Source organism: Capra hircus, chromosome 2 (genome assembly GCF_001704415.2).
Source record: "Capra hircus breed San Clemente chromosome 2, ASM170441v1, whole genome shotgun sequence".
Taxonomy (NCBI): Eukaryota; Metazoa; Chordata; class Mammalia; order Artiodactyla; family Bovidae; genus Capra; species Capra hircus.
Window position 1 is genome coordinate 105203453 of NC_030809.1, and position 242150 is coordinate 105445602.

Here is a 242150-nt window from a genome sequence, read left to right on the forward strand (position 1 = left end):
TCTTCTCATGGGGACTGATCTCAATCAGAATATATTTAAGGAAAGCAGAATATGATCCCCAGCCTCCCACTTCTCTTTGTGGCCATTTAGTGGGTTGTGTGTGCTGCAGTCCATGGGGTTGCAAAGAGTTGGACACAACTGAGAGACTGGATTGAGAATCTTGTATGATTCTGGAACATCATCAGCCCTTCACTCAGACATCTGCCAATGTGCCTAAATTCCTGTTGGGCCCCAGAAGCTCCATCGATTCAGTTTTGCCTGGCAGCATCCCCTCTTCATGATCATTAGTTACCTCAGGTTTTGTCAGCTCTTTCTCTCGGGGAACTTTCCTCCTGTGCTTAGGGGAGGAGGGAAGAAGAAGAGCAAGTAGCAACTTTCCAGGGTCACTTTGGGCTGTAATTAGCTGACCTAAGTCCCACATCCCAGGCACCCCACACTGCCATCTCTCTTCTCCTGTTTCCATCCCATGGAGCATAATATGCTCTGTGGGCTTCAGAAAAATGAGGCACAGTCCCTGCTATATTAGAAAACTTCAGCTTCTTATCTTTCTGCTTTTTAGCTACTCCTGGGGAAGGCAAACTATGTTGGAGGTCCTTAACAGAGACCCCAGTTGGTTTGGGTCTTGTTTCCTCACAGACTTCCTTTCCAGCCCCCAAAGAGTATAGCTTGAATCTCTTCCTTCTGTGCCAGTAGTAAACTGGATCCAAAAGTTTTCCTCGGAAATCGCCTGTCTTACACATAATGTGATAGTTTGCTGCTACAACAAAGGATCACACTGGTTAGCTCAGACCCACAGACATTTATTATCTCACAGTTCTGGAGGTTTGAAGTCCTAAGTCAGGGTGTCAGTGGAGTCATGCTTCTTCTGAAAACTAGCATCATCCCTGTGTCTTTCAGCTTTTGGTAGCCCAGATATTCCTTGGTGTGTGACACTGTAACTCTAGTCTTTGTCTCCATCTTTCTGTAGTGTTCTCCCTCCATCTCTTTGTATCATCTTCCCTCTGTGCTGTCTCCATGTCCAAATTTCTCCTTTTTATAATGTCACAAGTCATTTTGCATTAGGGTTGACCATAATGATTTCATTTTAATTTGCTTATCTCTGTAAAGACCTTGGGCTTCTTGCTGGCTCGGATAGTAAAGAATCCACCTTTCAATCCCTGGCTTGGAAAGATCCCCTGGAGAAGGGAATGGCAACCTACTCCAGTATTCTTGCCTGGAGAATCCCATGAATGGAGGAGCCTGGTGGGCTACAGTCGCAAAGAATCACACACAAATGAATGACTAACGCTTTATTTTCTTTTTCAGAAAGACCTTATTCCAAGTAAGGACGTATTTTGAGCCCCTTGAGATTAGGATTTCAAGTCTTGTTTTTTTTTTTCTCTTTTTCTGAAGATATGTGGATGCAGTTCAACTCATACACTTAGATTAACACCTTTTAAATTTAAAACACAAGAATCTGATGATTGTTTTTTCTGTTTCCCATGACAGTTCCCCATAGGGAATGATAGTTTAGATATCTGGCCAGAATGTTAGGGAGTGGCTGGGGAAAGAGCCTCAGGTAATAGTGAAGAAATTAAATAATAACAATAACAAAACCCAAAATTTATTCAGTACTTTGTGCCAGATGTGGTTCTATGCCTTTTGCATATATTCATTTAACCCACCCCTAGAATTATTACATACCTTTTACAGATGAAACAATGAAATGTGGAAGAAAGTAAAAGCATATCAGTTAGCACTTTGCATATCTTACCATACAGGCAATTGTAATCTAGTAAGATAACTGTTATGATAAAATATGTACCAAGTGCTGGAGGAGCAGAAAGGAAATGGACTTCCGCTAATTTAGACCGCTGCTACTCACACATTCAGGGAGAATTCAAAAGAATTTACCATTTTGTCGTATACCTTTTCTGTCATGAGATATTCCTCTTTTTGAGGAACTTTTATTTTTTTCTCTTGTTACAGACAAATTTATCCCTTCACTGCATGCTAAGTCGCTTCAGTCATGTCCGACTCTTTGCAACCCTATGGACTGTATCCTGCCAGGCTTCTTTGTCGGTGGGATTCTCCAGGCCAGAATACTGGAGTGGTTGCCATGCCCTCCTCCAAGGGCTCTTCCCAACCCAGGGGTTGAACCTGCATCTGTTATATCTCCTGCATTGGCAGGCAGGCTCTTTACCACTAGTGCCAACTGGTAATGCTTATTAACTGCCAGTCCCTAGCGTGCCATACTAATTTCTCCACTAATAATGTTACTTAGAAGTATGTTCATTCTGATGTCTACTTTTGGGTATTAATTTGCTCAGGAGAGTTCCTGGTAGTGTTTTCTGGGGAACTGATTTTTATTTTAAATGATTCTAAGCTGTGTGTGTGTGTGTGTGTGTGTGTGTACACACATTAAAGTATAAACCCTATTCTTAGGACATTGAGGGGGAATTATCATGGGATAAAATTTGGAGGAAGAAAAAAAAAGCAATGAACTTCTATAACAAATCAACAGACAGAATTATAATTACAGTAAAAATTATAAAATTCTTACTGAATATAAATTATATTGGATGAATATAAATTATACCAGATTTTACAGACAGAATTCACACATCATCATGAAATTATTTGCCTTATCTGATTCACATACTCATTGCTAATTTTTTAATTGCTCCACTAGGTCTGTCAATGAGTAACAATTATTTTCCAAACATACAAACCGGATTTAGCATTTTTTAAAAATTTTCTTAGATATCTCCCTTTCATTGCCTTCCTCCTCTACCTTACAATTTGGAATGGTGGTTCCCTGAGTCTGGACCAAGCAAATATCTTGTAAATCTGAAAAATTCAGGACACTACATGGAGCTAAGATAAATATATAAAGAATATATTTAATATCCTAGATGCAACTATGAAGTGAGAGTAGGATACCTTGGGGGAATAATATAATAAAAAGTGCTCATAAATGATATAATAGCTAAAGCAGGGGGAAATCATTAGACAGTTTGAAAGAAAATAAAGACATATTTTAGAAAGTTGAACACAACACAAAGATATAAAAATGTACTGGGGGGAAAAAAGCACCAATCCCTAAAGTAAAATGCCAAATACAAACAGTACAAGACAAATTTCAAGGGTTTGACAGCTGTTGTTTTTAGGGGAGGAAGGAATGAAGGGTAAATGTATGGAAATTTCAGGATTTGCTGTGTATATTTATTTTCTGTCTGAAACATGTACAATTACATATATGTGCATTACCAGTGCAATTAAAAATATATTTAAAATACTAAAAATACACTAAACATGTACCTTCATATTTATTTTTTCCTCAGTTGTTCCCTTTTAGTTGGATTTAGAATAGATCCCTTCTGCTATTCAATGGAGAAGGAAATGGCAACCCACTCCAGTGTTCTTGCCTGGAGAATCCCAGGGACAGGGGAGCCTGGTGGGCTGCCATCCATGGGGTCGCACAGAGTCGGACACGACTGAAGCAACTTAGCAGCAGCAGCAGCAGCAGCTATTCAAAGAGATCCTGGAATATGTCTTCTTTTCAAAGAAGACATCCTCATTCATGCTGATGCTCAGCTTCCATGCTTCTATCTTTAGTCACCTCAATAGTAGAGTTACCTACCACTCTGGTTGCATTTATTTTTATTAAATGCTATTTTATGAAAACTTAGACTAATTTACGTTATTATATTTTCTGTCCTTTTATATTTCTGTAGTCCATTTTAGATCAGAATCTCCTGGTGGTAAATATTGACACAAGCTCACTTTGCCCAGTGCTTAATATACAAGGTATTGTAAATTACAGCATGAAATAATTTCTTTGATCTGAAAGAAAATAATGAAATATTTTTACATTTATTACTTCTTTTTTTCTTTATAACACCTCTAGAAGTTGAGAAGTGTGGCTATTTTTCACATTTGTTAGCTGAGAAAAATTGGTACAGAAAAGCAAAAATTACATGGTGGTAAAGTCGATCTGAAAAACAGGATAATTGTCAGTTTCAAGTCTATTCAGTAGACAATATGATTTTATCTCATGGGCTCAAATATTCCAGATGTAACAACTGTCAAAATATTACTTAAGTGTCCTTCAGTTCAGTAATATTAAAATATTTTTATCATTATTATAAAAGAATAATGCAGTAAGAAATTCTCTGCTTCCAGGTGATTTCCAAATATAGATTACCCTCCATGCTGTAGCTATACAGCTATGTAATTACAATTATCTGAAGCTATCTTGGGCCGCTATGCCTTTTTAATTGCTATTCCCTCAGTTTGAAATTATGTTTCATTGTTGCCTTTTTCATCCCCATTTCCCTTCTAACACCTGGATAATTGCTGTTTATTCTTGGAGACTCAGCATAATAAACCTGATATCCTGTCCTGCTCTCCCCATAAATGAATTATATACCCTCTTCTGCTTTTCCCAGATTATGGGTAGCATTGTATTACATGGTTGTACTTTATTATTTCATACTCTTTGATAGTATTTTTCATACTGCACTTTAAATGGTGACTTAGTTGCGGTGTGTCATCCTCTTCAGACCTCTCCTACACAGACTATGAGTTCCTTGAGGGCAAGAACGCTACTTCTTTATATCTTGTCTTCGTTACCTAACACAATGCTTGGCTGGGAGTAGGTATTCAATAATTACCTGTTTTTCATAGGATGGTATTTTGTCACTGTGTATAAATTGACATATGGTTTACCTCTTTCCTTTAGAAAGCCAGTAATGAGAAACGCATTGCCATCTAATGTAAGAATCTACTCTATTTTTAGAAAGTAAGCAAATGTACTTCACCTTTTCCGGTAATAACTTGTGGGGACCTATATTTAAATGCGAGGCATTAACTTCACTATAACCTTTCAATGTTACCTTTCATACTAGCATACACATTGTCAGAAGTGAGAATGTGTCATCCATTCAGATGACTAAATATTCTTAGACTCCTGTAAATGTCCATTATTTACCAGGAGATTTCACTTGGAAAGGACAGATGCAAAGCAGATAAGGTCAGGTCCTGGAGATACGCTCTGCTTCTCTCAGGAAAGATCGCTGGATAATGTGTTTACCCATATGCACACATGCTTTTCTGCTCTGTGGCTTTGTGACTAAGCAGCAGACCTTTTTTTTTCCTACACAAACTTTGTTAGTGTGACATTGTCACACTGTGGATTCAGCTAAGCTAGAGGGAAAAATACATTATTATTTTTTCCATGAGACTTTAGTGTCTATTGCTAATTATAAGCAAGCTCTTAGACAATTCACTTATACAGTTCCTCATTCTACCTTCTGAAATTTAGTGCATGCAAGTAACTACACTCCAATCTATGCAGGATTAGATCAATAGGAAAATAGTTAAAAATTTAAATTTAGTATACTATTTTTTAAAATATTTACTTAAACTTACATTTTTGCTGTTTGTCACTAGCATTATTTAATGCTAACACAATAAGATAGCAAAGTATTTGTAGACTATATGTCTAAGTAGAGGGTTTAGTCCTTTGAAAAGCTTGTTTTATGTAAGATGTATTTTTATTTAGTTTTTTGATTTTAAAAGGTGAATTTAGCTGATAAAAAAAGTCCACTGCAGTTTGAAATTTCACTTAATTAGTGGAGAAAAGAAATGAAAAGATTTGTTTCCGGTTGAAATTACTGTGTTTATACTGTGAATACAGTTTATTACCGTGTTCAGAAAATAATTACCCTAAGTTTGCAAAGATAAATAGGTTAATGAAACTTCGAAAAGTGTTTTGGGCAGAAAAGAAGGGTCATTGAAAACAATGTGAAGGTCAAGGAGTGTGGGAGGAATTGGGAGATGCCGATGAAGGAAAAGCTAGAAAGAAAGCAAGGGACTGCTTTCTTAAGGAATTGCATCTACTAGAACGAGGCCAAGAGGAAAGTCAGGGAGAAAGATGGCGTATTATTGTTGTAAACCTGGGAGAAAGATGATGATATACATAAGTTGATGGAAGTGGAAACAGAGACAGGGAAGCCTGGTGTGTTGCAGTCCATGGGGTTGCAAAGAATCAACATGACTGAGCGACTGAACTGACTGATACAGATTTGAAATATATTATAAAATTTATGTTGCATATATGATTTTTGTCTATATCCAAGTATATGAAAAATAACAGGTTGATAATAACTTCAACTTGATAATTACTAGAGCACCTCCACCCATCATATCAAAGTTCTAGACTCTTGCATAAGATCAGTGCAGAAGGTAGAGGTGAACAGCTCAAGGATTCATTTATTCAACAGATATTGAGGATCTATTATTTGCCAGGAAATGTTCTTGATGCTTAAAACATATCAATCAGGAAGCAAAATGAAGATTTCCACTTTCATGAGGCTATAGGGATGGAGAAAATATAGGCAATAAACAATAATCATAGTAAGTTAGTAAATTATAACATGTCAGAAATGATCAATGCTATGTAAAGAAGTTAAAATTAAAACTTAGCAGAAGGGATTAAAATGATGGGGTACTTGCTTATAGTTTTGAGTTGGGTGAACATATAGAAAGATTTATTAAGTAATAATATTTAAGCAATGAGTCATGTCTTTGGCAAATTTGTCAGAATCTTTTATGGGGCTGGGGATCTTGATTGGGTTCACATCTTTTGGCTGTAAAATTCAGCATTCCTTTTTAAGGTTTTGGTCCCTTTAGCTACTAGAGAAGAGAACTCAGATTCCTGCTTCAATCTGTGTACCATTTTAAGGAGTTACTACAGAAATCTCTCAGTGTCTCTTGCTTAACTTTCTCTTCATTCTTTCAAACCCTTACTTGTTTCTTTACACCATACTTCTATAAACCACTATTTTCTATTCAGTTTTCCAGCTTCAGTAGCTGGGACAAGTTTGGGGGTCCATTTACTATCAATCTTGTGTATTTTCTCAGAGTCCCATGCACATCCCTTTCTTTCCCTTGCCTGATGTTTACCTGGATCAGGTTTCCCTTCTCTGGACTCAGAAACAAACAGTGCAATATCCAAGGTGTGGGAACCTACTTTTCTGAGTGGCTGCTGAGTGGCCAGACCACGCAACTCAGAAGTGTAGGGAGTTAGCTCTGCATGGCATCAGCCTTGACTATATGAGTAAGTCTAAATTGCAAGTCCACAACCTAGGCATTCAGGAAATGTCACATTTCCTTGGACTTCCCTGGTGGCTAAGACGGTTAAGCATCTGTCTACAATGTGGGAGACCCAGGTTCGATCCCTGGGTCAGGAAGATCCCCTGGAGAAAGAAATTGCAATCCACTCCAGAACTATTGCCTGGAAAATCCCATGGACAGAGGAACCTGGTAGGCTACCACCCATGGGGTCACAAAGAGTCAGACATGACTGAACGACTTTACCTCTACGTCACATTTCCTTATGTTCTACAAACCTGTTTAGATTTTGGTGCTCCATCCCACTGAAGTGGCAGGAAATTCAGATGGTCATTTTCAGGACCTATTTCCTCCCTTCCCCATCACCAGAAGTAACATTTCCAGGGTCTTACCCAACATCATTAGTCTCCTATCTGAACAATTTACATCTTAGTTTTTCATTGCTTTGTCTCTCTGTCCTTTCACCTCTCTGACATTTTGGTATACAAATATATAACCATAAAAATGGAATGCTTACATTTAGTGGGCACAGTGATTGGTACTGTGTTGTGCCTCACATGGATTTTTTGTTTGTTTTTTATGTATTTTTGGATTTTTTTTTCATTTGATTCTCACAACTCTTGAGTGCTGGTATTGTCTTCATTTTAAAGATATAGAAATTGAGGTTTTAAGAGGTCAAAGAATGTGACCGAGATCATACATGTGGTGAATTTGCAATGAGACTGTTTGTGGTTCCTGCGCTTTTTTTCTTACAGTAAAGGATTTAGTGGGAAAGCTGCTTTGCTCTCTCTTAGTGTTTGTTATGTGTAGACATGTAGCATAATTGTTAAATATCTTACTTAGATCACCTAGTAGATTGTAAGTTTCATCAATGCTTAAATAGTTTGCTTATCCTTATAATTCTAAATTTTCTGATGTGGTCTCTAGTACCCAGTAGTTTGTGTATTAAATAATTATGAAAACAAATTGGACAAAACCATGTAATAAATTACAATAAAATATCTCTGAGAGAAATGATTATTTCTTTGATAACAAAAGAGGCAATCCTTTTTGTAATGCGGCAGCATTTCTAATCTGAAACCTAATTAAGCAACTTGGAAAAAAAAGTGCTAAAATTAAGAACTACAGACAGCAGGAGTGCTCACATCAGAAATTTTTCATTGCCAAGTGTGAGACAAATAATAAAAATGGAGGATACAGGACTTATGAATAATGAGTCTCAAAATTGACCCAAATGAAAAAGGGAGCAGTGGTACTGTTGGTGAGAGTACAAATTCCATTGTTGTTTAGTCACTAGGTTGTGTCTGTCTGTTTGCAACCCCATGGACTATAGGGAAATGTTAATTGTGTTACGGTGTTTAAGCCTAAGGAATGTAGTGATTTTAAGTATATAAAATGTGGTTCTGTGGAGGAAAACTAATTTACTATAGATCTACTCAGCTGTATGGATGTAGAAGCAATTTTTATCATATTTACTTACAATAAGTAACACTATCCTTTTTAAAAACAATTTTTATTGAAGTATAGTTGATACATCATATTATATGTTTCAAGTGTATGACATGGTGATTCACAATTTTAAAGGTTATATTCTATTTATAGTTATTTAAAATTTTTGTCTATATTCCCTGTGTTGTACAACATATCCTTATAGCTTAATTTATATGCAGTAATTGTAAATAACTATAATCCCTCACCCCTGTTCTGCCCCTTTCCACAAGTTTGTCTGTATATCTGTGTTTATTTCTTTTTTGTTATATCCACTAGTTTTATTTTTTAGATTCCATATATAAATGATATCTTTCTCTGACTTACTTCATTTAATGTAATATCTTTCATGTCCATTCATGTTTTTGCAAATGGCAAAATTTCACTCTTTTTTATGGCTGAGTAGTGTCCCATTGTATATATTGTGTGTGTATATATATATCTGTTTATATGAAATCGATGGCTTTCCAGTGGGTCAGTAGCAAAGGATCCGCTTGCCAATGTGTGAGTTTGATCCCTAGGTTAGGAAAATCCCCTGGAGGAACAAATGACAACCCACTGTAGTATTCTTGCCTGGAAATTCTCATGGATAGCAGAGCCTGGTGGGCTGCAGTCCATGGGGCCACAAAGAGTCAGACTGAGGGACTGAGCACATTCTGATGGGTGTGTAGTGATATCTCATTGTGATTTTGATTTGTGTTTTTCTGATGATTAATGATGTTGAGCATCTTTTCATGTGACTGTTGGCCTTCTGTATGTCTTCTTTGGAAAAATGTTATTCAGGTCTTCTGAACACTTTTAATTTGGGTTGTTGGGTTTCTTTTTTTTTTTTTTTTGCTGTCAAGTTGTATGAGCTATTTAAATATTTTGTATATTAACCCCTTATTAGTTACATCATTTGCAAATATTTTCTCCCATTTAGTAGATCATCCTTTCATTTTGTTGATGGTTTCCTTTGCTGTGCAAAAGCTTTTAAGTTTAATTGTGCATGCGTGCTGAGTTGCTTCAGTCATATCTTTGCGACCCTATGGACTGTAGCTCACCAGGCTCCTCTGTCCATGGGATTCTCCAGCTAATACTGGAGTGGGTTGCCATGCCCTCCTCCAGGGGATCTTTCCAGCTCAGGGATTGAACCTGTGTCTCATATGTCCCCTGCATTGGCAAGTGGGTTCTTTCCCATTAGTGCTACCTGGAAAACCACAAGTTTAACTAGATCCCCTTTATTTATTGTTGCTTTTGTTTGCTTTAGGAGACAAATCGAAAAAATATTGCTACAATTTATGTCAAAGAGTGTTCTACATATGTTTTCTTTTAGGAGTTTTATTGTTTCTGGTCTTGCATTTAGGTCTCTAATCCATTCTAAGTTTATTTTTTATATGGTAGATAACTAGTGCTAAGTATCTTTTAAAGTCTTTCACAGGGCAACTGTATCCATATTCTTCTTGCAATAAGGTACTTCTAGCAACACAAGTTGTCATCATTGTGTATATCTCTATCTGGAAAGAATATTACCTTTACTTCCCTTGGCAAAATATTCTTCCATCTAGAGATACTGAGTGAGTGAGTGAGTGAAGTTGCTCAGTTGGGTCCAACTCTTTGCTACCTCATGGACTGTACCTACCAGGCTCCTCTGTCTCTGGGATTTTCCAGGCAATAGTACTGGAATGGATTGCCATTTCCTTCTCCAGGGAATCTTCCCGACCCAGGGATTGAACATTGGTCTCCTGCATTGTAGATAGATGCTTTACCGTCTGAGCCACCCAAACTGGCAATGTGTAGTCTTCTAGAAAAATCTTTCCCTCTGCTACCCAGCAGGCAGGTGGCCCTGGCTTTGGTCCCTGTTGCTATGGATCACTGCACACCTGGATCCATTTGTTCAGCTTCAAGTGGAGCAGGTGGATGAAGGTGGGCTGTCCTACTGGACATTAATGGGCTTCACACAGTGCTTTGCTCCTGCGCCAGGCAGCCTCACTAAGTGAGTGGGCTAGAACAGGCTATGGTAGGCTTGGGAGGCAGTCAAATAGAAGAGCTGATAATGCAAACACAGACTTTAGAATCTAAAATAATTCCTAGCAGTAAGCAGAGCCTGGCAGCCGCTCGCCCAGTAGTTAAATGCTGGTTAACACCAAGGCAGGTGCTCTGCATGAGGTGGATAATTGTAAGCACTTAGATAAATATTGGTTGTTGATTTATTCTCACTGTTTTAAGAGTGTCAGTTTCCCAGCCTTCAGGTAGATACTACTAATTTACTTCCTCTAGCCCCTTATTTATTTATTTATATTTAAGAGCACAGCAGATGAAGTCACAGATAAAGTCATATTAAAGCAAGGCTGGAGGTCCTTTGATCTGGGTAGGTTTGGGAACACAAATAAAAATGTGTAGCCTGATTAGCTCTCTCTCTTAGAAGCTTCAAGTTGAGAATTCTGTTATTCATCTGTGCTCACTGATTATCATGATAGATTAGGGACATGCTCAGTGTGTTTTATGTGAAAAATCATGTAGTAACGCTGTTAAAGAATGCCTTGAGACGGGAAATCTCAGGAACTGTGTGGCAGTAATTTTGATGATTTAAAATGTTGAAGTTTGAATTATTCATTTGCTTAGAAAGTAGTCATTGAAAACTGCATGGTGGGAATGAGTAAGAATAAAACACTGTCCCTGGACTGAAGGAGTTTATGGACTAGGGAGGGAAACCGAAGACACAGCTGTTTCAACACAATGCACAACTGCAGATGGAGGTACACACCGATACTGCAGGACACATGACTGAAACTTTCCCTCAGAGAAAAATTATTCCTCACTTTTCATGTGAAATATTAAAAAAAAAAAAAAGCAGCTTCAAAAATGGGATAGCTGGCTTTACAATGTGTAAGTGTCCCGAAGTCCTCAGTTCACACAGAATGGTCTCTGTGAAGTGTGTTAACAAGTGCTCCTAGAAAACTACTCCAGAGGAAATCATAAGGCTCTGTTGACACCGTGTGCATTTTGGAGCTCTCTGGATTGTAAGCGACAGAATCTAGGAGTCAGACACGACTGAGCGACTTCACTTTCACTTTTCACTTTCATGCATTGGAGAAGGCAATGGCAACCCACTCCAGTGTTCTTGCCTGGAGAATCCCAGGGACGGGGGAGCCTGGTGGGCTGCCGTCTATGGGGTCACACAGAGTCGGACACGACTGAAGCGATGCAGCAGCAGCAGCAGCAAGACGAAAGGTGCAGTTGTTGTTGTTTAGTCGCTAAGTTGTGTCCGACTCTTTGTGACCCTATGAACTGCAGCCCTGGAGGCTCCTCTGTCCGTGTGATTTCCCCCACGTCTCCTACATTGCAGGTGGACTGTTTACTGGGGAAGCCCGAAAGGAGCAATAATAGGCTCATAAAGTAAAAACTGTGGGAGTTAGAGGAGCTTTGGGCACACCTGGATTCAAGTCTTGAAATATGATTCTGGAACCTTTCCCTCTATCACTGGCTGAGTTTTCTTCTGCACTGGCTTCCGTCTTATTCAGGCTGTCTGCACACGGTGTGCTCCTGCAGGTCCTGGCTTTCATCCACCAGGTTCAGGAAGAGTGAGAATGAGTGCACTTCATCACCAAGGGCACCAGCAAAACCCCCAGGATCAGCTCTCATGACCTTTGATTGGGTCAGGTGCCCAACCCTGACCAGTCACAGAGACCAAGAGGATAAGTTGCTTCAAAAGATCAAACTTGCCACCTTTAGAGGAAAGAACTTGGGCTAGGGGCCACCTTTAGAGAAGGGGAGGGAGTCAACTCACCCAAATCAGGTGGACTGCGAGCAGGTGAGAGGTAGTTACCTGTGCGAAATTGGGGAAGTTCTCTTATTAGAAGTGAGAGTGGTTGCTGGGCAAATCATCCACCAAAACCCCATGGATTTCTGTTTAATTAAACTTTTTATTTCCAGGACAGTTGGAGACCCATGTGTTTTTAAGTGTCAAACGTTATTTACAGATGTAAAATAATTTATGTGTATTTACTCAAGCTTCATAAGCTACTCTCTCAAAACAAAACAAAAAAAAGCCCTTTGTTTTAATGTATTAAAAAATTTTCCATTGAAAATTTGCATTGAAATCAACATCTCTTTTAGAACACAGGAAGAGCCCTAGGTTCCAGCCCTAGTGAAATCAAAATCTGTGTGGTATTAGGCAAAATACTTGAACTTTTTCAGGCTCAGTGTTCTCAACTGTAAATGTGTAAATTTTATGGCCTCACTTCCCTCACAGGATTGTTAACAAGATAAAGAAAATGGAAATATGATTTTCAAACTATAAAATACTACATTTATTCATAAGGCTTATTTTTGAGATACATATTTTTACTTGACTTTGTATAAAGATTTCTTTGCACTCTATTATTTTTATCTCCTACACACATACACACTCTTCTCTCAATTAACATCTAACTTGATAATTTAGCCTCCTATTTTTTCCAGAAAATGAAGACTTGGATATTTCATACTTCTCTAGACTCTTCCAAAGGCTTTTCATTGCTTGTTTGTTAGTTATCTCTAAGTTATCTGGACTTATTTGACAGTTTGGAAGCCTTTGAAATAAGATAGTCATTCTGTTTTTAGCTAAGTGGCTACTAAAATGCCTGAACAAATTACATGCAAAAACTCTCATTTGAGAGCTCTAGGAATAAATATCCTCATAGGCATTGTGACTATGTAAATACTGGGTCATCAATTGTGTACAGACTATTCACAGTCAAATAACATGTTGAGCAGGCCAAGGCTCACTCACAGAGTATGATATCAAAGAAAATTCTGTTTTTATTGCCACTGTTTTCAAAAAGGGATACAGTGGAAGAATTTATCATGCTTATAGTTAAAATCTTGAACATGCCAAGTAGTTTTTCTTGTCACTCTTCAATGATACAAAGGCTTATAGTCTCATTTTGTTACAAACTTGATCTCAATTTATTAATAGCTATATAAATAACCCATTTAGAAAATAACATTTTGAACTTGATTTAAACTTAAAATTTTCTTTTTCTGATGGAAATAAAAATACAGTCATTTCTCTCTCTTCCTCAAAACTCTACCTCTCTTCTCCCAGCATACCACTTTTGCTTGGGTCCTGAGCTTGCAGGATTAAAGACTGGAGGCGATGGCTAATGAGAGGGAAAATTCTTACTTGGCTGGTGCGGGGCCCTAAATGGGAAACCTTAAAAAAGATGGGTTAGCTTTGCGGTTGGGAAACTAAGATGGCGCCTGATGGAAGAGATAGGGGCGTGGTCTATGTTACAGTTTTTGATTGGCTCTCTTGATTTCCGTGCACGTAGACAGCGAGTGATCACCATAGACTCCTGTTATAATGAAGACACATGATGATTTGACCTTTCACATGATTGGTGCAACTATGGAAAGTCCCTCGCAAAACCCCCTTGCTTGACTATAAAAACCAAGAGTTTGTGGCAATAAAGCGGAACTGCTTAGATGGAACCCCTGTCGCCTCTGATTGTCTGTCGCTTGCCGAGGGGCTGGGTTGGCGGACAGCAGGCTCACCTCTCCTCGGGACCCCTTGGCTTTGCTGAGGGAAGTTCCACTGCCTCTCTCTTTCTGAGGAGCACCCCTCGCAGGCTGGTAAGGCTGTAAGACAGCTTCATCATCTTGATGTCTTCAGTTCTGTTCACTTCAGTCACTCAGTCGTGTCCGACTTTTTGCGACCCCATGAATCGCAGCATGCCAGGCCTCCCTGTCCATCACCAGCTCCCGGGGTTCACTCAGACTTGTGTCCATCGAGTCGGTGATGCCATCCAGCCATCTCATCCTCTGTCGTCCCCTTCTCCCCCCGCCCCCAATCCATCCCAGCATCAGGGTCTTTTCCTCTTCGCATGAGGTGGCCAAAGTACTGGAGTTTCAGCTTTAGCATCAGTCTTTCCAAAGAACACCCAGGACTGATCTCCTTTAGAATGGACTGGTTGAATCTCCTTGCCGTCCAAGGGACTCTCAAGAGTCTTCTCCAACACCACAGTTCAAAAGCATCAATTCTTCAGTGCTCAGCTTCTCCACAGTCCAACTCTCACATCCATACATGACCACTGGAAAAACCATAGCCTTGACTAGATGGACCTTTGTTGGCAAACTAATGTCTCTGCTTTTCAATATGCTATCTTAGGGATTGCCAAATGCTTAGGGGCAATTCTTCTTTCAAGAGTGATTTTTAGAAGCAGTATTTGAGAATTTTTGATTATTCTTCCTCTCACAAGGGCAATGTGTTTTTATTCCTCCTAGAAAATACTCCTCCCGGAGTTCATAGTTTTCTGAAGACCCACTTCATCCAAGTTATTTATCCACATCTCTGCTTTTTCAGATAGACAATTGAAAACGTTTAAAACTGGTTCAAAATTGACTCTCCATGTGGAAAACTTTGTGTGTTTTTGCCAAACGGTTTACAGAGATGAACTCCAATCCCAATACAGAAACCACCTCTCTTTTGCTTTACAAAAGCAGCATGTTAGATTTTCTTGTTTCCTATGCCCTTGGACTGCAAGGAGATCCAACCAGTCCATTCTGAAGGAGATCGGCCCTGGGATTTCTTTGGAAGGAATGATGCTAAAGCTGAAACTCCAGTACTTTGGCCACCTCATGAGAAGAGTTGACTCATTGGAAAAGACTCTGATGCTGGGAGGGATTGGGGGCAGGAGGAGAAGGGGACGACAGAGGATGAGATGGCTGGATGGCATCACTGACTCGATGGATGCGAGTCTGAGTGAACTCCGGGAGTTGATGATGGACAGGGAGGCCTGGCGTGCTGTAATTCATGGGGTCGCAAAGAGTTGGACACAACTGAGCGACTGAACTGAACTGATGCCTGAGTCATATTGGGGATATGTATTAAGTCTCATGGTTGATGCCTTTGAAAATCCTATTACTATATTTGAGGTGAAGATGGAGATACCTCCACTCTTCTCTCTTGGTGGAAGTTGTTTTGAGGATTAATAGAAGTTTCAGAACAGTTCTTCTTCAAAAATCCCCTCTAATATCTACAGACCAAGTTTGGTTTCCTTGACGTAGGTGCAGGGTTGTGAGAATCGTGAAACTTCATTCAGATATATATGTCTGGAACCTTCTTTGGAATATAACATTGCATTTATTAGTTCTTGGTTCCTTGGTTGAAATTTCCAATTTAAATGTTGTGATTCACTTTCTAGTTAATCCACATTCATTTCATCATCTCTCCAAATCCATTGTAGTATGCTGTTGTATCTAAAGCCCCACTGATTCACTAACTTTACATCTCTGTAATCTACTGAATTTTCTACCAGCAGAATTGATCAGACACTACAATGATTTTGTTCTTATTGGGTTCCTCTGTTTGAAGAGTGTCCTTGTTGAGTAATTGAACTAGCATTGTCTATATCATCACTGACAAGCAGCGTGATGATAACTGTCAGTAATGCAGTTCAGGGTTTTTTCTTTTTTAACTGAGTTGTGTGAACAATTTTTCTTCACTGCTTAAAAATCTGTTCTACAAATTCCAATACTTTTGATAGTAACTTTAAGAACAACTGAAGGTTAAGGATGTAGTTTTTACTTTTTAAAGTTGCTAATTATTAGTAATTGAGTGGTTGCCTTGAACAACAAGTAGGTAACTCAGCAAGTAAGAAACAGCCATAACAATAAACCAGAGTTCTCATTCCCTAAAGTATCACACCAAGAATCTAGAGTCTGACATAACTAAAACCATATAGTCTACTAAATTTTTGATCACCTCTGATCATCTAGACAGAAATGATCTGTCAGAAAAAATATATATATTCTGATTACTATGGTTTGGTTACATGGAGAAAGATTAATGATTCAAGGTATGAATGGTCCCTGATTGAACACATACACAATTTTAATTAGAGAAGAGTGAAATAAATAATCTCTAGAAAATTTAGTCCTATGGTTGTTTTTTTTGTTTGTTTGTTTTTTGTTTTTTGGTGTGTTTTTTTTGCCACTACAAAGTAGCAAGCTAGCAGCTAAAGAAGAAGACATTGAAAAACTTACTGATTGTATGGGTCATACATTTGGAGGAAATGAATGAGGTGACAAAGCAAGCTTGTCTGCCCTGTCTCTTTTGCAAGTTGGAGGCCTTTCATTTAGGTAACATACCGTGTGGGCTTCCCTGGTGGTTCAGATAGTAAAGGATCTGCTTGCACTGCAGGAGACCTGAGTTTGATCCTTGAGTTGGGAAGATCCCCTGGAAAGGGAATGGCTACCCAATCCAGTATTCTTGCCTGAAGAATGCCATTCGGTTGAACAGTCTTTATGCCATTTTTAACGTGGAGGTCAATTGCAGGAATTGTTGCAGGTATTTTCCTGAGTGTTTAATTCACAGAGTGTGTTCCAAGCATTAGCAAAAGTAAAGCCCAGTGCTCAGTAACAACAAATAAAATGAGATTGCCATTTAATAAATCAGATTTGTAATTGAGCACAAGAATTTCAAGTGCTAGAACTAAAAATGCTTTTTGAGAGCTATCACATATCTGATAATGTTTTCCCTGAGCACTTGCAAATAAAAAAGTTTCTTTAATACAGTGCTATTCCATTTATGTTTTACACAGACTTAGATCAATCACATTAATAACCAACATCGTTTGGAAAGATTTACCAAGTGGGCCTTACTTATGATTTAGTGTTATGTAGGGGCCTTAGGTGGCTATGGAAAAGACTGCTCAGTTTTCCTTTGCCTCCGTGAAGCAGGTATTTTAGGAGTAGTGATGTAAAAATTAATTGGGATTATTTGGCTTCAAGTGACAGAATGCTCACCCATAATTGGCTTAAGTGAAAAGAGAGTTTATTGGCTTATAAAATTGGAAAATCCAGAATATGAAATGGCTTTGGGCAAGCCTACACCCCAGAGATCAAATGAAATCATCTGGACCTAATCTCTCTTCCAGCTGTGGCCTTTTCTTTTCTCACTGTTGGCTTTATTTATAGATATACTCTCCTTTTTTATGCCAAGAGGACCTCCAGGAATTACATGTTTATATCTTCACAGCACTAGTCCAATTGTAAAGTTTTGGTATTTTGATCAGTTGGTTCTGATTGAGACTAATGTTCAATATTGAAACAGATTTGGTGGCCAGAGAAATATGAACCTATGACAGAAGCCAAAGGCAGGGACAGTGTTACAGCGACTGTCTTAGGCAAGAAAGATATCTGAGCAATAAGGAGTAATTGTGCTTAGTCGCTTATTCATGTCTGACTCTTTGTGACCTCCTGGCCTGGAGCCCACCAGGCTCCTCTGTCCATGGAAATTTTCTAGGCAAGAATACTGGACCGGGTGGCCATGCCCTCCTCCGGGGAATCTTCCAACTCAGGGATCAAACCCAGGGCTCCAGCATTGCAGGCGGATTCTTTACCAGCTGAGCTACGAGGGAAGCCCTTAATAACATACTCAGTTCAGTTCAGTTCAGTTGCTCAGTCGTGTCCGACTCTTTGCGACCCCATGAATCGCAGCACGCCAGGCCTCCCTGTCCATCACCAACTCCCAGAGTTCACTCAGACTCACGTCCATCGAGTTAGTGATGCCATCCAGCCATTTCATCCCCTGTCGTCCCCTTCTCCTCCTGCCCCCAATCCCTCCCAGCATCAGTCTTTTTCAGTGAGTCAACTCTTCGCATAAGGTGGCCAAAGTACTAGAGTTTCAGCTTTAGCATCAGTCCTTCCAAAGAACACCCAGGACTGATCTCCTTTAGAATGGACTGGTTGGATCTCCTTGCAGTCCAAGGGACTCTCAAGAGTCTTCTCCAACACCACAGTTCAAGAGCATCAATTCTTCAGTGCTCAGCTTCTTCACGATCCAACTCTCACATCCATACATGACCACTGGAAAAACCATAGCCTTGATTAGATGGACCTTTGTTTAAACTAGTGTCTCTGCTTTTCAATATGCTATCTAGGTTGGTCATAACTTTCCTTCCAAGGAGTAAGTGTCTTTTAATTTCATGGCTGCAGTCACCATCTGCAGTGATTTTGGAGCCCAAAAAAATAAAGTCTGACACAGTTTCCCCATCTATTTCCCATGAAGTGATGGGACCAGATGCCACGATCTTCGTTTTCTGAATGTTGAGCTTTAAGCCAACTTTTTCACTCTCCTCTTTCACTTTCATCAAGAGGCTTTTTAGTTCCTCTTCACTTTCTGCCATAAGGGTGGTGTCATCTGCATATCTGAGGTTCTTGATATTTCTCCCGGCAATCTTGATTCTAGCTTGTGCTTCTTCCAGCCCAGCGTTTCTCATGATATACTCTGCGTATAAGTTAAATAATAACATATTAGTAAATGTCAATTCACACTAATTATGATTAGTGTTTGAACCTACTGTTTTCATCAGTATTAGAAGTCTTTGAAAATGGTGTGGAAAGATTTGTCCCTTTTCTAGCTTGAAGGTCTGTGATACCCTAATGATAATGCTGTTCAGTTCAGTCACTCAGTCGTGTCCGACTCTTTGTGACCCCGTGGACTGCAGCATGCCAGGCTTCCCTGTCCATCACCAACTCCCGGAGTTTACTCAAATTCATGTCCATTGAGTCTCTGATGCATCCAACCATCTCATTCTCTGTTGCCCCCTTCTCCTCCTCCTTCTCCAATCTTTCCCAGCATCAGGGTCTTTTCCAATGAGTCAGTTCTTCTCATCAGGTGGCCAAAGTATTGGAGTTTCAGCTTCAGCATCAGTCCTTCCAATGAATATGCAGAACTGATTTCCTTTAGGAAGGACTGGTTGGATCTCCTTGCAGTCCAAGGGACTCTCAAGAGTCTTCTTCAGCACCACAGTTCAAAAGCATCAATTCTTCGATACTCAGTTTTTAGTCCACCTCTCACATCCATATGTGACTACTGGAAAAACCATAGCTTTGACTAGACGGAACTTTGTTGGCAAAGTAACGTCTCTGCTTTTTAATATGCTGTCTAGGTTGGTCTTAGCTTTTCCGCCAAGAAGCAAGCATCTTTTAATTTTATAACGCTTAGGAGAAACAGAAATGGAGTTCAAATTTTTCAAACTGCCTTGACTAAAGCTATATAAATTAAAATTTTAAAAATAACCTGCTTGGTTGCATTTCTTCAATGTGTATATTTTACATGGGAAAAAGTGATGCAAGAAAAATATAAACAAATATTAGGTAAAAACTCGACTCTTGTGCATGTGTGCTAAGTTGCTTCAGTCATGTCTGACCACATTTAATCAATTAATTTATTCAACAGTTGATAGAATGTTTGTTTTGTTTCTACTTTTTGGCTATTCTGAATAATCTTGCTGTGAGCATTCATGTATTCAACACATGGTTTTGTGTGAATGTATTTCTTTTTTCTTCTTTTCAGTATTATCTAAGATTGAAATTGCTGGGTCATATGGTAACTTTTCTCTTAAACTTTTTGAGGAACTGCCAAATTGTTTTCCAAAATGGCTTAGGCATTTTACATTCCCAACAGGGAATGTAGAAGGGGAATTTCTCCATATCCTCAACAACACTTATATTTTTTATCTGCTGCTATTGTTATTTTTGTTATCATTGCCTTCCTAGTGGATGTGAATTTTGGTTTTGGTTTGCATTTTCCTAGTGATTAATGGTATTCAGCATCTTTTTCTATATTTATTGACCACTGATATATTTCCTTTGAAGAAATGTCTATTGAATTTCTTTGCTAGTTTTTAAATTAGGTTATTTGTTTTTTATTGACTTGATGATTTTCAAAGGTTTCTCCCATTCTGTGGGTTGTGTTTTCATTTTCTTGATGATAATCTTTGAAGGATCAAAGTTTGTAAGTTTTGATATATTAGAATTTATTTGTATTTCTTTGTCATGTGTTTTTTTTGGTCATATCTAAGAAATTATTGCCTAACGCAATGTAATAAAGATTTACTTCTATGCTTTTTTTATAATTTTAGTTCTTAAATTTAAACTTATAATCCATTTTGACTTAATTCTTCTGCATGCTGTAAGGAAGGGGTCCAATCTCTTTCTTTTGCATATGGATATCCAATAGACCCAACATCATGTGTTGAAAAGATCAATGAATATTCTTGACACCTTTATCTTGTTTTGAAATTTTGTATGTTATAATATTTTAATATCTCTTTTCTATTTTTCTTTCCATTCTGTTGCCTCTGCCTTAGTTAGGACCTTATTAGTTCTCACTGGGTCTAGGGAATGTATATAGTTCATGTGTGTTTGCATGTATGTGTATGTAACTTCATCCATAATATATCACCATGTTTTGTGTGTGATCCCTTAACTTTTTATTCACGAAACAGACAACCTTATTCCGTAAAGATTTACTTGTTAAAAAGAAGGCAGTCTAAGAACAGTTCTTCAGTTGTTCACAAACTGCAAGACTGAATTATTAGAAACCATCTTTTACAATTGTTCTTTAGGAAGCAAGTAAATGATGAGAGAACTGAATAGCTGAAATGAGGAAAGTGATCCTATTAAAGGGAAAAAGAGAGTCTGGGATATAGAAATGAAATTGTATGAAGCAAGTAAGAGTGAGGATCTTGGTAAACTTGGGTTTTCCTGTATGTATTTTGTTTTGTGTTAAAGCATTCAATAATCTTTTAAATAAGAGGTGAGAACAGTTGATCCTGAATAGTATGGGGTTGGGGAGGGGTGGTAGAGGTACCAATCCTCCCTGCAGTCAAAAATTCCCACATAATCCTACATTCGTTCCTCCTGCCTTCCATATTCCCAATTCTGCATTTGTGGGTTCAACCAAGCAGGGCCTATGCAGTCTGAAGTACATACACATTTGTTGAAAAAAATCCATTTCTAAGTGGACCCTTGTGGTTTAGACCCATGTTGTTCAAGGGTCAACTGTAAATGAATCTGTTAATACTTCACAAGGGCCTTCTTGGGAATATTTAGGATATAGTATTGCTGGAAGACTCAGAAATGAATAATTTTGATTCCCAGTTTTGCTAAAAATGTATCTTTTTCTAGCCAAAAATATAGTTAACATGAATAAAACTACTTTATCATGGTTTACGATATCATTTGTGTAAATACCACAATAACATTTATAGAATGTCTACACTGTTCTAGGCATACTACTTTTTAAAAAATTTAATATTCACAACCTTACCAGATAGTTATCACAGAGGAGTTAATTGGTAGTAAAAAAGGTTAAGTAAATAGTTGAACTGAGATTTCACCCAATGATGTCTTTCACCAAAGCCCGCGTTTTCCCTAGCCTAGGCATACATCAAAATATTGACCATATACTTGTTCTGTTATTGTCAGAATCAATGCAAAAAACTCAGTGTTTACAGAAGAGTGGCACTGTGGGCCAGGGTAGTCAGGGCAGGTTCAGAAACAGGTGACTCCAGAGTCAGCCCTAAGGAGGATGATGGAGGAGAAAAGATAAAAAGATGCAAGAGAGATGGTGAAGGTATTCTACCATAAAGAATAGCATAGCAAAAGAAGAGTCTCTTAAAACATTCGGTCTGAACTTAATAAAAAGTGCTTTTTTGATTCATCTCTTTGAGACAAATGTTCTTGCCTGATTTAATAGAAATGGTATTTTCTCTGCAGATACCTTTGAGCCATACTCTGAGATGCAGAGATATTTCTTGTTGGAACCAACTCTGCCAGCATGCTTGAATAAGCAGAATTATTCCTCTAAGCTATCTGAAATGGAGCTGAGACACCAATAAGCAAATCATAACACACAATAATGGAAAAGACAAACATTTATTCCATCCAACTAGTGCTTACATTAATCTGATTAATTAAAGCATGAATGAGAACTATTTACTTGCACTTGTTGTAAAAGAGCAGCATTAAATTAGCTCTTTACCCTTGGAGACACACGATTGTTGGCTTTCATTGTGTTTTTAGCCTCATTGCTTTATTCTATAAAAGCAATGGCTTACTGTTTTCTCACGTTTCCTACTAGTTGAAGCAAGGCTGGTGCATAGCCAAAGAACTTTTGTTCATTTCTTTTTTATTTATTTTTATTTTTAATTGGAGGATAATTGCTTTACAATGTTGTGTTAGTTTCTGCCATACAATAATGTCAATCGGCCATAAGTATACATTGTGTCTCCTTCCTCATGAGCCTCCCTCCCACTGCCCACCCCATCCCACCCCTCTAGGTTGTCGCAGAGTACTGGGTTGAGCTCCCTGTGTGATACAGCAACTTCCCACTAGCTATCTCTTTTACATATGGTAATATATATGTTTCAATGATACTCTCTGAATTCATCCGAATCTCTCCCATCCGCCACTGTTTCCACAAGTCTGTTCTCTATGTCTGCATCTCTGTTCCTGCCCCACAAATAGGTTCACTGATGACCAAACTCAAAAGCAGGGTTTTAATATTGAAATTAACCATGAAATTTGTCATCTGACAACCTCATATGCTTGCACATAAGACTACTACCCAAATGAAAGCAGCAATAACAGGAGGGTCATCCTATACCTTTTTGAGAAATTTTTTCCCAGAGATTTTCATTTCCATTTGGATTTTATCTAATCAACTTTCCCTTTAAAAATTTCATAAGTGTGAGGTTTATTTCCAATTTTTTATGTTTACTATGGGGTTCGGTGGCTATAAGTCATTCATATTGAATCAACTCTAAAAAAGGATGCTTCAGGTTTCCTTGAAATACATAAGAAGCTTAAGAATCTAGTAAAAATTGCTCATAACTCGAGGTCTGATCCTGGCTTAGTCTGGCTTTGACCTTGCAGTATCTATCTGGAACGGACTTGCTAAATTTGTGAGTGAGACAACATGATCCTCTGTGTTCATAAGTGAGTCTCCAGTCTGTTCAAAGGACTTGGAAGTGTTAATAGTTTTATAGATGCAGAAATGAAAGAAATAGAGTATGGAAATAAGTTAGAATTGCCATCAGCTTAAAATGAAATTTAACTTATAAGAAATTGATTATGACACTGAGTGCTATAAACTGAAAATATTTGGCTAGAAAAAAATCCTTAGTAAGAAAATAAATATGCAGAATATTAGTTTCATATAACATTAGTTCACATATAACATTGAGTTGGGGCTTCCCTTGTGGCTCAGCTGGTAAAGAATCTGCATGCAATATGGGAGACCCTTGGTTCGATCCCAGAGCTGGGAAGATCCCCTGGAGAAGGGAAAGGCTACCCACTCCAGTATTCTGGCCTGGAGAAGTCCATGGACTGAGTCTATGGGGTCGCAAAGAGTCAGACATGACTGAGCGACTTTCACTTCACTTCACTTCAACATTAGGTTTTGCTGAAAGAAACATCAAGTTTATCTAAAATTCAGACTGGATAGAAGGCAAGAGAGGAAAGTGCTTTAACTGTAATTTAAAATGTAGGTTATGAACAGTCTTTCCAAATTTAGAAGATATTTGACTAAATGATAAGTTCATAGAACATATGCTCTAAAGGCTGGGCAGGAAAAACAAAATTGGTTTGATGGGAAGTTGTTTAAATATACTGGTAAATATATTTTGTTTTTTCACCTGAGAAATCTTTCTTGATCTCTTTCTTGCTTCCAACCTGTGAAGATTTATTAGCCATGTCATCATGTCATCGTGTTTGTCTGCATTATGAAGTGTATCCCACTCTGTGCAAATTTTGGTTTCGCTTTTCTCCCATAGGTTAGCAGGAGAGCTAGCTACTTGAAGCAGAGGTTTTGCTTGCTTCAGTTTTGAGAACCCTAGCATCTAACATCGGGCCTGCTAATGAATGTTTTTCCAACTGAATGGATCCATACAATTGTCTGGATATGCTCAGACATTTGGGATTGACCTTATTTAAAGAGACAGGGTAGGTCTGAATCTTTTGTCCTATATTTTTAAGTTCACATGACTAACACCTAGAGGTGCAAACAAAGTGGAGGAGAGCCCAGGGAGCTATTTCTAGGAAGAAAGCATTTCTCTGATCCTTTGCTCTGCCCACAGTGTTAATAACACTTTGTTCAGCACCCACACTGTCAATTTCATTCCAGCTGGGATTCTTCTGATTAGCAGTCTGCTCTTTGTGTTCCCAGAGACAGACTAAAAGGAGGGGCTGAAATGACAAAATTAAATAAATAATGATATTACAGTGTGACGGAACCTTACGTCAGTGCCAAGGGAGAAAAACAAAGAAGCACAAAGGTTCTCTTGGGATTATTATCCAGCATTGCCTACTGATAATTTCAAAGTAATTTCGTAGCTGTTTATTGTTTCAGAAATAATTTCCCAGCTTCATTTCACTGATCTTTATAGCAACCATGTGAATTTGAGTAACAAGAAGAGCTGTGATACTACGTCTAAAACAAGGGAGAGAGGACTGATGAATTTCCTTTAGATGGTTGGCCAGGTCTGCACAGCAACTGAGCTTTATAAGACTAGTAGATTATCAGGCAGGTAATGGAAAACACAGAAGATTCTCAGTGAAGGTAACAGCATGCAGGAGGGAACAGAGATGTGAAAACGTATAAATTGTTATTGGGAATGTCCAGTAATACAGAATAATGGTACAGGCAAGAGCAGAGATGGAGGTAAAGCTGCAGAGATAAGGCAGACAGAAATCATGTCATAGAAACATCTTGCTTGTCATTCTTAGGGGCTGGAACTGAATTCATCCTTGGACAGTAGTGAGCTGCTGAACATTGTCTTGCAGAGGACAATTATGATTAGCTCTGTGCTTTGTAAAAGTTACTAAGAAAATGCAATTGCTTATGGGCTTCCGCTGGTAAAGAATCCACCTGCAATGTGGGAGACCTGGGTTCGATCTTGGGGTTGGAAAGATCCCTTGGAGAAGGGAAAGTCTACCCACTCGGGTATTATGGCCTGGAAACTTCCATGGACTGTATAGTCCATGGAGTTGCAAAGAGTCAGACACGACTAAGTCTTTCATTTTCACTCTCATGGGCTTCCCAGGTGGTGCTATTGATAAAGAACCTGCCTGCCAATTCAGGAGACATAAGAAATCAGGTTTCATACCCTGGGTCAGGGAGATCCCCTGGAGGAGGAAATGGCAACCCACTCCAGTATTCTTGCATAGAGAATCTCATGGACAGAGAAGCCTGGAGGGCTACAGTCTATAGATAGGGTCGCAAAGAATCAGACACCGCTGAAGTGACTTAGCACACATGCGTGCAAAACAGTGGCATGCAGTATTTTTCTGCTTCAAAGTAATGCCGTTCACACTTTAGATCCCAAACCCCGATGCTACCCAAAGTGAATGAAGTTACCAATGCACTAACTGTAAATATGACTTTTTTTTTTTTACCTTTTAAGAAAGGCTCTCTGAATGAAAGTTAATGGAACTCATGCTATTATAGGGACAATCCCAGATTCACTTTAAATTATATATAAAAGTAATCATTTGCAACTTTTAGCCCATTATCATTATTAACAAATTAACCATGGTAGTCTACAATGAAAATACTGTGTCTGATCAGACAGAAGTGATAGTAGAAGGAAGAAAGCAAAAGAGCAATCAGAGTGCTAGAGGGAGAAGCAGGAGAGAGACCTGGAATCCTTGGTATATGACACAAAACCTGAGCTTCGCTGCTGTAACCACAACTGCCACTAAATTTGTCCAGACAGCAAAACTCCCACGCTTATATTTTAAGCCTCCTGTGCTGGTACTCTGTTCTAAACTTATAAAACTGGATGACTCCTAGCTAACAAGTGTTAAATATATATATATAGACTGTAGTCTGTGGATAATTTTTTAATGTGTGGGCAAAGCATTTTTCTCCTTCAAGAAGTTCAGTTGAAGAAAGCCTTTTATGCTATTTCCAAATACATACACATATTTGGGGGACATAAGATAAATTTCCTGCCATTATTTTGACTTTTTTTTTCTCTTTTGGAATCTATGAATAAGGACTATTATGTTAGGTTCTGCATCATTAGTTTACTCCAAAGGAACTTTAGAAGTGAGGGGTGGGGGGGATTAGAGGAATCAACTCCTCCAGGGATCTTTTTATCCATTTAGGGCAAGAGAAGTAGATTGGTCCTGCTTTTGTAGCTAGAGTTACAGTTGGTGACTCAGAGGTTAAAGTGTCTGCCTGCAATGCGGGAGACCCGGGTTCGATTCCTGGGTTGGGAAGATCCCCTGGAGAAGGAAATGGCAATCCACTCCAGTACTCTTGCCTGGAAAATCCCATGGATGGAGGAGCCTGATAAGCTACAGTCCATGGGATCTCAAAGAGTCGGACAGGACTGAACGACTTCACTTTCACTTTCTTTGTAGCTAGAGGAATTTAGTAGGCCGATGTTTCTGGTAGTATGTTCTATACAATACTATCCCCAGAGGTGTTCCAAGGTAAAATGAGTTTTGTAGTCCAATGTTATGGCAAATTCTTATTTTAAAAAAATCTCTCTGCTAAAGAATCGTAATGCACATTAGTGCTTTATATCTTGAGAATTACTTTAATAAAGAAATAATTTGTTAAATATTTTTTAGTCCAGTGTGATAGACTACTAGTCCCCCCCAACCCAAATATGTTCTTGCCCTTTGCCACAATAATGGAGTTTAACCTGTGAACATGGCCACCTTGTTTTTTCCCTTGAAATTTTCCCTTGAAATCAGACCTGCCAATGCCATTGAGTTCTTGCCAGTGGATTGCAGCTGAGTATATATGTTCAACTTCTGCATTTGCTCGTTTTTTACGTCCTCTCATCTTCCCATGGGCCAGGATGTAGACATGTGTGTCAACCAACCTCAAATATGTAGATGAGAGCAATACCCAAGGAGACAACAGAATGGGTCCCTGATGACCTTATGAAGTAGAGCCTGCTTTCATACTCTGTTATGGGAGAGAGAATTTTCTGTCCTGTTTGAACCAGGGTGTAACTTTGTTTTAATATCTCAGCTTATACTTTATTATACTCAACATTATTTAAATTGTTTTTGACCATAGAAACTACCTTCCCTGTTTGTTGGGGAAATCAATTAACATCTTGAAAAACTCGACTTTTAGGAAACACATTTCAGGCAACACTGGACCATGCCTGAACCAACACTGGACTTTTATTCTGATTTCTTAGTCAGTACCACATGCTTTGAGGCATGTCTTGCTCTATGACTTTCCTCACCATTCTCTATTTCCTGATTGGTGCTGCTCTAATTGATGACCCAAGGCCCAATTCCATCTATTGAATGGGTCTTCAGAATCCCCCAGTGGGTCCTCTGGACCCAGCCAGGATACAAGAAATAGAAGTTTGTCAAGGATCACATGACAAGATTGAGGGGCCAGCCCTGCAAGAGACAGCATCACTCTTGCTTCACTTTGTTTGGGTATAATCACATCATACTGTTCACTTCCAGAGAACTGAGGACTGTAGCCTAGTTGTAAGTTGAAGAAAATGAAATGGTTTGATTAACAGAGAGAATTGTTTCTGCTACCCTGGAGCCTGAAAAATGTCAGACACTCATTTTCTAAATGCAGCTCTTCCTAGTTGCATTCTCTTTTGGAAATACATGAATGCTTCCACCTGGAGCAGCGAAAAGAAATGAGAATTATCTTTCTACAATTCCTAGGAGGAACTGCACATCCTTTCTATAGTGAGTGACTACTGGTTTAGTGAAGAGGAAACTGGTTGAGAGATGAGGTAGGTGGGAGGACTTCTAGTTTTCTCTTGAAGTGATGTCGTTGTTTAGTCATCTACCTTTTCTGAAATATAAATCTGAGATATGAATTGATTTCCCGATTTCTCAAACAAGAAAGGTATTTAGATATTTGTCCTGGTGTTTGTCCAGTATTTTGTTATTTAAGAGCCAGAGTGGGTTATAAGCAACAGCTCTTTCTACATCAGTACAAAAATCCATATGACAGCATTTTTGATAAATGTTCAAACTCTGTGATATTCAGAGAAATTCCTGTCTCCAAGCAGCTCTTTCCTTTATCATGTAGCTATCATTACGTTCTGCATTATATTGACCAAAAGCATAATGATAAAAGCAGGTGGAACTTAGAGATTTGAGTCCTTCCTCCACCTGAGTTACTTGTGAATCTATTGACAATTCCTCTGCGTTGTTTGAAAGTGAAAGTGAAGTCACTCAGTCGTGTTCGACTCTTTGTGACCCCATGGGCCGTAGCCTACCAGGCTCCTCTGTCCATGGGATTTTCCAGGCAAGAGTCCTGGAGTGGATTGCAATTTCCTTCTCCAGGGGATCTTCCCAACCCAGGGATCGAACCCTGCGCTTTACTGTCTGAGCCACCAGGGAAGTCATTGTTTACACCTCCTTTGTAATTGTTTAAATACTATGTATTATCAGTAAACTCTCTCATCTTCAAGTGTTTGTTTCTCTTTTGGTCCACTCCTCCAATAACTGCCCACCAGTCCTGGGGAACATAAAGAATCTGAGCATTTGATACCTAAGCTTTATCTTACCTCCCTTATGTATGGATTCACTTTGTATCTCAAGATTCATATCTTCTACTTTTGGTTCACCATTCCCAACTGCTCCCTTTGTTCATGCTAATGTGAATTTTATCTCCGTTATAAAAATGGTTTAATATGCTATATCTGACAATTTTGCCTCTTTCTGTTCCATAGCCATATATGGAAACTCTCCACCCTGCACAGTCCATATTTTCCTTCATAGCTCATTTGGTAAAGAGTCTGCCTGCAATGCAGGAGACCTGGGTTTGATTCCTGGGTCAGGAAGATCCCCTGGAGAAGGAAATGGCAAGCCACTCCAGTATTCTTGACTGGAGAATCCCATGAACAGAGGATCTTGGCAGGCTGCAGTCCATGGGGTCACAAAGAGTCAGACACGACTGAGGTCGGACACGACTTAGTGACTAGACCACCACCACCAAGACGGAGAAGGAGAAGGGTTAAATGTCTCCAAATATGCGGATAGTTTTCTCCCAAGTCTTCTTCAAACCTCAATGGGTGAAAAGGTAATAATTAAGATGAAAGCTTTTATGCCACTTTTAGCAGTATGGTGGGACCCTCTTGTGTACAGACCACAAAACATGGACTAAGGCTAGATAAAGTATTTGCTCTGAGAGATCCTAGTTTGGTCGATGCATCCTGGTCATTTCTAGGGTTTCCTAGTTATGGGCTAATTGCTAATTTTCCCACTGTTTGTCACAATTACTGATCTCAAGAAGTCAGAGATTCACATAATCTTTGACTAGAACCTAAGCCTTCCTTACCCAAATATCCTCTTGATGTCTGCTCTACAACCTGGCTTAGAAGTTCTGATGACTCCATTATACTTAGAGGATTTTACTCCCCCAGAAAAAATTCTTTCCCATTTATATTTTTCCAGGTAACTCCTCATGCTCAAGTAGTGAGATCAACTAACCAGTGAAATCATCTCTGAGGCCTGAGCACTTTCCTTTGAGATCATTTTCTTGAACACAGCCTGTCACTGCTGCTGCTAAGTCACTTCAGTTGTGTCTGACTCCGTGCGACCCCAAAGACGGCGACCTACCAGGCCCCTCCATCCATGGGATTTTCCAGGCAAGAGTACTGGAGTGGGTTGCCATTGCCTTCTCCAATGCATGAAAGTGAAAAGTGAAAGTGAAGTCACTTAGTTGTGTCCGAGTCTTTGCGACCCTATGGACCGCAGCCCACCAGGCCCCTCCATCCATGGGATTTTCCAGGCAAGAGTACTCGAGTGGGGTGCCATCGCCTTCTCCACAGACTGTCACTAACTGACCCTAACTGGTTTGAAGAACAATTATGATATGACACCTACACAGTTATTGAGCATCTGACCGGCCTATTCAAGGGTCTCTATACCCCTTCCTCAAAAGCTGACCTCACACTTTTAATATTGGATAGTTATCATTTTGGTGGTGTTGTTTGACTCCTTCAAAGGACACACTTAAACTGCTACTCTGATTTTAATACTCCCCTCTCCTTTAGCATCTCAGTGACTGACAACATGTCTAAAACAATGTTTGCCTTCCCAGATAACTCTGTTTCCAGTAATGTTTAGGACAAGGAGACATTCACTGTAGCTGTCTAGTCTCTAAGGAAACTACATGCTGGCTCTCTGCTGGGTTTGTGTCCATTGTCCAGTGGGGCAGGATGCTGGAGAAACACCATTCGGTGCTTAGTGGGCAAAGTTTTAAATTCTGTGGCATTTAATTTCTAGGTGTTCTTTCTATTCCTGATATCTCTTATCTTCAGTGAGTCAGTGATTTGCCTGACTCAAGAAGGCACCTTCTTAAGTGAACTACAGTGTCATAGAGGTAACTTTAGAAGTAACTGGTACATTATGACGAGCATGGGTCAAGGATAAAGATATGCAATACCATCTCTCTTACCTCTAAAAACTTACAAGCGAGTACTTATCCCCACCAAGAGTGAACCTGGAGACATTCAGAAATTTTAACAGATGTCATTGCCCTCTGCTCGCTCCATCCATAAAATGATTAGCATCTTTTAGGCCACAGAGGAGCCTGGCAGGCTGCAGCCCATTGGGTCACATAGAGTTGGACATAACTGAAGTGACTTAGCATGCATGCCTCATCACTCTGAGTTCACTCTTCTTTTCAGTGCTAGGATTTTCTCTCTGACTCTGGTCCTTGTAACTTGTTACACTGTAGCAAACTCAGTAAAGGAGAGGGCTGCTTGTAGTAATTAAAACCTCTTTTGCCTGCCCTCCCCTAGTTCAGCCTTCATGTTTTATATAGATGGGCAGCAGCGGTCTGCCCAACGGAACCCCAGAATTTTAGTCACTTCTGGTCTCTCCGTTCTGTCCCATCATCTCACTGAGTTCTTGCTAAAATTTTTTATTGGATCCAATTAACTGTCATTCTCTATCTTGTGTTATTTGCCTCACTGAGAGGTGAATTTGTCAGAAAATAAAAATAAGAATGTATCAAATGCAGTTTTTAAATGAAAATTTTAAGCTGATAATTACCATTATCAGTGATAATAATAATGATAAGCTTGGGGGAAGGGGAAAGGACTGTTGAACTGTTACCACAAGAACCACAAAGAAGGATTTGGAGCTTATGATCGGTCTTTGGCCTATTAGGAGATTTTTGTAGACACCAAGTGACTATACTTTGGCTTAGGGTTTGGAGAATGTTATCATGTCTAAATGGTTCTTCATTGTATTTTTTTTTTTGCTTCAGGACAAAAACATGCCTCCCAATTAAGGATGTCAGGATAACCTGATTATACCTTCCTTATTGTCAGCAGGGGCCACCAACAGCCATTTATGTATTTCAGGTGTCAGTAACAGAATAATGCAAGGCTTTTCAAACAAATGAAAACTTCCCATTCAGTGAGTCATAGACAGAGTCACTCTTTCAGAGAACGATCTTCTGGGAAGAGACAAGTCTTCGGCAAAGTCCCAGGGGGCCTGTGCTCTTCTTTTACCCTTTTCTCCAGCTCATTAAGCTTTTGGTGATTTATTTCCTTTAATCAGTCTAACCCTGTTTCTCTTCCTGTCTTTCTACGTTAGTCCTTCCATCTATGTACAGTCCTTCCATTGTAAACCCATTGCATGCACAGTCAATTCAGTCATGTTCGACTCTTTGTGACCCCACAGACTGTAGCCCACCAGGCTCCTCTGTCCTTGGGATTTCTGAGGCCAGAATACAGGAGTGGGTTGCCATTTCCTGATTCAAAAATGCCCCAGTGAGGATAACCACACCTGAAGTTTATCCTTTCTCCCACTCCTGTTCTTGCTCTTCATGCTCACATAACTGATGAGACCTGGGGCTGGAACAAAAAGCACATAAATTCTAAAGGTCACTGGAATAGTTGCCTTGGAGTTCCTATCTCCTGAGTCTCAAAGGATTCAAGTGGAGCCCAAACATTGAAAATTGAGGTCTGAGTTGGAGTTCAAGAAACATCTTTTGCCAGCTGAGAGACTTTTAGGCTTATTTTCTCCATCTTTATTAGGGGGAAAAAATTAAAACCTAGTTTATAGGCGTGCTGCGGGAATTTAATGAGACAATCTATGCAAAGTGCTTGGCACATAAACAGTACTCAATAAACATTAACTATTGCTGAAATTATTTGTCACACCTCCTCTTTCAAAAGTTTATGGCAAATACTCTATCAAATTTTGTTTATGGAAATTATATGCTTTGGCTAGCTTAATTTTTATTTCCCTTTTATTTTTTCATCCATCATTTAATAACATAGCATGCTGTGCTGTGCTGTGCTTAGTTGCTCAGTCATGCCTGACTCTTTGCAACCCCATGGACTTTAGCCCACCAGGCTCCTCTGCCCATGGGATTCTCCAAGCCAGAATACTGGAGTAGGTTGCTGTGCCTTCCTCTAGGGGATCTTCCCAATTTGCATCTCTTATGTCTCCTGCATTGATAGTTGGGTTTTTCATTTTCCTTTATTTCTTGAATTATACAGATGTTTTAAAAAGTTGAGTGAGAAGTGGTAAAGAGTGACAAAATTAAGTCTTAATCAATATCTACAACTTAATGGAGGTGAAATAAGGCTTACCTACTATATTGGGGTTCTTCAGAGAAACGGAACATGCATGTGTATATCTGGACTGTTATTATAATAATATTATATGTAGGATCTATATAATGTATTATCTATAATACATACAATAATATCATATAAACACAATATAAAAATATTTTATATCCAACTAATTATATATGTAAGTGTATAATATATAAAGTGAAGTCACTCAGTCGTGTCCAACTCTTTGCAACCCCATGGACTGTAGCCTACCAGGCTCCTTTGTCCATGGGATTTTCCAGGCAACAGTACTGGAGTGGATTGCCATTTCCTTCTCCAGGGGATCTTCCGGACCCAGGGATCGAACCCGTGTCTCCCTCACTGTAGACAGACGCTTAACCGTCTGAGCCACCAGGGAAGTCATTTGGTTCTTAAGCTTTAGGACTCAAACTGAATTATTTCACTAGTATTTCACTAGCCCAAAGTGCAAATCTCAGTTGAGAACAGAAAAATGTAAGACAAGCCCTTAGCCGAAGCAGGGAGGCTTTTTTTTTTTTTTTAAGGGAGAAATGCCTTCTTTCCTCGCTTTTCATTCTATTTATAGCCTCAATGGACTGAATGTTGCCCACCCACTCTGAGGTGGACAGTCCACTTTCCTGAATCCACCAATTCAAGTGCTAATTTCATCCAGAACCCTAATTGATTCACCCATAAATAATGTTCAGTCTGGTTTCCTCTTGACCAGTTAAACTGGTACATAAAATTAACCTCTGCACTTGCTTTTATCCCTAAAATTTAAAGTAATTTTGAAAATTGACCTGCTAAAATAAAACTGTAGATTTTATGATTAAAATAGTGCCAGAGAGACAAATCATTAAGAAATTACGTATCCTTGGCTTGTTGTTTTAGCCAAATGAATGTCAACTCAAGTTTTATGAGTATATATATTGTATATATATATATCGATATATATATATTCTCTCAGATAGACATAGATACACACACATCATGGGAAGCATTGCTAATATTTTTATAATTATTTTTAAGCAGTTAAAACTATTCTCAGTTCAGTTCAGTCGCTCAGTTGTGTCCGACTCTTTGTGACCCCATGAACCACATCATGCCACGCCTCCCTGTCCATCACCAACTCTCGGAGTTCACCATGTCCATTGAGTTGGTGATGCCATTCAACCATCTCATCCTCTGTTGTCCCCTTCTCCTCCTGCGCTCATGAGAATAAACATGTTTTAACAAAAAACAATTATAATGGTCTTTTCAAAATCTATTCAAAGTCTCCTTCAAAGTCTGGTAAAGCTTTCCTGGTGGCTCAGCTGATAAAGAATCTGCCTGCAATGTGGGAGACCCAGGTTTGATCCCTGGGTTGGAAAGATCCCCTGGAGAAGGGAATGGCTACCCACTCCAGTATTCTGGCCTGGAGAAATCCATGGACTGTATAGTCCATGGGATTGCAAAGAGTCAGACACGACTGAATGACTTTCACTGTCACTTTCAAAGCATGTTAATATGAAATGAGTTGTTCAGTGATATTTTAGCAAAATTTTTTCAGAATGTCATTAAAAATAACTCAAAATCTTAGTGATCTAATTTTGAAATGTATGTAATTCGCTCAATGTATTTATTGAATACCCACACTATGTCAAACTTTCTGTTTAGATCTAGGATGATTGTTTAATTAAAGACCATGCTATTTACCTCATTTTTCACACTCTGTGACAGACATATTCATAAGAACATATGAATTAACACATAAATATAGTAACATTTCCAGATGTATTAATAAAAATGCATATTCTGTGTCTAAGACATTCACTCATTATTTGGGCAGTTTTTAAATATGCCCCAGATACTGTTTTATGAACCAGGTTTATAGCAGTGAATGAAACCAACAACTCTGCCTTCATGGAGTTTATGTTTTCCTTAGGAAAGGCAACAGTAAACATAACCTATGGTCTATCAGCTAGAGGGAAACATAAAAACAGAAGAGCGGAGTTAGGGCCTAGTGGTCGGGGTCAAAGCTGGCCTCACTGAGGAAGTGGCTCTGAGCCGTGACCCAGAATGAGAGAAGAAGTGAGATATGAGGAGCCCAGGTAAGAGTATTACAGGCAAGGAGATCAAAAGTTGGGACTTTCCTAAAGAAGGAGAATTGCTGCCATGTTTGAGTAAATGCAACAAGACCGGAAAGGTTGGAGAAGAGTGACCTATATGACCCTATGGACTGTAGCCTGCCAGGCTCCTCTGTCCATGAAGTTCTCCAGGCAAGAATACTGGGGTGGGTAGCCATTCCCTTCTCCAGGAAATTTTCCCAACCCAGGGATCGAACCCAGGTCTCCCACATTGCAGGCAAATTCTTTACCATCTGAGCTACCAGAGAGGCCTTAAAGTAGAGTGGATAAAGGCAGAGGTAACTAGAAAACAGAAAAGTAAAGTGCATTAGACAGGCCTTGGCTTTAATCTGAGGCAGAATTGTCTCCACTAGAAAATTTTGAGAAAAGTGCATTATAGGACTTATGGTTTAATAGGATTACCTAGTTCCTGTGGTAAGAATAGATTATAGCAAAGGCAAAAGAAGTAGAGAAAGACATCAGTTGAGAAGAGCTGCATAAATACAAAACAGAAATGAAACTAGCTTATGGCAACATAAGCTAGTGAAGTAGTGAGTTAGACTCTGGATGCATTTTGAAGTTAATGGTACTCAAAAACTAACATTAATAACATGGGAAACATGAAAGGAAACATCAAAGGTGACACAAACTTTTGGTCTAAGTAATTGGAACAATGGAATTGCTATTAACTGAAGATGGAGAACCTCACTTTTGACATATTAATAGGGCATGAAAATGATGAATGTCATTTGGATATACTAAGTCTGGAGTTTAGGAGACAGGTCCAAGCTAGAACAGTAAGTAATTTGAGAGTTGTGAAAGATTGCTTTCTGGAGCCTGTCAATATTCAAGCTAGGAAAATGGAGGAGGAAATCAGTAAAGGACAGTGAGAAGCAGCAGCCATGTGTAGACGAATCGCATTATGGAGTGGTGCCAAGAAAAAACAAGGGTAGAAAGTATTTCAAAAAGAAAGAAACAAGCAAATGTTTCAAATGCTTTTTAATATCATGATCACAAATTTACCATGGGCTTGAACATGAAGAAATTGGATCTAAAGCAAACAAACCTTTAGTTAATTCACAATTTTTTGGTTCGGTTGATCCTAGCTAGACTCAGCTGATTTTACGATGGATTTGCTCATTCACTTGCATCACAGCTGCCGGGTCAGCTTAGGACTAGCTGTTCTTAGAAATTCACAGCCAGGAAATGGTCTCTGCTCCATGTGGTCCCATATCCTCCACTAGGCAGGCCCAGACTTGTTCATGCGGTGGTCAGAGAGAGCTCCCAGAGAGAAAGCAGAAGTATGTAAAAAATTTTGAGGACTAATCTGGAACAATGTCACTTTCAGTACATTTTATTGCCAAATCATGGGTTCAGCCCAGATAAAAGATAAAAAAATAGTTTCCCATCTCTTAATGCTGCTCACATTGCAAAAGACATGAATATGAAGAGGGGAAAAGGACTGTGGCAACACTTACACTGTGACTTTTACAGAGCATGCTGAAAATGAAGAATGCAAATATGTTTTATGAGGTATCACTTATTCATACTGGACTCCTACTTTTGTGATTAGTCAAAATAGAAGTTATATGCTTGAAAGGAATACACGAAAAAAGATTTCAGGTAATTACCTATTTGCTGAAATAAATTGACTTTATGTCACATAGTTTCATGGTTTTCAAACTGGGATGTTATGATCCCAGGAGCGTATAGTGGCATACCTGGTGGTCTGTAAAATCCCAAGATAAGTTAAATATACCTTCCTAAAGGGTAAATTTTACATTAAAAATAGTGGGAAAATAATTAATGTTTTAAGAGAAGTATTTAAATGTTATATAAATTATTATAAAGTGTCCATGATTTTAAAGATCAAGTGAAGCTTCAGTGATATTTCATGTTTGTGACATATTGGGTTCTAATCTAATGAGTTCAATATTTTTGGCCATTAGGAGTGCTTTGCTGAAAAATTACCATAGTTTATGTGCCCCAAGCGGCACCTGCACTTGGCTGGAGCAGCCGTGGATAGATACCCCACGTCCAAGGTCAGGAGCGGCGGCTGCGCTTCACTGGACTGGCTGTGTGGAGATACTCCACGTCCAAGGTCAGAGAAACCCCAGTAAGATGGTAGGCACTGGAGCGGCTGTGAGGAGATACCCCACGTCCAAGGGCAAAGGAGAAGCCCGAGCAAGATGGTAGGATGGGCAAATTCGCATTTAGAATCAAACCCCATTCCTGCCAGAGATGCTCAGAGGGCTCAAACAAACCTTGTGCACACTAGGACCCAGGGACCCCACAGAGACTGAGACAGAACTGTGTTTGAGGTCGGTACGAGTCGAGTCGGCAGTGGTATGCCGCAGGGACAGGGGCTCTGGGGGTGGGTATGGCATAAGCCCTCTTGGAGGGGGTCACCATTAACCCCACCACAGAGCTGCCCGAACTTAAATAGGACTGGGAAATAGACTCTTGGAGGGCACAACAGAACCTTGTGCACCAGGACCCTGGAAAAAGAAACAGTGACCCGGCAGGAGTCTTGCCTCTGTGCGTCTGGGAGTCTCTGGTGAAGGCGTGGGTTGGTGGTGGCCTGATGCAGGGTTGGGGGCACTGACTGTGGCAGTACATGCCTGGCATCTTTTAAGGGAGGCACCATTATCTTCATTACCTCCACTATAGTTTGGCCCCAGATAAATAGCAGGGAGGGAACACAACTCCACCCATCAACAGAAAATTGGATTAAAGATTTACTGAGCATGGCCCCGCCCATCCAAGACCCAGTATCCCCCCTCAGTTAGTCTATCCCATCAGGAAACTTCCATAAGCCTCTTATCCTTCTCCATCTAGAGGGAAGACACTGAAAACCACAGTCACAAAAACTATCCAGTCTAATCACATGGACCACAGCCTTGTCTAACTCAATGAAACTATGAGCCATGCTGTGTAGGGCCATCCAGGAGAGACAGGTCATGGTGGAGAGTTCTGACAGAATGTGGTCCACTGGAGAAGGGAATGGCAAACCACTTCAGTATTCCTGCCTTGAGAACGCCATGAACAGTATGAAAAGGCAAAAAGATAGGACACTGAAAGAGGAACTCCCAAGGTTGGTAGGTGCCCACTGGAGATCAGTGGAGAAATAACTCCAGAAAGAATGAAGAGACAGAGCCAAAGCAAAAACTACACCCAGTTGTGGATGTGCCTGGTGATGGAAGCAAGGTCGAATGCTGTAAAGAGCAATACTGCATAGGAACCTGGAATGTTAGGTCTATGAATCAAAGCAAATTGGAAGTGGTCAAACAGGAGATGGCAAGAGTGAACGTTGACATTTTAGGAATCAGCAAACTAAAATGGACTGGAATGGGTAAATTTAATTCAGATGACCATTATGTCTACTACTGTGGGCAAGAATTCCTTAGAAGAAATGGAGTAGCCATCATAGTCAACAAAAGAGTCCAAAACGTAGTATTTGGATGCAGTCTCAAAAGTGACAGAATGATCTCTGTTTATTTCCATGGCAAACCATTCAGTATCATGGTAATCCAAGTCTATGCCCCAACTAGTAATGCTGAACAAGCTGAAGTTGAATGGTTCTGTGAAGACCTACAAGACGTTCGTGAACTAACACCCCAAAAAGATGTCCTTTTCATTACAGGGGACTGGAATGCAAAAGTAGGAAGTCAAGAAACACCTGGAGTAACAGGCAATTTTGGCCTTCAAGTACAGAATGAAGCAGGGCAAAGGCTAATAGAGTTTTGCCAAGAGAACGCACTGGTCATAGCAAACACCCTCTTTCAGCAACACAAGAGAAGACTCTACACATGGACATCACCAGATGGTCAACACCGAAATCAGATTGATTATATATCTTGCAGCCAAAGATGGAGAAGCTCTATACAGTCAGCAAAAATGAGACCAGGAATTGACTGGGGCTCAGATCATGAACTCCCTATTGCCAAATTCAGACTGAAATTGAAGAAAGTGGGGAAAACCACTAGACCATTCAGGTAAGACCTAAATCAAATCCCTAATGATTATACAGTGGAAGTAAGAAGTAGATTTAAGGGCTGATAGACAGAGTGCCTGATGAACTATGGATGGAGATTTGTGACATTTACAGGAGACAGGGATCAAGACCATCCCCGAGAAAAATAAATGCAAAAAAGCAAAATGGCTGTCTAAAGAGGTCTTAAAATAGCTGTGAAAAGAAGAGAAGCCAAAAGCAAAGGAGAAAAGGAAAGATATATCCATTTGAATGCAGAGTTCCAAAGAATAGTAAGGAGAGATAAGAAAGGCTTCCTCAGTGATCAGTGCGAAGAAATAGAGGAAAACAATAGAATGGAAAAGACTTGAGATCTGTTCAAGAAAATTAGAGATACAAAGGGAATATTTCATGCACAGATGGACTCAATAAAGGACAGAAATGATATGGACCTAACAGAAGCAGAAGATATTAAGAAGAGGTGGCAAGAATATGCAGAAGAACTGTACAAAAAAGATCTTCACGACCCAGATAATCATGATGGTGTGATCACTCACCTAGAGACAGATATCCTGGAATGTGAAGTCATGTGGGCCTTAGGAAGCATCACTACAAACAAAGCTAGTGGAGGTGATAGAATTCCAGCTGAGCTATTTCAAATCCTAAAAGATGATGCTGTGAAAGGGCTGCACTCAATATATCAGCAAATTTGGAAAGCTCAGCAGTGGCCACAGGACTGGAAAAGGTCAGTTTTCATTCCAATTCCCTAAGAAAGGCAATGCCAAAGAATGCTCAAACTACTGCACAATTGCACTCATCTCACATGCTAGCAAAGTAATGCTCAAAATTCTCCAAGCCAGGCTTCAACAATACATGGATCATGAACTTCCAGATGTTCAGGCTGGTTTTAGAAAAGTCAGAGGAACCAGAGATCAAATTGCCAACTTCCGCTGGATCATCAAAAAAGCAAGAGAGTTCCAGAAAAACATCTATTTCTGCTTACTGACTATGCCAAAGCCTTTGACTTTGTGGATCACAATAAACTGTGGAAAAGTCTGGAAGAGCAGGGAATACCAGACCACCTGACCTGCCTCTTGAGAAATCTGTATGCAGGTCAGGAAGCAACAGTTAGAACTGGACATGGAACAACGGACTGGTTCCAAATAGGAAAAGGAGTACGTCAAGGCTGTATATTGTCACCCTGCTTATTTAACTTCTATGCAGAGTACATCATGAGAAACGCTGGGCTGGAAGAAGCACAAGTTAGAATCAAGATTGCCGGGAGAAATATCAATAACCTCAGATATGCAGATGACACCACCCTAATGGCAGAAAGTGAGAAGAACTAATGAGCCTCTTGATGAAAGTGAAAGAGGAGAGTGAAAAAGTTGGCTTAAAGCTCAACATTCAGAAAACGAAGAGCATGTCATCCGGTCCCATCACTTCATGGCAGATAGATGGAGAAACAGTGGAACGGGTGACAGAGTTTATTTTTGGGCTCCAAAATCACTGCAGATGGTGACTGCAGCCATGAAATTAAAAGATGCTTACTCCTTGGAAGGAAAGTTATGATCAACCTAGACAGCATATTAAAAAGCAGAGACATTGCTTTGCCAACAAAGGTCTGTCTAGTCAAGGCTATGGTTTTTCCAGTGGTCATGTATGGATGTGAGAGTTGGACTATAAAGAAAGCTGAACGCAGAAGAATTGATACTTTTGAACTGTGGTGTTGGAGAAGACTCTTGAAAGTCCCTTGGACTGCAAGGAGATTTAACCAGTCCATCCTAAAGGAGATCAGTCCTAGGTGTTCATTGGAAGGACTGTTGTTGAACCTAAACTCCAATAATTTGGCCACCTGATGGGAAGATCTGACTCATTTGAAAAGACCCTGATGCTGGGAAAGATTTAAGGCAGGAGGAGAAGGGGACAACAGAGGATGAGACGGTTGGTTGGCATCAGTGACTCAATGGGCATGAGTTTGAGCAAGCTCCAGGACTTGGTGATGGACATGGAAGCCTGGTGTGCTGCAGTCCATGGGGTTACAGAAATCAGACACGACTGAGCGACTGAACTGAACTGATGTGCCTTGAGGGTTTATAACAGTATCCTATTTTTGCCGGAAGTTTACACAAGGAAAAAGTTTGAGTGTGCATATTTAAATAATTTGATTTACCAAGTCATTTAAGTTGTTTATTTTCGAAATGTTTTATGTATTTTAAAACCCATACAAATATATCTTATTGATAGTATAGAAACAGAAGTAAGGTAAAGTTTAAAGAAACAGATTTGTTCTTCTGACTTGCTTATTAATTAACTCTGAATTTACTGAAGAGCAGGCTTAAGTACCTTCATTTATACAGTGTGGGAACTAATGCTGGGACAGTCTGTATAATATAACCTCATCAAGAATAAAATGAAGTATTATATACAGGATCCACAGAAGCATGACTTATATTTTTATTGAATATATTTATCTTAATCATGGTTTCTGGTCAGTATGTATACTATATATTCTGTGGATACAATATTAATAATTATTTTTATCTTTGTAAGTTATTCTTGATTATATAGCACTTTTAAAAATAAAATTTACATGAAATATTACAAAGACAAGATTTCAGACCAGTTTAAAACCTAGAAGGCTTCCCTGATAGCTGAGTTGGTAAATAATCCACCTGCAATGCAGGCGACCCCAGTTCGATTCCTGGGTTGGGAAGATCCTCTGGAGAAAGGAAAGGCTACCCACTCTAGTATTCTTGGGCTTCCTTAGTGGCTCCACTGGTAAAGAATCCACCTGCAATGTGGGAGACCTGGGTTCGATCCCTGGGTTGGGAAGATCCCCTGGAGAAGGGAAAGGCTACCCACTCCAGTACTCTGGCCTGGAGAATTCTATGGACTGTATAGTCCATGGGGTCGTAAAGAGTCAGACACAGCTGAGTATCTTTCACTTCACTTTCTTTTTTTATTGTAAATTTATTTATTTCAATTGGAGGCTAATTACTTAACAATATTGTATTGGTTTACTTTCATTGAAAACCTAGAAGCTTTGAGTTCTGAAATTGATTTTCAGGACCACGGACAGCGTCACATTGTTTCTGCATTTACTGAAAAGACAAAACTGTGGAATACCAAAACACTAGTAGGGAGGACTTCAGTGCATACATCTGTCTGTCTTCAGATTTACAAAGTATTGTGAAAATGAAGAAGGACAATCCATATGCTTATTTCGAACTTTAACAATTAAACAGAATTTCACAGTTAAGCATAGAAAAAATAAATACATATTGAGCATGTAATATGCTCAGTATGGTGCTGCTGTTAAGCCGCTTCAGTCGTGTCTGACTCTGTGAGACCCCATGAACTGCAGCCCACCAGGCTCCTCTGTCCATGGGATGTTCCAGGCAAGAGTACTGGAGTGGGTTGCCATTTCCTTCTCCAATGCATGAAAGTGAAAAGTGAAAGTGAAGTCGCTTAGTCGTGTCTCACTCCTAGCGACCCCATGGACTGCAGCCCACCAGGCTCCTCTGTCCATGGGATTTTCCAGGCAAGAGTACTGGAGTGGGGTGCCATTGCCTTCTCATGCTCAGTATAACTGGTGTTATTTACTAAATGTGTTAACATAATAATGTAATTTTCTCTTATGCTTCTAATAAGATATAACTACACACTATAGGATACCACAGTTACTAAATTCATGTAGCATATAATTTTATATTTGTAAATTTTGAAATATCTTTAAAAGCTTAAGTTGACTAAAGACTTTCTAGTTTGTTGTTTACTAATTTCCTTGTCCTGCATGTTCATTTGCGTGCTCAGTCACTCAGTCATGTATGACTCTTTGCTACCCCATGGGCTGAAGCACCCCAGGCTCCCCTGTCCATGGAATTTTCCAGGGAGTGGGTTTCCTTCTCTAGGGGACCTTCCTGATCCAGAGACCAAACCTGTGCCCCCTGCATCTCCTGCATTGGCAGGCAGATTCTTTGCCATTGAGCCACCTGGGAAGCCCTTGCCCTCCATTAACTTTCACTTTAATCTTTTAACATCTTCTAAATAACATTAACAAAAAAACATAATGCAGAATTTCTATAGTAACAAAAACATACGACATCTCCACAAAGAAGTGTTCAATAAAAATCAATTTGACATCTAAATTTATTTTGTAAGAGATACATATTATTTTTGTTATGGCAAATAAAGTTAAGGTAAGCAGAAAAATGTTAATAGTGCTGTGACAAGGTTTCAGTTAGTTTAAATACAATGTAAGAAAATTGAGCTAAATTCCAAAGTGGACCACAAATTTTAAAAATTCATACTCTAATGCTTCTTAAATTTTTACTTGGCAATTAATTAAGGTAGTCAGTTTCAAATACAGTGGAATTATGGGCTATACACCACATCAAACTCGCTAGATGTGGCATTGCCAAGGGGTCTTTAATGAAACTAATTCCCCTTTTGGCCAGGAGATGGAGCTGACATGTAAGATGCGGCCTTACATTTATTTATTTATTTTTTTCAGTTTAGCATGCTGCTTTCTAACAGACAGTGGGTACCATCGAGTATATGTCAGAACAGAAAGCTAAGGCAGAAACAGAGAGGATGCTGCAGTCGTCCTTTTTGTTTTTTATTCTTCAGTGAGGATGGAACACGTGTGAGATTTTAGTTTCTACTGCAGCCGAAATTCTGAATAACTGCATTGGAGAAATATTATATTTAACACATATGTGGATTCTGAGCTATGACTTACAATCCCTTTATTTCAGGTAAGCCAGCATGATTCTATCTTTGACCTACCAATGAATTGTTATTTATGTTAATGGTAACATTTAAAATGTGTGCTTTGTGAGCTTGGATTTTGATCTAGGACATTCAAAAGCTGTAATTCTAGCTATTTTGTATCTTTAAATCTTCCTAGCCTGAAATGAGCTCTGACTTTGGCATGCTGTATTCAGTATTTATTTGGCTTTCTGATCTATTTCTGTGGCTGTGTTTGTGTACCTTTTGATGGTAAAGCTTTCAAAGTGAAGGATGGATCTTCCTTTCAAGAGGGAAATACTGCTCCTTAATGTGGTGAACAAATTGTAGAAATGTAATGAAGCAGATTAACATGGCAGCAGGCTTTTCCAAAGCCCAGGGCTGAGCCTTTTGATAGCAGCCTCCGAGGCACGTCCACATCCTGAGCCCAAAGGCCTTCTGAGCAATTCTTGCCAGTAATGATGATATGGGTTATTTATGCTTTTTTTTTTAATCCCATTTAGGAAAAATATGTAAGTCATTTCTCCCACATGAGTGGAAGATTTATGTAATGTGTTTAGTAGACTTGGAATGATGGTACAGAGCCTGCCCCTCCTCCAGTGTGGATGTGAGGAGGACACTGAAAACAAATTAATTACTGAGAAAATGAATTTTCCTTGGGTTGTGGTAGATCTGTGAGGATAGGACTGTAGCCATTTAAAATAGTTGATGTTGTATAAGATGCTCACATTTAAAATTATTTTTTGTCATGTGACATTAGCTGTGCTGAAGAGTGGAATGACTCAGGAGCTAGAAATTGCATGCCACAGCCTTGCCTTTCTGCTGCTTCTCATGCTTTCCCCTAAATTCTCCGGTTATTCTTATCAAATTAACAGGAAGAAAACAATTTAAAAGTCCCAGTCGTCATTTAGATGGATTTCTAATGAAATTTTAATATATTTAAACATTGTTTTTTCAGATCATTTTTAAATATCCGATTCCTTCCTCTTTTGAAAGTGCAGTGTATTCGGATGTATGTGTGTCATGCTGGTGGTGGAGGTGGCAGGTGCCTCAGGATGTTTCTATCTTACTCATCATTTTTTCTGTTTTTTGTAAAGTGGTGGTTGTGCTATGTCAGAGGTTGTGAAAGCTATGGGGAATGATCTTACAGAATGGTTTGAACCACTAAGAAAAGAATTCATTCCTTTCACATGTGGAATCTGGAAAGAGATTTAAGTTCCATACAATTCTAGTTATATGAAAATTTTTTAGGAACTCAGATTTTTAGCATTTACCTATCTCATTATTTAAAGAAAAACAGTTGTGGCTGAGAGATTAAGTAAAATTTCCCAGAGCTACATAATTAGAATCAGAGGCAAGACTAGAATACTGACTGACAGGGTTCAGCCTTTCACAGCAGTAACACAGTTTACCTCTAATGTTAACATATCCAAATGGCATATACCAGGTATACTGATGTTGATTCTGTGTGTGTGTGGGGGGGGGTAAATTTTGTGAAGTATTTTCTTTTAGTGTTCATATTACAGTGGCATATCATATATAGTGTTCAGTTTTCTCAGGAGTCTTGACAAAGCATCCAAGAAAACTAATAAGAACTATGGAGATGTTCTGTTTCTTAGTATTCTCCTTACACCCTTTGATGAGGTATGTTTTCTACTCTCTGCCCATGAATGATATGTATGGTCACGTACTACCTTGCAACTCCATTCCTCCTAGGTAATAAAACAGACTATAAATGTGGTCTGTTGACCCCTACTAGAACATCATCTCATGCCCTGGCCTTCCTCTTTTTCACCTCCTGGGCACAGGATGCATCCTACTACTTCAATATCTTAAGGGGAAAAAAACAGAGATTAAAGTGTGTCACTTCTACAGACAACATTTATGAAGTACCATACACCTACCAGGCCTTCCCTGGAGGCTCAGACAGTAAAAACCCACCTGCAATGTGGGAGACCTGGATTCAACACTTGGGTTGGGAAGATCACCTTGTGCAGTATTCTTGCCTGGAAAATCCCCATGGACAGAAGAGCCTGGCAGGTTAGCGTCCATGGAGTCGCAAAGACTGACACAACTGAGCGACAAAGCACAGTAGAGCACAAACCCACCAAGAACAGTCCGTGGAAGGGATTGAGGTGTAAACAAAGGCATATAGTTTATACCTCATGGAATGTAGCATGTAAATGTGCTTGTATAGATAGTACTCAAAATATTATAAAAATGAAAAATGAAGAAAGGTGGGGAAGTGAATGGGACAGGTATATGAGCACCTATCTAGTGCAAGGCACTGTGTTACAACCTGAGATTCACAATAAGCCAAAAGTCACAATTTCTGTCCATGAGGAACTCAGAGTCCAGAGAAAATGATTTCAAGGGGATATGATAGTTAAACTATTTCTTTAAGAGTGATCTAGGTATAAATAAAAATATAAAGTTGTTTATTCTAAGCACAAAGGTTAGGCAAGCAAATATTATGACGACATAGTGAAGACATTATATAGGGAAATTAAAGAGAATGGTAAATAATCCAACCTGATTGAAACATGAGGGTGTTGTATTTATTTCCCCTGTGGCAGCAAAAGTAAGGATAATGAATTTGGGTTTTGATGTGATGCATTTACGTACTAATTTGTACTACCACACAGAGATGATCTGGAAGATGGTGAAAATTTTACATCCAAATATCAGTTTAGAAGGTAAAGCTGAATATAGGGATCTGTATGAAGCTGTGGCAAGAATTAGGTCACACATAAATGAACATCAGTAGGGAATCAAAGTGGAATGGAGTGGTAAAATAAAAGTGGCTGGAGTGGTGGAATAACACCAGTTTAGAAAGGATATTAATTGATTGTGGGAAAGTAATGGGATAAATTAGAGTTAGTTTAATAACAGGGTCATAGGAGATAAAGCAGGTAAATTGACTACCAAGAGCAAACCCATAAAGAGGTTAATAAGAAAATAGGGTAGGAGCTGACCTGTTATTAGGTCATGGATGGAATTTAAGAGAAGTGGGCTTCCCTGGTGGCTCAGAGGTTAAAGCATCTGCCTGCAATGCAGGAGACCTGAGTTCAATCCCTGGGTCAGGAAGATCCCCTGGAGAAGGAAATGGCAACCCACTCCAGTATTCTTGCCTGGAGAATCCCATGGACAGAGGAGCCTGGTGGGTATTCTTGCCTGGAGAATCCCATGGTTAGAGGAGCCTGGTGGGCTACAGTCCACGGGGTTGCAAAGAGTCGGACACGACTGAGCGACTTCACTTTCACTTTCTTTCACTTTAGTAGATCTAAAGAGACATGAGCTTTAATTGAGGACTAAGTGGAAAAAGAGAAAGCTGAAGAGTAATTTTAGATTTTAAGGTATTTATCATGAAGGTAAAGAGAGATAACATGTTTTTATCTTGAAGGGTAAGGTACTGTTAAGGGTAATTTGATTTAAGCTAGGATTACAGAAACCTCAACACCTTCATACAGTAAGGATATAAAGTCAGTAGAGAGAAAGTGAAGAAAGAAAAAATAATAAAATAAATTGAAGTCCTACAAGAGACAAAAGAGGGAATATTTGAGAATTTTTTATTTCCTTTGAGACCAGAAGAAAGGGTAGGAGATAATATAAAAGAAAGCTAATATAACCAATTTAGGAGCCTTGTTCTTAGAAATGAAATCCTTGTCTGTGAGATAAAATATCTCTTCTATTTAAATCAGTTGGTTCCTCAGAAAATGCTATTTATGGCATATGGGCTTTCTGGAAGAAATAATTCATCCTCAGTATCAAAACACTTTCCAGCAGAGCATATTTTAATCATATTAATTCTTGATTTGGAAACTAATAACACTGTTTCACATTAAACTTATTGTATCTACTTTGGTTGTCTATTTCTTATTCAGAATGACCTGTTTGAAAACAGGTTCTATTTTAAACTTGCATAAGATTAGACCAACACATACATATACACATCTAGTTTGATTAGTAAGGACTGGTTTGCGAGCATCTGAATTAAATATTTAAGCTCTTGCCTTTTCCTCCCCCAGTTTTATTAGCACTTTCACAGGGCTGTGTGTAAAGAAAAAAGAAAGTCAGTTTAATTACAAATCTCCTTCCCTTAGGGTCAACTAGCCTCCTTTATAAAGCTTCCTTTCTCCCTTTCTACTGACAGTTCTAGAATCCTCTGACATCTTTCCTAGAGCCCATCTCTTCTAGGCATTCCCTTGCACTCACTAGCCATGGGACTGGAATGTGAAGCCTTGAGAAGGCACAGGCATGATGAGAGTCCCATCCTTTACAATGAAGCCTCTGAAATAGCTGCTTTCTCGGGTAACATTAACTGAGTTCAGTTTAGAATGGCCTGAATAGGATATTACTTCCTTCTTTCAAGACTTGGCTGGGGTTGTACTATGAGCCTGAAAGGCCATGGAACAGAAGCAGGCATTTAGGTGGCAGTTAGAAAGCATCACTATGAACAAAGCTAGTGGAGGTGATGGAATTCCAGTTGAGCTATTTCAAATCCTAAAAGATGAAGCTGTGAAAGTGCTGCACTCAATATGCCAGCAAATTTGGAAAACTCAGCAGTGGCCACAGGACTGGAAAGGTCAGTTTTCATTCCAATCCCAAAAAGGCAATGCCAAAGAATGCTCAAACTGCCACATAATTGCACTCATCTCACACACTAGTAAAGTAATGCTCAAAATTCTCCAAGCCAGGCTTCAGCAATACATGAACCGTGAACTGGCAGATGTTCAAGCTGGTTTTAGAAAAGGCAGAGGAACCACAGATCAAATTGCCAACTTCCGCTGGATCATCAAAAAAGCAAGAGAGTTCTAAAAAAACATCTATTTCTGCTTACTGACTATGCCAAAGCCTTTGACTTTGTGGATCACAATAAACTGCGGAAAATTCTGAAAGAGATGGGAATACCAGACCACCTACCCTGCCTCTTGAGAAATCTGTATGCAGGTCAGGAAGCAACAGTTAGAACTGGAAATGGAACAATGGACTGGTTCCAAATAGGAAAAGGAGTACGTCAAGGCTGTATATTGTCACCCTGCTTATTTAACTTATATGCAGAGTACATCATGAGAAACGCTGGGCTAGAAGAAGCACAAGTTAGAATCAAGATTGCTGGGAGAAATATCAATAACCTCAGATATGCAGATGACACCACCCTTATGGCAGAAAGTGAAGAGGAACTCAAAAGCCTCTTGATGAAAGTGAAAGAGGAGAGTGAAAAAGTTGGCTTAAAGCTCAACATTCAGAAAATGAAGATCATGGCATCTGGTTCCATCACTTCATGGCAGATAGATGGAGAAACAGTGGAACGGGTGACAGAGTTTATTTTTGGGCTCCAAAATCACTGCAGATGGTGACTGCAGCCATGAAATTAAAAGACGCTTACTCCGTGGAAGGAAAGTTATGATCAACCTAGATAGCATATTAAAAAGCAGAGACATTACTTTGCCAACAAAGGTCTGTCTAGTCAAGGCTATAGTTTTTCCAGTGGTCATGTATGGATGTGAGAGTTGGACTATAAAGAAAGCTGAACACAGAAGAATTGATGCTTTTGAACTGTGGTGCTGGAGAAGACTCTTGAGAGTCCCTTGGACTGCAAGGAGATCCAACCAGTCCATTCTAAAGGAGATCAGTCCTGGGTGTTCTTTGAAAGGACTGATGCTGAAGCTGAAACTCCAATATTTTGGCCACCTCATGCGAAGAGTTGACTCATTGGAAAAGACTCTGATGCTGGGAGGGATTGGGGGCAGGAGGAGAAGGGGATGACAGAGGATGAGATGGCTGGGTGGCATCACTGACTCGATGGACGTGAGTCTGAGTGAACTCCGGGAGCTGGTGATGGACAGGGAGGCCTGGCGTGCTGCGATTCATGGGGTCACAAAGAGTCGGACACGACTGAGCGACTGAAATGAACTGAGCTGAGACACAGATGGGGCTTCCCAGGTGGCTCAATGGCAAAGAATCCACTGCAAAGCAGGAATCTTTAGAGATACGGGTTTGATCCCTGGGTCAGGCAGACCCCCAGAAGTGAAAATGGCATCCCACTCCAGGCTTCTTGCCTGGAGAATCCCATGGACAGAGGAGCCTGGTGGGCTACAGACCGTGGGGTCGCAAAGAGTGGGACACTAGTGAGCACAGCACAGCACAGACATAGATGACTTCCCTTAGGGCTGACCTTGGGCAACCCTATAAAGCAAATTTCACCCCTGCCTCCTGGGGGTCACATACAGATAGTCTCACAGCTGTCACTTAGGCTTCTAGGCTTTATAAATGAGGGTATCACTATCTAGCCTCAAATCTGCAGTTGTTAAAATATTAAGGTAGAATTTAGATTTTATTTGTGTTTGCTTTTATTCTTTTGTTATTAAAAAATTTTGGATTATTATTGCTACCTGTGGAACTCTCAACCTTTATCCATCCATGTCACAACCTGATGTTTATCTGTCTCCATCTTTTCCTGACCAACAGCGTGGGCACTTTGAGGGCATACTTGGGATAATTGATGATTTGAATGGAAACAGTGATTCAAGTTCAGCTCCACTAACACTCATTGTCATGGGCAATGCTTGGCTCTAGATGTTCTGAGAAAAATGCTAACTGTACAGTGGCAAACCCAGTGTTACCAAACTTAGCTTCAAGAATCCAACACTGAGACACAAGTGTTGGATAAAAGGAAAGATAACTATTGAGGAAACTGTCAATTCTGTGGAGAAGGTGGACACTTAAACCTTATCCATTTCAGAACTTGATGTTTATTTGCCTCCATCTTTTCCTGAATAACTCTTGTTGCAAAAAACCAACTCCCCATCTCCCCAGGTTTTGCTCAGAGATTATAAAGGGAAAAAAGAAAGGGTTACCTCTTGAAGACAGGGTAATCTTCTATTTTCAGAGATGATTGTCTTGATCATATGGTTCCAAGTAGCCATCATGTCTCGCTGTGACCTGAGGCATAAATCTTTGGTCAGCTAACCTTTCTGGTTCCAACTCACCTGGCCTCTATACACTTGTGGTCAATATACAGTCACCGTTTTCCACCTGGTGGGGCTTTCAGTATCTGCAAAACATCTCAGAGGGTAGGGCTCAGAAAATTGTCCATAGCACTTGAGAAGGATCTAAAGGTCCTTCCTTGACTTTGTTTAATGGCTAAAGTGTTGTTACTTTGACTTTTTTGACTGTTTTCCTTTCTTTCTGTATTTTCTTACTTCTCTAATTAAATTTATTCTTTGGTCGGAGTTTTTCCACAGACAGGAGGCAGGTGAAGGACATGGGGTGGGAGGGGACTGTCTTGGAAGGCCCAGGGAGCTCTTCTCAGTTACATATGTGCCATCACTTCTCAGCTCAGGGTACTTTCAAGGGATTATATTCTGTCTGGTTTTAAATATTTCCCTTTGAGAAATACTTATTTTATAATGTTGTAATTTTCTAGTAAGTCATAGGAAGCACAAGGCAAGGCTTAGAATATTTTTCAGATTCCTGCTCTAAGCAAATATGCTAGAAGGATATTTGAGAAAGAGATAATTGAGATAATGGGGGGAGAATTAAATAGAAGAGAAAATTCCAGTATTGGTCAAGACATGTTTTCTTAGATAGAACTCCAGCTTTAACAGTATTTTAACCCAACTAAACCCCAACTCAGTGATCTTATCACACTTTCACTGTTCTTAATGTCCTCTTTCCTTTTATTAAATAAATTCTATGATCACTCATAATAATCACTACTTACATACATACTTAACAAACTCTCCCTCCCTCTTTTTTTAATTTTCTGGTGAAATCCCCTCCTAGTTATATCCAACTCTCCCCTTACTCCGTGTGTGCACCCATGTAGCTGATCACAAGGACAAAACTCAAGTGGGCCCTTGATGCCGCCCAGCAATCATACCACTGTTCCCTAGACCACTCATATCCCAGTTTCCTGGGCTTGGATTTCATGCCCTTTCTTTTCTTCTCAAACCACCAATACTTCCTACTTCATGTTCGCTCTTAGTCGACAACGTTGTTTCCTGAGAAAATTGAAACAATCAGAAGATATTTTTTCCTTCAAGACTTTCCTCACTAAATGCATTCCCCCACCAAGTTCTGCACCCACATATTCTGACTTCCTACCTGTTACCTTTAATCAGCTATCTCCGCTTCTACCTAAAACAATCCATGATCTATGCACTAGACCCTCTTCCTTCTTACCTACACGAGACTCCACTTCAGCAATTTTTTTCTCTCTCTCCTACACCAGTAATTTTAGCTTCTTACTGTATGATCATGCAAACATTTTAATATTACTCCTATATTAAAATTTTTCTTCCTTCACCAACTACTTCTCCATTTCAGTCCTCCCCTTTTCAAAATTACTTATCAAGAGTGTTTGTTATATTCTATGTCCATTTTTCTCCACCCATTCTCTTTTAGTTTTCACTCTCACTGTTTTACCAGGTCTTGATAAGAATACAGGAACCACCGCATTGTCCGATGGTCCACTCTGTCTGTGTCTTAGCTGAGCACATTGCTGTATTGGAAATAGTGCATCATCGCATTTCCCTTGAGATGCTTCCTTCTCTTGGATTCCAGGGCAGGACATGATCTTCTATTCACTCCTCCACATCACTTTTCTCTTTACTCTGCCTTTCCAAAGTTCATTACTTATGAGTGTCCCTGATCCAGTCCCTGATTCTCTTTTTTCCCTCTATCTTCATCACCTTCTTGTGATTCACTGAGTCCCGTGGCTTTAAATACCATGCAAATAATCATAATTTCCAAAAGACTTATGTGTCCCACTGCTTATTTGACATGTTGACTTTGATATCTCAAAGAGAACTCAAAGTTAACATGCCCTAAACTACATTTCTGAATTTTCCTCTCCCTGACCAACCTGATCCACCCCCCTGCCTTCCCCATTTTACTTCTTAGGGGATAACTCTAGTCTTACTTTGGAGAAGGCAATGGCAGCCCACTCCAGTACTCTTGCCTGGAAAATCTCATGGATGGAGGAGCCTGGTAGGCTGCAGTCCATAGGGTTGCTAAGAGTCAGGCACGACTGAGCGACTTCACTTTCACTTTTCACTTTCATTCATCAGGGAAGGAAATGGCAACCCACTCCAGTGTTCTTACCTGGAGAATCCCAGGGACAGTGGAGCCTAGTGGGCTGCTATGGGGTCGCACAGAGTTGGACACGACTGACGCGACTTAGCAGCAGCAGCTAGTCTTACTTATCCTCAGGCTAAAAGCTTTAGAATCACTTTTGAATATTCTCTTTTTCTCATATCCTATATCCATTCCCTATGGAATTCCTGTTGATTTCATCTTCAGAATACATCCAGAAGCTGACTACAACCTGGCATCTTGACTGCTACTTCCCTGGCCCAAGCCATTATCATATCTCTCCTGGATTTATGCCTTAGTTTCTTAAAACTGGACTTTATTCATCTACTTCTTCTCCTTCTACTGTCGGCAGATGGGAGTAAGATTGTGCCGCGTCTCTGCTCAAAATCCTCTAAGTAATGCCTCTGGCTCTCAGAGTGAAAACTACAGTTTCCATTACAATTCAGTTGAATCTGGTCTCTGTCACATTATTTCTCTGACGTTATCTCCAATTTCTCTTTCCCCTGTTCACTTTTACTATTTCTTGAATGTTTCAGTAACACTCACGTCTTTAGGGAGGTTCATCTTCCTGGAAGGCTTCTGCCTCAGATATTTGCATAACTAATTCCTTCACCTGCTTCAAGTCTGTGTTCAAATGGCATTTCTAAATGATGTCTATTCTGACTATGCAATTAAAAATATCAGCTCCCTTCCCCTACTCCATTCTTTTGATTCCCCCGTACTCTGCTGCACTTTCTTTTTACTTTTTGCTTTACTCTTTTTTTCTTTCATTTCCTTTTTTTCATTCCTTCCCTTCTTAAAAAACTTAAAACTTCTAGCACACTGTGTAATTTCTATCTGCTCTGTCAATAATGTAAACTCCAAATGGACAAAGATTGTTATCTTTTTGGTGCACTAATTTATCACATGTGCTCAGAATGGGTTCTGACATATAGAAGTAACTAAAATTATATTTGTTGAGTAAATGAATGAACCAACTTAAATTGTATTCCTTTGAGCGTGCTTAGTGGTACTCTCAAGCACCTAGTCCACTGCCTGGCACATAAGAAATTTTCAAAACATACTAGATTAATCATAGACTGAAAATAATGAAAATTGAATATTGATCCAGTGTATACTATGTGTCCTGAACTTTCTCCATGTAGATTCCTTTAATTCTTGCAACAACCCTGAGGAGGAAAGTGTAATTTTCATTTTTACAGATGTGATAAAGTTTTCATTTTTACAGCTGTTTGGCCCAGGACTCTATTCTTTCTCAACTATTTCTGTATCCTCACTGTGAAATCTTCAGAGACTGTATCATAGAAAGTTAAATCTACTCCTTTGTTTAGAGATGACTAGAAGTGACAGTTTAGCAAATCTTTAGCATTGCGAATAATAATTTTCTTTTGTTGTCTTAATAAGTTAGGAATACTGACTTTATATTTGTCCTTTTAACTCTGTAACTGTTATAAAATTATTTACTATTTAATATACATCAGCCACCAGGATTTTTTCCTATTTTATTGTGATATAATTGATCCATAACATGGTGTAACTTTAAGGTATACAACATATTGATCTGATACACATACGTTGGTAAAATATTACTAATGTAGTGTTAACTAACACCTCTGTAATACTGCATAATTATTGTTCCTTTTTCTGTGGTGAGAATTTTTAAGGTCTACTCTCTTAAATTTTTGACTATGTAATACATTATTGTTAATGATAATTTAAACAATAATTACAACACTGTGCATTAGATCCCCAGAACTTGTTCATCTTCCAAGTGGAAGTTTATATTCTATGACCAGTATCTCTCCATTTTCTTCACTGCGTACCCCGAGGCCTTGATAACCATCATTCTTCTTTTTTAAGAGTTTGGGTTTTTTAGATTTCACATATATGCGATATTATACAGTATTTGTCTTTCTCTGACTGACTTCGCTTAACAGAATTCCCCAAGCCACTCATATTGTCACAAATGGCTGAACTTTTCTTCCTCATGGACGAATAATATTCAGTTGTGTATAGAATATGATTTATGCCACATCTGCTTTACCCTTTCATTCATTGATAGACACTTAGGTTATTTCTGTGTCCTGGCTATTGTGAGCAACACTGCAATAAGCAGGAGAATGAAGCTATCCCTAAAACATTTAGTTTCATGTCCTTGGATATATGTCCAAAAAAGGATTGCTAGGTTATATGATGGTTTTATTTTTAGTTTTTTGAGGAACTGCTGTACTGTTTTCTATTGTGGTTGTACCAATTTATACTCCCATGGATGGTGCACAAGGGTTCCCTTTCTCCACATCCTCACCTCTACCTGTTATCTCTTGTCTTTCTGATTATAGCTGTTCTAATAGATGTCAGTGATATCCCATTGTGTTTTTGACTTACTTTTCCATGATGTGATGATCAGTGATGCCAAGCACCTTTTCATGTATCTGTTGCCCATTTGAATATCTCCCTTGGAAAAATTCCTATTCGTGTCCTTTGACATTTTAAAATAGCCTGAGTTTTTCCTATTGAGTTGTGTATGCTCTTTATATTACTTTGGATATTGGCCTCTTATCTAGTATATGGTTTGCAAATACTTTCTCCCATTCTGAAGGTGGCTGTTTCGTTTTGTTCTTTGTCTCTCTCGCTCTGCAGAAGCCTTTTAGTTTGGCGTAGTCCTTTTATTAATTTTTGCCTTTGTTGCTTGTACTTTTGGTGTCATATCCCTCCCCGCAACAAAAGTTGTTGCCAGACCAGTGTCAAAAAAATTCCTATTTTTTTCTAGTAAATTTCAGTTTCAGATATTATGTTTTAACTCTTCATTTCAAGTTAATTTGTGTATGTGGTGTAAGACAGGAGTTCAGTATCATTCTTTTGCATGCGATTTTCCAGTTTTCCCAGCACCATTGATTGAAGAGGCTGTCCTTTCCCCACTGGGTGTTCTTGGCTTCTTTGTCAAATATTAGTTGGCTTATATGTGAGGGTTTATTTCTGGGCTCTCAGTTCTATTACAGTGGTCTATGTGTGCATTTGTACACCAGCGTTTTTCTGTCTTGACCATTATATCTTTGTAATATAGTTTGAAATCAGGTGATGCAATTCTTCCAGCTTATTCTTCTTTCTCAGTGTTGCTTTCGCTATTTCAGGTCTTTGGCATATAGTGCTCTCACAGAAGTAGTTTTGCTTGTGGACAGATGCCAAATTTTTGTTGTTGTGTGGGAAGAGAAATACAAGGGACATCTTATGATGACATGTCGTTAAACCACTATAGTTGAATTGAAATTACCCAGTTTAGCTGTTCCAGAGTCTTCATTGATGTCTTCTAAATTTCAGCTTAGATATTTGTCTTTAAAGGCCTATATGTGTCTTTATTACTTTATTTGTAGAAAATTCTGTCTATAAAATATATAGTCTATAAAATATCTGTCTGAAATATATGTCTATAAAATATATAGTCATATAGAAAATATATGACTTTCTAATTAATCATACTGAAAGATATATCCACTGAATATATTTCTGTCCTCAGTAGATTCCAGGGTTCCAGTGAAACTATTTTTTAATAATATTCCATGCTTCAGAATACATATGTGAACTTTTGCCCTAATTAGATCTAACTTAAATGTCACTTCCTTTATAATGCTGTCTCTGATGTTTTCACATGCAATGCCACATTTTCCTCTAAACTTCCATTGCATCCTGCAGCTCTCTCCACACTTGTCATAATGTGGACTAGACAGATTTATGTGCACCTGGGTCATCTATCATGTAAAATTGTTTACCGCATAAGAACAGATGTGTGTCTTATCAGCCTACTGATCTATCCAGTTCCTACATATACTGTCTTCCATAGAAGGTGATCAGTACATTTGCTGAGCTGTGGTCATTTAAAACAGTCATGAAGGTACTATTTGAAACGTCTTACTTTGACAGCATAACTATGTTCTACTTTAAGTGAATCATTAAAATAGTTTTTAATTGTTTGCTTTAATGTAATTGGCTTAAATGGCTTTAAAATTTTGTGTTTTAATAGATTACCTGGTGATGTGTAAAAGAATATGGATGCAGAGTATATTTTAAAATTGCAGAGAATAGGAATAAATATAGTTGTAGGGGTCTCTCTCTTTCTGTCTCTCTCTCACACACACAGTCTCTATCTCAAGATATCATTCATAAGGAATTCTCTTACTCCGTGACTGAACAAGGTTTATAATCAATAACAGAATTAATCAGTGATAGTCACACAAACACATATGCATACACACAAATATCTGTGGTCTTTCCCTCTATTACTATTAAAATAGTATAATCATTACTATCAAACTTTAAAAATGCAACCTAAAAAGTAAATTGACCAAATATCTGGAGGAAGTAATAAAGTGTAGATTGCAATACTATTCTGGTGTCACAATAGTGAGGGATGTGTATCTTGTAGAATGCATCAATTCCTTAATTGCAGAGTTAAGACAACACTTGACTCAACCAATACAGTTTTTTAATGTTTTTGAAGGTCTTATTTTGGATTAATTTTGGGTTTGAAAAAGAGTTGCAAAGATAGTGCAGAGCATTACCCCACATATCTGTCACCCAGCCTCCACTAATGGAGACCTCTTATTAAAAAAAAAAAATAGGACATTTATTAAAACAAAGAAATGAGCACTGCACTATACTGTTAATTGACTATAGGTGTTAGACTGCTTTGTTCTGGGTCAGACCCAGAACAAAGCATAGCATTTAGTCTCCCTGTCTCTTTGTCCCCTGCAATCTGTGACAGCTTCGCAATCTTTCTTTGTCTCTCTTGACCTCAAAACTGCTGAGGAGTGGTCAGATATTTCCTAGAATATTCCTCAGTTTGGGTTTTGTCTGATGTTTTCTCATGTTACACTCAGATTATGGATGTGGAAGAAGAGTACCCCAGAGTCCGGTGTTTTTTCCTCATACCATGAGGGGTGCCTGCTATCAGCATGATTTGTCACTGATGATGGAAACTTTGATCACTTGGATAAGGTTCAGCCAAGAAATATAATCTCTGGTTCCATGTCATTCATCATTTTTCCATGAGCTTATGGTTTCTCAAATTCCTGACCTTGGTTAAGTCTTAAGAAAAATAGTGATATAATTGTATTGATGTAATTTTCATTTGAAACAGACATTAACAAGTAAGAAGGTTTCTTATATTTCTCTGACAAAAATAATGTATGATAATTTATAAGTAAATATGAGACATTAAATGCCATTTTAGCATCTGGATATAGTTCATATTCTCTATTGATTCACTGACATAATATATTTCATGAATATATTTTCTAATACTGTATTATTTTTTCATGGCTATTTTGGATGTTTCTTTTCGGTGTGCTATTAAGTAACGAACAGATTTTGTTTAAGATTTTTGTATCTCACTAGTGGTGTTGGTTGTAGATTCCAGTTCTGGTAAGGTTTTACTATGAAGTTTATATTTATTTCTTAACTCTTTCAGATAATTTGTTTACCTCTGCTTTGAGTCAATTTAAAAAGGTGGAAATAAAGTGCTTCTGTATAATGTCAGTATTGATTTTCTAGAAGACATCAATAACTTCTGTAAAGCAACACCTTTGTTGTTATTATAACTTAGTTTTACATATTTTTTCAATTAGTTGCCTTATAATTTGTCTGATCAAGTTTTCTACTTATACGATATTGATAATTTCATTTTCATGCATGTTATACATTTCAGAGAGAATGTTAAAGATTTATAAATTTCAGAATATGTTTTATGATGTGTTGTAGTCAAGGAATGTGGGCTAGGTCTGAAAATTCTACCTTTTAGAGTTTATTAAGTTAGGATATTTTATTTGTTTAGTTTCTTGTTTGTTGCTTGCTGCTTTGTTGCTATGCAATTGATCAGTTTTAGAAATTATAAAAGAAATTTTCTCTGTACAGTAGAAGGTTTGGTACCTAGTTATTAAAACAACAGTAACAATTATTTTATTCAGACCTTCAATGCTTCTATCTTACTCTTATACTTGATCTCTCAAAAACTGAGAGAAATGATGTCTTCAACAATTGTGTTGATTTATGTTGACTTTCTAAGTTTTGCATAACAATGTACTACTATTCACTTTACAAATTGATGACTAGTATAACTTTATTGGAAGATTTACCTTTATAAATATAAAATTACATTATTTATCCATTTATTATTTTTGCCTTGACATATATTTTGTCTCTAGTAACAGTGTAAAAACCTACATTTTTGTTTGTATTTGCCTGTTATATTTTTGCCCATTTTTTATTTTTAATTTTGGCAATTTTTTCTATGCTTCTTTTAAATAAACAGCATCTGTTCAGCTTTTACTTTGTGATCTAATTTGATATTTTTTGTTATTTAATGTGAATAAACCAAATCACAATCTATTATCATAAATTTTAGGTATATTTGGCCTTTCTGTTTTTTCTGATAACTTGTCATTTCTACTTTTATTCCTAGTGTTTTTCCTGATTTTTCCTGGACTGTATCAACTATCATTTTTAGCTTTCCTTTTTTCTCTCACTATTTTTTCTCGTTTTTGGATTACATTTATAGCCTCATTTTATTCCATAATTTTAAAAGAAATTGTCACCATCATAAATGAAACAGTATCTATTAGCTATCCCCTTATAAGATGAAAATATTAATTTTTCCTTCACTTTCCAGCTATTCCCTAGTGTTTTGAAAGGTAATCTGGAATTTTATAAAAATTTATATAAATTTCTTAAAAAGTCTATTGTTTTACAACCGTCTTGACAACAGTGATTTACATATTGCTCTATAGTTTAACTCTATGTCCTGAGAGTTCTTTTATATACAATTTCACCATTTTTTCCTCATCATCTTCTGTAGAGCCAAAGTATATCTTAAAATCATCTTTTTATGAAAGATACATGCTGATATATATTTTCTTACCTCTTGTTGTGTGAGACTGTTTCTCCAATGCCTTCATAGGGTAATAACACTTTCAATTGGTTCAGTTCAGTTCAGTCGCTAAGTCATGTCTGACTCTGCGACCCCATGAATCGCAGCACGCCAGGCCTCCCTGTCCATCACCAACTCCCAGAGTTCACTCAGACTCATGTCCATCGAGTCAGTGATGCCATCCAGCCATCTCATCCTCTGTCGTCCCCTTCTCCTCCTGCCCCCAATCCCTCCCAGCATCAGAGTCTTTTCCAGTGAGTCAACTCTTCGCATGAGGTGGCCAAAGTACTAGAGTTTCAGCTTTAGCATCATTCCTTCCAAAGAAATCCCAGGGCTGATCTCCTTCAGAAGGGACTGGTTGGATCTCCTTGCAGTCCAAGGGACTCTCAAGAGTCTTCTCCAACACCACAGTTCAAAAGCATCAATTCTTCAGTGCTCAGCCTTCTTCACAGTCCAACTCTCACATCCATACATGACCGCGGGAAAAACCATAGCCTTGACTAGATGGACCTTAGTCGGCAAAGTAATATCTTTGCTTTTCAATATGCTATCTAGGTTGATCATAACTTTCCTTCCATGGAGTAAGTGTCTTTTAATTTCGTGGCTGCAATCACCATCTGCAGTGATTTTGGAGCCCAAAAAATGGTAGACATTTCATTTGGTATACAACTATTTTTCTTGGAAATGAATCATTTTTTAATTTCACATAATTAAAAGAGTTATATCTTCATCTATTCCCCTCTCTAGCCTAACAGAATATGTCTGAGTTTCAGTTTGTTTTCATTGATGTGGGCTTCCCTGATAGCTCAGTTGGTAAAGAATCCTCCTGCAATGCAGGAGACTCCCGTTCAATTTCTGGGTCGGGAAGATCCGCTGGAGAAAGGATAGGCTACTCACTCCAGTATTCTTGGGTTTCCCTTGTGGCTCAGCTGGTAAAGAATCTGTCTGCAATGTAAGAGACCTGGGTTCGATCCCTAGGTTGAGAAGATCCCCTGAAGAAGGGCAAGGCTACCCAGTCCAGTATTCTGGCCTGGAGAATTTCAAGGACTGTATAGTCCACGGGGTCACAAAGAGTCAAACACAAGTGAGTAACTTTCACTTCACTTTGCTGGTCCCTTTTGATGTACAGAGTCTTTTTGATACAAAGATTTCATTCTTTCTGTAGATTAGAAATTGTTGAAACTATCATGTTTGCTTTAGTTTTCCTTCTGAATTGCTAGTTTTAATTATAGTATTTTCTTGGCTTTTGCCTCATACATTTTTTATATTTTTAGTAATGATTTCTATCTCATTTCTCTTCCCTCTTTAATCTCTGGAAAGAGATTGTCTTTTCCAGATTGTCTTGAGTTTGCCTTCTGTTTTATTTAGTGTATTTAACTTCCAGCATTTTCACATCTACTTTTTATTGTTTGTATTGTACTTATGAATTCAGCTGTTTTGGGAACTATTCTTTGGGCTTCCCAGGTGGCTAGTGGGTGAAGAAGCCACCTACAGTGCAGGAGGCGCAGGAGAAATGGGTTTGATCCCTGGGCTGGGAAGATCCTCCAAAGGAGGGCAGGCAACCCACTCCAGTATTCTTGCCTGGAGAATCCCATGGACAGAGGAGCCTGGCAGGTTACAGTTTATAGGGTCGCAAAGAGTTGGAACGACTGAAGTGACCAAGCATACTTGCACAGAAGTATCCTTGCAGTCTCCAGCTGGACTCTCTTACTGTCAGCTTTTCTTTCATATTTAAGCTGTCCTCTTAATTAGAGTATATTTCAACAGTAGCATGTCTTGTTTTGTAGTAATTTTGTTTCGTAAGGAGGCATCTCAGTCGATTATTACCAACATACACCTTATTTTGAACAATCATATGTCTGGTCATTTTTCTCTGTTCATTCGCCCTTCCAGAAAAAATTCTATGCTGTAAATAATGGATTTGTGATGATTCTGTCAAGTATTGTTGATTTCCTGTAATTGTCTGGAGATCTTTTAGGCAGAAGACAAAGATTTAAATTCCCAGTTGTTATAACTTTGCCATTTGAAAGGTCCTGTGCCGAAGGAAAATAAGAGCTAATCACAGCAGGAACTGGTAGGTTTGGCAGCCAGAATCAAATCTTGGGAAGTAAGGCATTTCCTGAATTCAGTTGTCTTCACGGAGAGCAGTATTCCTGTTCTTTACTTGACATGGCTGTCTGTACATATTGTAGGCTACACATGGACTTTGCCATCTAGTGAACATCCTAGAAATATTGGTGAAATCTGCAGTGTTCTATGACTGCTGCAAAACATACTCTTCTTCCAACATTTGTCACAGGCTCCAGCAGTGATTATGCTATTCTATGGGCACATCTTTCATTTATTTCTGAGTAAAAACTGATCTTCCTTATGCCCGCAGTTCTGCATATGTTTGGTTTTCTTTCAGTCTGCTGCTGCTGATCTATATCTGGAAAGACACTTACAGCATGTGCAGATCTGCCTTCCTAGTTTCCAGCAACGATGCACATTCTCCCTCCCCAACTCATTTCAGAATGTGCAGTGCTCTTTTCACTTGCATCTGGCAGTTGAGAGGGTGGTGCATTGAAAGGAGAGGAATTCCATGTCTGTGACTGAGAGACTGTTTCATCCAAAAGTAAATGCCTTCAAATCCTAAGATTATCCATGAATAAAGGAAAGAGATTTAACAGAAGTATTGACTGACTTGAATAAATAGGTAGTTTTGTTTACTTAATAGATAATAAAGTCCCATTTTTATTTTCAGCTCAAATAACTTTTGTTTCTTCTCTCTCTCTCTATTTTTTTTTTTTTAAATCTCACAGTTTCTTTAGAGATAACAAATCATTACTAGTGAAAAGAAGACTGGACTGGAAGTTAGAAAAACAGAATTCTGATCACAGATCTGATACTATCTATACTCTTAAATTCGATTAATATAAGCTTCAATTTTATTACCATTAAAATGAAAAAAAATGGACTACATCTCTGCAAAGCTACATAATTGTTCTAGTTCACATTATTAGAACCATTGATGATGACATATTTAAAAAATTAGAGCTAGAGGTTGACAAGACTATTTCCTTCTTTAGAAAACAAGAAGGTCCTCTCACTCCAGGTCTGAAATAGTAGGAAGACATAATGTATGCAGTAGGTAGACAGTGTGCTGTAAAGGACTTATCCTTGACTTTGTCCTACTAACTCTTTCTGTCCTATTGATTTTGTATCATTTCCAAAAATAAAATATGCTGAATTACCTCAAGTAGGGGTATCTTTATGAGGTGAGAGTGATTTGGAGCATGCTCATACAGACTTTTAGCTGTTGTTTTTGCAAATTATCCTTAATAGAGAATATTGCTGTCTTCCAGTACCTCCTTGCATACCTTCCTCACGTGCTTGATCATTTATAACTTTATCATTCTACATCACTACATATAATGTTGAATGTTTTAATTGTTTGAAGAAGACAAAGGGGATGATCTTTCTGTCTCACTCAAGTGTTGATTTGCAATAAACAGTAATTTACTATTACTATTTATTTGAGTATTGTTTAATCTGTGCAATGAAAAGTACTATAGTTATCTCTCAAAAGGAATAGCCTCTATTTTTTAACTGATAATTAATGAAAAATATTCCAAGTGAAAAAAATTGTAATATCTTATTTCTTTTACAAACAACTGGAAATCTGCTTATCAGTGATAATTAATTAATTAATTATATGATGGTGGCTCAGACGGTAAAGCATCTGTCTACAATGCGGGAGACCCGGGTTCGAGCCCTGGGTTGGGAAGATCCCCTGGAGAAGGAAATGGCAATCCACTCCAGTACTATTGCCTAGCCCCAGTCTATGAGGTCGCAAAGAGTCGGACACGACTGAGAGACTTCACTTCACATATGATCTATTATTCTTTCCTATGTCCATAGTCATTCAGGCACTCTGTCTATCAGATCTAATCCCTTGAATCTATTTGTCACTTCCCCTGTATAATCGTCAGGGATTTGATTAGGATCATACGTGAATGGCCTAATGGTTTTCCCTACTTTCTTTAAGTCTGAATTTTGCAATAAGGAGTTCATGAAGAACCTAGACATCATATTAAAAAGAAGAGACATTACTTTGCTGAGACAGGTCCATCAATCAAAGCTATGGTTTTCCCAGTAATCATGTACGGATGTGAGAGTTGGACTATAAAGAAAGCTGAGCACCGAAGAATTGATGCTTTTTGAGCTGTGGTGTTGGAGAAGACTCTTGAGAGTCCCTTGGACTGCAAGGAGATCCAACCAGTCCATCCTAAAGGAAATCAGCCCTGAATATTCATTGGAGGGACTGATGTTGAAGCTGAAACGCCAATAATTTGGCCACTGGTGCGAAGAGCCATCTCATTAGAAAAGACCCTGATGCTGGGAAAGATTGAAGGCAGGAAAAGGAGACAACAGAGGATGCATCACCACCTCAATGGAAATGGATTTGAGCAAGCTCCAGGAGATGGTGAAGGCAGGGAAGCTTGGTGTGCTGCAGTCCATGGGGTCACAAAGAGTAGGACAAAACTGAGCACCTGAACAGCAAAATAATTCTTTCCTGAGTTTTCCAATCCAAGTCTTTTCTTCTTCTTCTTCTTTTTTAAAGATCAGTATCTGCATAGGACTTTACTCAAAAGATTAAGGTGCTCAGATGAATTTGATCTTCTCCATTGTGAACCTTAATTTAATCGTATTTCTATCCATTTACTCTGATTTTGTCCCATACTTAATGTTATTTTTCTTGATTTCAAAGCTTAATGACTTCTTTGTTCTTGACCCTGTTCTACCTCATATTTCAAGAGAAATTCCCCGTAAGCAAGTACTCTCTCAATATCTTTAATTTCCTATCTTCATTAACTCCTTTTGTTGTGCCTTTGAGCAAGTATAGCTCTTTCTTACACTGAAAAAGGAACTCTTTGGTTTGGTTTTTCTTCCCTTGAAAGTGAATTTCTTAAACAAGTTTTGCGTACTAAATTTCTTTATTTCTTTATAACATGTGCACGCATGCTCGGTATCTCGGTTGTGTCCAATTCTTTGCAACCCCATGGATTGTGGCTCACCAGGCTCCTTTGTCTGGAATTTTCCAAGCAAGAATGCTGGAGTGGGGAGCCTTTCCTCCCCCAGGGAATCTTCCCAAGGCAGTTATCAAACTTGCATCTCCTGCATTGGCATGCAGGTTCTTTACCACTGAGCCACCTGGTAAACTCATCTTTATAACCTAATTGTTGCTTATCCACTCTCACTACCATACTAAAATTGTAATCTTAAATATGTACTAATATTTTACAATATTTAAGATATTTTATAATAGACACTTTTCCCCTTAATATTTCATTTTCCTTCTTAATGGCTTCAGCAAATTACACTGACTTTTGGCATTTTTTAAAATTTAATTTTATTTTTAATTGGAGAATAATTACAATATTGTGATGGTTTCTGCCGTACATCACTGTGAATCAGCCAAAGATATACATACATCCCACTCCTCCTAAACTGCCCTGCCACCTCCCTACCCATCCCAACCCTTTAGTTGTCAAGGAGCACCAAGTTTGTGTTTCCTGCATCATACAGCAAATTCCCACCAGCTATCTATTTTACGTATGGTAATGTATATGTTTTAATACTACTCTCTCAAGTCATCCCACTGTCTTCCTCCCCCATTGTGCCCATAAGTCTGTTCTTTATTTTGTGTCTCCTTTGCTGCCTTGCAAATAGGATCATTAGTACTATCTTTCTAGATTCATATATGGGTTAATGTATAATATTTCTCTTTCCCTTTCTGACTTACTTTACTCTGTATAATAGTCTCTAGGTTCATCTGCCTCATTAGAACTGATTCAAATGCGTTCCATTTTATAGCTGAATTATGTTCCATTGTGTCTATGTACCACAGTTTCTTTATCCATTCATCTGTTGATGGGCATCTAAGTTGCTTCCATGTCCTAGCAATTGTAAATAGTGCTGCAATGAACATTGGGATACATGTATGTATTTTTTTATTGTGGATTCCTGGGGGTATATGCCCAGTAGTAGGATTACTGGGTTATATGATAACTCTTAAGGAATCTCCTAGTTTTTTAAGGAATCTCCATACTGCTATCCATAGTGGCTGTGTCAGTTTCCTTTCCCACCAACAGTGCAAGCTGGTTCCCTTTTCTCTACACCCTCTCCAGCGTTTATTGTTTGTAGACTTTTTGACAGTGGCATTCTAACCAGTGTGAAATGCTACTTCACTGTTGTTTTGATTTGCATTTCTCTAATAATGAGTGATGTTAAACATCTTTCCATGTGTTTATTACCCATCTTTATGTCATCTTTGGAGAAATGTCTGTTTAGTTCTGCCCACTTTTTGATGGGTTATTTGTTTTTCAGATACTGAGCTGCATGACTGCTTGTATATTTTGGAGATTAATCTTTTGTCAGTTGTTTCATTTGCTATTATTCTCTCCCATTCTGAAGGCTATCTTTTTACCTTGCTTAGTTCCCTTTGTTGTGCAAAATTTTTTAAGCTTAATTAGGTCCCATTAAGTTTATTTCCATTAATCTAGGAGGTGGATCACAGAGGATCTTGTGATTTGTGTCAAAGAGTGTTCTACCTGTTTTATCCTCTAAAATTTTTATAGTTTCTGATCTTACAAGTACGTCTTTAATCCATTTTGAGTTTACTTTTGTGGAAGGAGTTAGGAAGTGTTCTAATTGAATTCTTTCACACGTAGCTGCCCAATTTTACCAGCACTACCTGTTGAAAAGGCTGTCTTTTCGCCATTGTGTATTTTTGCCCCCTTTGTTAAAAATAAGGTGCCTATAGGTGCATGGGTTTATCTCCAGACTTTCTATCTTGTTCCATTGGTCTATATTTCTGTTTTTATGCCAATCTACACTGTATTGATGACTATAGCTTTGTATTATAGTCTGAAGTCAGGAGGGTTAATTCCTCCAGCTCCATTCTTTTTTCTCAAGATGGCTTTGGCTATCCAAGCTCTTGTGTCTCCATACAAATAGTGAAATTATTTATTCTAGTTCTGTGAAAAATACCACTGGTAGTTTGATAAGGATTTCATTGAAGCTATAGATTGCTTTGGGTAATATAGTCATTTTCATAACACTGATTTTTCCAGTCCAGGAACATAGTATATCCTCTATCTGTTTGTGTTGTGTTTAAGGTTTTTCATCAATATCTTGCAGTTTTCTGCATACAGGTCTTTTGTCTCTTTAGGTAAATTTATTCGGGAAGTATTTTATTCTTTTTGTTGCAATGGTGAGTGAGATTGTTTCCTTAGTTTCTCTTTCTGATTTTTCATTGTTAGTGTATAGGAATGCTAGGGATTTCTGTGTATTAATTTTGTATCATGCAACTTTACTGTATTCATTGATTAGTACTAGTAATTTTCTGGTGGCATCTTTTGAGCTTTCTATGTAAAGAATCAAGTCATCTACAAACACAGAGTTTCACTTCTTTTTTTCCAATCTGGATTTCTTTTATTTCTCTTTCTTCTGTTTACTGTGATTACTGTGGCTAAGACTTCCAAAACTGTTGAATAATAGTGGTAAGACTGGGCACCCTTGTCTTGTTCCTGATTTTAGAGGAAATGACCTTAGTTTTTCACCATTTAGAATAATATTTGCTGTGGCTTTGTCATATATGGCCTCTATTATGTTGAGGCATGTATGATTTTTTTAATGTGTTGTTGGATTCTGTTTGCTAGAATTTTGTTGAGGATTCTTGTATCTATATTCATCAGTGAAACTGGTCTGTAATTTTCTTTTTTTGTGGCACCTTTGTCTGGTTTTGGTATTAGAGTGATTGGTGGTTTCATAGAATGAGTTTGGGAGTTTCGCTTCTACTGCAGTTTTCTGGAAAAGCTTGAGTAGGATAGGTGTAAGCTCTCTGAAATTTTGGTAGAATCCACCTGTGAAGCCTTCTACCCTGGCTTTTGTTTGTAAGAAGAATTTTTTATTAAAATTTTCAATTTCTGTGCTTGTGATTGATCTGTTCATATTTTCTATTTCTGCCTGGTTGAGTTTTGGAAGACTGTACTTTTCTAAGAGTTTCTCCTTTTCTTCCAAGTTGTTCATTTTATTGGTATACAGTTGCTCATAGTAGCCTCATATGATCCTTTGTATTTCTGTGCTCTCTATTGTAACTTCTCCCTTTTCCTAATTTTATTGATTTGAGACTTCTTCTCCACCCCCCCGCCTTTTTTTTTTTTTTTTTGATGATTCTGGCTAACAGTTTAGAGTATTGTTTATCTTCTCAACAAAACAACGTTTAGCTTTATTTATCTTTCCTGTAGTTTCTGTCATTCTTTTTCATTTATTTCTGCTATGATCTAAATGATTTCTTTCCTTCTATAACTGTGGGATGTTTTTATTCTTCATTTTCTGGTTGCTTTAGGTATAAGATTAGGTTGTTTATTTTATGTCTCTCCTGTTTTCTGAGGTAGGCTTTCATAGCTATAAACTTCCCTCTTGGCACGGCTTTTACTGCATCCTAGGTTTTGAGTTGTCATGTTTTCACTGTCATTTATTTCTAGGCATTTTTTGATTTCTTCAGTAATCTATTGGTTATTCGGAAGTGTATATTGTTTAGCCTCCATGTATTTGTGTTATGGGGTTTTTTTTGTTTCCCATATAGTATATATCTAATCTTATAGCATTGTGGTCAGAAAAGATACTTTAAATGATTTCAATTTTTAAAAAATTTACTAAGGCTTGATTTATGGCCCAAAATGTGATCTATCCTGGAGAATATTTCATGTGCACTTGAGAAAAAGTGAAATCTACTGTTTTTGGATGAAATTCCCTGTAGGTATCAATTAGGTCCAACTGGTCCAATGTATCATAAAGCTTGTGTCTCCTTATTAATTTTCTGTCTGAATGATCTCTCCATTGGTGTGAGTGGTGTATTAAAGACCCCCCCACACACATACTATGACTATGTTACTGTCAACTTCCCTTTTAATCAGTTCAGTTCAGTTTAGCCAGTCAGATTTGTCCAACTCTTTGTGACCCCGTGAACTGCAGCACACCAGGACTTCCTGTCCATCACCAACTCCTGGAGTCTACAAAACTCATGTCCATTGTGTCAGTGATGCCATCCATCCATCACATCCTCTGTTGTCCCCTTCTTCTCCTGTCCTCAATCTTTCCAAGCATTAGGGTCTTTTCAAATGAGGCAGCTCTTCACATCATGTGGCCAAAGTATTGGAGTTTCAGCTTCAACATCAGTCCTTCCAATGAACACCTAGGACTGATCTCCTTTAGGATGGACTGGTTGGATCTCCTTGCAATCTAAGGGACTCTCGGAGTCTTCTCAAACAACGCAGTTCAAAAGCATCAATTCTTCAGCACTCAGCTTTCTCAATAGTCCAACTCTCACATTCATAGATGACTACTGGAAAAACCATAGCCTTGACTAGACAGGCCTTTGTTGGCAAAATAATGTCTCTGGATTTGAATATGCTGTCTAGGTTGGTCATAACTTTCCTTCCAAGGAGTAAGTGTCTTAATTTCATGGCTGCACTCACCATCTGCAGTGATTTTGGAGCCCCCCAAAATATAGTCTGTCAATGTTTCCATGGTTTCTCCATCTATTTGCTATGAAGTGATGGGACCGGATGCCATGATCTTAGTTTTCTGAATGTTGAGGTTTAGGCCAACTTTCTCACTCTCCTGTTTCACTTTTGTCAAGAGGCTCTTTAGTTCCTCTTCACTTTCTGCCATAAGGGTGGTGTCATCTGCATATCTGAGGTTATTGATATTTCTCCCGGCAATCTTGATTCCAGCTTGTGCTTCATCCAGCCCAGCATTTCTCATGATGTACTCTGCATAGAAGTTAAATAAGCAAGGTGACAATATACAGCCTTGACGTACTCCTTTTCCTATTTGGAACCAGTCTGTTGTTCCATGTCCAGTTCTAACTGTTGCTTCCTGACCTGCATACAGATTTCTCAAGAAGCAGGTCAGGTGGTCTGATATTCCCATCTCTTTCAGAATTTTACACAGTTTATTGTGATCCACACATCAAAGGCTTTGGATACTCAATAAACAGAAATAGATGTTTCTCTGGAACTTTCTCTTTTTTTTGATGATTCAGCAGATGTTGGCAATTTGATCTCTGGTTCCTCTGCCTTTTCTAAAACCAGCTTGAACATCTGGAAGTTCACAGTTCATGTATTGCTGAAGCCTGGCTAGGAGAATTTTGAGCATTACTTTACTAGCATGTGAGATGAGTGCAATTGTACGGTAGTATAAACAGTCTTTGGCATTACCTTTCTTTGGTATTGAAATGAAAACTGACCTTTTCTAGTCCTGTGGCCACTGCTGAGCTTTCCAAATTTGCTGGCATATTGAGTTCAGCACTTTCACAGCATCATCTTTCAGGATTTGAAATAGCTCAGCTGGAATTCTCTCACCTCCACTAGCTTTGTTTGTAGTGATACTTCCTAAGGCCCTCTTGACTTCACATTCCAGGATGTCTGGCTCTAGGTGAGTGATCACACCATCGTGATTATCTTGGTTGTGAAGATCTTTTTTGGACAATTCTTCTGCATATTCTTGCCACCTCTTCTTAATATCTTCTGCTTCTGTTAGGTCCATACCATTTCTGTCCTTTATCGAGCCCATCTTTGCATGAAATGTTCCCTTGGTATCTCTAATTTTCTTGAAGAGATCTCTAGTCTTTCCCATTCTGTTGTTTTCCTCTATTTCTTTGCACTGATCACTGAGGAAAGCTTTTTTATCTCTCCTTGCTATTCTTTGGAACTCTGCATTCAAATGGGTATATCTTTCCTTTTCTCCTTTGCTTTTGGCTTCTCTTCTTTTCACAGCTATTTGTAAGGCCTCCTCAGACAACCATTTTGCTTTTTTGCATTTATTTTTCTTGGGGATGGTCTTGATCCCTGTCCTCTGTACAATGTCACGAACCTCATTCCATAGTTCATCAGGCACTCTGTCTATCAGATCTAGGCCCTTAAATCTACTTCTCACTTCCACTGTATAATCATAAGGGATTTGATTTAGGTCATACTTGAATGGTCTAGCAGTTTTCCCTACTTTCTTCAATTTAAGTCCGAATTTGGCAATAAGGATTTCATGATCTGAGCCACAGTCAGCTCCCAGTCTTATTTTTGCTGACTGTATAGAGTTTCTCCATCTTTGGCTGCAAAGAATATAATCAGTCTGATTTCGTTGTTGGCCATCTGGTGATGTCCATGTGTAGGGTCTTCTCTTGCATTGTTGGAAGAGGGTGTTTGCTATGACCAGTGCGTTTTCTTGGCAAAACTCTATTAGTCTTTGCCCTGCTTCATTCTGTGCTCGAAGGCCAAAATTGCCTGTTACTCCAGGTATTTCTTGACTTCCTACTTTTGCATTCCAGTCCCCTATAATGAAAAGGACATCTCTTTTGAGTGTTAGTTCTCGAAGGTCTTGTAGATCTTCATAGAAGCGTTCAATTTCAGCTTCTTCAGCATTACTGGTTGGGGCATAAACTTGAATTACCATGATATTGAATGGTTTGCCTTGGAAACGAACAGAGATCATTCTGTCGTTTTTGAGATTCCATCCAAGGACTGCATTTCAGACTTTTTTGTTGACTATGAGGCTACTCCATTTCTTCTAAGGGATTCCTGCCCATAGTAGTAATTCCTGCCCATCTGAGTTAAATTCACCCATTCCAGTCCATTTTACTTCGCTGATTCCTAAAATGTTGACGTTCACTCTTGCCACCTCCTGTTTGACCACTTTCAATTTGCCTTGATTCATGGACCTAACATTCTAGGTTCCTGTGCAATATTGCTCTATATAGCATTGGACCTTGCTTCTATCACCAGTCCCATCCACTGGTGGGTGTTGTTTTTGCTTTGGCTCCATCCCTTCATTTTTTCTGGAGTTATTTCTCCACTGATCTCCAGTAGCATATTGGGGACCTATCAACCTCGGGAGTTCATCTTTCAGTGTCCTCTCTTTTTGCCTTTTCATGCTGTTCATGGGGTTCTCAAGACAGGAATACTGAAGTGGTTTGCCATTCTCTTCTCCAGTGGACCACATTTTGTCAGAACTCTCCACCATGACCCATCCATCTTGGGTGGCCCCACACAACATGGCTGTTTCATTGAGTTAGACAAGGCTGAGGTTCATGTGATCATGATTGGCTAGTTTTCTGTGATTATGGTTTCAGTCTGTCTGCCCTCTGATGCCCTCCCTCAGTGCCTACCATCTTACTGGGTTTCTCTTGCTCTGGACGTGAGGTATTTCTTCCTGGCTGCTCCAAAGCTGGCGCTGGCCAGTGGCTGCATGGGTGCTGGTGCAGCAGCTATGCTTATGCACTGGAGCGGCTGAGGTTAGATAACCTATGTCCAAGGTCAGGAGCTGCAGCCAAGAGGATATACCCCACATCCAAGGTCAGGAGTAGTGGCCGTGAGGAGATCCCCTTTAATAGTTGTTAGCAATTGCTATATGTATGGAGGCACTACTGTGTTGGGTGCATATCTATTTTTAATTGTTATATTTTCTTTTTGGTTGATCCCATGATCATTATTTAGTGTCCTTCTTTCTCTCTTGTAACTATCTTTATTTTAAAGTCTATTTTATCTGGTATGACTACTGCTACTCCTGCTTTCTTTTGATTTCCATTTGCATGGAATATCTTTTTCCAGACCTTCACTTTCAGTCTGTGTGTGTCCCTGAGGTCTGAGGTGTGTCTCTTGTAGACAGCATATATAGGGGACTTGTTTTTGTATCCACTCAGCCACTCTGTGTCTTTTGGTTGGAGCAGTTAACTCATTTACAGAGAAGGTAATTATTGATAAGTATGATCCTGTTACCTTTTACTTTATTGTTTGAGCTAAGTTTTATAGGCCTTTTAGTTCTGTGTGTCCTGTCTGGAGAAGTTCCTTCAGCATTTGTTGAAGAGCTGGTTTGGTGGTGCTGAATTCTCTTACCTTTTGCTTGTCTGTAAAGCTTTTGACTTCTCCTTTGAATCTGAATGAGATCCTTAATGGATAGCATAATCTTGCCTGTGGACTTTTCTCTTTTATCACTTAAATGTATCCTTCCATTCCCTTCTCTCCTGCAGAGTTTCTGTTGAAAGATCAGATGTTAGCATTATGGGGATCCCCTTGTATATTATTTGTTGCCTTTCCCTTGCTGCTTTTAATATTTGTTCTTTGTGTTTAATTTTTATTAGTTTGAATAATATGTGCTTTGATGTGTTTCTCCTTGGATTTATCCTGTATGAGACTCTCTTGATGTCATGGACTTTTGCAGCTGTTTGCTTTCCCTTTTTAGGGACTGTAATCTCCTCAAATATTTTATCATACCCTTTCCTTTTGTCTTCTTTTTCTGGGGCAAATGAGTAAAATGTTGGGGCACTTAATGTTGTCCCAAAGGTCTCTGAGGCTGTCTTCATTTCTTTTTCTTCTTTTTTCTTTATTCCACTCTGCTTCAGTTATTTCCATCACTCTATCTTTCAGGTCACGTATCCGTTCTTCTGCATCAGTTACCCTACTGTTTATTCCCTCCAGTGTATTTTTAATCTCAGTTATTTCATTGTTGATTGTATATTCTTTAATTTTTCTAGGTCCCTGTTAAACATTTCTTGCACCTTCTCATTCTGTGCCTCTAGTCTATTTATCCATGCCTCTATTTTGTTTTCATGATTTTGGATCATCTTTACTATTATTACTCTGAATTCTCTTTCAGTTACACAACTAGTTCCTTCTCATTTGTCTGGTCTTGTGGGGTTTTACCATGTTCCTTCATCTGTTGCATATTTCTCTGTCTTTTCATTTTGTTTAATTTACTGACTTTGGGGTCACCTTTCTGTAGGCAGAAGGTCATAGTTCCTCTTAGTTGGGGAGTCTGCCTACCGTGGGTGAGGTTAGACCAGTGCCTCGTGAAGACTTCCTGGCTGACGGAGGGAGGGTACTTGTGCCTGTGTTGTGGTGGATGGAGCTGAATCTAGTCTCTCGGGAGGGCAGTGCTGTGTTTAGTAGTGTGTTCTGGGGTATCTGTGGGCTCGGTATGGCTTTGAGGTGCCTGCCTGTTAATGTGCAAGGCTGTGCTCCTGTCTTGTGAAGCATTGGTGTGGGGTGTCTTGCGCTGGTAGTATTAGTGGTAAAGATCCGCCTGCCAGCGCAGGAGACATAAGGGTTGTGGCTTTGATCCCTGGGTGGGGAAGAGCCCCTGGAGAAGGAAATGGCAAACACTCCAGTATTCATGCCTGGAGAATCCCATTTACAGAGGAGCCTGACAGACTATAGTCCATGGGTCACAAAGAGTCGGACACGACTGGAGCAACCTTGCATGCAAGCACGCATGCATGTCCTGCACTGTAGCTTGCTGGCTCTTGAGTAGAGCTTGGTCTCGATATTAAGATGGAGGCCTTTGGGCATGTTCACATCTGTTAATGTTCGGTGGGGTCGGAAGTTCTCTAATGGTCCAGAGTCCTGGAGCTGAGTCTCCTGCCTCTAGGGTTCAGGCCTGACTTCTTACAGTAGCGCCAAGACTTCCCATAGATGGAGGAGCCTGGCAGGCCACAGTCCATGGGGTCGCAAAGAGTTGGACATGACTGAGCAACTGAACACACACACAGAAAAGCAGGTTATAAAAATAGAAATTAAAGGAATAAGAAAGAACCATATTAGGACAATATGAGAATAAAAAGGGAAAAAAATAGGGGATGAGAAATATATAGAGAATGATAGTGAGAGGAAAGACCTAGTGATTCCTCCATCTTCCTGCTCCTGTCAATTTGTGTACTCGGAAGGTCCTGCAGTATACCTAGGAAGGTCTTTAGGCCTGTTGCGGGCACAGTGGAGTCAGTTCAGACTGAGATCTTCCCTTGTTCCAGTTTGTACTTGCTCTTGCAGTCTGCTGTTTTCCATAAGGGACACAGTCTCAGGTTATTGAAACTGTGCACATGTAGCCCTTTCCTTTGCTCGTGCTTTTGCTTTGGTTTTGGTCCTACCTCTGCTTGTAGATCTCTCTCCGGTGTCTGATCTCTGCCCTGTCACGGGGGAGGGAAAGTGGCTGCTTATTCAGTCTCACTTGCTCAGTTGCGCTGTGGAGAGGAAGGGATACTGCAAATGCCGGCAGGGTTTGTGGGGAGTGCTGACCACGGCTGGGCCACATAGGGGTTCCCACAGCCTGAAGCAGGTTGTGCACGCCCCCAGAGGAGTTGAACCCAGGTTGTGACACCTTTGGCAGAGCTGAGCTGCTCAGGATCCCAGGAAGATGTGGGTAGCCATTTGCAGCCACTCACAGATCGGTGGAATTTGCCATTTCTGGTACGGTAGACTGCAGCTGAATTGCCCCGCTTCGATTTTCTAGGGCATGGTCCTTTGTCTTGTGAATGCCTGGAGTTAGCACAAAGAGTTAGAGCCTTCAAGCAGGAATACTCTTGTTTCTCTGGTGGTCCCAGGGTTTTTCCTGTTCTGTCTCTGCTGTGTTACTTTAGCCCCCTTAGAGTATCTTCACAGCAGTTAGCCCCAGTCCTCTCCCTGAGGACTGGGCCCCAAAGCCCGAGTCTCCGCACCCAGCCCTCACTTACTGCAGGTGAACACAAGCCTGTGAGCCCCTTCTTAGCTGGGAATTGCTGTTTGGCCTGATCTCTGTAGTGAGTTTTCTCTGTTTTGCCTTGTTGAGCTTCCTTCTGAGGATCCAAAGTTCCCCCCTTACCTCACCTGTGACAGGGTTTCCTATTGTGTGGAAACTTCTCCTTCAGGACTCCCTCCCTGGGACAGGAGTACCCATCATGAAACCCTTTGTCTCCATTTTTATCTTTTGCTGTACCTCATTCTGAGGAGATTAATTTGCCTTTCTGGACGTCTGGGTCCTCTGCCAGTGTTCAGTGGGAATTATTCCACACACAGATGATTTTTTGATGTTTTTATAGGGGAGAAGGTGGTCTCTCAGTCTTATTCCTTCACCATCTTGAAGCCACCTCTTGACCTTTGGCATTCTTTGTGACACTTTTCGCATTCTCACCTCTATTATCCTTCCCTGATTAGATATGCAATTCGCTCTGGGCAAGAACATCCACTCTAGTCCAGTTAGATCTTTTCATTTGCTCTCTCTCCAACCTGCCTTGTTCTCTCATGTAGGTTAGAGCCAGACCATACTTAGGGCTGGGCCTTTGATTATGTTTTCCCTTCCAATAGGATTGTCCACTTCTTCTGGTATAACCTTTAAAGCTGAGCCTACATTTTACCTCATCCAAGAAGCTTTTGTTTATCTTCAGCAGTCAATGACTTTAACCTATTTTAAATAGCAAGGGACATAAAATAAATTCTTGTGGGGGGAGGTAAGTCAAAATATGCAGGTTGCAGTCTTGCATCTGTTATGTATTTGCTGTGGCCAATAGCATAGGCTGACTAAAAGCTTAGTTTCTTCATCTGTAAGATGAAGCTATTCATACCTCCCTGAGCTACCTGCTGCGGTCATTGTAAGTGATAAATATAGCATATATAAAAACATTTTGTAAGATTTTTAAAAATTTATCACAAACAAATCCACTTGTTAGTTGTATTGTTTTTATATGTTGCTTTCTTGTGCTGCTACTGGACTCAGTGCTGTCATTTAAATTTCCATGTGTTTATTTGGAATACTTAATTAGGCATTGAATTCTCTAGGGGACAAGGAATATTGATAGTGATATGATCAAAGGCCAAAAAAAGCCAACTCCCAATTATCTTAGAACTAATTATCTTAGATACATAATTGGCTCATACTGCCCTTTAAAGTGTGAATCCGTAGCAAGGGAGCTTATACTCTTATCTTGACCACATAGAGGGAGTAAATTGAAGGTACCTGATGGGAACACTCTATCAGGTGAAAGAGGGTCAACAAGAGAGTGAACAAAGATGGGTAGCCTGTCTCAGCTTACTGAAATCTACTTCATGTAATCACAGACTTACTGGAAAACAGGAAGTAGGAGAAAGGCAGTAGAGCTTGGGCTTATCACGTTTTCTTTAAAGTATAATTTGCATAAAATAAAACATAATTAGGTTGAGTCTTGACAAATGTATTTCCTGTGTAACCGCCATCTTGATCAAGATGTGGAACACCTCTATTTCCCCAGTGTCCTTTCCTGCTAAATTCCTTCTGCCCCCAGAGACAACTGCTGTTCTGACTTCTATCACCATATTTTAGTTTTGCCTGCTCAAAAACTTTCACATAAGTGAAACCATAAAGTATGTAGTGTTTTTTTCCTTGGGTTCTTCCACTCAACACAGTGTTTTGTTTTTAGATTCAACCATTTTGTTGTATGTATAAGTAGTTCATAACAATTTCATTGTCAAGTAATACTCCATTGTATAAATATGTCTTTATTTTTCACTCTCCTATTGATGGACATTTGAGTTGTTTCTGAGTTTTAACTATTATGAAAAAGATGCTATGAACATTCTTATATAGGTCTTTTTAATTACATTTGAGATTCTCAGCAGACTGGATAAAACACAAAACCCAATGATATGCTATTTATAAGAGACACATTTTGAAGATAATAATGCAGATGGATTGAAAGTAAAAGAATGACAAAAGGTATAGCATGTAAACACTGAGCAAAGAAAGATGAAATGTCGATATTAATAGCAAATAAAGTAGACTTCAAGACAAGGAGTATTAAGACAGATAAAAATGGTAATTTCATTGGAATAAAAGGTCAGATTTGTAATAAGACATAACAGTCTTAAATGTTCATGACAAAATCATGACATAATGTGTATGACAAACATCCCAAAACAGAAGAAGAAAAAAATTGACAGAATTAAAGTGAGAAATACACAAATAGGTGCACAATTATTTTTAGAGATTTTAACAATCTTCTTTCAGTAGTTGATAAAACCAGTACAAAAGAAAATCTGTAAGGATATAGGAGATGAATAGTATTCTCAGTTATTAAACATGAGGCTCTAATTTACTTATAGAATATTCTATATACTGACCTTTTATTCCAATACACTTTCTTTTTTTTTTTGCCGTACATTGACATGAATCAGCCATGGGTGTACATGTGTTCCCCATCCTGAACCCCCCTTCCACCTCCCTCCTCATCCCATCCCTCTGGGTCATCCCAGTGCACCAGCTTTGAGCATCCTGAATCATGCATCAAACCTGGACTGGTGATCTGTGTCACATATCATAATATACATGTTTCAATGCTATTCTCTCAAATCATCCCACCCTCACCTCCCACAGAGTCCAAAAGACTGTGCTATACATCTGTGTCTCTTTTGCTGTCTCACATATAGTGTTATTGTTACCATCTTTATAAATTCCATATATATGTATTAGTATACTGTATTGGTGTTTTTCTTTCTGAGTTACTTCACTCTGTATAACAGGCTCCAGTTTCATCCACCTCATTAGAACTGATTCAAATGTTTTTTTTATGGGTGAGTAATATTCCAATGTGTATATGTACCACAGCTTTCTTATCCATTCATCTGCTGATGGACATCTAGGTTGCTTCCATGTCCTGCTTATTATAAACAGCCAATACACATTCTTTTTAAGTGTATATAGAGCATTGGCTTAGAGGTTAAAGCATCTGCCTCTAATGTGGGAGACCCGGCTTCAGTTCCTGGGTTGAGAAGATCTCCTGGAGAAGGAAATGGTAACCTACTCCAATATTCTTGCCTGGAGAATCCCATGGACAGAGAAGCCTGGTAGGCTACAGTCCACAGGGTTGCAGAGTCAGACACGACTGAGCGACTTCACTCTCACTTTCTTTCAGAGCATTCACCAAAAATTATACGTTGGGCCATAAAGTAAGTTTCAATCTATTTGGTTATTTGGCTACAATGGAATTAAATTAGAAACCAATAACAATAAATTATATAGAAAAAGTCCTTTTTTTTTTGAAAAATTTAGCAACACTTAAATCAATCTATGAATAAAAGAAATCATAAGAAAAAGTAGAAAGTGTTCTATACTGAATGACAGACAACTACAACATGATAACAGTCTGAGTTTTCTCACACTGGTCAGAATGGCCATCATCAAAAAATCTACAGACAATAAATGCTGGAGTGGGTGTGAAGAAAAGGGAACCCTCTTACAGTGTTGGTAGGAATGTAAATTGATGCAGACACTATGAAAGACAACGTGGAGATCCCTTAAAAACTAGGAATAAAGCTACCATATGTCCCAACAACTGCATATACTTTGAGGAAAGCATAATTGAAAAAGACACATGTACCCCAGTGTTCACTGAAGCACTATTTACAATTGCTCAGACATTGAAGCAGCCTAAATGTCCAACAGATGAATGGATAAAGAAACCGTGGTATATATATGCAATGGAACACTGCTGCTGCTGCTGCTAAGTCACTTCAGTCGTGTCCGACTCTGTGTGACCCCATAGATGGCAGCCCATCAGGCTCCCCCGTTCCTGGGATTCTCCAGGCAAGAACACTGGAGTGGGTTGCCATTTCCTTCTCCAGTGCATGAAAGTGAAAAGTGAAAGTGAAGTCGCTCAGTCATGTCCGACTCTTCGTGACCCCATGGACTGCAGCCTATCAGGCTCCTCTGTCCATGGGATTTTCCAGGCAAGAGTACTGAGTGGGGTGCCATCACCTTCTCCAGCAATGGAACACTACTCAGCCATAAAAAGGAATGCAGTTGAGTCAGTTCTAATGAGGTAGATGAACCTAGAGCCTATTATACAGAGTGAAGTAAGTTAGAAAGAAAGAAACAAATACTGTATTTTAATGCATAATATATGGAATCTAGAAAGATGGTGCTGATGATCCTATTTGCAGGGTAACAGTGGAGACACAGACATAGAGACAGACTTGTGGACATGGCAGGGGAGGAAGGAGAGGGTGGGATAATGGAGAGAGTAGCATGGAAGTGTACACACTGCCATATATAGAATAACCAGTGACAATTGGCTCTATGACTCAGCGAGCTCAAACCAGGGCACTGTGACAACTACAGGAGTGAAGTGAAGTAGGAGATTCAAGAGGGAGGGGACATATGTATACCTATGGTTGATTCATGTTTGATCTATGGCAGAAACCAACACAAAATTGTAAAGCAATTATTCTTCAATTAAAAATAAATTAATTAAAACAACAAAAAAAAAAGCCTGTGTGTTTATGGCTTTTAATTACAATGTTTTCTCAAAAGCTGATTAATCAAGTTAACATTACATTTTCTTCAGAAGAACTTGGGCAAGAGAATAGTCAGAAAAGCAGTGTCAGCAGAAAAAGTGATGCACAACGTGACACAGTTGCAAGTTGGATTTTATTGGGGGCAAAATGAGGACTGCAACCCGGGAGAAAGCACCTCCAATAGTTTTGAGAAACTGCTTCAAAGGGATAGTTGGGGAAGGTCAATATATGTACTGAGTTAAATTCACCCATTCCAGCCCATTTTAGTTCGCTGATTCCTAGAATGTCAACGTTGACTCTTGCCATCTCCTGTTTGACCACTTCCAATTTGCTTGATTCATGGACCTAACATTCCAGGTTCCTATGCAATATTGCTCTTTACAGCATCGGAGCTTGCTTCTATCACCAGTCACATCCACAGCTGGGTACTGTTTTCACCTTGGCTCCATCCTTTCATTCTTTCTGGAGTTATTTCTCCACTGATCTCCAGTAGCATATTGGGCACCTACTGACCTGGGGAGTTCCTCTTTCAGTATCCTATCTTTTTGCCTTTTCATACCATTCATGGTGTTCTCGAGGCAAGAATACTGAAGTGGTTTGCCATTCCCTTCTCCAGTGGACCACATTCTGTCAGACCGTAATATCTAGTACTGCAGGCAGGAAACCCTTAGAAGAAATGAGTAGCTATCATGGTCAACAAAACAGTCTGAAATGCAGTACTTGGATGCAGTCTCAAAAATTACAGAATGATCTCTGTTCATCTCCAAGGCAAACCATTCAATATCACAGTAATCCAAGTCTATGCCGCAACCAGTAATGCTGAAGAAGCTGAAGTTGAATGGTTCTATGAAGCCCTACAAGACCTTTTAGAACTAACACCCCAAAAAGATGTCCTTTTCATTATAGGGGACTGGAATGCAAAAGTAGGAAGTCAAGAAAAACCCGGAGTAACAGGCAAATTTGGCCTTCAAATGCGGAATGAAGCAGGGAAAAGAACAATAGAGTTTTGCCAGGAAAACGCACTGGTCATAGCAAACACCCTCTTCCAACAACACAAGAGAAGACTCTACACATGGACATCACCAGATGGTCAACACTGAAATCAGATTGATTATATTCTTTGCAGCCAAAGATGGAGAAGCTCTATACAGTCAGCAAAAACAAGACCAGGAGCTGACTATGGCTCAGATCATGAACTCCTTATTACCAAATTCAGACTTAAATTGAAGAAAGTGGGGAAAACCGCTAGACCATTCAGGTATGACCTAAATCAAATCCCTTATGATTATACAGTGGAAGTGAGAGATAGATTTAAGGGACTACATCTGATAGACAGAGTGCCTGATGAACTATGGATGGAAGTTCGTGACATTGTACAGGAGACAGAGATCAAGACCATCCCCATGGAAAAGAAATGCAAAAAAGCAAAACGGCTGTCTGGGGAGGCCTTACAAATAGCTGTGAAAAGAAGAGAAGTGAAAAGCAAAAGAGAAAAGGAAAGATATAAGCATCTGAATGCAGAGTTCCAAAGAATAGCAAGAAGAGATAAGAAAGTCTTCCTCAGTGATCAATGCAAAGAAATGAGGAAAACAACAGAATGGGAAACAAAGAGATCTCTTCAAGAAAATTAGGTATACCAAAGGAACATTCCATGCAAAGATGGGCTCGATAAAAGACAGAAATGGTATGGACCTAACAGAAGCAAAAGATATTAAGAAGAGATGATAAGAATACACAGAAGAACTGTACAAAAAAGATCTTCACAACCAAAATCATCATGATGGTATGATCACTCACCTAGAGCCAGACATCCTGGAATGAGAAGTCAAGTGGGCCTTAGGAAGCATCACTATGAACAAAGCTAGTGGAGGTGATGGAATTCCGGTGGAGCTATTTCAAATCCTGAAAGATGATGCTGTGAAAATGCTGCACTCAATATGCCAGCAAATTTGGAAAACTCAGCAGTGGCCACAGGACTGGAAAAGGTCAGTTTTCATTCCAATCCCAAAAAAGGCAATGCCAAAGAATGCTCAAACTACCATACAATTGCACCATCTCACATGCTAGTAAAGTAATGCTCAAAATTCTCCAAGACAGGGTTCAGCAGTATGTGAACCGTGAACTTCCTGATGTTCAAACTGGTTTTAGAAAAGGCAGAGGAACCAGAGATCAAATTGCCAACATCCACTGGATCATGGAAAAAGCAAGAGAGTTCCAGAAAAACATCTATTTCTGCTTTAGTGACTATGCCAAAGCCTTTGACTATGTGGATCACAATAAACTGTGGAAAATTCTGAAAGAGATGGGAATACCAGATCACCTGACCTGCCTCTTGAGAAACCTATATGCAGGTCAGGAAACAACAGTTAGAACTGGACATGGAACAACACACTGGTTCCAGATAGGAAAAGGAGTACGTCAAGGCTGCTTTTTTAACTTGTATGCAGAGTACATCATGAGAAATGCTGGGCTGGAAGAAGCACAACCTGGGATCAAGATTGCCAGAAGAAATATCAATAACCTCAGATATGCAGATGACACCACCCTTATGGCAGAAAGTGAAGAGGAACTAAGAAGCCTCTTGATGAAAGTGAGATCATGGCATCTGGTCCCATCTCTTCATGGGATATAGATGGGGAAACAGTGGCTGACTTTATTTTGGGGGGCTTCTAAATCACTGCAGATGATGACTGCAGCCATGAAATTAAAAGACGCTTACTCCTTGGAAGGAAATTTATGACCAACCTAGGTAGCATATTGAAAAGCAGAGACATTACTTTAGTCAAAGCTATGGTTTTCTAGTGGTCATGTATGGATGTAAGAGTTGGACTGTGAAGAAAGCTGAGCACCAAAAAATTCATGCTTTTGAGCTGTGGTGTTGGAGAAGACTCTTGAGAGTCCCTTGGACTGCAAGGAGATCCAACCAGTCCATTCTGACGGAGATCAGCCCTGGGATTTCTTTGGAAGGAATGATGTTAAAGCTGAAACTCCAGTCCTCTAGCCACCTCATGGGAAGAGTTGACTCATTGGAAAAGACTCTGATGCTGGGAGGGATTGGGGGCAGGAGAAGAAGGGGACGATAGAGGATGTGATGGCTGGATGGCATCGTTGACTCGATGGACGTGAGTCTGAGTGAACTCCGGGAGTTGGTGATGGACAGGGAGGCCTGGCGTGCTGCGATTCATGGGGTCGCAAAGAGTTGGACACGACTGAGCAACTGAACTGAACTGAATATATGTAGTTTTGGTGAAAGAGGAGTTCGCACCATCAACACTTCTTTTACCAAAGTTTTTCTGCTATTCAGAGGAGCTGATGTCAAGGAGGAGATGTGAGGATTGGGATCATGATATCAGTTCCTGAAAATATCTATCTAAAGACCTATTCCGCCAGTTTTCCTGGAGCACAAAGTGCCTCATTCCCCACCCTGAAAGCCCCTCAGGGCTTTTTGAAGGTCAACAGCTATAGCAGTACAGGATTCAATCTCCCAAGTGGCATGTGGCAAAATGTACTCGGCAAGTGACAATTTGTAGTTACCAGCAGACTATAGGTTTAGAATTGTAAGGATCATGCTTACTATTAGCTAATGGTTTTATTTTACTACAGTTCTTATTGAGTCACTGTATCTTGTTTGAACTAAAAGGTACTATCCTTTCAATGTTAATAAACAGAATGCTAAGTAAATGTTTTGGCAATTTTACCTTGATAAATCCCATACAGGACTGTATATGGTGCTTCTCTTTCTATACAATGAAACACTGATGGAAATAGTCTGGATAGTGTTAATATTAACAGAGCTTATAACTAAAGAGTAAGTTAGATGGTGATTAAAGTGTTGAATAGACAACCAAGGAAAGTTGTGAAATCTCTGTTCCGAGATCTGAGACAAAGCCATCTGTCTCTGATTTTAGTTCAATCCTTAATGAATAGAAGTAGTCTGACTAAATGCTCTCTTCGGAGGCCCCCTTCCAAACACAAAACCTATGATTTTAATTAGCATTGGGAAATGGCAACCCACTCCAGTGTTCTTGCCTGGAGAATCCCAGGGACAGGGAAGCCTAGTGGGCTGGCATCTCTGGGGTCGCACAGAGTCAGACACGACTGAAGTGACTTAGCAGCAGCAGCATAGTGCCAATACAAGGGGAAATTTTTTTCTCAGTGCCATAAAGAAAGTAGAGGTTTAATTCTGAATATAAATCATGTCTTCTAATTTACAAATTCTTTTATTTGGATGAACATTTTCTTTGTATTAATAGAACTCAAACCATTCTCTATCTCTCTCTCTCTGTCTCTCTGTATTTTTTTTTTTTTACGAGAAACCAAAAGAAATTTCAGTATGCAATTTGTGATCAAGATTTGAACTTTTTTAAAAAGTGTGAGTCATTTCTTGCCCTTTGATAATTTCCAAGTGATGAGGCTGCTTTTACAGATCAGTTCTTGCTTTTAATGATTTCATTATATTTCGTCTGATTGGAAGTGAGAAAAGCAAATGGGAAATGTCATTCATGAATATGAGCCTGGAAATGAGTATGTAGAAGGCAAATGGTCACTTTACTGGGGGAGGTGGTATGTTTTCCTCACTTTGCCCTTTTCCCTTCTCAGACCTGCTGTCCTTCCTGCGTTAGTTTTCAGGTGAAACTGCTACAGTAGTATGGCGGGATGGAAATCATGTGACCTGTCATGTGTGGGCTTGCGCATCTATGTGCATGGATAGAGAACTCTTTAAAATGTAACCGTCTTAACGATAACCCTGTATGTGAGACAGCAAAAGAGACACAGATGTATAGAACAGTCTTTTGGATTCTGTGGGAGAGGGAGAGGGTGGGATGATTTGGGAGAATGGCATTGAAACATGTATAGTATCATATAAGAAACGAATCACCAGTCCAGGTTCGATGCAGGATACTGGATGCTCGGGGCTGGTGCACTGGGATGACCCAGAGAGAGGGTACGGGGAGGAAGGTGGGAGGGGTTTCAGGATGGGGAGCATGTGTACACCTGTGGCGGATTCATGTTGATGTATAGCAAAACCAATACAATATTGTAAAGTAATTAGCCTCCAATTAAAATAAATAAATTTAAATTGCTCAACATCACTCATTATTAGAGAAATGCAAATCAAAACCACAATGAGGTACCACTTCACACCAGTCAGAATGGCTGCGATCCAAAAATCTGCAAGCAATAAATGCTGGAGAGGGTGTGGAGAAAAGGGAACCCTCCTACACTGTTGGTGGGAATGCAAACTAGTACAGCCACTATGGAGAACAGTGTGGAGATTCCTTAAAAAATTGCAAATAGAACTGCCTTATGACCCAGCAATCCTACTGCTGGGCATACACACCGAGGAAACCAGAATTGAAAGAGACACATGTACCCCAATGTTCATCGCAGCACTGTTTATAATAGCCAGGACATGGAAACAACCTAGATGTCCATCAGCAGATGAATGGATAAGAAAGCAGTGGTACATATACACAATGGAGTATTACTCAGCCGTTAAAAAGAATTCATTTGAATCAGTTCTGATGAGATGGGTGAAACTGGAGCCAATTATACAGAGTGAAGTAAGCCAGAAAGAAAAACACCAATACAGTATACTAACACATAGATATGGAATTTAGGAAGATGGCAATGACGACCCTGTATGCAAGACAGGAAAAAAAGACACAGATGTGTATACCAGACTTTTGGACTCAGAGGGAGAGGAAGAGGGTGGGATGATTTGGGAGAATGGGAATTCTAACATGTATACTGTCATGTAAGAATTGAATCGCCAGTCCATGTCTGACGTAGGGTGCAGCTTGCTTGGGGCTGGTGCATGGGGATGACCCAGAGAGATGTTGTGGGGAGGGAGGTGGAAGGGGGGTTCATATTTGGGAACGCATGTAAGAATTAAAGATTTTAAAATTTAAAAAAAATAAAAAATTTAAAAATAAATAAATAAATAAATAAAATCTAACCATCTTATGAGTTCTAACCATACTTTTATAAATCACATACATAGAATTATATAGGGAAACTTTCAAATATAGAATGCAAGAGGTCATTTCATTTAAAAAACTCTTTCTCCATTCATTTCTACTGGCAAATTATGTTTTAATAATATTAAGAAAAAGGATAAACAATGTTATAATGCTTTAAAGTTCAAAAAATGGTTTATTGTAAATAATCAGAATTCATCCCAACAGCAACATTATGATTTTGGTCAGGATGGAAGTTACCCTTGTTTTAAAGGTTAGGGTGGAGCGGGGAGGGGGATGAAAGAAGAAATAGAGAGAGACAGGAGGGAGGGAAAAGGTAAGGAGGGAGCCCCTAAGACTTAAGGGCAGAGTGGCTAATTCTCTATTTGTTCTCTCTAAAATGTATTAGGAGTGGTTAGAAGCCAGGGAATTTGCTAGTGAAGATAGCTGCCAACAGATTGAATAGACAAATGTAATACCAGCACACTTTTTACAGATAAAAATGAAAAATTTTGTAGCAGTATCTGTTACACAGTTTTAATTTTAATTGGTGTTATATCGTTTAACAGGTCTATTTTAAAACTGCATCCTGGTCCACAAAAAATACCCCTTTTCTAATCTTTTAAAATTGCAGCAAATATTTCTAGGCATCAAGGATAGGCAACATTTTGCTTTGACTGCTTTACTGACGTTGAGCTGTTTCTAGCTGCTAAATTTGGCCTCGTACTCCCCATAGCTATCCATAACTTGGTTCTCGGGTCCCACCCTGCAGATGGCCATCCAGGCTTAGATTTTTCTGAGCTGTCAGGAATGGCTATCCTGCTTTCAACATCCCTTTTTGTGCTCAGGCTAAAGGCATTGAGTGGCAGTGAGCTTTTCTATCTGTTTTGATCGCTGCTTCTCAAGGTCTGGCTTGGGCTCTGATCTTGACATTTATGTCACAGGTGTCCCCGGTGAAACTGCTGGGCAACCAGATGGCAGGCCTAACTGAGGCTGGCAGCGTCTGCTGGTGTACGCACTGTCCCCACTACCTGTTCCAGTTTCTTCTTCCTGTTGACATGGTGGTGTTTTTGTGCGGTCATTTCACTCTTTCAGTATTACTTACCTTGCTATAGGCCTCTCCAAACGTGAGTACCTTCCTGTAACTCTGCAATGCGTTGGCTCTGCTTGGAATCCCATCATCCTGGAAGGCTTATGATATGGCTATCTTCTGTGAATCCTTCAAGGCTTTGGCTTAAATGTTACTTCCTCAGCAAGACTTTCCTTGACCACTCTATTTGAAGTTACCCCATAGCTTTCTTCTCCCTTACTCTCTACACTGGTTTATTTATTTATTTTTTTCCTCTCTCTTTCTTTTTTTCATAGCATGTACCTCTTGCCTTCTATATTCTATATGTAATTTTCTTATACATAATCTGTTTTATTAGGACACATAAAATATAAGCTCCATAAAGGCAGATTGTCTGGAAGCATCTGGACAACAGTGGCCTTTAGTGAGCACTTAAAAGTTTTATTTGTTAAATGATGGACTGGATTGTAAATTGCAAAAGATTGGACTTCAAGCTTTATATGCAGGCTTATTTATTCTGCCTCATACAGTATTATTTGGAAGAACTTGAAGGGTGTAGGAAAAAAGTGGGATAAGTAACACCCTCTGTGTGTGCTGGGTAACTTACTTATTTCTTCAATTCTCACTATAATCTAAGTACTTTTGCTCAAAGAACCATAGCTGGAAAGTAGCAGAGTAAAGATGCAAACTAGTTCTGGCACCAGTCATTGCCTTTTCTTCAGAAGCCTGGTGCTCACCAAATAACAGTAAGTCAGTTAGAGTACCTCAAAATGAGTGATGTTGCATAAATCAAGTGTAACTAGAAGTTGAGTGCCAAAGAAGTTTGGTGGGGAAAAAAAGAACTCTAAATTATCTTCCTAGAAAACAGGCAACAACCCCAAAAGAAAAAAAACCCAAAATTGTTTATAGCCGTAGCCCTCTTGGCTTAAGTGCCTGGACCACCAACACAACTAATTTTAAAAAAGAAGACATGTATCTGGACATATATTTTCACATTTTTGCTGAAAATGTGTTGTTTACAATGTGAACTCAACAAAGATAAATAGATTCATTCTTGATCCTAAAAAGAGGCAAAAAAAACTTCTTAGTATTGCTTTTCAGTGTTTTCTTATTGCAGTCCAAAAGCAGTAATTAATTGTTATTTTTAAAGCAAGTCAGCTTTTATTGTTAAGATCCTTTTTTTACTGTGTCCTCTTTCTGACCTCTTTTGGTCTAGTTATGCAAATGCAAATTAAGTCTCATTTTTAATTCAGTTTCACATATTTACGGGGAAACCACATGATACAATGAGAAATGGAGAAGGAGGTGGTTAGCAGTTCCAGACGAGCTCCCTGCCCTCACGCTGCTCATCACCAGGCAGCAGCAACCACTGATCAGGGAGTCAACATGTCTTCTCACTGACTTCTGGATGTTGAATGAGCTCTAATCCAGAATTTATGTAAAAAATCATAATAATTCATTTAATTCTGCCTTCATTTTTCTCACTTTGGTAAAAGATAATTAGGTGCTCTGCTTTTTTAGGCAATCATACAATCTGGAGGTTGAAAATATTTTTGGAATTATGTATTCCAATTATTTGCCCAGACAAGCATCCTTTCTATAGTACCGGCTTGAGTATCTCCAGTAACTGAGAATTACTTCTTATTAAAGAGTAGTTGTTTAGATTTATGCAGGTCTAATAATTTGAACATTATTATTTATAGTGAATCAACTTTTTCCTATGACATATTCATCTTAGATCTGTTCTCTCGAGTCTCAAGAGCCTGTTTTACATCCAGGACCCCTTCAACGTCACATGCTAAGTTGCTTTAATTGTGTCTGATTCTTTGCAACCCTATCGGCTGTAGCTTGCCATGCTTCTCTGTCCATGGGATTCTCAAGGACAAGAATACTTGAGTGGGTTGTTATGCCCTTCTCCAGGGGATCTTCCCAACCCGGGAGTGAACCCATGACTCTTACATCTCCTGCATTGGCAGGCGGGTTTTTTAACACTAGTGCCACAGATTATTCAATACTGCCTTTTGGAAATATTCTGTTGTTTAGTTCTTTTGTCTACTTCGTACAAGGTATTTCTTTATGAACTTTTAGAGTTACCAAAAGGAGGGCTTCATAGACTTACTTCAAAGCAGTCACATTAATACATCAAATAGTGTGTAAGAAACAAGTATTATTTGGCTCAAAAGTGAAAGGACATATTCAGATGGAAGGATGTGGAAGTACTTATGGAAAATGTAGTGCTTGAGATTTAAAACTGCTGTTGTTTTATCAGGTTGAATTGCTAATATAGTGAATTTCAGGTCATGAAAACAGCATAAACACTAGCTTGGAAGTGAAAATATAGAAAACATGATGCAAGTTTAGGAAAACTTGAACAAATTATTGTGTCTTTACAACAGGTTGTAATAAGGGTTGACAGGAGGAAAGACTGGAAAGGACATTTGGAATATTCTTTAAATATCAGCCAGGAGAATTTGTGCTTTATAATATAAAGTGGTAATGAAGAATCAGTTGATAATAATTAGATGAAAGTGACAGATGTCAGGCTATACTTTCATTAAAACTGACCAAGAAGTAGTTTTAGGGACAGATTAACACAAAGAAAAATATATGTCAATGTATGCATTAAGAGGTTAATGCTGTGATATTTTTTCTTCTTTAAATATTGATATAATGGAAATTCAGAACAGGAAGAAAAATTTCCAGAACAATGGCTTGTGATGAATTGATAAGATTGTGAAAGGTAGATACATGAATGTTGAACTTTCTGGGCTGCTGAAATAAGCTAGAGAAGCAGAAACAAACATATCTATATATATGTGCATGCATGTGTGTGCACGTGTGTGTGTGTGCGTGTGCATGTGTGTGGTGTGCGAATGCACATGGGTTGGACGGAGAGGGGAGGCAGTGAAGATAGTAGTTGACTTTAGGTTAAGGGCATGGATTAGGTAAAGTAAGCTCAGTATATGGAGGTGCCATAGATGTAAGAAGTCACTTGTAAAGTCCTATATAACTGAAACAACAACAACAAAATCAGAAATCTAAAATTAGTTGGTGTCATGACACAAAAATTATCCTGGAAGGAAACAAAGACCAACCAAGAAAACTCCTGAATAAATACGGGGTTACAACTGTTAATTCATTGATAATTTACTGAACACTTTATCTCAGATAAGTACTATGCTAGACCCTGGAAACCACAAATGATGGGATAAAATAAGGAAGATGGGACAATGGAGAGATGGGCATTACAGAAATAACTTTAACAAAAAGTTGAAATGGCAAGCAACAGCATTAAGACGTCTCTGAAAAAAGGGAAAAAAAATACCCAGCATTTACTAAGCATCTACTATGTCTCAATCATAGTGCTTAGTTTATTCTTTTTAAATTTGTTTCATAAAACTCAAAATGAGCCTTCATTTCCACTGATGTGAAATCTGAGGTTAAGAGAGTTTAAATCTTATTCCAGTCAAGCTAACCTCACGATAGCAAGATTATGAAGGGGAAACAGTAATTCCTGGTAGGCCAGCAGTTTGTTTAAGAGTAGTGGGTCTAGGGTGGGCTTCCCAGGTGATGCTGGTGGTAAAGAGTCCACCTGATGACGCAGGAGATGCAGGACTTGCGGGTTCAATCATTGGGTCAGGAAGTAACCCTGCAGGAGAAAGTGGCAACCTACTCCAGTATTCTTGCCTGGAAAATTCCATGGACAGAGGAGCCTGGGGGTGCTACAGTCCATGGGGTCCCAAAGGGTCTGACTCAACTGAGCACCCACACAGGCATTCACACATCCACGGGCGTAGAGTATCCTATGAATATCTGAGCTGTAGATGGGGATCCATGACTTAAAAAATCATATGTATCTCACAATACCCTTCTCAGTTTGTGAGTCAGTGGTACATTTCTCACTCTTGATGGAAAACGGGACAATGAAGTTTATTTAGAATTTGACATCAGACCCATGTGAGTTTAAATGCAGGCTCTGTGTGACCATGCCAGGTTACATAGCCTACCATAAGCCTGTGTCACACCACACATTAGGAAAGTGACAATACTACCCCTTCTTTCATGAAATATTACAAGAATCAAGTGTGGTAGCCAGTAGAACCAAGTAGACTAACAGAATTTAGACCATGTTAACGTGACACGAAGAAACAAACCTGTGGCCCCTTTATGCATTCCTCCTCATCTCTCTCTATTGCTCTGAGGCACACACAAGCATCACATGTGCACACACACGTGCACACACAAACACAGTGGCATGCACAAGGTTTGTATCTAGGACACCCTGGAATGCACCTATTTTTTGAGAGCACTGTTTTTTCATTCCAAAGACCTTCTGCTCTTGGCTCTGCTTGCTTGTTCTTTCCTGGGGAAGATGCCCTGACATTCAGATCTACTATCCCACTTCAGAGTTTAGAAGGCACTTTTTTCTCGCCTGTTAAAGAGGATGGAGGCTGAGGGGGACAGTTTTGGGTAGCAGTACTCAGTGACACGGAAGGACTGAAGAAAACTGGGCTAGAAATATTGAAGAATTTGGAGCACATGGAAATGTCTCATTCTCATAGGGAGGAACATACCTTAGGAAATTTTCTTCCTTGCTTGACTATTAATATCCAGAAGTAGAATTCTGTAATTCCAGTATGATTAATCCATCGAAAAGCAAACACGTATGCGATCAGATTAGAGGTGGACTTCCAGCTGATAAGTCATTTAGGCAGAGTTGAAGTAGTTCACAGATGTGAATCTCTGTTTAATACATCTGAAAATCAAGAAAGGATGTAGAAACAAGTTGCCACTCTACTTTCAATAAAATAAAAATGCTTGTATAAAAATAGAGACGTATCTCATATATAATGTTTTTTTTTTTTTCCGGGAAATTTTTTGAAAGTGATTATTGTTGCATCGAATGATATTTCCCAGGGATCACGATAACATCAGAGTACATTTCTGTTAAAGAAAAACAAAATGTATTTAAAACAGAACAGTCATTTAAAGGAAGACTGAACAGTACATACTGAGCCTATGTCTTTTGTTTTCTGTTATGTTCTCCCTCTAATCTGTAAACACATAAGTCTAGTTACTCAGATCTTTCTCGCTCTTATGAAAATTGTTAGTTACAGAAATGAGCTAGAGGATCAAGGTTAAAAAGATAAGGATACGCAGAAACACAGCAAGTGACAACCGAAGAGTTTGTGAGAAAATAGACTCAAACCTATGGAATAAAGAAACTAGAAAATACAGAAAATAAATCTTCAGGAAATATTTAGCTTATCTTTCCTTGGCTTGTTACCAGTATTAATATGCTGAAGAAAACTCAAAATAACAGTTGTAAAATAGAATTAAAAGATCACTTTCAAAAAAAGAGATCCCTTAGTCTTTCTCAACTTTTTTAACTCTTGGTTTTTAAATCCTCTAAGTTTTTAAAGCACTATCCACAGTCAGTAATTATGATATAAACTTTTATAATTATTTGTTTATCTATGAAATGTAATAAGCCAATAATTTTCTTCATGTGAATTTAACTTTAGAGTACTTATTTATATAAATGTAGATCTTCATGGAAAGGAATTAAAGTCATATACTATTTATTACTTCTTTGTTTTGTTATTGCCCTTTCATATAAATGTAATACTATTTTATAGATATCATTATGTGTAATAGCATGGCTTAATTTTTCTTTTATATTTCAATTTAGAAAATTAATATTCCTCTTTTATACGAGACAAATTTTAAAAAGAAGGAACTGAAAAGGAAACATAGAAATGTCATCAGAATCTAGAAATCCAGTTCTAACTATTTTTCCAACTACTTAAAATAACATTGCTTGCCTTTCCCATTATTTATAGGTCTTCCCAAATATAGCCTCTGGCCTTGAAATTTGTAATACAAAATCTTCTGCCTATAAACTAGTACAACTAATGAAATTTAGCATTCTCATAAAATGTCAGTATGATGTTAACCAAGGGCAGAGCAAATGCAAGAGAAACTAATATGCGTGACTTCTGAAAATCTCATCCTAGAAAATCAGAAACAAGAGACTATGATTCCTATCTATATTTTACAAAAGTCAATTTGAAATGGAAAAAATATTTAGATGTTGTTCATCATATGTCTTGGGTGTTTTGGTAAAATATTGTTGGTTTATCCTTTTAAATATCCTATGACACATTCACTGACCAGGAGTAACGGGAAAGAAAGGGATGACCATACAACTAATGTAAACTCACATATCTTGGAGTGTTTGTGAGAGTGAATAATTCTGGAAAATGACTTAAGAAGCAGCACATGATGGTTAGAACATAGATTCTGTAGCCTGGGAGCATGGGTTCAAATCCTGATTACACTTCTAACTGTGAGAATTTACGTATGTTGCAAATTATTTAACTTCTTGATACCCCAGTTTCCTCCTGTTATAAGTGAGGATGATCACAATATCCACTTTATCAGATAGTTATAAACATTAAGTGGTCCAATATTCTTGCCTGGAGAATTCCATGAACAGGGGAGCCTGGCAAGCTATACAGTCCATGGGGTTGCAAAGAGTCACACACTTCTGAGAGGCTAACACTTTCTCTTGGGCTTCTCTGGTGGTTCAGATGGTAAAGAATCCACCTGCAATACAGGAGACCCAGGTTCAATCCCTGGGTCAGGAAGATCCCTGGAGAAGGGCATGGCAACCCACTCCAGTGTTCCTGCCTGGAGAATCCCATGGACAGAGGAGCCTGACAGGCTGCAGTTTTGCAGAGTCAGGTCACAACCGAGTAACACACCTCAACACAACAACATAGTTCTTCAAATAATGCCTGGCAAAAAATAAGCACTATCTATGTTGGTCACTGCCCCCCAAATATTTGGCAAAACAGTTTGTAAATATTTTGCTTCTTAGTTTACTTTTTGAATTATTAATAGACTCTTTTGTATAACAAGGTAGTCTATTGTTGAGCACATCTGTAAAATAAGACTAGAATATTTAGATACAGGCATATCTTGTGTTTCTTTTAATTGTACTTTGCTTTATTGTGTTTTTTACAAATTAAAAGTTTTCAGCAACCATTTGCTGAGCAAGTCTATCATCATCATTTTTCTAACAGTCTTTACTCACTTCCTGTCTCTGGGTCATACTTTGGTAATTTTCAAAACATTTCAAACATTTTATTATTATTATATTTGTTATGGTGGTCAGTGATCAGTGGTCTTTGATGTTACTGTTACAAAAAGATTATGACTCACTGGAGGCTCAGATGATTAGAATTTTTAGTAATTTTTAGCAATAAATTAAGTTTCAATTAAGGTCTGTACATTTTAAGACATAAAGCTATTGCACACTTACACTAAAATATAGTGTAAACACAACTTGTATATGCACTGGGAAACCAAAAAATTCCTGTGACTGACGTTATTGTAATATTCACTTTATCGCAGTGGTCTAGGACCAAACCTGAACTATCTCTGTAGTATGCTTGTGTTCATTTGCTAAATGAAGTTAGTGCTCATCATAGAGATTTGTAAAATATTTTATTGTGGTAGGACAAGTTACTCTGAGGAAGTAATCTAAATTTCTTGCCTGGTTTCTACGTTTTTAAAATGATATACATGGAAGGCAATGAAACTTTTCCTAATGAAAATGATGAAGCTAGAAAATGATATAAATGTATATACATACCCTCCATGCTCTCCATACATATGTGTATATACACCTACACAAACACGCACAGAGCTACTCTCTTGAGTATTGAGACACGGCAAATATGACCACTCTCTGACCAGCGTGCGTAATTATTTGCTTGCTTGTTTTCGTTGACCAGAATCAACCCCCTTTTGTTCCAGTAATAGTACACAAGCTCTGCATTTCAGGAATGTTGCTGTGCCACCACCACAATCCTCACTGTTCATAGGTTTCAAGTAGAACTTCCTCCTAGTCCCAGGATGAGGCACTGGCTCAGGAGAAGCCAATCAAAGCACAAATCATGGCATCTCCCTGGGCAGAGTGATTGCTTCAGGGATAAGCATGTGACCCAGCTGAAGCTAATGAGATGCAATGAGATTTTTTTCTGGGTCTTTGTCCCTGTTGGACTTAAATCTGGGAGACTGGGAAGCCAGAGATGCTATAGCACGTTACTATAGCAAGGAACGAAAAGCTATCGCCGTAGAAGTTAGAGCCAAAGCATACAGCATAACTAGATTCCAGTAACATCAGTTGGGCTTTCAAAGCATTTTATGCCTATAGATAGCCTTAGACAACAAACCTTGGCAATGAATTCCCACGTTCCTTTTCCTTTCTTTTCTTCTTTTTTCTCCCCTCCCTCTATCCCTCCCCACTTTCCTCCTCCCACCCCTCCTCCTAATCTTTTCTTCTTCTTTTTTTTTCTTTCTCTTACCTAAGCCATTTTAGGTCATTCTTTTGCTTCTATTACCAAAAGAGACTTGCTAGCATGAATTACAAAATTATTTTTTGGCAATATCTGCTTCTTGCCTGTCTTAAACAATTTTTCTAAAGATACAAATGAACTTACCTGTGAAAGTAAAAGAAAAAGACTCATAGACTTAGAAAATACACTTTTGGTTGCCAGTGGAAGGGATAGTTAAGGAGTTTGGGAAGGTCATGTACACAACACTATGTTCAAAACGGATAACCAACCTATTGTGTAGCATATGGAACTCTGCTCAATGTTATGTGCCAGCTTGGGAGGATGGGAGGGAGGAGGCATGGGGGAGAGTGGCTATGTGTGTGGGGGTGAATCCCTTTGCTGTGGACCTGAAGCTATCACAACATTGTTGGATAAGCTGTACCCCAATATAAAGTGAAAAGTTTAAAGTTTGAAAAAGAAAATCACAGGTCTGACACTTTAAAAAAATACCCTTTCTAATGAAAATGGTGAAGCCAGAAAATATGCAAAAAATGTAGATGTGGTCAGTTGCTCAGTTGGGTCTGACTCTCTGAAACACTATGGACTGTAGCCCACCAGGCTCCTCTGTCCATGAATTTTCCAGGCAAGAATACTGGGGTTGGTTGCCATTTTCTACTCCAGGGGATCTTCTAGACCCAGGGATTGAACCCTAGTCTCCCGTGTCTCCTACACTGGCAGGCGAGTTCTTTACCACTAGCACTCCAGTTATGACTGTTTCTGATTATAATCGTTTCCTCTTACTGATTTTATTTAATCTTTATTTTAGGTTTACTTACATAAGCAGGTGTTTCGGGTTTTGTGTTGTGTATAATTGAATAAAGCTCACAGATTTTGAGTCTGAATCCTGACTGTGTGATTTGAGGTAACTTCCTGACCTCGATGTATTTCCTTTCTTAGATTTTAAAATAAGGATCATGAAAGCCTTTATCTGATGGGATTATGGGGCGATGGAATGATACAGTATATGCAGACTCAGCCCAGTCAGTGACTGGCACAAATTAGCCCTCAAATCTTAACTATGTTATTAATCTAAGTACTGGAATTTAGCCTCCTTTTGGCTTTCAGGTTCTTCTGGTTACTTTTCAGCCACTTAAATTAGAGATGAAATAAGATTGGTGTCCTATTAGTTTAATTTTATTTCTAGGGAAAGTTAGTTTAGCTAGCTCTTTGTTGAACTAGCAAAGGCCTTTATTGGATTTCAGAGACTCTGGGGCTGAGGTTAATGTTAAATCCCATGTAGGTAAGACTTTAATTAATATAATTGCTGTTTTATAAGTTTTTACTTTTAACCCTTTATTATTTACCTTCTTTTTACTTTGAATTATTTTTATCCATTCAGTGACTTTTGGCTTAGCAAATAAAAAGCATGAACAGAAGCATTATTCATTAACAAAATTAGTGATTGAAACCGGCTAAGTCTTAACGTTCGAAGAAAAGCCTTTAGAAGATCAGAGCTCCATTACTGAGAGCTTTGAGCTGCTTCAAACACGCTTCTGTGTGTACATTGAGGGTTTTCTCTTCACAGCTCCTCTGCCCTCTAGTGGTAGCTAAAATAATGCCATTTTGTAGTCCACACACAGGAAATGCCTGGTCTTACTTCAGTTACCAGAATCCTTTCACAGGAAGTTAGGTGTGGTCTTTGAAGGAGAATTTTTAAAAAAAAATGAAAAAAAGAAAAAAAAAAAAAAAGCATGATGGAATTTTAGCTGCAGTCTTCTTGGTGCCAGCTTATCAATCCTAAACTCTGGGTGTAAAAGACTCTGCAGGGGTAATGTTTTAATATTCTTATTATGCTTATTTTCTGTGATGCTTCTCTACCTTTACAGTAGAATCCTGGGGGAATCTGCAGAGGACCACTTTCATTTTGAAGCTGCTGGCTGCATGTTTTAGCATGTCTCTTCTATTAGAGCATCCAGGCATGGCAGTTCCCTCCCTCCAGTGTGCCGGGACCTGCTTCACTCCTGTGCCTGTCGCCAGGCATAAGGGTCTCTGGGGATGGGTGAGGAAAATGAGGGATGTTTTAGAGGCACTGTGATTCTAAGAGGGCAGTCTGCTAGCTGGTGGCTGAAAGGTCCTGGTCTACTTCAAAAAAAATGTGGAAATGATGCAGTAATTATGTTATTTTAGATTTCCCTATTTGGTCTGACATATGCTGCAGGAGTGACCTGGATATGAATGAATTTTACTCTTAGATAATGCACCTCGTATAATTAAATGGTAATGCTCATTCCTGTAGGGTAAGGGTTAAAATGGACTGATATTTTGCAAAGAAGGAAAATAGATAAGTGATTGCATATAGGTGGCATTCAGGAGTCCAGATTTTGGTTATATTATTTCAGAAAGCACAGAAACTCTTGCCACTGATGCAGAGATAACGTTTGAAATGATTGGTGTGCTCACTTAAGTTATATATGCTAGCCCAGTAAAATATGGTTAGAATACAGGAAAACCACATTTATGTGACCACAAAAACCAAAATAAATGGAGCTCATGTTAAAGATAAACTATCTTAAACTTATTATTTTTTCAAGTCCAAATCTGCTATGTGGATTTTTAAGAAATGGGTACCATTTGAGAAAATGAGCTATCTCTACAGTATTTCCTAAGGTACTGCAAATTTGTTAATTTAAGAAGCAATTACACTAGCTAGCAGCAGGTGCTCAACCAGGGGGTCCAAGCTCCAGACCTCTGACGTGGGTGACTTCCTGCCTGGTTTGGCAGGAGCCAGGTCCCTTCCTGTGTAGCTTCCGAGCAATTCCAAATACAACCGGGCATCCCCTGCTCCTTCCCGCTCCTTGCTTTCAAGCAGAATCTACCTAGGTTTCCACAGCCTGGCATTTCAGGATTTCCAGAGCTCTTTACCAGGTGCATTGATTTTCAAATCAGCTCTTTAACATGGAGAGTGGGCCAAAAGGAACACGGAAAAAAAAAAAATGGAGAGATATATGCAAGATCTTCACACACCCCAGTTCTACAATTTTGAGTGATTATTCATCTCTTGTTACGGATCTCTGATATTTTCTTTTTTCAGAAAGGATGCTGAAAAAGATGGCTGCCAAAATAATTCACACAAGTGAAGCAGCAAGCACAAACCAGTATTATCCATTTCTGAGCTCCGAGTTGGATATTTTCACTTAAAACATTTTGGGAGTGGGAGATTAGATTACCTCATAGACACCTACTGAATGTGAAAGATAGATCTCCATGCAAGCAGACGAACGCATGCGGGCAAATCCCCTGAATGCCAAGTGCAGCTTCCTTAGTAAAATATTACAGATAGCTTCGTTTATATGTATGTTATCTCAATATCATGTCATTGCCCTTTTATCCTAATGACCATTGCTTTTTTTTTCCCCTCTCTGTCTTTCTCTCTCTCTCTGTTGTTTCCATAGCACTTTCTTATGCAAGGAGCTAAACAGTGATTAAAGGAGCAGGATGAAAAGATGGCACAGTCAGTGCTGGTACCGCCAGGACCTGACAGCTTCCGCTTCTTTACCAGGGAATCCCTTGCTGCTATTGAACAACGCATTGCAGAAGAGAAAGCTAAGAGACCCAAACAAGAGCGCAAGGATGAAGATGATGAAAGTGGCCCAAAGCCAAATAGTGACTTGGAAGCAGGAAAATCCCTTCCATTTATTTATGGAGACATTCCTCCAGAGATGGTGTCAGAGCCGCTGGAGGATCTGGATCCCTATTATATCAATAAGAAAGTGAGTTCTTAGTCAAGTTGCCTTTATTTCCTCTACTTCTAATTGCTTCTGGGCTAGTGGCAGGCATGTTAGGTGGAGAATGTTGTGCCACCTCCCCTCTGTCTGAAGCATCCCTATGGTAGTAATGGGCTTGACCATGCCATGGCCCTGTTGCCCTAGAGTCTTTGGGAAGCGCTTATTCGAACCCACAGCCAGGACAGGCAGAGAGCTGAAAGAGCATCTTGCAGTGGGGGAAATGAGGAAGGGCAAAAGTCTGCTGACCTTACAGTGTGGTGAAGCAGAGAGTAAAGACAAGGAGTTTATTTTTTATGCATTAAAAACAATATCTTCAGTAGTATCCAAAGTCCTCTTTACAATATCTAGCTCTACAAAAGGTACTTTGATCTTCAGCAGGTTTCTTCCTTAACAGCATAAATTTTGCCCATTCCATGGTTCCCTCAAGAAGAAATAAAAGCAGGTGACTTCTAAGTGCCCCCTAAAAACATTTGATCAAATAGCACCTCCAGAAAACACTGAAGTTCCTGTGAGAAGGCTTTTATCAAATTGAAAAAGTAATCAAAGCCTCATTCTTGAGCTCTTTGTGAATTGTAAGTACAGTTTGAAAATACTGATATTAAAACTTGATGGTGATGCTAAGTATTCCTTGGGTAATAACTATACATTTTCTTTATGTTCTTTAAACCCTCATATCTCTCACAAAATTAGGGGAGTTTATAGCATTCAGAAAGAGAAAATACGTAGCATCATGTCATATGTTGGTAGTTTATTATTATTTTATAAAATCGTATTTCTAAAAAATTGTATCACTTTTTTCTCAAATTGTTCTTAGTTTTAATATTGCATTTCTAAATTCTGTTTTATGTGTTTGTTTTCTTTTTCAGACATTTATAGTATTGAATAAAGGGAAAGCAATCTCTCGATTCAGTGCCACCCCTGCCCTGTACATTTTAACTCCCTTCAACCCTATTAGAAAATTAGCTATTAAGATTTTGGTACATTCATATCCTTTTTTCAGTCACTTATATGATTTTGCTCTTTGACTGACTTACTGAGTTGGGAATTTTTCAAAAATGTATGTGGTTGGCAACATTATGTGCTCTTTCTTTTTTTCCCTCTTCCTCAACAGTTTAGCGTTATTGCCAAATGGGATCATAGGTAAGTGAACCTCTTTTCCCCATCTTCTAAGTATTTCTCCTCTCCTTGACTCACTACTTATTTCTTTCTTCCTCTGCTCCCTTCTGAATTGCCTACTACATCCAAGACTTCCTCATTAACTTTGACAGTGTTACCAGGCTCTCCTTTTATAAGTCTTCAGACTTTACAAGGTTATATAATGGATAAACTCTGTGAACTAATTTTCTTTACTACATTTACATTTGGAATATAGCTGCATAATTTGAATTATACAATTTTATTTCTTTTTGATCTTAATTTTTACTTTCTACTTTTCACTTTAGTATTTGAAAGCTTTGAGTTACAAATGTTTATCATTGTGATATGACTGTATATGCATTAGTCTTTCAATTATTTCTTCCAATTCTTTTCCCAAGTGTCATTTGCATTGATTTTCTATTTTATTTTTCTTTCTTTTTTTTTTGGTCACTTGTTCCTGTGTTTTATTCAACTCACAGGTCCTGCTGCAGTTTTCTCTTCCCACATACATTCTCATTTTATTCTTTATTCTCCTTATGAAGTATCTACTTCCTAGAAATGGAATTGATGACACCTTGGTGGGAGATAGTGATTTGATTTACGCTAAATAGAGTAGTTGTAAGTGAGAAGTTTTCTTCCAGATCAGGGACAGTGGTCTGAGAAAGCCAGGACTGGAAAACCAAGGAGGCAAAAGTTTGGAAGACGGGCTATGTCAGTTAGGGGACATTTACAGGAAGAACACAGAAGCCTTGGGATAAGGAACGGATACATGTCAGGAACCAGAGGTAAGGAAGGGGAAACCGAAACTTAAGCAAAGTCTCAGATAGGACAACTTTAAATTTTGTTTCCTAATTAGAAAGAGTCATCGCCTTTGATTTACAACATGATCAGTCCAGGGCCTCCTTCAAGGCTTACAGTGTAAAAGCTTGCTTTCCCTAGCAGGCCTAGAAAATAATTCAATTTGATATGGTAGGGAGTTAGATAAGATAAGGCATTCAGGAGATAGAATAAACTTGATACAGGAAACTCATCTCAGTTCTGGGTGTTAGGCTGTGAAACATGTCCCCAGACTTGCCTGGCAATGTGGCAAATGACATCTGTAGAAGCATGGCATTCTGGAATTCAGTTTCCTTTCAACCTCTGGGTCATTCCTCTCCATTACCCCCAGGTTTTGCATAGACATATTTTAATTTCATATTTATGTTTTAAGATTTAATAATTTTCTTGTGAGGTTTTTTAAGCAATAATGATTCCTTTCTTCTGCTATTCAAATAAAAGAAACATTTTACAGAAAGAAAAAAATGTTTTTGAATGAATAATAAACTTTAGGAATGAATAATAATGTTGAGATTTAGATTTGAGTCTCATGAACTATAAGTTATGGTCCATTATGATGTTTGAGTAGTTAAAATCTGTACTCTGAATAAATCTTTCCATAAATTATTCATTGTATCTAAAAATAATTGTTCATCCCTATGTAATTGCAATTTATACATGAAATCATGTCAAAAAATTCAGACCTAGCCCGTTGCTCTGTTTATAGTAAATACTGGGAGAATATGAATTGAAGAAGTAAGTGACAAATGAGTCAAGAAGTTAAATGATTAGATGCAAAACAAGTGACAAGATGGAAGTTTTGAAGAGGTCAGAAAAATCTATTTTGCCTTCAATATGAATGAAGAAATAACATTAAGAAAGCTCAGTATTAAAGAAAAAAGGCAGGACTGTTGTTGTTATTGTTGTTTTAAAACTTTTGTGGGGAGATAGCATATTTTTTTGAAAATTTCATGAAAACTATTATATCATCGCCACTCCAAAAAATTCTAGGAAGTTAGAAGACCCAGGAATCTTAACATAAAGCCTTCTGGGAAAAGAAACTTCCAGTGGTAGAGGATAAGAGTAGATTTAGAAGTTCTGAGCAGAGACTCTGGGCATTGAAAACCAAGTTTATGGTGGGCTCTCTTTAGGAATCAGGATACTATTTGAATTTGAAGAATTTGAAAGTTTGCGCTTACTTCCCAGAAGAAAGAAAACCTTCAAGGGGCACAGCTGTCAGGAGGGCTGCAGTGGTGTAAGTTGAAATGTGAAGGCAGCCGGATAAATCTAAGATTTGCTGAACTGAATGTTTGACTCTCCTAGAACCTTACAAGTGGCATGGAGCTACACATTTCTTCCAATACAGAAAAAGTAGATTTTTTAAAATCTCTGATTGCCTGAATTAGAATATTCTATCTCAGCTATCTTACCTTGGAGTAGAGATAGAAGATAGACACATTCTTTGGTCTTTTGGTGATAATGCACATTTGACTGTATGTCCTAGTAAACTTTGCTGTAAATAATACTGTACAGTGGCAGGTAACTTTCTCAGTGACTTTGTCTTATTCCTCACAATGCACATCCTAAGCTCAAATCCTGGTTTTCTAATTTTAAGTGCCTTTTGCTATAAGATAAAAATGCTTGAGGTTGCTATCTGCATTTTAGGCATAGTTAAGAAGGTATTGTGTATTTATTATCATTAGTTTATAATCCATAAAATGATCATTCACAGTTAAAAAAAAATGGCAGTTAAAAAAAAATGGCATTTTAAACCTAGACTGGTATCTCTATTTCCAATGAAAACCTTGACTTATTTCTTAAGGAGCTGTTATCTTCATTAGGCATTCTTGCATATCAAATTAGCTTTGTGTCTTGATTTTGGCAGAAAAATCTTAGCTTACTCTATTTTTGCCAGAGTATATTTTGAAAACTGAAAATACTTTTGATATGCCTATTATCTTGTTTTGATAGTTAAATAAAATATGGTTATATTTTCTAGATAGTAAACAAGTAAAAATGTATCCTTATTCCTAAAATTTCCTATCAGAATTTTCAGTGTGTTGCATGTCAGTTTTTTATTATTTTAGCTTAATATGCACACTCTCCTTCACTTTGCATTTGTTATTCATTTGTTCATTCGCAAATATTTACTAAGTACCTACTGTGTGGCAAATGTTCTTCTAGACACTGTGATGCAACATAAAACCTGCTATTCCCTACTGTCAAGTAGCTGTATTCATGTGTATATGTGTGTTTGAGAGGAGAGAGATAATACAAACAATTCAGCTAGTGTCAGCTAGTGATAAATGCTATCAAGAAAAATAAAGCTGTATAAAAAGAGTAGCGAGGTACTGTTTTAAATCATATGATCAGGGAAGTCCTCTCTGAAAAGATAGCGTCTGAGTAAAGATCCAAAGGAAGTGAGGAAGTGCAACATGGAAATCTAAGGAGAAATGTGAATAGCAAATAAGAAGGCAAAGGATGAACATGGAAGTGTACCTGGTGTATTCGAGAGTCAACCAGGAGCCCAGAGTGCCCGGAGAAGAGTGGGAAAGGCAGAGAGTAGAAGGGGATGAGGTCATTGAGAGTGGAGGTCAGGGCTGACATTGTAGGTGGTTGGTAAGACACCCAGTTTACCCTGAATGAGATGGAGCGAGAAGACCAGAGGGTTTTCAGCAAAAGAATGTCATCACCTGAGTCAGATTTGAAAAAGATCACTCTGGCTGCTGTGTAGAGAACAGATTGTCTGAGGGGAAAGGGTGGAAGTAAGAAAATAGATTGGGGGTTTGCTGCCTTTAGGAAGGCAGAGGATGCTGGTGGCTTTGGTGGAAACGATGAGGGTAGCAAATGTCATCAAATTCAGTTGTGTTTTTCAGAAAAGCTGAAAGGTTATGCTGATCAATTGGATGTGGGGTGTGAGGGAATGAGCAGGACTAAGGAGGACTCTACGTGTTTAGCATGGTCAAGAAAGAAAAGTGTAGCTCCTTGAGCTTGGGACAGACAACATTAGGTGGAGAGATATGCTGGGTAAAATCAAGAGCTGGAATTTGAACATTTGTTTGTTTATTAGTTTTTGAGAAGCCTGTTAGACGCTCAGTGGAGGAGCAGAGATGTTAAATGGAATGCAAGTCTGGAGTTCAGCAAAGGGCTGGGCTGGAGGTAAAACAGAGATGTAGTCATCATGATGTTGCTGTACAGATGGTATTTGAAGTGATGAGAAAGACCTAAAACACTCCAAATCACACAGTAATGCAGAACTGACCGTCATTCATACAGGTTAGGAAAATAAAAAACAGATTTTGGAATCAGAAAACCTGAATTCAAACCCTACCTCTGAGATTTACTTATTGGCTCTATGACCTTGGTCCGAGTTACTCCAGATGTTTTGAATCTCACTTTGTCCATCTATATTTTGCGATCATGATTTAAACATTAATAATAATAACTAGATAAGTACCTGACACTGTGACTAGCACTGGGTTGTTGTTCAGTCTCTCAGTCATGGCTGACTCTTGCAACTCTATGGGCTGCCTGTCCTTCACCATCTCCCTGAGTTTGCTCAAACTTATGTCCATTGAGTCGATGATGCCATCCAACCACCTCATCCTTTGTTGTCCCCTTCTCCTCCTGCCCTCAATCTTTCCCAGCAGCAGGGTCTTTTTCCAATGAGTTGGCTCTTCATATCTGGTGACCAAAGTATTGGAGCCTCACCTTCAGCATCAGTCCTTCCAAAGAATATTCAGGGTTGATACAGCACTTGGTAGGAACTTGATGACTTGTAGCTAGGACAGCTATTCTTGGTAGTACTAGCTACAATTCTAGGAGCAAGTGCTGCAAGATTAGCAAAGAAATAGTCTCATATTATTTAAGGAATTCCACACACAAATTCCGTACAAATCTCTAGTCTCTTGAGGCTTGATTTTGCAAATAGAATGTTTATACAGCACCAGAGTTAGAAGCTGCTGAGTGGTGGAAACATAATGTGGTCAGTCCCAACCACAATCTCACTTTGCAGATGAGTTCATTGAGGCCCAGACATGTTTAGTCACTGTTTTATAAGACTACATTTTATGTAAGTGGCAAGGCCAAAACTTCAGACTGTCTTTGATTATCAGCCCAGTATGCTTTGCAGTTTCTATCTATCTTTGCTGTTTCTATCTAACAGATTTCTAAGCCCTCAGGTATAAATTATGTATTAGGGGTACATAATTTACCTACCTGTGTTTCTGTGTATCTCAAAGGTTTTCAGTGGCTCCAACTTACTAATGATGAAACAGGAAGTGAGCTTTTTATCTCATCCCAGAATTATATGGTATCTATTAGAAATCAAAAACAACATGGTTTTCTGTACAAATATTATAGAGGTCTGTGGGAAAGGAGGGTGCACAACTTACTGTTTCTGTTTCTCTTGCTCTCAATGCTCAAAAGTTACCACGTGTCATCACATAGTTAGGAATTTGTTAATAACAAAATTAAACAATTCAAGAGTTAACAGTATATATGTGACATTTAGTTGACATTTCTGCTGCCTCGCAAATATGTACTACTAGGTAGAAAGAGGCCTATCTTACTTTGCTTAAATTCTCTATGTTAGAAATCTCTTAGATAAAACTATCTTCTGCCTCTAGTTCATATACATTTTAAGTAAAAAATGTCTCTGCAGCTTCTCTGGATATTATGTATTATTACAAAATCCCTGAACAGAACAATGCCTTTCCCTTCCTTAAGAAAACAAAGAAATGCCCTATGTTTTTATATTTAATAAACAAAGGATTAATAGTAATAAAGATAACTATTCACTAAGAAAAGTATTGGTATTATTATCTGTATTTGCATAAGAAAACTGAGCCTTAAATAACTAACTTGCTGAAGCCCATGTGACTGGTAAAGGATGCATCTGATCCACAGTTTATTGCTTTAAAACTCAGGCTGCTGCACCCTACCCACGTGGATATAGGGGTAGGCATGCCAGTACTTTAATCATCTAGTTCCCAGGTCAGAGGTTATGTAAAGCATTTTCAATATGAATATGAAGACGTCTTTCCTCATCATACACACAGGAAATATTTTAGACTTGCCAACTGACAGGTTGCTACCAGTCAAAAGGTTAACACATTTTTATGAATACCTGGTATAGAGAAATTAATATATTTTAAAAATCCTTTTTTTCTTGATATTATATGAGGTTACCCTGCCTCTATTTTTATTTATATACAAAGTCTCATAAGGAAATACTATTCTAGGATTCATTGTTCTTCTGAAAAAATGTACTTTATGTGCTATATATTTAGAAAATAAATACATGCATTTTGGGCTTTCCTGGTGGCTCAGTAGTAAAGAACCCACCTGCCAATATAAGAGACAAGGGTTTAATCCCTGAGTCAGGAAGATTCCCCGGTGAAGGAAATGGTACCCTACTCTAGTATTCTTGCCTGGGAAATTCAGTGGACAGAAGAATGTGGTGGGCTATAGTCCATGGGCTTGCAAAAGAGTTGGACACAACTTAATGACTAAACAACAACAACATATGCATTTTGTTACTAGTTCTGGCCCTTTGAAATCTGCCTTGACATGGAATTTCTGTATTTTTTCAGTGTGTGGTATCACCAATACCACGTCTATACTTTTTATTAATATTTGTATACTTGTTATCATTATCTGAAATCTTACTATTTCAATCACTCACCATACTCCAGGTAACTTAAAGGTATGAGACTCCAGGTATGAGACTGATAAAATAAATTTATAGTGATTTTAAAAAGTAATGGATTTTGAAACTCTCTATTTGGAGATTATCTATTAAACGAAAAGCATAAAAAACTGACTAGTTATCTCTTATTTGATTTAAAAGAAAAATAGTTTTATTTGGTTTCCTTTTTGATCATTTGTCAGGATCGTAAAGTTAAATATTTTTTTTAATTAAAAACAGTCATTTATTGATAGTCATTCAATGTACAAAACACTAATTTGAGTGTAACAATTTATTCATTTCGACTTACTGGGTAATATTTACTCTTTCTATTTATTAAAGTTTAAATATATATTTTACTTTATTATATATACTTAAATTTTATCATTATAAGCAGTAAATTTTTTAAGGGACATAAAACCATGGCTCAGTGTATTATGTGATGTAAATCTCATGAGCCTTTTAATTTCCACTTTGTATTTATCCAGTGTTCTTTCTTTCAAAAAATGCAGAAACCTGTGCACTTGATATATGTGGAAACAAATTTCATGCTGTATTTTTGATCCATATTTATAAATATATCACTAAAAAGGAAAAATGTACTTCACTTAATAGTAAATAAGGTTCCAAACTAACATCATTCAATAGTCGACTGACCCTACAAGATGGCAAGGGTGTATGATGGTGAACCATATAGACATGGACCTTATGAAGTTGACCATCTAGTGGAAAAAAAAATCAGTTAGGCACTCGAAGAATAGCATCTGGTGCTACAAGGATATATTACTGATAGATATATTACTGATAATCATGAAAGGTGCTATTGTGCACAGATTTTACTGAAAATAACTTCTAATCTGAGTGCTGGAGGAAAAGTTTGAGTTGGCGTGAGGTAAAGAGCATATTCAGGGGAAAGAGGTAACATTTGTTAAGATCCTAACTTGAAAAAGAGCTTGCTTCATTCCATGACCTAAAACAACGGCAATAATATCAGCCTTGGGAAAGTGAGATGAGGACTAAGGAAGCTGAGTTTAGGGTGGACAAGAATTAGACCTCCTAGACTCTCTACTGTTTGTTTGTTAATATATTTGATCATCATCCTAAGGTAGTAGGAAGCTATTGAAATGATCCAAATTAGATTTACAAAGGTCATTTTGGTACAGTGTGCAGAAAGGATTGAATAGAGTCAAGCATGGGTTCAGAAAGAACAGCTTGGGTGAGATTACAGTAATTTACATTAGATTTGATGGATACCTAGACTAGGTAGTGTTATGAGGATTGTGGGAAAAGTGCACTGAAACCAGGCATAGCAGGTAGAATTGACAATATTTGGTGTTAAGTTGAATGTGGAGGTTCAGGGAAGAGAAAAATGCAAGATGGCTCCTAGGTTCCTGGCTGAGTCAGTCAGTCAGTTCGGTCTCTCAGTCATGTCCTCCTCTTTGCAACCCCGTGGCTGCAGCACACCAGGCTTCCCTGTCCATCACCAACTCCGGAAGCTTGCTCAAACTCCTGTCCATCAAGTTGGTAATGCCATCCAGCCACCTCATCCTCTGCCGTCCCCTTCTCCTCCTGCCTTCAATCTTCCCCAGCATCAGGGTCTTTTCCAATGACTCAGTTCTCATCAGGTGACAAAATCTCACATTCATTCTGGCTAAATCATGAGACATTATGATACAGAGATGTCAAAGGAGCAGTGTTTGAGAAGAGAAGAGGGATAGGAAAAACACATTGTTAGTTTATTTTTAGAAATCAAAAAAATTTGAAGTGTCAATGAAATAAGTGCATGTAAGTGCAGATGTAATATGGAGTTGGGTGATATGGATTACTGAGTTCAGAAGAGAGGGCTAAAGTGAAGTAGCTCAGTCATATCTGACTCTGTGACCCCATGAACTGTAGCCTACCAGGCTCCTCCATAGGATTTTTCAGGCAAGAGTGCTGGAGTGGGTTGCCATTTCCTCCTCCAGGGGATCTTCCTGATCCAGGGATTGAACCCAGGTCTCCCGCATTGCAGGCAGACACTTTATCATCTGAACCACCAGGGAAGCCCATAGTTCCTCAAGCTAGAGAGGGCTAGTCTGGAGAAAAACACTTGAGATCAGTGGGTATGTAAATATATTTGGAGCTATGTGTGTTAATGAGCTCTACTAGGATAAATACAGCAAGAGAGGGAAAATGACTTGGATATCCTCTGTCCTTCTTTTTAAAAAGGGAAATAAAACATTTCAAAAGATATTAAAAAATTGTTGCCCATGAAGCATAAAAAATCAAAGGATTGGGATTTCATGAAAGCGAAAGTAAGAGAACATAATTAAGAGGGGAAGAAGCAGGCTTGTCACACTCTATTAGAGGACAAGTCAGATAAGAACTCAAAATTATCCTTTTGTTTTCAGTTACACAACGTGAAGATGTTTGTCATATTTGGGAAGAAAACTGGTAGGCTGAGGATGTGGTAGATAAATGAAAGAAAGTAAAGATAAACATCTCTTGTAAGAAGTTTGGCTGTGAAGTTGGAAAAGTGAAGTCTATAAGTGGTTAGATGATTGTGGGCTATTGGACAGTATTCTCTTTTATACCAAAAAGGTAAGAGAGAATTAAGCAAGTTTGTGTTGATTGTAAGATCAGATAGAGTTACTAATGGAGATATTAAAGATAAGAGAAGAAAGTGATGAGAGATTGCTGAAGTGTTCTGGAAAGGTGGAAGGTGTCCATAGTTTGGGTAGACGGGTTGACAACTCCCTCCATTGAAATGGAAAGGAGGAAAGAATCTCGATACAGAGAGTTTGTCACTTTGGGGTTAGGAAGTAAAGATATGACCTTCTGATGCTATCTCTTCTCTCAATAAAATAGGAAATAAGGTCATGAGTTTGAAATGGGTAGCGAAGGAAGAAGATTGGAGATCAAAGAAGTGGAGAGTATTCAGAATTATCTTTGCAGAGTAGTGGGGACAGTGAAGCAGAGAAATATTAAGACTGTGTTGACCATGTTTGAGGCTGGGAACTATGTATTTTGAATGATGCCAGTCTGCCAAGGGGTTGTTTTCTACAGTAGGGTATAATTGTTCAGTCGCTAAGTCATGTTCAGCTCTTTGTGACCTCATGGACTGTAGCCTTCCAGGCTCCTCTGCCATACACTGCTGCTGCTAAGTCGCTTCAGTTGTGTTCGACTCTGTGCAGCCCCAGAGACGGCAGCCCACCAGGCTCTCCTGTCCCTGGGATTCTCCAGGCAAGAACACTGGAGTGGGTTGCCATTTCCTTCTCCAATGCATGAAAGTGAAAAGTGAAAGTGAAGTTGCTCAGTTGTGTCCAACTCCCAGCGACCCCATGGACTGCAGCCCACCAGGCTTCCTCCATCCATGGGATTTTCCAGGCAAGAGTACTGGAGTGGGGTGCCATTGCCCAGATTCGTGTGCATTGAGTCAGTGATGCTATCTAGCCATCTCATCCTCTGCCGCCCCCTTCAGTAGGGCCAGCAACCTAACAGATACAGGATCCGCTAGTTTTATATACTAATGATGAAGTCAACTTTAAATTTATCTTATTTTTTTGCTTCTTTTTAGCAAGAAAGGAAAAATATTTCTTCTTTGAACTGGTGTTTTTCTGTGTTCTCTAGGTTGTAGTGCCCTCACGTGGCTGATCCTTATGAGTGTTTTCATGTGAACACATTTGAACAAGCCTTAATTAAGCATGTGCCCTGCATCACTACCAGTCAAAATGAAAAATCAGTGATTGCTTTGACTAAAGTCAGTTGAAGGTGCAAAGAAACTTCTTTTATAGATTAACACAATACATAACACAACATATTGGCAACACAACGCTGTTCTATTTTACTGCACTTAAAATCATGTGCTATTTTGCTATGTGTAAGTAATATGAAAATTTATGATTAAAAGTAGAGTGAGAAGGGACATTAATTGCATTTATTCATTCTGGAATTTTTATCCATTTTCTAAATGTACCTTGATAAAGCTCTTGTTTTGCAAAACTACAACGGAATCCCTCTTGTGCTCTTTATTAACGATGAAAGAAAGTTATTTCAAATACTTGACTACCAAAGGCCTTCTTAAAGAATTTTTTTTGTTGCTGTTTTTCATCACAAAGGAGGGTGAAGGGCATTGGCTATCTCTACACACATGGGCAAAGTGGGGTAGAATGAGAAAAACCGGATATTTGTCGTAAGTAGTGTTCCCTATGATTTAGGAAATTAGGAAAGTAATTTATTGATTATCTACCATATAAGGCACATTAAGTTGCAAGAGATTTAATATATTTTAACTAATTTGATCCTGACAGCAATCCTATGAAATGCTTTTTCTTTTTCCGTAGTGTAGCAAAATGAACCAAGGCTTAGGGAAAAAAAATTAGTAATTTGGCCACAGTTGCAAACCCACGAAATGCCAGTACTAACACCAGTCATCTATTTTTTACTATCTGGAATTTAATGATCAATCACTGTGTATTATATACTCCACTTAGAATTTTATTAAGAATATTCCAACCAGGTTATCCTTAGGATGGATTATAATACATCCAGTTACAGTTGGCCCTCCCTGTCTGTAGGTTTTGTATCTGTGGTTTCTATATCTACAGATTTAACCAATAGTAGATGGTGTACAGTGTTCAAGATCCATGGTTTGAATCTGAGGAGACAGAACCCATGGAGACAGAGGGGCCTTATGAGATCTGAGCATCCTTGGATTATGGTATCTACTGTGGGTCTTGGAGTTAATCCCCCACAGATAATGAGGAACAACTGTTACTTGAAATCTCCTTTTGAATTTTTGTCAGAGTCTTCATATGTGCTGAGCTTGTACTTTAGTTGTTGAGTCTTTAAAGAAAAACAAATTGATGAATTATTTACCAGTGCACTGATTTTTTTGTGTTTAATCTTTTTCAATACCAAAATGACATAAATAGCCTCAAAATAGTTTATGGCTTGGCCTGACATGACTTGAGTATGGAGTTGCTAAAATTACGGAAATGGAAAAAGCAAGCTCAATAATAAAATCATAGGGTCATAAAAGTTCTAAACTTCATAATGCTAAAAGACATAGCAGTGTATGAAAGTGAAAGTTTACATTGACCTTTGTCTTCCTTGACGGTATTTCTCTACTTTATTCAATGTGCTCATTATGTGCACTATTCTTACCAACTGTGTATTTATGACCATGAGTAACCCTCCAGACTGGACAAAAAATGTGGAGTAAGTAGAAGATTTTTTAAAATCTTGCAATATTGTTGTCCCTTTATGTTTTGGATTGTGCTTCTATCACCGTCACACCTCTTCAGTTTCTTCAGCAAATTGTACTGACTACTCCAAACCGGTTACACAATGACTCAAGTTGATTTCAACCACTGATTTTCTGTAGTGCAAAGCTTGCACTGGCCCATTCAGCTACTCAGATTACTGCACTGATTTGACTGCCCTTTATCTTCCTCGTGAGTCTCACACTGTTTTCAAGATCATCAGTGATTGCTAGTATCTGATGATAAATTGATACATAGTTTATATGTTTTTTTCCTCATAGCTATCACTTTTCTATGATTTATTAGTTTATATTTCATGGCTCTTAATGATGCACACTTTATTAAACAAAAAAGTCTTAATTTATTTTTGTATTAATAACTACTTGCTTAAATTAGACTAAAGCCAGAGTATTTCATTTAATATGTATAGAATCATGTTATTTGGGCCTTAAAATTAATTAATGTAAGCAAGTATAATACTCATATATAGTCAATGAAAATGTCTTTCAGTATGTAACATTTCTGTTTTTTTCCTTAAGCCCTAACTATGGTCTAAATCATGGGAAGACCAATATAGACCTATATAGAACCTTCTAATTTTTATTTGTTGTTTTTCTCCTTTAATATATTTACATGTAAATTACCTTCAGGATCTTTAATGTGGGCTTGGCTATTTTCTCTCAGGTACACCTTTACAGGAATTTATACTTTTGAATCACTTATAAAAATACTTGCAAGGGGCTTTTGTTTAGAAGATTTCACATTTCTACGGGACCCATGGAATTGGTTGGATTTCACAGTCATTACTTTTGCGTAAGTACCTTAATACATTTTCTGGCCAGGAAGACTAAATCATTAGTGGAAGCCTATACTGTATTTCTCCTTGGTGGCTTCCTTTAACAAATCAAGCATGTTTCTTGGTTATCCTGTGAATTTAGGATATTTTTTCTTCCAATCAAATTATGCACTTTGGAGAAGTTAGGGACTATCATAGTAAATTACATGGCTTTGATTTCAATTAGTGTATAAAGCAATAAAATGTTTCCCGAGTAATAGAGATTATGATCAACAACAATGCCATTTTCCTCTTAATTGGAAAATATGATGGCAACACTCATTGAAGTTGAAAAGGTCTTGTTGAAAGACCAACTTAGATTTCCCTAAATTCTGAATAACTCTGATTTAATTCTACAGGTATGTAACAGAATTTGTAAACCTAGGCAATGTTTCAGCTCTTCGAACTTTCAGAGTCTTGAGAGCTTTGAAAACTATTTCTGTAATTCCAGGTAAGAAGAAACTGGTATAAGGTGGTAGGCCCCTTATATCTCCAACTGTTTCTTGTGTTCTGTTATTGTGTTTGTGTGTGAACTCCCTATTACAGATATGTGACAGAGTTTGTGGACCTGGGCAATGTCTCAGCGTTGAGAACCTTCAGAGTTCTCCGAGCTTTGAAAACAATTTCAGTCATTCCAGGTGAGAGCTAGGTTAAACACCGAGGCTGACTTCAGCAGCATTAGTGGTACAATCACAGCTTTTGTGCGTAAGCCTTGCTGCTTTTCACTTATTGCAAATGTTTGTAAAAAAGCAAGAATCGATACATCCGGTTTTGGATGGATTTGATTCTTTGCTTTTACTAGTTGTTTTCTTTAAAATGATCAGTTCTAAATCAGCCTTTGAGTTTAACAAGTTTTTGCATGAGGCATTTGCAGTGACAGGCTACATGGTTTGCGTCCTGTAACATCAAGCTTTCCGCATAGAAGCTAAACTATGAGGCATTTGAACTGATGCAAATTTGACCAGTTAGGTCTAAAATTGGTAATTATGTTAACTTCAAATAAATAAAAGAGCGAGAGATAGCATGAGTGCTGCATGGGACTCAGTTTTCAGATGTCTTCCTTTTTTAACCCATTCTCAAGCTGATAGAATTCACCAATATATAACCTCATAATTCAGTGACTTCAAGATTTCTTACAATATTATTCATACAGATTTTCTAAAACCAGTGAGCGGTTAGGGAGTAAGACATCTGCAAATAAAAGCAAAGTCTTTATCCAAGGTTGATGTTTAAGCATGAATATCAAAACCATTTCTTTTGCTCTGAGGAGTATTTGGAAATATACTTTTGGTTTGTTTCCATTCACAGTTTTCTAATGAAAATACAAATTCTGCTTTCATTCATTTTCACCAGCTGGCGGGCTTTTCATGAAAGTGTTATTCAGTCACGAACATTAAACTAATATTATTGGCATTCTGCATGACATCTTTATTTTCCAGGACATGCTCCTGATGTTTTTCTCTATAACATAGCTGTTGAATAGTATACTTAAATTCCTCCCTTTGATTTTATTTGTAGGCCTGAAGACCATCGTGGGGGCCCTAATCCAGTCGGTGAAGAAGCTCTCAGATGTAATGATCCTGACTGTGTTCTGCCTAAGCGTGTTTGCACTAATAGGATTACAGCTGTTTATGGGCAACCTGCGAAACAAATGTTTGCAATGGCCCCCAGATAATTCTTCCTTTGAACTAAACATCACTTCCTTCTTTAATAACTCATTGGATGGGAACGGTACCACTTTCAATAGGACAGTGAGCATGTTTAATTGGGATGAATATATTGAAGATAAAAGTAAGATATACTCTTTTAACCATTAAGCTATTTAGTCCTTTAAATATTAAAAAAAAAAGTATATATAGTGAAAATTGTCTCAATTTTGATGTGAACCAAATTAGTTAGACCAGTTTAAAATAACTTAATATGTGTGATGGGAAGTCCCCTGGTGGCTCAGTGGTGGAGGATCCGCCTGTAATGCAGGAGACACCAGTTTGATCCCTGGGTTGGGAAGATCCCCTGGAGGAGAGCATGGCAACCCACTCCAGTACTCTTGCCTGGAGAACCCCATGGACAGAGGAGCCTGGTGGGCTACAGTCCACGGGGTTGCAAAGAGTCAGACAGGACTGAGGCGACTGAGGTCACATGCACGCATATATATGATATAGAAATCAAATGAGACCTTACTCCTTTTTCCTTAACTTTTGATCAACATAATAAAAGCTACCATGTGAAGACATATTCTTTTCCCCAATGAGTCTTGAGAGCAATACAATATAATGCTGTATAAACAAAAATATTTATTTGAAAGACATTGATCAAGAGTTTTCAGTCATCTTAATAAATAAATCAGTAATTTTAAGTATTCAGTGTATTTTACTGAAATGGATTGCTAAGAAGACTGAGGGATTTGACTCAATATATATACTGAGCACTTATGATGTATCTGGGAGTAGAAAAATCAAGATAAAATCTGAATTTGTGTACTCATCAGAAAATTAAGTTAAGCAGCCTTAGTCCAGCATCACTTATTAATGAGAAAGTATAAACTCAAAACCTACCTTTATAATATTTTTATTCCAGCTTATCTCTTTGGTATCAATCATTGTATTAGAATTGTTTAATTTTATTTTAGAGATGGACTTAAAAACATAGTAATGATATACTTCAGTATAGGGCTTCAGTAGTTTAGTGGTAAATAATCTGCCTTCCAATGAAGGAGATGTGGGTTTGATCCCTGGGTTGGGAAGATCCTCTGGAGAAGAAGATGGCAACCACTCCAGTATTCTTGCCTGGGAAATCCCATGGACAGAGGAGCCTGGCAGGCTACAGTCCCTGGAGTCTAGAGCCAGACATGACTTAGCAATTAAACACACACACATACTTCAGTATACTTTCTTACTGAAGGCATTGAATTTGTCATTGTAATGTCCACATTCCTCATTCTCTGTGTACAATTAACTGGCCAACTTCAATTGGTCTCTTGATTATCAGTATTCTACAGGGATGCTTAGTCTGAGGTATCTTTCATGACTTTTAGAACTATATGAAAATTTATCATTTCCCACATTATATTAATGTTTTAAAAGTTAGTATTGGTATGAAGATTTATACTGGAGGGATTAAGGTTCACTGGCTAAGTGAATAAATAAAACAAATAATTTCATTATTTATGGGCTTTCCTATTTATTAATATTATAATAGCAGCATAGTGACAATCTTTGCACATAAATTTTTCATGTATTTCTGACTGTTTCTTTCAAATAGATTTATACTAACAGAATTTTGGAATGCTAAAGAGTTTGACCATATTGAAGCTTAGTTCAGTTCAGTTCAGTCACTCAGTGGTGGTCCAACACATTGCGACCACATGGACTGCAGCATGCCAGGCTTCCCTGTTCATCACCAGCTCCTGCAGCTTGCTCAAACTCATGTCCATCAAGTAGGTGATGCCATCCAACCATCTCATCCTCTGTCGTCCCCTTCTCCTCATGCCATCAATCTTTCCCAGCATCAGGATCTTTTCCAGTGAGTCAGTTCTTCACATCAGGTGGCCAAAGTATTGGAGTTTCAGCTTCAGCATCAGTCCTTCCAAGGAATATTTGGGACTGATTTTCTTTAGGATGGACTCATTGGATCTCCTTATAGTCCAAAGGACTCTCAAGAGTCTTCAACACCACACTTAAAAAGCATCAATTCTTTGGTGCTCAGCTTTCTTCACAGTCCAACTCTCACATCCATACATGACTACTGGAAAACACATAAGTTTGACCAGATGGACCTTTGCTGGCAAAGTAATATCTCTGTTTTTTAATATGCTGTCTAGTTTGGTCATAACTTTTCTTCCAAGAAGCAAGGGTCTTTTAATTTCATGGCTGCAGTCACCATCTACAGTGATTCTGGAGCCCCCCAAAATAAAATCTGTCACTGTTTCCATTGTTTTCCCATCTACTGCCATGAAGTGATGGGACCGGATGCCATGATCTTAGTTTTCTGAATCTTAAATTTTAAAGCCAACTTTTTCACTTTTCTCTTTCCCTTTCACCAAGAGGATCTTTAGTTCTTCTCTTTCTGCCATAAGGGTGGTGTCATCTGCATATCTGAGGTTACTGATATTTCTCCTGGCAGTCTTGATTCCAGGCTGTGCTTCATCTAGCCTGGCATTTTGCATGATGTACTGTGCATTAAGTTAAATAAGCAGGGTGACAATATGCCATGTTGACATACTCCTTTCCCAGCAACAACCAGTCTGTAGTTCCATGTTCAGTTCTAACTCTTGCTTCCTGACCTGCATACAGATTTCTCAGGAGGCAGGTCAGGTGGTCTGGTATTCCCATCTCTTTAAAAATTTTCCAGTTTGTTGTGATCCACACAGTCAAAGGCTTTGGCATAGTCAATAAAGCAGAAGTAAATGTTTTTCCAGTATTCTCTTGATTTTTCAGTGATCCAATGGATGTTGGCAATTTGATCTCTGGTTCCTCTGCCTTTTCTAAAACCAGCTTGAAAATCTGGAAGTTCACAATTCATGTACTGTTAAAGCCTGGCTTAGAGAATTTTGAGCATTACATTGTTAGCGTGTATGAGTGCAATTGTGTGGTAGTTTGAACATTCTTTGGCATTGCCTTTCTTTGGGATTGGAATGAAAACTGACCACTTCCAGTCCTGTGGCCACTGCTAAGTTTTCCAAATTTGCTGGCATATTGAGTGCAGCACTTTAATAGCATCATCTTTTAGGATTTGAAATAGTTCACCACTAGCTTTGTTTGTAGTGATGCTTCCTAAGGCCCACTTGACTTCACATTCCAGGATGTCTGGTTCTAGATGAGTGATCACACCATCATGCTTATCTGGCCATGATGATCTTTTTTTTTGTATAGTTCTTCTGTGTATTGTTGCCACCTCTTCCTAATATCTTCTGCTTCTGTTAGGTCCATACGATTTCTGTGTTTTATGTGCCCATCTTTGCATGAAAGATGGCTAGAGAGGCATAGTCTCAAATTCCGCTCTAGAGAGATCAAACTATATAACTCCTATAGCAGTGTCTATCTTACTGAATTCCCTTAATATTAACTGTTACTGTATGGCAGAGAGAAAAGTATATCCTCTTTTTAATTATTAATGTGGTAGAATTTATAATATGTTTATCAGTAGCATTAGCATTTAATATTTTTATATAATGTGAATTATCTGTTGGTATTTTTGCTCATTATTCTGTAAAAGTATAGTATATTTTGGGAAATTCATAAGAATTCGATAATTTATCAAGTATGTTAACCTTTTGCTTTTTTTTTTTTTTTTTTGCAAATGTATTCTCTAGCTTGTTTTTCTTCTCATTGTTTTGATGCCTAAATGACTTTGATTTTTAGGCAATCAAGTCATCAAATTTTGAGTTTTTTTTCCCCCCATATTTAAGTTTATAAATGCCTCTGGATTCAGAGATAATACAAATTTTCACCTAGATATTCTACATATAAAACAGCCTCATATATTCTACATTATAGAAAGTCTTCATATTTTTATATTAATGGACTTATTTCTAAATCTTTATAATTATTTTTTGATATGTTATGAGGTAATGATCTAATTTTTTTCATAAAACTATGACTCAGATTGACCTATATAATCAATTAAGATATTCTTTGAATATAGACTTTAAGTATTTCTGAAAACTAAAAAATAAATTTGTGAGGGATATGTGTGTGTGTTTAAATGTGTTTATGTCTGTGTGTTTTTGTATGTGAATATGTAAATATGTATGTTTATGCATTTGTCTGTTTCCTGAGATATTCTCTGCAACTTATTAGCGTCATGTATAAGGTATTCCTTAAGAATAAAAACCAGGTATACTTAGAAAATCTTTATCTCCAAAGGGACAAGTTTATCTTGAAAGACAATAATCAAGCCAAAACTCAAAACAAAGAACTTATTTATAGCATCATGGAAAGGGCAAACAACTAAGCCCACTTTTCACAAGAACCTAAGTTAAAAGTGGCGGGAAAAACATGTCTGAATCCATTTTGACAACATGTAGACTAAAATGTTATTTCATGGCAGCATTTAGAAGCAGCAAGGCTTTTCTTTCTCTCACTTTTTGTGCCAAGTAAAAAATATCAGTTTGACAACTATTTTTTAATTATCTCGCCTGGGTTCGATCACTGGGTTAGAAAGATCCGCTGGAGAAAGGAATAACACTCCAGTATTCTTGCCTGGAAAATTCCATGAATGGGGAGCCTGGCGGGCCATAGTCCATGGAGTTGCAAAGAGCTGGACATGACTGAGACTAACACTTACTTAAATGATTTGAGTTATATTTGCCAAAAATACTGATAAGGAATGCTATAATAGTTACATCTTAAAAAATTTCTTTTTAAACAGATTTTCTAAACATTTGTTTAATCAAAAATGTTTGTGATATTTGTATAGTATTAGTTATTATTTTCATTTAGCCATACACATATTTGGGCTTCCCTGCAATGCGGGAGACCTGGGTTAGATTCCGGGGTTGGGAAGATCCCCTGGAAAAGGGAAAGGCTACCCACTCCAGTATTCTGACCTGGAGGATTCCATGGACTGTATAGTCCATAGGGTCACAAAGAGTCAGACACGAGTGACTTTCACTTCATTTCACTTCATACACATATTTATTATTTTATCAATTTTATTATACTTTAAAAAAATGTAAGCTTTATTACCCAGACACAGTGGCTGAAGCGTTTTGAAGGTTCTTCAAAATAACTCTTTCTATTCTTTGCTCTTTTAAATAGGTCACTTTTATTTTTTGGAAGGGCAAAATGATGCTCTGCTTTGTGGCAACAGCTCTGATGCAGGGTAAGTGCTGTTTTGTGTCGAGCCTCAGTCCACACTGCTCCCTAGGCCTTAACCTGCCACTTCCTGCCCACCCTGCCCCGACTTGCTCCTCATTCAAAGCCCTCCATAAATTCCACTTCACGCTGACTCAAAATAGCTGGGATAAGTGTGGATTCTCACCTCCTTCACACACTCATGCAGCAATTATTTTTCCATACTGGGTCACAGCTAATCTTCCAAATTAGTTCAATGGAAAATAGAAAGAAAAACAATACATATACATAAAAAGCTCAAGTTAATAGAATTCATAACCATGTTCTTTTGTAAGTGTGATATTCTATATATACTAATGTGGTCTCCATGGCATAAAATATATCTGAAGATACTATCAGTATCTGATCTGTGGTGAGTCCACATTTAGCATATTTTAGCAAAGTGGTTAAGAGCATAGACCGGAGAGTTTACACAAATTCAAACCCGAACCTCACCATATAATGTCACCTCTCCTTGGCCCTGATTTCCCCATGGGATAAGTGGAAATAAATTATAAGGTAGCTGTGAGAATTAAATGGATTAATGAATGTATAGCTATTACAGCATTCAATAAGTACTTTTAATTATCGTAACTGGCATTATGTGAATGCTTGTTTTTAAGAAGCATTTTCCCTGGAGTTAAAGCTAAGAGGAAAATTCAGAGAAATAGTTCTTTCTGTATTTACGAGATTTTAGAATCACAAATGGAAGTCTGATGTTCTTTCTGAGGGAGGTGCTATTGTGGACATTAGTAACTAGTACCTGTAGTAGAACCCCAATGGGAACAAGCTTTGCATTTAGCTCATATGATATTGTGCTGCGTTTATTTCCAGATCTTAATGATAACTAAAACAGATTGATTTTAACTCTTCTCTGTACTGTACTAAGTGTTTTACATATGATGCCTTATTCAGTGATTGTAAGTTTGGAGGCAGGTTCTGTTATTAGCCTGTTCTTACATGCAAGGTGTTCCAAACCAGCAACTTGCGCAAGATCACACAGCCCAGAGTGTCAAGCACAATGTTGAGTCCAGGTCAGCTTAATCATTAAGGTCATACTGTGAAATGTTCACTCTGCAGACTCATTCACTCCTCTTGGTATGCACCCCCCCCAATCTTTTTCTTACCCCTCTTTCCTGTCTCCACATTCAACACACTTCTGCCTCTAGATATCTTCAGTGAAAATCAAATTTTTCCCCTGCAGACTTATTTTTCTGTTCATCTTCACAAATCTCGGAAGATAGTAATCATAATATGATTGCTCTTATAGGGAGGCATGATAAATATAATAATGGCAATCATGAATCACAGAGAAATCCACAAATAGACTTAGCAGATCCTGTTGTTATGTAAATCAGTCCCCTTAGTCCTGGACTCAGCACTGAGTGAAGTGAGAACAATCTGCTTTTTCTTGTGTTGCATAAAATAGACATCAGGGTCCACAAAAACAGGAAAACCAGCCATCCAACTTTCAGTGACTGATGTCCCCTCTTTCTTTTCACCTAATCACAGCCAGTGTCCAGAAGGATACATCTGTGTGAAGGCTGGTCGAAACCCCAACTATGGCTACACAAGCTTCGACACCTTTAGCTGGGCTTTCCTGTCCTTATTTCGTCTCATGACTCAAGACTTCTGGGAAAACCTTTATCAACTGGTAAGAACAGATGAAATGATTCTTCTGGGAAGCATGAACTCCTGAGATCAAGAGAACTGCTGTAAAATGCTTTATTACTGAGAGTGCATGCTTGTAACATTCTGTATAAAATTTAATAAAATATCTCTTCCATTTTTACAGACACTACGTGCTGCTGGGAAAACATACATGATATTTTTTGTGCTGGTCATTTTCTTGGGCTCCTTCTATCTAATAAATTTGATCCTGGCTGTGGTGGCCATGGCTTATGAAGAACAGAATCAGGCAACGCTAGAAGAGGCAGAGCAGAAAGAGGCTGAATTTCAGCAGATGCTCGAACAGCTTAAAAAGCAACAAGAAGAAGCTCAGGTATAGTAGCAAACATAGAGCCCCTTTGTGTTTATCTCCATCCTCTGACCATACTGTCAAGATCACAGATATTTAAACACACAAAATCAGCAGTGATAACTGACATTAGAAACATGCTATATGTGTTTAATAAGCGTTAGGAGCCTATTTGGTAATTAGAGACTTATTCTTTTATTTTGATGATTACTTGGGCTTCCCTGGTGGCTCAGACTGTATAGAATCCACCTGCAATGCCAGAGACATGGATTTGATCCCTGAGTTGGGAAGATAATGCTGGAGAAGGGAATGGCTACCCACTCCTGTCTTCTTGCCTGGAGAATCCCGTGGATGGAGGAGCCAGGCAGCCTACAATGCATGGAGTTGCAAAGAGTCAGACATGACTGAGCCGCTAACATCACCTAACTATAGTAATAGCATATGAACATGGCAAATTATAATGAGATTATTGGCAGTTTTTTTTCTCCCTTGTGACCCTTCATTAACTCAAGCTCACAAAGTAGTTATACCTACATGCCTTCAAATGAACTATTTTCTTAATCTTCTGAAGAAGCAGAATTAAGTTCTGGTTGCTTCTTCGTTAGAGTCACTAGAGGTGGGAAAGTTCAGAAAACCGAGGTCAAACTGAGAAGATGATTTTATAGAGTCTGGAAAAAAAGACAAAGACCTATTTAATATTTATTTTCTATTTGAAGAATTCAAATGTAAGTTTGTGGACTGCGTAAAGGGAACACTGGTACATAAACATGCTAAGTCATTACGTTCTGTGCCCACTACCCTGTAAATCTTATAATTCGGACTTAATGAAGTTTCCAAATAATTTCTCTAGCTATATGTGCTTGACTTAATGTTGTTAATCCAATCGCCTATATTCATTTTTATTGAATGTAGAGTACAATTCCCTTTTAACACTGAGTATCCTAATATGTAATAAAGATCAGATAAATAAAATTATACTGGAATAGCAGCAACAATATTAAGCACTTTATCTTTCCAATAATTGTACTGTTGTAATTCATAAATTCACTCAAGATGCCATGATTGAGGGTTTTCTTATATACAGTCTCTAACTTGTTTTCATTGTGCATTTCTTAGTGAAATAATCATTTTAAGTCAAAAAGAAAAAAAGGTTTATTAAAACAAAATACTTGACTGAATTAAATTTAAATATTTATACTGGCACTAAAAGTCATTGTCAAGTGGAAGTGTGCTAGATCAGGTTAAAATAGGAAACCTTTAGTTCTTAAATTATTTGCTTCTTATGACATTGTTTAAATAATAGAAAAAATCTTTATGATATTTGTGTGTCTTATGCATTTTATTAGATAATTAGAATGTGTAGTGTGAAGACACAGCTTGAAGATCTTTTTTGAAGTCACATGTGTCATCTTTCACTTTTCTCTTAATTTTAATTCTTTCTTGGCTTAATGATAATGTGTGTGTGTGCTAAGTTGCTTCAGTCATGTCTGTCTCTTTGCAACTCTATGGACTGTAGCCTGCCAGGCTCCTCTGTCCATAGGATTCTCCAGGCAAAAATACTGAAGGGGGTTGCCATGCCCTCCTCCAGGGGATCTTCCCAACCCAAGGATTGAACCTGTGTGTCTCTTACATTGGTAGGTGGGACTTTTACGACTAGCACTACCTGGGAAGCCCGACAATGACAATATATGAGCTGTTTTCCAAAATACATACTAGAATGGAGAATCATTTTTTAAAATCACATATTCATGATACCAAAGATAAGTGAAGCAGTGACATGGATAGAGGTTTTCAAAGTTTATGCGCAACTGCCATTTCCCTTGGACCCTTCTAGGCAGCAGCTGCAGCAGCTTCAGCTGAATCAAGAGACTTCAGCGGTGCTGGTGGGATTGGGGTTTTCTCAGAGAGTTCTTCAGTAGCATCAAAGTTGAGCTCCAAGAGTGAAAAAGAGCTGAAAAACAGAAGGAAGAAGAAGAAACAGAAAGAACAGTCTGGAGAAGAAGAAAAGGAAGATGGGGTCCACAAATCTGAATCTGAAGACAGCATAAGAAGAAAAGGTTTCCGGTTTTCCTTAGAAGGAAGCAGGCTGACATATGAAAAGAGGTTTTCCTCTCCACATCAGGTAAACATATTATATTATATAAATTGCATTTGTTATAGCAAACACATGTATTTAAAATATGCCAGAATTTGGTTAGAGATAAAACTGCCTTCCTCCTTGATGACACGATACTTTCAGAATGGTAATGATTGATGAATAAGTTTTGGTTATGATCTCAAGGAATTTGTGAGTTTTACAACTTTTTGGAATTCCAGGAAAGCATTTTTAGAGCATAGATCCCACTGCACTTGGGAAGACTTGTGATTTTGAGATTTCCCTAAAGACTGGTAAGCATCTCAGGGCAATTTTCCACCTGAGGAATAATCAGCAGATGGTTCCCGTCCCTTCTTAGCTGTGGTGCCTGGACCCAGTAACTGTCAGTTTTCTGAGTGGCAGCTTCCTAGAACTGAAGAGTGGATTCTCTCAGACCATCTGTGCGGTTGTTCCCATCCACCTGCCAACTTCATATGAGGAATGTATTCTTTGTGTTCTTATTTCAAGGGAAACCAGAGCAACATCTTTTCTAAAAGTGTCATCAAAAATTTTAGGTAGATGCACACTGAGGAAGATCTATGATGCTAAATAAACAATTGTGGTTAATTGCACTTGATTACCTGTGTCTCATGTTTAAGGAGACTTGAATGAAAATAATATGTTGACTTATATAGTACAGAAAATGTTATCTAGATGCTTCTGGCTTATCTACCAACACCAGCTGCTGTAACTTTGAAATTTAGGATCATTAATTGTTTTTAAAATTATCAAAAGATTTACAGGTTTTTGGTACTGAAAAACTTCATGTCCATACAATTAACAGTAACAATTTGAACACTGACAGCATTGATAATGGCTAACACTTACATGGTGCATTGCTTCTTATAGTATAAACTTATTGAGGCCACTCACTGCAGCCCTAGGGGGTACTGTCATCCTCATCCCCAATCTGCAAATGTGAAGACAAGGGGAGGGGTGGTATTCTTTGCTGAGTGCCTGTTTTGTGTTTGGCATTCTTCTTCTTCTACCGTAATTAATGTTAACAACTCTGAATATGACTGTTTTCACCTCTTTTTAAGCTCAGTGAAGTTAAATAATTGCCCAATGTCATATAGTTATTAAAGGTTGAAGTGGCATTCACAGTTGGCCTGACACTGAAACCCTTGAACTTTCTGCTGTATTAGGCTGACTAGAAAGAATATTTTTTAAAAAGTCTTAAGAAACTGATGAGAAAACTTACAATTTGATTTCATTTAAAAGATATGTATATTTAGGGTTATATATGTTCTTTGTATCCACAGTCTCACATAACATTATGTTTAATATGTATATAATTTTTATAGGTCAGCCTCATTCACTGTAAGTCTAGGTAACATTATGAGATATGCTAAATGAAAGGATTAGTGCAGTTGAATTCAAATTTGAAATAGAACCTGTTTTAAAATAAGTACCAGCATTTACTCACCCTTGTTCATGTTGTTGTCATAATAATTGATTCCGTTAGTAGAGACATGAATCTCAATAAATGTGAATGTAAAGAAAATCAAATCTCCCTTTTAGAGTATTGTTTGTTTTGAAGGAAGGGAAGAGGGAAAAGAGAGAGGGAGAAAAGAAGGGAAATCGTTAGCTGGGGAAAAACTACCAAAATTTGAAACTGAAAACCAGATACCAGATGCCACAGAGAGTCACCCCAGTGTGCTTTATTTTGAGGCCAATAGAACTAATTCTAGGCGGAATAGTAAAGTCTGAAAATGTTAGGTTCTAGCTCACCTTTTTCTGTAGATGTTATCCAAAGATGTAACATTTTCCCCATACTGTCTTCTTAAAACTTCTGCTTCCTAACTAGCTGGGTATCATAGGTGATGACTGACTTATACAACATGTAATATCTGGCTTAAATGGATATCTGTTTCTGAAGTGGTATTTGTATAAAAATAGAACTGAAGATTTTTATCTGATAAATAAGTAATCAAGCAACTAATTAAGAAGATGGAGAGGGCAATGATGATACAAAGAGAGAGAGAGAGAAAAGGAGGGGGAAAAAGGGAGGGATGCTGAAGTCATACTAATTTCACTTTGCAAGACCCTGTAAGTAATACTGAAAATAGTGAGCCTGGGTACAGTGTTGAAGAGTCCATAGCTTTTGCTAAGTTTTGCAAGGGCACAAGGCCCAAATGTATTAAAAAAACTATTGCTTTATAGGGACATGATGGGCAATTGTATTGGTAACCATTGATATTTTCATATGAAAAAAATATAATATATACTTTTACCACTGGATTATAATTTCCTCAGAGTAGGTTGATTGTATGAAATACTTTTTAGACTTCTTAAGACTTCTTATTGTGGGATAGGGGAAAGAAGGAATTCAAGAGTGCAGTTTCTAACCACGGCTCAAGATAATCTGGATATTTTATTTTTAAAGCCTTTATAAGATACTGTTGGCCTTCTGAAGTTATTATTTCCCTCTGTATTTGTGATAAACCAAAGATCCACTTATTATGGCAGATTGTTTTCTTACTGTCCATCCATCCTCTGTTTGAAACAGGACATTTGATTGCTATCAGTTCAGTTCAGTTCAGTTTAGTCGCTCAGTCGTGTCCAACTCTTTGTGACCCCATGAATCACAGCACACTGGGCCTCCTTGTCCATCACCAACTCCCGGAGTTCAGCCAAACTCATGTCCATCGAGTCAGTGATGCCATCCAGCCATCTCATTCTCTGTTGTCCCCTTTTCCTCCTGCCTCCAATCCCTCCCAGCATCAGGGTCATTTCCAATGAGTCAACTCTTTGCATAAGGTGGCCAAAGTATTGGAATTTCAGCTTCAGCATCAGTCCTTCCAATGAACACCCAGGACTGATCTCCTTTAGAATGGACTGGTTGGATCTCCTTGCAGTCCAAAGAACTCTCAAGAGTCTTCTCCAAAAACCACAGTTCAAAAGCATCAATTCTTCAGTGCTCAGCCTTCTTCACAGTCCAACTCTCACATCTGTACATGACCACTGGAAAAACCATAGCCTTGACTAGACAGACCTTTGTTGGCAAAGTAATGTCTCTGCTTATGAATATGCTATCTAGGTTGGTCATAACTGTCCTTCCAAGGAGTAAGCGTCTTTTAATTTCATGGCTGCAATCACCATCTGCAGTGATTTGGGGGCCCAGAAAAATAAAGTCTGCCATCTTTTCCACTGTTTCCCCATCTATTTGTCATGAAGTGATGGGACCAGATGCCATGATCTTAGTTTTCTGAATGTTGAGCTTTAAGCCAACTTTTTCACTCTCCTCTCTCCCTTTCATCAAGAGGCTTTTTAGTTTCTCTTCACTTTCTCCCATTAGGGTGGTGTCATCTGCATATCTGAGGTTATTGATATTTCTCCTGGCAATCTTGATTCCAGCTTGTGCTTCTTCCAGTCAGGTGTTTCTCATGATGTACTCTGTATATAAGTTAAATAAGCAGGGTGACAATATACAGCCTTGACGTACTCCTTTTCCTATTTGAAACCAGTCTGTTGTTCCATGCCCAGTTCTAACTGTTGCTTCCTGACCTGCATATTGATTGCTATAGATTTATGTAATTAATGTAAGCAGTGGAAGTTGAGGCTAACACATGGAAAACAATCATTTTTCATATAGCTGCCACATACACCTTTGAACTTTGAGAAACATTGTATCTAATTGTATAACTTAAACTTATTTCTCTCAAAATCATCTACTGGCACTAATTGAGGGCAGTACTTGTACTATAAAAATATAAACTAAGAGTGGTACATATATGTAATTTCTACTTTATTTCCTATTGTCAAGCATTTATTTTCTGGCTTTCTTTCTGAGGTAATGCTAACCAGTAGGTCATAAGTTCTGTAGATATTATGTCCTTATATCTAATTCAAAGTCCCTTGTAAATAGAGAAAGGAAACATGAAAGAAACTGGATAGTGTAGGAGAGATTTTAAAAATATTCATATGGAAATAATAAAGGAAATGAATTATTTTACTAATGAAGTTGATAATAGGATGAAAAAGCATGAGTGTAGGAAAAGAAGAAATAAGTTCTTCTGGGAGAGTAGATCAGTATTCTTAGATGTGATTCTTTCTGTAAATAATGACTAAGATCATATAATATAAGATAATATTTAAAGATTACAGACATTTTATAGATGTTCATAGGTGTCACTGAGAAAATCATTCTTTAGCTGAAAATAAAATTAAATGAATACTTATTAGTCAGGTAATGTAAAATATATATAGGTACAAAATAATAATTTTAGTTAGCTTTAAATCTTTTGGAGATAAAAAGATGAAACTAGTAATGCTTAAATGATGGGTTGGTGTTCTATCAATAATCATAGAAATCCAACTTAAGCCAGCTTAAGCAAAAAAAGAGAATTAGATCATGAAAATAATATCGATGAGTAGCTTTAGGCATAGCTGGACTCAAGGGCTCAAAACATGTTACTTGGGTGAAGTATCTCTCCACATCTACAGATTCCTCCAATATGGTGATAAGATGCCCACCATGGCTCCGAACTTATAGTCAGTGGTTTTTAGCAACCTCAATAAAAAATGCACCCCTTTCAGTTGCAAAAGAAATTGGTGACTGTCAGTGGACCATTCAGAGTCACCTACCTATTTTTAAACCATCTCCATGGCCAGAGGCATGGAATACACTCATTGGCTAGACCTGGATCATGGGCTTGCCAGAGACCATTTCTTGAAGATAATCAGGGTACTGCCAACAGACAAAGGACAAATGGATATTGGAGAAGCAGCAACAAGTGCTCCCTAGAGTGAAGTTGCAGCAGCAGCAGCAGTAGTAAACAGCCTAGGATTCATTGTGCTCAATGCTACTGTGCTTGAGAATCAAGGTAAAATGAATGATGCCAGTGACATTGTAGCCATCTAGAAAATTGTTAAATGATTGTGACTAGCCACTTAGTGAAAACCAGGTTTTTGTAAATATGGTGCTCTTCAGATTTCTTGAGACAGACAAAAGAGTGAAAATCAGGGAATGAATCATATAGTCTTTCAGTTTGATTTGTTTAAATTATTTATAAGGACTGTTATAAAATATGTAAGGGGAAGGGGAGAAATTGCTCCTTGTTACTATAATTAAACAGACCTACTAGCAAGATTGATTTCATTTTTCTCTGTGGTGAGATCTGCATTGGGGTGTGGTCATGTGGTCACTAGTGCACTCTTACTGGTGTAGTTTTGACTTCAAAGGAACGAAATGTAGTTGTGTACTTAATTGCTCTCTATTGGATTGTCAAATAAGAATAGTTTCTAGAGAAGAGTTTAGTAAAGATTCAGTTCTGAGTGCCAGAAATGAAACTAAACAGTCTTCAGGGATACTTCTGACTGTCTGAAGTCATGGGTAAAGTAGAAGAAAATGACAGAAAATCAGAGCTCAGAAGATGAAAATGAAACAGGGAAAGCAAAATAAAAGAGCTGAACCCAGAAGAAAGTTCCAGAATGCCACCAGCAGTTACCATATAAGCCCTTGATCACACCCATCCAGTGCCTTTTCTTAGGTAAGCCAGCTTTATGAAATGATGAGTCCTGGCTCATATTTTCCAGAACACTTAATTCTGTTCATCTGTTTTTGTATCCTTCCTTGTTGTTGATAGTCTCTACTGAGCATCCGTGGCTCCCTGTTCTCTCCAAGACGCAACAGTAGGGCGAGCCTTTTCAGCTTCAGAGGCCGAGCCAAGGATATTGGCTCTGAGAATGATTTTGCGGATGATGAGCACAGCACCTTTGAGGACAATGACAGCAGAAGAGACTCTCTGTTTGTGCCGCACAGACATGGGGAGCGGCGCCACAGCAACGTCAGCCAGGCCAGCCGTGCCTCCAGGGTGCTCCCCATTCTGCCCATGAACGGGAAGATGCACAGTGCTGTGGACTGCAACGGAGTGGTCTCCCTGGTCGGGGGCCCTTCTGCCCTCACATCTCCTGCTGGGCAGCTCCTCCCAGAGGTGAGACCAGTGAAACCTGCAGCTGTTGGGAAGGGAGGTGTGGCTGGTGCAGGCAGGAATGGCTTTCTATTTCCACCTGTATGAGTTTTAGTGAGTCTACTCTTCAAAGGCCAAGGGTCAGTTCAGTCAAGTTATGAACTTATTTTGTCAAATTGTTCCTTTCAGACTTTTCTACAAATGAATTAAAAAATAGGTTGGATCTCATAGACTATAACGAGAAGTCTTCCATCATTATTACCACACTATCAAACTTGCCGAAAATACAGAAACAATTTATCATGCATTATTTGTAATTAATATAAGCAAAATAAATGCAAGAAATGATATAAATACCCATCTTTAGCATCTTGTTATTTCTGATCCTTTAAAAGGAGAACTTGATACTTGCACTTGAGGTAGATAGTATACTAAATGCATCTAAATTCTGCAACACAACATTCTTCCTCTTGGCATGTCAAGGTGCTATAACATTTTAGCACCCAATCAAATGACCATCGTACATTTATATGGTAAAGGAGCCACTCGAAGTACCTGGTAAAGTAATGTGTTATAACTTAGAGCAGATTTCAATTTTTATATTACTGTCCTGAGTTTTTAAATAAACATAATGGCCGTAGATCATGCATACGGAACTTAGTGGGATTTAGTTTCAGCTAAATACAAGACACTGGGATATATTATTGATATTTCCTTTGTAAAACATAAGTGCTTTTTAACTTTGGTATTAAATAAGATTTAAGATTTCATTTGCCAATACAAAAAATTCTAGCAATTTGGTTGTACTTTATAGTTTACCAAATCATATTAAAGTCTTCTTTGTATGATTTTTTTTTTTTTTTGCAAAATTTTACTCATTATAGTTGGATGAGCTCTGTCAGTCACATTAAAATCATACGGAGTCAGCTTTCAGTCACCTAATAGAAGAACTTCTTACTTTGGATTATAGAAACAGCCATTGATCATCTTTACTTTTGTTGCCTGGCCTCTCCCCACCACTTCTCCCAGAGAGATATTCAAGTATCCTAGAATCAGATCAAACTATGAATAAAAATATAACTTTGTTGTGAAAAATCTGGAAAAATGCAAAAAGAATATCAGCTTCTCTTAAAAAATAATCATGCCTATGTACCAGACAGTGTCCAGAACATTTTACTTGCATTAATTCATTTAGTCCTCACAATAATACTTTATCATAGTTATTAATATTATCTCCATTTTACAGAGAGGAAACTGAGGCCTATGTATGATGGAGCTAGGATTTGACCCTATATATGCTGGGTACTGAACCTATAATCTATCCATATTGCAATATTACCTCCCATTAATTTTCTTTAAATTTTCTAAAATGGAAAAGAAGAGATCGTTAAGGAAACAAACACTTTCATTTTTACCCAGTGTTTCTCAAGATAAATTTCATCATCAGACTACTTGCTTCAGAATTCCCTGGGATACTTCTTAAAATGGAGATTCTTCATTTTCCCCTCCCTCCACCCCTGGCAGCTACCATTCTTCTCTGTTTCTCTGAGTTTGATAACCAAAGGGTCCAGCGTTTCAGTTATGCAAGATAAATAAGTTCTGGAGATCTACCGTATGGCATAATGACTAGAGCTACGAATACTGAATTGTAAACTTAAAATTTGCTAGGAAGATAGATCTTATGCTGTGTTCTCAACCCAAACAGCAACAGCAACAATGATAAAGTGGTGGAAGGAAACTGTAGAAGGTGATGGAAATGTTTATGAACTGATAGTGGTGATGGTTCACAGGTATATACTTATCCTTAAACTCATCAAGTTGTGAGCGTGAAGTATACATAGCTTTTTACATGTTGATAATACTTCACAAAAGTGGTTTAAAGAAAGAAATGAAGACTTCTGGGCCCACTCAGGTTTACTCAGACCCAGACCAAAAGGCCAGGAATCAGTGATTTCTTCTTTCTTGACAAGCATCCCACATGGTTCTCACACATAATGAAGTATGAGTATTTCTGATCTTGATAAATGTTAACTGAGAACACAAAAATAAATCTACAACTTCTTTACATAAATGCAAGAGAATTTCAGTCCATCAGAAAATATTTAGTGTTTATCAGTAATTATCATTCCTGTCCTATCACAGAGGGTGGAATAAATCTCTGAAGGTAAATTCGGGCAGTTTAAACAAAGCCTAGTTTAGTATCTGTTTCCTGCTGCTTGGTGTCCATCCTTCAATGTTGCAATCAAGTGCTGTGAGGCAGGGCACCGCACCATAGTATAGCAGGAGCTGCAGAGGCAGACCAAAGATGTGGCTTTGCAAGACCGCAGAGAGAAAGAACAACAGAAAATAAACAGCTGTGGGCAAATGCTGCCTTCCAGAGCACACAATATCCTGCATTTTCACATTAATTCAATTGAAGCAATTTAATTTAAGAAAGAATTTCCTTGGTAGTATCATTAGAGAGTTTGAAATCTAACACTAAAAATTAGACAAATATCGGATAACATGCCTGATTTTGTATAGAGCAGAAGGGACCAGATGGCCTTTAAGTGACCCCATTTTTTTCCTCCAAACTTTGACTTTCTCTGATGAGGCAAAATATTTTCATTTCTGATGCAACATTAATAGGATGTTACGTTCTTAATAATTAACTAAATAATAATTAAACTAAATTTTATAACTTTATCTTACACTTACAAGAGAACCCATCCTTGGCATTGAAACTCTAATTTAAGGCAAGACATCATAATGGGGGATCTTTGATTTTTAGCAATGATATAATGAATTGATTCTTTTCTATTCCAAAAAAACTCACCATAATTTCAATATGGGCAGAAATTTATTCCTACTTCAAAAGTTCAAACAATGAAGTTAGTGATCATAGGAGAAAAAAGAGGCAAGACTCAAGCATTTCTAATGCAATTCTGAGTGCTAATAATAAAGAAGTGAAGTGAAGTGAAGTGGCTCAGTCATGTCCGACTCTTTGTGACCCCATGGACTGTAGCCTACCAGGCTCCTCCGTCCCTGGGATTCTCCAGGCAAGAATACTGGAGAGGGTTGCCATTTCCTTCTCCAGGAGATCATCCCAACCCAGGGATCGAACCTGGGTCTCCCGTGTTGCAGGCAGATGCTTTACCATCGGAGCCACCAGGGAAGTCAATAATATAAAGTCACTTTTATTTCACTAAGGATGTTCCTCATTTATAAAATAGCAATATGAGTCCTGTTCACCTACTTTATTGTGCTATCAGTAATTAGCATTATTTTATTAACCTGTGTACCTCTAATGCATACATAGTCAAAAGCAGAGTTTCCACTCAATTGATAGTGAAGTTAACAATCACAGGAGAAAAAAAGGGGCAACACTCAAGCATTTCTAATGCAAGTCTGAGTGCTAATAATAAAGAAGTCACTTTTATTCCTCTGAGGATTTTCCTTATTTATATAGCAATATGAGTACTGTTCACTTACTTTATTGTGCTATCAGTAATTAACATTATTTTATTAACCTTGTTACCTCTAATACATACATAGTCAAAAGCAGAATTTCCACTCCATTAATAGGATTGTCATTAATGAGGATGAACATTCATTTAGGTCACCCTAAAATTAATTTTACTGTGAAAGAAAAGTAAAATTCATGAGAAAAAAATAACCCCTCTCTGAAACAAAGCTTTTTAAATAAAAAAGTTGTCTCTTAGAATTGAAAATATTTAGCCTCATCAGGGAAAGGCAAAGTGTGAAGGTAAAAAATGGGGTTGCTTAAAGGTCATCTCATCCCATCTGCTCTATACAAAATCATATGTGCAGTCCTGTATCTGTACCTGTCTATAATGAACAGAAGGCTTTTAATATGGAATTCACACTTTAGGAGAGCTACTACTGATGCATATTAGGGAAACCTGTAAAGTTCTTTTCATTCATTAAACCACATGAAAATATATAAAGATCTAATAAGATGTGAGTAAATCAAGGACTAATATGTTTCAGTTTGAAGCTCTAGATAGGATTGACTGAAATGCTAAAAGGTTCTATCCTATAAGAAGCAAGATCCCTCCAGCCCAAAGCTCCAAGCTGGAGGAATTAGAAAAGTCCATCTTGATCACAAACCCAGGCATCCCTGAATTCTGAGAATATGATGGGCTTTCAAACCCTTCCCAAGAATGATGATTCTAGCAATGTCTTAGTGAGCTGTTTATATCTGACAAAGCATGGTGAATATTTAGCGAAATAACACCTATTGCGGGAACACTTTGGGTTTTGCTGTCCTTTAAAAATAATAGTTATTTCATAAAATTTTATTTTTAGGGCACAACTACTGAAACAGAAATAAGAAAGAGACGGTCCAGTTCTTACCATGTTTCCATGGATCTTTTGGAAGATCCTACGGCAAGGCAAAGAGCAATGAGTATGGCTAGTATTTTGACCAACACCATGGAAGGTATGTCAAAAGTCTTACAGCACAATTACTTGGTGGTGCTTTGGTAATGGTGATAAAAAACTTTCATAAATTCTAAGAGTTAAATTCTTCCTGAATTGATACCACAATACTATTATTTCTTTTACTAAATAAAAGTAAATTCTATATGCAATACATGGATTCTGTTGTTTCATATAGATTTTTACATTTAGCCTCCAGGAAGCTACTGCAAACTCAAGGTATATCTGGAATATAACCTTGGTAGATTAAGTTCCTAAACTGTTGAAGTTTGTCATGTGCATGACATCAAAAGGAATGTAATGATAAATGTTTATTTTTATAGTGATGCTAACACAGGTGAATTGTATTAACTGCTTGAGACTCAAGCTATAAGCTCGTTTGATTTAACCAGAAGTATAAATGAAAAAAGTGGAAATTAGGGTTTAATATTAACCACTTTGAAGCCAAGTTTTCAAAATTTTGTAAAACTACTTTTGCCTCTCTCTCTGATCAGAGTTTAATAATATCTCAGCTTTCTCTTTAGTTCCTGATTATATATGAGTAATTAATATATTGTTAAGAGGTCTGGATGTTATAATTCCAAAATAAAGAATTTGGGGACAGCTTGGTTTGTGATCAGTTATTGGCTCTGTGTCTATATGTGGCTCTGTAGTTGCTTCTTCACCAGTAAAGTATTGATAATGATGTTTAGAGTAACATTGTTGTAAAGACTAAATGAGACCTCATCCATAAAATACCTGTGTTCCTGGCATGTAAAAGGCAGTCAGTAACTAGTATTATCGGTTGCTTTGTCATTGTTTTGTTAATGCACATGTTTATCCCTTTCTGTGCTGTTAATGAATTCAAACATCAACTATCAATTTCACCTTGGAAAATACTTTCATATAAAATATATTTTATCATCCTCCCTTGCTCTCCTTTGCCCTTCTCTCCCTTTCACTTTATAACCCTCCCTTTCCTTCCCCTCCCAAGTGTGTGTGTGAGTATATGTGTGGAAGGAAAAAGAAAGATGGAGAATGAGAAAGAGAGAACACAAGCATGTGCGTGTGTTTCTCTGTTAGTCGCAGTTTTATTAATACTGGATAGATTCTTGGAATAATTATTTTCCAGTCTGAATGCAAAGATCCCGTGATATTTAATATCAATACTCAAAACCTGAGAGTCACAGCCAGGAAAATCTCACAATGTAGATGGCCATATATATCACAGCCATGTCAGTTACTACAGTCCCAACATTCGTAATGTCCTAATGCAGTATCAGAAATCTTTTCACTGATTTCTATGGGATATTAAACTCAGTACGTTCTTCCCCAACCTCGCCTGCGTTAGCTTGCACTCCCTCTTCCCCCCCAGCTGCCAGTAGCTTGCTCCTCCCTGTCCCTCCAGGTAAATCTTTTGAAGATTCTCTGGTCTTCTGCTCCTTGCCATAGCAAAACCACTGAGAGGAAGCTGCCAGTGGTTCTGCTACCGATGTCAGCAGCATGTCTGCTCCCTAAAGCAAGAAGTAGACAAGGAGACAGGGTAAGTCTTAATTAACACTAATTTGCACTACTGATGGCAAGTTTGAATTAACACTAATTTGCACTACTGATGGCAAGTTTGAATTAACCTGAGAAGTTACTTAAAAACATCAAGCCACCACCACAAAATTGAACTTATCCACTAAGATACAGAGTTAAAAATGAATGCACACATTCCCGTATCGCCCTCCATGAATACGTGTCTCATGGACTTGCTTAGAGTGAAATGATGTCCTAGAGGTACGAGTAACTTAGGAAGCAGGAGACTGAGTGTTTGGCTTTACTATCTGCAGATATTTTCACTTGACATTTTTGCAAGGAACATGGCTGAGTTTCCATTCTATTTTGCACTGGTTGTGTAGAATGCAAAGCATACTTTATTCACTGTATCTAAACACTCTGAATCTGGCATTAATCAAGGCTGGTTGTTAGCTACATCGTGCACACAGGCAACTAGAACTATCTTTAATATAGTCCTTTTTGGTTCCTGATAATGGTGGAAAAGGGTCTTAGGCTGACATAATCTGTTTATTTAGGGATCCTTTCTTCTAAGGCTAATCGTGTTTTAGTTCACCTTTGCTTTTTTCAACCAGGCTTCTTGACCCACGCTGACAACTTTTGTTTTCCCTCTTTTGAACTACAGCTCAGTTTCCATTGTCCAGGGTTATGAATAGCCTCCTACTTAATGACACTGTAGGAGATACACAGAAATGAATTGGTTCCTTTTCAGGTTTTTAACATGCAAAAACCACATGGAAATATTTCCTGGTCACATCTTTGGGAAGAATGATGGGAGGTGAGGGGGAAGACTGGGGAATTGAGGGAAACCAGCAAAGATCTAAATTGAGTTGTAAATGTGTCTCAGTGTGGATAACCCACCCAGGAATAATGGAGATGTGGCTGTAGTTCTCGCCTGAGTGCTTTGTTTTGTTTCAAAGTGTGATAATTCCTTTTCCTTTTTGGCATGAGTAATTGAATGATTTTATTTTAGAACTTAACAACTCGGCTCCACTTTTTCCTGGTGTCAAGATGAGCAACACTGGCTGTGTTTTCCCGTTTGAACTTTCCTCTTATTTTTTTCCACACAGTTTCCATTTGCTTCTCTTTATCTACTAAATTGCAAGTAGCATTTTAAAAAATACTTATGCTGACTGTACATAGGCAAAGAGATTTTTTTCAGTTCTCTTTAGTTATTTACTGTAAATGATATTGTCCTTTTATCTTCAGTATGAGTTTATTTGGGAGTCTTAAAAGCATCTACAAAACAGCACAGAAAAACTATATGTTTTTCTTCTGATTTACAACTTAACTATTCTTTATTGTTTACGAAGTTACATATTAAGAGAAATGGAAATAAATTGGGCACTTAAAGTATTTCAGTATCTAAGGACACAATTGAAGAATCTGCTTCTAATGGAATTCTGTAAAAAATAATCAGGAAATTAATTTACTTTAGTGAAGTAACAAACTTTATAAAATTACTAGTAAATGTTTATCAGCAAAGCAAAAATCACTACCTATGGTAGTGTTTGTCCATTGTATGAATTCCCTTAAAAAGTTTAATTCCTAGTAAACTGTCCCAGATTTGGAGAGATATTCCAGTTGCCACAGTAGGAATACTAAACTGACCAACCAGAGTCAGTTATGCTATTGATGAACAAAGAATTTCTCCTCAATTTTAGTGCTCATCAGTGCTAATCAGGTCTCACATTTGGCTGAGCAAGTGATAGAGAGTGATATTGGCAGAAAACAACATCTGCATCCTTTTCTCACTCAGTAATTGATTGAGATAAATATACCAAAGAAAAATAGTAGATAATTTCCCACTTTCTAATTCTCCCAAATTCTTTGCCAATATTTACTTTTTCAGTATTTTGAGCATCACCTTACAGATCCGTGCATTTCTGTCTTCTCTCTCCTATTATTTAGTTGAAATTCTTTTTTGAAATCATTATACTATTTTCTTCAGTAAATGTGCTTTTATATGAAATCTTTTATCATAGGTTTGGTGTGATTCTTATTTTAACACATTAAAATAAATGCATTTCATGAAAATTTATTGATTATACCTATGTGACATCTAAAATCCTCTTGCACTTTACCAGTAGTGCATCAGTCACGTTTTGTGAAACAGCGAGGATCTCACTTTCTTAGGGTGGATATTTCCTCTTCTTTTGTGTCGTCCAGTTAAATCAAGAAATGTGGGGGGGGAAAAGAGTCTTGCTAAGTTTAATACATAATACTATATCTAATTAGGTTTAACCAGAAACTTTTAAGATTGGTGATACTGACAAAAGTCTTTCATTAGAATACCCAAAAAACATATCTAATCCAGGGAACTGAAATTCATCATGACTAATAAAGGTTTTAAAGACTTCTCCTGAGAGAAGTCTTTCATAATATAAGTGCTCTATCTGGAACATAGATGACGTTTAAGTATGCTCGACACAAGTCCTACCCATTAATTTATGGTAGCCTTGAAGATAATTATCAGATAGTGTAATGTTATAGATAGAATCTTGGAAACCATGTTTAACTAAGATACATTTGTAAAGTTTACTAGCCCATCCACATTTTTTTCCTGTCCACATTTTTTATGACAGCTAGTCTATCAGTGCTTTCCTGCTCAACCATGAGATTAATCTATAATGCCTTTTAACAACTTCAGAATTTTTTAAGAGTCACTTTCAATTTAAACCAAAGGCTTCTTAAAAAGGAGGAAGCAGTTTTCATAAGTATTCTGTTTTCTTCCAGAACTTGAAGAATCCAGACAGAAATGCCCACCGTGCTGGTATAAATTTGCTAACATGTGTTTGATTTGGGACTGCTGTAAGCCATGGTTAAAGGTGAAACATGTTGTCAACCTGGTTGTGATGGACCCTTTTGTTGACCTGGCCATCACCATCTGCATTGTCTTAAACACCCTCTTCATGGCCATGGAGCATTACCCCATGACGGAGCAGTTTAGCAGTGTGCTGTCAGTTGGGAACCTGGTAAGGCTCACTGAGGGCTACTCTGCTCATTGAAAGAGTTTATGGTTACTTTAATGAATTTCACATATCACTCTCAAATTAAATATGAATCAATTGGCCATATTTACTTGGGCAACAAAAGTGCAGCATTACTTTTTTATAACAAATTATATTGCTTCAGTTAAGCAATAGAAAAGAGTCAAAGATTTTATTTATAGTTTGACTTAGAATTAAATATAAATTCATTAAAAAGATCATTTTGAATTACAGGGGACATAGATCTATGGTAAAATGCTGATGTGTTCCTCAGGTATTTAGAATAGACTCTTTCAGACATGTTTACATTTGTCAAACAAATTAAGTCAGATAATTTAAAAATATCTGTTCATACCTGTAGATGGATTTTTAAGGGAAGAAACATCATATAGAGGTTATTATTTCTGTTTGAATTTGTCCTATACATTTAGGAATTTATAAATAATTAAGTTTTGCATATTTTTAACTTAAAATTCTATACTAACATTCGTGGCTACATGGTAGAGTGATAGAAATTGAAGTCAATATGAATAAATTCAGGTAACATATATTGATATCAATGTAAGAGGTTAATTAAGTTCCCATGAACCTCCCACCTTGATAAATGAACATATAAACAGGTTCTGTATAGATAGTAAATGATATATTCTGAAGGATGGTATACAATATTTTTAGACTCTGAAGTAACCATTATTGTTCTATTATAACCAGATAGGTCTTAACTGATAAAGTTACAATATATATGCTGACCACTTATTTTGTACCAGGCATTGTGCTAAATGGTTTACATAAAATCCCACTTTCTAGGTACCCACAAAGTCAGTCCTCAGGTAAATACTATGAATGCCTGCATTTTACAGTGAGGGGATCTATACCCATGAGAAATTGACAGAGCAATGAAAGCTCTAAATACTGTATCAGAAACTCTAAAAGATATTTCAGAGACTGTTTTAAGCTATGCCCCAAAATCACAGAACTTTAGGAAAGGACAATAATGTTACCTAGTCCAAATGTTTTCATATATGTAGGAATCACCTCAACATTATCTATAAAAAAGTGAGCAAGGGATAAAATAAGCTTTTTGGAGATGAGTATTAGGAAACAGCTCAAATGGACTTAAGCAAAAATAAGCAAAATAAATTTTAAAAAATAATTCATTACTTCAAGTAACTGAAGTCCATTTGGGCATAGCTCCAGGTTTTAATCTGTCTAGATTCAAATTCTCAATCAATGTCATTGGGAGTTAGCTTCTTGCCAGCTTTTTCCCAGTATGTTTCTTTCATCTCTGGCTGAATATTCTATTGATGGCAGTGTTCTACCAACTTCTATCCTACTGACACAGCTCATTAAGCAGAAGGAGTATGCCTCTTAACTGGTATTTCTAACACAAGCCCAAGTATTGAATACCATCAACCTGGTTGGAGTTACAGAACCATTTCTAAACCAGTCAATCTGGTTCTAGGGTTAGAATGAATGCCCTAATAGGTAATCATTTGGTGAGTTTTTGGAAAGCTAGGGAGATCAGAGGCAAAGTCAGGGTGTTGACTGCAATGAGTTACTTGAACCTTTCACTTAAGAATATAAAAGTGGAATATTAGTTTTATTGTGTTAATTCTTATATTCTTCATCACTTGATAAACCTCAACTATAGTAAACAATTAAATATCAACTTGAATACAAACCATTTGAGGATACTAATTTCCTGGGTCTAAACCAATTTTTAAAACTCAGAACTAAATTGTGATTTGTTGGGAATAAATTAAATTGCTTAATAGTTATTTATGCTTTCAAGAGTCTTCATTCGTATAATAAATATTTCTCACTTAGGTCTTCACTGGGATCTTCACAGCAGAAATGTTTCTCAAGATAATTGCCATGGATCCATATTATTACTTTCAAGAAGGCTGGAATATTTTTGATGGTTTAATTGTGAGCCTTAGTTTAATGGAACTTGGTCTGGCAAATGTGGAAGGACTGTCAGTTCTCCGATCATTTCGACTGGTAAATTAACTGAGAGTAACCATAATATTTTTATAAATAATTTAATTAGTAGTCACTCTTTTCTTGTAAAAATTGAAAGATTTCCCATAGCTTTAATTTTTTTTAAATATATTTCTAACAAAACAGATGGTAGTTTCTTCTTCATTACAGTTTTAATGCACAGATTAAGTTTAATTCAAATGAACAGCCAATAATTCTCTCCTTAGTACGTGAATGTCAAGGCTAATGGGAAGAGAGAAAATAGAGGTCATACATAATCCCAAATCAAATTAAACAACACAATACATAACTCTCAGCTATATGGGGTTTGCTTAAACATAATAAGGGGCTTGATTGGGGCTTTGGATGGGCTCCTCTTTCTACCAGCGGCTAAAAGATTATGGAATTGCCCGCTTTGCCCCTGTACAAGACTAGGGACTGGGTAAAGTTCACAGAAAAGAGGACAGAGCTCCTATGCATCTGTGCCTTTAGCCAGGTCAGGAAGTCACCAAATCCACTCTCTAAGAAAAGTTGCCTGTATAACATTTTAATTTTAGGAAAGGCTCTTTCATTTGTTCTTTATATTTGATAAGTCTAGGCCTCTTTTTAAATTAAGAGACAAAATATCACTTGACCCATTTCCATTTAAAATGTGATATGTTTTATTGTGCTGTTTATTTGAGTTGGCGCCAACTTTTTGTGATTTATTTTCAAACAACAGACATTGTATATAGCTGGTAAAGACAGATTCCTATAGGCAAACTATCTTAATGGTGATTAGTTTCAAGAATTTGTGATCAAGTCTGTTTAGAAATTTCCTTACTACTTTCAAATATTTGTTTTGGGAACGCATGTAAGAATTAAAGATTTTAAAATTTAAAAAATAAAAAAATAAATTTAAAAAAATTAAAAAAAAAAAAAAGATCCTTAGAGCTGTGATTTCCTTTCCTAGTCTTTAGCTGTGGATCTAATTTGAAGCTAGAAGGATAAAAAAAAAAAATTAGCAGTGATTATATAACAAGTAAATATGGGCAACTACTTTTAAAAAGCTTAGTAGGTCTTTATGATAATGTGATGCAGTTTAGGAAGGTACAAAGCATAATATCACTAATGTCTTGCTTAGTATATCAGGCTCTTTTGCATTAATTATTCTCAGGGAATAAATTAAAATTTTTGGTTCTTATCTTTGCTCCTTTGGGTCACGTGGTTGCCATTAAATAATGCACTACTCTTAGCCTGACATTTACTGAAGCATCAGAAATAAAATGCTGATGCTGTTTAATGGTAAATGGTACTCTAGAGGCTTCTATGACACACTATAATGAGTTGATTAATTAAATCACTGAAGACCTAAAAGTTGACAAAATATAGCTTTTCATACAAGTCCAAGTATTTCTTATTTGAGTACAATAAATCTCCTTTAAAATACAGCCAATATTACAACACGCTAAAGTTCAAAGCAGTCTAAGATTTAAAGAAATTAGTTGGCTTTTCCCTTTATCTTACCTAATTTAAGTGTTAATGTTGTTTACATTTGTGCATTTCAGTATGATATTTCAAGTACACTGAAAAATATATCCATTTGGGGCTTTTAAATAATGAGAGCCTCTACTAGAGCCTCTACTTCTCTGAAGCAGTTTCTGGTAATCACCATTAATTTTAGGTATTTCAGCTCCTTACAGAAAAACAAAAAGAATAATATAAATGCTTATGTAAGATTATGGAATTTAAATGCCAATTTAAAAAAAACTGTATTCTTATTTTATTTACAATATATACTATTTCAGAATGAAGAATATAGACAATAGTTTGGCCCACAAATAACCCATCACCTAAAACTGAGACACTGTAGATTTTCCCTATAAACAAATATACAGATTCTTCCAAATGCAGAGCAGTAATGACCTTGTTTCTGTTTTCAGCTTAGAGTTTTCAAGTTGGCAAAATCCTGGCCCACCCTGAATATGCTAATTAAAATCATCGGCAATTCTGTAGGGGCTCTGGGTAACCTCACCCTGGTGTTGGCCATCATCGTCTTCATTTTTGCCGTGGTCGGCATGCAGCTCTTTGGTAAGAGCTACAAAGAATGTGTCTGCAAGATTTCCAATGATTGTGAGCTCCCTCGCTGGCACATGCATGACTTCTTCCACTCCTTCCTGATTGTGTTCCGGGTGCTGTGTGGAGAGTGGATAGAGACCATGTGGGACTGCATGGAGGTCGCCGGGCAAACCATGTGCCTTACTGTCTTCATGATGGTCATGGTCATTGGAAACCTGGTGGTATGTGGTAAAACATTTTTCTCATTTTCAGTAAAAGATAATGTAACCATCAGGAATGTTTTGTATATTTTTTTTAAATCAAGTTTCAATTCTTCATGATGGCAGGAGTCAGTTATAGATCAGACTATAGAAATCTACATGAACTCTTTTTAGTATTTGTTTACATTATTTTAATTTTTTTCCCTTTATATTGAACTGTAATTGACATGTAACACAAACTCTTAAAATATCTTTTGAACCAAAGTTGTTCTTCATCTCTGTATCTCTTACTGTTCCAAGGAGGGCCATTTTTGGCTTTTATCTTTCAGTTCTTATGCTAAAGCATGGCAGTGCTGTTAGATAGTCATTCATTTTATTTATAAATACTAACAATATTGTCACTTGAAAATGTTTCACATTTGGGTTCTCTGCTAGTTGGAGTTAAAAAAAAAATAGCAATCATCTGTCCATTGAAAGCACATCAGTATTTGTTGCACAGAAATGACAGTATGAATGAGTAATACTGACTCAAGAATCATTTGTTATCATTTCTGCGTAAAATGAACTATGCCCAACACACCTCTACTGAGTCCTGGGGGCCTGGGAACGATGGTAGGATGATATATATGGCACAGTGATAAGACATTTACTCAAACAGGAATAAAAAGAGTAAGTGAAAAAAATGTGAAAGCAAAGTGTTATATGTAAAGTTTACAAGATGGAAATGTTGCTTTGCGACGGCAAGGATCATCACAGAAGGCTTTGTCAAAGAGTTCAGACCTGCACATATCTTTAATTGAGATGTGAGAAGAAAGTAGACCATCCCAAGCCAGGAAATAGTGGACCCAGTGGTTGGGGAAGAAAGGACAATAGATTTATTTGAGAGGGATCAGACTCTCATATGTTAAATTTATTATACTAAGTTGCTTGATCAGGCCCCAACTCAGTGGAATAGAACAAGGACTATCGTAACCAATATTTTAAAGTCTGCAATTTATAGACTTCATTTTCTTTCACATTAAAAGTAACCTCCAATCCCCCAGTCAGTTCACTTCAGTGACTCAGTGTCCAACTGTTTGCACCTCCATGGACTGCAGCACGCCAGGCTTCCCTGTCCATCATCAACTCCCGGAGCTTACTCAAACTCATGTCCATCAGGTTGGTGATGTCATCCAACCATCTCATTCTTTGTCATCCCCTTCTCCTCCTGCCTTCAGTCTTTCCCAGCATCAGGATCTTTTCAAATGAGTCAATTCTTTGCATCGGGTGGCCAAAGTATTGGAGTTTCAGCTTCAGCATCAGTCCTTCCAATGAATATTCAGGACTGATTTCCTTTAGTGTGGACTGATTTCCTTTAGTGTGGACTGATTGGCTCAGTCCCCCAGAGGAGGAGAAAAGGGAAAGGGAAAAAAAAATTATCATTTATTTCTATTTTTTGCAACATTTCAGTCTTCTCAGTATCCTGTTGTTAACTCTGACCTGTTCTTAAAATAACAAGAAACATGAATAGTGTACAGTTCAGAAATGTGAACAGTGGCTTATTACAATACACATTTATTAATTACCTCATAATTTCTGTAGGTCAGAAATTTGGGAACCACTTATCTAGTTCTGGTCCTGGGTTAGTTAAAAGATTTCTATCCAGATGTTGACGGGGGACAGTTATCTTGACTGAGATTGAAGAATTGACTGCAAATAAGGCTCACTGTCATGGCTGTTGCTGAGAGGTCCCAGTTCAGCCTTACTGGCTGTTGGTAGAAGGCTTCAGTTTCTCTCCACATGGATCTCGCCATAGAGTTGATTATCTTCATGACATGGCAGTTGGCTTTTTCTTCCAGAGCACAAGACACAAAGCAAAGGGCAAGGAGAAAGCTCTCTTTATGTTCTAATCTTGAAGTCACATTCTGTCACTTCTGCAGTATTCTATTGACTAGTCATTAAAAAGAGCTCACATTTAACAAAAAGGGATTAGACTTTAACTTTTGAAGGGATGAGTATCACATAATTTTAAGACCACTACAATTCTAGATATAACTTGCTTGCTTTCAGAAGATGCAAGAATACATGGAACAGGAAGAAACGATCACAGGGCTACATAGAAGAAAAACAGAGAAAATGTCATTGGTTTGTATTTTAGATTTGGTTTGATTTCATTTATATATCTGACATACATTGGAAGAAGAGAATGGAAGGCAGAGAAAACAATCCTTTATGACAAGAATGAGTGAGAAGACTGGACACAAGCAGTGAAAATTCATAGTGGGGGTAGCAGAAAGTGTTTGAGGCCAGACTGAGTAGAGTTTAATTTATGAAAAGGCTGATTATACATTACCAAATTGAATATTTTTTCCTGTAGACAGTTGAACGCTACAGATGTCCTTTTATCAGGAAAGTGGCAATGAGCAAGTGGAATTTGGGTAGAATTTATGGAGCCAGAAAACACAGTGAATTTAAAGAAACTCAACATACCACATATGATCTTTTGTTTACTGAAATAGGGCACATCTCTCTAACTGTACAAAGGATTCAAGTTGGAAAGAGAATTTCAGGAAGTATTCATACCTATGGATGTCATTTATATTAATTTGGATTGCTACATATACCTAACATGGTATAACAGATAAAATAATAATTTCCATCCATTGTCATATATTTAAATTCTGTACCTTTTTTAAAAAATTAAAGAATCTCCTTATTTACTATAAGTTAAAAAGTATTCCTCCTTTTGTGATATCTTGTATATTTTTTCTAGAGTAACTAAGGTAGTAATAATACCTGTCATGTTTATCACTATCAAGGAGATATGTTCATATCACATTTCCTTAAATAAGATTGACTGACCTGGTGCACTGCTTCTTACAATTCTTCCTTCTCATCCTCACCAAAAAGGTTAATGTCTCCCAAAGACAAGGTGACATAACCTCCTGTAAACACACATAAACTCCCATGTAATGCTCGATTACTTAATCACTGCCTAGCCCACAGACAAGACAGAGGTGGGGCTATAGATTGCCTTTTCCAGGCTATCATCTTGGTTTGCTAACGCTATGGCCAGAAATCCTCTTACAGGTTCAAGACAGGTGCTGCAGAAAAAGAATACATTTTTTTTTTTTAAGATTACCACACCTAGAAGTAGTCACCTCTATCTCTAAGTGGGCCATTAGCACACAAGAGGGATGTGAAAGGGAGTTTTTCTCACCAATTAAAAATCAGGCTAGAAAAAGTATTAATACAGGCAATATGTTTCAATCTTGAATCCCAAGTGGAAATTATTATTCCAAGAGAATAATTTGGGGACACATGAAAGAAACAGTCTGACTCAGTGAGCTATTAAGTCTGTCCATGACCATGTGTGAACCAGGATCCCAGGTTCCAGTTCCTGAGTAAGCTTGTTGAACTGTATTTCTTTAAATTGCCTTTGGTCTCACCCACCACCTTGGTCAGCTGTTACACTGATCAATACCCTTTGGTAATAAAGGAGGTCTAGAAACAGAGATGAGATTGAAAACAGAAAAAAGGTAAATTGAAAGATAGTATAACAGAGAGTAGGCTGGATCAAAGTAACAGTGATATAACAGCTAAACTGTCTCAAGGGTTTACCATGCCAGTCGCTTTGTGAGGGCCACATGGATCCCTTAGCTGAATCATCAGAACAATCTTGTAAGCTTAGCACTGAGAAGATTGACATAAACTTGATTCTTACCCAATGCTTGAATTCTAATATGAAAAGGGAATGGACCATAAGATAAAACAGTAAATGACATAATAGATACCTGCTCCAAAGCTTTGAGAGGAACTATAGTTGGATCTCACTCTGGGAAGGTTGACTAATATTTGTCAAGAAAAAGTTCCTAATAGAAAAAGTTCATTAATGAACCTTAATAAATCAAATCTAGAAAAAATTATGGTACCAAAATTCAGTTTTATTAGGGATAAAACCCAAAATGTAACATTTAATTTTTTCTCTTTCATCTATTTTTATCCAAATAATACATTCAAGGCAAATCACAATAAAATATAACTTTACTGGTAAATTTCAGATGTGAAGGAGCAGGTCTTAGTACGAATACTAACAACCATGGTATAGCATCTGAAAGATGTCAATATAGACTCACAGAATTATGTGCAGTCCTTGTTGGATCTTACACGATTTTTTTACCTTTCTCAACACCATTGGTTAGACTGACTCATAACTGGTTAGACAAAGGAACTCTGAGGCTCATTAACCTATTAGAAAGGTAGGAATCCAGCAAGAATGCAGCATCCTTTTCGTTGGAGTTCTGCTTAAAACCTTTCCTAGGATTCCTCTTCTGCCCTATTTCCTTTTTGTCTTGGGACCCCTTCAGGGCCATACCCTTTTCTGTCATTGTTCTGTCTGTTTCAGTGACCAAGAACTCATATACTTGGTCTTGTGCCCATGAGAGTGCTCTATTTCTTAGTAAATTACCTCTTTTTGAGTGTACATAGCAGATTTATGGTCACTAATCTTTTTGCTAACCCATATCAGTGGGACCTATTTTTTGGAGACTCAAGTTGTTAGAGTAATCAGTGGTCTGTAACCATTTCTTTATACTATTTGCAACTACTGTATAAATCTAGTGGCCATGATTTTCTGAACCAAAAACTGAGATTTTTGATCTAGTGGTAAATATATATTTTTTTCTAAATTGATAAGTTATCTAAAGTGCAAGAATACGTACAAACATAAAAATAAAATAATATTTAAATATAGTGGAATCATTTTGGTTCAGGAATAAAAGTATAATAAATTAGTGTCCTGGAAAACCCAGGTTACATGGGGAAAATACTTAACATCCCAAATAAAACTTTTTTTTTTCCTTTTTCATTGTATAGTTATCTAGATAGCAAAAATTTTTCATTTGGAAATGAACTTAATATAGAAGCTTTAACAGCAGTGGTTTTAGTAATTTTGCAATGACTAAAATGTAAATGGTGTTAATGTAGTATTATTGGCTAGGTACTTTTTTCCAGGATAGTTTATCATAAATTAGGAAGAATATCTATTAGCAAAAAGTGAGGTGTAAGAACAACTTTGGAAATTTTGTAGTTCGGAGCAATAGAAATAATGGAATGTTTTGATCACCAGCTTTCCTATTGTGTTTTAGGTTCTGAACCTCTTCCTGGCCTTACTCTTGAGTTCATTCAGTTCTGACAATCTTGCCGCCACTGATGATGATAATGAAATGAATAATCTCCAGATTGCTGTGGGAAGGATGCAGAAAGGAATCGATTTTGTTAAAAGAAAAATACGTGAATTTATTCAGAAAGCCTTTGTTAGAAAGCAGAAAGCTTTAGATGAAATTAAACCTCTTGAAGATCTAAATAACAAAAAAGACAGCTGTATTTCCAACCATACCACTATAGAAATAGGCAAAGACCTCAATTATCTCAAAGATGGCAATGGAACTACCAGTGGCATAGGCAGCAGTGTAGAAAAATATGTCGTGGATGAAAGTGATTACATGTCCTTCATTAACAACCCCAGCCTCACTGTGACTGTACCAATTGCTGTCGGAGAGTCTGACTTTGAAAATTTAAATACTGAAGAATTCAGCAGCGAGTCAGATATGGAAGAAAGCAAAGAGGTAGGAATTTCTACATAAGAAGATATTTTGGTATTATGTTTGCTTTAAACAATCCAGACTTTTAAAAATTATTTTCTTTCTATAAAAAAATAGGAAATACCTATTGATACAATTTCTGTGGCAAAATTGGTGATAGATTAATTGACAATATAAAAGTATATAGCTAAGCAAAATATAGTTAACATTCTTTCAAGTAGTCACCATTTTGAGTTGCTGATAATATTCAGGTTAATATGAATTTTTTAAAAGATTTTAAATAATTTTTGATTTGTGAAAAATGCCTCAGTTTATCCACTTTCTTCCTTATAATCTTCCCACAATGGTATTTTATTGCATATACTAGAAAAATGCTTGGTGAGGGGCAGTTCCAATCCTCATTTTGCTACATTCTTTGCTTTTATGGAATAACATGAAATGTGATTTTATTTAGTTTTCACAGGCATATATTTAATGGAAGTATCATTGGGATCTTGGCTTGATATTTACTTGTAGTTTCATGTTTCCAGAAGTAAACAGTGTTTTGAAGGAAGTGAGGGTAGTGATGAAGAATCAGGTTGAAAATATTTTTAACCCTACTGAGCACAGTGCATGCTGTCTAAATGTAAAATTCTAAATTTTCCAAGTCTTTGATTTACTAGATGAGTATAAATACCAGGATATTTTCTTGGTTTATTTATAGATTACTAAGCACAGAGTTGGGAATAAAGAGAAGGAATTTAAACTCTTAATGTTTGTTTACACAAAAATGAAGCCAGAATTCCCAGCAATTAACACTTGCATGAACAAATAAAAATAACAACCAAAAACAAAGATTTATTCTTTGTTGTTGTTTGAATTGATTGGCAAGAAACAGAAAGACCTCTATTATTATTCTCATCCTAAGAATGATGATTTGGGAGAGTCAGACACTGAAGGATGTAATTTAAGTAGTGAAACAGTGTCACAAAAACTAGGGATCAGTTAATAAAATTAAAAGCAAAAATATATTTCTAAGAAAGGAACCTTAGGTTGTTTAATCAGTTTTACTGTATTTATCCTATATAATTATGGAAAAAGATGCTATTTCTGTTTCTTTTCTGTAAGATAGTATTGCTAATTCAGTGATTAGGTGGAAGTAGGTATTAAACATTAACTTCAGAGAAAGTTTAAATACAGTTACTAAAAGTAACATTTAGGTAGCAAGACCATAGGTACTAGTTTCACAAAATAACAATGAGATTCAAGGGGGAATTTAAAAAACCTTATAGCCCAGAGCAAATAATTGCTGTAATTAGTTGAACTCAAATGTACACTAATAAGCTGAATAATATCTTAATATCTAGTTAATTAAATTTGGATAAGTGTGTTTGGCTGGGCTATGCTGAAATGGTGGGGCCTAATTTTTTGTATTGTAAGTTTCTAGAAACTAAGGATTAGTCACTCAGTGTCTAACTCTTTGCAACCCCATGGACTTGCCTGCCAGGCTCCTCTGTCCCTGGAATTATCTAGGCAAGAATCTGTAGTGGGTAGCCATTCCCTTCTCCAGGGGATCTTCCACACCCAGGGGTGCAACCCAGGTCTCCTGCATTGCATGCAGCTTCCTTACCATCTGAGCCATGAGGGAAGCCCAGACACTAAAGTCAGCATTTTACCTAATAGTAAATATCTCCTTAGAGTAAGGGAGGCCAATTTTTATTTTTATGTATGTTTAATTTAGCTCAGCTGGCAAAGAATCCGCCTGCAGTGGAGGAGACCCCAGTTCAATTTCTGGGTCGGGAAGATCCCCTGGAGAAGGGATAGGCTACCCACTCCAGTATGCTTGGGCTTCCCTGGTGGTTCAGAAGATAAAGAATCCCCCTGCTGTGTGGGAGACCTGGATTCAATCCCTTGGTTGGGAAGATCCCCTGGAGGTGGGCATGGCAACCCACTCCAGTATTCTTGCCTGAAGAATCCCCATGGACAGAGGAGCCTGGTGGGCTACAGTCCATGGGGTCACAGAGTTGGATATGACTGAGCAACTAGGCACAGCACAGCACATGTTAAATTTATGGTGTTAACTAAAAATTAATAATCAAGAATCAAATGTTGATGTCACCAGTCCATTTAAACCTTTGGCTAAGTTTGAGTATCTTTTGAGGAAGGATAACTTGACATTCACTATTCTTAATTTTCAGACATTTTAAAACCTCAAACTTCTCCAAAAGAGCATGTATTTTGCCTCATCTCAAACCATTGTGTTTCACATTAGAGAAATATCTAGTAAGGTGGAGCTTATAGTAGGAAAAATCAAAACTCTCTTCTCAGTTTCTCTTGTAAACATTAGACTTTTTCATGTGTTTTCCGTTTGAGTTAGGTATTCCAAAATAACACATGTGAAGTCACTACTTCGGAATTGGAGGTAGAGAGCTGATCTGCCAGTTGAAAGTAGAATTATTTTGTTGTTTTAGCTGTGTAGTCCTTTTAATACTTGTGTAGAGATTGCTACTTGTGTTTTAAAATTTATTATTTGGTAAAATTTTCAATTATGGCTTTATGTAAAACTTCTTAAATATAAACTCATAAACAAATAAAGGATTAGAGCAATAGTCTAGGAAGGGCCTATGTTCAAGTTACAATCTTCTGGCATTTTGGTAACTCTATACTAGGAAACAAAAGAGAACTGAAACAAGTATCCAAGAATTACAAGTATTCCCACCTGAGATATCTTTTTAGGGTTCTGCCTTCAAGTTAGTTTTGTCTGGTCATTTTCTTAATTGGTAGGGTTGGATTGTGGTATTAAATATCACATGTGAAGTATTAACAAATGGAATAAGATATTCATACTAAGTGATATTCTTTCTAACTGATATGAAATAGTAAAGGGAAAAAATGGAGCACGTTTTAATTTTTGGAATGCCTATAATGAATCCCTTCTTATAAGGCAGACTAACCAAGTGGACACAGAGGTCATTGAGGTGTTTGAACTAAATCCTCTTCTATTTTACCTTTGCCAAATTTGTGTGATTCTTTGACAGCTTTCTGTAGATTCTCTATAGAGTATATCATTTTAAATTCATATGGTAATTGTATGCTTTAACTCAAGTTACTTTGACCGTATGTAATGTCATTCCTTTCATACTTTTGATTTCCAATGCTTGATTTCTTTTATAGAGTTTTAATAATTTAAGCCATGCTTGAATGATTATTTTTCAGAGTAAAATTTACTAGTGCAATATGGTGACCTTCACTGCTTACCGTTCTTACTTCTCACAGGGGTAAAAGCAAGCTGGAGCCATCAAGAATGCAGCTCTGGTGTTTTTTAACCAGCCAGAGACTCCTGCCACCACTTTTACCCAGGTTACCTAAGCAAATTGTACATGTATAAATATGATTAGTTTCTAAATGAATTTTGACTGGCCTGCATGTTACTCAGCTACATTCCTTGCCCATCCATTGGCAGTAAAATAAAAACATGCACAGCTGCTCTTATGCTGAGTCATAAAGCATGGTCAGGCAAGTCTGGCAACCCTAACTTTCTAAAAACTAAGGTAGCTGCTAATTTTCTTACATAGATTTTTATAGAAATTACATTCAGTGAAAAATAAAAGTGCATGCGTTTATAGATTATTTAATTCCATTTAACATTACAGAGTTTTGAACATGCTAAGGGTCTAAAGGAGAAATATAAGGTACTCTTTGAAAAGCTCTTGCAGGATGCTTTCACTCCTCTGCCCTTTTCTTAAGTAAATGAAGCCCTTATGAGTGTACTTTGTTGGTAATTTGTTGTTCAGTGTCATATTAAATTTTTCTGAAGGGTAATCTGAAAGTTAGAGCAATCCCTTATTCATGCGCAAACTTTCTAAGGGATGTTTTAATGTGAGAATAATGCAAATGGAATGTTACGTTTTTGCTGCCAGCAGCACTGGTACAATTTTTGTCTGCTTCATTTCAGAGAAAATGGTATTGCTCTATTTAGCACTTGACCAAGAGTGTTTTGCCTTTAGAATACAAGTCGCCTGGAGAATCTGTTGATATTTACCCCTAAAACTCCTGAGAGTAAAAGAAAAGGAAATGAATTTCTTTCGTACACCAAAAAGGAAAGATAGGAGGGAAAGAAGGAAGGAAGAAAAAGAAACAAACAGAAATGTTATAGATGGTATATGCACTCTGAAAAAAGATCTGATATCTACTTTCTTCATTGTATTGCTTTTTTTGTCTCTCTTTTATTTCATCTAGAACTTCTGGGAAACTTTCTCTTAAAGAATATTATTTAAATATATCATGCAACACAAACTCATATAGAAAGAAAACCAATGTGAACTCTATTCCTTTCATATTTATTAAATAAACGGACCTACTAGTCATTCAGCTAAGGCAGTGAGTATAACACCATTCTATAGGCTCCATTTAGCAGAACTTTCATTTCCTGATGTTTAAATCACAGTTTTCTCCTAAAATATGTCAGCCAAATTGCTCAACCCAAGTTAATTTCTTTCAAGGAATGTTAATTAAATGCTTTGTAATTTAGATGCAGCTTCCTCTCCTTCTGCCATTAAAAGCATAAAACAACCCTAACATAAGCACATTCGGCTCTTTGGGTGGAGCAATGATCACGGATGTGGGGGAGCATTTTTAAAATATTTCAGAACAAAATATTAAGTCACTGGCACTCTACATTAATGAAAGATAATGCCCTATATACTAGAGGAATGAGACCAATATCAGTAATCATATAAATTAAGACCCCAAATAAAACAGATACCCATATACACAGTAACTAGAGAGAATTATTTTTTCCTGTTATGCATTAATTCTTCAGAAAAGTATGAAATTTGACTCCTTAAGATAATAGCTTCTTTTTCCTAGTTTCTTAGAGGTAAGATTAGCTTTCTTATTCTCTGAGTTATTATTGTTGTTTAGTTGCTAAGTCATGTACAACTCTTTTGTGACCCCATGGAATGTAGCCCACCAGGCTCTTCTGTCCATGGGATTTCCCAGGCAAGAATACTGGAGTGTGCTGCCATTTCCTTCTCCAGGGGATCTTCCCAACCCAGGGATCGAACCCTAGTCTCCTGCATTGGCAGGCGGATTCTTTACCACTGGGCCACCAGAGAAGCCCTGATAGGGCAGTATACTGATTTCTAGTGCAAGGAATAGGAGAGGAGAGCAGGCTGTGTAGAGAAGGTTTGGGTAAGCAGTGGTAGAATGGTTTCAGTAAAACCCATCTATAATTTTATCCTGGATAACGTATAAATCTTCAAGGGAAAGTTTTCCAGTGGGATAGTGATTAAAGGATTTTAAAAAAGCTCTAAATAGCCTTAATGTAAGCAAAAAAAATTGACCAAACATGGGACTTAAGGGTTATTTTTGCCATCCCAGGAAAAATACTTAAAACTTTGCTATTTATGGATTATAGAATTTTGTAACATGTCTGTTATAAAGACAAAAGTGATTATCTGAATAATGTAATATGATGATAATAACAGTTTTGAATTTGCTTTTCCTTACTAAGAAGAATAATTCCTTTCTATTATTAATGTGTCACTTTGGCCTATCCCATAGGAACCGTAACCATCACTTTCATTACTTGGATATTAAGATTTTTCACATAAAATAACGTAGAATTCCTTAAGTACAGACTAGAACTAGGATCCACATGGATCAAAGAATTGTCATTCTTGGTGACCAAAATAGATATGGAATACTTGATTTAATCTATATTTTAATTATCTCCCTTTAAAAAAAATCCCAATTTCTTTTATTGACTAGGATTAGCACATACCTTTTGTCCAAATTATATACTTTATTTATTGATTATATTTTCTTAAAAATATCTTAACTTCATAATAAGAAAAAAGTGTACCTTTGAAAAACTTAATAGAAAATGATGTTTTCTGTCCCTTTTCTGTGTTATGTTTTAAAAAATGCTTCTACTTTCTGAGAGAAGGACTATGAGTTTGGCAGATGTCTGATAATAGTTTGTCAATGATGTGGAAAGTAAAAGTTGGAAGTATAGTGTTTAAAAATAAGAAATAAAATATTGTATCTTGATATTTATTTATGAGATCATTAAGCAAAATACAATTCTGCCCTGCTTAACTCCTATGATTATGATGACCCAGCACTTTGAGGAACCTGGCAGACTTTCAGTAGTAAGAACCCTGTAATATGAAATTTTCACTTAAATTTAAAAAGTTCAGCTAATATTTCATCTGAAAATAAATGATTGCCAATGCCAGGTATAGCAAATAATTCTTTATGTGTGTTTAATTTCTTGACTATCCTGACATTGGGGGATATCCATATTTAAGGTTTGAGTAGGGAAGGGCTGTACTAACAGTATCATTCAGTTCACTTGTCTTTCAATAAATAAGCATAGATTATAATAAGGGAACCTAAACATCTAAATTTTACCAAAGCAAAGAATTGGTTTTATTTCTAACTGGTTAATTTTTTGCTTTCTTACTCATGTGGCATTTTGCCATAAATGATGCCTACATTGGAAACTTTATGGAGAAGCTTTATCTGAAAGTTATTCTTTTAAGTACATAAGTACTAATAATTCCATATAAATGATGTACATTTGACAGTTTAATTGGTGAATTTGTACTGTAGTTAGAATTAATCATGATTATGACCTTATCGGAAGCTGAAAAGTTTTATATTCTTAATTTGACTCATTTGGATTTTATAGACTCTTTATGCCTTTTTAACTGTTTTAGTTAACACATTTTATAATATTATGATATTTGCCTCATGTGATTTTAAGAAATTCATTGAACTGATGTTGTCAGGAAAGGTTTTATAAATCAGAATTTTTTGCCTGCATCTAAAGATTGTTATTTAAAGTAAGCTTTTTAATGAAATGTCCCAATGTATATTTAGCTTTATATCAATACATATAAGAATATGACAATAACAAGCTACTACTAAGTTCATGGTCATGACACCTGGGAATCAACAGTATCCCAAGCACTATCTTGAACCGACAATGTTTAGTTACACATCATATCTACTAAATGTTTGAAATTTGATAAAGATTGGCTTAACTCATGAATCATCAAATGGTTTTCTAGGGAATCCTAACAAAGTGGGATACAGAAGACCTTGAATCCAGCTACTAACTTCAGTATGCCTTTTGACAAGATAATGAAAGCCACACTTCTTTCTCTAACTAGACACTGGATTGGTTGATGTTGAGGATTACTGTGTACCCTAGCTTTTTAATTTGTAGACCAAGTAAAGGTATTCAAGTAATACAGGTGACAGGTAGCTCCTATGCTATTCCACTTGAGGAGGAAGATGGAGAAGGATAAGATTTCCTTGGAGAGACTCCATTCACTGCTGGGATTGTACATCCATGTACATAGCGTAGAAAGAGGAAAAACATTGTCAAAACGAGTTAGTGTTAGTTTGCCTGACTCCAGAATTAAAGTACAGTTTATTTATTTAATAGTTTATTTTATAGTTTCATCTTAGGTTTGATTAATTGGAAGCCTGATGTTTAGACAGCACTTCTGGTTTTAAAGGTCATTGGTCATTACTTACGCAAGTTAGAATCTGGAAGAGATTTGTGTTTCTCTGTACTAATGTGAGAATGTTAGGTGTATTCCCTTGAATATGAACGTAAAAGATAGGAGGTGTTAGAAGTAGTTAGTAGTAGAATGAAAGAGTTCCTGAATTGGGCATCCATTCATTTATTCAATGAACATCTATTAAGCACAAACATTAGTGATAGTTCCTAGGGATACAGAGATGGCAAAGCATGATCTTTGCTTCGGAGAGTTGAGTCTGGTGAGATATATATTCTAGAAACACAAAACTTTTATGTTGCACCTTTAAAAAATAATCTGACCTCTAACTATACAAATATCTGACTTCAATTAGAAAGATATCTATTAATTCAGTGTCGGTACTAAGACACCACACTAAATGAAAGGTATTGTAATTGATGTTACAGAGATCATCTGAAACTTTTGAATATTTTAAACCAAGATTCCACGGAATGCTGTCTGGTGACTTCACTAGTCACTATCAAGGACTAGCCTTCCTTCTGTTATGAAGAAGCTCACTCATTCATTCACTTTTAATTTTTTAAATTAATTTTAATTGGAAAAGAATTACAATATTGTGATGATTTTTGCCATACATCAACATGAGTCGGCCACTGGTATGCCTTTTTCCTACTATCCTGAACCTCTCTCCCACCTTCTCTGAAGAATATTTAGAGAGTACCTGAGCCATATATACCTGGCACTGCTGCAAGTTCTGATGCAGCCATTCACCAGTATGGAGCGCCCTGAAAATGGGCCATCAAGGAAATTCTCTAGGGAATCCTGGCAAAGTGGGGTGCAGCAAACCTAGAATCATCCCCTAACCCCTAACCAACCCATAATTAAAGTGTGATCCTTTTTCCTAGTGTTTTCCACTTCTTGTTTGGGCTGTTTATAGTTAGATTAGATATAACTAAGCTTCATTTATTCTGATTATCTATGTCATGTTTCAATATCCAGTAAATAATATGATCAATATTTCAGGTCCCAAATACTGTAACATCTTCATGTAAATAAGATTAATAGGATAATTTAGCTATAAAGGATAGGAAATTAGAAAAAGTCATGTAATATTTCATCTAAGAATACTGTATATTCAAATTATAAAAACAAAGATATTATAATTGAGTATCTGTTCAGTGTTGTGATATAATTGGTAGTTAGAAAAGAAATCAATAAACTTCAAGTGCCTTTTAATATGTAATCCTTAATTTTAAATGGTTTGGTTGAATTTAAAAATAATCCTGAACTAGTTATAATGGAGGAGACATATGATATTTATGCTTCAATCAGTGGTATTGTTAAATGACACACAAAAGTATTTTCTGTTATATCTATAGTGTGTATAAATATTTTTACTTTATCAGCACCATTATGCCAAGGAAATATTTTATATAAAGAAAATTATTTTCAGAAAATAAAGGAACCAGCTTCTTAGGGAAGTCCATAGAATCCTTAGCCCAAATATAAAGTGTTTCTAGTACTGACTACAACATCTATTTTAGAATGGGTTCAACATACTTCAATGTGCATTATACCATGTGCTTACCTCATCCCCTTTATAAAGTAGCTCCTATCAGCTCAGCCATTTCCTAATGTTATACACTAATAGTAATAACATTGTAACAGGTCCGAGAATGCTGTGGCCCAAACTACTCTGATTCCGTGTGGCACTCATACCTGGCCCTGTGTCGTTCCTGCAGCATTTTAAGACCGGGTTAAAGACTGGATCCCTTCATTTATGCTGATCCCATGAACGACCTGACTTGGCTAAAGTTTGTTGCATTTCAAGATTTAAAACAACCTCTTTCTATTATATTTTTCTTTCGGTGGTATTTGATTTAACTTAAAGGAAAACAAAACAACCAAAGATTCATTTCTGCCTTTATTGACTGGAGAGGTAAGAGTGCCAGAGTAACAAGTAGTTTCCAAATGCACAATGAAACACAGGAGTGCATTGGCCAAAGAGAATGCAAGCAATCAGCTCTTGCTATAAAGCTAACAATGTGCTGCTCTTTTCAGAATTAGAAAATTAGAGAATATGTTTAATAACAACCAGTGGTATATGTTTTCATGTCAATGAAAAGTGGATGAATTTAGACTTTGCTATTTATGTGCGTTTGATCAAATCTTTTCTGCATTTGACATGAAAATACACTTGTGCAGCTTCTGTTGGTTGGGTCACAATTTTAGAATAAAACCAACTAAACTGCTTCAGAAAAGCAAGATCATAGCCTACCATACGACTCTGCTTATGTAAGCTCTGCATGATTGTATTTCAGAATCTCTCTATATACAGGAGCTTAATCAAAGATTATTTAAGTTGTTAGCACCACATTTTTAAAGGAAAACAAATACTGTGGTGCTGTATCTAATCTTGTGACCCCCCACCTCTACCAAAGCGGACTGGCATTATGTCTAAGATATTCTTAAATTACAGATCAAGGAAATGAATACAGAAGACTTAAGGGCACACCTTTGGAATTTTTATATTATAGATTAAAGAAACTATTTTAAAAGCTTTTCTGTGGAATTGATTTTCAGAAGCTAAATGCAACTAGTTCCTCTGAAGGCAGCACAGTCGATATAGGAGCTCCCGCTGAGGGGGAACAACCTGAAGCTGAGCCTGAAGAATCTCTGGAGCCTGAAGCCTGTTTTACGGAAGGTGAGAAGCATAGCATGTACGCTCTTAGACCTCTCTGATCTAGCCATCTCTTCCCTCCCTCCCTGGTTCGTTCTAACCCTCTATAGGTATCCAGCAACTGTACATTTACGTGTTTGTTGGTTGCTTTTTCTATATCATAGCATAGATGATTTTTGAAAAATGAAGATTTAATTTATGGCATCAGATCCAGTTTTCTATTTTTGTGAATCCTGTTCTACTCTAAGAAATGCTGCTAACTATCTGGGTTTTTTGGTGGCCTTGTTGAATCTTTGATAGGCAAGAAAACCAATCATACATATATCTCTCTACCTCTAAAAAATAAAAGAAAAAAATTTAAGTTGAAGGAGTAATTTATTGTTTACTGTTTTGTCAGGTTATAATGGTATGAATTGATTAATTTACATTTAAAACTGTCCATGAACACTTTGCCATTTGATACTGGAACACATTCTTAAATAAATGTGGTTATATTATTAAAAAGGAACTGTCCATGAATAACAATTACCTGTATCTGTCAAGGTCAAATATATATTATTAGTTCTGAATGATACTAGATAATCAATAATGAAATATCAAAATATACTGAGTGATACAGTATGGGGCACCATGTCACTGGAGTAATACTAACAAGATTTTGTGAAGAAAGCTAGAATTATGTTATTTGAGGTGTGGATCAGTTATCTCTGGAACAATAATGTGTATCAAACCACTCAAAACTTATCATATAACAAAAAATGTATCTTTGCTCACAAGCCCATGGCTGGCAAGATGATTTTGGTGATCCTGATTGGGATTAGTCATAGGGCTGAGGTCTTAGATGAGACAACTGCCTGACTCAACTCCATCCACACACTGGCCCAGGCTTGTTCTCATGTTGAAAGCAAAGGAGTGAGAGAGGAAGCCTAAATGCTAAGCACTTGTCAATCCTCCACTTACATCAGGTTTTCTCAGTTTTGTTCACCAAAGCAAAAGTGCCAGTCCAGATTCAATGTGGGAGTGCACTACAAACAAAGAGGCATAAAATATTAGTGCAATAGCACAGACCATGACAAATCTCTATTGTAGGTACAGAACTGTTTCTCTAAAACCCTAGGGATCACTTCATCCTTAACTCATTTTTTGGTTATTAATAATTCACCCTATGTCTTAGCCCCTAATTCAATATCATATAATAAATGCTTAAACAAAAGTTTATTTTAATAATGATGGTAGTAATGCTATTTAATTACAACTAATTCTAGAAGTGTTCCCTTCATTTTCATTTCATTTAAGAACATTAAAGCTGTTTAATTTGAACTTTAAGCCAATTTTTAAAATATGTGATTATGCAAGGGTCAAAATTGATGTCAATAGATTTAAGAGTTTTGCAGATGAGTAGGTTGCACACACCTATTGCTTTTGGACTTGAATGCATTAGAGAAAACAAATATTTATGTATTCATTGTCAATTTTTAAATTATTTCAGAGGAAGAGATATTTTTTCAGCATGTTATGAGGGAAGCCACTTTTTTCCACTCTTTCCTTCAAAATTCTGCACATATTTCAGTGAAGTTAGTTGATTTTGAAAAAAATTATGACTTTACAAAACATTCAAGGGGTTAGATATACCACAAAAATAATTTACATAGCATTAGTTGTTATTCTTTCCCAGACAATTAGCTTATTTTTAGGGTCACAATATATTAATAATAATATTTATGGTAATATCAACATTTGTGTTTTGTGAAGTTAAAAAACATTTCAGTATGAAGCATAACCAACCATAGCATTATAGAACACAATAATAAAAATACTTAGACACTCACCAACCAACGAGAAGGCAATGGCAACCCACTCCAGTACTCTTTCCTGGAAAATCCTATGGATGGAGGCAGCTGGTAGGCTGCAGTCCGTGGGGTCGCTAAGGGTTGGACACGACTGAGCAACTTCACTTTCACTTTTCACTTTGCTGCATTGGAGAAGGAAATGGCAAACCACGCAAGTGTTTTTGCCTGGAGAATCCCAAGGACGGGGGAGCCTGGTGGGCTCCCGTCTATGGTGTTGCACAGAGTCAGACACAACTGAAGCAACTTAGCAGCAGCACCACCACCAACCAACTTTATCAGTTTGAATATTTTTGTTGTATTTGCTTCAGGTTTTTTGTTTAAGAATAAATCAGATACAGATTTGACCCCTTTTGTACCCTTTCCTTATTTCTTCCTTTGCTTCCCTCTCAGAAGTGAACCAGTGTCCCAAATTAGGCATTTATCCTTCCCACTAACATTGGTCTTTTTATATTGAACAGTATTTTTTCATCTCATATCCTCTTTAGGAGAAAAAAAAACTAATTTCAGTTCCATCTAGTTCATTACAGCAAATATTTTTAAGACATGTTACTCTTCTTAATCCTTTGGGAGACAGAAATGTGAAAAAGATCACCCTCAAAGAAACAAGAAATATATGCTGTTTATTTATTACTTGAGAAACTAATAATATTTAAGAGGACTTCATTACATTTTCATGAAACAAAGTATGTGATCTGGCTGGCATTATAAAGTAGCATCTGATAATTATCTGTGCATTAAAATACTATGCTTCTTCAAAATGAGGTTTCCATCTATTCATTGAACAAGATCTCTCTGTCAGAGTTAAACCTCTATGTCAGGAATCTTCTCTTTCTCACACCCCAGCGCCCCCATGTACATGTGCTGCCAGGTCCTGTCAACTTAGGAGACTCTTTTGGCCCTGACCATTGTCACCACCATTACCCTTGTTTTCACCTTCTTTCATGTTACATTGGCTGAATCGTCTAGGCTCTTGACTACTTGTCCATCTTTTGTCTTCTGGCCATCTGATGCCTTGTACAGGCATAGATCATTCTGAATCAATATTCTTATCAGGTAAATCTTTATAACCCCCAAATAAACCCTTCAGTGTTGTCCCCATTAGATAGCATACAAAATCTAAGTTCTCTAACTGAATCTTTCAGGTCCTTTTCAGATTGGCTGTAGCTGTCTTTTCTGGTTTTTCCAATTTTCTGCTTCATACAGTTTCCAAACTTCCCTGCCATTGCTTCTCCATTCCTTTTCAGCTCTATGTACTAGACCTGATTCCAACACATCCTTCAAAATTTAACCCCCAATCCACTTCTGTACAGTTCAGTATTAGGAGTTAACCTGCTGGTAAACTCTAACAAGATTTTTTTTTCTATAACGATGATATCTATGGACAAATCTTCCCTGCTTGAAATGCACACTGTTTTTAGAGAGACACTGTGTTTTGCATATTCTAGTATTATAATTGTCCAGTATAATTCCTTGAATTAACAGGTATGCAAAAAATATTTGTTGAGAAGCCTTTGATCTAGTAGACCACAAAGGTGTTTGTTACATTATTGCTGATAATGGCTGGAGGTGTAGAAACATACATATTCAATAATAATAGGATCTTTATATCAATTCTTGTTTATCTCTGGTTATCTTATTTAGAGAAGTATTGTGAAACTTTCCAAAATTCTATTTACTTGTGACTAAAAGGGAAATGTTTACATTGTATCATTAAGTGAACTAATTAGAAATCACATATAAAGTTCAAGTATGAGTGGAATTATAGGATAGGGATAGGATGGAAATACTAACCTATGGTGATTTCTTTCTTTCTCTTGTTCTATACTGAGGTTTTATAATGTAATACATTGTACTATACTATTAGACCATTATACTAGCCCCATAAGCACTAAAAAATAGTTTTTGGATGAATGATTTTAAAATGTATAGATGATTTCTATGTCTACAAGTGAAAGCCATCTTAAAAAATAAACTTATTTATAATGTATCAAGTAATAATGTAGGTGAATCTCCCACCCACACAAATATGCATAATCAAAGAGTGATATTTTTTCTTCATTTGCTTTGACATATTTTAGACTGTGTGCGGAAGTTTAAGTGTTGTCAGATAAGCATAGAAGAAGGCAAAGGGAAACTCTGGTGGAACTTGAGAAAAACTTGCTATAAGATAGTGGAGCATAACTGGTTCGAAACCTTCATTGTCTTCATGATTCTGGTCAGCAGTGGGGCACTGGTAGGTAACATGATCTGCTCCTTTACTTTTACCTGAAACCCTTTAGCTTTCCCCTCAGTCAACCTCCTATTGCACGTTTTCACAAGAAGGTGTTTGTGAAGATGGGAGACATTGTATGATATTTTTAGCACAGTGTGAGAGGCTGGCTAAGTAGCAACTTTTATTGTTCTGCTGTAGGCCTGAGATTGAATCAAATTTAGATCAGTATGATTTTTTGTGAATATTTAAAGAACGACCCTTCTAACTTTTAGTCATCAGAACCAGTTCCTATTAAGAATCAATACGTAGACAGGGTATGAGATTATCAGCTAAATATCAATCTGCTTAACATAAGCTCCTGGAGAAGGCAATGGCACCCCACTCCAGTACTCTTGCCTGGAAAATCCCATGGACGGAGGAGCCTGGTGGGCTGCAGTCCATGGGGTCGCTAAGAGTCGGACACGACTGAGCGACTTCACTTTCACTTTTCATTTTTCTGCATTGGAGAAGGAAATGGCAACCCACTCCAGTGTTCTTGCCTGGAGAATCCCAGGGACGGGGGAGCCTGGTGGGCTGCCATCTGTGGGGTCGCACAGAGTCGGACACAACTGAAGCGACTTAGCAGCAACAGCAGCAGCGGCAACATAAGCTCCATTGCTGTGTTCCTGCCCATTCACTAGTGCCATCCACATTGAAGGGTAAATAGATTAAATTACCCACAAGTAGCAAAGTGAGATCATTGCAGACTTATTTTATATCTGATTTCTCTCAACAGAATGGTCAAAAAACCAACAAAAATAAAAATCAATTTCTCCTTTTTCCTTGATCCAGATCACCAAGTCCTGATAGTTTTTCCTGTACAGGAATTGAGTTATTAATACACAAATGTTCTTTTCACTTCAGAAGACCCAGGGACTCCTGCAAATGAGTTCCCTTGCCCTTTCCAAAGAGCTCTGCAGAATAGTGGCAAAGGGAGGTTCCCGACAACTATATTCATGCTCAGACTGAGCTAGAGAAATAGAGAAAGCGAAAGACTAGTCCTTGCCCCTTCCCCAAGCTAAGGGGACTCCTTGCCTTACATTTTCATCACTAACTGGGTTTAGGGTTACAGTCTTAGGGTTACAGTCAAGCAACTCTGCACTGAGCAAAGCATATATGCTCGCAGATGATTTTGTGCCTCCTATTGTAGACAGACGCAGCTGACAGTGTCTCAAAAATTTTAAGCTCTGATGGGATATCCTTATACCAAAATTTAAAGATTATTTGAATTAATTTGTTGACTGAAATGCCCAGTTAAGAGTCACTTGCATATAGATAGCTATAGAGCAAAATGCAGCTCTGGGAAGCATGAAGTCTTCAGCTTTAGGCACCTGAAAAGATGCTTGCAAGCATTTTCTAATAAAATACCAGTTAGAGACAGTTTATGACAATGAAATTCAGTGGAGTTTTTTCATTTACAGGCCTTTGAAGATATATATATTGAACAGCGAAAAACCATTAAGACCATGTTAGAATATGCTGACAAAGTTTTCACTTATATATTTATCCTGGAAATGCTTCTCAAGTGGGTTGCATATGGCTTTCAAGTGTATTTTACCAATGCCTGGTGCTGGCTAGATTTCCTGATCGTCGATGTGAGTATTCTGCATGTTATTGTTTCATTTCACTGGCATGTGAATGGTAACTTCTAGTCCTCACTTGGTGTCTGGCACATAGTAGGTACTCAGTACGACTGCAAGACCCCAAATATAAATGATGGGTCCCATCTTCCCAATAAGAAAATGCCCCAAAACATGTTTTGCCAGAGTTTCGCAGACAAAATAGTTAAATTAACATTTAAAATCCCGTTATGCAAAGCAATATATAAATGTAGAAGTTTTGCTTTAGCAGTCTCACATATAACTGTATTTAAATTCTTCACGGGCGTCTTTGATGTTAGCATTTTTGTCATCTCCAGAACCTGTTGCAAAGTGTGTCCCACAGGTGGATTAGTAATTACAAAGGAATATGAAAGTCCAAGTAGCAAGAGACACTTCTTGATTTGTATGATTGTAGAAACAGATTAGCTATGGGCCAATTACTTAAGAGTTTTATGAAACTATATTGGTGTTGAAAATAATATATTAATAAATGCAGTGCCAGAAAGTAAGAGGCTTTAAAAAGTATGAATATGAGTTTATTCCCTTACTTCTGAGGGAAATTTTTGAAGAAGATCTTAACCAGACAAAATTTTAAAAATCAATTTTATTTAATTTTGAAGATATAGTTCTTAAATGCCTTTAAATTAATAGTTAATTTTATCTAGAAATTTAAGGCCTTTTGTCTAGGAAAAAACTAGGAGAGCCAGAGGGAACAAGGGCCAGGAAACATGGAGAGAAGGGATAGGATGATACTCAGATTAATTAAGAAGAAAGACACTGAATTTTTAGGAAAGAAAAATGTGTGTTTTAAGTACTGAACTTTAAGATAATATTCTGTTGATTATAATAACTCCTTGGTAATTAAATAAATATTATGATATATAAAAGTTACATATACTATAAAAAGAGAAAAATGGACTCTTTCATGGAAAAAGTTAGTTTTTATAGTTGTAGGTGAAAAAAATTCAATTTAATTTAGTAGGAGCTTTCTAGTCACCAAACAGAAAAAATTTGTAAGAAATAGAGATTTTTTTTGAATTTAAGAGACTAAAATATCTTTTCCTTTTGCTGAATCTGCATAAAGCAAGCCTATTATTCATATTAACATATAAAGCTACATGCAGAATTATATCAAAAGTTTACTGGCAATAAAATGACAATAATACTTTATTTATTTATTTATTTATTTAATTTTTTAAATTTTAAAATCTTTAATTCTTACATGTGTTCCCAAACATGAACCCCCCTCCCACCTCCCTCCCCATAACATCTCTCTGGGTCATCCCCATGCACCAGCCCCAAGCATGCTGTATCCTGCGTCAGACATAGACTGGCGATTCGATTCTTACATGACAGTATACAGGTTAGAATGCCATTCTCCCAAATCATCCCACCCTCTCCCTCTCCCTCTGAGTCCAAAAGTCCGTTATACACATCTGTCTTGCATACAGGGCCATCATTGCCATCTTTCTAAATTCCATATATATGTGTTAGTATACTGTATTGGTGTTTTTCTTTCTGGCTTACTTCACTCTGTATAATCGGCTCCAGTTTCATCCATCTCATCAGAACTGATTCAAATGAATTCTTTTTAACGGCTGAGTAATACTCCATTGTGTATATGTACCACAGCTTTCTTATCCATTCATCTGTTGATGGACATCTAGGTTGTTTCCATGTCCTGGCTATTATAAACAGTGCTGCGATGAACATTGGGGTACATGTGTCTCTTTCAATTCTGGTTTCCTCAGTGTGTATGCCCAGCAGTGGGATTGCTGGGTCATAAGGTAGTTCTATTTGCAATTTTTTAAGGAATCTCCACACTGTTCTCCATAGTGGCTGTACTAGTTTGCATTCCCACCAACAGTGTAGGAGGGTTCCCTTTTCTCCACACCCTCTCCAGCATTTATTGCTTGCAGATTTTTGGATCGCAGCCATTCTGACTGGTGTGAAGTGGTATCTCATTGTGGTTTTGATTTGCATTTCTCTAATAATGAGTGATGTTGAGCATCTTTTCATGTGTTTGTTAGCCATCCGTATGTCTTCTTTGGAGAAATGTCTATTTAGTTCTTTGGCCCATTTTTTTGATTGGGTCGTTTATTTTTCTGGAATTGAGCTGCATAAGTTGCTTGTATATTTTTGAGATTAGTTGTTTGTCAGTTGCTTCATTTGCTATTATTTTCTCCCATGTGAAGGGCTGGAGAAAGATATACCACGCAAATAGAGACCAAAAGAAAGCAGGAGTGGCAATACTCATATCCGATAAAATAGACTTTAAAGCAAAGGCTGTGAAAAGAGACAAAGAAGGCCACTACATAATGATCAAAGGATCAATCCAAGAAGAAGATATAACAATTATAAATATATATGCACCCAATATAGGAGCACCGCAATATGTAAGACAAATGCTAACAAGTATGAAAGGGGAAATCAACAATAACACAATAATAGTGGGAGACTTTAATGCCCCACTCACACCTATGGACAGATCAACTAAACAGAAAATTAACAAAGAAATGCAAACTTTAAATGATACATTAGATCAGTTAGACCTAATTGATATCCATAGGACATTTCACCCCAAAACAGTGAATTTCACCTTTTTTTCAAGTGCTCATGGAACCTTCTCCAGGATAGATCACATCCTGGGCCATAAATCTAAACTTGATAAATTCAAAAAAATCAAAATCATTCCAAGCATCTTTTCTGACCATAATGCATTAAGATTAGATCTCAATTACAGGAGAAAAACTATTAAAAATTCCAACATATGGAGGTTGAACAACACACTTCTGAATAACCAACAAATCACAGAAGAAATCAAAAAAGAAATCAAAATATGCATAGAAACTAATGAAAATGAAAACACAACAACCCAAAACCTGTGGGACACTATAAAAGCAGTGCTAAGAGGAAAGTTCATAGCAATACAGGCATACCTCAAGAAACAAAAAAAAAGTCAAATAAATAACCTAACTCTACAACTAAAGCAACTAGAAAAGGAAGAATTGGAGAACCCCAGAGTTAGTAGAAGGAAAGAAATCTTAAAAATTAGGGCAGAAATAAATGCAAAAGAAACGAAACCATAGCAAAAATCAACAAAGCCAAAAGCTGGTTCTTTGAAAGGATAAATAAAATTGACAAACCATTAGCCAGACTCATCAAGAAGCAAAGAGAGAAAAATCAAATCAATAAAATTAAAAATGAAAATGGAGAGATCACAACAGACAACACAGAAATACAAAGGATCATAAGAGACTACTATCAGCAGTTGTATGCCAATAAAATGGACAACATGGAAGAAATGGACAAATTCTTAGAAAAGTACAATTTTCCAAAACTGAACCAGGAAGAAATAGAAAATCTTAATAGACCCATCACAAGCACGGAAATTGAAACTGTAATCAGAAATCTTCCAGCAAACAAAAGCCCAGGTCCACACGGCTTCACAGCTGAATTCTACCAAAAATTTCGAGAAGAGCTAACACCTATCCTACTCAAACTCTTCCAGACAATAATACTTTAAATCACATGTGTTTGAGCACTACAAGCAAAAGAGAAACATACCATGACAATACCAGTTCTTTTATTTGTATAATGAGATTATAGATGATACTTTATTTTCTGCCTGTGATTATGATGCACTGTAAATTTTTAATAAAAATATCTATGTTTACTATATCCATGTAAAAATAAAGGCATTAAGTCAATACTACCTAAATATAAAGAAAATCTTTAGAGAAATGTGTGAGCTGCTGTTCGTGTTACCTAGTGTATTCTGGTGTTTACCTTTTTGGATTTAAGAAAATTATTATGATAATACATTAAGCTAATTAATGCCTTGATTTATGTCAAGCATATTTATCAATCATCTATTTTCTATGGAAGAAACAAATATGTATGCCATTTTCTGGGCCTATGGGAGCTTACAGGCAACTACTGAGGATAGATATGTATACAATGAGAAGATGACATCTTTATTAGAAGTTTCATCTGCTTCGCTGAGAAAGAAGCACAGGCTTCATGAGGGCAGTACAGTGTGAACTGGCATTTGAAGGATGTCAGCCGGTACAGATGAAGCAAGGACATCAAAGCCTTGAAGACACTGCTACATGCCAAGCAGGGCTTGTTCAACCACCAAGTAGTCCTATAGGATAAGCTCTGTGCCACAGGATGAGGGAATTGGTTACTTTGTCATTGGTTGATAAGAAACGTAAGTTGGAGAAGAGCTTGAAGGACCTGAGATGCCATTCAAAGAGATTTATTAATAGATCTATGATTTAGCGATTTAGTAAAGAAGCTATTGAAGAGTTCTCAAAGATACTCTTCTGTTGAAGAGTATCATGGAAATGACAAGAACAGCTCACCCAAGAAATTTGCTGCAGATGCCAGTGATGGAATGGAAGAAAATTACTATTTAGAGGCCAAAAAGAGAAGACCAGAAAGAGAAGATCTACATGTATCTCCTTTTCATATTCAGCAACACAAGACGCATAAAACTGAATGTTTACTACTTCTTTAGCTAATAAATACTGCCCCTGTTCAGAATTTTTTTCTTATGTCTAACTTTCATTTTTCATTCTGTAATTTATACCTATCTCTTTTTCATTCTGTCTTCAGAGAAGATAAAGTACTATAAGTCTTCATGTTTTATACCTAGAAAATCTTCACAATAAATGATAATTCAGTAACTTTATCTTTCATTTGTCTTTGAAGAGATTTGCAAAGCCTAAAAATTTAGATTTTAGGAAAAATATAGAAACTCCTTAAGAAAATTTTATAGATACATTTTTTCCCAAATTTAATGGTTTTTCTATTTCATATTACATGTGCAAAATTAGTTTGAATAAGTCATGTTGTAAAATATTTTTATGTGCCTCATTTACTTCTCTTAAAAAAATGTAATACCAATAACACCATATTCTTAAAAGCTATATTACACATCTGTTTTCATTTTCGTGCTTTTGAAATTCAGGTGCACTTTAGGAGAAAATATCTTGTCTTTAGCTTATATAGTTTTAATGGGTTTTCTATGTATTTTCAAAGGAAATCAGACATTTCTGTGCCACCGGTGGCAGTTCTTCTTTTCCTTTTTCACTGTGATGTTACAACTTACATCAACATTACATTAGCCATCAGTATAAATAACTAAAGAAAACATTGTTCTGACAATTTCTAATTAGTTATACTAAAAATCTCAACTTTTTAAACTTAATGATTTCAGTTTTCCCTAATTAATGATCTTAGGCCTTCACACTGACAGTCTCAAGACTAAACCACTGTTTAGAAATCTAGATCTTTCTGAGTGTGTTTATATTCAGAGTCAACTGTATCTTGCATACTTTGCTTGCATACGTGTACTAGGTTTTCTTTTCTCTTTCAGGTCTGCTAAATAACATGAGAAATGATAAAGTTTTATAAATCTATAGATGAAAATTTCATTTTGGTGTCATTCTTTTTCTTTACATTTAATTCTTTTAAATTTTATTGTCAAGAATCTTGATAAAAAGAGCATATATTGCTGCTGCTTTTTCATTAAGTTTATAGCAGTGGTTCTCAGAGTGTGGTTTACTGGCTTAAGTGGGAATTTAAAGAAATGCAAATTCTCAGGTCTCATCCGAACCTTGGCCAGCCATCGTGTTTGCAACAAGTGATTTTGATACTCACTAAGTTTTGGAACTGGTTTATTGCAAACAGCAAGGCTGAGTTGTGTAAGCTTTTTTGCCTATAAATAAGAAAACTGTGTTGCTTTTTTCTGTATAGGTCTCATTGGTTAGCTTAACTGCAAATGCTTTGGGATACTCAGAACTTGGTGCCATCAAATCCCTCAGAACACTAAGAGCTCTGAGGCCGCTGAGAGCCTTATCCCGGTTTGAAGGAATGAGGGTAAGACCAAATGTTTTAGTATTTGTTGGAATTATAATTGAAAACAGGGTTTCTCTGATGGCTGAGGTGGTAAAGAACCTGCCTACAATACAGGAGACCCAAGTTCGATCCCTAGGTCAGGAAGATCCCTTGGAGAAGGGAATGGCTACCCACTCCAGTATTCTTGCCTGGAAAATTCCATGGACAGAGGAGCCTGGTGGGCCACAGTCCATGGAGTCACAAAGAGTCAGACACGACTAACACTTTCAGTATAAACTGCTGTTTTGAACCTTAGATGGGACACATCCAGGTTAAATTTGTCTTCTACATTCATATTCATGTAACCAATCAACCAGTAATATTTGTCAGACATCCATAAATGACACTGTTGGAGGCACTCACACAACATAATGCCTGAATGATGGCTTCTAATTAGAAGCAATGAGATTGCCTCTACCTAGACTTTTTTACTCTGTGGGAAATTTCCAGCATGTTGTGTAGACTTCTGATGTGAGTCAACATTAGTTATGTTCATTCCCGTTTATAAATGTGAAGAAAATCCCACTCACCGTAATTTGAAACCACCAAATCATTCCTCATCATTTTTCTTTCCTGCTCCATATGATGTCTTCTGAGCCTTTTAAAGTCCAACCCTGGCCTTTTTGCTCTCAAACAAAGGCTGCGCTAGCTAAAAAGTAGGTCAGCTGTGGAAATCTAACACTCATTTAGAAAGGTGGTAGAAAGGAACTGGGAGGCATTTGTACCGCCATTTGTCATCCCCTGAGGCATAAAGGCTGAGACTACACACCCTCAGCACTGAGGAAACGATGATGCCCTGTTCAGGTAGGTTTGACTATTCAAAAGGGAACTTTTAGGTGTTGTTTTGTGATATTTTAAAATAGTTACTTAGGATTTTCTTTGAATGTTGCAAACGCAGCCAGAAATGGATGATATGTGGAGATATATGTGCTTCTGTAAATGTGTGTGCGTGGTATCATAGAAAGGAATGGCCAGCTATGAAATTCTTTTCAGTTTACCAATTTAAAAACCTGTTTTACAGTAGCCATTTTAATTTTTTAAAAAGAGAATCAAGCTTTCAGTACTAAAATGATTTTTATATTTTCTCTGTTTTCATGTACAATGACCTAAATTTCTAGTTCTCCTATAGATCTGACTCTGTTTTCACTTCTTGTCCCATCTCACTGCTGTGCCAGGTTGTTGTCAATGCCCTTTTAGGAGCCATTCCATCCATAATGAATGTACTTCTGGTTTGCCTGATCTTTTGGTTGATATTCAGTATCATGGGAGTGAATCTTTTTGCTGGCAAGTTTTATCACTGTATTAACTACACCACTGGAGAAATGTTTGATGTCAGCGTGGTCAATAACTACAGCGAATGTAAGGCCCTCATAGACAGCAACCAAACTGCCCGGTGGAAGAATGTGAAAGTCAACTTTGATAATGTGGGACTTGGGTATCTTTCTCTGCTTCAAGTAGTAAGTAAACACTTTATTATTCACTGTGATGTGTTACTAAAATGAGTATAAAATTCTTACTCACTGTTTGCAATACATATTTCCTTAAGCCCATCTGCCTAGATTTTTCCTTAATCATGGATGAACTGTCTTTCTGCACCATGTTGGAGACTGGATGGCTGTATAAAATTTAAAGTCTCCCAGACTATGCCTTAGGTTTCCAAAACAAGTCTTTGTTACTGAAATTTCTATGTAGTTTGCCACTGTCTTCCCCAGTCTGAGCAAAGTAGAGGCATTGGCCTGAGGATGGGATTGGAAAGGTAGGGGGAGGGGTGGTAGATTTCTGTCCTTCTCAGATACCAGACAGTATCTAAACCCTTGGCAAGTCTCCACTCACCCAACTTTCACAAACACCACAACCAAATATTCCCCTCACAGGGACTCCTACCTTGATTTCCATCTTACTGCCTGTTGCTTGAATGCTTTAAGATAGGGAGATTGCTCTCTTGCAAATGAAAACCTTCCTATCAAGTCTATTATGCCTGCTATAATTTCATAAATCTCCATGTAGCTTCTCAACTGACCACACTAAGCCATGTTCACACACTCCCTGAGTTGATCCACTAACACGATACCCAACACTAGATGAATACTGCAGGGTCCTGAGGCATTAAGAAACTGAAAAACAAATGTGCATGACTTGTCTTCAGAATTACTATGTCTCTTCAACCAAAAATTTAAAGAGTAAATTGCAGTTAGGTATAATAGTTTTTAGATTATAAAGTTTCTTCTTACAGAATTATTGCCCAAAATAGTATATTTGGCAATTTTAAGAACAAACCATCATGATTGGTGGTTGATGATAATATCATTTAGAAAATATAAGCAGAAAAGACAACCTTAAGATCAAATAATGCAACATATTTTTCAGTTTGTCTGAAGGTAATACTATATACGTGAAATTATTTCATGTTACATTCTTGTATATATACATAAGGGTCAAAGGTTGTTGATAATTGCTTTTATGATAGCACATTGTTATAATCTATCATGATTTAAGTATAGATGTTAAAGTCACATAGAAAGATGTTATGAAAGAACGTGAAGGAAGAGTTTTCAATGCATATGTTTTAAAACTTTGCCAAAAGAGTTTAAATATTAATTTAAAACTATTTTATATACCTGTTTTTGAATAAATATTACTTAATAAATCTGATATTTAGTCTCTTCTAGAATTATAATTTGCAAGGGGAAAAAATTCAATGGTGTGACTTTTTTTTCAGGCCACATTTAAGGGATGGATGGATATCATGTATGCAGCAGTTGATTCACGAAATGTAAGTCTATTTAGAGGGAAAACTGTTTAATTAGATCTAGTGACTATTTCTACAGTGTTGTAATTTACTGATATTGTCAACAAAATAAAACCATGGGTCAATTTATACAGAATATCTACATTAGAAAAATAAAATATTCAACCTTACGTTACTTCTTCCAAAATTTGATTTGAATGTGTTTCTCTGTTCACTGTGAATGTTCTAACATATCTTTCCTAGTGTCTAGAATAGCAACTGGCACTTAAAAATTTGTAGATTCTATTTGTTCTATTTGTAAATAGAGACATTTTATTTTTGGTTCTAATAGTTCTAGCCATGAATTAAAAGCCCTTACAGATGCTTTCTTCATCTGTCTCAGATTTCCTCCAGCTTTTGATACTTTTTTGTGATAGGAAAGTCTGAATAATGATAAAAGAAAAAAAAAACAAATAAAATCATATTTCTTTTTGGAAAGTTAAATTTTATGATAGAAAGGGCTTTTATAATGTATCTTACACACATCAGCACTTTTGAAATTTTTTGTGGTAATCTCCATATAATTTCTCACTATTTAACAATAAGGAAGGAAATCACATTTTAAAAAAGAGATTGGTTTCTCATATATTGTCAGAGCATAGTAATTAAGCTCAAGATGTTATATCCCTGACACCAAAAACAGGTGGTAAATTAGAGAGAGTTCCTGAACTTTTTTCACCTTATTAAAAAAAAGAAACTATAAGAGCTTGACACCCTGCATTTTATCTCTTTTATTATCAGGAGTCCCATTTATAGGCTCTTTTGAATAATATTAATAATTTATAATTATTAAAGGCTTTCTTACATTATCTCATTTTCTACGGTAGTTTCCTACCTATTTGATTAATTCAAAGTTCTCTCCACCTTTTTAATCAATAACCTACATGACATGCAAATTATTTTCAGTTTCTTCCTTAATAACTTAGCATACACTATTGTATTTTGTTGTTCAGATGCTCAGTCGTGTCTTACTCTTTGCGTCCTTATGGACTGCAGCACATCAGGCTTTCCTGTCCTTCACTGTCTCCCAGAGTTTGCTCAAACTCATGTCCATTGAGTCTGTGATGCCATCCAACTATCTGATCCTCTATTGCCCCCTTTTTTTTCCTGCCTTCAATCTTTCCCAGCATCAGGGTCTTTTCCATTGAGTCAGCTATTCGTATCAGGTAGCCAAACTATTGGAGCTTCAGCTTCAGCATCAGTCCTTCCAGTGTTGATTTCCTTTAGGATTGACTGGTTTGATCTCCTGCAGTCCAAGGGACTCTCAAGAGTCTTCTCCAGCAGCACAGTTTGAAAACATCAGTTCTTCAGAGGTCACACTAGTATATAATCCCTCAGGATTCAAACACCTTACATAAGATGAAATTCAATTGGCTTCTAAAAGTATGGAAAGTTATTCACCCTTACTCTCATTTAGTCAAAAGAGAAGTGCAAATTTAAACCAAAATTAAATATTACCTACGTACTTTCCTGATTGGCAATATTTAAAAGTCTGACAATATCAAGTACTGCCAAGAACGGCAAGAACTCTGGTATGCTGGGGGTGGGGGTTGGGGAATGGGAAATGGGTAAACATTCCTTTAAAAGGCCTCCCTGAAAAAAAATAAAAAATAAAAAAATAAAAGGCCTCCCTGGTGACTCAGATGGTAAAGAATCCACCTGTAGTACAGAAGACCTGGGATAGAACCCAGAGTCGGGAAGATCTCCTGGAGAAAAGAATAGCTACCCACTCCAGTATTATTTTTTTAAATTTTACTTTATTTTACCTTACAATATTGTATTGGTTTTGCCATACATCAACATGAATCTGCCACAGGTATACACGTGTTCCCAATCCCGAACCCCCCTCCCATAACATCTCTCTCGGTCATCCCAGTGCACCAGCCCCAAGCATCCTGTATCCTGCATCAAACCTAGACTGGTGATTTGTTTCTTAAATGATATTATACATGTTTCAATGCCATTCTCCCAAATCACCCCACCCTCTCCCTCTCCCACAGAGTCCAAAAGACTGTTCTATGCATCTGTGTCTCTTTTGCTATCTTGCATACAGGGTTATCATTACCATCTTTCTAAATTCCATATATATGTGTAAGTATACTATATTGGTGTTTTTCTTTCTGGCTTACTTAACTGTGTATAATTGGCTCCAGTTTCATCCACCTCATTAGAACTGATTCAAATGTATTCTTTATAATGTCTGAGTGATACTCCATTGTGTATATTTACCACAGCTTTCTTATCCATTCATATTCTGATGGACATCTAGGTTGCTTTCACGTCCTGGCTATTATAAACAGTGCTGCAATGAACATTGGGTTACACGTGTCTCTTTCAATTCTGGTTTCCTCGATATGTATGCCCAGCAGTGGGATTGCTGGATCATAAGGCAGTTCTATTTCCAGTTTTTTAAGGAATCTCCACACTGTTCTCCATAGTGGCTGTACTAGTTTGCATTCCCACCAACAGTGTAAGAGGGTTCCCTTTTCTCCACACCCTCTCCAGCATTTATTGCTTGTAGACTTTTGGATTGCAGCCATTCTGACTGGTGTGAAATTGTACCTCATTGTGGTTTTGATTGGCATATCTCTGATAATGAGTGATGTTGAGCATCTTTTCATGTGTTTGTTAGCCATCTGTATATCTTCTTTGGAGAAATGTCTATTTAGTTCTTTGGCCCACTTTTTGATTGGGTCATTTATTTTTCTGGAATTGAGCTGCAGGAGTTGCTTGTATATTTTTGAGATTAGTTGTTTGTCAGTTGCTTCATTTGCTATTATTTTCTCCCATTCTGACGACTGTCTTTTCACCTTGCTTATAGTTTCCTTTGTTGTGCAGAAACTTTTAATTTTAATTAGATCTCATTTGTTTATTTTGCTTTTATTTCCAGTATTCTGGGAGGTGGGTCATAGAGGATCCTGCTGTGATTGATGTCAGAGAGTGTTTTGCCTATGTTTTCTAGGAGTTTTATAGTTTCTGGTCTTACATTTAGATCTTTAATCCATTTTGAGTTTATTTTTGTGTGTTGTGTTAGAAAGTGTTCTAATTTCATTCTTTTACAAGTGGTTGACCAGTGTTCCCAGCACCACTTGTTAAAGAGATTGTCTTTAATCCATTGTATATTCTTGCCTCCTTTTTCGAAGATAAGGTGTCCATATGTGTGTGGATTTATCTCTGGGCTTTCTATTTTGTTCCATTGATCTATATTTCTGTCTTTGTGCCAGTACCATACTGTCTTGATGACTGTGGCTTTGTAGTAGAGCCTGAAGTCAGGCAGGTTGATTCCTCCAGTTCCATTCTTTCTCAGGATTGCTTCGGCTATTCGAGGTTTTTTGTATTTCCATACAAATTGTGAAATTATTTGTTCTAGCTCTGTGAAAAATACCGCTGGTAGCTTGATAGGGATTGCATTGAATCTATAGATTGCTTTGGGTAGTATACTCATTTTCACTCTATTGATTGTTCTGATCCATGAACATGGTATATTTCTCCATCTATTAGTGTCCTCTTTGATTTCTTTCACCAGTGTTTTATAGTTTTCTATATATAGGTCTTTAGTTTCTTTAGGTAGATATATTCCTAAGTATTTTATTCTTTTCATTGCAATGGTGAATGGAATTGTTTCCTTAATTTCTCTTTCTATTTTCTCATTATTAGTGTACAGGAATGCAAGGGATTTCTGTGTGTTGATTTTATATCCTGCAACTTTGTATATTCATTGATTAGCTCCAGTAATTTTCTGGTGGAGTCTTTAGGGTTTTCTATGTAGAGGATCATGTCATCTGCAAACAGTGAGAGTTTTACTTCTTTTTTTCCAATTTGGATTCCTTTTATTTCTTTTTCTGCTCTGATTCCTGTGGCCAAAACTTCCAGAACTATGTTGAATAGAAGTGGTGAAAGTGGGGACCCTTGTCTTGTTCCTGACTTTAGGGGAAATGCTTTCAACTTTTCACCATTGAGGATAATGTTTGCTGTGGGTTTGTCATATATAGCTTTTATTATGTTGAGGTATGTTCCTTCTATTCCTGCTTTCTGGAGAGTTTTTATCATAAATGAATGTTGAATTTTGTGAAATGCTTTCTCTGCATCTATTGAGATAATCATATGGCTTTTATTTTTCAATTTGTTAATGTGGTGTATTACATTGATTGATTTGCAGATATTGAAGAATCCTTGCATCCCTGAGATAAAGCTCACTTGGTCATGGTGTATGATCTTTTTAATGTGTTGTTGGATTCTGATTGCTAGAATTTTGTGAAGGATTTTTGCATCTATGTTCATCAGTGATATTGGCCTGTAGTTTTCTTTTTTTGTGTCATCTTTGTCAGGTTTTGGTATTAGGGTGATGGTGGCCTTATAGAATGAGTTTTTGCCTGGAGAATTTCATGAACAGAGGAGACTGGCAGGCTATAGTCCATGGGATCGCAAAGAGTCAGACGCAACTAAGTGACTAACACTTTCACTTTCATTTCTTTAAAAGAGTTGAGCATTATCAACATTATTCATACTTAAAAAAAAAAAACACAGAACTGTGTTGGATAAGAGAGCACATCATTGTTACAGAAACAGTCCTTAAGACCTGCTAAGTACAGTGAATCAATAGACTCATTTTCAGAATGGAAAGATCCTACTGATATACTTATGTCAACACATATGGTAATAATTCTAGTCTAGCAAGAGAAATATATAACAGAAATCAAACCCTTACTCTTACCTATTACTATTGGCCAGGTTCTATTCTAACACTTCTCATATAGTAATATATTTAGCCTTCTGAACTACCATATTAGAGTTGGTTCTGTTTTTTTTCCATTTTACTGATGAAGAAACTGAGTCAGAGAGAGTAAAATTTGAAAGTTTTTAACATAAACTAGTGTAACTGTAGCATCTCTTCTATAGGAAGAGGAAGTCCTCACCCTGCATGCCCCATTGGGGTCTTAAAAGTGCATTCATATCCTAGGCATTTATTGGATGAAATGAATTTTAATTATTCAGACTTTTCTATGAGTTGTTTCATTTTCTCAAGTCAATGAAAGAGTTTGGAGACTCTTCAGTAAGTGTGTTAAACTTGATCTTTCCTAAAATCTGTTTAACTTTTTAAAAATTTCTAGTGATAGAGATATGCTTTGAGAATTGAAAATTCACTGATGTCTTTTCTATGAAACAAGTTTTAGGTCTAATGGTTATCATTTTTTATATTTTGTAGGTAGAATTACAACCCAAGTATGAAGACAATCTGTACATGTATCTGTATTTTGTCATCTTTATTATTTTTGGTTCATTCTTTACTCTAAACCTTTTCATTGGTGTCATCATAGATAACTTCAACCAGCAGAAAAAAAAGATAAGTATACTAAAACTTCATCTTTGCTCTAAAGTGCTAACTAAACATATCACACTGTTTCCTTTTGGCTCCAAGTGCAGTCATCAAAAAGAAAGAATATAAAATTCAGAAATTATTTTGACTTAATCATCTATGAGTTTTTAAGTGATTGATAATTCAGATGGCTGAATTACTATCAGCTATCTGAAAGTACTGATATTTCCAGTACAGAAATCTGACTAATTTACACATTGACTATATGCATATCTAAAACACGTTAGTTAGTAACTTTAGAATAGAATGTGGAGACATTTTTGACACAGTTACTAATATGGATTTTATAGCTACAAAGAACATGATTTTTACAAGTTTTCCTTTCATTTCTTTACTTTGGAGGTCAAGACATTTTTATGACAGAAGAACAGAAGAAATACTACAATGCAATGAAAAAATTGGGTTCAAAGAAACCACAAAAACCCATACCTCGACCTGCTGTAAGAATAGCATACTTTCATCATTAATAAAAGCTATGTTATCTATCACTTTTATAGCCCAAATTGCTAGATATTGATTTTCATGTATTTGCAAAACAGTTTCTGCCTTAGCAATGTGACCGGATAGCCTCAATAGTCTAAGTATTTGGTATTTTTTAGATACATAATATGTAGAAATTATGTAATATATTTTATACACAGACATAAAATATATATAAGTAAAAATGTTCAGGCTTATATACCAATATTATTCCATAGGATTGATGTCACTGAGGAGCTTCTAATAATGTAGAGAAGACAACATATTCGTATATACATAGTGTAGAAATATTGAATGTTCTCAGAGTGCAGTGAGGACCAATTGGGATAATTGATACATCTTGGATATGCCCCATATTCTGTCCAGCTCTGCAGTTTGAATGGAATCATTAATGAAACAAGTCATAGGTCTTTTTTGTTCCTGGTTTTTAAGAAAAATTTCCTATTTCCTCCGAGCATCTTGCCCTAAATCAGATGACATCATTCTCTATGGCTTTTTATGGTGATTGCAATTGTATATTTGCCAGTGGCTACTGGTCTGTTTGGTTGCTGCAAGGAATTGTTGTCAGCAGAGTCCCTGAGTTCTTTCATGTTTCAGAACTCCTCTCTGAAGGTATACAGGGTACAAGGTAGTCAAGTGTTCCCCAGGAATCATGGCTCTATGACTCCATTAGTGATGATGTAAAACTAGCTAACCTAAAACTGGCCATGCCCCTATTCTGTTTGTAAGATAGCCAAAAGCCCAAAGAAAGTAGATGGTAATATTGGACAAAACAAAAGGAATGTATACTTTGAGCCTACTTTTTGAGAAATAATACAACTTGAATGGATAAAGGAGAAAAGCAGAGTAATGACTTATATGAAAAAACAAACACTCCAAAGTCATGGAAATAAATATTGCAGTGGAGAACAGCGATATATTTTTGAAATAGTAAGTAGGAAAACACAAGGTTTTCTGGGTTAAATGAGTCAAGCCCACTATGAATCCGAATAAACCCATCTTAATTTAGCCAAGTAAAAATATGATACAGTTAAGTGAACAGCATCGTAATGTGAAGAAAAAGAGATTTTTAGAGACTCTTATGGGGGGCAGGAGGAGAAGGGGATGACAGAGGATGAGATGGCTGGATGGCATCACTGACTCGATGGACATGAGTTTGGGTGAACTCCGAGAGTTGATGATGGACAGGGAGGCCTGGCGTGCTGTGATTCATGGGGTTGCAAAGAGTCAGACATAACTGAGTGACTGAACTGAACTGAACTGATGAGAAAATATTAGACACAAAGTAATGCTGGGCCTTAGACAAGAAGATGAACCCTTACATACAAGATGAGTCCACAATACAGGGTCATGCCAATAGGACTGGAAATAAATGAGCCAACAAGAAGGCTCAGTGGGAAGAGGAACCTATAAAATATAGGAAAAGAGGGAGGACATATAGATAATAAAGAATGTAAAGCAGTTAATGTTTTGTGAAATTATTGATTCTGTTAATGTAACTGAAAGTTCTGTAAAGGCGTTTGGAAGATTAGGTCTTATGAATATGGCATAAGGATTTTAGAGTTGTCATTGTCATACATAATTCAGTTGAGCTCTAAAGCATAGGTTCATTTTTGAAAGATAATTATACCAAAAAAAAAAAAGTGCTGAGTGTGAAGCCTTGTGCACGTCACCATTATAGAAGAGGTAAATCAGTGAAAGAGTGAGATTTATTAGTAAGGCAGCACATACATGTAGATAATGAGAACAAAATTTAATGGCTGTTTAATTACATCAGATAACATGTAGATTTACTTTAGTAGGGGTAGGGATGCACAGGAAATGATGTGTGCATTTAGCTAGAATATTATTGGAAACCATGTGGCAAGTTAATTCAGTCATTCATTTACAATGTATGATGCTAAGCATTTGGAATTCAATACTAAACAGAGAGTCTATCTGGTAATCAAATAGTCACACCAACAAATAGAAATATCCTAGAAGGAAAGAATCCATTTAGCTATGAGAGCTGATAAGAAAGAAAGGGCTGATTAATCAGAGAAGGCTTTACTGAGCATGAGCCTAGGCCTGAAGAATGAGGAAGTGTCTATAGGCCATGTAAGAAGATCAGAGGGATGTATATGTGAAGGTCCTGAGGTAGGAAGGCCAGTGAGGCTGGAGTGTAGAGGGTGGGGGTTCATTTGGGACATGGTGAGAATGAACAGGTTAGGATGGTCCAGACTTTTCTGGGCTTCTTAGGCCGCATTAAGACAAGTCTTTGTCCTTAGAGCAAAGCGAAGCCATTGAGCAGAACCTGGTCAGTTTGGGTGTCGTGACTATCACCGAACCAGCATTGACAGAGGCAGTGTGCGCAGCATAGACTCATTGTGGAACTATTTCAGGGGTGATAGCCTGAACCAGAGTGGTGTGGAGATGAATAAAATGGATTTGTGAGCTATCATAAGAATGAAATGAAAAGGTTTACTAATTGAATATGAGAAGTGAAGAAGGAAGCAAGAAAGATGACTTATGGGTTTCTGCCTTACACGCTAGATGAAGAGTGGTGTCACACAGAATAAGAAGCAGGGACATGAATGGAAAAAACCCCTGGAGATGCTAGTTTACAGAATTTGAAAATCAAAAGGGGATTCTGAAAGAGAATGAATGTTAGAAGTAGTAGTAAATTTTCTAAAGTAGTAAAGTTTCTAAAGATTGAGAGATTAGTTTCAGAGCAAAGCAGCAATTCTAGAGAGGAAGAGATTGAAGAGAAAAGGAATAAATGTAGAATAAAACTGCACAGGATGTGGCTCAAAAACAGTGTAGATTAGGTTACAGAGGGAAAGGGACTGAGTCCTCCAATGATTTTGGAGTAGTATAGAAAAAGATAGGTGTGGAAATCAATATAATATAAAAAGATAGGTGTGGAAATCAATATAATATAAAATGACAAAAAGGAAGAGGAGTTTCTTTATGACAATTGACTTTGGTGTTCTCAAAAAAGAAGTAAGAATAGAGGGCAAAAGAATAGGAAATTTCTGAGAAGTTTGAAGTTATCCTGGGAGCAAGTGAGAGACAAAGGATTGCTAATCATTAGGAAGAGCCAAGACAAAGTGAGAGAACATAAGGCTCTAGGGAACATGGCTTCCTCCAGCATATTCTGAAATTTAAATATGAGACAGTGACTGTGCAGTGGAGTTGTATGTTGATCTAACCCACTGGAAAACTCAATGGGCAAAGAATCTAAAGAGATTTTTACTGAAAATGCTGATATGAACATAAATAGCAAGTTGCTGCTTTTCAGCCATGTTGAATCTGCTTCACTCTAGGTGCTGTATCTGTGGAAGAAAATTGATTTTTTAATTAAATAAAAGCAAACCATTTGCAATAAAATGTCATAAATTTTATGAAAAATGTAAGCACAAAACTGTCTGAGGTCACAGAGTGCTTAAAACTTAAAACTGAGTTAGGATACACCAGACTGAGAAGGGGAGTCTAATAATGCCCCTTGACAGAAGCATTATGACAGAGAGGGATAAACAAGATAAAACAGTATGGTACAAGAGTGGTAGCAAGTATCAGAAGGGTAGAAATAAGGGGAACATAACCAGACTTGGAAAGGTAGACTTCAGTACCCAAGAGCTAAGAACAAGGGGCTTGGAACTGGAATTAAACGCATTTAAGTTGAAGGAGGCGCTCGAAGAACAGATCCAGCTGAAACAATGTAAGTCCAGTCCATCAGGCTAAATATGTATTCAGAGAAAATACATATTTTATTCATGTGTTTATTTATGCAAAAATAAAATGTTTTTGCAAAATATAACAAACCAGTAGTATTTGATATCCCAGAGTTAATGGATACCTCTTCCAGTCGGGCAGGGGCAGAACATTAGCACAGAGAATCCAGACCAATAAAGGCATCCGTCTGGAATGCAGACTGTGAGCTTAGATATAGCAGAAGGTCTGTAGTTCTAGCTGAGAAGGTAGAGGATGACCTAGCACAGGTGAGCCAAGTTCCAAGCTCTAGGATGATGAGTATTGAGCACACAGAGGTGAAAAGAAGGAAAAAAAAAACAGGGGGCAGTGAACATAATTGCTTTACAAGATGAGGACTTAACTTCATAAACAAGACATAAGGCTAGTTAGTGCTTGGAAATTAAGTCCAGACTGAATAGGGCAAAGTTTGAACATCTAAATTTTAAGCTATAATTTTTTAAAAGATGCTGTTATTCTTGTAGCAGTTACCTCATATAAACTTCACTCTGCTTTCCTTTGTCTTAACATCTTACCTAACCATAGATGGGTCAGCAAAACTAAGAAATTTACCCTGGTATGATACTATTAAATAAAATATAGAATTTACTGGATTTTACCAACTGGACATCAATGTCCTTTTACTTGAACTATAATTTTAAAAGCATCTTCTCAGCTGAACCTTAAGGTAAAATTTAAGATGCTGTGGCTTTGCTGCACATAGTGGGTGGGGAATATAAAGGAAGAAACTAGGGGGGAAATGACCCAAAAACGCTAGAAAAGTATTCATTCATTAGTTCTTCAAAGTTAATTTTGATGCTCACCCCAAACATAGAAGATAACAAAGATTCATTATGCTGCTGCTGCTGCTAAGTTGCTTCAGTCGTGTCCGACTCTGTGCGATGCCGTAGACGGCAGCCCACCAGGCTCCCCCGTCCCTGGGATTCTCCAGGCAAGATCACTGGAGTGGGTTGCCATTTCCTTCTCCAATGCAAGAAAGTGAAAGCGAAGTCGCTCAGTGTCGGACTCTTCGCGACCCCATGGACTGCAGCCTACCGTCCATGGGATTTTCCAGGCAAGAGTACTGGAGTGGGGTGCTATCGCCTTCTCCGAACAAAGATTCATTATAGTGATTAATAGTTACTGTCTACTGTACACATGGTTATGTTTGAGGCACTGAGAAACTAAAAGGTGGTTCTTAACATAAAATCAGTTTACAAAATCTGCTATCATAAACAGTATAAATAGAACAAATACATTTGGAAAGAGCTGGATATTCCAGTATGCAAAATTTTCTTCCAAGTGTAAAACAAACATGGAATGTTTTATAATAAAAGCTATATTTTCATATTGCTATGTTAAAATCAGATAACTTGGACTTGTTTTGTTTTTCAGTCTCTAAGGGAATTTCACATACTCTTTTTTTTGCAGAACAAATTCCAAGGGATGGTCTTTGATTTCGTAACCAAACAAGTCTTCGATATCAGCATCATGATCCTTATCTGCCTCAACATGGTGACCATGATGGTGGAGACTGACGACCAGAGTCAAGAAATGACCAACATTCTGTACTGGATTAATCTGGTGTTTATCGTTCTCTTCACTGGAGAATGTGTGCTGAAACTGATCTCTCTTCGTTATTACTATTTCACCATCGGATGGAATATTTTTGATTTTGTGGTGGTTATTCTCTCCATTGTAGGTAAGAAGAGGTGCTTTCACTCAAGTGAAATTTTTAGGAGTAAAAATTTGTGTTTTAAATCTTTAAAGTATTTTTAACTAATACTTTCTCATTCATCCCAAAATTTCAAATAAAGTCTAATGAAGAGTCCATTCTCAGCTTGTCATTTATCTAACTGTGTGCTGTGCATAAAACTATTTGTAAAAAAAAAAGAGAGAATTTATATTATTTATATTTATATTATACACACAGCTTTTGTGTATCATCTTGTCCCATGCCAGAAGAAAATAACTGCAACTTTGGCATAATAAACAGTCATACTCTTGTGGTATAGACAAGTATTGCTTTGAATAAACAATTCACACACATGGACACATATTAATCAGTAGAAGTAGTCAAATAATTGTCCTTGATAATTGGAATAACATGTTGTGTGCTTATATATATTTGCACTCAAACGAGCCTCATGTCATCTTTGGGTTCAGATAATTTTCTACAGTGCATAATATTCTTTTTCAAAAGTAGACATTTTGTTCAAAAAAATCAAAGCAGATTCATTTCATCAATACATATTGCTTGTGTGTAGGATGTTAAATCAGGTGCTAGAAGTAAAGTTCTGCCTGTTTGAGGAAAGAGAACATACACATAGAATAGTAGTATTCCACTGTTTATATACTTTTGCTGGTTAAATAGAACTTTGAAATAAGGTGTCATTCCATTTGATCCCAATGATGGTGCTATAGGGAAGTAATGTAGTGATTAAGGGAGGAGACTCCTGGGAGACGACGTGGTGCATCCATGTCTTCATTCTTTACCAGTTCTGTGACCTATGGCAAGAGGAATCTCACCTCTCCGATCCCTGGTTTCCCAAGAAATATTTTTGTAAGGTGGTGGTGTGAGGATTAAATGAGATTATGAAAGTAAGTGCACTTAGCACTTATGTATAGCACAAAGAAAAGACTTAGTAAATGTTAAGCCTAACCACCACCAACAAAACTATTTAATAGCTATTATCACCATTTGGCAATGGATAAAATCATTGCCAGGATTCAGTCCCAAGTATGTCTGTCTGGAAAGCCTGGGTTGTGTCTTCTGCCACCTCCCAAATAAAGTTGATCAAACCATCTGAGAAGAATAAGTCTCATATTCCTAATCTAAAATCACATGCTTTATCCATTAGTCCTTATGCAAATACTAGTATAAAACTAGTATTTCAGAAACATAAATCCATTTCTATACTTGGCTACCATATACATTGTGTCTTTTGGTATCTGCTTTACTTGAACCAGGAAAAATGACCATTAATACCTTCAGTTAGTATAAAACTGTTAATGTTATAGCACTAAACATACCAGTTTCATTTTGCTAACTGAATATTGCAGATTATGTGTATGTAAATGTGTGTGTGTGTGTACCAAATTCTCATGTCCACATTTTATAAAACTAGTATGTACTTGTGTGTATGTGTATACCTAATTCTCATGTCCACATTTTGTAAAAATTGTTAGTGCTTATCTTAGAAATGTACATGTTCGTTTGCTGCCATTACATATAACATTATTTTTGTTGTATCTTGGCTTTCCATAGGTATGTTTCTGGCTGAGCTGATAGAGAAATATTTTGTGTCCCCTACCTTGTTCCGAGTGATCCGTCTTGCCAGGATTGGCCGAATCCTGCGTCTGATCAAAGGGGCCAAGGGGATCCGCACGCTGCTCTTTGCTTTGATGATGTCCCTTCCTGCGCTGTTTAACATCGGCCTCCTGCTCTTCCTGGTCATGTTCATCTATGCCATCTTTGGAATGTCCAACTTCGCCTATGTTAAGAGGGAGGTTGGAATTGACGACATGTTCAACTTTGAGACCTTCGGCAACAGCATGATCTGCCTGTTCCAGATTACCACCTCTGCTGGCTGGGATGGATTGCTAGCGCCTATCCTCAACAGTGGACCTCCAGACTGTGACCCTGAAAAAGACCACCCTGGCAGCTCAGTTAAGGGAGACTGTGGAAACCCATCTGTTGGGATTTTCTTCTTTGTCAGTTACATCATCATATCATTTCTGGTCGTGGTGAACATGTACATTGCTGTCATCCTGGAGAACTTCAGTGTTGCTACTGAAGAAAGTGCAGAGCCCCTGAGTGAGGACGACTTTGAGATGTTCTACGAGGTTTGGGAGAAGTTTGATCCCGACGCCACCCAGTTCATAGAGTTCTCCAAGCTCTCTGATTTTGCAGCTGCCCTGGATCCTCCTCTTCTCATAGCAAAACCGAACAAAGTCCAGCTCATTGCCATGGACCTGCCCATGGTCAGTGGGGACAGGATCCACTGCCTTGACATCTTATTTGCCTTTACAAAGCGTGTTTTGGGTGAGAGTGGAGAGATGGATGCCCTTCGAATCCAGATGGAAGAAAGATTCATGGCATCGAACCCCTCCAAAGTCTCATATGAGCCCATTACAACCACTCTGAAACGCAAACAAGAGGAGGTGTCTGCTATTGTTATCCAGAGGGCTTATAGACGCTACCTCTTGAAGCAAAAAGTTAAAAAAGTTTCTAGTATATATAAGAAAGACAAAGGCAAAGAAGGTGAGGGAACACCCATCAAAGAAGATATCCTCATTGATAAACTAAATGAGAATTCAACTCCAGAGAAAACCGACATGACCCCTTCCACCACGTCTCCACCTTCCTATGACAGTGTGACCAAACCCGAGAAAGAAAAATTTGAAAAAGACAAATCAGAAAAGGAAGACAAAGGGAAAGATATCAGGGAAAGTAAAAAGTAAAAGGAAACAATATTCCATTTTGTGATCAATTGTTTACAGCCCGTGATGGTGATGTGTTGGTGTCAACAGGACTCCGACAGGAGGTCTATGCCAAACTGACTGTTTTTACAAATGTATACTTAAGGTCAGTGCCTATAACAAGACAGGGGCCTCTGGTCAGCAAACTGGGACTCAACAAACCAGAGAAACAGCATCGACAGGAGGTTTCTGTGTCCACAACCAGCTGACACTGCTGAAGAGCAGAGAGTAATGGCTACTCAGACTCTAGGAACCAATTTAAAGGGGGGAGGGAAGTTAAATTTTTATGTAAATTCAACACGCGACACTTGATAACAGTAATTGTCACCGCTGTTTATGTTCTAACTGCCACACCTGCCATATTTTTACAAAATGTATGCTGTGAATTGGTCACTTTTTTTTTTTAATTCACAGGTTGTTTACTATTATATGTGACTATTTTTGTAAATGGGTTTACGTTTGGGGAGAGGGAGTAAAGGTAAGAAATTCTATGTTTCTCTATTGTATAACTGGATATATTTTAAATGAAAGCATGCTGCACTTCTCATTGTCACGTAAAAAAAAAAAAATCATGTCACAAAAGGGAAGAGTTTACTTCTTGTGTCAGGATGTCTTCAGATTTTTGAGGTGCTTAAATAGCTGTTCATGTTTTTAAGATGTTTCATCCAGAAAAATTTTACTGTGCCTGTAAATGTTCCATAGGATCCACAAGCATTAAGAAGTTGTTTTATTTTTACATAATTCATTACATATACATGTATATATGTATATGTGCACGTATATACATATATATGTATACACAGAGAGAGAAACACACACACACATATACACACACCATTACATAGTCATTCTGAGTCCTGGCAGCATGACTATAACATTTTTGATAAGTGTCCTTTGGCATAAAATAAAAATATCCTATCAGTCCTTTCTAAAAACCTGAATTGACCAAAAAGCATCCCCCACCACCACTTTATAAAGTTGATTCTGCTTTTTCCTACAGTATTGTTTAGCCATCTTCTGCTCTTGGTAAGGTTGACATAGAATATGTCAATTCAAAAAATAAAAAAGTCTGCTTTGTAAATAGTAATTTTACCCAGTGGTGCATGTTTGAGCAAACAAAAATGACGACTTAAGCACAGTATTTATTGCATCAAATATGTACCACAGAAGTAGAGTTTGCAAGCTTTCAACAGGTAATATGATGTGACTGGTTCCATTATAGTTTGACGCTGTCACTGCTGCATGTTTATCTTGCCTCTGCTGCTGCCTCTTATTCCTTCCACTGTTCAGAAGTCTAATATGGGAAGCCATATGTCAGTGGTAAAGTGAAGCAAATTGTTCTACCAAGACCTCATTCTTCATGTCATTAAGCAATAGGTTGCAGCAAACAATGAAGAGCTTCTCGCATTTTATCCTTCCAATCTTAATTGAATACTCTATGGTAAAAAGCCCAGTGTACAAACAGGTTGCTAGCTGCTTAATTCTGTTGACAATATATGGTTAGAGTTTTCTAAGAAGATATAAATATTGTAAAAAGTTCATTTTATTTTCTTTTTCAGCCTTTTTGTACATAAATGAGAAATTAAAAGTATCTTCAGGTTGATGTCACAGTCACTATTGTTAGTTTCTGTTCCTAGCACTTTTAAATTAAAGCACTTCACGAAATAAGAAACAAAGAGTAAAATGCAGTGTAGATTCCTGCTTTTTATTAGTACTGTAAACTTTGCACACATTTCAATGTGAAACGAATCTCAGACTAAGTCCAGCATTTATTTGCTTTCATAGTGATGCCTTATCATCGAAAGAGGCTTAAGGAATGATGAGTTGATATTCTTGGCATTGCTTGAATCAGATGTTTCCACCTAGTCTTTTTATTCAATAAATCATCAGTCTTTTCCAGTGTTTGTTTACACAGATAGATCGTATTCTTACCAACCCATATGACATTAGAACTTTATCAGATATGATATGAGATCCAAGCTTTATTCCACAAAAATCATATAAATGAAATTATATTACCAGTCACAGCAAAACATTTTGTGTTTCTTTCACAAGCGACATTAAATGTAGATTCTTTATACTAAAGCTATTGACTTGTAGTGTGTTGGTGAAATGCATGCAGGAAAATGCTCTTACCATAAAGAACGGTAAACCACATTACAATCAAGGCAAAGAATAAAGGTTTTGCTTTTGGTTTTGTATTTAATTGTTCTTTGTTTCTATCTTGGAAATGCCATTTAAAGGTACATTTCTATCATGTAAAATGATCTATCAGAAAAAATGTAAAAAATACACATTAAATATAATAATTCACCTTTAAATTTTTTCATGGAATGGAAAGTAATTAAGAAGAGTGTACTGGATATCTAGTTTTAATATTGGCCAAAAACCTAGATACGGTATTGGATAGAGTAGTGGAAAATTACAAAAATTAATAAAAAATTGACTAACATTTTAGCTTGTGCATCCTTTCTCCTGCCTGTCTGCCTGCTGCTCTGTTTCTGTCTTGTTATTCTCTCTTCCCATTTTGGTTCCTTCCCTGTGTATCCTTGATCTACTTTCCTATATACTTTTCATCACTTCCTTAGGCTCTCAGTATTTTTCATTAAGGGTATTCTCTTTGTTTCTTTTCTGCTTGCCAAAGCTTTTGTTTATTACATCTATAGACAACAGAATCTGTATACTTAGACTTCTGATAATCTGCTGCACCACAAAAAGTTCATATATCTTCATATCTATAATTTTGGAGGCCAAAGTTCTAAGTGAGCTTGGATCTCACTCTTCATAATATATAAACATTCCCCAAATGACACCGATTTAATTATGAAAAGTTTGGGAAAGATTTCTCAGTTCTGATTGCCTATTAGAAATACCTGAGAAGCTTTTTAAAAAATGCCTTTTGGACCAAAGTCAGACCAACTGAATTCATATCTCTGAGGATGAAACTTAAGCATCTAATTTTTTAAGGCTCCCCACTGATGCTGATTCATACTTAGGTTGAGGGCCAAGGAGTTAGCGTATCCTTGCTCAATATGAAAAAAGTATCCTATAGAAAATGTCCCTGTCCCCTTCAGGGCTTCATTGTATAAATCATCAGATACAAGTTCCCAATATGATGACATTGGAGGTGCTTATCTTGTAGTGAAAGAGGTGTTTATTGTTTTTCAAATTTTACTGAAGTAGAGTTGACTTACGATGTTGTGTTTAATTTCTGCTGTATAGCAAAGTGACTCAGTTATACATACATATGTACTCTTTTCAGTATTTTTTTCATTATGGTTTATCACCAGATACCGAATATCGTTTGCTGTGCTCTACAAGAGAGAGGTATTTATCTTCAGGTGTGACACTGTCCCATTTATATCAGGGATTTTCTTCTAGGACTATAGTTGGTGGAAAGGATTTTCTATCAGAATAGTTTAGAGAGCTTCTTCAGATTATACATACACACTCACACATGCAAAACTGTACCCCAACCACCCCTAGTGCGTAGAAGGACGATTAAGGAAAGAGTGTGGACTCATAGAATAGCTGTCCAGATGCCCTGTTGGGTAAGAACCATTAGGTCTGGACAAATGAGAGGCAGCTTATATGAAATATTCATTTAATTTGTCATTGTCAATTCACAAATCTAAACAGGAAAGACTTTCTATTTTTGTGTTGGGCACCTCTTACCATCACTCGTTTTCCTAAGCTCTGAATAATATAGATCAACTTACAAAGAGAAGGGAGGAGTGAAGAAAAGCAGGGAGAGGATGTACAGGGAGGGGAAAAGGAAGAACAAGGAAGAAAAAAATGGGAAAATTGAGGAAAGGAAGGGAGTATAAGAAACAGAAGGGAATTCTTCATAAATTATCCTCTGAAAAAATAAAGTCTTTTGTTGTTGCCATGCACAGCAATAGAGGGAAACAGGAAAAGAAGAGCCATGTGGGAAAGAAAGTTTGCTTAGTTGTCAATGCATTAGATCCACAGTGTAAATGTGTTCCTCCTCTCTGTTTTTCTCTCAGAGAAAAACATATATAAAAAAAGCTGGAAAGGACATTATGCAAGTAAATGTCACAATGGTTGCATAAATCATGATTTTTTTTCTTTCACCTGAACCAAATAAATATTTGAGTTCTACTTCATATTAGCTTTGTGATAGGAGCTGAGAGATCAAAGATGAACTTCACTGTCCAAAGGAACTTTGTAGCTTAAGCTGAAGAAATTTGAAAGTTATACTAGAGTCTGAAATTTATTCTGTTGGCAGCAGGATGTGATTGATTGCACCAAAGCAATATAATGATCAGTAAAATCAGATACATCTGTGCCTATTTAAGATGATAGTAATAAGGGTACACTGAAAGATTTTTGCTAATATTTAACAGAGATTTCATTTCCCATCTCTTTTATTTAAAGGTATCTGTATTTTTACTTCTTAGCATATCTTTTTAAAAGAACATATTTTTTTAAAAAGCAACCTGACATTTTCTATTAATAGCCTATATTATCTTACGTTTAATTTATGTACAGATGTATTTGATTTTATTTTTATCACCTTATTTTGTACTTTTGATTTTTTAAGCTTTTCTTCCTTTTCTTTTCAATTGTCCTCTTTTGCATTAATTTTATCATTTCCCCTCCAGCTCTACTGTTGTGAAGATACATACTTCCTTCCTTCCTCCTTCTCCTTTGCTCCTTTTTATGTGATTACTTTAAAATTTTAATGTGCATGCTTAAATAGTGAAATACAATCAATAGTTGAACACTTATCTGGAACAATGAAGTTCCTAGCTGATTTCATATCTTTGCTTACTTCTTGTGTTTTTATTGTCTACTATTTTAATACTACTACCTTGTCTGACACCCAATGAATTAAACAGTATTATTATTGTGGATTTATTTAGGCAGTGCTTATTTAGACTTATTTAGATGTTAATTATAATAATTTCTTTAAATTTGCTTCTGCTTGGACTCCAAGGAGATCCAGCCAGTCCATTCTGAAGGAGATCAGCCCTGGGTTTTCTTTGGAGGGAATGATGCTGAAGCTGAAACTCCAGAATTTTGGCCACCTCATGCAGAGTTGACTCGTTGGAAAAGACTCTGATGTTGGGAGGGATTAGGGGCAGGAAGAGAAGGGGACGACAGAGGATGAGATGGCTGGATGGCATCACTGACTCGATGGATGCAAGTCTGAGTGAACTCTGGGAGTTGGTGATGGACAGGGAGGCCTGCATGCTGCGATTCATGGGGTCACAAAGAGTTGGACACGACTGAGCGACTGAACTGAACTGAACTTCACTTTGTGCTCTACTTCCTTCTGGAAATACATGAGAAATTCTGTTAGTGACATTTGTGGACAGCAAGCTGACTTAGTTTTTCTTTTTCTAAAATGTCAGCCACATTTTTAATAGATCAGCTTAGTTATAGTTATTTTTTAATTATTTTAGATTTTTTATGTCATTATAAAATTACTTTTGTTAATCTGACAGAATTCCTGCTAATATAATTTGAAGATATTTATCAGTATCTTTAAGAAAATTTCAAAAACACTAACAGCATTAGAGATATAGTCTCATGTCATATTTTTTGTTCTCTCCATCTGGAACTTTTGAGAGTTACGTGTTAAAATTTCTAAATCTTTCTTTCATGTTTAATAGGGTCTCTCATTTTTAGTGCTCTTTCTGGATAACTTGTCGGGTTTTAGCATCAGGATAATGCTGTCTTCATAGAACAAATTAGAAAGTGTTCATTTCTGAAAGAATTTCTAAAAGAGTGGAATGATTTCTCCATTCCATATGGGGCTTCCCTGGTGACTCAGATGGTAAAGAAACTGCTTGCAAGAGACCTGGGTTCCATCCTTGGGTCAGGAAGAGCCCTTGGAGCAGGAAATGGTTACCTACTCCAGTATTCTTGCCTGGAGAATTCCATGGACAGAGGAACCTGGCAGGCTACATCCATGGGGTCACAAAGAATTGGACAGGACTGAGTGACTAACACTTTCACTTTCCATATTGATAAAACTCACTAGTAAAGCCATCTGTAACTTGAGTCTTCCCTGTGCAGAAGTTTTAAATTCAAGACATTAATCTGTTCAACAAATATAAGGCTATGGAAATTGTTTCCTACTTTTTTTTCTCTCTTTTAGTTTTGGTAAGTTACACTTTTTTAAGAGTTTCCTCTAAGAATTCCTAAGTTATTGCATTTGTTGTATAAATTGTTCAAATCTTCCCTTTTTTATGCTTGTGATGTCTGTGCCCTCTTTAGTCATATCCCTTTTTTCATTTCTGCTATTGAAAATGTGTGGTTTATCTCTTTCTCATAATCAGCTTATCTAAGTTCAGTTCAGTTCAGTTCAGTTGCTTAGTCGTGTCCGACTCTTTGAGACCGCATGAATCGCAGCACTCCAGGCCTCCCTGTCCTATCACCATCTCCCGGAGTACACTCAAACTCACCTCCATCGAGTTGGTGATGCCTTCCAGCCATCTCATCCTCGACCGTCCCCTTCTCCTCCTGCCCCCAATCCCTCCCAGCATCAGGGTCTTTTCCAATGAGTCAACTCTCGCATGAGGTGGCCACAGCACTGGAGTTTCAGCTTTAGCATCGTTCCTTCCAAAGAAATCCCAGGGTTGATCTTCAGAATGGACTGGTTGGATCGCCTCTCCAAGGGACTCTCAAGAGTCTTCTCCAACACCACAGTTCAAAAGCATCAATTCTTCGGTGCTCAGCCTTCTTCACAGTCCAACTCTCACATCCATACATGACCACTGGAAAAACCACAGCCTTGACTAGACGGACCTTAGTCGGCAAAGTAATGTCTCTGCTTTTGAATATGCTATCTAGGTTGGTCATAACTTTTCTTCCAAGGAGTAAGTGTCTTTTAATTTCATGGCTGCAATCACCATCTGTAGTGATTTTGGAGCCCCAAAATATAAAGTCTGACACTGTTTCCCCATCTATTTCCCACGAAGTGATGGGACCGGATGCCATGACCTTCGTTTTCTGAATGTTGAGCTTTAAGCCAACGTTTTCCACTCTCCTGTTTCACTTTCATCAAGAGGCTCTTTAGCTCCTCTTCACTTTCTGCCATAAGGGTGGTCTCATCTGCATATCTGAGGTGATTGATATTTCTCCCGGCAATCTTGATTCCAGCTTGTGCTTCTTCCAGCCCAACGTTTCTCATGATGTACTCTGCATAGAAGTTAAATAAGCAGGGTAACAATATACAGCCTTGACGTACTCCTTTTCCTATTTGGAACCAGTGTGTTGTTCCATGTCCAGTTCTAACTGTTGCTCCCTGACCTGCAAACAGCTTTCTCAAGAGGGAGGTCAGGTGGTCTGGTAGTCCCATCTCTTTCAGGATTTTCCACAGTTTATTATGATTCACATAGTCAAAGGCTTTGGCATAGTCAATAAGGATTTCTGCAATTTCACTAATGTATTCAAAAATGCCAACTTGTGATTTACTGATTTTTCTCTACAGTTTTTCAGTTTTCTATTTCACTGATTTCTGTTCTTTTTAATCCTATTACCATCATTTTCATTTTCTTCCCTTACTAGACTGCGTAGACATCCATTATAACATTTAAGGAGTATGATGATAATAGTTAGCTTGTTTACTTTCCATTTGAGTTTGAGGCATATTTTAATTGTTTACTATTAAGTATGCTGTTTGGTATAGGTTATTTATGTATTTATTTTTGGCCATGTGGCATGTGGAATCTTAGTTTCATGACCAGGGTGATGGAACCCAAGATCCCTGCATTGAAAACATGAGGTTTTAACCACTTGACTACCAGGGAAGTCCCAGATGTAGGGATTTCTTTTTTGTCATATTAAAGAGTATCTTTTTTAAAGTTAACTTTTAATTAGAGTGTAATTGCTTTACAATGTTGTATGAGTTTCTGCTGTGCATGGTGAATCAGCTGTAAGTATACATATATCCCCTCCCTCTTGAATCTCCCTCTGGCACCCCCAAGCCACCCCTCCAGATCCTCACAAAGCACTGCACTGAGCTCCCTGTGCCATACAGCAGCTTCCCACTAGCTATCTGCTTTATGCACTGTAGTGTGTATATGTCAATCCTAATCTCCCAGTTCATTCCATCCTCCCCTTTTCATCTGTCCATTCTCTATGTCTGCCTCTCTATTCCTCCCTGCAAATAGGCTCATCTGTACCATTTTTTTACATTCCACATATATGTGCTAATACACGATATTTGTTTTTGTCTTTCTTAATTACTTCACTCTGTATGGCAGATGCCAGGTCCATTCACATCTCTACAAATGACCCAATTTCATTCCTTTTATGACTGAGTAGTATTCCACTGTATATATGTATTACATCTTCTTTGTCCATTCATCCATCGATGGAAATTTAGGTTGCTTCCATGTCCTGGCTATTGCAAACAGTGCTACAGTGAACATTGGGCTACATGTGTCTTTTTGAGCCATGGTTTTCTCAGGATATATGCCCAGTAGTGGGATTGCTAGGTCATATGAAAGTTCTATCTTTAGTTTTTAAGGACTCTCTATATTGTTCTCCATGGTGGCTGTATCAATCTACTTGCCAGCTTTCAGCTACGTCCTGAAGAGTGCGGAATATGCCCTCTGCTTGAGAGTCACTTAAATCCATCTTTGAATGGTAACAGTCTACCACCACCACTTCTAATACTACTTTTAGCTATGAGCTGGAAGAGAGAATCAGGTCACTAATATCTGATCTCCTTCTCGTCTTAATTTTTTCTCTTCTGTTCCACTGATGAGTAACAGGAAATATTTCCCATTTCCTGTGAGACAAGAACTTCCCTTATATAATGTACTACTCTTCCTATTTTAGAGCCTATACTTTATTCCACTCTCCGAACTTTGAGTCTTAATATGTAAAAATTCAACATTACTGTAAATTTATAACTATCAAGTTTGAAGAGGACCCTCTAAATTGATATAATTGATATCTGAATTCCTGTTATTTGAAACAAAAAAAAGTCATGTTTTTCAGATGAAAAGGAGTCAAGAAAAAGGAGAAAAACTTATTTAGAAGTCAAAATACAATAGGTCACACAAACATCTTGACATACTAAATAATCATATATATTTTAATTGATAAATCTTATAGCATATCATTGAAGTCAGTCTTTATGGGAAAAGGAGGATTATTATCCCATGTTAAATTCTAGAAAGGCTTTCTGTAAAAGATTGGCATTATTAGAGGGAAATATAAGTAACTATAACTATTGTCATTATTTTCCCACACGAAGAAGCATTCTCTTGCAGAACATGACAGTATTTTAGAAAACCACATTCTGATGTGTCTTGGTTGGCCTTTTCGCTTGTGTGGTTCCTCAAAAAATTAAACACAGACTTACCACATGACCCAGCAATTAAACTGCAAAGTATTTACCCACAAGAAATGGAAACATACATTCACACAGAAACTTGTATACAAATGTTTATAGCAGGATTAATTGTAACAACAAAAAGGTAGAAACAACCTAAATTTCAACCAGTGAATGAACAGATAAGTCGATTGTGGTATATACATACAATGAAATATTCAGTTCAGTTCAGTCACTGACATGAACCTCAAAAATATTATGTAAATGAGAGATGCCAGCCACCAAAATCACATTCTGTATGTTTCTTTTAAATGATATACCCAGATTAAGCAAATCCATAGAGACAGGAAGTAGAGTAGAGCTTGCAAGGGTATGGCAGAACGTTGAATAGGGAGGGATAAGCTAATGGACAGGGAGGCCTGGAGTGCTGCGATTCATGGGGTCGCAAAGAATCGGACACGACTGAGCGACTGAACTGAACTGAACTGAACTGAGCTAATGGTTATGAGGTATTTTATGGAATTATTAAGAAGTTTTGAAACTAGAGAGAGCTAGCTGTCTCACATTGTTAATACACGAAATACCACTTAATGGTACACTTTAAAATGGTAATATTTTGCGAATTTCTCCTCAGGGGAAATTTGTTTGAAAAAAAGTTTACATTATTGCAACTCTATCCACTAGAGGGCGCCACATCCATTGAGAAGCATGACACTTTTGGCAGAGTAGGAGTTAGCCTTGCAAAAACACTTACTTTGCATCTATTTTAGATTAAAAAAAAAAAAAAAAGAAAGAAAGATAGCAAATGTACATTTGGAAAAATTCCTGGAAAAACAATGGTTTACATTTGAACATACCTCTTCAAGAAAAAAGCAGTTTGCAAAAGGTGTATTAAGATATTGTTTCTTGAGTATAGAAGACCTCTTAGTTCAAAAATTAAACATGACTAAATTATGAAACTAAAAGAAAAAAGTGAATGGAAAGCATTTCAGAGACTCATAAAAAGCTTAACGAGCAAAGTGTCCAGGTATTCATATCAACACAAAGTTTCAAATATTTCTTCATTATTACTGTGAGTACTTGAGAGAGTCTTGAAAGCATCTGTATTTTCCTGAGCACAGTAACATTTGATTATCCAACTCACCTCGTGCCTTAACTTCTTTCTATGATTCATGAAACAGATCATCATGTATTAAATTAATAAAGCTACATTTGTTGAAGCCTTATCAAAAATAAAATAATTAGATCATAATCTCCCTGAGCTAATATGGCTAGGGCTTCTTAACAAAGCAACGCAAGAAATGCCATTTATCTACATGTATAGAACATTTTTTCAGATCATCAGATCCAAAACCACACAATAAGTTACTCTTCTTACAAAAGGAAAGTCTTTCTGCTCCCATAAACAACAAATCCCAATTGTGGCAAGGAAGAAATAGCTTAAGAAAGTATAATCCACAGAGAAAATATGATCCAAGCATTCTGATTAGTACCATATAATTAGAGTATTATACAGCTATTCTTGGGCTAATTTATAGAGTGGTTAGTTACCATTTTCCAAGACATGCTAACAGGAAGCAAAGCCTTCCTCAGAAATCTTACAAACACTATAAAGACCATCCTCTGAACAAAATCAGAATGATATCACTACTAAGTCCTCTATAAAACAAGAAGCAGGGATACCAGTACAGACAGTTTGAAATGGCTCAATATGGAACTGGCAAAAAATATCTAGAAACATAAGCTTAATCATAGGCTTTTATTTAGAAACATCTAGAAATATACCACAATCTACTTCATAATCAATATATAAATCATATGTAGATTTCTTCTAAAGTGCTTCAATTCAATTGTTCTCAAAACCAACACATGAAATACCAATTAGATAACATATTGGTTTTCAACTACTGACTAATAATCACAACATAGTGGTTCAAACAACTTATTTATTATCTCAGAGCTTCTGTGGATCGAAGGTTGGGGACAGCTTACCTAGGTCCTCTATTCAGGGCATCAGAAGGGTGAAGTCAAGGTAGTGGCCAGGGCTGAGGTCTCATCTCATGCCTGAGGTCCTCTTTAAAGCTCATGTGCTGATTGGTGGAATTATTTCCTTTTAGCTATAGAACCCATGGTGGCTTGTTCTTCAAAGTCAGCAGAAGAAAGTCTTTGCTTTCTTTGCAGTGGAGTCTCAGTGGTCACTGTATTGACACATACATGTCATTTTACATTTGTCCAAACCCATAGAATATACAGCACCAAGGGTGAGCGATAATGTAAGCTATGGGTTGGTGATTATGATATACCAGTGTAGGTGCATCAGTTAAAACAAAGGTACCAGTCTGGTAGAGGGCATTGATAATGGAGGAGGCCGTGCATGCCTAGGGGCACAGGGTAATGAGAAACTGATGTCTCTTCCTCTCAATTTTTCTGTGAATCGAAAAGTGCTCTAAAAATAATTGCATATTAAATCAATTTAAACCAACTGGAAACCTTCATTACACCCACACATATTAAAAGTATGCCCTCACAAAGAAACAAACAGATTACTGATATCCCAACCACACAGAGAAATCTTATTTTTTTTTTCTTTTTGAAATTGAAGTATAGTTGACATACAATATTATATCAGTTTCAGGTGTACAATGCAGTGATTTGATGTCTACATGTATTCAGAATTGATCAGCATGCTAAGTCTAGTAACCATCTGTCACCATACAAAGTTATTAAAATATTATTGACTATAAAAAATGCGTACCTTCATCTGCTTTACGTATGTGCGTGTGTTTAGTCGCTCAGTCGTGTCCAACTATTTGTGACCCCACAGACTAGCCTGCCAGGCTCCTCTGTCCATGGAATTTTCCAGGCAAGAATACTGGAGTGGGCTGCCACTCCTTCTCCAGGAGATCTTCCCTACCCAGGGATCAAACCCATGTCTCTTGCCTCTCCTGCTTTGGCAGGCAGATTCTTTTTTACCACCAAGTCACCTAAAATTGGATTTATAGTGTATTGCTGATTCTTACTTTTCATTGCTAAAATATATGCCCAAAGAGGATATAGAGAAGAGTTAAAAACTAGCAATTATATATATATTTCTGTTTGAAGATATTACTGGATTCAGTACTCAGACATTGGAATAGCAACGACTAATATCACAGAAACACATGCCTCCCCCTCTTGTGGCCTTGCTGTGGGCCACATGGATCTGTCCGCTTCAGCTCCTGTTTTGCTCTCAAGGGTGCAGCAGTGCTGGTGGTTATTATTTAGTCTTACTCTCCAACTCTTTTTCTGACCCCACTGTAACAGAGAGGGGTGATTCAAGTTTCCTGTCGTCTCTCATTTCTTAACCAAACTCAGTAGTAAAAGATGGCAGGATATATATTCACACATAGAAATTGGCAGTGAGCCCAAACGTCAGAGTCTGTGATCATGTCACCACCGGGGAATCACCTAGGTTCATGGTGATGCTCACTCGACAGATTAGAGGCTGAGCAGGCACAGCCTTGTGTGTGTTGGGGGGTGGGGGGGTGGAGGGGCGGTGCAGTGCGGAGCTTGGCTTTCTCCTGTAAGTGGGTGAGGGTAACTCCTCCAAGTTAACTAATAGGAAATATGGAAATAAATTTTTCCTTTGACAATCTAGGTCTGACACCATCGGGTTCTCTGAGTAGCCTTCCTGGTGTTTCAGGATTGGAAATCTGACTCTCTCTTGGAGGCTGTTTTCTTGTTCTTGGCTGTAGGGTGGCCACAATAGAGTCAGAGAAACCAGACCCTTACAGCTTGAGAGATACCTTACTGCCAGGTAGATAACGCTATACTAATCAGAGTGACAGTGATGCTCACTATACCCAACAGACAGCCAGGAAACCTTTAACAATTAACTAGCACAGAATTGAGTAGCATCGGTTGGGGACCTCCACGTGGAACAGTGGCAGTACCAGTAGAGATAAATATGAATATGAATGTATACTTATACAGAACATATACTTGTAAGCACATATGAAACTTGGGACCTCCGAGAAATATTTGTGAGGCTAGAGACCACGTAGAACAGGAAGAACAAGAACTAGAAATATTTGGGCAGCTAGGGTGACCAACCATATAGCTTACTTGAGAATTTCCTGGTTTCGGCACTGAAAGCCCCATGTCCTGGGAAATCCCTTGGTCACCCTAGTTATAACTCTTGCAGTGTTCCAATCTGTCCTGTGTTCTGATTTGTTGCTGTTCTTTAGTCATTCAGTCTTGTCTGATTCTTTTGTGACCCCATGAACTGTAGCACACTTGGCTCCTCTTTCCATGCAATTTCCCAGGCAAGAACACAATGGGTTGTCATTTCCTTCTCCAGGAGATCTTCCCGACCCATGGACCGAACCCACGTCTCCTGCATTGCAAGCAGCTTCTTTACCACTGAGCCTCTGGGGAGCCCCATATTCCAATTTGACTTGGGGAAATTGAGATCATACATATTAAATGATATATACATTTTATCTGGAAGCTGAAACTCCAATATTTTGGTCACCTGAAGTGAAGAGCCGACTCATTGGAAGAGATCCTGATACTGAGAAAGATTGAGAGCAAGAGGAGAAGAGGGCAACAGAGGATGAGATGGTTGGATGGCATCACCAACTCAATGGACATGAATCTGAGCAAACTCTAGGATATAGCGAAGGATAAGGAAGCCTGGCATGCTGCAGTCGATGGGGTTGCAGAAAGTTGGACATGACTTAGTGACTAAATAACAAAACATACATTTTAATTATTTTCTTAGTTAAAAATTCCAGAAGTGAAATTGCTGGGTCAAAGATTGCAGTTAGTTTTGTCTTTTTTGACACATATTTTCAAGTTGCCCTAGAGAAAGAATACACCTCCTACCAAATATTAAGGCATTTTCAAAGCTATGGAAAGTTAAATAACCTGTAATAGATATATTAATGCATTTATAGTCATTTAAATCCAGATATAGACTTAAATATGGATAGAGATTTAAGATATGAAAGATGATATTTCTTATCAGTTGGGAAAATTTGGTTTATTTATTGCATTTAGGTGGGCAGCTGTACAGTCATCTGAAAGAAAAGTGAATCCCAATCTTCCCTTTAAAACAAAATAAATTTATCCAAATTTAAATATTAATGTTAAAAGAACATAAAAATATAGAAAAAAATGTCATTTGGGGGGTTAAATGACTTTTCAAGTATACAAAAATCCTCAGAGTCCAAAAGAAATGACTGATTATTTTAAATCTGTATAAATAAGGACATGTACATGCAGGATAACATTCAATAAATAAATCCACAGGAAAAATAACAAAGTGAAACAATATTTTCAACATGAATGACAAAGAATTTTTTTTAGAAAAACAAATATTTCACAGAAAACAAAATTCAAATCACCAATAAATATCTGATGTTTGGCATCACTAGTGCTTAAAAATTCAAATTAAAACAGCGCAGTATTTTTAACACATTATATTGGCAAAGATGAAAAGATTTGATAATATCCAGTCTAGCATAGGTGTGGGAAAACAGGCATTTTAAACAAGGTTGTTGTAAATTAAAATAACATTTGGGGATGGCAATTTCACAATATTTATGACATTTTAAATTAACATATCTCCTTTACTCAGCAAATCCGTTACTAGGTTTTTATCCTTTAATATTCACTCAACTACACAATGATACAAAAAGAAGAATGCTCACTACTGCATTATTTATAAGAGCAAAGAACTGAAAATAGCCTAGATGCTTGACAGTAGAGCTCTAGTTAAATAATGTGACAACTACTTCATATAATACAACACAGCTGTTGATAGAATGAGGCAGATTTGTATTAACGGAAATGGATAGCTGCTGTAAGAAAATAAAGAATAGCATTTTAGAATGAGTTTATCTGTATAAGAACGTGTATATATAAGAAGAAATATTCTGGAAGGATAAACTTGAAACTGTTACTACTTCTGGAAAGTAGAAGTGGGGGCCAGAGGTTGTGCTGGAAATTTCACCTTTGATTTTCTACTCATCCAGATGATTTTGTTTTGGCCATAGTCATGGGTTTTTAGTAACAGTATATTATTAACAGGTTTTTTAAAGGAGGTACAAGTCTGTTCTTCCCTTGTTTGCTTATTTTCATCATATCTTCCAAACAAGAGTGGATATTTCTTGAATGCCTTCATGCAGGTTGATTTCAGTTGCATGTCAGTCAGAAACATCAGACTACCTTACACTGTGTGTGTGTGTGTGTGTGTGTGTGTGTGTGTGTGTGTGTGTGTGCTAAGCTGCTTCAGCCATGTCCCACTCTGTGTGACCCCATGGACTGTAGCCCATGAGGCCCTCTGTCCATGGAATTCTCCAAGCAAGAATGCTGGAGTGGGTTGCCATTCCCTTCTCCAGGTGATCTTCCCCACCCAGAGACGGAACCCTCATCTCATATCTTCTGCTAGCAGGCAGGTTCTTTACCACTAGCGCCACCTGGGAATGTACAGAATTAATAAAAGCATACATGTAGAAATCAAGGAGGCAAGAACCGCTCCCCGACCCCACCCCGCCCAGGAAGTCAGGAACAGCTGAATGGTTGAGACGTAGTGAAACCGAACACAGTGGGGCAGAATCATCTACACAGCACTGCTGCAGCAGCAGCTGCTGCTGCTGCTGCTAAATCGCTTCAGTCGTATCAGACTCTGTGCGACACGAGAGAGACGGCAGCCCACCAGGCTCCCCTGTCCCTGGGATTCTCCAGGCAAGAACACTGGAGTGGGTTGCCATTTCCTTCTCCAATGCATGAAAGTGAAAAGTGAAAGTGAAGTCGCTCAGTCGTGCCGGACTCTAAGCGACCCCATGGACTGCAGCCTACCAGGCTCCTCCATCCGTGCGATTTGCCAGGCAAGAGTACTGGAGTACGTTTCCATTGCCTTCTCCACACAGCACTAGGGTTCATTTATTTGATCACCTCATTAACTGAGCACATCCTTCTTGGGCAATTAAGGAGACTTCTCTTTACTTCTACTCTTCCTGAACCAGCTAATCCATCTTTTTTGTAGCTGCTGCTTTTTCATTTCTTCATGTCAGTCATGGTTCTCACTGCCCTGACATCTCAGCTTTCGCTCCTACATACTCTTCTCCTGCGGTTTCTCTCTTTTCTGGATTAGATTCCAGAGGAAGAATCTAGGTCCATGTGACTTACCTGTCCTTGGAGATTTTCATTCCAGGCCACTTGGAGAAAAGAACCCATCTTGTGCACTTAAAGGATTGAAGAATGTAGAACCGCCTTACTATAGTAATTATTAAGTAGACATTTGTAATAGGGTTATGTTTAAAAATTAACTAGTAGTGTTTACATTCAAAAAAGTTATAAGCTACCCACTCGACTGTCAGCTTTATGAAGTCAGGGCTCCTTTCATTGGTCCAGATTTCTCGCTTCAGTCCATTCAGTCACTCAGTTGTGTCTGACTCTTTGCAGCCCCACGGTCTGCAGCACACCAGGCTTCCCTGTCCATTACCAGCACCTGGAGCTTGCTCAAACTCATGTTCATTGAGAAATGGATTGTCATTTCTCATTCAGCATCTAGCTTATAACCAGCTGAGAAGCTCTTGTATGCCAGACCAGGTACTAGTTTATCATATACCATATATCATATATCATATACCATCCATATTTTTCAGAAAAGGGTAAATGTACAGTATAATAGTCGATGCCTTCAGACGAATTAGTACTTGTGGGTATAATGTGACTGAATAAGAGTGCCCATTCTGTACAATGCACAGTGCCATGCCCAAACAGGGTGCAAGGGTGGAATCCCACCCTGTGACTCAGAGCTGAGAGCTGGAATGGAATGAAGGGCTCTTGTCCAAGAAAAAGGCAAGCACCACAGGAAAGGGATGCAAGGCTAGATTTGGTAGGCAGTTCCCTTTCCTGGCACAGCTACCCTGGTCACAGGGCTGTCTAATTAGGTATCTAGCTGTGATGCCATCACGGGAGGTAACATACAGACAAGCTAATGGATTAGCATGGACATTGATAAGTTGAGACAGAGAAAAAGGTTTCAGAGAGGAGCCAGAAACCTGGAAATCTAGAGGAAAAAAAAAAATGAATCAGGGAACAAAATGGGTAGCTGGCTAACAGAGACCAGAGCAGATTTGCTAAATAGCTGCATCAGTTGTTTCGTTAAAAGTTATTGAGTTTCTCAATGACTTTTTCTTGGTTCAGTGGAAATAGTTTATAAGCATGAGGTGGACTTTTAGAAACATGGTCCAGGCCCATTCTCCTTGTTAAAGTCATTTGAGATGCCATGCATGCACTCATGCTAAGTCAGTTCAGTTGTATCCAACTCTTTGCGACCCTTGGTCTGTAGCCCACCAGGTTCCTCTATCCATGGGATTCTCTAGGCAAGAATACTGGAGTGGGTAGCCATTCCCTGCTCTAGGGGATCTTCTTGACCCAGGGATCAAAACTGTGTCTCTTGGGTCTCCTGCACTGGCAGGTGGGGTTTTTTATGTGTGTGTGTGTGTTGTTGTTGCTGTTGTTTTTTCACCACTAGCACCACCTGGGAAGCCCCTTGAGATGCTATAGCTTCACCAAATAGAAGTAATTCAGGTAATGAACATAGTTGGAAATAAATATATATGGTAATAGGAAAAGATAAAATTCTTAGGCTACTTTCAAAGATGCTTCATAAAATGTCCTCAAACTTCTTTCCATGGATTATCCCTCATTTTTATGTTTCAAGATACCCTGGAGTCAAGCCACACAGACCGGAAGTCTCTACTCATGCAGCACACATGTGTTCAGGTCTCTATAGTTCAGCACCTGTGTCTTGGTCTCTGTTATATAGTGAAGAATTTAGCTCATCTTTGTCTTCAGTTTGTGGGGCTGCTGCTGCTGCTAAGTCGCTTCAGTCGTGTCCGACTCTGTGTGACCCCATAGTGTAGCCCACCAGGCTCCCCCGTTCCTGGGATTCTCCAGGCAAGAACACTGGAGTGGGTTGCATTTCCTTCTCCAATGCATGAAAGTGAAAAGTGAAAGTGAAGTCGCTCAGTTATGTCTGACTCTTAGCGACCCCATGGACTGCAGCCTACCAGGCTCCTCTGTCCATGGGATTTTCCAGGCAAGAGTACTAGAGTGGGGTGCCACTGCCTTCTCCCAGTTTGTGGGGAGTCCTTTGACAGCAGCCCAATATCTAGGGATGGGGGCTTGTAGATTTAGTTCGATCATGTGGCCCATGACTCACTCACTCACATTTATGTAATGACACTCCTATGCAAATGCTAGACGCTGAAACTTGGGTAACTTCCCCTGGTTGGCAATATTTTGTTGACCCAAACAATCCCAAATACCATTTGTTAAACATCTATTCTGTTCCAAGCGCTGTACCAGTTTACTGCAGTGACAAAAGCTGCCAGTACCCTCTGCGGAGTAGGCCAGCGGGTTGCTTGCGAAGACTTTGGGGTCCTTTACTGTGAAAGTTGCAAGGTTTATAGCTGTTGCCAGGACTCTTGAGCTCCTCAGGGACAAAGGCTGCCAGTGTCCTCTAGAGGGCAGGCCAATGGGGATCCTGGTGGCACCCACCACGTGGCTGATGCTGTATGGATTATGACAGCCTCTGACCTTCTTCTTTGTTTCCAGCCTTCTCCAGATGTTTCAGGCAAGCTGGTCTCCCCAGCAATCCTTTTTGTGCCACTATTCTCCTTTTTTTTTTTTTTTCCTCCACTGCTGCTGTAGCCTCTTAACTGAACTGTTGAGCCTTCCTGGAGCTATTTTCATTCATGAATAGCAGTATGTTTTTTATAGGAGGATGAAAACTGACATTTCTTACTCTGCGTTCTTGCTAAAGTCCTGCCTTTTTCTAATCACACAAAATATTTAAAAGACATATACTTAAGGGTCAAGATTTAATGAAATTAGTCTTTACTGCTTCATTAAGAACATTCTTAAGTGAAGCTGGTTTTTTTCTTTGTTTTTCTCCCACACATTTGCAGCAGTAAGAACAAAATTGACTAGAAATGGAAACCAGTAGGGTGACACTGATAGTATCTGTGCTAAAGCACCAGCAGTTTTACCCATTATTGCTTCTACATCATCTATGCAAATATCAACAAAGTGGGGGGAAAAGCAAATAATGTCTCATGTTATGAAAAGCAGTTTGAGCTCATGGATCCACTAAAAGTACTGGAGACCACCAAAGGGTCCATGGTACACACTTTGATAACTGCTGATGAAATAGCACTCCCTGTTGCTTAGTGATGCTTCCACTAAAATAAAAGCTTTCTGGAGTCAGGTTCACTCCGGTCTTGTTTGTCATTTTAGTCTCAAAGCCCAGAAAGGTGCTCAGAATAAAATATTGCAAAATAAATATGTATACAACAAATGAATTTAATGTTAGTTATATTTGAACCTTGCACTCCACTGTTTTGCTTTCGATGTTCCCCTAATACATATCCATCAGTTATAAAAGAAGACTCTATAAAAACTGATCTCTTAAAAGACTTACCTGCCTACAACAATATTGTCGGGGAAGTTTGTAATTTCCTCGGTTCTGTCTCGCCATAGCAAAAATTTGAAGCTGTGGACAGACCAATGTTATAGTTTCGTGTTACAGCTCAGTTTTAATTGCAAGCAAAGGAAAATACATCCTTGAGGTGTGAGGGCAAGCTGACCCAAAAGACACGAAGAGAAGCCCAAAGCTCCTCTTTTTATATGTTTTTTTCTCCTCCCCCTGAGCCTGCCCTTTGTAAACTGGACTAACCAGAGGGCTGTTTGTTTTACCTGAGGTCCTCACTCCCGTCCTTCGACCTTCCTTTATTGTATTTTCACAAACTTTTCCCTTCTTTGTCTTTTAGCCACCAGCATTCTGGACTCTTTTTTCCCTATTCTAACTACATAACAATACCCTAAAAATTGCATAGTCAAAATAGATTGTCTCTAATTCCACAGGGGAACCAGTCTCATGCCTGAAAGCAAGAGAAGTGGTTTCTGGTGCATGCCCTAGTAACTTCCCATCCTTAAGCCCTGCATAGAAGGTCAGCTTTTCCATGACAACCTCTGTAACAAACGGTGCAAAATGCGTTCCTTCCTTTTTTTATTTCTTTCACAAAAGCTCCCTTTAAAAAGGCAGTGGGGAGGGTGATTATAAAGTATTTAATGTCCATTTGCTTTTCAAGGTTTTTTTTTTTAAGTACCTGTTTCTTATTTCAATTATAAGTTGCTGCGAATAATAGAATATTTCTCACTGTGGGTCTCATTGTATTTCACTACTGTTCACTATTGTTCAGTAGTGAACTTGTCTGGGTGGAAGCATAACCCCTCCATCAAAAGCCACGCTGCAAGGGCAAGGGCCTCCCCACCTTTGCATCTCCTGTTTTCTCTGCAGAGAATGTCCTCTGCCTTTTCTTGACAGGTAAAACCTTACCTGTCACTCAAGCCTTAACTCCAATTTCACCTCTTCTCTACAGCCTTGTCTTCCCACATGTAAGTTATGTTTTCGTCTGCCTCCCGCGGCATTTATACCACACTGCAGCACTGATCATGATGAATTTTAAATTTTTATCAGCAGGGATGATGTAATCTTCAACTTTGGGTCCTCAGAGGCTAAAACAGAATAAATATTTAGCAAATGATCTTTGGGATTGTTGATGCTGTGTTTTGTCTTGCTTTTTAGTAAATATTATTATCCTGTTGAGAGGATCTCAGCAAATCTCTATCTTCTGATTATCACACAGATGTTATGATACCTATTCCACTATGGCATTTTCACCTTAGAGAAGTTCAATTCAGTTCAGTTGCTGAGTTGTGTCCGACTCTTTGAGGCCCTATGAACCACAGCATGCCAGCCTCCCTGTCCATCACCAACTCCCAGAGTTACCCAAACTCGGGTCCATTGAGTCGGTGATGCCATCCAACTATCACATCCTCTGTTGTCCCCTTCTCCTCCTGCCCTCAATCTTTCCCAGCATCAGAGTCTTTTCAAATGAGTCAGCTCTTCACATCAGGTGGACAAAGTATTGGAGTTTCAGCTTCACGTCAGTCCTTGCAATGAACACCCAGGACTGATCTCCTTTAGGATGGACTGGTTGGATCTCCTTGCAGTCCAAGGGACTCTCAAGAGTCTTCTCCAACACCACAGTTGAAAAGCATCAATTCTTCTAGTCTCAGGTTTCTTTATAGTCCAACTCTCACATCCATACATGACTACTGGAAAAACCATAGCCTTGACTAGACTGACCTTTTTGACAAAGCAATGTCTCTGCTTTTTAACATGCTGTCTAGGTTGGTCATAACTTTCCATACAAGGAGTAAGAATCTTTTAATTTCATGGTTGCAATCACCATCTGCAGTGATTTTGGAGCCCCCAAAAATGACAGCAACTGTTTCCACTGTTTCCTCATCTATCTCCCATGAAGTGATGGGACCGCATGCCATGATCTTTGTTTTCTGAATGTTGAGCTTTAAGCCAACTTTTTCCACTCTCCCCTTTCACTTTCATCAAGAAGCTCTTTAGTTCTTCTTTGCTTTCTGCCATAAGGGTGGTGTCATCTGCATATCTGAGGTTATTGATATTTCTTCCGGCAATCTTGATTCCAGCCTGTGCTTCTTCCAGCTCAGTGTTTCTCATGATGTGCTCTGCATAGAAGTTAAATAAACAAGGTGACGATATACAGCCTTGATGTACTCCTTTTCCTATTTGGAACCAGTGTGTTTTTCCATGTCCAGTTCTAACTGTTGCTTCCTGACCTGCATACAGACTCTCAAGAGGCAGGTCAGGTGGTCTGGTATGCCCAACTCTTTCAGAATTTTCCACAGTTTATTGTCATCCACACAGTCAAAGATTTGGCATAGTCAATAAAGCAGAAATGGATGTTTTTCTGGGACTCTCTTGCTTTTTCCATGATCCAGTGGATGTTGGCAATTTGATCTCTGGTTCCTCTGCCTTTTCTAAAACCAGCTTGAACATGTGGAAGTTCATGGTTCACGTATTGCTGAAGCCTGGTTTGGAGAATTTTGAGCATTACTTTACTAGCGTATGAGATGAGTGCAATTGTGCGGTAGTTTGAGCCTTCTTTGGCATTGCCTTTCTTTGGGATTGGAATGAAAACTGACCTTTTCCAGTCCTGTGGCCACTGCTGAGTTTTCCAAATTTGCTGGCATATTGAGTGCAGCGCTTTCACAGCATTACCTTTTAGGATTTCAAATAGCTCAACTGGAATTCCATCACCTCCACTGACTTTGTTCATAGTGATGCTTCCTAAGACCCACTTGACTTTAGATTCCAGGATGTCTGGCTCTAGGTGAGTGATCACACCATTGTGATTATCTGTGTTGTGAACGTCTTTTTTCTACAGCTCTTCTGTGTATTCTTGCCACCTCTACTTAATATCTTCTGCTTCTGTTAGGTCCATACCGTTTCTGTCCTTTATTGAGCCCATCTTTGCATGAAATGTTCCCTTGGTATCTCTAATTTTCTTGAAGAGATCGCTAGTCTTTCCCATTCTATTGTTTTCCTCTATTTCTTTGCAGTGATTGCTGAGGAAAGGTTTTTTATCTCTCCTTGCTATTCTTTGAGACTCTGTTCTCAGATGATTGTATCTTTCCTTGTCTCCTTTGCTTTTGGCTTCTCTTCTTTTCACAGCTATTTGTAAGGCCTCTTCAGACAGCCAATTTGCTTTTTTGCACTTCTTTTTCTTGGGGATGGTTTTGATCCCTGTCTCCTGTACAATATCATGAACCTCCATCCATAGTTCATCAGGCACTCTGTCTATCAGATCTAGTCCGTTAAACCTATTTTTCACTTCCACTGTATAAGGGATTTGATTTAGGTCATACCTGAATGGTCTAGCGGTTTTGCCCACTTTCTTCAATTTAAGTCTGAATTTGGCAATAAGGAGTTCATGATCTGATCCACAATCAGCTCCCAGGCATTTTTGCTGACTGTATAGAGCTTCTCCATCTTTGGCTGCAAAGAGTATAATTAGTCTGACTTCAGTGTTGACCATCTGGGGATGTCCATGTGTAGGGTCTTCTCTTGTGTTGTTGGAAGAGGGTGTTTGCTATGACCAGTGTGTTCTCTTGGCAAAACTCTATTGGCCTTTGCCCTGCTTTACCTGTACTGCAAGGCCAAATTTGCCTGTTACTCCAGGTGTTTCTTGACTTCCTACTTTTGCATTCCAGTCCCCTATAATGAAAAGGACATCTTTTGGGGGTGTTAGTTCTAGAAGGTCTTATAGGTCTTCATAGAACCGTTCAACTTCAGCTTCTTCAGCATTACTGGTCATTACACCTCAGAGAAACCAGACTTCAAAAATGCGGTATAAATCTTGGCACTGAAGAAATAAACTGCATTTTATTGTTTTTCCTGCTGCCTTATTATTACTTCAGTGTTTTCCAGAAGCTTCAAGGAAAAGGTGCATCCATAAAAAGGAAGCCCAACTCTTTGACCTACAAACAAAGGATGGTCCCCTGACCAGTAGCATTAGTTTCATTGGGAGCTTATTAGAAATGCCAAATCTCAGTTCCAAGCCCCCAAATATCCACTTTAACAAAATCCCCCCGAGATTTGTATGCTTGTTAATCATTGAAAAGCACTGATCTAACTTAAAAATCACCTTCATCCATTTCTCTCATTTTTCTTTTCTTCAGAGCAGCTGCTCCCATACCTCCCATACGTTTGATCCATGAGTGCTTTGTGATGCTAAATTTCTGCCAATGGGTAATGGGTAATTTTCGGAAAGAAAACAATCCTACCTCATCACCATCCTTCTACAGAGGAAGGAAGGGCCATGAAGATAAGAAGAAAATGATCCTAGAAAGATGAGGAAGAATCAAAAGTGCAGAGGGAAGATGTTTGTAGGGGTGAGTGGTTAACCTGAGAACATCTATAGCTGAAGAAATTTTACTTTAATCTTTTTAAAAAGTGTACACTCTGGAAGAAATCTGCTTCCCTATTAGCATGCCGATTACTCTGCTCAGATTCAGCCTTGGGCAAATAATTAAAAACAAAACTACTGAATCACCATTGGTGATAAACTCATGAGTTCAGAAAACATTCTAAAGTCTCTAATCTTTAAAGGTATGATAAACCACTGATTTACTCTTAATTATTTTATTTCTGCTCACCTGTCTGTGATCTGTGATTCAGCAATTGAGAAGTGTCTTTAAAAACAAAAAAATGGTGTTTTCCCTAAGCTTATTAAACTGCGGACTTGTGGTTCTAACACATTACACTAAACACAAATATGAGCTTCAGTGAGAATCTGATACAATCTAAGAAGGCTTAGATGTTGACTTTTCACAGTGAACGCTTTCTCTCTCTCTCTCTCTCTCTCTCTTTTTTCTTCATATATTCATAGCTTGTTGCTTTATAGGGATCCAGAATAAACCACGGTGGTATAAAAATTTATTTTGATCTGAAGACCTTTGAGTTCCTGAAATCCCTCTGCCTAAAAGCAGAGCTTCCATTGTCACAAACGGAAGAACCCCATTGTCACAAATCACCTCCCTGGGAGTTATGCTAATCTCTTTTTGGAGACCAGAAGTCAGTATCACACCCAAGCAGACACAATCCTATCTCCCATCTATTATTCGAAAGCCCATTTATCTCTTAAAACTGTTTGTTTTTCCTTAAGTGGCCCTTTTAATCCCCTTGGACAGAGGAGCCTGGTAGGCTACAGTCCACCGGTTCGCAGAGCGTCGGGCACGACTGAGCGACTTCACTTTCACTTTCAAGGACTCATTTGTGCTCCCAAAAGTGTCACTCTGCCCCACCCAGCCCCCTGTTAAAATGGTACAGAAGCTCCAAACTCCCCTCCTTGAGTCGCATTTCTTTGTGAATTTCCTTGTGTACATATGTAATTAAGTCTTTTTGTCTTGCTAATTTGTCACTTGTCAGTTTAATTGGAGGCCCCAAACACTTCATTTAAGAGGGTAAAGGAAAAGTTTTTGCTTTGCTGACAATATTTAATCTTATCAAATTTGAGACACTGTAAATTAGTATTAAAAGGGCTTCCCAGGTGGTGTAGTGGTAAAGAATCTACCCCCAATGCAGGAGTTATGTAAGACTCGGGTTCGATCCCTGGGTGGGGACGATCCCCTGGAGTAGGAAATGGCAACTCACTCCAGTATTCTTGCCTGGAAAATTCCATGAACAGAGGAACCTGGTGGGCTACAGTCAACAGGATTGCAAAGAGTTGGACGTAACTTAGTGACTCAACAACAACATTATATTTCTTTCCTAATGCAAAGCATAATTCCACACCTGGTATTTTTGTAGCCACACATTCCGAGAAACAAACTCATTCAGAAGAATAATACAAATAGTGGAGCGCAGTTTATTACACCAGCGGTCCCAAGGCAGTCTTCTCTTAGCCAAGGACCCTGACCAGTTTTTGCGATAACCTTATATACCCTAAGTGTACATGCCCAAACCCATCTCCCCAAATTCCCTGAAACTAGTCTGAACAAAGGAAAAGAAAGATACAATCAAAGTTAACCCATGATTCATATGCCTTAAGCCTAGATAGTTAACAGTGGACAATTATCAAGGTGGTCACAGATAACTAGGGTATTCTTTTAGTCGAGGGAGAGTCTAGGTATGAGCCCTGGGGCTCTTCCCTGGGGAGTCTGGTTTTGCAGTTGGTATGTCGTTTCCATAGATACTGGGCATATATAGATGTCCGGCCCAAGGTAGAGTGCTGCTTTCAAGACGGAGCCTGTCCTGTCTGTTTCCTCTTTGAATATCGCTACTAATAACGTTCTTGTTGTTCAGTTGCTCAGTTCTGTCCAGCTCTTTTGGGACCCCATGGACTGTAGCCTGCCAGGCTCCTCTGTCTATGGGATTTCCCAGGCGAGAATACTGGAGTGGGCTGCAGCTTCCTTTTTCAGGGGATCTTCCCCACCCAGGGATCGAAGCCACATCTTTTGCGTCTCCCGCACTGGCAGGCAGACTGTTCATCGCTGAGCCACCGGGGAAGCCCACCACTGGTACTACATTCTTAATCCTTAATGTCTGACAAGTGTATTTGACAGACGATGATAGGTTGGAAAGTTAAATTATCAAGGGATTTGGAAAGTTTTTCCATTTGCCATTCATGGCAGAACAATGCAAAGATTATTATTACAATATATTATCATAAAAGATGTGACATTTATATAAATTCAATTACCACTCAAATACATGGCCTTATCATTTGGCAGTTATGCTACATTGCATTAAATCTTATATTTAGCACATTTTATCCTACACATTTCTACATGATTGCAGAGACTGTCTCTCTATGCATTGTCACACAGGATACTATATCATCCATTAAGTATTTTTTTAATTGTATTTTTAAAAATTGAAGTGTAGTTGATTTACAGTGTTGTGCCAATCTCCACTCTATAGCAAAGTGACTCAGTTATATAGACATTTTAAAAAAAATATTCTTTTCCATTATGGCTTGTCATAGGATATTGAATATAATATCCTGTGACATGGGTTTGATCACTAGGTTGGGAAGATCCCTGGAGAAGGAAATGGCAACCCACTCCAGTATTCTTGCCTGGAGAGTTCCATGAACAGAGGAGCCTAGTGGGCTATAATCCACAGGGTCGCAAAGAGTTGGACTTGACTTTGTGATTAAACCACAAAGAACTCATAAGACTTTGCAAAGAATAGTTTAGAAATGCAATTTTTCTATACCTATATGTCTCTGCCAATGGAACAAAAAGTTTTTTTAAATAAAATTTCTTTTCCACAATGTTTTTCATTATAAGAAATTTTATTTTCTATGTCATATCTCAAATTTAACTGAAATTAGTAAACAATGGAGATGATTGTTCCTGGGTTTGATCTAATCAAGGTGAGCCCTTTAGAGGTGGCCTCTAAGAAAGCCATTCTTCTGACCTTGAAGGATGAGTCACTATGAGCTCTACAAGGAAACAAATTCTACCAAATTGGAAGAAGAGATTTCTGGAACGCGGATGAGACTCCAGCTCTATAGACAGCTTGATTGAGCAGAGAATACAGTTATATGGTGCCAGGACTTTGGACCTATAGCCACTGAGATAATAAGTGGAGCTTGTTTTAAGTTATTAAATCATTGGTAATCTGTTACACAGCAGTAGAAAACAAATAAGCTTATCTAGAGGTGGTGCTAGAGTTCCATTCTTGTCATTATGACATAAACACTCTCAAAGCATTTCCTTGCTGCCTGTGCTATTATTTGTCCCATTGAAGTGGTGAGAGGGCTTCCCTGGTGCCTCAGTGATAAAGAATCTGCCTGCAGTGCAGGAGATACAGGAGACCTGGATTCAGTCCCTTTGTTGGGAAGATCCCCTGGAGGAGGGCATGGCAAGCCACTCCAGTATTCCTGCCTGGAGAATCTCATGGACAGAGGAACCTGGTGGGCTACAGTCCATGAGGTTGCAAAGAGTCCAATATGACTAAAGTACAAAGTGGCGAGAACTTTCCTCACTACTCACTAGTTCCACTAGTGTTAAAGACCCAGTCATATGATATTCTTTCCCCTCAAGTAAAAAGATACATGGGGTACACTTTTATGTCTTCTCTCTCCAACTAGATTGTGCATTCCATTTGGGGTGCTCATGTGTGTGTAATTTTTGTAACCATTTAAAAAGTATTTATAATGTACATTGCTCTACATCTATTCAGTCTATAGTAGAAAAGCAAATGGCATTTGTTTTTTTCACTGATGAATCTGTCACCAATTTCCCAAAGATGGTTAATATAATTCAGTTAAAATATTCATTTTATTTCTCAAATTTTCAATTTCAAGATCCTGATGAACATTCACTTAACTGTGATGCCAAAACCTTTCTTTGACACTAAACACTATTTATCTACAAAAAGAATAATAAATGTCAGCTACTTTTGACCCACTAATTAATAATTGCCAAAGTTTTTAACATCTAATAAGAGGTAGCATTAAGACAATGCTTATAATACTCAACTAATATTCACTTTGTTACCATCGATAGGCACATATTTCTAATCCATAGATGAGAAAAGAAAGAATTTCTAATTTATTAACAGATTTCTAAGAAAAATACTCTCTCTAATCCAGCTTCTGAAAGTCAGTATTTTCAAACAAATATCCTCAGAACATGGATATTTATTTATGTCATAAATAAATTTATTTATATATTCCGTAAATTGCAAAGGACGCAATAGAAGTTTTTAAAAACTGAACTGAGAAAACCACAAACATTTTAATAACTATTTTAATATAAGGAACAACAAAACTTTTCTTTGAAGATAAATAATATACAGTATGATATTGGGACAAAACTAATATTTCATATGCTTTGTGTTATTTATAAAAAATATTTCAGCCTAATGCTTTATAATGTAGAAATTTGTAGATATGAGTTTAAGTTCAGTTTGCTTAGATATTTGGGTTTAGTGACCCAGCTTAGCTGACAAAAAAAAAGAAAGATGCAGCTACAAATGGAAAAAACATCTTTATTTTTTTACTTTGCATATGAAATCATCCTACTCATTTCTCTATATTGTCCACTAAAGGTTTTTGTTGAAAGTCAAGCAAGCTTTAATCTTCCCTGAAGTCTGTCAGTTTTTCTTGTAAACTAATCAAATGTTAATTATATCTTTAAATAATGGTCCAAAACCCACTGATTTTCAGGGTAGAAAATTCATATTCCATGTTTCTAAGCATGCAGATTTTTAGCAACAAAATTATGTAATGATAGAAACATCCATTTTCAAAATGCTCTTTCCACAGCCTGCATTTATTTCAGAAAAGAGTTCTTTTTATTGATCAACTTCTTGGATCTTAGTAGATTATTCCTCTTAATTAGGTTGGGAAATAACTTGCATTAAGAGTAGGAAACGTGTCAGCCGTATCATTTTCAGATGGCTTACTTGTGGTTGCATTACTCACAATGTTTTAAATCAATCTCGATTCCTTCTAAGCCACTAGTCCATTTTCTGAAGACTTAGGTCAGTGAAAATCAGGGGAAAAAATCCATATGTTCACCTAAATGAGTCTCAGTGAACTGCTTTGTGTTGTAATAATGTTTGTTTGGATGAAAATGTTGCTGTCAACCTCTCCATGCTAAAGACCCACCTTTTCTTCCACAGTAGGTGACTCATGACTGGCCCTGCTGATGGGTTCATTTTGAGGGCCAGAGTATGAGCAAAACCTAATGCCTTTCTTAGTTTTCACGTTAAAATAAAATATTTTTAGTTTCTTCTTTCCCCACCTTAAATAGATGTCTTGAACAGCTCACTTTGAAGAATGATGTTGTTCATCACCTTCACCAAGTCCTGGTTATTCTTGATAAAATTTCAATTCCTGAGTCCCATCTAGACCTACTGGGGCAATGATGGGAGATTTAAAAACAAGCTTTACAGCTATACACTACAAAGTGACAACTTGTCTTGAATCAGTGATTCCCAAGCAAAGTAGAGAAATAGGTGGATATCAGAATTAACTTGGGATGCTTGTTAAAAATATTCAGAAACTGGATTCCATCCAAAAGCAACTGAAATCTCTAGGAATAGGACCGGACTTTTGTATTTTTAAAGCAATTTCTCAGGCAGGAACCGGTATGAAAACCACTGCAGTCTCCATCATTGAAGTGAACTTTTAAAATAAAAACTGACATTTTTCTTATTCTTCACATGATTCCATGGCTAGCAAGGTTTTAAGAGTTCTTTGAAATTCTTAGCTTAGATCTGTGGTTCTCAAAATAAGGATCTTGGGCCACCAGCTACAACATCACTTGGAAACTTTAGAAATACAGGTTCTCAGATCCCACCCCACTCACTGTATCAGGAACTTTGGGACGGGGTTGAGCACTTTGTGCTATAAGGAGACCTGAAGATAATTCTGATGCACACTTATGTTGAATGCTGTTGGTTAAGGTCAAATCGTGAAAATTACCTGTCCCATTTTTGTGGGGAGAAAAGGTTTTTTAATAATTTCATATTTAAAAACTAACTTAATTTTTTAAAAGTTGTGCTGTTGACAATGAAAAAAAACTTCTCTCTGTGTTCCCTTTACGTTATGTGCTGCAGATATTGGCAAGAATAGCAGCTTTTTAAATATTTGCATTGGGGGAATCTGAGATCAGAATTGAGGAAATATTTTAAGGTTAAATTCTCACAAATACTTCCTCCCAAAGACCTTGTGCCAGTCCGTCTGTGATTTCCCAGCAGATGTTTTCCATTATACTGTTACTGGGTCATGACAGACTCTGCACAGTTTGCAGTTGCCATGGCAACCACAGTCTTCTGTCTGCAGAGAATAGTATACAGCTCAGAGGTGTACCTTTTTTCTCAGTAATGGAAATGTTGATCCACCAAAGGAATTGAATAAGTTGACAACTGTAGTTTGATAAATCAGCAGTATATTTGCAGGATCACATTTATTAAACATGCTTTATCCAGTGGACAGTATGCTATTTCCACTAAATTTTCTAGACAAATAGAGATCCTGTGGTAAGCAGTCTTTAAAACTATAAAAAGCTGGGGAAAATGTTTTATTATTCTTATAAACCATATTTTTCATGGGGGAGAAGATGATTTTAGGGCAAAAGAGCCACAAATTTTGGTGATTCATAGTCATGGTTTTGCACTCATTTTGAACCTATTTTCCCCTTGGTCACTTTACAAAATGAAAGCAAGTATTAATTTGCAAAGCAATGATAATTTAATAACATTGTAGACTTGAAAGCAATGTATGTAACATCTAATTGTTGGTAATTTTATTTGGGAACTTGTTATCTAGGGCATCATTAGGTTTTACATACACAAAAATGCTAGGGTAAAATGTTGTCAGAATTAAGGTCCTTTGAAAAATGAACCAATTATAATTTTTAAATTAAATCAGGAACAAGTTTCTCTTTTGTATGTCAGGGCATGACCATTTTTCTCTCAAATACTCATAACATACTGAAATCATATTCTGGTTAATTTGTGACCTAGATGAGAAAGGAAATCTTTCAAAAGAGGTATTCTAAATTATGGTAATTACTTTCAGTTCTAGATCCCGTGAAGTCAGTCAGGGTCAAAGTAAAATGTTCATCTACGAAGCTGTAAAATCTAACGGCATTTCTTCTACTACAAAAGTAATTAGAGAGGGGTTCCATTTTCTACTTGTTTTTGCAATATTTTAAATTTATTCCCTTGGAATAGTTTTGATTAAATAAAATCAGGTATATGCATCACGGGGCTTCACTGGTGGCTCAGGAGTAAAGAATCTGCCTGCCAATTCAGGAGCTTCAGGTCCAGTCTCTGCATTGGGAAGAAGCATTGGAGAAGGAAACGGCAATTCACTGGTAATTCACTTCAACATTCTTGCCTGGGAAATCCCATGGGCAAAGGAGCCTGGTGGGCTATAGTCCATGGAGTCCCAAAGAATTGGACATGACATAGTGACTAAACAACAAATATGCATCACATTGATATGCAATTGTTCCGTTTTAAATACTTGTTAATTTGCTATAACTCAGTGAACATTTGAAAATATTTTCATTTTTCTTTGTCCAAGAAAATAATTTTTTTAATATTTTTTCATTCCAACTTTTGCTGAATTATACACCTTGAATTAATTATATTTGGTATTTTCCTTTTACCAGTTGCATCTTATTGTACCGCATGTGGTGTATGTACTTTTATTGTTTCTTACTTGTAGATTATATGCTACCAAAAGTTCAATATTATTTCTTTGGTTTGCCTTTGTATCCCTTGTATTGCCTAACATAAACATAGGTGCACAACAAATTCTTGATTAATCAATTGAAATAAAATATTTTATCTTCCTGTGTATTTCAATTGAGCAAATATTAACCATGTATTGCTTTCTACATTTCTGAATTTTCCAGATTATAAAGTTAATAAGTTTTTGTAATATGAAAAAAAAACTAATCTACATTTTAAAATAAAGCAAAAGTGAAATTCAGTAGTTACCTTTCTGCCTTGACATTTCTCTCAGCTCTGCATCACTGGGTGTATACAACAGTGATATTCCTAGGTTTTTCTCATCCTCCACTGCCTCTGAAATTATGATTTAAAATTTTGAAGTGTGGGGGCGATCCTAAGATGGTGGAGGAATAGGACAGGGAGACCACTTTCTCCCTCATAAATTCATTGAAAGAACAGTTGAACGCTGACCAAATTCCACAAAACAACTTCTGAACGCTAGCAGAGGACACCAGGCACCCAGGATGTAGGACAAAATATAAAAGATAAAAAGAGAGACAAAAGATTTAGGGGCAGAGACCCATTCTGGGAGGGAGTACAAAAAGAAGTTTCCAAACACCAGGAAGTCCTCTCACCAGCGGGTCTGTGGGGAGTTTTGGAATCTCAGAGGGCAACCTAACCAGGAGGAAAAATAAATAAATAAAATCCACAGATGACATGCCTAATGGCAACTCCCAGCAGAGAAGTAGCCCAGATGCTCCAGGCTGCATTGCATAAGATAAGGACCAGGCCTGAATGCCCTGAGGGCAATCTGAGGGAGCTAATGTGAGATAGCAACCCAAACTGTGGGATAGCCAGAGAGAGATAGAGAGAAAAAAAGGAAGAGAGAGAGAAATTTCCTGCGAAAAGCCCTAACCTAAGGCACTGCCAGCCTGTTCACAGAAAAAAGGACTGAACAAATATCAGAGGAGAGCTAGCCAGCAGCAGATTGGCCCATCCCCCACCAGAGGCAGGGAAGCAGGCAGGCAACAGCCAGAGCCTGAAAGGGGCAATCTCGGCCCCAGAGACGGCATCCACTACCAAACTGCGAGCAGGCTCCTAGTTGCTAACCAAATCTTTCTGGGATCCTGGACAGTTAACATCCACTGGGAGGGCCGCAGCCAGAAATCAACTCCCCAGAAGAGACACATGGCACCTGAAATGGCACTCCCGCAGAGCACCCAGGAAACCGAGCAGCTGGGACTGGGGAGGCGATAAGACACATGGCACCTGGGGAGTGTGCACTGCTCTCTCCCCTTTTGATTCATCCTCTTCTCCTCCTGGTCACCTCTATCTCCCTCCTCCCTCTTCTCTTCTCCATGTAACTCCGCAAACCTTTCTGGGTATCCCTCATTGTGGAGAATCTTTTCTCCATTAACCTAGATGTTTTATCATTGGTGCTGTATTGACGGAGAAGTCTTAAGGCTACTATAAAAATAAGACTGAAAACCAGAGGCAGGAGGCTTAAGTCCAAAACCTGAGAACACCAGAGAACTCCTGACTCCAGGGAGCATTAATCGATAAGAGCTCATCCAAAAGCCTCTATACCTACACTAAAACCAAGCACCACTCAAGAGCCAACAAGTTCCAGAGCAAGTCATACCATGCAAATTCTCCAGCAACACAGGAACTTAGCCCTGAGCTTTAGTATACAAGCTGGCCAAAGTCACACCAAACCCCTACACATTTCAAAACTCACTACTAGACACTTCACTGCACTTCAGAGAGAAGAAATCCAGCTCCACACACCAGAACACCAACGCAAGCTTCTCTAACCAGGAAATCTTGACAAGCCACTCGTCCAACCCCACCCACAGGGAGGAACCTCCACAGTAAAGAGGAACCACAAACTGCCAGAATACAGAAAAGCCATCCCAAACACAGCAATCTCAACAAGATGAAAAGGCAGAGAAATACTCAGTAGGTAAAGGAACATGATAAATGCCCACCAAACCAAACAAAAGAGGAGGAGATAGGGAGTCTACCTGATAAAGAATTCAGAACAATGATAGTAAAAATGATCCAAAATCTTGAAAACAAAATGGAGTTACAGATAAATAGGCTGAAGACAAGGACAGAGAAGACAGAAGAAAAGTTTAACAAGGACTTACAAGAAACAAAAAAGAGTCAATCAGTAATGAATAATGCAACAAAGGAGATCAAAAACACTCTGGAGGGAACCAACAGTAGAATAATTGATGCAGAAGATAGGATAAGTAAGGAAAAGATAGAGTGGTGGAAATAAATGAAGCAGAGAGGAAAAAAAGAAAAAAGAATTAAAAGAAATGAGACCCAACTCAGAGACCTCTGGGACAATGTCAAACGCCCCAACATTTGAATCATAGGAGTCCCAGAAGAAAAAAACAAAAAGAAAGACCATGAGAAAATACTTGATGAGATAATAGTTGAAAACTTCCCTAAAATGGGGGAGAAAATCGTCAACCAAGTCTAAGAAAGCCAGAGTCCCAAACAGGATAAAACCAAGACAAAACACCCAAACACATATTAATTAAATTAACAAAGATCAAACACAAGAACAAATATTAAAAGCAGCAAGGGAAAAACAACAAATAACCCACAAGGGGATCCCTATAAGGATAACAGCTGATTTTTGAATAGAAACACTTCAGGCCTGAAGGGAATGGCAGGACGTACTTAAAGTGATGAAAGAGAAAATCCTACAACCCAAATTACCGTACCCAGCAAGGATCTAATTCAAATACGAAATCAAAGCTTTACAGACAAGCAAAAGCTGAGAGAATTCAGCACCACCAAAACGGCTCTTCAATAAATGCTAAAGGATCTACTCTAGACAGGAAACACAGAAAAGGTGTATATCTTGAACCCAAAACAACAAAGCTAATGACAACGGGATCATACATATCAATCAGTCAGTTCAGTTCAGTTGCTCAGTTGTGTCCAACTCTTTGCGACCCCATGAATCACAGCACGCCAGGCCTCCCTGTCCATCACCAACACCCAGAGTTCACTCAGACTCACTTCCATCAAGTCGGTGATGCCATCCAGCCATCTCATCCTCTGTCATCCCCTTCTCCTGCTGCCCCCAATCCCTCCCAGCATCACAGTCTTTTCCAATGGGTCAACTCTTCACATGAGGTGGCCAGAGTACTGGAGTTTCAGCTTTAGCATCATTCCTTCCAAAGAAATCCCAGGGTTGACCTCCTTCAGAATGGACTGATTGGATCTCCTTGCAGTCCAAGGGACTCTCAAGAGTCTTCTCCAACACCACAGTTCAAAAGCATCAATTCTTCGGCGCTCAGCCTTCTTCATAGTCCAACTCTCACATCCATACATGACCACAGGAAAAAACATAGCCTTGACTAGACGGACCTTAGTCGGCAAAGTAATGTCTCTGCTTTTGAATATACCATGGGAAATAGATGAGGAAACAGTAGAAACAGTGTCAGACTTTAGTTTGGGGGGCTCCAAAATCACTGCAGATGGTGATTGCAGCCATGAAATTAAAAGACGCTGACTCCTTGGAAGAAAAGTTATGACCAACCTAGATAGTATATTCAAAAGCAGAGACATTACTTTGCCGACTAAGGTCCGTCTAGTCAAGGCTATGGTTTTTCCTGTGGTCATGTATGGATGTGAAAGTTGGACTGTGAAGAAGGCTGAGCGCCAAAGAATTGATGCATTTGAACTGTGGTGTTGGAGAAGACTCTTGAGGGTCCCTTGGGCTGCAAGGAGATCCAACCAATCCATTCTGAAGGAGATCAACCCTGGGATATCTTTGGAAGGAATGATGCTAAAGCTGAAGCTGCAGCGCTTTGGCCACCTCATGCAAAGAGTTGATTCATTGGAAAAGACTCTGATGCTGGGAGAGATTGGGGGCAGGAGGAGAAGGGGACGACCCAGGATGAGATGGCTAGATGGCATCATGAATTTGATGGACGTGAGTCTGAGTGAACTCCAGGAGATGGTGATGGACAGGGAGGCCTGGCGTGCTGCGATTCATGGGGTCGCAAAGAGTTGGACACAACTGAGCAACTGAACTGAACTGAACTGATCCAGGTTGGTCATAACTTTTCTTCCAAGGAGTAAGCGTCTTTTAATTTCATGGCTGCAATCACCATCTGCAGTGATTTTGGAGCCCAAAAAAGTAAAGTCTGACACTGTTTCCCCATCTATTTCCCATGAAGTGATGGGACTGGATGCCATGATCTTCGTTTTCTGAATGTTGAGCCTTAGGCCAACTTTTTGACTCTCCACTTTCACTTTCATCAAGAGGCTTTATAGTTCCTTTTCAGTTTCTGCCATAAGGGTGGTGTCATCTGCATATCTGAGGTGATTGATATTTCTCGCGGCAATCTTGATTCCAGCTTTTGCTTCTTCCAGTCCAGCGTTTCTCATGATGTACTCTGCATATAAGTTAAATAAGCGGGGTGACAATATACAACCTTGACGCACTCCTTTTCCTATTTGGAACCAGTCTGTTGTTCCATGTCCAGTTCTAACTGTTGCTTCCTGACCTGCATACAGATTTCTCAAGAGGTAGGTCAGGTGGTTTGGTATTCCCATCTCTTTCAGAATTTTCCACAGTTTATTGTGATCCACACAGCCAAAGGCTTTGGCATAGTCAATAAAGCAGAAATAGATGTTTTTCTGATACTTATCAATAATTACCTTAAATGTAAATGGGTTGAATGCCCCAACCAAAAGACAAAGACTGGCTGAATGGATACAAAAATAAGACCCCTATATATGCTATCTATAAGAGACCCACCTCAAAAGAGGGTACACATACAGACTGAAAGTGAAGGGCTGGAAAAAGATATTTCACACAAATATAGACCAAAAGAAAGCAGGAATAGCAATACTCATATCAAACAAAATAGACTTTGAAATAAAGGTGGTGAAAAGAGACAGAGAAGGAGACTACATAATGATCAAAGGATCAATCCAAGGAGAAGATATAACAATTATAATTATATATGCACACAACATAGGAGCACGACAATATGTAAGGCAAATGCTAACAAGTATGAAAGGGGATATTAACAATAACACAATTGTAGTGGGAGACTTTAATATCCCACTCACACCTATGGATAGATCAACTAAACAAAAAATTAGCAAGGAAACACAAACTTTAAATGATACAATGGATCAGTTAGACCAAATTGATATTTATAGGACATTTCACCCCAAAACAATGAATTTCACCTTTTTCTCAACTGCACACAGGACCTTCTCCAGTATAGATCACATTCTGGGCCATAAATCTAGCCTTGGTAAATTAAAAAAAAATTGAAATCATTCCAAGCATCTTTTCTGATCACAATGCAGTAAGATTAGATGTCAACTACAGGAAAAAAAAAAACTATTAAAAATTCCAACATATGGAGGCTAAACAGCACGCTTCTGAATAACCAACAAATCACAGAAGAAATCAAAAAAGAAATAAAAATATGCATAGAAATGAATGAAAGTGAAAACACAACAACCCAAAGCCTATGGGACACTGTAAAAGCAGTGCTAGGGAAAGGTTCATAGCAATACAAGCTTACCTCAAGAAACAAGGAAAAAAGTCAAATAAATAACTTAACTCTACACCTAAAGCAACTAGAAAAGGAAGAAATGAAGAGCCCCTGGGTTAGTAGAAGGAAAGAAGTCCTAAAAATTAGGGCAGAAATAAATGCAAAAGAAACAAAAGAGACCATTGCAAAATTCAACAAAGCTAAAAGCTGGTTCTTTGAGACGATAAACAAAATAGACAAACCATTAGCCAGATTAATCAAGAAACAAAGGGAGAAGAATCAAATGAACAAAATTAGAAATGAAAATGGAGAAATCACAACAGACAACACAGAAATACAAAGGATCATAAGGGACTACTATCAGCAACTATATGCCAATAAAATGGACAACTTGGAAGAAATGTACAAATTCTTAGAAAAGTATAACTTTCCGAAACTGAACCAGGAAGAAATAGAAAATCATAAGCGACCCATCACAAGCATGGAAATCGAAACTGTAATCAGAAATTTTCCAGCAAACAAAAGCCCAGGACCAGATGGATTCACAGCTGAATTCTACCAAAATTTAGAGAAGAGCTAACACCTATCCAGCTCAATCCTACTCAAACTCTTCCAGAAAATTGCAGAGGAAGGTAAACTTCCAAACTCATTCTATGAGGCCACCATCACCCTAATACCAGAACCAGACAAAGATGCCACATAAAAAGAAAACTACAGGCCAATATCACTGATGAACATAGATGTAAAAATCCTTAACAAAATCCTAGCAAACAGAATCCAACAACATATTAAAAAGATCATATATCATGACCAAGAGAGCTTTATCCCAGGGATGCAAGGATTCTTTATTATCCACAAATCAATCAATGTAATACACCACATTAACAAATTGAAAGATAGAAACCATATATTATCTCAATAGATGCAGAGAAAACCTTTCACAAAATTCAACATCCATTTATGATAAAAACCCTCCAAATCAGGCATAGAAGGAACATACCTCAACATAATAAAAGCTATATATGACAAACCCACAGCAAACATTATTCTCAATGGTGAAAAGTTGAAAGCATTTCCCCTAAAGTCAGGAACAAGTCAAGGGTGCCCATTCTTACCAATACTATTCAACATAGTTTTGTAAGTATTAGCCACAGCAATCAGAGAAGAAAAAGAAATAAAAGGAATCCAGATTGGAAAAGAAGTAAAACTCTCACTGTTTTCAGGTGACATGATCCTCTACATAGAATACCCTAAAGCATAGCAAACACCCTCTTCCAACAACACAAGAGGAGACTCTACACATGGACATCACCAGATGGTCAACACCAAAATCAGATTGATTGCATTCTTGCATCCAAAGATGGAGAAGCTCTATACAGTCAACAAAAACAAGATCAGGAGATGACTGTGGCTCAGATCATGAACTCCTTATTACCTAATTCAGACTTAAATTGGAGAAGCTAGGGAAAACCGCTAGATGATTCAGGTATGACCTAAATCAAATCCCTTATGATTATACAGTGGAAGTGAGAAATAGATTTAAGGGACTAGATCTGATAGAGTGCCTGATGTACTATGGACCGAATTCATGACATTGTACAGGAGACAGGGATCAAGACCATGCCCATGGAAAAGAAATACAAAAAAGCAAAATGGCTGTCTGGGGAGGCCTTACAAATAGCTGTGAAAAGAAGAGAGGCGAAAAGCAAAGGAGAAAAGGAAAGATATAATCATCTGAATGCAGAGTTCCAAAGAATAGCAAGAAGAGATAAGAAAGCCTTCCTCAGCGATCAATGCAAAGAAATAGAGGAAAACAACAGAATGGGAAATACTAGAGATCTCTTCAGGAAAATTAGAGATACCAAGGGAACATTTCATGCAAAGATGGGCTTGATAAAGGACAGAACTGGTATGGACCTAACAGAAGCAGAAGATATTAAGAAGAGGTGGCAAGAATACACTGAAGAACTGTACAAAAAAGATCTTCACGGCCCAGATAATCACGATGGTGTGATCACTCACCTAGAGCCAGACATCCTGGAATGTGAAGTGAAGTGGACCTTAGAAAGCATCACTACAAACAAAGCTAGTGGAGGTGATGGAATACTTATTGAGCTATTTCAAATCCTGAAAGATGATGCTGTGAAAGTGTTGCACTCAATATACCAGCAAATTTGGAAAACTCAACAGTGGCCACAGGACTGGAAAAGGTCAGTTTTCATTCCAATCCCAAAGAAAGGCAATGCCAAAGAATGCTCAAACTACTGCACAATTGCACCCATCTCACACGCTAGCAAAGTAATGCTCAAAATTCTCCAAGCCAGACTTCAGCAATATGTAAACAGTGAACTCCCTGATGTTCAAGCTGGTTTTAGAAAAGGCAGAGGAACCAGAGATCAAATTGCCAACATCCACTGGATCATCGAAAAAGCAAGAGAGTTCCAGAAAAACATCTATTTCTGTTTTATTGACTATGCCAAAGCCTTTGACTGTGTGGATCACAATAAACTGTGGAAAATTCTGAAAGAGATGGGAACACCAGACCACCTGACCTGCCTCTTGAGAAATCTGTATGCAGGTCAGGAAGCAACAGTTAGAACTGGGCATGGAACAACAGACTGGTTCCAAATAGGAAAAGGAGTACGTCAAGGCTGTATATTGTCACCCTGCTTATTTAACTTATATGCAGAGTACATCATGAGAAACACTGGACTGGAAGAAGCAAAAGCTGGAATCAAGATTGCCGCGAGAAATATCAATCACCTCAGATATGCAGATGACACCACCCTTATGGCAGAAAGTGAAGGCAAAATGAAAAGCCTCTTGATGAAAGTGAAAGTGGAGAGTCAAAAAGTTGGCCTAAGGCTCAAAATTCAGAAAACGAAGATCATGGCATCTGGTCCCATCACTTCATGGGAAATAGATGGGGAAACAGTGGAAACAGTGTCAGACTTTACTTTTTTGGGCTCCAAAATCACTGCAGATGGTGACTGCAGCCATGATATTAAAAGACACTTACTCCTTGGAAGAAAAGTTATGACCAACCTAGATAGCATATTCAAAAGCAGAGATATTACTTTGCCGACTAAGGTCCATCTAGTCAAGGCTATGTTTTTCCTGTGGTCATGTATGGATGTGAGAGTTGGACTATGAAGCAGGCTGAGCACCAAAGAATTGATGCTTTTGAACTATGTTGTTGGAGAAAACTCTTGAGAGTCCCTTGGACTGCAAAGAGATCCAACCAGTCCATTCTGAAGGAGATCAACCCTGGGCTTTCTTTGGAAGGAATGATGCTAAAGCTGAAATTCCAGTACTTTGGCCACCTCATGCAAAGAGTTGACTCATTGGAAAAGACTGTGATGCTGGGAGGGATTGGGGGCAGGAGGAGAAGGGGACGACCGAGGATGAGATGGCTGGATGGCATCACTGACTTGATGGATGTGAGTCTGAGTGCACTCTGGGAGTTGGTAATGGACAGGGAGGCCTGGCGTGCTGCAATTCCCAGGGTTGCAAAGAGTCGGACATGACTGAGTGACTGAACTGAACTGAAAGACTCCACCAGGAAGTTACTAAAGCTAATCAATGAATATCGTAAAGTGGCAGGATATAAAATCAACACACAGAAATCCTGTGCATTCCTATCCACAACAATGAAAAAAAGAAAGAGAAATTAGGGAAACAATTCCATTCACCACTGCAACAAAAAGAATAAAATACTTAAGAGTAAATCTACCTAAAGAAACAAAAGACCTATATATAGAAAATTATAAAACACTGATTAAAGAAATCAAAGAGGATACAAATAGATGGAGAAATATACCATGTTCATGGATTAGAAGAATCAAAATAGTGAAAATGAGTATACTACCCAAAGCAATCTATAGATTCAATGCAATCCCTATCAAGCTACCAAAGATTTTTTCACAGAGCTGGAACAAATAATTTCACAGTTTATATGGAAATACAAAAAACCTTGAATAGATGAAGCAATCTTAGAAAGAGGAATGGAACTGGAGGAATCAACCTGCCTTACTTCAGGCTCCACTACAAAGCCACAGTCATCAAGACAGTATGGTACTGGCGCAAAGACAGAAATATAGATCAATGGAACAAAATAGAAAGCCCAGAGATAAATCCACTCACCTATGGATACCTTATCTTTGACAAAGGAGGCAAGAATATACAATGGATTAAAGACAATCTCTTTAACAAGTGGTGCTGGGAACACTGGTCAACCACTTGTAAAAGAATGAAACTAGAACACTTTCTAACACCATACACAAAAATAAACTCAAAATGGATTAAAAATCTAATCATAGGATGAGAAACTATAAAACTCCTAGAGGAAAACATAGGCAAAACACTCTCTGACATAAATCACAGCAGGATCCTCTAAGACCCACCTTCCAGAGTAATGGAAATAAAGGCAGAAATAAAGAAATGGGACCTAATTAAACTTAAAAGCTTTTGCACAACAAAGGAAACTATAAGCAAGGTGAAAAGACAGCCTTCAGAATGAGAAAAAATAATAGCAAATGAAGCAACTGACAAACAGCTAATCTCAAAAATATACAAGCAACTCCTGCAGCTCAATTCCAGAAAAATAAACAACCCAATCAAAAAATGGGCCAAAGAACTAAATAGACATTTCTCCAAAGGAGACATACAGATGGCTAACAAACACATGAAAAGATGCTCAACATCACTCATTATCAGAGAAATGCAAATCAAAACCACAATGAGGTACCATTTCACGCCAGTCAGAATGGCTGCTATCCAAAAGTCTACAAGTAACAAATGCTGGAGAGGGTGTGGAGAAAAGGGAACCTTCTTACATTGCTGGTGGGAATGCAAACAAGTACAGCCACTATGGAGAACAGTGTGGAGATTCCTTAAACAACTGCAAATAGAACTGCCTTATGACCCAGCAATCCCACTGGTGGGTATACACACCAAGGAAATCAGAATTGAAAGAGACATGTATACCCCAGTGTTCATTGCAGCACTGTTCATAATAGCCAGGACATGGAAGCAACCTAGATGTCCATCAGAAGATGAATGGATAAGAAAGCTGTGGTACATATATACAATGGAATATTACCTAGCCATTAAAAAGAATACATTTGAATCAGTTCTAAATAGGGGGATGAAACTGGAGTCTATTATACAAAGTGAAGTATACCAGAAAGAAAAACACCAATACAGTATACTAGCGCATATAAAAGGAATTTAGAAAGATGGTAACAATGACTTTATATGTGAGACAGCAAAAGAGACACAGATGTATAGAACAGTCTTTTGGACTCTGTGGGAGAAGGCGAGGGTGGGATAATTTGAGAGAATAGCATTGAAACATGTATATTATCATATGTGAAATAGATCATCAGTCCAAGTTTGATGCATGAATCAGGGTACTCATGGCTGGTGCACTGGGATGACCCTGAGGGATGGGATGGGGAGGGAAGTGGGAGGGGGGTTCAGGATGGGGAACACATGTATACCCATGGCTGATTCATGTCAATGTATGGCAAAGACCACTACAATATTGTCACATAATTAGTCTCCAATTAAAATTAAAAGAAAAAAATAAATAAATAAAATTTCTGGGTACAGCAAAAAAAATAAATTTATAAATAAATAAATTTTTGAAGTGATGAAGTCCACTTATCCAAGAGAATTATATATCAATACTCAACCAGGAATTGGATAGAGTCCCCTTTCTCCTCACTCTGTTCTGTTTCTTTTCACCCTTCTCTCATTGTCTCCTGCTCTATGTGTTGGTCTTTTAGGAAAAGGAGAATCATAGGATTTCAGAGCTGAAAGATACCTAAGAGACTATGAGGTTACCATCTCCAGTTCCCCTGGATCTGGGTAGTGGATGAAGTGGGCACGCTGAGGACTGTGATGTCTTAAAGAGAAAAAGCCCCGCCTGAAGGAGGCAGTGCAGACTCAGCTGCAGGCCGTTATTGCCAAGGGAGCATGTAGGCCAGCTCTGCAAATTCCTTCATGAAAATTCAAAACTGAATTTTTACATAAACATCCCAATTTTAATTTTATTTTTTAAACTTAAAATAATTGAAGTTAAGCTGACCTACAAGATTATATTAATTTTTGGGGTACATCATAGTGATTTGATATTTCTGTAGATTACATACCACACAAGGTTTTTATAAAATATTGACTATAATCCTGAGATGTATATTATGTCCCTGATGCTTAATTATTTTATAATTGAGTGTTTGTACCTCTTAATCCCCTTCATATATTTTGTCCCTTCCCTGAACCCTTTCCCCTGTGATAACCACTAGTTTGTTCCCTGTATCTGTGAGTCTGTTTCTGTTTTGTTATATTTGTTCTTTGTTTTGTTTTTCAGATTTCTGTTATATTTGTTCTTTGTTTTGTTTTTCAGATTTCACATATATGTGAAAACATATAGTATTTTTCTTTCTCATTCTGGCTTATTTCACTAAGCCTAATACATTCCAGTTCCATCCATGTTGTCACAAATGGCAAGATTTCATATTTTTTAAGGTGGATTAATATTCTATTATATATATATACACACACATCACATCTTCTTTATCCATTTATTTATTGATGCACACTTACCTTTCTTCCATATTTTGACTATTATAAATACGTTTAATAGCTGATCTTTTAGCAGAAACTCTCCAGGCCAGAAGGGAATGGCACCGAAAGTACTGAAAGAGAATAATCTACAACCAAGATTACTCTACCCGGCAAGGATCTCATTCAAAATTGATGGAGAAATTAAAGCTTTTCAGACAAGCAAAAGTCAAGAGAATTCAGTACCACCAAACCAGATTTACAACAAACGTTAAAAGGATTTATACAGTCAAGAAACACAAGAGAAGAAAAAGATCTACAAAGTCAACCCTAAACAATTAAGAAAAAGGCAATAGGAACATATATATCAATAATTACCTTAAATGTAAACGGTTTAAATAATCCAACCAAAAGACACAGACTGGCTGAATGGATACAAACACAAGACCCATATATATGCTATCTACAAGAAACCCACCTCAGACCTAGAGATGCATGTAGACTGAAAGTGAGAGAATGGAAAAATATATTCCATGCAAATGGGAGGCAAAAGAAAGCTAGAGTAGCAATCCTCATATCAGACAAAATAGACCTTAAAATAAAGAAGATTATAAGAGAAAAGGAAGGACACTACATAATGATTAAGAGGTCAATCCAAGAGGAAGATATAACAACTGTAAATATCTATGCACCCAACATAGCAGCATCTCAATACATAAGACAAACACTCAGTCAGTTCAGTTCAGTTGCTCAGTCGTGTCTGACTCTTTGCGACCCCATGAATTGCAGCACACCAGGCCTCCCTGTCCATCACCAACTCGTGGAGTTCACCCAAACTCATGTGCATCGACTCGGTGATGCCATCAGCCATCTCATCCTCTGTCATCCCCTTCTCCTGCCCCCAATCCCTCCCAGCATCAGGGTCTTTTCCAATGATTCAACTCTCTGCATGAAGTGGCCAAAGTATTGGATTTTCAGCTTTAGCATCAGGCCTTCCAATAAACACCCAGGACTGATCTCCTTTAGAATGGACTGGTTGGATCTCCTTGCAGTCCAAGGGACTCTTAAGAATCTTTTCCAACACCACAGTTCAAAAGCATCAATTCTTCGGTGCTCAGCTTTCTTCACAGTCCAACTTTCACATCCATACATGACCACAGGAAAAACCATAGCCTTGACTAGACGGACCTTGGTCGGCAAAGTAATGTCTCTGCTTTTCAATATGCTATCTAGGTTGGTCATAACTTTTCTTCCAAGGAGTAAGCATCTTTTAATTTCATGGCTGCAATTACCATCTGCAGTGATTTTGGAGCCCCCCAAAATAAAGTCTGACACTGTTTCCCCATCTATTTGCCATGAAGTGATGGGACCAGATGTCATCAGCTTAGTCTTCTGAATGTTGAGCTTTAAGCCAATTTTTTCACTCTCCTCTTTCACTTTCACCAATAGGCTTTTTAGTTCCTCTTCACTTTCTGCCATAGGGTGGTGTCATCTGCATATCTGAGGTTATTGATATTTCTCCTGGCAATCTTGATTCCAGCTTGTTCTTCTTCCAGCCCAGCATTTCTCATGATGCTAAAGCTGAAACTCCAATATTTTGGCCACCTAATGCGAAGAACTGACTCATTGGAAAAGACTCTGATGTTGGGAGGGATTGGGGGCAGGAGGAGAAGGGGATGACAGAGGATGAGATGGCTGGATGGCATCACCAACTTGATGGACATGAGTTTGGGTAAACTCCAGGAGTTGGTGATGGACAGGGAGGCCTGGCATACTGTGATTCATGGGGTTACAAAGAGTCGGACACGACTGAGTGACTGAACTGAACTAGCTGAATGTTTAGTGATATTGAGCATGTCTTCATGTGCCTGTTGGCCATCAGTTTGTCTTCTTTGGAAAAATACTTATTCAGGTCCTCTACTTTTTAATTGGGTAGCTTATTGTTTGATATTGAGTTATATGTGTTCTTTATATGTATTTTGGATAGTAACTCATTATCAGACATATCATTTGTAAATATCTTTTTCCATTGAGTAGAAATGGAGGAAATTCCCTTTCCATTTTGTTGATGGCTTCCTTCACTGTGGAAAAGCTCTCAACTTCAATTAGTTCCCCTTTGTTTATTTTTGCTTTTCTTGCCTTGGTCGCAGAGAGAGAGATCCCCCCCAAAAATATTGCTAAAACTGGTTTCAAAGAGTTTACTGTCTTTTTTTTTTAATCAGAGTTTTATATTCCAGGTCTTATATTTCAGTCTAAGTCTGTTTTGAGTTTGTATTTGTATATGGTATGAGAAAATTTTCTAACTTCTTTCTTTTACACATAGCTGCCCAGTAACATCCCATCTTTTAAATGTTGGCAACTGATGCACACGAAAGTACTCTTATTCCAAGACTTCCCTGGTGGTCCAGTGGTTAAGACTCTGAGCTTCCACTGAAGGGGCCGTAGTTCAATCCCTGATGGAGAAACTAAGATCTCCCATGCCATGAGGTGTAGCCAAAAAATAAACAGAAAAATGTACACTTTGTCCAATAAAACGTATCCTCAGGCCACAATTAGTCCATGAGCTACCAGTTCTCAAAATGTGGTTAGGCCAGACTCTCATTTTATAGCTGAGGAAAATAAAATTCAGACAAATATAAAAACTTTCCTAAGACCATCCCAGATCTTAAACAAAGATTCCAGCACATCAACCATAAATGTTGGTGGCTTGATATAAATATTTTCTTAACAAGTCAGGAAGGAAGTATATAAGCATGTACTCTGCAGAGATGAAGTGTCTGGAAACTGTTCTATATCTCTGATGGAAGCAAGAAAGCATTTATTTTGTGATTAGAAAGTGCCAACGAGGCTTTGTTTGAGTAGGTAAATAGTCCAACATCTGAGAGGCAAGTAGAGTAATAATGTTTAATTTGTGTTCTCTGAATTTTTTAATAGTTCCAAGTTCTTTTGTGCAGAATAACATAGCAGTCTCTGAATTTCAGTTAAAGTTTCAGTAATGCAAGGAAATTGATATATTTTCTATTACTAGATTATTATTTTGATGGATGCATCAGGATTTGGGATTTGTAATTTAGAGAAAGAAAATTATCTACAGAAATTGCAAGAATAATCTCTTTCCCTGCATTTACATTATTACATCACATTTTGTTTCCTGCATTTAAAGTACTTTTTTCCCTAATGGCTCAAGGAATTTCAAATAGATCATCGGCAAACTCATCCAGATATTCCTTATGAAAATTAAAGTTTCTATTTCCTTAGGTAAAATTTTCACCACTGAAAAGATTTTACGTTATAATGGCTCATCACACATTGTGTTTGTCTCACAAACCACACAAGACCAGAAATGGCTGAAATCTGAAAGTGAGAGTATGGGTGCAAAGATTAAGAATTGCCTAAATCACAAAATACCTAACAAGGCACACTTGAAATGATAAATAAAAATGACCCTCTATATCAGTTACCCTCAGCCCAGATCATCTGAGAAACTTAAAAACCACACAAAAATCAGTTCCCAGCAAATAATTCTGATTGAACTGATCTGGGAGGTGGGCACACAGATATTCTATCCCACTCCACTTCTATGTAGTGATACTGAGACATGTTGGAAATAACAAAATGTCCAAAAGTAGGGTGAATACTCCTCTAAGTGCTCATATCAGTGCTTGCCCTGCATCCTGTGACATCCAGCATCAGTAACTAGACAGGAGTGATATGTGAGTGACATGTCCACCTCAGTCCCATAGTGATGGGCTGGGTACTGAAGAGTGAACCAAGAGCCTTGGTTTAATAATTGCATCATAAGTGCCAAGGCTGATCAGTTCACAATTCCTTATCAGTGTCTATTTCCCTACCAGCACAACAGTTTTCAGATTAAGTGGTTTTGTCTTTTAGACTAAAGTCCCTTCACTTCTCTGGGGAGCCAAAGCAGTAGAGGAGATTAGCACGCTGACAGAAGGAAGCACCGCTTGTTGGGTATGCTCAGGGTCATGGTCGCAGTTCAATTCAGTTCAGACGCTCAGTTGTGTTCGACTCTTTGCGACCCCATGGGCTGTAGCATGCCAGGCTTTCCTGTCTATCACCAATTCCCGGAACCTACTCAAACTCATGCCCATTGAGGCCATGATGCCATCCAACCATCTCATCCTCTGTCATCCCCTTCTCCCCCTGCTTTCAATGTTTACCAGCATCAGGGTCTTTTCAAATGAGTCAGTTCTTCGCATCAGGTGGCCAAAGTATTGGAGTTTCAGCTTCAGCGTTAATCCTTCCAATGAATATGCAGGGCTGATTTCCTTTGGGATGGACTGGTTGGATCTCCTTGCAGTCCAAGGGACTCTCAAGAGTCTTCTCCAACACCACAGTTCAAAAGCATCAATTCTTCTGCACTCAGCTTTCTTTATATTCCAACTCTCACATCCATACATGACCACAGGAAAAACCATAGCTTTGACTAGACGGACCTTGTTGACAAAGTAATGTCTCTGCTTTTTAATATGCTGTCTAGTTTGATCATAACCTTCCTTCCAAGGAGCAGGTGTCTTTTAATTTCATGGCTGTAGTCACCATCTGCAGTGATTTTGGAGCCCCCAAAAATAAAGTCTGATGCTGTTTCCACTGTTTTCCCATCTATTTCCCATGAAGTGATGGGACCAGATGCCACGATCTTCGTTTTCTGAATGTTGAGCTTTAAGCCAGCTTTTTCACTCTTCTCTTTCACTTTCATCAATAGGCTCATTAGTTCTTCACTTTCTGCCATAAGGGTGGTGTCATCTGCATATCTGAGGTTATTGATATTTCTCCCAGCAATCTTGATTCCAGCTTATGCTTCCTCCAGCCCAGCGTTTCTCATGATGTACTCTGCATATAAGTTAAATAAGCAGGGTGACAATATACAGCCTTGACGTACTCCTTTTCCTATTTGGAACCAGTCTGTTGTTCCATGTACACTCCTAACTGTTGCTTCTTGACCTGCATACAGATTTCTCAGGAGGCAAGTTAGGTGGTCTGGTATTCCCATCTCTTGAAGAATTTTCCACAGTTTGTTATGATCCACACAATCAAAGACTTTGGCATAGTCAATAAAGCAGATGTTTTTCTGGGACTCTCTTGCTTTTATGATGATCCATCAGATGTTGGCAATTTGATCTCTGGTTCCTCTGTCTTTTCTAAATCCAGCTTGAACATCATGAAGTTCATGGTTCACATACTGTTGAAGCCTGGCTTGGAGAATTTTGAGCATTATGTTGTTAGCATGTGAGATGAATGCAATTGTGCGGTAGTTTGAACATTCTTTGGCGTTGCCTTTCTTTGGGATTGGAATGAAAACTGACCTTTTCCAGTCCTATGGCCACTGCTGAGTTTTCCAGATTTGCTGGCATATTGAATTCAGCACTTTAACAGCATCATCTTTTAGGTTGATGATCACAGTAGAGTCCACCTATTAGAAAATATAAGAGCATTCCATAGATAATGCCAGAGTTGTACATGGGAGGCTGAACTCTGGCTGGCAGGGAGGAGAATAATCCTTTGAAACCTGTCTTAGAGCTATATTTCCATAACAAATCGCTAATTTTACCTAGAGCATATGTTTATTTGCAATACAAGAAGTTGCAGAGCCGTGAAAGGCTGATGGAGATTATGGAATTAATCAAATACCCAAGCCAGCCATCTATCTGTGACACCTCTGATGGTTTATTGGCTTTATTGACAACCAGAGCTGGCTGGCTGTCAAAGCAAATTTTAACATAGGTCAGGTGCAGAGAGGGAGGCTGAATGCTCTAGTATGGCCACTGGAACACACCTTGAAGTGTTGATTTGGGGAAAACATCAGCCCTCTCAATCACGCTCAGTGCTGAGAACTTCATTACTAAACTTGACCTCAGAGGGTAACAGCTCTTAGTGTTTGTTTATTTCAATCATCTCCCAAGGTGCTGGGTCAGGTTTGTTTCTGGTATGTGCCACCTTATGGATTCAGAATCCTCAACTTCTACCTCTTCCTAAATGCCCATTTGGACAGTTGTTAATAATATTTGGGCTTTTGGAACATCAAAATTCTTATTATCCTGATCTGACTAGGACAAATGACCATGAACTTGCTTCTTTAAGGGAAACTAACCTCCAGGAGTCTTTGGTAATTTTCTGTGCTAATATTTAGAATTGCCACTTATCACTTTATGGCAGGAAGAAAATACGGATATGTGTTTATTTCCATTGAGGCTCTGAATAATTCCCTAATTTACATATAATCCTCTGAGAGCCTACAGTTAGAGGTTTACACAGTAGAGATAACCAACTTTTATAAATTTTAATATTTTAAATTTTAATACTTAACTTCAAAAGAATATATCTAGTCAACACAAGACTTTAAATCAGTATTTCCCAAACTGTGTTCTGCAGGCCTACAGTTCTATGGCTTATTAACAGTTGCCCTGTTCACTCGTGTATTCGTATAAATACAACTGCACACATACAGACACACAGAATTCACAGGATTGGGAAATGCTATTTTAATTAAATGTAAACTGGCTTAATTGCTCTAAAACTTCAAAAAATTATGCCAGTTAATATCAAGAGGATATATTTTAGAATGTTTTTCAAATGTATTCAGCCAATCAATCTATCTTAGAGGGTCATGTGATGAGGTTAGTGTGTTTTAAAAAGAACTTCAGGAAATGTGTTATACATGATACACTGAAAAGCTATGGAATTTGGAATCCCAGACAGAGTTCAAATCTCACTTTGTCACTTGTCCATCAGTGTGACTGTGGACAAACTACTCAAATAGATTTATTGAATAGAAATTATATAAATAATATCTGTGTCATAAGACTGATCTGAGATTAAAATATATGAATTATGTAAATATCTTGGAATTATGGAAATGCAGAAGTCCTCAATATATCAAGAAAATTGAATTCACTCCCTTCTCTCACTTAAGTCTCTTATGATGACCCTTCATGCACATTAATTTATGTTTGTAAGATTTTAACAAAATTTCACATGTATGTTTTCTACTTACTTACTTACTATAAAGATGGGCCTATTTTAAGGTAGTTCATACAGCTTAATAACGTGAAAGTGAAGTCGCTCAGTTGTGTCCGACTCTGTGGGACCCCATGGACAGCAGCCCACCAGGCTCCTCTGTCCATGGGATTCTCCAGGCAAGAACACTGGAGTGGGCTGCCATTGCCTTCTCCAACAGTTTAACAGGCAAGCTATTAATAGTGTTCCATGGTATTAAACATTTTCCTTGGACAATCGCTTATTGTTGGACATTTGAGTTAGTATTTTCAAAGTTTCCTTTTCATAAACTGCTTCATATGAACAAGTTGGAACAAATTATTTTCTTTTAGATTATTTTCTGGGAGCATATTTCCTAAAGTGCAATTACTAGGTCAAAGAAAAGAAAGTATTGTATAGCTTTTGTCACAAATGGCTCTACAGAAAATTTGAACCAATTTACAATGTCATTTAAAATTTATAAGCGCACCCTTTTATACCCTAACCTGTCACTGATGGCTCTTTATTGCTTTTTCTAGTTTAATGGGTACATACTGGTACCTTCAATTTGATTTAAGGCAATTTTATTTAATCCTCAGATTTTGAGTATAATGGTTTACTGCCTTTATTTTTATTCCAGTATGAAAGCTGTTTATTCTACTCTTTTGATATTTATTGACTAGAATCTGAATTTCCAGTGAAATAGAAGCTTCAGCCAACCTCATGGCTTTTAAAAAAATTATTTATTTTATTTTTGGCTGAGCTAGGTCATCAGTTGCACCACGGACTTTTCTGTAGTTTCACTGGGGCTGGGGGGAGGAGGAGCTACTTTCTAGTTGTGATGTGCAGGCTTCTCATTGTGGTGGCCCCTCTTGTTGCAGAGCATGGGCTCTAGGGCAAGTGGGGTTCAGTGGCTGTAGCACATGGGCTCAGGCAGTTTTGGCGCATGGACTTAGTTACTCTGTGGCACGTGGGATATTACTGGACCAGGGATCAAACCCATGTCTCCCGCATTGGTAGGCAGATATTTTTTACCACTTATCCACAAGGGAAGCCCCCAACCCCATGTTTTAGGGCAAATATTGATAATATGTGATAACGCTAAAGATAAGTAGCAAGTTTTGTCATGTGACTCCAACTATTTGCACTTTCATCATTTCCCATGCCCATTCTACGCTCTAATTTTTGTAGTTTAGTGGATCTCATCTTTTTTAGTATGAGTATGATGCCGCACAATAGCCCGTGCTTAAATCTCTGCTTATGGTTTAGTTTTCTCTAAAACTCAGAGGAGATATGATCCCAAACTTGCATTTAATAATTTATCCCATGGAAAGTCTTTAAATCTGATCTTGGTAACTTTTAAATTAAGTAAGTTACCAGACAATTATGTAAGAACATTACAGAGGACTATTTCATATAATACCAAGTTCTGCCTGCAGTATTTTTCCCCATTGCCAAGGCCATTTGGCCACTGTCTACCCAGTTCTTTAGGAGCAATCCTGACTTTAGACCACAGTTTCCATTTCACTAATATATAGCTTAGCATTAACTTACCAGTCATGCTAGTCCAGTCTTGAGCTTCAGTACTGATCACCAACTTATCTGTCTTGAACCCAAGGACCAAGGTATTTGATTTTGCCTCTGTTGGCCCTCCACAGGGATAGTTGTCTGTTCTCCAAAACTCAAGATTGTTGGTGGGGGTGAGTTGGTCTGTGAGCTGTTGATTGACTGCAGACACTGGCTTCACTGACTTCCCTCCTATCCTAAGCCTTAGCAAATACGTGTGTGTTCAGTTGCTCTGTCATGTCTGACTCTTTGCGGCCTCGTGGACTGTAGCCTGCCAGGCTTCTCTGTCCATGCAGTTTTCCAAGCAAGAATACTGGAGTGCGGTGCCATTTCCTCCTCCAGGGGATCTTCTTGTCCCGCGGATCAAACCTGTGTCTCCTATGTCTTTTGCACTGGCAGGCATATTCTTTACCACTAGCACCACCTGGAAAGCCTTAGCAAATTAGAATCATCTTATTAACTATTAACAGATGAAAAGCTAGATATATCATGATCAGAATTCTGAAGCTCTACCATTGTTTTCCACAGAAAAGAGTGTGTGTTATTTACATGGCAAATTGAACAGCTCTCTCTTGCCAAGTCCACAAAATGTGGACTGTTTTAAATGCATAACTCTATATTTTCTTCTTTATATTGGGGAAACATGCATGCTTTGTAAAAGAACAATTATTGAGAACTGTGCACTGAAAGAAAGGAGGCAGGAGAGGGAGCCATGAGGACATAACCCGGCAACTGTCTGCAACAACAGTTCACTAGATGTCACCCCACACTTGTGTCAGGATTGATGTTTTTCTGTTTTAACAGAACACACTAGCAGGAAGGTGCCTTCAGTTTCCTGGCAGAAAACTCTTATTTCTCCTCCAACTTAATGGCATATCTGTGTGTTGAAAAAGATTCCGAGTCATAAAAGGAACCTTTGGCTTTAACTAGAGGATTTTTAATGTCCATGAAGTTTTGACATTTAAGCAATTATGTACTATGCTAATCTATTATGTAATTGTAGATAGTGTATATTTACTATGTTGAAAATGTTAAACGCAAATAAGCAAAAGAAAAAGGGGGGAAGTCTATGTGACATGACCTTGCCTTCACAAATAAAATTACAAACATTTTGATGTTGTTGCTGTTGTTGCTGTTCAGTCACCAAGTTTTGTCTGACTCTTTGCAACCCCATGGACTATAGACTGCCAGGCTCCTCTGTCCATGGGATTTTTCCAGGCAAGAATACTGGAATGGGCTGCCATCTCCTTCTCCCAGAATCTTCCCAGGTGAAGATTGAACCCATGTCTCCTGCATTGGCAGGCGGATTCTTTGTATGCACATACACACACATGCACTAAAAAATTGGCTTATAAAGTACATATTATGAATTCTTTTCATATCAATAAATACATTTTTACTATGAATATATAGTCACTTAAATGACATAATAGTGTTCTATCATTTATTAATAAGTTTTATCAAACTTTATCAAACATATTATCAAACACTGATACTATAGGCTTGAGATACTAATATGTTGGAAAAAGATATGAGCCTATTATATTTTTCTCATGTTTTATTTTAATGAGTATGACATTACCAAATCTTCCTTAAACAATTTTAGCATTTTCCTTTGAAATAATTCTTCAAACTTTGTTGCCAAAATCTTGACTCCCTGTCCACTGATGTTAAACAGACATATGGAGACAGTTTGGAGGAAATAAAGAGTAGCTTTATTATTTTTGCCAAGCAAAAGAGAAACACAGCTGGCTAGCACTTCAAGAACTGTGCCCCTGTCTCTTGGGAATAGGGGGAGGTTTTATATCCTTATGAAGGTCTTACTTTTTTTTTTTCTGCAGTTTCAGAATAACCACAGCTAGCATCAGGCAACTCAGCAGCTGAGTCTTGTGTCCCTGGAGTTATCAGCTCGTGATTTTCTTTCTGAAATGCAGAATACTACAAGAGAGTGTAGGGGGAGAAGAATTAGCTTTGTGAGAGAGAGTAATTAGCTTTGTGAAGGCCTAGTCCAGCTACCAGTGTTTGTTTGTATTAATAGTAATGGCTAAAGAATAACCAAGTTTGGCTAGTATCTGCCAAAGGCTGTTCACGCATTTCTGTTTTTGCTGCAACAAATTCCTCATACACCGCTCCCCCCTGCTCCCCCCATTACTTATTCCCTCCATTTCAATGGAAGAAGGGAAAAAAAAATCATTCTTGCCTGACTGAGGACAAAACTGAAGTTTTGTTCCATTTGACAATCATCAGCTACCTGGCCCAGGGGCCCATCTATCTCCTACTTCAAATTAAATAAAAAAATATTACAGTAGCCATCTTTAACCAAGTACTTGATATGAATATCTGTGTTTACCACTAATTTTTCAATTCTAAGGAAGAAAAAATTACTTAGGAAGAGAAACTTATTGGGAGACTTAGTTCTTTGATGTGAATATTCA

General features: G+C 37.8%; 1 protein-coding gene across 4 annotated transcripts; it reads left to right on the forward strand.

Annotated features, from left to right (window-relative positions):
* On the forward strand, positions 43558 to 189542 carry SCN2A (sodium voltage-gated channel alpha subunit 2). Of its 4 annotated transcripts, none has more exons than XM_018063994.1 (27): positions 43558 to 43795; positions 98749 to 99066; positions 99948 to 100066; positions 111833 to 111922; positions 112651 to 112779; positions 113348 to 113439; positions 114320 to 114592; positions 119560 to 119623; positions 121147 to 121288; positions 121430 to 121636; positions 123447 to 123734; positions 129335 to 129682; positions 133967 to 134099; positions 138374 to 138612; positions 140455 to 140628; positions 142530 to 142886; positions 147992 to 148471; positions 158527 to 158647; positions 162552 to 162706; positions 164146 to 164319; positions 170089 to 170211; positions 171405 to 171686; positions 172949 to 173002; positions 178224 to 178361; positions 178730 to 178834; positions 184035 to 184305; positions 185872 to 189542. In XM_018063994.1, exons 2-27 carry the CDS (start codon positions 98800 to 98802, stop codon positions 187065 to 187067), a joined length of 6021 nt encoding a protein of 2006 aa, XP_017919483.1. In that variant the 5' UTR covers positions 43558 to 43795; positions 98749 to 98799; the 3' UTR covers positions 187068 to 189542. The 4 variants fall into 4 exon arrangements, with proteins under 4 accessions (XP_017919483.1, XP_017919496.1, XP_017919491.1 ...); XM_018064007.1 differs by lacking the exon at positions 113348 to 113439 and adding an exon at positions 113161 to 113252 and having other exon boundaries at positions 43567 to 43795; XM_018064002.1 differs by lacking the exon at positions 43558 to 43795 and adding an exon at positions 86854 to 87009 and having other exon boundaries at positions 185872 to 189540.

Excerpts from the sequence above, each read along its gene's own strand:
- SCN2A (XM_018063994.1), top strand. The coding sequence starts at position 98,800 with ATGGCACAGTCAGTGCTGGTACCGCCAGGACCTGACAGCTTCCGCTTC. Across the intron at positions 164,320-170,088 it reads TAGATTTCCTGATCGTCGAT|GTCTCATTGGTTAGCTTAAC; the intron begins GTGAGTATTCTG and ends TTTTCTGTATAG. Across the intron at positions 178,835-184,034 it reads AACCCATACCTCGACCTGCT|AACAAATTCCAAGGGATGGT; the intron begins GTAAGAATAGCA and ends TTTTTTTTGCAG.